General features: G+C 41.9%; 2 protein-coding genes across 5 annotated transcripts; one reads left to right on the top strand and one right to left on the bottom strand.

Annotated features, from left to right (window-relative positions):
• The first annotated feature begins 7,178 nt into the window (after positions 1-7,178).
• MAP3K15 (mitogen-activated protein kinase kinase kinase 15) lies at positions 7,179-145,981 on the top strand. 3 transcript variants are annotated; one of them, XM_061627254.1, is made up of 30 exons: positions 7,179-7,981; positions 31,301-31,440; positions 38,395-38,418; positions 46,487-46,564; positions 51,489-51,682; positions 53,864-54,032; positions 54,680-54,783; positions 66,871-67,041; positions 68,500-68,612; positions 69,211-69,370; positions 73,236-73,386; positions 73,485-73,592; positions 75,632-75,681; positions 76,740-76,835; positions 83,802-83,889; positions 94,327-94,460; positions 101,957-102,084; positions 102,852-102,982; positions 103,188-103,293; positions 106,185-106,342; positions 118,469-118,652; positions 119,800-119,977; positions 120,548-120,722; positions 126,532-126,717; positions 137,542-137,647; positions 138,117-138,327; positions 144,759-144,871; positions 145,004-145,101; positions 145,214-145,290; positions 145,374-145,980. In XM_061627254.1, exons 1-30 carry the CDS (start codon positions 7,606-7,608, stop codon positions 145,453-145,455), a joined length of 4,089 nt encoding a protein of 1,362 aa, XP_061483238.1. In that variant the 5' UTR covers positions 7,179-7,605; the 3' UTR covers positions 145,456-145,980. The 3 variants fall into 3 exon arrangements, with proteins under 3 accessions (XP_061483238.1, XP_061483239.1, XP_061483240.1); XM_061627255.1 differs by lacking the exon at positions 46,487-46,564; XM_061627256.1 differs by lacking the exons at positions 118,469-118,652; positions 119,800-119,977; positions 120,548-120,722 and having other exon boundaries at positions 145,374-145,981.
• A 66-nt stretch (positions 145,982-146,047) lies between these two features.
• PDHA1 (pyruvate dehydrogenase E1 subunit alpha 1) lies at positions 146,048-171,917 on the bottom strand. 2 transcript variants are annotated; one of them, XM_061627257.1, is made up of 12 exons: positions 171,599-171,916; positions 164,955-164,969; positions 161,305-161,373; positions 160,051-160,224; positions 158,305-158,431; positions 157,730-157,821; positions 157,095-157,187; positions 155,486-155,641; positions 155,318-155,389; positions 149,038-149,105; positions 147,371-147,479; positions 146,048-146,487 (listed from the first exon to the last, which is right to left on the bottom strand). In XM_061627257.1, exons 1-12 carry the CDS (start codon positions 171,656-171,658, stop codon positions 146,323-146,325), a joined length of 1,200 nt encoding a protein of 399 aa, XP_061483241.1. In that variant the 5' UTR covers positions 171,659-171,916; the 3' UTR covers positions 146,048-146,322. The 2 variants fall into 2 exon arrangements, with proteins under 2 accessions (XP_061483241.1, XP_061483242.1); XM_061627258.1 differs by lacking the exon at positions 164,955-164,969 and having other exon boundaries at positions 171,599-171,917.
• Between the last annotated feature and the right edge of the window lie 71,876 nt (positions 171,918-243,793).

Below are 243,793 nucleotides of genomic sequence, written 5' to 3'. Positions count from 1 at the left end.
GAGGGAAAACATCTCTTCACCTGCACTTTAAAGAGGATTTTAACACTGTGATAATGCACTCTGACTGCTCTTTAGATTGGGAAATAAAACTGTGGAGGCTGGTGGGCTGCTTTATGTGGCCCACCAGATCCAGCCCATGGGCTGCAGATTATCCACCCCAATGTATAGTATTGCTGCCTTAGATTGCAATTAAATACATGTCTACTTAGAAGGAATGCCTATTGGGTTTAATTTATTTATTAAATTGAAATGCAGGGCCATAGGCCGACGCAAGTAAAACAGTAAAAAATACAGTACAAACACAATATAAATACAATTAAAAAAAATATTGCCTAGGTGATATTTGATGAAATAATGTAATTTGTCTGAAGTTTTCTGGCCGCTATTATGAAAAGGGAAACATTATAAGTTACTTCTCGGTTATGATCTGCCATTAAGAATATAGTTTTTTCATCAGATGAGATAAGCCAGGGAATGTCTAGCCATTTCTTAAGGAATCTAGATCTAGGTTGGGTATATATTGGACAATAGAGCAATACATGAGGGAGGTCCTCCAGTATGGGAGAACCACAGACACAAATCCTTTGATCCTTGGGAACACCAGCTAATCGGCCTTCCCTGTCAGCATTTGGAAGGGAAAAAAAACGTAAGGCTGTAAATGCCTGTCTAAGGGCAAAGGGTATAGGTTGTGTGAGGTAAGTAGAGCATTGAGGAACAAGTTTAAAACGCCAGAACCAAGGAGAAACCTTTGAATTGGTAATAGTTAGCATATCTAATTTCAGGGAGTGATGGAATATTCGTTCACGTAGAGATTTGTTGTTTAAATCTAAATTAAACTCCAATGGTGAGAGATGGTATGTAGATAGCAAGTTATTTAGCTTAGAGCCCCATAGGGCAAAGGCAAAAGAGTGATTAAGGCATAACTGGAGTAGTACCCTAGACTGAGACTCTTTAGGAGATCTTAGAAACTTCAAAAGAGTGTAATGTATATGTGCTATAAGGGGAGGGAAGCCAGTCTCAGCACGCATCATTGCTGCTGAGGTTCCCATCAGGTAAGTGTACACTCGATTGCTGCCTTAGTGTATTTATTATATTTCAATTTTCTAGCACATTTATCATGCTGCTGCTTTTAGATGACATTTCCTCTGGTGTCTCTTGGTCAAAAGGCAGCTTGTAAAAATTATAAGCAAGAATGTTCCCCTTTTAAAGGTTTCTGAACCAAATCTATGTTTAACATGGAAGCATTTAAAAGGGGGGTATTATTTGTACGTTTGTCAGTGTCTTACATAAAGAAAACTCTGGTAAAAAAATATGATTGTATGCAGCCTTCTGGATTGTGGTTGTAATAGCATAATGGCCAAGGAGGATGGGTGGTATTGGGTACACTCAAGTTCTTTAACAGTATTATCTTATATATGTCTAGTTAAAAGTAAGCACCACTGGATTTCCAAGTAAGTGTGTATAGTGTCTTTTATGTCTCCTGTTGGCTTCTCCACTAGCAAACACACATAGGCTATTTGTTAGTATTTGTACATGTGCAACAGCTAGTAGGCTCTCAGTGTGGATTGGATGTGCATCTATTGAAACACACATCTGGACAGTTCAATGGGATCCACTATGCAAGCACTGCAATGTGGATGAATATCCACATTGGCTTCCTGTTCAAAACGTTGACCCCTGTGTAGGGCTTGTACATTCCTTGCAGGATTAGCACTTGTTTTATTTTTAAGAAGGCTTTTTATTGTTATCTAGTAATTACAAAATATAAATTTATAGTTCACTTTTTCAAGAATGTCACCTCCACCAATATATAATGTGAAGATGACAAACTTCTTTCAAGGATATATTTTATTTTTGAGTCTGCTGTATCCTTCAAACTGTAGGCTCCTTTGCTGGCATTTTGTTCAAATCACTGTTGAATTATCTGTTAATGTGGTGATTGAGTTGCACACATGTCATTATATAGATAAACAATGATCATATGAGAGAATAGCAGTAATAATAATAATCCTTGACCAAGGGCCAAAGAGTCATGTAACTGTTTCCATAAATACAAAGTAGATTTGGGCTTATAGTTCTGAAATTGCAGAATACTGCTCCTCTTATTCCAACTATAAACATCAAAACATTATTTAACTATAAATAAGACTTATATCCCACTTTATAGCCCCAAAAATTCTGAGAATAGCTACTCTGTCGCGCTTATGCACACACACACATGCACAATGAAAGTAACATTAAAAACAATTATCAGGTAAAGAAACATTGCATTGTATTCAGTGTAATATTAAGGCTAACATTCTGTTAACATGAGGATTTCTTTTTGTGCAATCGAACATTCTCCCCCTCTCCTCCCTCTGTGTGTCCCATAAATCTGTTCTGGGGGTTCCCCGATCCTCCAAAGCAGATTTGCGAATGGTGCAGGCAGAAATCCTATTGCACTAGCTACTCTTTAATTGAATACCACCCAAAACACTTAAAACTGGTAAGAACCACTTCACACACACAAAAAGTAGCTACTTTTGAATATAGGTGAGCCTTTTAAAACTACAGCTGACATTCTTATTATTTTGCATGAGGACGAATCCTATAGCCCGGGATTAGGGCTGTGAGCACACTAGTCACCAACAGAAAAGCTTTTCCATTGGCTATTCATGGAGGGGCAACAGGTTGATCTGTTGACCTCCACCAGTAGCCCCTCCTCCTTAGCAAGAACATCAATAACTCTTAGTTTTGAGAAAGGTACAAATAACCTGTAGTGAGGGACTAGATAAAATACACTTTGCTGGTCTCACTTTTGTGTGGAAGCGCCCCTGAGCTTGTTTAAGAGTGTTATTTGTTGCCAGGGAGCATGGGATTTGTAATTTACTTTGTCTCCCAACTGAATTGGGAGACAGAGGAAACAGTCTTATAGTCTCTGGCAGAAATGATCTTCAGGATACATAGGATTGTCTCCTGATTAAACTTAGGAGGCAAAGGAAACTATAAATATCATGCTCCCTAGCAGCAAATGATATAATTTCCAATTAAGAGGCAGCCAACAATGTTACTCCTCTTTTCAAGTGCCCTCTCTTGTTGATTACCCCTCTTTCTTCTTAAAGATAAGGGTTTGTTTATGCTTAGGAACAGGATGGGAGAAACTGGCGGGTGTTTGATTCATTTGGAGGTTTTAAAGCTTATTTTCAGTGTTCTTAAGGAAATTAAAAAAAAACAAAGGTGTAATAAGGGAATGTTACCCTTTATTGGAGCAAGAATGTGGTTATATCCCCAAATTACAGAGTATGGAGATCGGATAGTTTGTTCCATATTCCATCAGCATTGAATTGACCCTGGGTTGCAAACTACATACATTATGTGGCTGGCAGAGTATTAAGAACCATCACAGCCTTACTTGCTATATTCAGGTATTCAGCCAGGAGGTATCCCCATGTACAGCATCCTGTTGAATGTATAAATTATGTTGTATGCAAAGTGATCCATGCACAGAAATCTGCAAATCAGGGAGAGATTTAAATTTCTGAAATGGGCACAGTAGCATAGTGGCAAATTCAGAAGTGCAGGGTCCCTTCATGTCATAGCCATGCCTTTTTGCTGCAGGGTTGAGCATTAGATCCTTGTTAATGCCTTCCCCCACAATAGGAGCCAATAAACATGAAGGGGGAGAGTATTAGCTACTGAGAAGACTCTTTTCAGTGGCTGACTCGCCTCCTTTCACTCTCATTAGCTCCAATCAGCAAGAAAGGTCAAGGAAGCATGTTTGAAGACTCTTCTTAGTGGTTAACACACTCCCCTTGCATGCTGATTGTCTCAGAGGATGCTGGAGACACAGGGACCCTGCTGGGACCCTCCTCCCCAAAAAGTAAAGAGTCTAAGATCCCTCAAGACCCTGGATGACTACACCTCTGAATGGGAAGACAGATTTAACCACCTTTACTGCTTAATGTTTGTGGATGTATTTTGTTAGAAGAAATGATAGATTTGACCAAAATTGGGAATATTATATTGTGGGATGGGGAAATAATTTGGGTACAAGTATTTTTTCTGTATAATGACGTATGTACTTATGAGATGTGAAATGAAAACATCTGCATAGCTATGAAGGTAGTAGCTATTTTAACGGCAAATAATTTTCCTTTTCATAAGGACATCATTACACCAGCATTTCTGTTCCATCATTAAACAAAATATGCTATTTACAGATAACTAGAAATAGGAGACAGAAAACATAAGCACATAAAATTGCCCTGGATTTTCAGAGAAACAAGAGGATGGTATCTTTTTAAGAAATGTATTAGTCAAGCAGAAAATTATACTTGACAACTAAACCATATATGGACACAGCTAGAATTTCGCAAAGACACTTCTATAGCTCTTTAACCATTACATTTTACAGCTTACAAAAAGTGGGTCAGTTGTTAAAATAGTGCTTTAAGAAAATGTCAAGCTGGAATCAGTTGTTTTTCTACAATTTTACTAGGTAATTTCTGAACTGCCAATCCGCACCCAACCCCCAAAATCCCATGATGTTCAGTTAAAGTTTGCAAAGGAACCACAGGTTGGAAAGAACATGTAAACACAGTTCCACTTTAAAATCTATGGAGGATATTAGAATTATGCAGTATTGCAAAAGATTGACGTATAATTTTAAATGAATTTTGTTTTAAACAAACATCAAAGTATTGTAAAGTCATTGTTGCTTTTATAGTCTAGGAAGATCACCGAAGGAAAAAGAATATTCCTGTGTTGATTTGAGTGCAGATTACACTAATCTACTGAGTCTCTCTCTCTCATATACTGGTTAAGTTAAAAAAGTATTATTTGCTTATATACATTTGCAAATCAGAAATGACTGTCCAAGGTTTATTCTTGGCTACAGTTCATGGTTAGTAGGAAATATCTTAACCACAAGCCTGAGTTAGGAAAACATGCTAAGACAAACCCAGTGTAGTGTGACAGTAAAAAAGGGTAGGGAAGAGCAGAGTGGCTCCTCCCCAGGAACCTACATGCAGTCTTGGTAAGTCATAGTTTGGCTTACTAGGACATGTGAAACAAGCTAGTGTTAGTGCCCAGAACAGTTTTGGAATGGGGGGGGAGAGTATGAGACAGACACAGGAAACAAAAGAGGCATTCTCAAATTTGGAAGAGAGCACCTGTTTTCTTAATTTATTTCCCTGCTCACATACAAGACTAGAGGCTGGTGAAATTGACTAGTCCAGAGCTCTTCAAAAAGGCAATGTTTCTGAATAATGGGGCATTATAGTGGTTAAAAAGTAGCCTTGAGTAATTTTTTAAAATGTAATATGCATTTTGAAGGTGTACATTTTGTTATTTATTTATTACATTTACATCCCTGCCTTTCTCTCAGAATGAACCCAGGCGATAAAACATATATAAAATATATTAAAAATAAAACATGGGGAACGGCTGTAGCTCAGTGACAGAGCATCTCCCTTGCATGCAGAAGGTCCCAAACTCAATCCTCAACATCTCCAGGTAGGGCAGGGAGTGACTCCTGCTTGAAACCCTGGAGAGCCGCTGCCAGGCAATGTAGCCAATACTGAGCTAGATGGACCAGGTGGCTTTCTATGTATCCTATGTTGATCTTTAAATTTAAAAAAAAAATTAAAAAACATCTTTAAAACAATTCCACCACAGCTGCAGGCTGGGATAAGGTCTCTATTTAAAAGGCTTCTTGAAATAAGGTTTCAGTAAGCATTGAAAAGACCATACAGTGGTGCCTGGCTAATATTTAAGGGAAGGGAGTTCCAAAGCATAGGTGCCACAACACTAAAGGCCCGATTCCTATATTGTATAGAATGAACCTTCTGATAGGATGGTATCTGTAGAAGGTCCTCAGCTGCAGAGCACAGTGATTGACTGGGTATACAAGGGATAAGACTATCTTTCAGGTATCCTGGTCCCAAGCTATATAGATACATGTCGATTTTTAAAAGGATGCTCATGTGGAAAAGCTATGCCTTTACATAATGAACAACAAAAAGTACATTTCCATAACTAAGTTCTTTCAGTGGGGAGAGGAAAGATGGGAAGAGGTCTCAAACTTGCGTTAAAACATTTTTAGCCTGCAATCCACGCACATGTAAGCTCCATTGAATATCATGGGACTGACTTCTGAGCAGACATATATATAGGATTGCACTCTCACTTATCTCAGCCCTGGTTGTGCTTCTCTGGTATAGTTCTGGAAATGTTACCGCAGATCCAAGCTAGGCTGCTGAGAGGCTCTACTACACTTGTACTCAGGGGTATAGTTGTCTGGGGTCGCAGAACCCTTACTTTCTGGGAGCAGGATCCCAGCCAGGTCCCCACGTATGAGCCAATCACCATCAAAGGGAAGTGTGTTATCTAGTGAGAAGAGTTCTTGTCCTTTCATGCTGACTGGGGCCAATCAGAGTGAAAGGTGGTCAGTCAGGCACTCAGTAGCACACACACAGGCTCCCCTTTCATGCTGATTGACTCCTAGGACGTCTGTGGTACTGAAGTGTGGACTCAGAGAGGGCATGGAGAGCAAGGGATAGGAGGGAAAGGGGGCAGGGCTGTGAAGCAGCATGTTGTGACTATCATGAAGGGACCCTGCACTTCCGAATTTGCCACTACATTACTACTTGTACTCATCACGAGGTGCAACTCCTTTCTGTAACAGAAGCTAATTGCAATTTTCCTCTATGATGAAACCAGTGAGAGCCAGTGTAGTGTAGTGGTTAAGGTGTTGGACTATGACCTGGGAGACCAGAGCTCGAATCGCCACACAGCCATGAAGCTCACTGGGTGCCCATGGGCCAGTCACTGCCTCTCAGCCTCAGAGGAAAGCAGTGGTAAATCATCTCTGAATACCGCTTACCATGAAAACCCTACTCATAGGGTCGCCATAAATCGGGATCGACAGTCCATGAAACCAGGGTATTAGGTAATCCACCAATATGCGAAACAAGCCATTATCCCCCTTACACATAAAATATGTGTCAACTGTTTAGAAAAAAACGTTCTGCATGACACAGGAAAAATTACTTTACGATCCTTAGGAGCAAGCGCTGAGCGCCAGAAACCCTAGCCAAAGGGAGGGGTAGGATCTCGAAAGCTTGGCCCAGCGGCGCGGCTTCTTTCCAGCCCCTCCCACTTTAAGCACCTCTAATATTGGCCGGGCTTCTATAAACGCCACCCACATCAACCGCCGACAGAAGATGGGTTTCTCCCCGGGGGCGGGGGGTAGTGGACGACAGGTCTGCTCTTAGCGGCGGTAGCGGTCTGGCGCTACAGCAGGCAAAGAGCGCTTTGTAGAAACACAGTGTTTGGCAGGTATCCGCCTGCGGACCGCTTAGCCAAGCGATACAAGCTCTGTGGGAACCTTTCCGGACTTCAGCCTTGAACCGGAGGCGAGCCGAGGTGACCGGAGATAGGCGCCACCTGGGCGTTGTTTCGCCTCCCTCCCCGAAGGCAATTGTGATTAGGCGGTGCGGCGGCGAAGTTTGCTTTGGCTCGACTCTCTCCATGAGCCTTTCTTACTAGGGTCCTGAGGAGAGCTCCCTACAGCAACGCCCTATAGAGTAATCCCCTCCGTTTTTGCTGTGGGTCGCACCCTGTCCCATGTACGCGCAACTAAGCCCCATGGAGATCCCCACGGGCAGCAGCGGCAATACCGCTATAGCCGCCGCCGCGAAGCAACAGGGAGTTAGCGTGGACTCTGAGCAGATCAGCCCGCCCAACGACACCGAGGCGGCGATGGGCGCTGCTGCCGGTTCTGGGGAAAACAATGGCCCGGTCTTGCGCCAGCGTTCGCTCCGAGCAGTATATGTGCTCAACGATAACCCAAAAGGTGGGTCGGGGGCGTGGAGTCCTGAAGCTGGAGCGCTACTGTGCCTGGTGCGAGCTTGTGAGGCCGAAGTAGCCCAGCTCACCACGGTGAACTTTGGCGAGTTGGACTTCGGCGAGACAGCCGTGCTGGACGCCTTCTACGATGCGGGTGAGTATATGGGGGGGGTGATAGCCTTCCCCCCCCCCGGTGCACAAACAAAAAACGAGCCTCGAGCCTCCCTCAGCAACAGGCTTGTCTAAAGCCGCCGGAAGTTTTGTTACATGAGTGTGGCGTTTAAAACTGCCACCCCACCCGGCTGCTTCCTGTGTGTTTACGTTAAGCTGATGAGAAGCTGGTTCCATGGAAAGACCTTTGGCAGGATGAGGCGGCGCAGGAATAGGGACGTGCTGTAGCAAACGCCTGGCCAGCGCCTACCGGCCCAAGGGCAACCGAGGCAAGACACCCAACGGTGTTTTTTTTTCAGAGTGAAAGCATTAGTTAATCTTTTTTTTTCTTTTTAAACTTTACTCGTGGTGTAGAGGCCTTCATAGTATGCGCTGTGATCTGATAGCCCTGGCCCTTTATCCTAGTAAGCTTGCCTCACCGCTGAATGACCATTGTTTTTCCTACCTCCCCCCATACATGGGGGGGAGGGTTATAATGACCCCGTGCAAGAGGGTAGGGATCCTGTATTTTTGAAAGTTGCGTAGAAAAGGGGAATTCTTGCAGTACCCGTTTTTCTCAGCAGTGCACCACTGGAACGAGGCAGGGAACTGCATCTGCAATCCCATCTTCTGTATAACTAACTCTGAAAGTACAGGAGCCCAGTCTTCCTTGCATGCTGTTACTGGAAATCCCATGTGCCTGGATCAAGTTGTGGGCCATTGGGGTACAGCCATACACTGCATACAATTATAAAACTTGTATTTAAATATATTTTCAGCCTGAGAAGCCTGCTGCTTCTGAGAGGGCTCTTTGCAAGTGAGAAGGGATGTGTATGTGGACTCAACCTGTTGGTTTCTCCTCCTGAACCACTTCTTCCCCTAAGTGCAATATAAAGTGTATCTAGGTCCTAAATTCTGGGGGTTAAAAAGTGGGTGGGGGGTGCACCTTCTTTGCTCCAAATATCCCCTCTGAAGTGCAGTTTGGCAGCAATGAAGGCAGCTGGGGTTTTCTTTCATATGTTCATGTGTACCAGGTAGTTGTTGCTCCACTGGGAGAAATGTATTCTGTACATATGTGGAGGCATTTCTCTGTTGTTCATTCACATCTTCCAGGTCTGAACATATTGTAAACAAGTTCATGGCCTTGTCCTGTTTCATATTAAACTGGGAGGGAAGTACAGAATAGGAAGGAAGTAATGGGGAGACTACTCATTGGCTGTCCTTGAGCAATGCAATATATTTTTCAGTCTCAGTCCACAGTTTGTATAAACGGAATGGAATTGACCAGCAGGGGTGTGAGGATAAATAAAAGAAGCATTGTAAAGAGTTTTGTACAGATGAAATACAATAGCAAGGTTTAATGTAATCTAGGATCATCATCTTCTCACTTCCAAGTGTGTACTAAAAGCAAAACAATAACTGGGACATTTGTTGGGGCCTGTATTCCCCAGCAGAGTCCACCAGGACTGAGGCCTTGCCTGCTCCCTCCTCCCTCCTCCCAGCACCTACAACCACTGGACCCGCCTGATGGTGATCCAGCTGCCATACTCCCTTTCATATCCTCGCTCGCAAGGGAAAGGCTGGTGGCTGCCCCACCTCTCTACCTCATGCTCACAGCACAGAAGAGTGAGCATATGGGGGAGGGACATGCTTGCGGTTGCAGTATGACTACTACTGAGGCACCTAAGTGGTGATAAGCATGGGGTGTCCACAGAGGGCAGCCTTTCCAAAGCCCCCCCCCCAAATCTGAGGCTAGTAAGTACCATTGAGTTCAATGAGGCTTACACCCAGGTAAATATGTGTAAGATTTCAGTCAGTCTTGGTTTTTCTGTACTGCAGGGATGGAAACTTGTGGCCCTCCAGATGTTGCTGGACTACAACTTCGGTTATCCCTGACAGTTGCCCATGCTGACTGGGACTGATGGGAATTGAGGTCCAACAACATCTCTGCAGCCACAGGTTGATCACCCCTGCTTTACTGTATCATACATTTTAATTGAATTGGAACTGGCTTTTTGCAAAACTTAGATTGGTCTAACTGCATCTGCAATCCCATCTTCTGTACAACTAACACTAGGAGCCTTCCTAGATCACACCAGTGATGAACTAGTGTCCATTTAATCCAGCATTCTTTCTCCAGTAATGCTCAGCCAAATAGTGCTGAAAGTTCACAAGCAGGCTATGAAAGCAATAGTTATCTCTGTTGCTTGTCCCCAGTATCTTGGGTTCAAAGACGTATTGTCTCTTAGGCATGGAGGTTTCATTTGGCTGCTGTAGATAATTGCCATTGATAGACCTGTTTTCCATGCATATATTTAAAGAAGGATGCTAGTGGAGAGGAGAGAAGGATGCTGGAGGGAAGAGAGTTTATTCTCTAGAATTTATGCATTAGTAAGACAGCGTGAGGATTATACCTAAATGTTCTGCAGAGTCCTTTTGTTAGTACTACTCAGATCCTGCCACCTTTTGATGAGCCTATTCCCCTGCTTCTTCTGCCAGTATCCTCTGCTCCTTAAACCATTTTCCAGTTACTTATTTATCTTTTCATTCCGGGCTAAGGGGAGAGGTTCTGCTGTGCCTGACATCACATTGAACTGGCAAGCTACATACTTCATAACCAGGCAGAGAGTAAGGTGGAAGAGAACATTTTCCCAGTTACTGGTTGGATGAAGGGCTGGGGGAAGATCAGGAGGGAAAATAAACTTTTTCTGTCTCTGATGCCAGTCCTACAGACCACTGTAATAGCAATGATAGTGTGGGCATCTTCAGTTGAAGACTGAGAAGGAGAAATCTTCCCCCATCGTCTCTTCCTTATAGACCGTTACCTATGCCACTGTCACAGGACTGAGTCTACTATTGGCCTACTACCTCACTCATTAATTCGTTCTTTGCATTTGCTCAGCTTAGTGTTATTATTTAGCAACAAATGTGAAATTTACTGTGTTCCATAATCACACAGACTTTCTTTTGCGTTTTAATTGGAATCCAAACTAGCATCAGGTTTTCTTTCTGAGTACAAATGTGTTTTATAGACCAACTTTCTGCTCTGTTTAATAATTTGGAACACCTCCTGCATGACTGGGTGATATCAGATCATTTCTTTAAGGCATATTTTAGTCCAGATTACAAGTTTAAAACTATCTTGTGGAAAATAAATTGGTTTGGAATATAATCAGATCCTTTCTTCATATTTAAAGCTAGAATGAGAGAAGAATCTGATTATTAATCTCCAAGTTATTATATGTAAATTGGGGCTCACATAACTAACTGCATTTCATTCACAGTAAAACTAATGCTGCAGCCCTGCACCCATTTACCTGAAAGTAAATCCCATTGAATATAATAGGATTTACTGCTGAGTAAATATGTGTAGGCTTGTGCTGCAAATTTGTTTAGAAAACTGAAAGGAGAAGGGAAATTAAAGTTGACAGTGTACAATGCAAAACTAATTACTACGGTTGTTCCAGGACATTCATCAAATCTACAGTTGGATAGAAAGTCAATACTTTGCCCAATTTAATCTGTGGAGAAATGGATCTCTTTATTATTTTAAATGCCTGCAAAAAAAACCCTTGACCCTGACGGTTCAGTTATGAAAGAAATTGATCCAAAAATGCAATCACTGCAGAGAGCTGAATTGCTCTCCACTGCCAGGTCATGATAACTTCATAGAGCTGTCCCATTAGGGAAAAAAATCTATAAAATGACAACAGCCAGTGAAAACTAAGTAGTATTTTTTTAACTAGGTGGCATTGATTCAAAGAGATGGAATGAGCATGCTTCTCTTGTGGTAGAGTATCATTCTATTTAGAGACCAAGTACAGGGGCATAGGCATTTTTTTTGCACACCTTAACGTGGTGAGGGGGTTTGAGAGTGTTGAAGAAGCTGAGAACAATGCCGTCAGGAGTCTAGACTCCTAGCAGGGGCACCCAAGGTGGAGTGGTCAGACTAAGATGCATCCAAACTCAGAGGAAAGCAATGGTAAACCACCTCTGAATACCTCTTACCACGAAAACCCTATGAACAGAGCATCCAAAATGCAACACGAGATAGTGCTGGAAGATGAGACCCCCAGGTCAGAAGGCACACATGAAGCTTCTGGGGAAGAACAAATGACAAGTACGAGTAGCGCTGTGACTAATGATGCAGCTGGGTCAAAGCCGAAAGGAAGCCCAGAGGCTGATGTGCACAGATATGAGAGTCTGGAGTTGTACGACGCACACAATAGGAACATGGAATGTGAGAAGCACGAACCAGGGAAAGTTAGAAATTGTCAAGCAAGTAATGGAACATAGCAACATTACAATACTTGGCATGAGTGAATTAAAATGGACAGGAATGGGACATTTTCAATCGGGCAACTACAAAATATTTTATGCAGGAAATGATAAATTAAGAAGAAACGGGGTTGCTTTAGTGAGAAGTGATGTAGCAAAAGCAATTAGGAGCTACAACGCAAGGTCTGAGCGAGTGATATCAATGAGATTAAACGGGAAACCTATTAACATAACTATCATCTAAGTCTACACTCCAACGGCAAACACAGAAGACGAATTGGAGATATTTTATGCAGAAGTACAGGAGGAAATTGATCACACACCAAAGCAAGATATGATGATAATCATGGGGGATTGGAATGCAAAAGTAGGGAACAGAGAAGAACTAGGAATTGTGAGGAAATGGGGCTTAAGAGACAGAAATGAAGCAGGAGAAAGAGTTATTGAATTCTGTGAAGCCAATAATTTGTTTCTTGCAAACACATTTTTTGAGCAACCGAAAAAGATGACTGTACACATGGACATCACCAAATGGTCAATATAGGAATCAAATTGATTATATAATTGGTAGCAGAAGATGGAGAAGTTCCATACTTTCTGCGAAAACAAACCAGGAGCAGGCTGCGGTACAGATCATGAACTGGTCATATCAAAAACCAGAGTAAAGCTGAAGAAGACCAACAAAGCAATCATAACGCCAAAATACAATTTAAATAACATCCCAAAAGCATATAAGGATCAAATAAGGAACAGACTTGAGGCTTTAAACTTAGTTGACGGAGAACCAGAAGAACTATAGAAAGAAGTCAGAGTCATGATCGGGAAGAATGCAAAAAGACAATACTTCTAGTTAAAAAGAGAGAAAGACCTCAATGGATGACTGAATAAACTCTTAAAATGGTTAGGGAGAGAAGGAAAGCAAAAGCAAAGGGAGACAGAAACACAGTCAGAACCCTAAATGCAACAATACAGCGAATAGTACATAAGGACAAAGAGAAAGATTACAATAGTTACTGTATAGAAATTGTATAGAAATAGAAGAGGACAACAAAAAGGGAAGAACAAGAGCCCTGTTCCAAAAGACTAGAGAAATTAAAGGGAAATTTAAACCACGAGTAGGGATGTTGAATAATCAACAGGGGAACACACTGACTGACTGAGATGAAATAAAAGGAAGATGGAAGCAATACACTGAAGAACTCTATAAAAAAGATGCAAGGATGACAGATTCATTCACGGAGGAACATTATGATGAAGAACCAGAAATTTTAGAATGCGAGGTGAAAGCTGCTCTTAAAATACTTGGAAGAAACAAATCACCAGTAACAGATGGCATACCAATAGAGTTTCTCCAAGCTACTGAGCCGAATCTGTCCAAATTTTGACAAATATTTGTCAAGAAATATGGAAAACTAAACAATGGCCCACAGACTGGAAGCATTCAATATATATCCCAATTCCAGATAAAGGGTATGCCAGGAAATACAGTAATTATCAAACTATTGCGTTCATATCACATGCAAGTAAAGTAATGCTCAAGATTCTACAACAAAGGCTCTTATCATATATGGAGCGAGAAATGCATCCAAGCTGGATTTAGAAAGGGAAGAGGCACCAGAGATCATATCGCAAACATACGTTGGATAATGGAACGGACTAAGGAATTTCAAAAGAAAATCACCCTGTGCTTTATAGATTACAGCAAAACCTTTGACTGTGTAGATCAAGAAAAACTATGGAATGCTTTAAGAGAAATGGCGGTGCCACAGCATCTGATTGTCCTGATGCACAACCTATACTCTGCACAAGAGGCTACTGTAAGGACAGAATATGGAGAAACCAATTGGTTCCCCATCAGAAAGGGTGTGAGACAGGGGTGTATTTTATCACCCTATTTGTTTAATCTTTACGCGGAACATATCATATGGAAAGCGGGATTGGAACAAGATGAAGGAGGTGTGAAAACTGGAGGAAGAAATATCAATAATTTAAGATATGCAGACGATACCATACTACTAGCAGAAACCAGTAATGATTTGAAACGAATGCTGATGAAAGTGAAAGAGGAAAGCACAAAAGCAAGACTACAGCTCAACATCAAAAAGACTAAAGTAATAACAACAGAAGATTTATGTAAGTTTAAAATTGACCATGAGGACATTGAGCTTTTCAAGGATTATCAATACCTTGGCAGTCATTAACCAAAATGGAGACAATAGTCAAAAAATCAGAAAGCGGCTAGGACTGGGGAGGGCAGCTATGAGAGAACTGGAAAAGGTCCTCAAATGCAAAGATGTATCACTGAACACCAAAGTCAGGATCATTCAGACCATGGTATTACCGATTTCTATGTATGGATGTGAAAGCTGGTTCAGTGAAAAAAGCCGATAAGAGAAAAATCAACTCATTTGAAATGTGGTGTTGGAGGAGAGCTTTGCACATACCATGGACTGCGAAAAAGACAAATAATTAGGTGTTAGAACAAATTTTATTTATTTATTTATTTATTTATTTCATTTTTAAACCGCCCATAGCGAATAGCACTCTGGGCGGTGAACAAAACAAGATTAAAATACAATATTACAATAAAATTACAATAAAATCAGCAACAAGTTAAACGGAAAAAAAAAATTAAATGAAACAAATTAAACCAGAACTATCACTAGAAGCTAAAATGATGAAACTGAGGTTATCATACTTTGGACACATCATGAGAAGACATGATTTTGTAGTTGCCTGATTGAAAATGTCCCATTCCCATGATGCACTAGAAAAGACAATAATGGTGGGAAAAAGAGGAAGGCCAAACAAGAGATGGATTGATTCCATAAAGGAAGCCACAGACCTGAACTTACAAGATCTGAACAGGGTGGTTCATGACAGATGCTCTTGGAGGTCACTGATTCATAGGGTCTCCATAAGTCGTAATCTACTTGAAGCCACATAACAACAACAACTATTGTCCTGCCTGCAATACTTATAGTTCCATTGATCCAAATCCCGCTTTTATTTGCACGCTTGTTTTGCAGAGCACTTAAAGCAGGAATGAATCACCAGTGGCCCTTGAGGGCCACAGCTTCCCTACCCCTGCCTTAAAGTAATTTAAATCACAATCACTGAGAACTGGTATAAAAATTCCAATCTTTATGGACTTATTATTTGCTTCCTCATAGCCTTTAATTTTGTTCATACATGGAAATATTTAAACATACTATATTACTAGCATTTCACATGAAATAATTGGGTTTTTATTAAAGAAATTTTCCATTGCCTCTGTTTATGGGATTTTATGGTGACTGATTCCAACTTGTGGAGAATTACTCTCATTATGGAGCCACACCCATTATGAAGCTGTCAGAATTACATATGGTAAAGCTGAGATAAAGAAGACCTGAATTGCGAGGGCAACAGTGGAAACTGATGAAGAGGGTGGAATATTGAAAGTCAGCCCATTGGCTCATCTAGCTCAGAATTGTCTATGCTGACTAGCAGCAGTTCTTTTCCAGCCCTACCTGGAGATACCAAGGATTGAATCTGGAATGTTTGGTTGCAGATCATATGCGCAACCACTGAGATATGGCTTTCCCCACCTGCTTTAAGACGTCTAATGGTATTTTCATACATTACAAGTATGTTTGAGCATTTCCTGCACTTCTGTAATGTACAAATGCAAAAGTCCAGGCAGCAGATCCATGTGCTTGGCATCGTATCACACAAAGATGCCAATCAACAAGCGTATTGGATTACAGAAGCATGTTTCCATGTGAGAATATGCAGCAGAATGAGGTGGTAGGGTCTTGAACTGGTAGAATGTAGAGATGGGATATCACTTTTTTTAATGCTGAAGTAAAAACATTAAAAAAGAGAAACCTGAAAGTGGAAAATGAGCCCATAGAGAGTGGACTGATCAGAACCTTGAATATATTCACAATTCAAAAATGCCATCGCTCAGTGATCCAGTTAAGTAATTTTAGAACAGGAGTGAGGAACCTGTGGGCCACCAGATGTTGCCAAACTACAACTCCCATCAGCCCCAGCCAGCATTTCATCTCCAAAGTCCTGCCCTGACATGGCACTAGGGATAGGTAAGAAATTCAACTTAGTTTGCATTTCAGGCTGAATCTATCCAGTTTGCACTTTCGTAAACAGTATGAGAACCAAAACAAAGCCATTCTTCAGAATGTGCAGTTATTTAAATTTTGCAGTGCAGTTCACCAGCCAAACAATGTTTACAAAAATGCATATGTTAGGAGGAAAGCGTGCATAAAAATGAACGAGTGAAAATAATATAACAAAAATGCACTATGTGACGAGAAATTGCTTGCAAAATGTGTACATTAGTCAAAACTGCCTACAATGTGTTTATTGTGAGAAATTCACTCTAAAAAGCTGAATAATTTTCATGAATCTTTTTTTTTTTTAACTGCAAATCATTTCATTTATTACGGTCAATGACCAGCAGTGTAAAATGTAAGAACAGTAAAACAGTAAAACATACCAATATTATACAGAGGAGAAAAGCAAGGGCTACAGCCTAAGGTGATATGGTACTACTAGTATTAAAATTAAGAAATCAATGGTCCATCCACGATTAACTATTATTATTATTATAGTCGTAGTCCAGCATAAAGATGTGCAAGATAAAAACAAAGATAGTTCAATACAACTCATCCCACTTAGCTTACAATCACATTTAAAATCAGTTCCTCAACTTTAGATTAACTGTTAGTTTAACAGAGTTCTTCTGCAGCGCATCGCAGCCACACAGAAACTCTCAACCTTTGCTGATATCTGTGGGCTTTGATCAGATAAAAGATAATTGACATAAAAAAATGCATTTCTACTGGGGATGTTTTTTAAGATTGGAATAATTAACACTGTTCAAAGATCACGGTCGAGTGAGCAAAATACTAACACATGTGCCACCGATTCAATTGACCGATCACCACATGGACATAGCCTCTCACCATATGGAGTTTTTTTATATCTACCCTCCAGTAGAGCCTAGGGGAGAGTATTAAACCTGGCGAGCGTGAAAGGTATTCTAAATTTGGGAATAGTCAAAGATGTTAAATAATGGGCAAGTAAATATGGCCTTGCATTACATCTGGCTTTCATTGTCATCGACATATGGTTCTGGAAATGAATATCCAGGATTCGTTGAAGGATGTATTCTTTAGCTTTTGCATAGCCCATGTTAAAGATCATAGGGAAGGAGAACCCTAAGCTTAGTAATTTGCTGTTTATCGACACTTTCCATTTAGACTGGAAAGCGTTGGATAGGGTATAAGGTGCCAAACCCATGGACGCAAATATCATTTTTAACCATAGTTTGATTCTAGCCATCCAAATACGAGATTCTATTAGGGGAAGCCCCACTTCTAAACATAAGATGCAGTTAGGGACACAGCTTGGGACAGCAAGTATAGATCGTACAAATTTAGTTTGAATTATTTCCAGAGGGGAAAAATTTTCATAGGCACAAACCTGTGCACCATACAATAGCTGAGAGAGAACTTTTGTGACAAAAATGCGGATAGCTGCTGGAACGTATTGTCCCCCTTTATCGAAATAAAAGGAAAGGAGCGCCTTCGCACTTCTCTGCGCATTGGCAGTGACAGTCCTTACTTGAGATTGCCATTTTCCGGATGAATGGAATGTCATCCCTAAGTATCTAAAAGAGGCTACTTGTTCAATTTGGTGCTCATTTATCCGCCAATGGTACTTTGTCCTTTTACTAGAAAAGACTAAAAATTTTGATTTATCATAGTTAATTGTCAGGCCTTCTGTGCTGCAATAATCAACAAGTGCCCTCAGCAGGCTCCTTAGCCCTATACATGACAAAGATAGCAGCACTATGTCATCTGCGTATAGAAGAATTGACAGAGGTCTCTTAGATAATCTAGGCGGATGTGAGCAAATCGGTGTCAGACTACTAACTAACGAGTTAATGTAGAAATTGAACAATAAGGGGGCTAGAATACATCCCTGCTTTACCCCCTTAAAGGTGGGAATAGGGTTAGATAAGTGACCAGCACTATTACATCTTACGCACAAATAGGTGTTATCATACAAACAGTGTATTAGTAATAAGAGGCGCTTATCGATGCTAGTCGCTTCCAGTTTCTCCCATAGTCTGTCTCTAGATATCGAATCAAAGGCTAGTTTAAAATCAATAAAAGCTGAATAAAGAGCTCCACCGGGATTGGCTGTATACTTATCCACTAGATGTTGCAGGACAAGTCCATGGTGGCAAATCACTGCAGAAATGTGGAGAACTGAATTTAAGATTGGAAAAATCAGAAACTGAGAGAACTGAAAATGACAGATCTTTCCATCTCTGCTATGGCATCACTGATATCCCTCACAGTCTGAAGTGGTACAGTCTTCTTTGCCACCTCATTCTGCTGCATGCTGGATCAGGGTGATTATCTTTATTTATTTATTTAATTTGTATCCCACCCTTCCTCCCAGCAGGAGCCCAGGGCGGCAAACAAAGCATTAAAAAACTTAAAAACATCATAAAAACAAATCTTAAAATACATTAAAACAAAACAGCATTAAAAACATTAAAAAAAAACCACCTTAAAAAAGGGTTAAAAACATTATTAAAAACATTAAACAATTCTAACACAGATGCAGACTGGGATAGGTCTCAACTTAAAAGACTTGTTGAAAGAGGAAAGTCTTCAAAAGGCGCCGAAAAGATAGCAGAGATGGTGCCTGCCTAATATTCAAAGGGAGGGAATTCCACAGGGTAGGTGCTGCCACACTAAAGGTCCGTTTCCTATATTGCGCAGAACGAACCTCCTGATAAGATGGTATCTGCAGGAGGCCCTCACCTGCAGAGCACAGTGATCGACTGGGCATATAAGGTGTAAGACGGTCTTTCAGGTATCCTGGTCCCAAGCTGCATAGGGCTTTGTACACCAAAACTAAAACCTTGAACTTGGCCCGGTAGCAAATGTGCAACCAGTACAATTCTTTCAGCAGTGGGGTGACATGTTGGTGATACCCTGCTCCAGTGAGCAGTCTCGCCGCCGCATTTTGCACCAGCTGCAGCTTACAGACCAACCTCAGGAGCAGCCCCACATAGAGTGCATTACAGTAATCCAGCCTAGAGGTTACCAGTGCATGGACAACAGTAGTCAGGCTATCCCAGTCCAGAAACGGCCGCAGCTGTCTCACCAGCCGAAGCTGGTAAAAGGCACTCCTAGCCACTGAGGTCACCTGGGCCTCTAGCAACACAGATGGATCCAGGAGCACCCTCAGGCTATGGACCTGCTCTTTCAGAGGGAGTACGACCCCATCCAAAGCAGGCAACTGACCAATTATTCGAACTCGGGAACCACCAACCCACAGCACCTCCGTCTTGCTAGGATTCAGACTCAGTTTATTGGCCCTCATCCATAACTTGTCACAAAGTTATAAGTAAAAAAAAGAATCCACAGTTTTATGACTTGTTATCTGTAGCTCACTTATCAGTTTGTTTTACTGGAGGAAAAGCCAAATATATAAATAATACAAATTTACCTGACTGGTTTCATCATCTGTTTATTTGATTGCCACTTGTCCACAAAATTGTGTCCATATTTGCTCACAACATATAAAATGCATAATAACAATTCAAAATGTATTAGAAAGAATTATAGAGACTTGTGATTTAAAAAACAAATCTATACAATAGGTATGGACAGCCTTCAGCCCTATAGACAGAGGTGTAGTTGTATAGGGTCTCAGGGGTGTGTGTCTTAGACTCTTTACTCTTTTGTGAGCCGGGTACCAGCAGGGTCCCTGTGTCTCCAGCATCTTATGAGCCAATCAGATTGAAAGGTGAGTGTATTAGCTACTGAGAAGAGTCTTCTAAAGCAGTATTCAAACCTGGCCAGATTATTCAGCAATCTTCAAAGGGGACATGAGTGCATGCTGTGCATGCATACCAACCATCAACCAAAATGGTGACGGAGGCTTCTCTATGGGGCTAACACCCCCGCCACCATCTTGGTTTATGAAAGGCATGCTGCCTGGCAGGTTCATTAGCCCCACACAGCCTGTATGGTTGTGCCCCAGTGCTGCGGGCCTGGAGCAGACTGCTGCCCAAGGGACTAGGCATGCCTGGTGCCGACCCTGTATGTCATCATATGTGAAAATGGAAAGTTTATATAACAGCCACAATCTGTTGTGTGCATATATATCTAGACATATCAACTTACCAAGTTTTTGTATTAAGAAATTATTGTTAAAAGGTCAACTTTAGGAAAAGACCATACAAGTTTTGACCTATATCCAGTATTCTTCAATGGTTACTGTTGAAAAATTTGTGCTGTATAATAATGGGCTCGTTTTAGGTCCTAATTGTAGTTATTTTAACGTATAGATAGAATGTGAGTATATAGCATTTTACACTTCCATATATCTATTTAAAGGGAGTGGGGTTCTCTATATCTACACCAGTGAAACTCACCTATATGATATATTGTCTAAGTATCTGTCTTAGTCTTGAAAACTAAGGCTAGTCATTAGATGTGTTTAGAGTAAGTTAAAAAGTTAATAATAATACTAATAATAATAATTTTAAAATTACGATGACATCATAACATAGGGGAACCATAAAGTAAAAAACTGTGTTGCTGCCACATTTGGAGAAACACAGAAAGCTATGGATATTTACATTGTAACCCATGGAGCGGTTTGGGAGGTGCAGATCAGGTCAGTTCATATTAGAATTTACCAAGATCAAATTCCCTTGTGTATACTTTACTTTTTAGGTGTACACTTAACAATTTTTTAAAAAATGGTCTCAGGAGGCTAGTTTCTAAATGAGAAAAATATTCTGTATGTAGTAACCATTACTTTGTCTTTGTGTGGTTCCATTTTGTGTCTAAATTGATATGTACTCAGCCACCTGAATGCACTATTAGAAGAGACAGTTAATTCTAAATACGTTTCTAACTATTCTAATCATATGATTACTTCTGTCTCCCTTTTGTGCATTTCTTGCCACTCCACCTTTATTCCATCCCAGTGGGAGCCATATAAGTAGTAATAGTACTTATGTAGCACTTTTGAGGGTTTTTTAAGTATTTCAGGTTGTAATCTTTACAGCAATCCCATAAATTAGATCAATGTTATTTGCCAGTATTGCAGATGGGGAGTGGCTGAGGCTAAGAGGTGCTTACCTAAGATTACCCTAGCTAGTTCATGGCAATACGTGTTTGGTTTGGGTAATTTTAACCTGCATTATCTTTATGCAGGGCTTGAGACACAGAAAGAAAAGTTACAAACTACTAGGAAAACCAGTTATAATCTGGACATAGGTCAGACTACAATTATCCATTAACCAGAGCCTTTTAAAGGGGAAAATATGTCCAGGCACAGTGAAATATCAACCATAAATTATAACAGAGCAAGATTAGGTTTAGTATGATTAATAGGAGTTTTTGATTGAACCATAGTAACAGCAGCTGGTATAGCACAGTGGCGAGGAGAGCCTGGCTGGGAGTCCAGAGTCTGTGAGTTCAAATCCCCGTTCGTGTCTCCTGTGTGTAAAGGGCCAGCTAAAGATCACCCCCACAGTGAGTGGTTCAGGGGTTACGTGCCCTGCCACCTGTGCAGTCGTGGGCAAGTTGCATAGTCCCAAGGAGCCCATAAATATTTTTTATAAATAAATTAATTTAAAAAGGTTCTCAATTTGGAAAAAGGCTTATTGGCCCAAGACATCTGAACCAGGCTCAAGATAAAAAGTGTGGGATATTCTGCCAAAACCAAAGACCAATTTAAGTGTTAAGGGCTGGTAGAAGCTGTATCAGGGTAGCTGTCTGACCTTATATTTTGTAGGGATATTTTCCTTAGTAGGAAGATGTTATGGGACTTTTTATGTATCAATAGCTTCCAAAAACGAAAAGGGAAGACATTTGACTTGAATTGACACTGTTTACAACTCTGTTACCAGACAAATATTTCTGTGTCACATTTGACCTGAGTAAGTGGCAATTCTAAAATAATTGCATCTGACCTGGTCTCTCCAGGTACAATCTTCATCCCACTGAAATTCCATTGTTTGGAGCAAATAGTAAGATTGATTTTAAAATTTGCTGTAATTATGTAGTAATTGGAACAAATTGTTTCAGAAGTAGATGCAATTCATTGGATACCAAAATGTAAGAAATAACCAGCATTACTATTTTTAGCCGGTGATGAGTGTTCCAGGAGAATGATGATAGATGTAATGTTTGGGTACAATTGTAACTCAACACTGTAGTCTTGGGATATAATTAGGAGAAGCAATATTTGACTATGACTGTTAATTCATGCTGGCTCAGTTCACTGTATGCCGCCATTGCAGAACCATATTATACAGCCAGTGTGGATTTTTCACATTCCGCAATGTTAAATAGAAAATACCCCCATGCCATTCTGAAGCTTCCCATAAGCTCATTTCAAAACAAAACCTTACAAAACTTATAGTCCTGAACTCAGAAACGCTTGCTTAACAAAACTCTCAATTTTCATGACGATACACAAGACAGTCAGAGAATAGAGAGTTCAAAGTCTAAAAAGAGAGGGGGGAAACCAGAGCCCTTTTGGACTTTTTTGTCAGAGTTCTCATAATCTATTGAAATTCATTAAAAATCAGCCATGTTCATAGAGTACCTGTAATCCTATGACTGACCTTGCCCCATACTCTGACCATCTTCTGCATTTTAAAAGCTAAAAAAAATGCCTGGCTGATTTTTAATTAATTTAAGAAATTTTGCATTGAACTGAATGTTTGGCATGCTCAGTAAGAACCAATTGTCAGTGCTCTAAAAGCCAGACTCACAGCTGCTTGGCTTGGCTAATCAGGGGGCCACACCAATACCAGACTTCACTTGAGACAGTCATAGCTTCCCCCAAAGAATCCTGGGAAGTGTAGTTTGTGAAGGGTGCTGAGAGGAGACTCCTATTCCTCTGACAAATCTCCAGTAGCCAGACTGGTTTAACAGTCAGCTACTCCAATTAAAGGTCTGTGAGGGAAACAGGACATCTCCTAGCAACTCTGAGCACCCTTCACTAACTACACTTCCCAGGATTCTTAGAGAGAAGCCATGACTGTCCAAAGTGAAATAAAGGCCTGGTGTGGATGTGGCCAGGGACAGCTTTGGTTTAAATTGGGGGGGTGGGCTATATGTGTCTCCTGTAGAATAAAAAGGCGGGGGAAATGCTGAAAAGCAATGATACTGTTGACAATGTTTTCCTTTTGTAAAGGAAAGGGGCTTCCCCTCTGACAAGTGCCCATCCACCCAATCACCTTTCCTCCCCTCCACCTCCCCTGCCCCTGGTAAGTGTTGGACTACAACCTGGTAGACCAGGGTTCGAATCCCCACACAGCCATGAAGCTCACTGGGTGACCTTGGGCCAGTCACTGCCCCTCAGCTTCAGAGGAAGGCAATGGTAAAACAACCTCTGAATACCATTTACCATGAAAACCCTATTCATAGGCTCACCATAATTTGGGATCGACTTGAAGGCAATCCATTTCCATTTTCAAATATGATAAATAAATCATATAAATAAATATGAGAAATAAATCCCATTGAACTCAAAAAGTATGCAAATGATCAAACCCACCCTCCCTTCTCCCTCCTATCCCCTCCCTCTTGACCCTCCCCTCCCCCTTCCTTTGCCCCACCCTATCCCCTTCCAATCTCCTCCTTTCCCTTCCCCCTCCCCTTTCTCCTCCCCATGGTCAGTTTTACCTAACTTAAGCATGATTGCATGGGAGTACCGTATATTCCGGCGTATAAGACTACTTTTTAACCCAGGAAAATCTTTTCAAAAGTCGGGGGTCGTCTTATACGCCGGGTGCTGAAAAAGAGCGGGAAAATTAAGTAAAAAAAAAAGCTGCAGCGGGAGTGGAAGCAGTCGCAGCCGCCGTCCAGAGAGACCGTCACTGCGAGGAAGGCAACGCAGCGAGGCTCAAGAAGTTATGGCAGAGCCTGAGATGAAATTGACTCGAAACGGAGTTACTGCTGTGAGGAGGGAAGCCTGGGCAGAGCCTGAGATGAAATTGACTCGAAACTGTGTTACTGCCGTGAGGAGGGAAGCCTCGGCAGAGCCTGAGACGAATTGACTCGAAACGGCCAGATACAGGAGGGAGAAGCCACAAAAGGCTCCTGGGGAGAACTTGGGCAAACTCTATATTTTAACTGGAAAAGTTGGGGGTCGTCTTATACGCCCAGTCGTCTTATACGCCGGAATATACGGTAAATACCATTGAACTCTTTAAGCATGCGAATTATCAAACCAGCCCTCCCCTTCCTTTGCCCTCCTCCAGTCTGCTCCTTCTGCCTCCTCCTTCCCAATGGTCAGTTTCACCTATCCTAAGCATGATTGCAGGGGAGTAAATCCCACTGAATTTAATAAGTATGCAAATGATCAATCAGTTTCTCATCAAACTTGCACAGGATCCCATTTCTTATCTCCCAGATTAAAAAGCAGAGAAATTCACTAATAGGCAAAAAACCTTGCAGTTTAAGAACGTACCTATAGCCCACAGATATCTCTATCAAACTTTTAAAAGCAGGGGAATTGGGCAGCTATAGTGAATGCACTGGGAAGCAGGAGACCTGACCTCCTCTCTGAGATATTGTACTGCCCTACAGATTTATAAAAATGCAAACACAATTTGAGTTAGTCTTTCACAGTCCAATCTACTTCCTGTGTAGCTTGGAAGAATTTGGTAACATGTGCCTCTGTAGAAATGCTCTCATCAGGAAGGTAATTTGATTTCATGGTACCGGGCTTCTGGAGTTTGCACAGGCACAAACTCTACCTAGACTTAATTTTTGCAGCTGATTTCCCCAAAAATTTAATAAAATAAAACGTGCCACAGTGACAATTATTTCAGTTTCCTTTAACTATTTTTATTTTTTGCTGTGGGTGTGATCTGGTATAAGTATAAATGTTTGCCAATTAGAATGATTGGCTATGTGGCATCTTAATGTGATAGTGCTAAATGACCACTGACTGAATAGAGCAGGAATAGCCAATGTGGTGCCCTCCGGGTCTTGTGGACTACAACTCTCATAATCCTTGACCATTGGTCATGCTGGCTGAGGCTTAGGGGAATTGTAGTCCTCAACATCTGGAGGGCAACATGTTAGCTATTTTTGGACTAGGGACATATTTTGCAAGAAGATTGAAGAAGATTGAAATCAGTGGACTAGGCTTCAGTGCATTTAGTCTGTCTAACTTTGGATATCATCCAAAAAATTTTAGAACGATCTTGAAAATAGGCAGGGAAAAAGGGAGTGAGGTTGGAGGAAATATTTAAGGGAGGGAGGTTTCATCTTGAAAATGGTTATGAACATTTTGGAACAGTCCTACTTAGCTATCTACATTTTTGTAGAACTTATCTGAGGTTATTTTAAAAAATATTGAAAAAATACAGTTTTCGGTTCTCTCCTGAATGCTGTGTATTTTTTCATCAATAATGCCCAAGATTGCTCTCCTCTGATTCAAAATTCACTAGGAGTATTTTAATGGGGTTATTCCATTCAAATAATGGAATTGTATATTTGTAGTATGCTTCGGATCCTCCCCCCCACACACACTGCAAAAGTTAAAGTATAACCACCAATATAGAAAGTTCTCTTGGATCATTAAGGTGTGGAATCCTTTGATGCTGTGAGGCAATTTGCTGAAACTTTGCACTGTTGATTAAGAGTTTGAAATCTGATGGGGCTTGAACTGCTGATTTGTCTTAAATATTGCATTGCCATACTCTAAAATGCAATGACCTCTGTTTACAGCAGTTGTGTGGTGTTGTAAAATTCACACAAATAGATGCTGGTGATGTAATGCTGAAAATGCCTCTTTGAGGCATATGATGTGGGCATGACTTGCAGTGTCTTCTTTATGGTTAGCAATTATTGTTAATGTTAACTTTTCTTTGGAGAAATCCTTGATATTTGCAGATGTTTGCACACTGTTAAATTATGTCCATGTGGTGTGGAAGCTAACAGGTAGACTACAACAGTGGATTTTGTAAGCCATTATGGGGGCTAAGAGCCTTTGTCTTTCCAGCCTACTGCAAGGACAAGCACCCACCATTAATTACTGAGTGGTCGGAAGATCTCATTTGCCCTTTCAAAATTTGAACACATGGCTTACAATCATCAGTCTAATACAGATACCTATTTGGACATATAGACTGCCAATACTAACCTTTATGTTTAAATTAGGGTTGAAGAAATATTTTTATTGTTAATGTCAGCTGGCAATGTTTTATTTTTATTTGCAAACAACTACTACAAAAATAAAAAACAGAATATATGTAATAGAAGAGTTCACTGCTTATTCATGGTTTGTCTCATGGTGAACACTATAATGTTCAATCTAAAATGGTGTCCATGTCTGTGTTTATAGCAGGGGATATGTGGATAAATTACTTAGCAATGTCATAGAAAACCTCCTTAGTTCTGACTGTGCAAGTGTATTATTTATTTTGAGTAGCCAGGGTTGAACATCTCTTATGTCTTCACTCTTTAATCAACAATCCTTTCTGGGTGACATCATCCAATGAGCACACAAAATTTATCTGTGCCTGACTACCATTTTTTTTAGTGCCGTGTCTATAGGGTTGCCAGGTCAGAAGAATCCCAAACCTTAAGATTTCAGGAGCGGTCCCTAATGATGTAATGGGGGTGTGCTCTAGTGATGTCATTAAGCACGATACATTAAGCATCAACCACAGTTGCTTGGAGCATACCACTCCAAAAAAATTATCTGACTGGAAATCAAGATCGAAATCTTAGTTAAATGGGGTGTTTCCAGGTCAAGCTGAAGTGACAGGATAATTCCTTCTCACCTGCTTAGAGAGCTTGGTAAGGAACATTTAATCTATCCTACTTGCTTCTAGCGAGAAGGGTTTCGGTGCCCTCAGGCCAGATCAATCACCAGAAGGCCATTGTAGGAAGAAAGCCTAGTGTTGTGGAAATGTTAGATGGGAGCACTCAGGAGTAAAGATGGATGCCCCTGAAGGCTGCAATTCTAAACACTTCCTAAGGGACCATAGAACTCAACAGGGCTTACTTCTGAGTAGATATTGTTAGTATTGTGCTGTTGGTAAGGCTTGACTAGGAATCCTCTGCAATGATATCCATATTGAAGTGTTGACAACGCCCTGCCTGGTATGCCCTGCCTGCCTTTTAATGTGGCTGCTCCAAACTTCTTTACAGACTTGACCCTTCACTTCAGAGAGAGGTTTGAGAAATGAGTAAGAGTTAAGAAGATTCTCTGCTCTTTCCTGCCTACTCTGTGTGCTGCTGTAAACTGACTTTGACAGCCAACCCAATTCCAGTGAGTAATAATTGACAGAGAGAAAACACACATGGTTTGGTCTACCTTCACAGGCAGCAGCTTGGGGACAACAACAATTGCGGCCACACTTACCAGTATGTGAATTCTCTTTTACCACTATTGGGCAAGAAACAAACCATCACACCAATAACAAGGTGCATCATCAGTGAGTTTGAGGGGATTGAGCTGACCACATGGAACCACTGTTGTTGCTTCTATGGATGTAAGGGAGTAAGGTCAGAGGTAAATGAAATGCAAATAGAAAAAGAAAAACAAGACAGTGATGATTTCCTAAATGCAATACCATACCAACCACAACAAGATTCCTGTGAGTAAGGCAGAAAGCTCCGCAACCCACAATCAGTCAGTGTTCCTAACCAAAACTAAAAAAATCCTGTCAGCCAAGGTCACAGAAATCCCCATGTAGCACAACCTGACCTGCCTGCTACAGTTAGTGCAGAATGTTGCAGCATGATTGCTGACATGAGTGAGATCCTGTCAGAACATAATACCTCTGCTCTGGAATCTGCACCGGTTGCTGATTTGCTACCAGGCCAAGTTCAAGGTGTGCTTTCCATGTTATGGATCCCACATAGTTCTTGTTCTGCTCTTGCAAGAAATCAATCCTTTAATGTGGCAGTACCTACGCTTTGGAACTCCCTATTTACATTAGGCAGGCGTCTTCACTGTACTCATTTTGGAACCTGCTAAACACATTATTTATTTATTTATTTGTTTATTATTTGATTTATACTCAGCTCTTCCTCTCAGTAGGAGCCCAGGGCAAGCCTACCCAGGCATGTAGAAGCTATTATGCTTTTTATTTGTTTTTAACTCATTGTTGGTTTTATTATTTTGAATGTTTTTAAATACCTGTCTTTTAACTGTTTTTGCCAATAATGTTATTGTTTTAATTCTTTCTATAAACCGCTTTTTTACAATAAAGCAGTATATAAATGTTGTAAATAAAATACATAAATAAATTTTGGAGTCACTATGGCGCTTGAGTCTCTTTCCACTTTTAGGCACAAAGGAATCTACCTTATACCAAGTCAGGCCATTTGGTACCATCTAGCTCAGTACTGATGACATGAACCTTTTTGTTCTCCCAGGCTTTTAAAAAACATTTTAACAACATTTTTAACATCTATTCTAACACCTACATTTGCACTTACGCTCTTAATATTTTAGTAATTTTAATTACTTAACATCTTAATACTTTTAACTGATTTAATACGTTTTAATATTTTTAGGCTTGTGTTGTAGTTGTTTATATGTTTAATTATGTTCTACTACTTTTGGTGTATTGTTTTTAAGTTGTTGATATATGTTCTTACTTGTATATTGGATGTTTTTATGTTGTGCATCGCCCAGAGAGCTATGGCTATTGGGCGGTATAGAAATATAATAAATAAATAAATAAATGTGGACTAACATTGGCTCTCCAGGATTCCAGGCAATAAGTCTCTTCCAGAGATTGAATTTTGGACCTTTGCATGAAAAGCATGTGCCCTATTACTGAGCTACAGCCCTTCCCCTGTTTAAAAAAGTATCTTGTAAAATTGTTGTTTTCAATTCACTAATGAATGCACAGCATACTAGGGCAGATCCACACCATGCATTTAAAGCATGTGAATCCCACCACAGAATCATGGGAACTGTAGTTTGTTAAAGATGGTGGGAACTATAACTCTGAGGGGGAAACTACACTTCCCAGGATTCTTTGGGGGAAGTCATGTGCTTTATGTGTGAGTTGGATGTGCTTTAAATGTGTCGTGTGGATCTGTATTACTTCATAAACTTTGCCTGCATATAAATCATTTTAACTAAATTTTACTGGGTGACCAAGGGCTACTCACCATCTCTCAGCCTAATCTGCCCCTCAGGATGAAAACAGAGGGGGACCGTGACCACCCCAAGGAAGAAGGGCACACTTAAAATGTGGAGGAAATAATAATTTACAACCATAGTGTGAAATCAGATACATATAAAGACATAGTATGAAGAAATATTTACATAAGCATGAATATCAAACATGTTTATTATTTACACAACCTGTAAAGATATTTATGGTGCAAATCTATGCATGTTTACTCAGAAGCAAGTCCCAATGTATTCAATGGGGCTTACTCAGACAAGGAAGCATGCACAGGACTGCAATTAGACATAAGGAACTTCTCTCAATCAATCCAAAATTCAGAATCATGTCACTTTAAGCTGTTTTGCAACTCTTTTATACTTTTTTATGGTTATTGGATTTTAAATGGCTTTATTTCTTGTTGTGAGTTGCCTTGGTTTCCAACCCTTCCTCACAGGGTTGTTGGAAATATTCCATATACACACACGCTGGAGATGTAAAAATACATACACCCCATATAGTAGTTTATTGTCAAAACCATTTGGCCATTGTAGAACATTTTTTTTAAAAAAATAAGTATTAGTTTACTGGCAGATAAAAGCAGTGACATCTAAGTAAGCCCTGCCTAACTGCTTTTTTAAAAAGAGGACTGAAGGGAGACAGAAAGATTTACAACACAGTCCTTTTCTATGTTCACTCAAAAGTCCCACTGATTTTCAGCACAATCCTAACCACGTCTACTCAAAAGTTCATCCTACTGAATTCAATGGGTTTAACTCCCAGGTATGTGGAATTAATATTGTTGCTCTACTCCCAGAAAATCTTCATATTTGGAAGGTTTTCAGAACAGGTTATGAATAAGACAAATAAACTGCCCTGTTCAACAGTCCAGTACAATTTAAACTTGTTTGATTCCTTAATTAGAAAAGTATAACACTACAAAAATTATTTGAAAGATAAAATGTATGTCATTTTTGCAAGTAATTAAAAAACATTGCATGTACACTTTTATTATAATTATAAACAAAATTGTTTACTGTGTAAGCCTACCAAGATCCTACTGTGATCTTCTGTTGTAGTGCATGTTTACTCAGAAGCACGTCTCAGTCCTGTACAGAGAAATTACTCTTTATGCTGCTGAAAGATAAATATTTACTGAAATCCTGATCAGGAAAAGGAAACTGTTTTCAGAACTTGAAGTTGAGTTTAGGTATTGCCTGGTGGTCAACAAGTCTTGTCAGTCACAACCCTGACTTCACTTATTGGCTAAAAACCTGAAAAGGCAGGGATTAGAGTAGCTGGTACTAAGAGAAGTTATGGGGGGCGGTGGCTAGCATTTTTGTTTGTATTTTGAACCAGACCACCTAGAAACTTAATATTTTTTTTAATGAAAGCTAAGGGTCTGGAGATTGAGGTGACTCACCTGGAGATCCGGAGAGGACCTCCAAAAACCAGAGTCTCCAGGCAAAAGCTGGAGACTTGGCAAACCTAAGTGTCTATGAATCTGCCACTTCCATTGCAATGAATAGAAAGAGCCCATAGAGTTTTTTGTGATGTGCCACAGCTTATGTTGGGTGAGAGACTTAAGATAAAGCATTTGCAACACACCCCACCATCCATGGCTGCTTATATGTTTTATAGTTGATTTTCCTACTGCAAAGCAGTTTTGTAGATATGTTTTGTTCATAAGTTATGAGGTGGATCAGTTATGAAAAGAATGCAGTTTTGAAAGGGAAGATCTAGCATTTTAAGCATTATTTATAATGAAAGATTAACCGGTTTAGAAATAAGCATGTTTGTTTACTCCCCCTCCCTTTCTAACCTTAACAAATTTTCTTATTACAGATGTTGCTGTAGTGGATATGAGTGATATTTCCAGACAACCATCCCTATTCTACCATCTTGGTGTACGTGAAAGCTTTGACATGGCCAATAATGTTATACTTTACCATGACACTGATGCTGATACTGCTCAGTCACTGAAGGTACAGTTCCACTTATTCTGAATCCTTAAATATGTTAAAGATAAGGGTTTCTTCATGTATTAATGTGAATAACTACTTGGCTGCATTTCCTTATTGAATTAAACTGGACCAGTGACAGCTGGTGGCTCTATGTCACTGGGCTAGTGGAATCCCCACTGGGTTTTAGTCCAAGATTCAGCACCTTGGCAGCTCCTTGAAAGTCCACTTCCCCACTGACATGGAGCCACCAGCCACCACTGAACTGGGCTGTTATCATACATTGCAATAAAGATATAAATGCCTGCAACTATAAACTAAAGTATAAGATTAAAAATGTTCTGGCTAAGAGAAGATCTATGTTTTCTCCCCAGTAGCATGCCATCAGGTGGGGAGTAGTGCTGCCTGGTATCCAAAGGCAGGAAGCACAGGAGTCAAGACTTCAGCTGCTCCTTCCGGTCTTCACCTCAGTCCATTCCTGTCTTTTGTTCTTGGCCGATCCTTTTAGCCTTAGCTCTGTCAACTTAGTGTGAAACTGTTCTTTGGTAGTCTGTTCATTGTTAAATCTCCCTTTTTATGGTGTTTATTTGTTCTGACTTGGTTCTGTTTTTTTAAAAAAAACTTTTTGTGTGTCTGTCCGTCTGTTTGGCCAGCATCCCTCTCTTGAGGCTTGCTCCTGCAGCCTTCTCCTCTTCTTCTTCAGTCCTCCCCTCAGGAAGGTGCTTACCCTCATTTGCCACCACTGGGACTCAGAGCTCTCAGCTCCGGTTCCACTCCTCCCATCCCCAGGAGTGGCCCCTGAGCTTTCTCCTCTTTACTGCCTGTCCCTCAGAGCTCACTGCTATGGCTCCATCCTTAGCTGCTGCTGCACGTCTCTCATGATGCGGTTCTGCTCCCTGCTCCTTGTCCCGGCTACCCTCCTTGGAGTTTGTTGCTGCAGTTTGCTTCTTGCTGCCAGGGCGTGGCTCCACTCCTTGCTCCTTTACCGCCTGTGCAAGGGTGCAGTTTGCAGTCACCATCGCCACTCGGTTCAGTGCAGCTCCTTTCCCTGCTTCTCCTCCTATCTACCCTTCTCAACCTCCACTGCTGCACATCCCTTGGTGCTTGCAGCTATGGCACCATCTTCTTCTTCAGCAGCTGGGTGTATGTGGGAGCATCTCCCTACCTGCTCTGTTCGTCTTTTGGAAAGCTGCCTGGTGTCCAAAGGCAAGAGCCGCCCTGGGCTCCTGCTGGGAGGAAGGGCGGGATATAAATCAAATAATAAATAAATAAATAAAAGCTATTTTTCCCTACCTCGCTTTATTTCACAAGTCTCTAGCCACCTTGGGTCTGGAGAGGCCTGAACCTGAGCCCTCTCTGGCCCAGTAAAGGATGCCAGGGTGTTGAAGGCACCTAAGTCTTCGGTAATTTCCTTTCCAGTTCCTGACCTCCTTGACAGGATGGCAGAGGAGAAATGGGGCCATCCACTGCATGCATGCCATGTGACGGCCTTTGCTAACAAGTTTTATTCATTGGATTCAGACTTCATGAATTTCCTGAAGGCCGTGGCAGTGGACGGGTCCATTTTGAGTCTGGTCTCTAAATCTCTCCTCTCCAAAGAAGGGGACTTCCAGTTTAAAGATCCATCTGAACAGATATTGGACTTTCTTCTTAGGAAGACCCATGATGCCTCCGCATGATGCAACCTGGGCCTCTTGCACTGACTTCTTGATCACCAGAGCCTCAGTGATGTGGCTGGATGAGTTACTGGATGACCCTCAGCCTGACTCAGCTCGGCTCTGCAAGACCTTGGTAAAACTACACAAGGCTGCAGCCTTTGTGGCAGATGCAACATTCTACACTACACAGTTTGCCACCAGGGCTTTGTCCCTGGGTGTAGTGGCTCACTGGACTCTCTGGCTACGCCTTTGGGATGCTGATGACATCAGCCTTTCCACAGCCCCCTACACAGGCAACATGCTTTTGGGGGATGAGGCTCTCATGGTAGTGCTTGTTGATCCCAAAGATAAGAGAAAACGTGGCCATGACCAAAAGAGACGACCATGAAGCTGCCCACAGATCAGCATCGTACCCCTACCAACAGTCCTTTTGGGCACCATGGCCCAGTGCTAGGGGCTGCAACTTTGTCTTCTAGAGGTTACTGAAACAAGCACCACTTCTTTGGACATAATCAAAACAGTTCTCTGGACACTTGACTTGTACTCCAAGCACTGGTTGTGGAGGACATCAACAGTGCCTGTACAGATGCCATTCCAGTGCGGGACAGGCTTCTTCACTTTGCCAGCACCTGCAGACATATAACCATGGACTCTTGGGTGAGAACTTCCTCCTTGTTGATTCCTTCACTAACCCCTGTCCAACTCCCCAGAGAGGCAGGCAGTGATGATGGAGGCCATAGCTCATGTGGCCTCCATAGAAGCAATAGAGCCAGTGAATCCCTACGACTTTTACTCAGGTGTTTACTCCATTTTTTTCACAGTGCCATAAAAAGACCATTAATGTAGGGCAATTTTAGACCTCAAAGTTCTCAACACCTTTTTCAGGCATCGGTGTTTCATGATGGAGTCTCTCTCATAAATTGGGCAGGCTCTTCAGGAAGGGGACTTTCTGGCTTCTGTTGATCTGAAGGAAGCCTACTTTCATATGCCAATATGGCCCACCCATTGACAATTCCTGAGGTTTGCGTATGGTCAGGCCCACTTCCAGTACCAGGCCCTACCATTTAGTCTCTCTTCAGCTCTGAGGACATTCATTGAAGTTTATAGTAATCCTCGTGGTGCATCTCCAGTTCCAGGGGATTCACATCTATCTCTTCTTGGATGATCTCCTGGTAAGGGCCAAGTCGCAGGCGTCCTCTCATATACACCTCACTCTCACAGCCTTGAGGGACCACAGCTTTCTCGTCAATCTGGAAAACAGCCATTTGAGTCCAACCCAACATCTGCAGCACCTTGGAGCCATATTGGACATGGCTTGTGCAATGGCCTTTCTGTCCTCGGAGAGGGTAATGGCTGTCATCCACACAGCTCACCACCTAATGTTCCAGGAAGTGGCGGATCTGATGTTCCTTGCCAGAGCTCTAGGACTCTTCATTTTCTCCATTCACATCATACCTGGCCAGTCCAGTGGGCTCTTCTGTCCTTTCAGCTGGACATTACCAATTCCAGGCACAAAGGGGTGTGGCTCCCCCCTTTCCTGTGGGCCTCATTCACTGGTGGATGGTGCTTAAGAATCTGCAGAGGGGCACCACCTTCCAAAAACCCAAGAGGACCCTGATCATGACTGATGCCAGTTTGCTGGGGTGGGGCCCCCATTACAATTCCCTCCTTCTTAAAGGGATTTGAACATCAACCAAACAAGTTCTGAGCATAAATTTATTGGAACTGCAAGCAGTGCATCTGGGCCTCCTTCACTTTCATCAGAAGTTCCATGTGTCCAATGTTCTTGTCCGGACTGACAATGACACATGTCAAATGTGAAGGCACATTTGAACCGTCAAGGGTGCACACGTTCAAGGTCTCCAAGCGGAATTGACCCTCATTTTCAACTGGGCTGAACGTCACTTACACTTCCTGAGGGTGGAGCACCTCAATGGCGAATTGAACATCGAAGTGGACTGGCTTAGCAGGCAACAAGTTCTACGCTGGGAGTGGAAAATACATCCCAAGGTGTTTTGAATGCATCACCTGTTCATGGTAGACTTCTTCGCCTGCACTCAGGATGCACAGCTACCACAGTTCTTTGCAAGGTGTCATCAAGCAGGTGCCAAGGCAGTCAACACACACTTTAACACTGTGGCCAAAGGGGCTCCTCTATGCTTTTCCTCCAGTCCCTCTACTAGGGCGGATAATCCAGAAGCTCTGTCAGGAACGCACCCAGGTGATCCTTCTGGCACCCTGTTGGCCTTGCAGACCATGTTTTTTGGATCTACTGGCTCTTCCAATTCAGAAACCATTGCATCTACCATCGCAGCTGTCTCAAGGTCCAATCTGCCATCTGGATCCCGAGTGGCTGTGTCTGCAGCCTGGATGTTGAGCGGTGCCACTTGAGACATTCAGGGCTCTCTCAGGATGTTATCACTACCATTTTGGCTTCCAGACAGCCTTCCACTGTTTGCATCTATCAAGACACGTAGTCAGCCTTTGCTAAATGGTGCTCCAAGAAGGTGGTTCATCCATCTAATGCCACAGTTAATCACTTACTGGATTTCCTCCATGTGGGATTTTTGATGGGGCTAAGACCTAACACTCTGCACAGGCAGGACTCAGCCATTTCTCCCATCTTGTTGGCGCGGCCACACCAGCCTCCCCTTGGAACACACCCTTTGGTCAAGTGGTTCCTGAAAGGGGCGTCTCTTCTCTCGCCATCTGTGGTTTATGGATATCCCACTCGGAATCTTCAGAAGGTTCAGCAGGCCATGCAAAGCCTCCACTTTTAGCCTCTTCAATCTATTCCATTATGTCTGCTCTGGTTCAATGCCCTCTTTCTCGTGGCAATTTCTTCAGCCCTCAGACTGTTGGATCTGGGGGCTTCGTCCATCACCGGTCATCTCTGTGTGTTCCATAAGGACTCTGTGGTGTTCCGTACCAATCCCACCTTTTGACCCAAGGTGTCTTTTCATTGCAGTCAGGATGTCATATTACCCTTCTTTTGCCCCCAGCCAACACACCCCCTCGAGAGAGCCTGGCATATGTCATGTTGGCTGTGTGCCTGCATAACTCTGGCTTATGAGTCTCTTCAGACCCCGGTGCTTCAAAACATCACAGCCCATTCTACCATGTCGGCAGCCACTATGGCTGCCTTTGCAACTAATGCTCCTATTGTGGATATCTGTAGGACTGCTGTATGGTTCACACCAAATTCATTCATTAGACACTATAAATTAGATTGCTATGTGTCTGCAGACGCTTTCTTTGGTAGGCATGGCCTACAACAGATACTGTTCTCCTTCTAGGCAACCTGGGTGCTCCCTACAGGGGCTGCTTTGGTACATCCCACCTGGTGGCATGCTACCTGGGGAAAATGGACCATTGGTCTCACCTGAAAGGTTGATTTCCTGGGTATCATGTCATCAGACCCTTCCTGTTGAGGGGGGCTGCCTGTCTTGTTCTGGAGATAACTTAAAATAGTTTATACATGATCTGTTTCAATTTAAATTGACTTCCTTCATCAAGTTACTGCTAAGGATGTTCTTTCCTATTGAGGTTGTTCGTGTTTGGTTTTGGAAGTCAAGATGTATGTTTTGTCGGCTGCTGCTCCTTGTATTCCTTTTTATCCTGAGAGGGCATGGATTCGATGAACAGTTGGTCTGAAATGGACTGGGGTTAAGATTGGAAGGAGCAGCTAAAGTCTGGACTCCTGTGTATTCCTGCCTTCGGACACTAGGCAGCACTACTACCCACCTGATGGCATGATATCCGGAAAAACCACAATTCAGGTAAGACCAACAGTCTGTTCTTACAAATTAATTATCACACAGAACTTATGAAAATAAGTTGCTTCCTGTGGCCTGAAGCAGTACTGTCCACTAATCGAAATAAAAACATATAGGAGAATTGGGAGGGGGAATAGTGTCCTCCTCTGGCATCTTCAGCTTCCAAGTTGCACCCAAGCAGCTAAGGATTATTGCTAAAAGTCCAAGGGAAAGAATGGGTGTTTGCAACTTTATGTTCCAAGAACTTAGTCATTTGGAACATACATCCTTGCATTTTGTTTTGCAAGTGAATTTGAAAGAGCCTAATTTTTGACCCTAAAATGTCTATGTTTTGGAAGAGAAAATGACTGAATCACACTTTCTGTAGAATTACCAATGTTTGCTTAATTATGCAAGTCTATATCAAGTGATTGGAGAAGGTGAACCTATTGAATTCTGTCTGGTCATTTATTATCACATTCCAGCTACTTATTTCTGCAGTGAAGTACAGCAAGCCATTCAAACAATTCTGTATTGGCCAAAAATGTATTAGGATTGTTTATAGTAAGTGACTGGGGAAGCTGCACCAGGCAAGCAGATGTTCATAAATATAACACAAATATAAATTTCTGTCTGGCTATTTTACTAAATCTATATTCCTAATAAAGTAAGGATGATTTGTTCTCTTGGTAAGAAATGAATTAGGTAGTGAACAGAAGCATTCTAAATACTAGAGAAATCAGATGAAAGATGCCCAGGTTAAAGTAATTTAAATATTAGAGGTGTTTTTAAAAAATCTTCTAATGCAGTAGAGTCAAAAAGAGTTCTATTGCCAAATTCTGTTTTCGTTTGGTGCACCATATGTGGGGTTCCCAAACCCATGCTCCTTCCCTGTGTATAATATGTTGCAGTGGCAGTTCTGATTTTGTAACTCTATGGTAAAGGTAAAAGTGTCCCCACACTTATAGTGCAAGTCATTTCCTACTCTTAGGGTGGCGTCTTGCGACGTTTACTAGGCAGACCGTATATATGGGGTGGGTTTGCCAGTTCCTTCCCCGGCCTTTCTTTACCCCCCAGCGTATGCTGGGTACTCATTTTACCGACCATGGATGGATGGAAGGCTGAGTGGACCTCGACCCCTTTTACCGGAGATTCGACTTCCTCCTTCCATTGGAATTGAACTCCGGCCGTGAGCAGAGCTTCGGCTGCGTTACCGCTGCTTACCACTCTGCGCCACAGAGGGTACATGAAGGAAAAAATTCCTGATCTTTAAACTGCTTTAATAATTATTCATCTGATTTTTACAGACCTACACTGTATAATCATTTATTAAAATAGAACATTTTTAATATAGCCTCCTCACTTTAAAGCCACACAAAGGATATTCCTCCAAACCAGTGAACCCACAGCCCAGTAGAATGCTTTTATTTTCCAAAGCATTTCAGCCTTCAAGATGACAATTTTAAGATATGATTTTTGGTGGCAATAAACATGCATATTTTTGCTGGCATAAACATGCATATTTTTCACCTTATATAAGTTTACATTTTTTATTTCTTTTCCAGGACATGGTGTCTCAGAAAAACACAGTAAGTGTTTAAGATCCTGTGTTTTAAAATGTAAGTTGGGAATACCACAGAAGTGTTCATTTTGAAGGAAATCTGTGCAGAGCAGCTGCATAACTTCAAGCGTGTTTGCCAAAGTGTGCCATGGCTGCTACAAACCATGGCTACTATTCTTCATACAGTTTACACAAACCTGTTGTTTTTGAGGTCAGTGGATTTAAACAAGCTTACATTGCCACTGGATTGGAGTTTATTTAATGAAAAGAAGTTGAATTTAGCTTTGAAACCACCTTTTCCTGATATAGGCTCTTGAGTTTAAACATACAGCAAATACAGTCCTGTACAAAAGCATTGGTTTGGTTTACACATAAAGATAAGTCTGGTTTTAGTTAACAAACGATGAGTTAATAATGTGTTGGCCCACAGATGACCAAACAAGCCATGGCTTATTTCATGAAAGCTTGTTTTATTTTCTAGATGCTCTTGACCACACAAACCATGGTTCAGGAAGGGTGCTGGGTTCACATGTAACACCAAGCCACAGTTAAAACAAGCTAAGACTTGTAAGTCAACAAGAAACCATGGTGTCAGATCATAGTTTGTTGATAGTAAACAAACCATAGTTAAGCTGCTGTACAGGGATCAGATGATCAAACAACAAACAAACCATAGTTAAGTGGACCATGGCTTAGCTTTATGTGTGAACTGGGCCACTGTGACTTTATCAGCAATTATGTATGAAGATATTGCAGTAACCCTAATATCTTTTAGATGTTCAGCCCTAAACCACAGGTTAATGCCCTTTGCCATGACTGCTGTGCTTTTAACCTGTAAGAATTATATGGCCAGAGATCAATCACAAGTGCCAGGATTAAGCCAGTGAGTTATGTCACCTTCAATCCCTTTGTGTCTCCAGTTCTGTAGTATAGGAACTATTGTCAGGAAGGGGCCATCTTCTCAGTGCTGCCGGTTAATGATGGATACGGTTCCTATGGCTTGTATCACATTGGATTTTCCCACAAAATAAACAAATAGCTAATTTTATTTAGTTCATACATAAACCTGTTGATCGTTGGAAATATCAACTTCTCCACTGATTTCAACAGGGAGACTAATAGCACAGTACTAACCATGTTTACTAAGAAGTCCTATTGAAGAATTAAGTGGGGCTTACTCCCAGATAAATTGAGTTAGGATTATAACAGAAGAGGTTGCAGCCTTGAAAATGGCTGGTCAGGAGCAAATAGGAAAATCCACTTTTCCCATGAGGGGTCGGCAGTGGGTGGATGTTTCCCCCTTCACTAGCGTCTTGTATTATCAACTGCCTCTGGGGCTTTAGATCTGGATTAAATATAGTGTGGAACAGGCATTCCTTCAGGCTTCATTACCAGACCACTGAAAAACAGAAATCTGATTCTTTTCCATAGTGCCTCAAAACAAATGGAAATGTCTGCTAGTGGCTATTTATGTGTTATAAATTTAGATCATTTTAAAAGCAGTGCATAGTGTTTGGCTAACGTAACACTGCAACAGCATAATGTTGAAAATTTGATGGGGATGGTGACTCATCACTCAACTTTTCAACTAATGGTAAATGAATTGCACTTTACTTTTGCCCTTTAAACAATTGTTACCTGCTTTGACTGTTGAAAATGGGCTGAGTTATAAAAGTAAATATAGTGTGTGTACAATTCTAGTAAATGTAAAAAAGTAGAATAAAGGTAGTAAGTCATGTGATAGCACAACAGTTCAGTATTTTAGAATAATCTGTTAATGGATGTATGCCTTTGTTAATACTGAAATGTTGGTTTCTTATAATTTTGTAAATACTTTAGCTATTAATAACTCATTAAACAGAATCTCTACATTTTGTGGAGTGTGGCTACTATTGTATTTGTTAAATACTTCACAGTGGTTAACACAATAGAGGCAGTTAGAGGAGACTGATGGTACACAAACTAACATTTATAAATTGTTATTGTTACATGTTGAGCTTGGAGAGCTTTATGTGGATGCACTGAGCCATGAGCCACTTAATCCACAAGATATTGTGAGGTGGGGGGAGTCCTCTTGGTTCCAAAAAATGAAGCATACCTAGTTATAAGATTTCAAATACATTTATTCAAAACACAGCTCGGTTTTTATTAAAGCTTTCTGCTTCCACAGTGAGAATGCTAATCAGTAGGAGTATTACATTTGGAAATAGTCCTTGAAAAACTGTGGGACAGATAACTTCATTGATTTCAAAACAGAACTCAGGCTGCTTTCACACGAGGCTGATTGTGTTAGTGTAACGGATTAAAAAAGGAGTGCTTCTGTCCCGATTCTAAAATCACTTTCATACTGCAGTACCTGTTCCGTTAAGGATCAGCAGGTTTTTTTAGCCGATACACCAGCATTTCGCGCAGCTGCCTTTCACATGGCTTGTTTTAATCCTTCACCCATTATACACATGCACACTGTTCCCCACTGTGTAGGATGTCTAAGATCTCATCCAGTCGCCATGCAGGCCCTCTCTCTTTAGGATCTGATTTTTAAAATTATTTTAGTTGTGTTGACACAGGAGCGTGTGTAGGAAATGCTGCTGCTATGTGCACTGATGCCAGAATACTGGTACAATTTTTGTCAAGCAAAAAAACCCTGTGCAACTAAAGGGCGGGAATGCACTGCATGCTGGGATGCCTGTCACATGAGCAACTGCAGCTAGTGAAAAACCAGCGATTTTCTGGGTTCCTAGCCTTGATAACAGATTATTTCTGGTATCATTTATCACGGAAGTTTGCACTAAACCTGCAGTACACTTCACCAGAATTCCGGAGTTAACTTGCATGTCATGCAATAGATTAAACATAGTGTGCATATTACCATGTAAGAAATAGTCAGAATAGTGAAATAACGTGCAGTGTAAAAGCAGCTTCAGTAAACGTATGTAAAATCTTGTAAGTTAGAATGCTTACAAATTTTTGGGACCAGGAAGGCAAGCATGCACATGCGTGTGCACACACACATGCACACACACACACACACACACATTGCAGCTGAGGTAGCTCATGGCTTGACTCATTCCTATTTTATAGTTGATAAAATCAGATGTCAGTCATGTTCAGAAACTACAACAAAACTCTCACAAGTAGAGATAAAATTGTGAGCAGGATCAAAGTTATGCTCCAGTTGAAACTTCTCATGAGAGTGCCAATGGATGAGTTTTGTTTCATGACTAAGGTCTAACCTATTGCCCTATTTCAGATGAGGGAAGGTCACATAGGCTAATAAATGTAGGTAAAATATTTTTGCCTTTAATTGAGTTTGTGTCTTTTATAGCTATATGGGAATTGAACATTCTGTATGTAACTTTCTTTCTTTTTTGGTCACTCCTGACAAAAGTTTGTGGCAAACTTTTAGTCAAGATTATGTGGGTTAATAGATGGTTGGTTCAGGGTCCACTTACGTTGTCTGGGCACACATTATTTCAAGTGGCAAATAAGGCTCAGATTTTTCACTTCTGCTCCACCAGGGCTGGCAACAGGGCTTGGCATCAATTGACATTTGCTAAGGACCCATACCTAACTAGGGGCCCTGGAACCTCCTTGTCCAGTTGGTACTCTTCATTGTTTCTTCTGCTTCACTTGTCCACTCAAAATGAGACGGCTGTAAGAGGAGCAAGGAAGAGAACATTGCTTTGTCCTTTTTGTCTGGGAAGTAGTGTGGATTGGGACTAGAGGGAGGAGCAAGCAAATGGTAGACTTGGAAGGGACCTATAAGGCCATCAAGCCCAGCCCCCTGCATAATGCAGGAATCCAAATTAAGCATACCTGACAGGTGGCTGTCCAGCTGACTCTTGAATGCCTCACCACCTCCATAGGTAACTGGTTCCATTGTCAGACTGCTCTAATAGGACGTTTTTCCCTGATCAGTCGAAATCTGGCTTCCTGTAACTTGAGCTCATTATACTGAGCTCATCACTCCGGGATGATCAAGAAGAGATCCTGGCCCTCTGTGTGACAACCTTTCAAGTACTTAAAGAATGCTATCATATCTCCCATGTCTTCTCTTCTCAAGACTAAACATGCACAGTTATTTCAGTCTTTCCTCATAGGGCTTTGTTTCCAGTCCCCTGATCATCCTTGTTGCCCTCCTCTGAACCTATTCCGGATTGTCTGCATCCTTCTTAAAGTGCAGTGTCCAGAACGATGCAGTAATCAAGATGAGGCCTAACCAGTGCCAAATAGAGGGAAAGTAGTACTTCACATGATTTGGAAACTATACTTCTGTTAATGCAACCTAAAATAGCATTTACCTTTTTTGCAGCCACAAAAAAGGATAAGAAGGGTAGGATAAAATGTAAGAAAATTCTGAATAAGATTGATCTCTAGAAAGGGATGGATTGGCAAAAGGTTCAATGGAGCACTCTTCCCTTCTTCTCATTTGTATGTGACCATATCACACTGGCAATACTGGGAAGTCTGCATATTTCTTTACTCTGTTCTAGATGCCATTTTTCAGTTTGTGTCCCCAGCTTGAGGGTTAGTCCAGGCATGAGCAGTTTGTGGGGTGGAGCACAGGGAAGGAAAGTGATGGCTATATGAGTGTAAAGAAGCACATAAAACTTTCAGTTCATGTAATAATGACCACTCTGCTGTGCTGCACATGTGCTGAGGACTGTCCAGGCAGGCAAATGGAAAGCAAAGGGTTTAGTTGAAGTCATTCCCCCTCTTTCATGTGAAACAAAGATCAGGTGACTTTGCCTGAGCACAGCCAAAGTCCTGCAACCAACTCTGGTAATTGATATGCTCAAAATACTTTCTTGGTGATTTTTATCTGGGCCAAGTCACACAGCCATCTTTAGCTAGTTAAATTCTGTGCAGAACAGATATCATGCACCGAAGCGGTTGTGTGATTGTCAGTTATGTAGGCAGAACTCCATTTTTTCCATGCTACTGTGAGGGTTCAGAAACCTCTGCTTTCAGTGTATGTGAAAAACCAGTCCATGCCACTTTCTGTGCACACAAACTCATTCAGCTGCCTAAGCACATGAAACTGGTGAGCTCATGCAACTGTTGCCGTGCAGTAAGTGGGCCTGTGATTTAGCTGGGTCTCAGAAAGTGAACAGAGAACTGTGTCTTGTTGCAATGCCCTAGATAGAGCTTTGGCTTAGGGCCATGCTAAATGTAACATGAGGGCCTCTGACTGATACAGTGTATGATACTGGATATGCTCCAGGTGTTGGGTGGGGTGCTTGCTCTTATTTTTCCTTTAAAACAGAAAGATGGGAAATATTTTTTTCTTATCTACTCTCTCATAACAATTTGATCTACCTCCCCCCCCCCCAATAATGTTTATTCAGGGAAGAAGGACGTGGAATTTGAAGCTGAGAACCACAGTCATGTAAGCAGTAGAATGTATCTGCTGGGACATGGCCTTTGAGCTTAGCTGGGCTAAATCTGAAAATTCTTCAGTAGTTTTGTAGGTGCTCTGAGTGATAAGGCTCTGGCTCACATTTAAGCCCTTACATGTGCCAGAAGACCTGTGTTTAGAACAACCCTGGGGTTTGTCAATTTATGTTTTTTTAGTAATGAAATATTCTGAGATACATATGAGAAGAGATGTTATCCTCCTTGATTTCTGCAAAGCAAACAATTAAGATTTTGTATTACTAATTTACTGCCCCACTGAGAGTCCTAAATCATAAATTATGATGTGCTTCCAACATCTTGGAGTTCAGTTCTCTAAACAGAACTGGCCTTGCATGTAATTAAAGGTCACAATTTTTATGCCCCTTTATGTGGTTGAAGCTCCTTGGAGGGTTGAACTCTGACTGCCAATTTTAATCAGCAATGGTGTATGCACAACTCTGCCGAGCCTGTCAAAGCACTTATCTATTAAATAAATTACAAACGTTCAGCCTGGTGGAACAATTTCTTCTTTCTCAGAGTGTTACCATAGTGCAGTCATGGTTTGGAAACAGATTATGCTCTTTGATTTCTGAGGGGTCAGCATAATATGTAAAATGTATGTCTAATATAGTCTTTATGGCAGGTTATATTATACTTTCTAACTTCTCATTACTTCCTTTTGCGTAGATTGCTGGACTGCAGTATGAAAAGAGAAGCTTGTATTAGTGCTTATTGGGAGTAGTAGACATGGATAAGTTGCCCAAAACTTTAAAATCTTTAAAAAAATTAATTCTGCCATGTTTTGTAAGAAAAAATGTTACATGAAACACAAGCCACAACCAAGAGAGACAACAGAGGCTATTGCAATTTTCCCAGACCAAAATGGAATGGAAGTAATTAATCACTGACCATGCGTCATTCTGTTGTTTTATTTGAAGTCGGAACAATGAACATGTAATGGGATATTCTGGTTATCTGTTTGTTTGTCCTCTGCTTATATTAAAATAATAGAAAACTCTTTTCTCTAAAGTCTGATTGATGGAATATTTTGAGTGACTCTTTAGCTAATAGGACAACTGGAATGAAATTAATGCCCGGTGGAGAATATGTAACATATAATTTAGAGTGCAGATACTTGTCAGTTTCTTGACAAGGGTTATACTAATATGAGGTAGTGGGGTTTCAATATGACACAAGGGATTCAGTCTGATGCTCTTTTTTGAGTTAAGTTACCCTAGAAACCTGCGCAGTCATACATTTCAGATAGTTTTTCATACTTTCTGGACAGATTATATACAGTATTTAATATTTTTATTTATAAGGCAAGGTTGTTAATATGCCTCTAGTTTCCAGATCACACCCAAAGGCTAATGGCAATGATTACATGTGGATAAAGAGAACCACAGTTCTTTCTAGGCAAAAGTAGGTTTGCAAGCAAGAGCTGGCATGTTTTCCCCAACTAAAAAACACTTAGAAATTTTGAAACTCTTTATTTTTAGGCCTGATTCTGTTACCTATGCTACACTATACATAAACTACTTTTTGTATCATTCTGTTTCATTTGTGGTTATAACTAAAACGTGTATGATACATAATAAATTGTACAGTACTGCCCATATTATTCCAGATAATAAGCCATTTCATTTGGAGTCCAGCATCATCAGGAGAGCCACAGGTTCCCCACCCCTGCATTAGAGATAGGAGTCCCCATTAAAAAGTTTTGGAAAAAATGAAATGTGTTCAGAAAAGTGTATGGTCTGCAGCATATAAGAGTTGTGCAACATGTAATAATCTTTGGAACAAGGATGTGGTGGTGGTGGTAGTAGTAGCAACAGCTGGATTTATTGTGTGACCATAAGTGATAACGTGAAATTTTAACTTCTGATAAATAAAGTACATAAATTTGTTTAAGGTGTAATATCTCTGAAATATGGAAGACTCCAAATATGGGAATTCATATAAATAGAATGATTTTAAACCCCCATATAGAGACATTTCCATATTCTACACATTGGTATACTTCACCACTACAGATTCTCTCATGGGTTTTGTAAGCTACTACATTTGAATAAAGATAATAAATCCAGGAAGGGTCTGAATTATTTTGTAAATTTATGAGAAGCAGCATCTGCTGCATATTTATTGCAATGTGTGCAGATTATTGGATTGCTATATTTAAATACCTGCCTTGATTGCACAATGGTTTAGTGCCATGTGAACATGCTTCAATGACCCTGAGCAAAGCCTTGGGCTCTCGCACTTCTCCCTTTTCCTCCTCCCACACCGAAAAAGGACTTCTCTAGCATTTAGGTTCCTTTTACAGAAACTTGAGTTGTCATTTTGTACATAACAGAGATGGTAGTTGACAAAATTTAACTAAGGCTTAAGTTTAACTTAGTTAAAGAAGGACGTTTCATAACTCATAGTTTGAAGGTGGCTGGTTTTGAAACTGAATGACGCAAACATACAGATGGAACCATACTAATGTATCAAGTTGATCCGTGTCTCTGTAGTTTCACCAGAAGTTCCATAATTTTTTTTTAAAATGGTGGTGTTATACTTGCTGCATGTGTGTACTCATATTTCACTGTTTCCCTCTTTTTAATATATTTTTTTCTGTTCTGTGTGTCTTCTCTTTAAAATATGCATACTTCTATGATCTCCATTTTTGCATAATGTCCCATTACAATTTGGAGTAGGCTGCAGTTGCCAACCACAAAGCTTTTCTTCGAGTGCAACTACCTCCAGAATACCATAGTGGTGGTATGATGGGCAAAGTATGTATCACTCTTTTCTTTCATCTTATGTTTTATAAGTGTTTCTATGCTATATACTTTCCCTTTTCCATGCTTTTGACAGCATTCTTGCCAATATTTCAAAATGATACTGAGGGCCCTTCTATATGTCCTTTTTATTGACATTCATTATTATTTGTGTTCATGATGCTATTGGGATGGTCACATAATCCCTCTTTCAATACTGTTTGCTCCTACAAAGGTTTTGGGACGATGATTCTGCTTCTTTTCCAATCGGTACATATTCCAGTAACTTTCTACTAAAATCCTGTAGCTGTTTATAACACAAATGTTCTGGTTTATGTTTATCCTGCTTTTGGTGCGCTGTAGCCCCTCTGGGCAGCAATAATGTGGTAACATTGGGAAACAATCATAGAACAAACTTAGGCAGAATAAATGCACCACTAATGTGATATTATTGTGTCAAGAGCATGTTGTAGAATACACCCACAATAACAACCATCTGAAGGGGCCCTTGGCTGTCTCTCTGATTTTTAAAATAGTTTAAAATATTATTTAGTTTATATCTCTGTCCTCCCCCTCCTTCTTACATTAAGCTCTTAGTGTGGGGTGCTCTGCAATATAGCTCCTTCCCACACTGCCTGAGAAGCTCTGGACCAAGTTTGAAGAAGTCCTCAATTTTGCTTCCATGCCAATATTGTCCCAGCTTTCCCAAATGGTGTGGAGAAGAGCCTCTTCCCATGTTACCTAGTGGTGTAAAGAGAAGCTGCACTATAATGCCTCCCATGCTATCAGTTGGGACCTAAATGGTCATATTCTTGTTTAAATGGTAAATATGGATAGGTTCAGAGTTTCAAAATGTAGCTTTGTTGTGGATAAGATATTTAGGTAATATTTTTACCTAGTATCAAAAACATTTCTTAGCTTTAATGCTACTGATTAAATTGAAGTCTTGAGCATACTCCCACAGGTAATGCATTTAATAACTCTATAAGTCATTTTAATGAATTGTGCTTATCCATGCTTTGCAGTTACTTCTAATGAATGGTTCCTGCTATGCCTTTGCTGTCCAGTTATTTTTTTTATTTATGGCTTTATGTTAATATGATAGGAAGAATCTTTGAATTACAGTGTACCCTATGATAGCTGAACTAGCTACCTTTTATTTTCTTTGGCTGGAAAAGGAATACACATTTCTTGCATCCACCTACTTCTTCCAATTTTGAACATACTTAATTTTAATGGAAAAGTCTTCCGTTATGCTTGTAGATATGTCTTATACATTTATTACATTGAAAAAAAGTCCTGAAAGCTTTAAGGTCTGTATAATTGATTTGCTTTGCTGAAGACAAGGGCTAGGCATAAAACCAGGGTATTTAAATGATTGCTGTCTCCTGTATGAATCTGTACGGCAATTAAGATGGACCTCAAAGGCTCTCCTTCCTACTCCCCCACTAACTGAAGTAAGATGAGTGATGACTAGAGAAGGAACCTTTTCCATCGTAGTTCCCCATTTATAGAGCCCTCTTCCCAGTGAGGTTCACCTGTGTGTTTTTTGGCAACAGGTGAAACTATTTGCCCTGGCTTTTTACCAGTTGCCCTTTCATCTGCTACTGGATTTTAGATTTTGGCTTAATGCTGCTTTTTATTGTACTGTATTTCTGTTGCTATAGCAATGGAGATGCTTCCTGTCCTACCAGGAAGCCCATACCTATATGTTCACTGGCCAAGGAGGATCAACTCCAGACTTCTCTGGTGATCCAGAGAGTGAGCTAAGGGCAGGAGAGAGCTCAGGGACAGGAAAGGACAACAGTAGGTGCTGTCTAAAAAAGTTTCTTTTATCGGAAAAAACCTATACCGCAGTATTAACATAATTAACAAAAGAGGTATACAACCAAGTAGACCAACTGCAATGCTTTGATATAGCCCTGTGCCAGTTTTAGATAATTTATTTTTATAACAGAAGCAAGAGAAGCAGAGCAAAAAATAAACCAATCAATGCCCTATGAACATTGAAGCATGGACGGGTAAAGATTTTCCTTCTCTTCCTCCTTTTTTTTGCAAAATGCAATGTGACCTAGTTTCCTCTGAGCAGAGCCATCAAATTGCCTACTATGTAGGGTTTGTTCTTTGTGATATACTTAAAAATACGTGATTTCTCCAGTCTGCTTAGAATTTTTTTTTTAAATTCTACAATCTTTGCTATGTGGAGTTGGAACATGGAAAGAAACAAATACAGTGTTTGAATTATGGAGAAAGGGTAAGGGAACCCTTAATGAAATCCATGACTCGCCCCAATGTACCAAAATGATATTCCCCCCTTTAGGCTTCGGCAAGCAGTAACTAAGGGACCCAGGCCTCTGCTGCCTACAGAGCCCACTGTAATTTGAACCCTGGAGGAACAGTATGTTTATTGAGCTCACCTGATCCCTAAAAACCACACTGTGCCCTTATTCAGTCCATCTTAATCACAACTCATTGTTTTCTGGAAAATGTTGGAAATGATTAGTTGGCAAAATCTTTGTCACATAGGAATTGTTTTTGTAAAAGCACCCCTTCATGTACTTCCTGTTTTAGCACAGAATTGTGATGGTAATATGGTATGTTTGTGTGCAGACATGTCCTACTTTACACTATTTTTGGTCTATTCACAGGTTTTAGGCATGCTCATCATAACTGGCTTTCATTTCCAGTTTCTTCATTCAGATATTGTATAATCATACACCATTTGGTATGAGGCGGCTAATAAATGAAATAAATAAGAAGAATGAAAAAGACTTTCCCTACCATCTCCTCTCAATATCTGCCAGTATATATGGTTCTGATGCTATCATAATGCCCCTGAAGTGTCAGATTAACATAACTCTGCTGGTTGTAGTTGGTATATGTGTTAGAACTTAACAGTCATGATTTTGTTCAGCATTCTATGCATTCTGAGATTTTTAAAAAGCATGTGAAATGCCTCTCATGGGGCTATACTGCTTTGGACTACAGGCTAGGGATTAAATGTTTAAAAGCCACCCTATGTTGAATACAAACCTCCCTGTACTTGGAATACTAGTACATCAGGGAGAAGGGAAAAGCCCTTCTTACTGTGCCATGCTAGCTGTCTTTGGGGATGAAACTTTTGAATGCTCCCATACATCAATCATGTGATGTCCATTACAAAATTCACATGGGATCAGAATATATCGATTGACCTTCAGTTAGCAATGGGACGTGTCCATCTTATTATAAATATGCAAGTTCTTCTCACAAACAGTAGAAAGCACAATTACACAAAAAGGTGGCTGGGACAAGGAATCTTGCCGTGCAATTCTCTGCCTTAACCAGGGTGGACATGTGCCATTGGAGTCCAAGCCATTCACAAATTGTATTTTTATTTTTGCTTCTTTTATGGGTCTGTAGCACTCTTAAAGTTAAGGTATTTTTGTTCTGAGGGAGCAATGAAGAGAATCCTTGTCCTTGAAGTTGTGATTTTGAGGGGGTCAGTTTAAAAGGTGTGGGGTGTATGTTGGGATGCTCCTCCCTTTCAACATGGAAGTGGCAAGAACAGGCTACAGAATTTGTCTCACCAGGCATCCAGGAACCTACGGTCTGGATGGGGTCTTTTTATTTGGGCAGAAGATGCAACCTACTTTTGGGTAGGACTAGCTCTCTGTGTGTGTGAGAGAGAGAGAGAAGAGAGAGAGAGAGATCTTTAGCATGGTTTAAAGGCTAGCTACAAAGATTTTGTTCGGTATTCCTGTAGTTTTCTTTTCATATACAATGATTCTACAATCCCATAAAGTCTCATTTTTATGTTTGTGTGTTTGTACATATATACGTACACTCATTTTAGTTTATAGATTTGGAAAACATTGCTTAGCACTATACAGAGTTGCTTTTTCCCTTAAATTATAGTATCTTTGTTAACATTGTTTCTGTTTGTTCTGTAAATAAAAATGAAAAAACAATATATAAAACATAGATGTAGCCCAAAGATATATAACTTTTCTTGTATATTCTATTTCTGAGCCTAAACCGCTAAGTAGTTGAGAATACTGAAGCTATTGTTTGTAAAATCTTGGTTTTTTGGACATTCTTTTTGATTATGGGTCTGTGCAGATGTAAACTAACATTGTCCTATCACAATCTTGTGCATGTTTATTTAGAAGTGAGCTCTACTGCATTGTGTTCAATGGGGCTTATTCCCAGGTACATATAGGTAGGCTAACAGCCTACTGTGATTAAGAGATCAGGAGTAGGCTATGGAATTGTGTGTTCTTTCCTGCTTTTTCCAGAGTAAATTTTTCTACCCTTCATTGCTGAGCACACTGATGGGAGCCTTGGTGCCCCTTCCTTCCATCTCATGTGCCATTAATGACATATAGTGTTTGAGTCCCTCTCCCATTTGGTTGCCACTTAGCAATAGTGGCAAAAACAACATTCTACTCCTGTGCCCAAGCTATCATAGGTTACTGTGTTTCCAGTTATGGTCTTCTTCAGAAACAGTAGACGTTTCCAAACCTCATAATGATTTTAAAACTGTATTTTAAATTGTGGAGTTTTGCAGAACAAGCATTGATATTCTGAATGGTGTGTTTTTCGTTCATGATAAATGCTAAGCTTTTTACTTATACCAAGGGCAGGGAACCTGTAGTCCTCCAAACTCCCATCAGCTTCACCCAGCATGACCAATGGTCAGGAAATATGAGAGTTATAGTCCAACAATATCTTGAGGCCTACAGGTTTCTTGTTCTTAATTTATATGATATTTGCTATGGATGGATGGACAAATTGTGCTTTGATTTCAACTTAAGCATTTGAATTTTGCAAGAATTCAGGCATTATTGTGTATGCTATTGCCTGTTGTATGCTGCTTCTTTCCTAAAATGATTAAAATAAATTATCACCAAGTATATAATTGTAACTTGGTTCTAATATTTTGATACCTTGTTTTCAGGCTTCAAGTGGCAATTACTACTTCATTCCATACATTGTAACACCTTGTGCTGATTATTTTTGCTGTGAGAGTGATGCCCAGCGGAGAGCCTCTGAGTACATGCAACCTAATTGGGACACCATCCTGGGGCCTCTCTGTGTTCCATTGATGGACAGGTTTATCAGCCTTCTCAAGGACATCCATGTCACATCATGGTAATTTTTGCCCACTTTCCACTTTTTACTATAGCTGTTTTAATTTGTTTATTTTTAAAAAAGAAGTTTTAGGACCTCTAGCAACCATAGATTTCCCCTGCCTAATACATTGGTCATGGTCTTAATTTGATCCAAACCGTAACTCTCTCATGCAGCTGTTCTGGTAAGGTAGACTTAGTAACTTGTGGTTATTTTCCAAGATACTATCAGTAAGTAGAATCAGAGCTGTCAGGCCAGCCCTTGGGAGAAGAAGTAGGTAAAAATCTAGTGTGGATTTCAAAGCCCGTGGCTGAAATAAGATGCTTTCAAACTAGTATCCCAATCCCATAGGGCTGTAACTTTACCCTGCCACAGCAAACTATACCTTGGCATATCTCATCAGTAAGACAGGCTTTTACACATTTTGTTTTTGAATAGTAAACGTTATTTACAGAACTTGTTGCTAGTTACAATGCTGATTTACTGGTGGATAAAAGCTTACAGACTAATTCAAGATCTTAATTGCAGAGCTTGGAAAAGTTACTTTTTTGAACTACAACTCCCATCAGCCTAATCCAGTGGCCATGCTGGCTGGGGCTGATGGGAGTTGTAGTTCAAAAAAGTAACTTTTCCAAGCTCTGCTTAATTGTGAAGATCAGATATGAGAAAGGGACAATTTATATTTGTCTGTAGATTAATTAAGTTGTGATGATGTTTGCAGTGACTGAATTCAGGGGTGGGAAACTAGATCTAGCTGATGGGCCTGATCCAGAACTCTACCACTTTTGCAGGTCACTTTGACAGGTGGGCAGGACTGCACACCTTTCACTCACCTGACATCATCATTACATCAGGTGATTCAACTTCAATAGAAAGAATCAGGAGCATACTCCTGATTTTTCATTTTCAGGTACAATTGCAGAGAAAGGTTAACATATTTTGTTAATCACATTTCCCTCATTTTTGATACTATTACCATATGGCTTAACCCTTTGGATAAGTGGCATGCATGGAAAAATCTAAATTTCCTATTCATATCATACTATAGTGATAGAAGAATGACTGCTTTTATATTTGCAAATGGTTTCAGATGCCGGTATTCTTGAAATTTTAGCCAATTGCTTCAAAACAGCTCATAAATATATTTCAGAGACACAAAATGGTTTTTTGTGTTCTCTTATTAATATTATAATTCCATTTTTAATATTACAATCCCATTCTTACTTTTAGAAAGCTCAGAGTTGTCCCATCTAGGAAGTCATTGGGTTTACACTTGTTTAGGTTCTACCCTATCAAATGCTCCCAGTCCATTCACTGGGACTGTTCTAGCTAGTTAGGCATGACTGACAGCACAATCCTATATATAGATTCTCAGAAATAAGTTTCTTATTGAGTTCAGTGGAGCTTACTCCCAAGCAAGTGGATGTAGGATTGTGGCATAAGCCCCTTGAAATGAATTGGACAAGTTAGTTGCACTCAGAAGTAAAGTTCCATTCAATGGTGCTTACTTCCAAGTGATTGTAGCCTAATGCTTACCTAAAAGTAAGCCCCATTGAACTTAGTAGAGCTTTACTTCTGAGTAGACATGCATAGAATTGCACTGTAAATGTGATGGCTTTCAATGCAACTTGGTCATTACTAACTTTAGTTGGATTTGAGTTATGGATGATTTCAGTTCCTACTCTATTATGAAGATGGTCATAACACATGCATTTATTTAAAAGAAACAAAATAGCAAAAGTCTTCTACTGTTCTTTTATTCTGTCCTGCTATTTATTTATAGGTATAGGTTATATCTGGATGAGTCAGAAATGATACTGTATTCAATAAAAACCCTAATGAATCATAAACCAATATGTGCAATCTGGTTGTTCACATATATAGTCTGTAGAAGATATTATTTTAGATTTACTAATGTTGATTTTTAAAGAAGTTATGTCAGTAGAGACACTTGGCATCTCTCCACATATCCCCCAAAAAGGATCCCCCTGAAAAATCAAGGTTTAATGCAGGTGTGGGAAAGTCCCATTATCCCTGGCCATTGGCCATGCTTGTGGGACTGTTGGGAGTTGTAGTTTAGCAACATCTGGAGGCCAAAGATCCTCTAACCCAGGTTTAATGTTTTGCTGGTAGCAGTTTACCAGCCCCAGATGGCAGCTCAGATAGCAATGATGCTTTCCCCTCTGTTCTTAATTCCTCTAGTACATATTATAAGGAAACTTTGTTAAATGACATTAGAAAAGCTAGAGAGAAGTATCAAGGAGAAGAGCTGGCAAAGGAGCTGACCAGGATTAAACTTCGTATGGATAATACTGAAGTCCTGACCCCTGACATTGTAATCAACTTACTTCTGTCATATCGAGATATCCAGGTATGTTATTTTCTGTAAAATATGTAAAACTATGTCACCATAGTATTGTTGTTTTAGAATGATTTTACCCATTGTTGATTTGGATGTCTTTAAATTAATTTTAAGTTCAGAACCAGTGTTTTGTTTACAGTAACTTGCTGCAAATATTTGTGCTTTTCCTCATGATATTCATCAACTAGAACTGGAAGTTGAGAAAATGAGGAAGCTGAGTTTAATTTAATGTGTTCCCTTTACTTAGTGCCCTTCAGTTGATAATTTCCCACTAAGAGATTACTTGTAGGGCTGCTTTTTATTTTTTAAAATTTCACTGCATGCTTGTCTTCAGCTAGAAATAGAATAATGTTTAAAGAAATGTCAACCATGTAGTTGAGTGATATGAGAAGCTTGTTAACATAGGTAAGAACACGTTCCATTCAGGATTGTGTTAGTTCATAAATCCTAGTCCCTATAAATTTGTGTGTGTTCCTTGTAGGCAGAGAATATATTTCTAGCAGATTTTGTCCTACGATGAAGAGGCCATCAAGGAGAAAGGCTACAAATCTTTTTAAATAGTTGTTGATCATGGTAAAAATAAATAAAATTAAAAACTATTTGATGAATTTTGTTTAGTAATGTTATATTTTATTACCCTTTTAAACTGCTATTAGGATTATGATGCAATGGTGAAGCTGGTAGAAACATTGGAAATGCTCCCATGTGATCTGGCTGATCAGCACAATATCAAATTTCACTATGCATTTGCACTGAATCGGTAAGATTAAATCCTATGTACGTACATTTATGGTAAACAGAGATAGATAGCTGTTCCATCAGTGCAGTGGAATCTAACTTAAAACTATAATTGCAACCACAGACTTACATTTGTTAAATAAGAGGTGGCTGAAACATTATTTGTCTATGTCCAAATTCAATCCATATTACTTAGATCACTTTTCAGCTAATCCGCATTTATCTCTATCCTTTTTTGTTCCAGAAAATATTTTAAAACCACCCATCGACTCTATTAGACTAGATTCTGCTTAGAGGGCTGATAATTTTAGCATGTGTAGCTTGTTATTTAAAAGTGTAACTTTAATCCAGGGTGCTCTCATTAGCTGCCCAAGTGACCTCAGTGGATAAGATTGGCTTTTACCAGCTTTGGCTAGCAAGACAATGGCAGCCATTTCTAGTTTGGGATAGCCTGACTACTGTCATCCATGCACAGGTAACCTCTGCAGTGCTCTCCATGTGGGGCTGCCCCTGAGTTTGGTATAGAAACTATAGCTAAATGCAGCATCTCAAGTGCTCGCTGGGACAGAATATTGCCATCATGTTATTTATAATAGGCAAGTGACCTAAGATTGCTTACACCACAATATGAAAATACAGTGTGTGCTTATTTTAAACATCAATTACTTTGTGAATGGTTTCATCATACTTATTATAGGCTCAACTGTCCTGAATTGTCATTACTGTGCAATATAACACTGAGGTCATGATTATAAATGATAACTTGGATAGCAAGCTGTTGGTGACAGCTGTTTCAAGGCTGAAGTCATAGCCTAAATATTGTCAGTAAATGAACATGATGAAAAGATAACCAGACTCACTGCTAGGACAAACAACATGCACCCTTTAACCCAACACCTCAGAGACTCTTTTAGCTGGTAGCCTCTTCCATTCACAAAAGGTGTTGAGTAATAAGAGAGAAGGAATAACTTCTGATGGACATAACATTCTGGTGGATGTTTTAAAATCCCACAATCTCTAGTAAAAGGAAACTGAAAAAGCTCCATGTGATCATGTTGTTTTGGATGTATATTTCAAAGCTTCTGAACAATTAGTGTGGCCGCACCTACCCTGTGGAATTCCCTCCCTTTGAATATTAGGCAGGCGCCATCTCTGCTATCTTTTCGGCGCCTTTTGAAGACTTTCCTCTTTCAACAAGTCTTTTAAGTTGAGACCTATCCCAGTCTGCATTTGTGTTAGAGTTGCTTTTCAATATGTTTTTTTAATTGTTTTAACCCCTTTTTAAAAGATGTTTTTAAAGCTTTTTAAAAAAAATGTTCTTATTTTGTTTTAATGTATTTTAAGGTCTGTTTTTATTATGTTTTAAAATGTTTTTAGCTTTCCTGTTTGCTGCCCTGGGTTCCTGCTGGGAGGAAGGGCGGGATATAAATCAAATAATAAATAAAATAAATAAAACAATGTACACATCCTTATATTTAAATAATATATGATATATGCTGAGATCTAAAGGCTAGTTTGGGCATGCTCAATGACTTGCATGCAATCAGTATTATTTTTCAACAACAGATTCCCATCACAAATAGCTTTTGAAGCTCTTCTGAGTACATAGATTAAGAAGAAACTGGTTTATTAACTTTTGAGAGTAGATACACAGCAATCTTCTTTCTTAATTTATTTCTTATTCCATGCTATCGCAGAACTAATCTTTGTGTAGCCCTGATACTCATATTTTTCCTTCTCGAAATGTAGACTTGGAATTTTATATATATATCATTTTAAACAATGAGTAGGTGCAGTTACTGCTTTTATTAATCCATTTCATATCCATTTAAATAAATTCCAGGTAGTCTTCTGAAAAATGGGTGGTGCATAACTTCAAATAGGATGGAGTTATATTTCGTGCATGTGAAATGTTCAGGCTTTTAGCTTTACATTAAAAAAAATGGAATCTCTTTAAATCAGCACAAGATTTTGTATGAGAGAACCAGGAAGAGAAACACCAAAGTAATGGATCACAGAGTAACAAGGAAGTTGCTGCAGTTCAACAGGCCAACCTTGGATAGGCGATCTTGAAGGAAAGTTGTCTTTCTCTTCAGGGTCACCATGAAGACAAGGGCACCACCCACTTTAATTTTGTATTGTTCAATTTATTGTCTGGCAGGAGAAAGTGAGATATCTGTTATTGGGTGGTAACTAGAATTGTGTTTTTGATGCCCAAAGTGAGCGTCTGGAATGTAAGCTTTTTGCGTGTTTTCAAAGTTGCTTAATACCACTAACTGTGAGAGACTGAAATGTTTAAGAGTAAGGCCCTGCCTTGGTGGAAGATAGAGAGGGAATGCTTATATTGCTCTTTGTATGAACCTGCATTTCCCTAGAAAGAGATGGATGATTGAGCTGGTGGTAAATTATGCTTAATGCTGCTAGGGATTTTTTGATCAGGTGTTCACTTTGCAATAAATGGTTGGTTGGGGATTAGCTGTGTTATCTGTATGGTTAGTGGGTATGCTTGGAGTGAGGCTTGTGGAAGGTTGCTAAGGATGTATTTGAGAGAGGTTACTGGGACGGGGGAGTGTGGGTGCAGCTTCTATTTCAGCGATTCTCTTTAGTTGCTAATGTTGCTGTTTTGTTTTTTTGAATTTGGTTTTGAATTTGATTTTGGGGTAGTTTTTATGTTTAAGAGAATATTTGTTTTCCTGTTAATCATGCTTTAAATGTGTATTTTGTATTTGACCTTCATTTGTAATATCTTATTTTGATATTTTGTAAGGTTCTCTTTGATGCTTTAAGTTAGGTTGTGAACGGCAGTGATTTGATTTTTTTTGGAAATGTAAAACCATTTAGAAATTATTTAAATAAATAATAACTACTGTGAAAACAAAGTATGAATTACTATGCATATCATATTTGATCCTCTCCTCTCCACAGCTATTACTTCAGTTACCTGTCAAAAATCTCTCCCCACCCCATTTTTATTTTGGAGCATTTATTTCTCTATCTGCATTATAAAATTGTTTCACTAGCACCTTGTACTTCCTTTCAGCTTGATTCTACCAACATTAGGCATGTCTGTACCAAGTGACTACAATGGATCAGTACCAGCGTGATATACCTGAAATGTGTATTTTGCCTGCCTCTTTGACATTGACTGCATATGACGACAGTGTGCTATGCCAGTGGTTCCCAACCTTTATGAGCATGGGACCCCCTTTGTACACTCAAAAAATTTTGTGGCCCCACCATGCTAATTGTAATTTTAGTCTCTGTTAATTGAAAAAAATGATGTGTAGCAAAATCGTATCGTCAAATATCCCTTTCCATTAAAAGTTTCCTGCAGACAGGGAGGTGTTGCTTTCTTAATGTAAAGATCCAAGCAAATTGGTATCTCCCTCCCCCCCACACACACACAGGGACTGAAGATGTACAGTCCTGTCTCCCAACACCAGTGGGTTACAGTGCTGGACTAAGATCCGGGTTCAAATCCCCACCCAGCCATGAAGCCCACTGGGTGACCTTGGGCCAGACACTGTCTCTCAGCCTGTGTAAGGATAAAATGGAAAGGGGGGGGGACCATGTGCACCACCTTGAGCAACTTGGAGGAATGTAGGATATAAATTCAATAATAAATAAATAAATACATTTCAGCTGCAATACCAGGATCCCAGCCTCAGGCAACCTGCTGAGCTTTTTTTTCTTTTTCTTTTTTTACTACTACTACTACTAATAATAATCAAAAAGCAGCAATGTGTTGGTGAAGGGGATGCTAGATTGTGCACTGCAGACAACAAGGTGCACAGACTGAGGAGGGGATTAGTGCTTTTAGGCCTTGGGATGATTGTCAGAATGGATGACTTGGCTAGTGTGCACCTAGGGAATGAAAGTGGAGCAGAAGACAGATCAGTGCGCACACGCACCCACCCACAAACACACATGCCCCTCCTGCAAGCATCTGCAGGAATGCATGTTTTCGGGCATGTGGGAAGGGGGAAGCCCTCAACTGCTGCTGCATCTTGGCCTCAGAAATGGAGGGTGAGCAAGTCCTGCACTTCTTCACTGCTTCTTGGCTCTGTCTGGACTGAAGGCAAGATCTGGGCAGCCTCACAAATAAGAATAATCTTTAAAGGAAGTGGCAGTGAAGCAGGAGCCAAGAAAGGCAGGTTGCAGGAAGGAAGGGGGAAACAGCTTTTCCTTGCAGCCTTGCTTTTTTTTGCTTCATGAAAATCCCTTTTCTCTTGTTCAGAGCAAGGGCGTCATCAGCAGTGGTAGTGCGAGGAGATGGGAGTCAGCTATAGTAATCCCCTCTTCTTCCTGGTAGCTCTGCCCTCAGCCTCCTTCGTCATCTGCCACGTTTTATAGGCAGACACCTGCCCTTGGTGCACCTGAAAGACATTCTGCCGCTTCAGCAAAAGTCCTCCTCTCTTGTTTGGAGCAAGAGGGAGGTGTCATCTGCAGTGGCAGTGGGAAGCAGACAGCATCCAGAGAGGAAAGACTTTGAATAGATAAATACATAAATCATTTATTTACTGTTTGCAGTTCCCCCAGATTACTTTGAGCCCCCCCCCGGGGGTCACGGCCCACAGGTTGGAAACCACTGTGCTACACTATAGGAAATATTTTTTAGTATTCTGTTTAGTATTTTGTTTTGCAATTCTGTATCCAGCATCAAAGCTATCATAACAAAAAATATCTTGCTAATTGAAAAGATGAGATTTCAGGATTCTTATCCCACCCCACTCCCCACCTGTTTTAATTATAGTTAAAGTTCATCTCCAATACATGAGAGATACATTAAAATACATTGTGACGAAACTTGGTGAAAACTTGTGAATATCTTTGTGGGGGTATTCTATGGTTGGTAGTGACTAGAAGTTGGATTTTTTGTGAGAGTCTCAGTGTAACATATCACTGTTTGCCTTTATATCTCCATGGAAGCAAGTGAGCATACTTCAAGAGTGCATTCAGTGCTTTTGAGATGTTAAATACAAGCAAAAATTTCTCTAATTATGAATGCCAAGTTATAAAGTAGCATACCATGTTGAAGAATGAAGGAGGACAGCAACTTTTTAATGGGTAGATTTACAAGTTTAAAAAGGCATAGGGTCTTTAAGTAATCACAGAGGGTATAAGAGAAAAGTAATATTCCTTGTGTTCTGTTAAAGGTGATATTCAAAAACACAATATGTATAGGAGAGATTAATTGTAGGAGTTATATAATAATGGGTGGATTTACATGTGTATTTCGTCTGGTAAAGAATGGTGCTTCTTCACCATACTGGCACACATCAAAAAAGGTAATTTCTGATAATATACTTAGCAATTATGGGACTTCTGTGGTGGTTAGGGATGGGCGAGAAATTTGATGGTTTGCATTTAAAGCCAAATTGATCAAATTTGCACTTTCTGAAACAACATGAGAACTGAAACACAGCCATCCTTCGAAATTCACACGTATCCAAATTTTGTGATGCAGTTCTCCAACTAAGCAATGTTTGCAAAAATACATACATTAGGGAAAAAATGAATATATTAGTGAAAATACAGAAATGCTTTGTTAGGAGAAATTGCTTGCAAAATGGGGTACATTAGTCAATATTGCATACAAATGTGTTTATCAGGAGAAATTCTCACTAAAATGCTGGAGAATCTTCATGTATATATTTTTTTAAAAAATAAATTGCTACAGAAATGGGGAGAACCGAATTCAGGATTGGAAAAATAAGAATTCTCACTAAAATGCTGGAGAATTTTCATGTATATTTTTTTTAAAAAAAAAAATTGCTACAGAAATGGGGAGAACCGAATTTAGGATTGGAAAAATAAGAAAATGAGAGCACTGAAATTGTCAGATCCTTCCATCCCTAGTGGTGGTTCACCTGAAATTGCCTCTGTAAATTGGGGGATGACATGCATACAAAAACTATGGGATAGAGTATGAACATATTTATTCTATTTCTGCAACAACTGCATGGTTTAAAATAACTAGCCTGCATTTTTGTTCCATTTGTTTTCTTTAAAGGGGGAGGGTTTAAACAAATTCATGAAGGAAAAAGTTGTCAATGGCTACAAGTAATTATGCGTATATACTATCTCTGATATTGGAGCTGGTATGCCTCTGAATGCCAGCTGCTGGAAACAGAAGTGGAAAGAGTGCTGTTGCGAACAATGTCCTGCTCATGGGCTTATTTATTTATTAGATTTATATCCTTTCTCCCAGTAGGAGCCCAGGGCTTCCTATAGGCATCTGGCCACTGTGAGAACAGGATCCAGGACTAAATGGGCCTTTTGTCTGACCAAGTAGGGTCCTTTTTATGTTCTTATACTAATGTTTTATTGAATCTGGCCAAACACCTAGTGAAGGTAAATTGAGACTTTTTTTGTCATCTAGTGCGTGTTACATCATGACTGAATTTACCATTGGAAGGAATTGATCTGCTTATTTAAGCACAGCAAGCTGTGTGCTACAGTTTTGTTTCTAAATGTTTTCAAATAAAATAGAATAGGTAACTTAAAAATAGTGTGGTTGCATTTTGTGAATTGGCATTCCATGAAAAATGTTTACAGCTGATATTTTCCAGAACTGAATGTTGTTTCATTGTGAGTAGATAATGGGAAGTGCAGTTGCTGTTACCAGTTGAATGCTTAGTAAAACCTAGTGTGCTGTACCTTGCCCAACACATGTGGCAGCTGTTTACTTTCTCTCCAGAAAATCGTTGTTATATGCCTTCAAGTCGATTACGACTTATGGCGACCCTATGAATCAGTGACCTCCAATAGCATCTGTCGTGAACCACCCTGCTCAGATCTTGTAAGTTCAGGTCTGTGGCTTCCTTTATGGAATCAATCCATCTCTTCTTTGGCCTTTCTCTTTTTCTACTCCCTTCTGTTTTTCCCACTATTATGGTCTTTTCTAGTGCATCATGGGAATGGGACATTTTCAATCAGGCAACTACAAAATATTTTATGCAGGAAATGAGAAATTAAGAAGAAATGGGGTTTCTTTAATAGTGAGAAGTGATGTAGCAAAAGCAATTAGAGCTACAACGCAAGGACTGAGCGAGTGATATCAATGAGATTAAATGGGAAACCTATCAACATAACCATCATCCAAGTCAATGCTCCAACGGCAAACACAGAAGAAGAGGAATTGGAGAGATTTTACGCAGAAGTGCAGGAGGAAATTGATCACACACCAAAACAAGATGTGCTGATAATCATGGGGGATTGGAATGCAAAAGTAGGGAACAGAGAAGAATTAGGAATTGTGGGGAAATGGGGCCTAGGAGACAGAAATGAAGCAGGAGAAAGACTTATTGAATTCTGTGAAGCCAATAATTTCTTTCTTGCAAACACATTTTTTGAGCAACCGAAAATACAACTGTACACATGGACATCACCAAATGGTCAATATAGGAATCAAATTGATTATATAATTGGTAGCAGAAGATGGAGAAGTTCCATACTTTCTGCGAAAACAAACCAGGAGCAGGCTGCTGTACAGATCATGAACTGGTCGTATCAAAAACCAGAGTAAAGCTGAAGAAGACCAACAAAGCAATCGTAACGCCAAAATACAATGTAAATAACATCCCAGAAGCATATAAGGATCAAATAAGGAACAAATTTGAGGCTTTAAACTTAGTTGACAGAGAACTAGAAGAACTATAGAATGAAGTCAGAGATGTTATCAGGGAAGAATGCAAAAGGGCAATACCTCTAGTTAAAAAGAGAAAAAGACCTCAACGGATGACTGAAGAAACTCTTAAAATGGTTAAAGAGAGAAGGAAAGCAAAAGCAAAAGGAGATAGAAACACAGTCAGAACACTAAATACAACAATACAGCAACTAGTACATAGGGACAAAGAGAACTATTACAATAGCTACTGTATAGAAATAGAAGAGGACAAAAAAAAGGGTAGAACAAGAGCTCTGTTCCAAAAGATTAGAGAAATGAAAGGGAAATTAAAACCAAGAGTAAGGATGTTGAATAATCAACAGGGGAACACACTGATTGACCGAGATGAAATAAAAGGAAGATGGAAGCAATACACTGAAGAAATTTATAAAAGAGATACCCGGATGACAGATTCATTCACGGAGGTACCATATGATAAAGAACCAGAAATTTTAGAATGCGAGGTGAAAGCTGCTCTTAAAATACTTGGAAGAAACAAATCACCAGGAATAGATGGCATACCAATAGAGTTGCTGCAAGCTACTGAGACTGAATCTGTCCAAATTTTGACTAAAATCTGTCAAGAAATATGGGAAACTAAACAATGGCCCACAGACTGGAAGCGTTCCATATACATCCCAATTCCAAAGAAAGGGGATCCCAAGAATGCAGTAATTATGGAACTATTGCCTTAACATCCCATGCAAGTAAAGTAATGCTCAAGATTCTACAACAAAGGCTCTTACCATGTATGGAGTGAGAAATGCCAGACGTCCAAGCTGGATTTAGAAAGGGAAGCGGCACCAAAGATCACATGGCAAACATACGTTGGATAATGGAACGGAGCAAGGAATTTCAAAAGAAAAGCCTTGGACTGTGTAGATCATGAAAAACTATGGAATGCTTTAAAAGAAATGGGGGTGCCACAGCATCTGATTGTCCTGATGCACAACCTATACTCTGGACAAGAGGCTACTGTAAGGACTGAATATGGAGAAACCGACGGGTTCCCCAGCAGAAAGGGTGTGAGACAGGGGTGTATTTTATCACCCTATTTATTTAATCTATACACAGAATATATCATACGAAAAGCAGGATTGGACCAAGATGTAGGAGGTGTGAAAATGGAGGGAGAAATATCAATAATTTAAGATATGCAGATGATACCATACTACTAGAAGAAACCAGTAATGATTTGAAATGAATGCTGATGAAAGTTAAAGAGGAAAGCACAAAAGCAGGACTACAGCTAAACGTCAAAGAGACTAAAGTAATGACAACAGAAGATTTATGTACCTTTAAAGTTGACAATGAGGACATTGAACTTGTCAAGGATTATCAGTACCTTGGCACAGTCATTAATCAAAAGGGAGTCAATAGTCAAGAAATCAGAAGAAGGCTAGGACTGGGGAGAACTAGAAAAGGTCCTCAAATGCAAAGATGCATCACTGAACACTAAAGTCAGGATCATTCAGACCATGGTATTTCCAATCTCTATGTATGGATGTGAAAGTTGGACAGTGAAAAAAGCAGATAGAAAAATCAACTCATTTGAAATGTGGTGTTGGTGGAGATCTTTGTGCATACCATGGACTGCGAAAAAGACAAATAATTGGGTAAATAATTAACAAATTAAACCAGAACTATCACTAGAAGCTAAAATGATGAAACTGAGGTTATCATAGTTTGGACACATAATGAGAAGACATGATTCATTAGAAAAGATAATAATGCTGGGAAAAACAGAAGGGAGTAGAAAAAGAGGAAGGCCAAACAGGGATGGATTGATTCCATAAAGGAAGCCACAGACCTGAACTTACAAGATCTGAACAGGGTGGTTCATGACAGATGCTCTTGGAGGTCGCTGATTCATAGGATTGCCATAAGTCGCTGTCGAGTTGGGAGGCACATAACAACAACAACATCAACAAACTGCTTTGGCAATTGAAGCTATCTAGTTATAAAAAAAATTCTTTTTCATGGATAAAAATGGGAAAGTATCAGAAATGTTTGTCTGCCACTGACTTGTCTGAGGTCAAATGAAAGCATTTGCCAAGATACATTGGAATCAGCATTTCATCAGCAGATCAAAAAACTGGGTTTTTGAACCTCATTTGATATTAGCAGGATATTTTGAAATGGCTTTTAGGCTACAAGCAGTGTTTGCTTTTTACTTGAAAATATTTTTTCCTATTCACATGGATGTGTCCTTTTGATGTAAACAGCAGGAATACATTTCATTTAGCATATGGGTATATACGTCTACCATTATTCATATAGGGATCTCAATGTACTATTGGTATTGAAAATACTTCTGTCACCTTCAGTGTAGTTCCATTCCACTGTTCATGGTTAAAACAGGCAAGCTGATATATTGAACAAAAATTGCATAGTTCCAATGTCACACTGTCTCTTTAAACAAGACAGTAAAATTCCCTTTATTCAATATGAGTTTCCATGTTTTAACTGATATAGCAAGCCTCCGTGGCGCAGAGTGGTAAGCGGCGGTAACGCAGCCGAAGCTCTGCTCATGGCCGGAGTTCGATTCCAACAGAAGGAGGAAGTCGAATCTCTGGTAAAAGGGGTCGAGGTCCACTCAGCCTTCCATCCATCTGTGGTCGATAAAATGAGTACCCGGCATATGCTGGGGGGTAAAGGAAGGCCGGGGAAGGAACTGGCAATCCCACCCCATATATACGGTCACAAGATGTCACCCTAAGAGTTGGAAACAACTCGCACTACAAGTGCGGTGACACCTTTACCTTTTACCCTTGCTGTTAGTTGGCTGTACATCAGTTTTTTATATATAAAAATATTTTGGGGGCCATGAGGAATTTAGTATCTGTTGTAGAGCAATGCTATTAAGTGATTACAACATTTTCAATTGAACATATACATTTAAATTAGATATACTGTTGCTCTTTAGGTTGCTTGTTTGAATCTGGCAAATTCAAAGCTATATTAGGCTGCTCTAAAACTACTTCATTAGCCATCCATCTTTCAAGTCTGTTTAATGTAAGACAAACCTATATGCCTACAAATGTGTGAATAATTCTGCTGTAAGGTGACTTTCCAGTATGTGTCCTAAATTAAGTAGTGTAGTGGCATATTCAGAAGTGCAGTATCTGTTCATGAGAGTCATGCCACACACTCATCACAGCCTTGCCCCCTTTTCCACTTTCCCTCATCTCCCTTACTCTCCTTGTCATCTTGTGGCAATCAGCATGAAAGGAAAAGCTGTGCATTAGCTATTGAGAAGTCTTCTGAGTGGCTGGCTCACCTCCTTTCATTCTGATTTGTTCCAATCAGCATGAAAGGACGGGGAGTCTTCACAGTGGCTAACATGCTCCCTTTTCATGCTGATTGGCTTTGCCTCATACATAGGGACCTGGCTGGGACCCTGCTCCCAAAAAATTAACAGGTCTATGACCCTCTGTATCCCAAGACAACTACACCCCAGCCTAAATTGTCTGTTTTTCAAAAGGAAGAAGTATTTTCATGGAGATAGTCTCCACTTAGAAAAAATGTTATGAGTAATGTAGGCCTCACATTGGGCAAAAAAACTGTACATTAGTGTATCCAGTTTTAGAGGAGAGTGTGTGTGTGTGTGTAATTGCCTAAACATCCTACGTCAAGCTCATCTAATCACAAGAGTGGATATAGCTGCTACTCGTCTAATCACTGGTATTCCAGGATGGCAGAGGACATAACTATATTTTAAAAGACTTATCAGAATAAAGAAGAAAAGAGCTGAGAGAGAATGTACACTGCAGTTGCACGTATTTTGCATAAAATCTATGCAGAATGTCACATTTATTTCTTTATTTATCATTTGATTTATATCTCGCCCTTCCTCCCGGCAGGAGCCCAGTAGAGCTCTGGAAAATTCCAATAGAAAGAAAAAAACTGTATACATTGATGAAATTATTGTGTATGTATGTTTAATGCAGGGGTCACCAAACTTTTTAGGCCCATGGGCACATTTGGATTTTTGGGTGCCATCCCCTGTGTTGCTTCCCTTCACCCTCCCCTAAATCAGCCCCTGCTCTCCCCCCCCCCCCCGAGAGACAGAAAGAGAGTGCACACACACTTTGCAGTTACAGGGGATCTTGGTAAAAGACAGATCCAGGACAATTAATCTGAGGCTTGAAAAGCACATAGAGCTGAAAGAGCATAACTCTTCCAACCTCCTCCTTCAGTTCTACATACTTTTCAAGAGAGAAAAATATAAACTACTTTTGCCACCTCATAATAAAGGAGGCAGTGAGTGGTCAAAGGAGGAGGGAGAGCTCAGAGGCTTTCTGGGCACCAGAAGTACTCACGGGCACCACATTGGCAACTCCCAGTTTAGTGCATATTGATAGTATGATAAAGTGTTAGATTACAAATATACGGCTCTTTGTACAAGCTTTTTCACATAATCTTCTGTCTGAATTTCAGAAGGAACAACACAGGCGACCGGGGGAAAGCACTGCAAGTGATGCTGCAAATCTTGCAGACATGTGATCACCCAGCACCAGACATGTTCTGCTTGTGTGGAAGAATCTACAAAGACATTTTTCTTGATTCAGACTGTAAAGACACCAGTAGTCGAGACAGAGCCATTGAATGGTAATACAAGTGGTTAGTTCCCCTACAGTAACAGGCATTCAGAGACAAATAGCTGTGTCCTAATATTCCATTTAGTTATCATAGCTAATATCTATTCAGGGCCAGTACCAGGCATGAGTGGACTCTTGGGCACCAGGGTACAGGGGCCCCTTGGCATAGAGCCATGATGCTCCCCCTCTCTGATACAGCCACACTGGCTTAAATAGGACTGGCTGCCTCAACTCCCATGTCAGTGCACTAATGCGCTACATGCGCACACCTGGTTCACCCAAAATGGTGTGTGGGGCATCAACCCCTTACCCCACGCCACAAATAACACCCCATGACCTAACACTGGTGTAGTTTGCAGAGCAGGAGTTCCATCCTTCCAGCCCCTGCCTGCAGATTTAGGAGGGGGTCTTCTGATTCACAGGGGCCCTCAACCCATGCCTGACCTTGCTGCCTGCTGGTGCCAGGCCTGTAGCTATTGACAGGACTATCCTCTGATCTATGGTATCTTTTAAATCAGGTATGGGGAACTTGTGGCCCTCCAGATGTTGTTTGACTCCAACTGCTTTCAGCCCCAGCCAGTACAAATAATGGTCAAGGATTATGGGAGTTGTAGTCCAACAGCACCTGGACAACCAGAGGGTTTCCACCAATTTCAATGTTATCTAGGCAGTAGTCATCACTTTTACATATGAGAAGCTTGATGGCTCAGGCCTATAGTCGGTTTTCCACTGAGTAGGACATGAAGGCAACTGTCCCTGCCCACCACAACTCATGTAGTTTCCATTTAGTGATTATAACCAATAGGCACTCCATTAATTTATGTAATTCCTTTTTGAAGTCGACAATAGACCAGTGTTTTGTTTTGCAATGTGCTCTATGTGGGGCGTCCCTTGGACAGTTAGTGCAACGTGTAGCATTGAGGCTGTTGGCTGGGACATCATAACAGATACCATTTCATCCCCAGACATCTCCAGGTAGGGCTGGGAAAGACTCTTTGTCTGAAATTCTGGAGAGCTGCAGCCAATCAGTGTAGACAATACTGAGCTAGATAGTCTGATTCAGTATAATGCAGCTTCCTATGATGATATTTTTTAGCAAATAAATTTGACTGACTGACTTTAAAGCCGTTTAACCTAGTGGTTATGATCACTTCTAGTGGCAGTGAATTCAATAAATTAATTATACATTACATGAAAAAGGATTTTTTTATCTGTCCTGAATCCACTGACAGTCAGGTTCACTGGGTAATATTGAGTTCTTATCTTATGGGAGAGGGACAAAATGAAATCCTGATTTAATCCTGTACCCATCTTTCCAGGATAAGGTTAATCAGAACAAAAAGAGAAATTAATTCAGTTTTCTGTAGTATGCAACCGTGGTTGGCATGTTTTGTTTAGTGTGAGCTGAGAACTTCAAATATTTTTTCTTTGCAAGTATGTTCTTGTTTGTTAATTCTCATCTCTGCAGGTACCGTAAAGGGTTTGAGCTCCAGTCAACTCTGTATTCTGGAATTAATCTTGCACTCTTGCTGATTGTTGCTGGACAGCAGTTTGAAACCTCCATGGAACTAAGGAAAATAGGTAATCTCTCTCTCTTTCTCTCTCTCTCTCTCTCTCTCTGTGTGTGTGTGTGTGTGTATATATATATATATATATGTATAGTAACAGAGAATTTCTGTTAGAAACATAAAGGATTCAAAGATTCCATTCCATGGAAGAAGCTTCTATTCATGGAAAGACCCTTTCCACTAATGGAATTGAACCTTCGGATCCAATCCTGTGAATGAACATGCAGTGAATTCAGTATTTAACAGCAGTAGTTATAGCCACCGTGGAGCCTGTTAGAGTGTTATGCCACCAGTTGTAAGCATCATTATAACTCCTACTATTTTGCAAAGGAGGTTGTCTATGATTAGTGCCTTCAGCTGTATGAAAATCTTACTGATTTTCTCTTAAAATGAATACATGCCTAATGAAGAAAGAATGCATACCTTTGCCACCAGTGACATTTAGTTATAGATAAGAGGCTAATGTCTCTCTGCATGTAGTTTTTCTCTACCCAATACCCTTAAATATTATACTTCACATAATTAGGAACTTGTATTGTCCTCTTCTCAATCTATGATTGATATTTATTGTGTCCACTTGTAACGTGCTATTTTAATGCTAATTTGTCAAGGTGTACGATTGAACAGTTTGTTGGGCAGAAAAGGAAGCTTAGAAAAAATGAACAATTACTGGGACGTTGGGCAGTTCTTCAGTGTAAGCATGTTGGCCAGTGACATTGGTAAAGCAGTGCAAGCAGCAGAGAGACTGTTTAAACTGAAACCACCTATTTGGTATGTATCATCACATTATATAACTTGTGCAGTTGCGCCTCCTGGTTTTTTCCTTTTTCTTTTCCCATTGGGTTTCATTAAGCTCTCCAAAGCTCAAGGCATCATAACCAGTCTTCATCACATGATGATAAAGTAACTATACAATATACAGGCATACCCCGCTTTAACATACGCAATGGGACCAGAGCATGTATGTAAAGTGAAAATGTACTTAAAGTGAAGCACTACTTTTTTTCACTTATTGATGCATGTACTGCACTGCAATCGTCATATATGGGCATAACTGTTGTAAATAACACATTTATAACTAAAATAAACATAAAATAAAGTAAACTTACCTTTAATGTCAGCTGGCAGATGCGAAATGGATGAACGAAAATTTACATGTATTGCAGAAAGGATGAAGGAGAGGTCATATATTCTACTTTGTAAGTCGAGTCATCAAGGTCTAGACGTTTTCTTGCTGGTGACTTGGATGGACTACCTGAAGTAGGAGTAGGGCTTGGGGCTGATGTCAGTGCTAGAGATGGATCAGTGGATGTTGATTGACTGGGTGCTGTTGCTGGCCTTTTGAGAAAGTAGGTGTCTATGGAGGTTTGAACTGTAGCTCTTTTCTTTTCCCTGTAGATTTCTTTGTAACAGGCATAGGACCCCGAAATGTTTGCATTGACTTTGGAACTTCTTTCAAAGTCCCTGTCATGCTTTTCAAAAAGAGCCATGGCACTATCAAGATGACGGAAAGCTTCCAAGAGAACTTTTGAAGTTAGGCCTTCAGGCCGTTCCATGGTCTCATCCTCATCCGGCACATTTTCTTCCTCTCTCTCCTCTTCAAGTTCAAGAAGATCTTCATTGCTGAGGGGTTCAGTATGGGACGCCATAAGTTCAGCAACATCTTCTGCCTCCACTTCCAGCTCTAACTGCCTTGCCATCTCTACAATATTTTCAGTAACATCAGCTACAGGATCTTCAAAGGCTTCGACATCATCAAATAACTGTGGGCATAATTTTTTCCAGGCCCCTTTCATTGTTGTTTCCTTGATGTCATTCCAAGCATCTCTTATAGTTTTGATGTAATCCAAGATGTTGTAGTTTTTCCAGAATTTCTTTAGGACTTCTTGCCCTGTCCTCTCTTCATTTTCTATTGCTGCAATACACTTGCTGAAGGTTCTTTTCAAGTAGTTCAACTTGAAGGTGGCTATGACGCATTGATCCATGGGCTGCAGGAGTGAGGTGGTATTCGGTGGTAGGAATTCCACTCGAATGTTAGGGTTCAGTTCATCTAACGTTCAAGGGTGGCCAGGAGCATTGTCTACAAGGAGCAAAATGTTAAAAGGGATATTGTTGTCCCTGCAATAGGCTTTCACCTCTGGTACAAAGCAGGTGTCAAACAAATCTTCGAAAACGGATGCAGTCACCCATGCTTTTCTATTAGACCTCCAGTGCACTGGAAGTCTAGTTTTAACGTAGTTCTTTAAAGCTCTATGGTTTTCCCAACGATAAATTAGCATAGGCTTTAGTTTCAAGGTACCAGAGGCATTGCCACCTAACAGAAGGGTTATTCTTTCTTTAGCTGGCTTGTAGCCTGGCATTGTTTTCTCCTCTCTGGCGATGAAAGTTCTTGCAGGCATCTTTTTCCAGAACAGCCCAGTCTCATCCACATTAAAAATTTGTTCCTTGGAGTAGCCTCCCTCTTCAATAATTTTGGCAAGGTCGCGTGGATAGCTTTCTGCAGCCTCAGTATCTGCAGCAGCTGCCTCTCCTTGCACTCTGATGTTATGTAGGTTAGACCTCTTCTTGAACCTGTCAAACCATTCACGGCTTGCAACAAATTCGGCATCCTTCACTGCCTCACCTTTCTTAGCCTTCAAGTCATTGAATAGGCTTAAGGCCTTACTTTGAATCATTGCCTGGCTTACAGGAACCTGGCGTGCAGTCTGATTTTCTATCCAAAGTATTAAGAGTCTCTCCATATCTGCAACAACACTATCCCTTTTTCTAATTTTTGTTGTGTTCACTGGTGTAGCACTCTTAACTTCCGCAATAATTTTTTCTTTGCTCCTCATGACTGTGCTAACTGTCATTTGAGTGAAGCCTAGCCTTCGGCCTATCTCAGCTTGAGAAACACCTTCCTCAGACAGTTTAATCATTTTAAGCTTCATATCTAAGGTGATAGATTTACGACTTTTCTTTGTATCTGCCATTATGTACAGTACTGAAGGCAAGGGAAAACAATACCAATACACACACACACACACACACTATTGAGAGTCACAAGCAAAAACCAGAACTAGTTATGGGCAGAGACAGAGAGAAAAAGCAGGAAAGGAAGATGGGACAATGGAGAGGTATAAAATGGGACAATGGATAGGTATAAAATGAAATCAGGGTGATCTAAAGAATTTATTTACTTATTTTTTATCACAAACAATTACAGTAAAGCAGATGGGACAGTGGAGAGGGAGAGGTATAAAATGGGACAGTAAAATGAAATCGGGGATCTGAAATGAAATCGGGGATCTAAAGAGCACGAGGTCCCCCACACACACACACACACACACACACTGCCGCCACCAACCTAGGCCGGGGCAGGCAGAGCTCCGATCGCTCTTTACAGTACTGTAAAGTAAAGTACTGTACTTAAATGTAAAATAAAATACAATACTGTAAAAGGTTCTGTCTCCAAGGCAGCAGCTGCTCAGATCACTAGATCGCTCTATCGCTCCACTCAGATCGCTCAGAAGACAACTCTTCGCAACGCACGTGGAACGTGGAACGCAAGTTCTGTCAGTGTCTGTTATTGCGAAGCGCGTACGTTAAAGTGGGGTATGATGGAGCATGTACGCTATAGCGAGGCGACGTTAAGTGAAGCGACTTTAAGCGGGTTATGCCTGTATGCATTTTGAGGAAAATTATAAAATGAAAAATCATGGCCTTTACACAATAGGGAGGTTTCAGTGCTTCTGTGTGAGTTGTATTGGGCATTAGAACACAGTTCAAAATGGTACCTTCCAGTCCTTTATTCCTTCAAAACACTGGAAACTTTAATGGGTAGTAGTCAGTGATGCATTGAAAGTACAAGGAAATCCATAGAGATTCTTAACTGAGTTAGCCTTTTATCTCCTTTTTCATATTATCAATATAATAACAAAGGACTGCTGTGAGTATAGACCCTGAAAGACTTCCTATACCTTTTAAGAACTACATAAATGGGAAATTCTTCACACATTTTGTCATTTCAACCCTCTGATGGGAATGGCCATCCTCAGTGAAACTCACAGTTCTGTACAACTGTTAAAAGGCTAGATATCTGTTAGACTCTGCTACTGGCAAGCCTACATTGGCATTATTTTTCTGAATGTGAAGTTTTTAAGTGCCTTGGCAAATAATCCTTTATGGAACAATTCTGCAAAAGGGAACAGTTTTAAGTTTTATATTGCATAAAGTAGCAATTTGTTTTTGGAATGTGGGTTAAGAATGCATAGTCTACTGAGAATTAATCCCAAGAATCAGTAGCAAATTTTTACAACATTAGTGTGAAAACTCAGTGTGGATCTATGTACCTATTATGCTGTTTTGCAGTAATTTTTCACATGTCTACCAAACTGAGCCCTAGTTTTAAATTGTAAGTTTAAATAACAAGGGGACTTGTGCTTCAAATAAGTCAGTTAGCTGGGGTAAGAATTTTCTAGAGTACATTGGAAGGTGATTTAAAAAAGAAAATAGCTTTTGGAAGCTTTATTTTTTAAAATCTGTCTATTTTTAGTGGTAGATTTCTGATATTCTAGCAAATACTTGTTTCACCATTAACTTAGAAGAAATAATTGAAGTTCTTGGTTATTTAGGTGATTATGTGTATGTATTACAGGTATTTGAAGTCCTTAGTACAGAATCTAATGTTAATTCAGCGCTTCAAGAAACTCACCATAGAACATTCTCCTAGACAAGAGAGATTGAACTTCTGGTTAGATATCATTTTTGAGGCAACCAAAGAAACAACAAATGGCTTGAGATTCCCGGTAAGTCTGTGTAATGCCGTATAACTAGCATTCTGATGCTGAAAGCATGTGTCATAGTAGTAGTTAGATTTCACTGAACAAGTATGTGCTTTGTTTAGGTATTAGTGATAGAACCTACTAAGGTCTATCAGCCTGCATATGTTTCAATCAACAATGAAGCAGATGAAAGAACTGTTTCCCTTTGGCATGTGTCCCCTACAGAAATGGTAAGACTAATAGTAAATTGCTCTAGAAATTTGTGATACTTACATACCAACTTCTTTGTATAAAACTTTTACAGGATGCTTCACAAAAAATGTCATGAGGCACTTAAATATCTTTCTTGTCCCATAGATGGAAAAACTGAAGTGGTAACAATAAGGAATCAGCATTAAGTTGCAAGGAAGTACATTAGCATATAAACTCTCTTCTGAAGGGTTTTTTTAAGCATATTCAGTTGAATGTGCTTAGAAACCTCCTCATGACTGGGAAGGTTAGGGGTATATCACGGCTTTTCTCAGTCTCTTGCAGTCACAGTTGATGAGCCACAAAATCCAGCAATCAAATAATCTTTACTTTTACTGTAGCTATACATATTTGTTTATCAGCAAACAAAGGATTGTGGACAAGATCCTCAAAGTTTACTCTTAGCTGCTTAGATATTTGGCCAGAAAATGGAAACCAATAACTAGGACTGTAGACAGCTTTGTGAAATAGTCCTGTAGGCTTACCAGAGCTTATTTCATGTCCTTGTGACTATGCTATCTGACATGGCTTCTAGGAGCTGCAGACATGCACATAAAACCCTTTCAGGAGATATCTGCATTCATTGGGCCTAGCCATGTCCACAAATTCTGTGTGAACACCTAGTTTCATTAGGATGTCATCAGACAATAGCCAGCAGTGATGTGTTGCTGTCACTGCCTGGCATTGTGTCCATTTTGCAGGTACATAATGTTTCCACTGCTCAGTATTGGCATATATCCTTTCTTGATCAGGTCACTTAATTTATGCTCTGATTTTACATGGAAAGGATGTTTCTCTAGGACGTATGCTAGCTTTTAACTATCACACCCTGCTTCATTTGTTCCTGTGAATTCTCAGGAACCTGACTATGAACTACTCAGTATGTTGTGGTCAGTGTTCAGTAAGTGGCAGTATCATTATAATGAGATGTAAATCAGTACTTTCAGAAAGACACCTTGAAATCAGAAAAGGTGCATGAGAATATGGTCAACATTTTTAGGACTTACTAGTTTGGATCCTAATTTTCCTTCCATGGACAGAACAGAATTCATGTTCATGGAACAAGATTTTTTCACTTCTCCCTTTTCTCTGTGCTCCCTCAAAATCTGCTCTTGAGCACTGGGGGATATTTGCCGTGGTGTAGAATATGGTTTGGGGAAGTGCAAATGGAGGGGAGAGTTGATGGAAATAACTTTAATCACATGAATGGAGGAGCAACTGATATCCAAGCCAGGGGCCTAGTTGGGATGTAATAATAAACAATGGTTATTATTACATTCATGAGCCTTAGAAACATATGTTTCCCTCCCCCCTTCTCATAAAGCATAGCTGTGAGGACATGATTAAAAACGTTTTATTCCACGAGGTTTGGAATCGTTGCGAGTCTTAACTACAGTTAGTTGAATGAAGCCAGCTTCATAACTTGACTTGTTCTCACTAAAAAAGTTAACTTGTTTCAGCTAACTGTAGTTAAGGCTAACCACAGTTTGCCTGGGTCCAGACATAACTCTTAAGCATGGTTAGTTTAAAACATAACTGAAAGCTTCTAAACTCCTCCGGCAGGAAGAAGAGGAAGCTCCAGGCTGTGATAGATTCTTTATTGAAATGGAAAATCATGGTTTATTGTTATGGCCGAATGCGGCCAATTTCCCAGGTTTATTTGCTCATCTATATCGCCATCCTTTACATCTTGTTACTTTAGATGAACTGCAGCAACAATATTGCTGCATGCTGCCTCAGAGCAAAATTTTGGTGCTCAAAGACTGTACTGATACAATGTTTGGGTTGTATTCATTGTAGCACTAAGCAGATGCAGGTATTTCTCCTTGCACAACAGAGCATTTCCCCCCAACCCTCTAGAGCAGATTTGCAGATGATACGGGGTGCGTGCAGGGTGAGGAGGGGGAAAATCCCCTTGCACTAGTGCAAAAATGGTTGAATACTGCCCTTTTTGTCTTATTATGTGATGAGAAATTGTAATCTTGCTTTGGAACAATCTGAATTTTTTACCTATTTGCAGAAACAGATTCATGAGTGGAATTTTACAGCTTCTTCTATTAGAGGAATAAGGTTGGTGTCCTTGAAATGATTTCATTTCTGTTTCACTTACACTCCTCATTGCGCCTTAGGGATATGTGGAGTTGGCATTCCCCAAATGTAGAAGATATTTCCTCAGACTATAGCATAAATATCCCTTTGTTCTTTATCCCTAGAAATTCCACTGACCACAAAGTATCTGGACAATGCTGTGAGTGCCCTTTTAAACAATCTCAGTCACGGTTCCCTGACCAATGACTTTCAGTCACCCCTATATCAGCTAGCCCATTGATCTACCAATAAGAGGTTTTATTTTTCTTGTTTTCCTCCCAATTACACTTATATCTTCACTGTCTTTTAATGCCACCACTTTACAGATAATGTGTTTCTTACATTGCTGAAGCTTTTACCACCATTGTTGAAAGATGTATTACTTTGAGAAAGTGAATTTAATCTTTATTTCCACATACAAATATACAAAATGTTATATTTAGATTGGTAAGTTGGAAGATAGATAGGTATTAATTAGTATTTCTTAGTCTTTGAAAATTGTCATTGCTTCTCTTGTTCATCTAGTCTAGTATGGATTTTTTCTGCCTCATGAATATAGTACTAGGCAATCATTGCCTGAAAATTCATCAGTTTGAATTGCAGGGATTTTATTCATGTTCATATGGAAAAAACAGATGTTGGTGAGTGGGAGAAAGTAATGCTTTTTTTATCCAACAATACTTTTCCCTGACAAGAGCTGCTAAATATACTTTTATTTTTTTATTTTATTTCATTATGTAATTATTTATTTTATATCCCACCCTTCCTCCCAGAATGATACTGTGGATCTGAAAGTATCCTTACTTTTCATTGGAATCTTAATCTGACTTTAAAAGAGTATTAGTATTAACAGCAATAATGCTGAGAGAGTAGAATTACTGTTTTCACTATTTGATTATCTAATTCTATAGTTGTAGTAAGCCTGAAATGCTCTCTGTGTGTGTTGATTTCCTGCATTTGTCTCCTCATCTTCATACTGTTGCCCTATACAAACCACTTACACCTAGCCTAACTTTGATTTAATTTGACTTTTTTTGCAGCATATCTAAATTTGATGAACGATGTTGTTTTCTGTATGTCCATGACAACTCAGATGACTTTCAAATCTACTTTTCTACAGAGAGTCAGTGTAGTAGGTGAGAGGTTTGCTCTGTCTTGCTTTCCCCCATCAAAGTAATAGAAGAGTTTGGGATATGTTGTAAACTCTGAAGTGTTTTCACACACATTTCATTTGCAAGTTTATTTTCTTTATTCCTTCTTGTTTTAATACCATACTTGGGCATTAGGTTTTTCAGAATGTAGGCCCAAAGCAATGAGCATTGAACTTGAATGAACAATGCTGTAGTTCAACAATGTTTATATATTTACTAATATACAGCCCTTATGCAGAACAGCATCAGGTGATGCCAGATTATTCGCTGGGTCCTGAATATTGTTGTGGTTGGCTAAAATAGGACATCAACCTCAGTTATTATTAATTAAAGCATTGTTTGGAAGGGACTGTGAGCCAAACTAGCTTACATTCATATTTCATTTATATTTGGTCTTGATCAGTTTCAGTGACTTTATTTAGCATCCAAAATGTCTATTGTTAACTGACCATCTTTCCTTTAATTAAAATTACATTGGAAGCGGCATTGTGCCATGCCATAAGACAAAATCTTGTCTGATATTATTCTGTTACTTCTCAGTTTCAGTCCTCTGTTAACTGTCTTGGCTTTGCTGCTTAATTTCTTATAATAGCATAATTCTATATGTGACTGCTCAGAAATAAATTCATTTAGTTCAGTGGAATTTGCTCCCAGGTGATCAAATATACTGCAGCTATAGGTTGGTGATTTTGTAAAAAATTGTATTGTGTTTCTGTTTTATCCAAATGTGTAAGACCTAGGGTTACCAGGTGTCTGGAGTTTGGCCAGATACTCCGGCTTTTAAGGGTCCTCTCCGGGTCACTGGATGAGTCACCTTACTCTCCAGACTCTCTGCTTTAATTTAAAAAAAAGTTTCTAGGTGGTCTGATTCACGAGATATACACCAAAATGTCAGCTGCCCCCTTGCAACTGTTAAATATGTTTAACAGATTTGTTATAGCAGCTTGTAGCTCTAACTCTGCCCTTTCAGGATTGTAGACAATAAGTGAAGCCAGGGTTGTGATTTGTTGACCTCCAGACAGTGCCTAGACCTCGTTGTACTGCCAGAAAATGGTGTTTTTCCCCTGTTTATGTGAAAATCTCATAAATTGAGTAAGTATATAGCTTTCAGAGTTCTTTTATCTTGTGTGCAAGAGTCAAACCCTGGGCTGTTGAAGAGGGCAGCGTTTTGAAAACCTTCCCAATATGAAAGCTTTAATCTAATACTTGCTTTTCTGAAAGCTTTAATCTAATACTTGATTTTCTGGGAGTAAAGCTGCAATGCTAATCCCATGTACCTGGAGTATGTCCTATTGAATTCAATGGGACTTACTTTTGAGTAGACATGGTTAGGATTGTGCTGTAAATTAAAGGGACTTTTGTTACCATGAAAACCCTATTCTCAGGGTCACCATAAGTCGGAATCAACTTGAAGGCAGTCCATTTCCATTTTGAATGAACATAGCAAAGAATTGTGTTTGTGTTGTAAATCTTTCTCTCCCCCTAGAATCCTATTTTTAAACCAGTTAAGGCAGGGATTACTAGGAATCACAGGGTTTTTTTATGTAGGAAACTAATACTGGTTTTTTTAAAATGTTCTGCAATGACCAACTGGTTTGACAATAAACTATTGTTATGCGATGTATGTATTTTTACATCTGCAGCGTGCGTGCGTGCATGCATGCATGTGTGTGGAGTCTTTCCAACAACCCTGTGAGGTAGGGTTGGTGATTGGAAACCAAGGCAGAAATAAATCCCTTTAAAATCCAATAACCATAAAACAAGTATAAACAGTTGCAAAAGAGCTTAAAGTGGTGTGATTCTGAATTTTGGGTTGGGTGAATGAAGTTTATTTATTATTTATTTATTTGATTTATATTCCGCCCTTCCTTCCAGTAGGAGCCCAGGATGGCAAACAAAAGCACTAAAAACACTTTAAAAAATCATAAAAACAGACTTTAAAATATATTAAAACAAAACGTCTTTAAAATTAAAACAAAAAGCTTTTAAAAACTTTTTAAAAAGAACAAAAAGAAAAGGTTTAAAAACATATTAAAAAGCAATTCCAACACAGATGCAGACTGGGATAAGGTCTCAACTTAAAAGGCTTGTTGGAAGAACAAGTTCCTTATCACTTGAGGTTGCAGTTCTGTGCAGGCTTCCTTGTTTGAGTAAGTCCCATTGGATACATTGGGACTTGCTTCTGAGTAAACAATCATAGGATTGCACTACAAATATCTTTACAGGTTGTGTAAATAATAAACATCTTTGACAGTCATACTTATATAAATATTTCTTTATACTGTGGCCTGATAAGTATTTGATTTCATACTATGGTTGTAAATTATTACTTCCTCTACATTTTAAGTGTGTCCTTCTTCCTTGGGGTGGTCATGGTTCTACGTTGTTTTCATCCTGAGGGGCAAATAGGCTGAGAGATGGTGAGTAGCTCTTGGTCACCCAGTACACGTTATAGCACATTTCCATTTTAAAAAATTAATTAAAATGATTTACATTCAGGCAATGTTTATTAAGTAGATCAACACAATACATTTAAAGCACATCCAAATCGCATTTAAAGTGTATGACTTCCCCTAAAGAATCCTGGGATGTTTAATTTCCCCCTTACAGTTATAGTTCTCACTACCCTTAACAAACTAAAGTTCCCATGATTCTGTGGTGGGGGATTCATGTGCTTCAAATGGGTGTTGAATGTGCTTTAAATTAATGGTGTGGATCTGCCCTAGGTATGATGTGCATTTTATTTATTTATGTCATTTCTATACCGCTTTATATTATTTGGAAAACAAATCTCAAAGTGGTTTACAACCTAGATTAAAACATTGAACAAAACATCACAAAATATTAAAAGAAAACATTACAAGTTCAAGCCAAATATAAAAAACACATTCAAAACAGCAGAATTATCAGAAAAATAAAAGTATTCTCTTAAACATAAACATTATGAGTTAAGAATCAAATACAAAATACAAACTCCCAAAACAGCATCATTAGTTAATTAATTAAAACAACTATACTAGGAGCTACACCCCCCCAGTAATCCCTCCCAAATATGCCCTTAACAGTCCTCCATGTCTAAATCCCACTCTGATTCATTCCCACAAACCATACAGATAACTTCTCTCCAGCCAAACCTCCATAAGGAACAAACACTAAATACATAGCATCCAACGCAACCACTCCCTCCCCGTCTCTCACCCAGATAAGGCTATACTCAATACCAGTTCAGTTTCTCATACTAAGTGGTATTGGGCATCTTTGAAGCATACAAAAACATGACAACCCAGACTCTCACTCTGGGCCGCACATGCACAATTCAACTATAAACCAATAATACAACATCTCTCTCTCTCTCTCTCTCTCTCTCCTGGATAATACATTCAACGGTACAATATTAAAGGGGGTGATGCCTTCATGGAGACCCCAAAAGTTCTGCATTGCAGCAACCTTCATAGCTCATCTGTGGGCTGGGTGCAGTCAATTAGCAGCAGGTGTTTCCACTCTCCTCCTCTGGAATTAGCAATAGCATCCTGACTCCCAAAGTCTTCCTGAACAATATTTTTTCCCCGCTGCTCACTGGAAGGCAAACCGTTGATTGGGTCGGAAGGGCCATCCTTGGACGCATGTTCCACAGTCATGGTACCATCACTGAAAAAGTCCTGTCTCTTTTGTTCATCCACTTAGCGGATTAGTGGGCTAAACCATTGCTTGTTTCCACACACATAGACTCCACAGGAATGCCAGTACTAGGATCAACAGGAAGTATATGTGAGACTGGCTTGGAGTAAGACCTATTGAAAACAATCACTTCTGGACTGCACTGTTAAGGAACTGGGGGATAAATGAATCTAGAAAGAAAATAAATTGTAGACATTGGATGTATTAATTGGGGGGGAAGTGAATTGAAAAGAACAATTTTAAAAGATACTTTTTTAAACAGGGAAAGGGTTGTAGCTCATTGGTAGGGCATATGCTTTGCATGCAAAGGTCCAAAATTCAATTTCTGGAAAAGACTATTGCCTGGAATTCTGGAGAGCCAATAATAGTCCATGTCATCAGTACTGAGCTAGATGGTACCAAATGGCCTGACTCAGTATAAGGCAGATTCCTTTGTTCCTAAAGGTGGGAAGAGACTCAAGGGCCACAAGTGACTCCATAATGTATTTATGTGTTTTATTTACAACATTTATATACCGCTTTATTCTAAAAAGTCTCATAGCGGTTTACAGAAAGAATTAAAACAATAAAATTATTGGCAGAAACAGTTAAAGACAGATACTTAAAAACATTCAAAATAATAAAACCAACAATGACTTAAAAACAGATTTAAAAACACAATAGCTTCTACATGCCTGGGTAAGCTTGCCTAAACAAAAATGATTTTAGCAGGTGCTGAAAAGAGGCGTCTGCCTAATGCCAATAGGCAAGGAGTTCCAAAGCATAGGTGCTGCCACAGTACAGGACTGCAGAACAAGTACTATGTGGCACCCATAACATGGAAAGCACACTTTGAACTTGGCCTGGTAGCAAATCAGCAACCAATGCAGTTTTCACAGCAAAGGTATTATGTGCTGATAGGATCTCACTCATGTCAGCAATCGTGCCGCAGCATTCTGCATTAACTGTAGCCCCTGGGTCAGGTTGTGCTGCATGAGGATTTCTGTGACCTTGGCTGACTGGCTGCCAGGATTTCTTTTAGTTTTGAGTTTTGGTTATGAATCCTGACTGGTTGTGGGATGCTGAGTTGTCTGCCTTACTCATAGGAATCTTGTTGAGGTTGGTATGGTATTGTATTTAGGAAAGCATCACTGTCTTCTGTTTTTCTTTTTCTGTTTGCATTTCATTTACCTCACTCCCTTACATCCATAGAAACAACAACAGTGGTTCCATGTGCTCAGCTCAACCCCCCAAAAACCCATTGATAATGCACCTTGTTGGTTGCATGACAGTTTGTTTCTTGCCCAACAGTGGTCAAAGAGAATTCACATATTTGGAAGTGTGGTTGCAATTGTTGTTCCCAAGCTGCTGCCTGTGAAGGTAGACCAAACCATGTGTGTTTTCAGTTATTACTCACTGGAATTGGGGTGGCTGTCAAAGTGAGTTTATAGCAGCCGACAAGGGAGATAGAAAGGGTAGAGAATCCTCTTACTCATTTTTGAGACCTCTTTCTGAAGTGGCCTCCTGCTGGTAGGAAGGGTGGGATATAAATTAAATAATAAATAAATAAAATAAGTGAAGGTCAAATCTGTAAAGAAGTTTGGAGCAGCCATGTTAAAAGGGGCAGGGCATTCCAGGCAGGGGGTTGCCAACCCTGCTTGGATATGGATGTCTTTGCAGAGGATCCCTAGTCAAGCTTTATTATTTATTTATTTATTATTTATTTATTTAATTTGTATCCTGCCCTTCCTCCCAGCAGGAGCCCAGGGGGGCAAACAAAGCACCAAAACACTTTAAAACATCATAAAAACAGATCCTAAAATACATTAAAACACAACAGCATTAAAAACATTTTTAAATAAAAAAGCAACCTTAAAAGGGTTAAAAACATTATTAAAAACATATTAAAAAATTCTGACACAGATGCAGACTGGGATAGGTCTCAACTTAAAAGCTTTACCAACAGCACAATCCAAACTATATCTACTCAGAAGTAAACCCTGTTGAGTTCTATGGCTTAGTCCCTTAGTAAGTGTGCTTACTATTGCAGCCTTCAGGGGGATCCATCTTTTCTCCCGAGTGCTGCCATCTAACATCTCCACAACACTAGGCTTTCTTCCTATAATGGCCTTCTGGAGACTGCCCTGGCCTGAGGGCACTTAAATCCTTCTTGCCGAAAGCAAATAGGCTAGATTAAATGTTCCCTACCCAGGCTCCATCTTTTAGCTAAGATTTCTATCTTAATTTCCAATCAGAGGGGGGGGAAATAATTGTATGCTCCAAGCAACTGTGATTGATGCTTAATGTATCTTGCTTAATGACATTGCTAGGGCCCACCCCGTGACTTCACTCGGGCCCCTCCCCTGTGACATAACTCAGGCCCACCCCCTGACATCACTTAGGCCGGCCCCTGAAATCTCAGGTTTTGGGATGCTTCTGACCTGGCAACCCTAGACATGCTGGAAAAATGCATATATGGCAGGTGGACTATAGACCACTAAAATATAATGGGCAACATCCAGTGATGTATGCCCACTTCTGCAAAGGGAATTCTGTTTTGGTTTGTTTTCTCTGGGTGCCCCCCTGCCAGATCTGCACTTAAGGGTGCTGAGCGTTTTTAGAAGACCACTATTCCCCTCACTAAGCTGCAGTTCCCAAAGTTCTTTTGGAAGAGTGATTGATTTTCGAACCACTCCAGGAATTGTAGTTCTGTGAGTTCAATAGGGGTCTTCTAACTCGTAACCCTTAACAAACTACAATTCCCAGGACTCTTTGTGGGAAGCCATGACTGTTAAAGTGATATCATATTACTTTAAATGTATAGTGCAGACGTGGCCTTGTGTGTGTGTTCTCTTTTTTTTCTCCCCTTTCTGTCCGGTGCTTATAAAGGTACATTTATGAAGGCCCTACCATGTGGCCCAAAGGGGTCGGGATAGGTGAAGGCAAGAACTAATTTCTGAGTGGTATGGCAAGATTTTTAAAATGTTGGCCTAGGCCCAGGCATCTTTTGGGGTTCATCTCTGACAGCAAAATGTCTTAAGCCAACACTAATTTAAAGTAGTTTTTAAAAAGTTAGCTTTTGGTTACTCAGTACTCTGAAATGGGAGTTATTTACAAGCTATTTCAGTGTCTATTATAAAAGAAATAGCGTAACATAGCATTGAGTCAATAATGATTTTGAAGAGGAAATGTAGAAAGCATGTTAGAAATGTATTGATTTGTATATGGATCATAAAGAGCAGATAATCTAAGATATTGTTTTGTCTTTGATTCTGGGATGTATATTGCTTACAGATTCTGTAGTTTGGTGAAAGAGATTTTAACAGATGCTGTAGGCAGTACACTGGAACTGGAAGGAGAAACTGACGGAGATACTTTGGAAGTAAGTAATTTTGACTGAGAAACAAATGGAATTTTTTGGGAGCTTGCTTTTTATATAACCATTCTTAAACAAATAATATATTCATATATTAATATCTAAGGAATAATATCTAGCCTTTTAAATATGTAGGAATTGCACAACTAAAATATGTGGTTCAATAGATTTGTACCATGCTAAACTAAGTATTAAAATAATAGGAACCTAATTTTTACAAATGCATGAGACCTTCTGCCTCCAAAAATCTCTGCCAGCAATAAAGGAAGTGGTGATAGCTGACAGTCCCATCTCGGGACCTATCTACATGACCCTTTTTGAGCATGGCAGCCACTTTAGCTGATGGCGATCTGCCACTACAGTCGGAAGGAGTCATACAGTCAGGTTTTATCATTATTTGATATTTTTTAATGCTCTAATGTGAATTGTATGTTTTTATGTTGTACGTCACCCAGAGTGGCTGGATAACCAGCCAGATGGGCGACTAATAAATTTAATAAATAAATAAATAAATAAATAAATAAATAAATAAATGTGATTGGTAACAGTTTATACAGAATTCTGTGCTCATTGAGTTTTAACATGGCCCTGCAAATGTTTTTAAAAGATACAGATGTAGCACAGAAGTGTGCACTACAATTATAGAAATTATGGAAACGTAGAAAACTTTAGTAGAGACCATCATGTGAAAATTGGATATTTTTATTTTTGAATAAGTAAAACCCAACTATTAAACTAGTTTTTTTTAAAAAAAGAATGTTTTGTTGTTTACATGCACCAAGCCTGTTCATCCAACTCTTATATCTCTTATCTCTTATACAAAAGGACCTTGACAGTTGGGCCTTTTTCAGAGCAACTAAGCCTATCCTCTGAATAACAATTTCTTTACCCTAGTACTTCATATCTAGTGTTTGCCTATCAAATGCAGGAAGGATCTTTCCTCTATAATATTTATTTGCTTATTTTAAAATGTATATTCTGCTTTTTATCATCTAGATCTGAAAGTGGCATACAGTGATAAACATAAACAGTATACAAAATTTAAAACATAAATTAAACCTCAAAAATATAAAACTGTATGCTATCCACACAGAATTTTATGAAGCTATGACAGGATAGGCCTGAACAGAGGTCTAAATAATATCCATGTAGAATGTTATGAAGCCATGATAGGATAAGGTCTGAAGACTGATTAGTCCAAGAGGACTACGAATGAGCACTGGGGTGTAGAGGTGTACAAATGACCTTAGTCTGGGAAATGCAGCAGAGAGACCTAAGTAAACCAGTTAGGTAGTTCATGTTATGGGTTTTAACAGTGCTCTGCTACCTGACCTACATCAAAAGAGGTTTAAAGATGTTCTCAAAGCTAATCTTAAAAAATGTAACATAAGCATCAAGAACTAGGAAGCCTTGGCCCATGAGCGTCCCAATTGGAGGTCGGCCATTTTCCTTAGGTGGTCCGACATCACGTGGGATATAGCGCCATCTAGCGTTCGAAGGCAAGAATGGATTGAAGTCAAGACCTGGGGCATCGAGCCCCTCCCACTCCAGTTCATTCTTGCCTTCCTTCGTTCGAGGTGTTTGGATCTTCTATAGCGTTGTCAAGTTTGTAATTGAGTGTGTGGGACTGTGACTTTTCCTCTCGTTCTGTCTCCCTCCCTCACCCACTTTTTGTATTGTCTGGGACGTTTTTTGGGGGGGGGGTTATTTTATTTTTGACTCTTTTTTGCTTCCCTCTTTCAGTCCCTTAGTTGGGGAATCCGGCGGCTGCCGTTTTCCCTTTAGGCTCCCGTCTCTGCAAGACGAGCCTTAGCTGAGAGCTGCGATTGCGGCTCTCTCTTCAGCCACTTCATTGCCTTGCCGCCGTCTCTCTCCCAGGCGGCGGCCATTTTTTTTAATTGTTTGTCTTGCCAGGAGCTGCGGCTGCGGCTCCTTTGCCTACTGCTTTCGGCGGCGGCTGCTGTTTGGAGGCTCCTGCCTCCTTGCCAAGCGGCGGTTGGAGCTCGCTTCTGCGGCTTTCTTAGATCGTTTTTACCGCCAGCGCCTTGATCTCCAGGCTTGGGGGGCACTTACAGGCGTTGCTGCCTCCCCCCCCTAACTGTTGCCTGCCGCTTACCGCAGCCGTGTTAGGCCTTTTTGGAGTGCATGGAACCCTCTGCCTGTCCACCATTACTCCTCCTTCTTCCCGGCTGCCATTTTTATTTCAATTTCCTGCCCTTTTTTGCCGGCGCCATTTTAATTTGCCCCGTTTTTCCCGCCTTTTTTGTCCTCCTTGTTTGACTGTATAGTTACTAAAAAAAAAAAAAAAGAGTCTGAAACAAAAAGCCTGCAAGGCTAATTGCTACAACAGTGTCTCCACACTTGGTGGCATTTGGTGCTGTTCACCCCCCCACACACCTGTGGGCGTGTTCTAAGCTTTTACCCACACAACGTATTTACATTGGGACTTACCTGCGCAGCAGCAACACATTGGAACTGTATATTGGGACTTATCTGCGCAGTGGCTGCTTATTGGATCTGTACATACCTCGCCACACCTCACCCCTCACCTCTGTGCGTGTGTTGGTGATAGTCCCTTGCCACACCGCACCTACCACCTCTGTGCGTGTGTTGGTGTCATATTTACTGTGTGTTGCTGAAAGTCCCTTGCCACACCGCACCCCCCACCTCTGTGCGCGTGTTGGTGTTAAAATATATATATATATATATACAGCATTGCTGGGCGCTCAGAATGGCGGATCAACACTCAGAGACACATTCGGCAGTGGCAAAGAGACCCTGCAAGTCCTCCCACCACAAGTCTACCAATCAAAAATTACCCAGGCTTCACCCCAAGGCCGTGGCTAAAACTAAACACCACAGTGCCACTAAGCGCACACGTTACGTTTCGGTGCCACATTCTGAGGCTGCTAACCAAGAACACTTGACAGCACTCTTTCACTCTCCAGCTGGGTCGTCTGAGGATGACTTCGAGGGGTTTCCTAACCAGCCTGTGGACTGCCCCCCTCAATCCACTTTACCACCTGCGACTCATACATCTCACCAGTCCAGTGAACCCCCTGCAGCTGTGCCTCAACAAGGACTACAGCCTTCTTTTTACAAGGCCCTTCAGTATAGTTGCTGTGTGCATGCTGCAGGGTAAAGAGAATCCTACACAAGGCCCTTCAGTATAGTAGCCTGGATGTGTACTGAGGCTGGTTACTGAGCCTCTTTGGAACTGTACATTCTCCCCCATCCGTGGCCATGTACTAAGGCTATTTGGAACTGTACATTCTCCCCCCCTGGGGGCGTGTACTGACCTTTCTTATAAGACTTATCTGCACAGCAGCTGCACTGCACCCCTGCTACGCATTTACCAAAGTGCATTTGGGACTGTACATTCTCGCCCACCTGTGGCCGTGTACTGAAGCGTGTGTTAGTGATATATATATACTGTACATTCTCCCCCACCGGTGGGCGGGTACAGCAGCATGTGTTGGCAATATATATATACTGTACATTCTGCCCCATCTGTGGGCGTGTACAACAGCATATGTTGGTGATATCTACCGTACATTTTCCCCCATCTGTATGGAGTGTACGAAGAGTGTGTTGGTGTTATATATATATATATATATACTGTACATTCTCCCCCACCTGTGGGCGGGTACGAAGAGTGTGTTGGTGTTATATAATGCACCCCCCACCTTGTGCGACAGGGGCACAGCAACCGTGTGAGGCCCCAGGACATCTCTGTGTAATAAGCACAAGCAACCCAGACTTCATTCCAAGGCTGTCGCCAAAACCACACACTTATCTGGCCACACCGCTGCCAGGAAAGCACAATACGTGTCTGTCCCGACTTCAGAGGCTGCTGGCTATGACTGGTTAACAGCCCTCTTTCATACACCCGCCGGCTCGTCTGAGGATGTCTTTGAAGGGGCCCCTAGCCAACCTACTGGGAACTGTCCTTCTCAACCCAAGTCATCAACTGGGGCTCATACATCTCGCTGGTCTGATGAGTCCACTGCTAATTGGCCTCAACAAAGGCACCAGCCTCTGCTCCGCCAAGTGCAGTCAGTGCCCTCGTATCCACAGAGGGCCGCTCTTGCCCCTCATCTGGGTTTACAGTTGTTCCCTGAGTTTCTCCCACAGTTGCAGGACTTACTGGGCTTCTCACAAGTGCAGTCAGGGTCACAGGCCAATCCATTCCTTTAGCTAAATGCACAAGGACATTCTGGCGCTATGAGACATTGTGGCTTCTGTGAACCAAATCCACCACCCTCACCAAATCCTTCTGATGTCACTGGCGGCAGGACTGGCGATGGGACTATTGGTTCAGAGGATCCCTCGTATTCTCTTCTAGCCGAGGGAGGTGAGTGGAGCATTGCTTTAGAACAGGAGGAGGATGCATAGAACAGAAGGAGGATGTTTCATATGGCAGACTACCCCTCGCTCGTATTGTTTTGGACACCTTACGTCTCCAAACTTTCAAGAATGATTCTGCTACTCCTCTGTGTAAGGGGCCAAGGTTTTGAGACTTCCAAGATCGACAGATCACTACCTCCTGTGCCAGATCCATTGACAAATTGGCTAAAGGACAATGGGCTTGCCCGCAGCAGGCACATCATTTTCTGCCCTCACCATAATCATGAGGCTTTATCCTTGCGGGCCTCTGCTGCAATTTTAATATTCTCTACAGGTTCTATGATGTGGCTGGATAATTTCTTAGACGACCCTAATCCGGGTCCGGTGAGTCTAAGAAAGGGCCTGCTAATAATTGTCTGCCTATGTAGTGCACTGTGGCAATACTGCATCTTCTCCATTGTATGCGTGTATCTAGCTGTCCTGGTGCCATATTCAATCGAGCCTATTTCTCTTGGAACTTAGCCTCCATGGTACATCCACCTTCCTCAATCCATACTGCCCTACGTGGATGACTGTTTTCCTCATTGTGCGTGTATCCTGATCCGGACAGGACAGACCAGCCTCAGGGACAAGCCAACAGTACAATGCCTGGGCACAACACAAAGTACAAGTATTCCATCCTTCACTCCACGGCTGTCGACAAAACCAAGCATTTAAAGACAGGAGCAGTACTACATCTTCCCTTGTTTGCATGTACTGACCTCTCTCCAAACCACTCCTATCTTTGTGTGTTTGTTGATGGCATATACCACAACTCCTGCTTTGTGCGTGTATATGACGTAAGATCAGCGGCCAGACGCCTACTCACATGCATATTTTCTAATACAGCCAGACGACAGGTGAGTGTGGACCAGCCCAGGCAACAGGTGAGTCCATATCATGTAACTAACCTCTCGCCCTTTTTGGCTGGTAGCCAGCCAGACCGGGCAGAACTTTCTTCTCCTATCCACTGGGGCAGATTGACTGGTGACCATTTTATTACCTTTGCCTCCGGTGGGCCCCTGTCAGAGGTCTCTACTCAGGCATGAGAGCCATATCCAGATGAGCAGCCTGCTGCTACTGCAGAGTAATAAGGAGCTCTTTGCTGTTCCTATCAGACCACAGACAACTCTGTGCGGAGGGATACTCTCACTGCTCCTCCCCACTGTGTCCCAAATTCAAGACCGCTGTGAAAGGATGCCCTCTCTGTCTCTTACCACTGTGTTCAGTTGTTTTGATTATTACAGGTACTTCTCGGCTACAAGTTCCTGGCTTCGTCTGTATTTGATGGTGTTTGCATTTTCTTGCCCGGGGATACTTCTCTGGGCTATGTTCAAAGGTTATCCGATCCCATCTACCACATGGAGCCTCTTGGCAAAGTTTACAATTGGCCGACATATCCAGACAAGCGGGCTGCTGCTGCTGCAGAACCAGGTTATGTTATCTACGATCCTGTTACACAAGATCAAAGATGCCAGGCCATAGACATATCAGGGCGGAAGGACACTCTCATGGCTTCTCTCCACTGCGTACGGTTATCCTAGCACTCAGGACTCGCTCCTCTCCCTTCTTGAATCATGTTAGGTTTTACAGTCCCTGTCAGGCCAGGAACTACACCAGTGCAGAGGGACACATTCTATGCCCCTCCCCACTGAGTGTGACTTTGGTTCTCAGAGGTTGCCACATCCCCTTCTTAGATGTGTGGTTACGCTGATTTTATGAGTCAGTGCTCCCTCTCCTGAGGTGCTTGTGTCCTTGCCTCACTGGGTTTTGGAGCTAATTAGCGGCAGATTGCTCCTCTGCCTCTGTTAAACAGCTTGAGCTTGCTATTAACACTCCCCTCTCCCTGGCGCAGCTCTCTTTGGCTAGACTACATTTAGAGTCACTTGGTTGGGCCCTTTCTGACCTCTCCTCTTGCAGGTCCTGCAAGCCCTGCAGCGGCCTCCTTTTGAGCCCCTTCGATCTGTGCCATTACATCTTTTGGCCTTCAAAGTCTTGTTCCTCGTGGCGATCACCTTGGTGAGAAGAATCTCAGAGTTGGGGACACTGTCCTCAGCCCGCCACCTCTGTATTTTCCATAAGGACTCAGTGGTACTACGTCTCGATCCTTCCTTCCGTCCCAAGGTCATTTCGGCGTTCCACTGTAACCAAGACATTGTTTTGCCTTCGTTCTGTCCGGATCCTGCTCATCCGCTCGAGAAGGCCTCGAGAAGGACATCGCTAGATGTCCGGAGGGCCCTCAAGACCTACCTGTCTCGTACCCAGGACATACGGTCAATGGATTCCTTATTTGTATCCTTTCACCCACGTACTCTGGGGAAAAAGGTGTCTAGCTCTACATTATCTTGTTGGTTGCGTGCCTGTATTGCATTTGCCTATGAGTCCCTTCAGCTGCCAGTGCCTCGTAACATAATGGCACATTCCACTAGGTCAGCTGCCACTACGGCTGCCTTCGCAACCAATGCTCCTCTAGCAGAGATTTGCAGAGCGGCTGTATGGTCTACTCCAAATTCTTTCATACGACATTATAAGATAGACTGCTACGCTTCTGCTGATGCCTCTTTCGGGAGGCGTGTGTTACAACAGGTTATTTCTGCTGAGTAGCCAGGAAGCGATCCCTCCCTATTAGGGGCTGCTTTGGTACATCCCACGTGATGTCGGACCACCTAAGGAAAATGTACCATTGGTATCACCTGAAGGGTGATTTTCTTAGGTGGTCCGACATCACGGCCCTCCCTTTTTAGAGGATATTGGGTTTTTTTGTTACCTTACCAATTATCACTCTTCAGAGTTATAATATTTAAACTTTTTTGCCAAGTCAACACCAATTTGGACCTGTTTAATATGCTTGCGATATTTGGGTCATGTTTTGGGACACAGTTTCCTAGCTGCTAGGCCCGTTGGCCTTTTCTGTCTTTTCAGATATGTCTCTCACTTCGGTCTTGTCACGAATGAACTGGAGTGGGAGGGGCTCGATGCCCCAGGTCTTGACTTCGATCCATTCTTGCCTTTGAACGCTAGATGGTGCTATATCCCACGTGATGTCAGACCACCTAAGAAAATCACCCTTCAGGTGATACCAATGGTACATTATCAAAGGTGCTATGGACTTTGAAGAAGCACAAGTACAGGGCGAAAGGGACAAATGAGCTAAGCGGAAGGCAAATCCTCATCGTCACCATCTTCCATCTGGAAACCTATGTCCTCACTGTGGGAGGCTGTGTGGATCCAGAATTGGCCTCCACAGTCACTTACGCACTCACCGTTAAAGACCTTATCTTGGAAGACAATCTTACTCAGCCACAAGTGATCGCCAATGAATGAATGAATGACATCTGGCAATATTTGTTTTCACTTTCAGTGTTTCTTTCAGGAAAAGTGGGAATAGTTTCAAAAATGAATGAAGGGTCTTTTTCTTGTCAAATTGTTTTGTTTATGTTTGCCACCCTGGGAGGAAGGGCAGGATACACATTCAATTGTTGTTATTGTTGTTATTATTATTAATAATACCTCAAAAATTCAAATTTAAAACATGAGAGAAGCATTCATGATGCAAAGGCCTCCCAAAATAAAATGGTTTTAACCAGCTGTCTGAAATTCAGCAGGATGGTGCCTGTCTAACTTCAAGCGGGGGTGGGGGAGTTCCGTAGAGTTGAGCCCACAACACTGAAGGCACAGCTCCTTATTAACATGAGTGGTGCTTTTGGCCCATGAGGGACTACTAATAGTGTTCCCAGAGACGATCGCAGATAATCTCATGCAAAGCCTGTGATCCTATACCTACTTACTTGAGAGTAAGCTCCACTGAATACATTGGGATGTATTCTGAGTAAACATGCATAGAATTACTTTGTTAGAAATGTTATAAATGATATTCGGTCTCACATCTTGTAAATCTGGTTGTTGTTCTCAAGTTGCTTCTATCTGCTGAATATTGTTTTGTAGCTGTGAAATATGAGTATACTAAAAAAAAAGCTACAGGTTCCAATTGTATCATTTTGAGAAATAGCACATATCACATAACAGCATGGGACAATGAACTGTGAGGTGCTGAAGCACAAAAAATGAAACTGTTGGAAAAGTGAACTAATTTAGTGGGCATGTCATGTTAGGTTGTAAAAAGACTTCCTTGGCATACTCTTTATGGAAATAGGAAGCTTGGCAATCACTTTCAAAATGAACTGTGAAAAAATTTCAAGGACATACTGGCAGAAGATTTGCACAGAACTGAGAGATATTTGTAGGAGTCTGGTTTTTAGTACTCTTGAAGAGAGGCTGACGATCTCGGCTGGTAAAACAAGAAATATGGCTAAGAGAACGGACGTCTAACATCCTTTGAAATGATACAACTAATCATTTTTGAAATTATGTTTGTTTATGTGTTTACAAAATGGCAAACACCTTTTCTTCTTTACCCTATGCATAAAGAGAGATCCCTTTAACCAAATTTTGTAATAAGGTAGATACCCAATTTAACTCTTTTGCTGTGTGTAAACTGTGTGTAAATGAGTTGTATGAGTGCCGATAAGATGTTTCATTTTTTGCAATTGTTTGGCAACTATAATAGCCCAAAACCTTTATCTGGCCTTTGAGAAAATTGCTGTGAATTATTCTGTGAAGAATGTGAGCCATTGTATGTAACCTGGGTTACATTGCGAGTCTTAAGTTTTTTTTTTTTTTCATTTTGTCTTTGCATTTTATTCTTAGGAAAATTACAATACCAAAACCTCTCAAAAGTGAGCTACTTTGCACAGGTTATATCAGCAGATTTTAAAAACACAGATTATCTGTTTAGAAATAAGACATGCATCTTTTTGGACTGTACCATTTTTTTTAAAGTGAAGTCTAGAATTCTTCTACATTTAATCTTCGTACAAGTAACATGTTGTTCCCACTTTCCACAGCTATTTTACCATACTTGTTCCCATTTGGTATTTTTCACTCAGACAGAAAAAAATCCCTTTAAAAAAAAGGATCCCATGTCATTCATACTTATTATGGACATGTTATTATATGCTTTTTATAATGTTAATACTTATTACAGTAGGGCCCCACTTTACAGTGCTTCGCTTCTTGGCGCTTCGCTAATGCAGCGGTTTTGAATTATGTCCATGTCCCATATGTTTGGGGCTTGTTCTGTTTTTGCGGCGATTTTGCAATTTTGCGGCATGATGCAAATTGATGGCACCCGATGCCCTGAGCACGTCATGATCGCATCCAACGCCCTGAGCACATCATCAGAGCTTGCAAACGTTCCTTTTTTAAACTACAGTTGGGCTGATGGGAGTTGTAGTTGAAACGAACGTTTCCAAGCTCTGACAGCACGCTCAGCAGCTGAGTCTGAGAAGGGCGTCCGATGCCATTTAATTGTCGAGGGAGGCAGTGGAGGGCGCACGAGCATGCGAGCAAACAGGCAGGGGGAGAGAGAGCTTGCAAGGGGGGACGAGCGAGGGAGGTAGCAGAGAGCAAGTGAGCGTGCGAACAGGCTGGGGGAAGGGCAAGCGGGCAAGGGGGGACGAGCCAGGGAGGCGGCGGAGGGCAAACGAGCGAGCAGGTGTGGGCGGGCAGCTCTCTCCCTGCGATCCACAGCAGGAAGCCTGCCATGGAAGGGGAGCACTACTCCCCCACCATAACGAGGGCGAGTGAGTGGGGGGGGAGAGCAATGCACGGAAAAGTGGAACATCAATCAGCTGTTGCGGGGGGAACTTCAGGGGCCAAGTGCTGTCCGCTGGAGCTTCCTGCACTACAGCTGATCGATGTTCCGCTTTTCTGCAATTTTCACTTTACAGTGGGGGTCTGGTCCCTAACCTGCCATATAAGTGGGGCTCTACTGTATAACGTTAACACTTTTGAAAATTTTTGTCAGTTGATTAGAATACCCCAGCTCCTATATCAAACAAAAGTAGTTTTTGCAGGTTAGTTAAAACTTTACAAAATGCTTGCTCTTTAATTTCTAGGCCTGTTGATTTTCAGGGCAATATATTACTAATGGCATGTGTTCAGATCTTCTTTGTATCTGGAAGATGAATTCTGTGTTTTCCTCCCTTCTGCTTTCAGTACGAGTATGACTACGATGAGAATGGAGACAGAGTAGTGTTAGGCAAAGGAACCTATGGGATAGTTTATGCTGGAAGAGATCTTAGCAATCAGGTCCGAATAGCCATCAAAGAAATACCAGAGAGAGACAGCAGGTGAGTCTTGATCTTGTATTCTTGTACAATACATTTGTGGATACAAGGGTAATGTGTATGTGCTCATTCTCACTTGATCACATACACACAGTGTAGTTCACTGATAAGGTAATTGATATCAAAATCTTGAATAATTTTCCTCTCTAATTGCTCTGTGGGACAATGAGGCAATAAATTCGGAACTCAGTTTAAAGAAGCAGGTCTTAAATAAATCTTGTGCAAAGTATGTCAGCCCTGAACTCTTCTGACAATGGAAGTGGAGAAGCACTTCTAAGAGGACATTTGGCATGCACATTTGAAAGCAAACTTCAGTAGCATCTTGAATGTTTTAATGAGGAAGGCTAATTGAGAGAAGAACAGCAAGCGCTGCTGAGACATCAAACAAGAAAGCACGTGGGGCTATATAAATTGATGGGGGTAGGGGAGAAAGGGGAGGAGGGAATAGGATTCTTATAGAGGACTATAGGAGTAGGATTTTTTTCTCATTTTTAATTAAATTTGATTTTTAATTTTTCAGTATGAACATGTGTTGCAGTGGGAGTAGTCGGGGGCCTGACTTTGAGGTAATATTGGGTAAGGGATTTAAGAGCGGTGGGAGGCAGATCAGCCATTACAGGGGAAGAGATGCAAGACACCTTTATGCTTCCATCCCTTCTAACCCCTGTGATGCTGGTAGCTTTGCTGAAAATCTCCTGGATCTTACTGTCTTGCTGATGAATGCAAAGTCGGTGACTAATAAAACTACTATCATTCAGGATCTAATCCTGGATGAACACACTGACCTTGGCTGTATCACCAAGACCTGACTAAACGACCAAAGCAGAGAAGGTCTTTCCCAGCTCTGTCTACCAGGTTTCATGGCACTCAAGCAGCCTAGATCCAAGAGATCTTAATTATTAAATATTTAAATGTTAGACAGGCACCATCTCTGTTATCTTTTCAGCGGCTACTAAAGACCTTCCTCTTTCAACAAGCCTTTTAAGTTGAGACCTTATCCCAGTTCATCTGTGTTGGAATTGCTTTTTAATATGTTTTTAAACCTTTTCTTTAAAAAAATTGACGTTTTTAAAGCTTTTTTTAAAAAAGTTTTTAAAGATGTTTTGTTTTACTATATTTTAAAGTCTGTTTTTATGATATTTTAAAGTGTTTTTAGTACTTTTGTTGCCGCCCTGGGCTCCTACTGGGAGGAAGGGCGAGATATAAATCAAATAATAAATAAATCTTGATCTGGTGTATTGTTCTGGACAGGAAGAGGGTGATCTGAGGGAAAAGAGGTCCTTAGTGACTCCATTGTCATGGACAGATCATTACCTAACAAGTTTTAGGCTTTGTGCCCCCAGTAATCTTTGCAGGAATGGAGGATCGAGTAAGATGGTCTGCCCTCAGAAACTCATGGATCCAGGTGGTTTCTTCAGTGCTCTGGGGGATGTTCCCAGCATGGCTGGCGATACTGCCAAAGCCCTGGTTAATCTCTGGAATACAGAGGTGACCTGCGCAGTGGACACTATCGCTCCAAAGCATCCTCTCCCAACAGGGAGAGCTCATAACATACCTTGGTTTACTCAAACCTTGGGCCTGATGAAATAGCAGGGACAGTGGCTAGAGCGACAGTGGGGAAAAATTTAATCTGTTTCTAGCCAAACACAGGCTACAACTCATTTTCAAGCCTATCATGTGGCAGTGATGGCAGCAAAGAAAGCTCACTTTTCTGCCACCATTGCATCTGCTCAGTGGTGTCCGGCAATGCTTTTCTGGGAACTTTTGGGCTCTGGCCCTACACTGGATCCTGAGCCCTCAGTCACCCACTGCGACATGTTTGTGAGGCACTTTGCAAATAAAACTGCCCACATTCAGACTGACTTGCATTCCTCATTAACTACAGTTGTGCCAGATGTCCCCAAGGCTTCCTCAGGTCATTTTTCTATGGATACTTTTCAGCCTGTTAAGCCTGAGGATGTGGACAGGACTCTGGGAGAAATGAGGGCCACCACTTGCACTCTTGACCATCCTGGTTAATCAAATCTGCCAAAGTGGGAGTGGCTGGTTGGCTGACATATTTAATTAATACCTCCCTAAAGGAAGGTTCTATGGCAACGTTACTGAAGGAAGCTGTAATAAGATCTTTGTTAAAGAAGACTTTGTTAGGCCCTGTGGATCTTAACAGCATCTACCCAGTCTCTAATCTCTCCTTTTGGGGCAAGGTAGCCACTACCTTCTCTAAGTTTTCCTGGATGAATTGGATTATCTACACCCTTGCCAATCAGGCTTCAGGCCTGGTCATGAGATAGAGATTGCCTTGGTTGCCCCACTTGATGACCTACACCGGGTATCAGACAAGGGGAGTGCATCCCTGTTGGTGCTGCAGGATCTCTCGGCGGCTTTCAATACCATTGACCATGGTATATTTCTGGGCTGCCTAGCTGGGATGGGATTGGGAGGCAGCATTTTATGGTGGCTTCAGTCCTACCTGGCAGAGAGGGCCCAGAAAGTGGTGCTGGGAGACTACTGCTTGACCTACTGGCTGCTGGCCTAGGGGTCCCGCAGGGTTCTTTCCCTGCTGTTTAACATCAATATGAAACCGCTGGGAGAGATCACCTGGAGATATGGAGTACAATGTCATCAATATGCTGATGATGCACAACTTTCTCCCTACACCTGATTGCAGGGAGGGAGTGCTCATCCTAAACCAGTACCTGGAGGCTGTGAAGGGCTGGATGTGGGCTAACAATCTGAAACTTAATCCAGACAAAGACAGAAGTGCTGCTGGTCAAAGAGAAAGCTGCACCAGGGATAGGGCTGCTACCTGTTCTGGATGGGGTCACACTTCCTTTGAAGGAGCAAGTCCACAGTTCGGGAGTACTCCTGAATCCTGCCCTGCTGCTGTGGTAGCCAGGAGTGCTTTTGGCCAACTCAAACTGGTATACCAGCAGTGCCCATTCCTGGAAGCAGTTGACTTTGCCACAGTGACACATGCATTGGTGACATTGAGGCTTGATTACTGTAACACGCTCTATGTGAGGCTGCCTTTGAAATTGGTTTGGAAATTGCAGTTGGTTCAAAACGCAGCAGCTAGAATGTTAACTGGATCATGGCGTGGGGATCATATCACCCCTGTGCTTTATTAAGTCCACTGGCTCTCAATTTGTTTCCATGCCCAATTCAAAGTGCTGGTTTTCACCTTTAAAGCCCTAAATGGCCTTGGACCAATGTATTTGACAGATTGCTTACACCCGTATGTACCTGCCCGTGATTTAAGATCAGCTGCCTCTGGTCTCCTTCGCTGCCTGGAGTGAAAGATCTTAGACTGGCAGGCACGTAGGTGACAGCCTTTTCAGCTGTGGCTCCCAAACTCTGGAATACCCTACCACAAGAAGCCTGCTCTGTTCCCTCCCTGATGGTGTTCCAAAGACTCCTGAAAACGGTCTTGTTTCAGAGAGCCTTTGGGAGGGACTGAAGGTAGAGTCTGAAACTGATTTTATCCCTGTAATTTTATCTCTTTAGTCCCTTTTAATATCACGTTCCTTAACTATATTTTATGTATTTTTATCTTTTAAAATGTTTTTTGTGTTTTTATTGTATATTATTTCATTGTGCATGATTTTATTGTGAGCTGCCCTGAGTGCCCTATTGTAGGGTAGAAGTGCGGGATAGAAATATGTTAAATAAATAAGTAGTGGGATCAGGCAGCTTTTACCTCTGGTAACAAAAACGGCCAGCCCTAAATGCCCACTTATTCTAGGATCTTGGGAAGGGGGAAACAGGCCTGTCTACAACACTTAAAACCCCTGGATTTTCTTTGTATTATACACGTGCTGTGGAGAAACTACACCTCCCACCCAAATAATGGTGGATTGGGTATCTTGTGGCAGCCTTGCTGCCAAACCCTTAAAAAGAGTGAAGGACAGTGTCAGGGCCACATCAGACTGGGTGCATGAGGCTTGCACAGGTGACCACTGGAATTTAAGTGTGGTTGTGCCCATTTATTGTAGTCCCAACTTCTACCAGTACGTTTTCTGGGCAGCTGCAGTGATTGTTGGTGAAAAGGAGACATTTTTGCCTACTTTGCGCTGTAAGAGATGGATAGTTTAATTTGATATTAAGTCATTCATTAATCAATACTTAAGGAACAATTGGCAGATACAATGTGAGTGGGAGGGGAGGAAATGCATACAGCACATTGGCTAGCAGTTGGATTGGATTGATGAAAACATGCTTACCTTAACCAACCTCTCACAGCTTGCTAGCTTGAAAAGACTTGCAACTCTCTTTCAGGCTTTGATGACTTAATGGACCCGAAGGTTCACTGGCTGGGCAGGCTGGTGACTCTGCTGAGGTTCTTTCATCACATCCCTTTGGACAAGGGTCACCAATCTTTTTTGGACCATGGACGCACTTCAAAATTTGAGGAATTATTTGAGCACTATCATGGCAGCCTGGCTAGTCCGAAAGCTCAAGTAACTTGCCCAAGAAAACAATACTGGGGCTAAACTCCAAAGCCAAACCATGTATTTGACCCATCCAGGAAATATCACTCTCTCCAAAAAAGCCAGTCCGCCATACACAAAACCATCAAGGCAACATTCCCTTCCAAAACAAACCATACACAAGCATATACAGACAATACAATACAACACACACACAAAACTGCACACAAAACTGCACACAAAACTGGCAATGCTTCCCCACTCCCAACTTTACTAGGAACAGCCAGTCTTTTTTTCTTCCCTCCTGCTTCCTTTTCTTAAAAAATAAGTGAACACACAATTTGGCTGGGCAGGCTGGAAAGCAAAATACCAGCCCCAGCTGCTCTGCCCCTTCCTTTCTGTATTTTAAGAATGCCTCTAGGCCGGACTTCTGGGAAGGGTGACTTTGCTTGTGCCTGCTTTTGAGACGGGCTCCTGCCTCAAAAGAAGCTTATTCAGATATAAATCAGTCAGAACATTTTTTTTTTTGACTGATGAAATTTCTCCCGGGCAGGGAGAAACGTAGAGATCAACCTCAAAAGCCTGTTTTTGTTGGGAGGACTGGATTTCATTAATTTATGAGAAAAGGTCCAGCCAGCAATGCCGGACGGACTTCCGAACAAGCTCTATCTGATTAATGCGATACGTTTATCTTTTCTTCAAAGAGAAAACGGACTAACAGGCAAGCACCCTTCTTTCTATTATTTTTTTTACTTGGTTTAAATTGTTGCAGCAAAAAGAGATTTGTCAAATGAATCAGCTTTAAAGAACTTCTGGGTGAGCTATAACTCTTCTCTGTTATTCACGAAATTAACAGCTTATCTCTGTTTCTATTGCAAAAAGCTGTCCTGGAAGTGCATTCTAAAGATATAAACAGAAGAGGGATTTCTATTCCGAGGAACATTATATTGTCTGGGACTATTCTCTTTTTGGTCTATTTTATTTTGACGAATCTGCTTCTTCACGACGCCACTAACTGTTTTGATGCTGGGAACTAAATTTGTTTTGTATTCTTGAACATAGAGAGATAAGGCAGGCTCCTCTGTTTATACTGTGATGTCATCAAGCCTGGAATATTAACCCAATTGTTGCTGAAATAAGAAGTGGTTCTTCTTTATTTTTGTTTTGTTTTGTTTTCGTGGTTTTAAAAATGGCAATCAAGAAAGTGGCTGAGAATCTGGAAGTAATTATGTTTCAGAAAATAATGGATGAGATTGAGATAGCGAAACAAACCCTGCGACAGGGCAGTAAGGAGCTGAAAATTGAACTGAGCAAAATGACGCAGGAGCTTAAAGAAATAGGGGATCCTGTGAGAGGAGAATGAGATCAGAGATGAGAAAAGAAAAAATAAAGGGAAGATACAAGCCCTGGAGATTGGAACAAATGTGGAATTGGAAAAAGATCTGGAGTTTATGGATATTAGAAATAAAATCTACTGTTTGGAATTTAACGTTATCTCTGAAGAAATTAATGAAGATATTAGAGATAAAGTTATCAATGGCTTGGATAATCTTCTGGACTAGAATGACGTGATGGAGCTTGATATAGAGAAAATCTATGGAATTAACTGCAGCCATGTGACAATGGAAAAACTCTCAAGAGATGAGCCAGTGCATTTTGTAAAAAAGAAGAACAGAGATATGACTTTACAACAATATTTCAGCAACTTATTCAGAATTGATGGCAAGAAAATATTTGGGATAGAGGAAATTCCCATCAGACTCTTATTATATGACTATGGTTATGACAGCAAGATTATTATGGAATACTGATAATGGAAGATTGGACACTGAAATTACTGGACTTAACAGGACTATTGAAGATGGAAGATGGAATTAATAGGGATAATGGAATAATGGCTATTGAAATTATTGGACCTAACAGATTTTGATGAGATGGATTAATCAATATGTTTATTTGGACTATGGTTATGACAATAAGATTATTATTATTATTAACGAGATGGATTAATCGACATGTTTATTTGGAGAAAAATTGATAGATATATTTCTTAAAGAATTGAAACCTCTCTTTGACTTTTTGTGGAAAGAATAAAGTAATGTTTATGAGATTTGATGATTAATTAAGATAACTACTGGAGGAAAGTGATTTTATAATATAATTTAAGAGACAGGATTGTTATATATTGTAGACCTATAACTGATTTGATCTGCGACAAATGGGAAGTCAACATTTTATTTTTTTGTTTAATCATTTTTGTTTTGTTTCGTTTTTTGTCTTTGAATGTTTTATGATTTTGTTTTGTATGTTTTATGAAAATTTGAATAAAAATTATTGTAAAAAAAAAAAAGAATGCCTCTAGGCCACATAGGGCCCAGGAGCATTCCAGGTAGAATGAGTGGCTTGCTTCCCAAACATTAAAAAAAATCAACTCAATTCAAAAAGACCCTTAAAAAAACAGGAGGTACAAGAAAAGTGTCTGAGTATGCTGCAGGTACCACATTGGTGATCCCAGGTGTGTGTTCACTGAAGGGTAAATAGAAGGGTCACTATTGCTCCAGCACTTGAACAGTGATGGGGTTGCGAGACCAAGGTGGGTAGAGGAAATGTTGTTACCTTGGTAGCTGGTGCATCCATACTGATTAAGGACAGAAAACTGGCTTACTACTTAAATTACATTAAGTGTTTTGCAACGCCTATAATGAAGATGTGGCTTTTGGCTCAATCCATCTAATGTGTGTAGTGTTCTCATTCCTGGGCATGGAAGCTAATATGCAACAGTAGCTATCCCAACTCACTGTTGTTACTACTGCCTTATGCTACTACAGCTTTCTATATCCCACCTCTTGCTATGTATTTTCACTGCATGGATCCTGTTGCTTGCTGAGGTGGAGTGGATCACGCAAGGGCTTTGCCTGATTATCCTCTTATGTTATTATTCCATCATTTCCATGGAATTACCCATTCACGAGTGCAGTCTTTATGTGGGTGACTTGGAATTTTTACACTAGTGGGCTTTCTTCTGATTTTTATAAGTTTCAGATATTTTTCATTTTATATCTTCATTGACAGGTATTCTCAGCCACTACATGAAGAAATAGTCCTCCACAAATATCTAAAGCACCGAAACATTGTCCAGTATCTTGGTTCTGTTTCTGAAGATGGATATATTAAAATCTTCATGGAACAGGTGCCGGGAGGTTTGTATCATACTAATTTCATTCTGTATTACATTCTGGTTTTCACATCATGCTAAGCCAAAGCTGTTCCTCCCTGGTCCTTTTTGCTGCTGTGCCACACTGAGCTAACCAAGGTTTGGCTTAATGTGTCACCAGAACCTGTGCTTATGGTTAAGCTGTCTCCAGAATAATCACGAGATGTAACCAAGAACAGCCCTTGGCTGGCCTGGAGAGAGCTTAACCATAAGCCTGGGTTCTGACAGCACACTAAACCAAACTTTGCCTTAACTTGGTGCAACAGAAAAAAAGACCAAACACACTTCACATATGATGGTAAATCATAATTAATGATTTACTATGAATACAGATATCACTCCTGATTCACTCTTACCCCAGCACAAGTGGGAGCAACAAATCATAATCATTGGCTTAGCATTACGCCTGAACCAAGGGTTTTGGTTTGTTTTTTGCTTAAATAAACCATAATTGAGAAGCCAAGAACAAACTTTGGATTCATGTTGTGGTTTGCTTGGAGTGAAACATATGATCCTTAGTTCCACTAAGCCAGGGATTGTGGTTTGTTGCACCATGGGATTTACTTCAGAGTTAGTGAAGTGTGTAACTCAATTCTGAAGCAAGTCCCACACTGTTCAATACAGTAAGTGTGCTTTTTCAATCCCAGGTAAGTGCAAGGGATTTTATATACATTACTGAGGATTCAATTATTACAGGCCTAGATGCCCTGAACAGAATAATTTTTCATTCTTTTTTTTTCTGCCTGAACCCAGGAAGTCTTTCTGCACTCCTAAGATCAAAATGGGGACCAATGAAAGAACCCACAATTAAGTTTTACACCAAGCAGATCTTAGAAGGCCTGAAGTATCTCCATGAGAACCAGATTGTTCACCGAGACATAAAAGTGAGCATGTGTATACTTCCTTATAGTTTTAAAATGTATATTTGTTTTAAAAGTGTTTGTTTTAATGCTCCACCAATGCAAGTTGCTCCTTTAGGGAGGGTTAATAAAATCCCTGCTAAGAATTTCTAACAAATATAAAGACATGCAATTCAGAGGAATCTTGGTAATTTGTATACCTGCTTCTTACTCTGTATTTTTATTTAAGGGAGACAATGTTTTAGTGAACACATATAGTGGAGTAGTAAAAATTTCTGATTTTGGGACTTCCAAGCGCCTTGCAGGAGTTAATCCATGTACAGAGACATTTACAGGTAAGAATAGAAATAGACTTTTTAAAAATCTGCTGCGGTTTCACTGTGAATAAGATTTTCTTGTATAGTAACAGAAAATACAGTAGTTAACTATTATAAAATCTTAAGTGGCTTATAAAAAAAAGTACAAAGTGCATAGGCCACAGTAACTATTGATTGATTTACTGCATGTAATACTTGCTTAGATGTTCATATTATTCATGCAGTCTGCCAGTGCTGCAAACGAAATTGCAGAGACAGATTGATTTTTGGGTCTCCAAATGGGTGTGAAGGTCAGCTTGCTTTGGTCTTTCTGCAGGTTTGAAGCCTTTTTGGTTTTTATAAAGTCGCATCACATTTGCTGGTCTTGTTGCATCTCTTGCTTTAAATAATCAGGGCTTCTCCAGACATCCTTTTTATAGAGCATTCATAATTATTTTGGCTCATCATGTTATTGGGGTGGTTATATACAATTATGCTTTCAATACTGTTTGCACCTGAAAGTGTTTTGGAGTGGTTATCTGCTTCATTTGCAATAGTTGCATGTTCCGTAGTTTGCTGCTAAAATCCTATAACTTTTCATATAACAAATGTTCTGTAATGTCCTGCTTTTGTTGCATTATCCACAAGAGTGCCACTCCAGACAGCGATACATGGTATAAATGACAAAGCTTCGCAAAATAACTAATAAAATGGAAAGATGTGTGGACAGTCTAGTATAATCCACCAGTAACGTGCTATTATTGTGTCAACGACATCTTGCAGAATACATCTGCAAAAAAACTCCAGTCTGGAGGGCCTCTCAGTTTCATCCTAGCCATATTTACTCAGAAGTGTGTTGTACTGGTTTTATTGGGTCTTATTTTCTAGTAAATAAATTTAGGATTGCAACATTTATTCACTACAAAACAAGAACACTTTTCTTACTTCGTTTTGCAATAGAACTGTTTTCATCTTTCAGTAAAGAAAAAATATATACACAATACTAAAATGTATTGTCAATTTGTTCTTCCCCTTTACTTCTTTAGTAAGGCAGTTTATCTTATATACCAGGGGTGGGGAACTTTAGGTCCGGGGCCAAAAGTGACCCTCCAGGTCTCCCTATCAGGCCATCAGGACTCTCTTAGGCCACACCCCTCCTCAGCCACACCCCTTTCCCCAGGTCACACACATCACCAACCCTACTTCATACTCTCCTTGAATGTTTTTACCTGGCTGGAATGTGTCCTTGAACTCTGATTATGCCTCTAGGTTGCCTCAATGGACTCTTTGTAGAAACTAGTCTACTGTAAAAAGTTAAAATGTACTTTCTTTGCTCCACCCACCACTGGCATGTGGTCCCAGAAGGTTCCTCAGATGGGAGTGTGACCCTCTGAAGAAGGGTCCCCACCCCTGATATCTTCTCATCGTTTCTGTCATTATTACCAGTAATCAGTGCTTTTTTGGTAAAAAAAAAATGAGGTTCTGGTATTCGTATCTTGATAAAAGTGTCATGGGTGCCAGCATAAAATGACAGCCATGGGCAGCAAAAAAGGTGCTGGTACACTGTAGCAGTGAGTATTGTCACAAGAAAAAGCCCTGCTAGTCATCTTCATTCATCTTTACCACTCATTAGAAAAGTGAGTAAACATTCACCCATCCCCAAATATGCAATTGTTTCAAAGCTGCACAGTTTATTTGAGCTAGATAAGATGGTAATGCCAGGTGCTTTTGCTTTATTTGAATTATGTAATTATACATAACTTTTATTTATTTATTTATTTATTTGATTCATATCCCATCCTTCCTGCCAGTACGAGCTCAGGGTGGCTAAATCACTTGTTAAATTAATTTGGATTACTCTATATTCAAGTCTTTCAGGAAGTGGATGCTGTTTGTATAGTGAGTACAGATATGGATGGAATCTTCATAAAGGCAGCTTGTTTTGTGCTTGGAAAGTTCACTAATATGTGTTCATCTATCTGGTTATAGATTTCAGATTAATGTTTTCTTGGTCTGTTTCTTATGCTAAAATAATTAGTAATGTTAGGATTAACACTGTGAAGAAAGCCCTTGAAGAGAGCAACTTTGTCCACAAATCAATATGTATATTACCTGTACTTTAATGTTCACATGGGGAAATTGAATCAAACATGTTTTTCCAGAGGCAGGGAGTATTCCTACTGATCCCAAAAAATCTGCTACTTCGTAGCCTAACAAAGAAGAGAGCTGTAAATGATGTTATTAATTTCTTCTGTAATAATCAGTAATTTTCCAAAATGTAATTTCTTTGTCTACAATTGTCCATCCCAGTAACGTTTCTCATGCTTTCCATTATAAACCCACTTTCCCCCTTGTATTTAAGAGACCTCCTTTCTTTTTTTCTGAGAATAAAAAATGCTGTGGCGTTACTAAAGCTAAGCAGGAGTGCACCTGGTCAGGAACCTGTTTGGAAGATCTTTGGGAGCACCATATTATATCAGGGTATACATATAATAAATATTCTAAGGCTGCTATCTATACCCGCTTCCCTGTGAGTAAGCCCAATCGAACACAAAGAGACTTCTGAGTAGATGTATATGATTGTGTTGTTAAAAGCTTACCTATAATTAAGTCCAACAATTAGACAAATTATTTATTAGTCATACTGGTAAATTCAGTACCACATAATCCTGTGAACCACTCAACAAATTATTGTTGTATCCAGTCTACTATGGACTAAATGAATTTTCTTCCATTTGTAATGCAGTACATAAACCAAGGCAGCCATGTCAAAAAATTGTGAGGAAATGCAGTGTACTGGGGAGAGTTGCTGGCACTGGCACCTAATCCATCAGTTAGGTCCGTCTGTATTGGACATGCCACCTAATGAAGAGCGTGATCTGTTCAGTGATTAAAAAACAAACTTCTACTTATCCTTTTCTTAACTCTAGGCACTTTGCAGTACATGGCTCCAGAGATTATTGATAAGGGACCTCGAGGATATGGTGCACCAGCTGATATCTGGTCATTGGGTTGCACCATCATTGAAATGGCAACAGGGAAACCTCCCTTTCATGAACTCGGTGAACCACAAGCAGCTATGTTCAAAGTAAGTATTGTGTGTACTCCAAAAACAACACTTTATTGCCATGATGCTAGCATACTTCCAATAGTCAATTCATTTATATACAGCATTTTTCACAAATAGTCTGCGCTCAAAGTGATTTACATAAACAAACAGTTCAAATACTGTAGCATAATACATAATAAAAAGAACAATCACTACAACACTAAAAATATATATAATATACATCAAAATGTAAATGAGCATGTTGTTATGTGCCTTCAAGTCGACTACGACTTATGGCGACCCTATGAATCAGTGACCTCCAATAGCAAATGTAACACCAATCTTCAAAAAGGGATCCAGAGGGGATCCCGGAAATTACAGGCCAGTTAGCTTAACTTCTGTTCCTGGAAAACTGGTAGAAAGTATTATTAAAGCTAGATTAACTAAGCACATAGAAGAACAAGCCTTGCTGAGGCAGAGCCAGCATGGCTTCTGCAAGGGAAAGTCCTGTCTCAGTAACCTCTTAGAATTCTTTGAGAGTGTCAACAAGCATATAGATAGAGGTGATCCAGTGGACATAGTGTACTTAGACTTTCAAAAAGCGTTTGACAAGGTACCTCACCAAAGGCTTCTGAGGAAGCTTAGCAGTCATGGAATAAGAGGAGAGGTCCTCTTGTGGATAAGAAATTGGTTAAGAAGCAGAAAGCAGAGAGTAGGAATAAACGGACAGTTCTCCCAATGGAGGGCTGTAGAAAGTGGAGTCCCTCAAGGATCGGTATTGGGACCTGTACTTTTCAACTTGTTCATTAATGACCTAGAATTAGGAGTGAGCAGTGAAGTGGCCAAGTTTGCTGATGACACTAAATTGTTCAGGGTTGTTAAAACAAAAAGGGATTGCGAAGAGCTCCAAAAAGACCTCTCCAAACTGAGTGAATGGGCGGAAAAATGGCAAATGCCATTCAATATAAACAAGTGTAAAATTATGCATATTGGAGCAAAAAATCTTAATTTCACATATACGCTCATGGGGTCTGAACTGGCGGTGACCGACCAGGAGAGAGACCTCGGGGTTGTAGTGGACAGCACGATGAAAATGTCGACCCAGTGTGCGGCAGCTGTGAAAAAGGCAAATTCCATGCTAGCGATAATTAGGAAAGGTATTGAAAATAAAACAGCCGATATCATAATGCCATTGTATAAATCTATGGTGCGGCCGCATTTGGAATACTGTGTACAGTTCTGGTCACCTCATCTCAAAAAGGATATTATAGAGTTGGAAAAGGTTCAGAAGAGGGCAACCAGAATGATCAAGGGGATGGAGCAACTCCCTTACGAGGAAAGGTTGCAGCATTTGGGGCTTTTTAGTTTAGAGAAAAGGCGGGTCAGAGGAGACATGATAGAAGTGTATAAAATTATGCATGGCCTTGAGAAAGTGGATAGAGAAAAGTTCTTCTCCCTCTCTCATAATACTAGAACTCGTGGACATTCAAAGAAGCTGAATGTTGGAAGATTCAGGACAGACAAAAGGAAGTACTTCTTGACTCAGCGCATAGTTAAACTATGGAATTTGCTCCCACAAGATGCAGTAATGGCCACCAGCTTGGACGGCTTTAAAAGAAGATTAGACAAATTCATGGAGGACAGGGCTATCAATGGCTACTAGCCATGATGGCTGTGCTCTGCCACCCTAGTCAGAGGCAGCATGCTTCTGAAAACCAGTTGCCGGAAGCCTCAGGAGGGGAGAGTGTTCTTGCACTCGGGTCCTGCTTGCGGGCTTCCCCCAGGCACCTGGTTGGCCACTGTGAGAACAGGATGCTGGACTAGATGGGCCACTGGCCTGATCCAGCAGGCTCTTCTTATGTTCTTATGAACCACCCTGTTCAGATCTTGTAAGTTCAGGTCTGTGGCTTCCTTTATGGAATCAATCCATCTCTTGTTTGGCCTTCCTCTTTTTCTACTCCCTGCTGTTTTTCCCAGCATGATTGTCTTTTCTAGGGAATCATGTCTTTTCATGATGTGTCCAAAGTATGATAACCTCAGCTTCATCATTCTAGCTTCCAGTGATAGTTCTGATTTGTTCTAACACCCAATTATTTGTCTTTTTCACAGTCCATGGTATGTGCAAAGCTCTCCTCCAACACCACATTTCAAATGAGCTGATTTTTTTTTCTTATCTGCTGTTTTCACTGTCCAACTTTCACATCCATACATAGAGATCGGGAATATCATGGTCTGAATGATCCCGACTTTAGTGTTCAGTGATACATCTTTGCATTTGAGAACCTTTTCCAGTTCTCTCATAGCTGCCCTCCCCAGTCCTAGCCTTCTTCTGATTTCTTGACTATAGTCTCCATTTTGGTTAATGACTGTGCCAAGGTATTGATATTCTTTGACAAGTTCAATGTCCTCATTGTCAACTTTAAACTTACATAAATCTTCTGTTGTCATTACTTTAGTCTTTTTGACGTTCAGCTGTAGTCCTGCTTTTGTGCTTTCTTCTTTAACTTTCATCAGCATTTGTTTCAAATTGTTACTGGTTTCTGCTAGTAGTATGGTATCGTCTGCATATCTTAAATTATTGATATTTCTCCCTCCAATTTTCACACCTCCTTCCTCTTGGTCCAGTCCCGCTTTCTGTATGATATGTTCTGCGTACAGATTAAATAAATACGGTGATAAAATACACCCTATAAAATAAATAAAATGAGCATAAAACTCAACAATAAAGCTCAAGCCAAAATATCCAAAAGCAACTCCCAAAGCTGATATAACAATCTCTTCTATCCCCCCACGCCTTCTGCCTCAACCCAAAAGGCAAGAAAGGCTTCTGGAAGCAGCTCTGTTATGAAGGCTCCTAGGACTGGAGGGTGGGGCAAGGCAGGTACAAACAGCCATCTCCTGATGGCAAACACAGTATTTCTCCCCTCACAGTTGTTCTGGAAGCAGCTCCATTATGAAGGCTCCTAGGGCAAGGCAGATGGAAACAATCATTCCCTGATGGCAAACATAGTCTCCTTCCCCTCACGAGATGTAGACTATTTAGCAGCACAGAATCACTGCTGTCCTGCTTTGAGCCAGAAGTGGAATAACAAACCTGAGACCTCTTACATGCAAAGGATGCCCTGAGTTACAACTCTCCATAACCAGCCAAGCCATAAGCTAGAGGGGAAATGTGTGTTTTGTAGCTCTTCTAAAAGCTCCCCAAGAAAAGATAGCTGTACATCATTCCACAGAGTTGGGCCAACTGATCGAAAGGCCCTGCTACTATCTGCCACAGGTGGCACATAAAGCAGGGCTGGTTTAGATGACGGAGGCTGGTACAGGGGACAGTACAAAGAGAGGTAGTCTCCTTTTTTAACAAAGGACTGTTTACGCATAGGAGAAGTCATTTGGTGACAGCATATTTTCTGTGGCAGATAGTAGCAGGACCTTTAGATCAATTGGCCCAACTCTGTGGAATGGTCTCTGCCTGGGCTACCCATCTCTCTTCCTGCGTTCCCTTCCACTCCATATATATCTCCATCCCCGCCCCCCGTTTTCACCTAAGCTTCCCTTCCTAGGTGGTGATTCAGCCAGTGATGTTTAGAAGTTTCCCAGTTAAGCTCTTCAATCTCCTCTTCACCAAGAAAGCCAATTCTCCTGTCCCTGACCAGATCTGTGATCCCTACTCTCCACAGGTCACTTTGTTTTAGGCAAAACCAGCATCCAGCAGCACCGTTACCTGCATGGTAGCAGGTAAACTAGCCAATGAGAAGGCACACATGGCCCAGGCATCCTTAGTCTGTTGTCAACATTTACAACAAAAAGTGCAACTCTATCCAACATGAAAATTTTCTCTGTGCTTTCTGTTTCCACCACTTAGCGGAGCATGTTCTTTTCTCTGCAGCTTTACAGTAAAGGCAGTGGTGAACCATGGATCTGCATTTCCCCCAGCTAGGGTAAAATATAACTCAGTCTTCCCACTCACCCTTATAAAAATACACCTCCTGGACGGACGGACGGACGGACACACACACACACACACACACACACCATTTGCTTAACAGACAACCTTTTTCCTATTGCTGTTTTCATGTTGGTTTTCTAAAAATTCTGTAATTTAATTATTTGTTACAAGAAAAATTAGAGGGCAGAAAAATAGGAGGAGGCCCCAAGCTACAGGTTCGACACATGTTGCAGAAGAGGAAGCAATTCGCAGAAGGGTGGACAAGAGAGCAGGAGTGGGCCCACAGCATTTGGAGGGCTGCATAATGTTAGGCTTGAGGACCTTATGCAGCCCCACTACTGCTCTAAGACATGTGGGGCATAAGTCATGAAGTGTTTTAAAGGTAGGGACCTGCCACTTGAATTGAGTCCGAAAGCTTACTGGCAGTCTGTGCAGTTGGAACAAAATTGGCTGTTGCTCTGTTCAAGGAACAGAGTCTATGGAACTGATAGAAAGCACTCCTGATACAGCAGCAACCTGCATTAAGACTGGTACTCCAATTCTACATTTGTTCTGACGGGGAAATAATCCCATCACCCACCTTCTGAAAGATATGAGGAGATCCCACAACCGTGACTTGTCTGACTGGTCTGGATTCATCAACCCGACCACCATTTCCAGACATTGCTTCACGAAAAACCTCAACACCCAGATGTTTAGCAACTGAAATGTAGTGCTGGGTGAGTGTAACCAGATATTAATGACACCTTTTTCCAAAATGATGGATAATCTCTTCCAGCTGCTTCATATAGATGTTTAAACAAGATTGGTAATAACAGCAGCTGTAACTAAGCTACTATTTATTACTGAGAAAGTAAGTCAATTACAATCTCTCTCAAAAGCCACAGTGTGGCCCTTTCTTTTTCCATGGAGGTGAGAGTGTGAAGCTGTTAACTTGGTGGGGCTTTATGGCATTTTTTATGCTACAGAAAGTATACCCCTGGTAGTTGGAGGTCTAAAAACAAGTGAAAGTTGTGGTTTGGAAACAGTTAATGCATTAGTAGATGGTGCTGTGATTCAGGTGTTCCTGCCAGCATGAAGAGCAGACTTTTGTCATATATTTATAGCTAAATTGCCATTGTAAATGTGTAATAGAGCTGCCACTGCTAGTCTAAATGCTTGACAGTTGACACATATTGAACCATTTAGCTGCTGTTGGGAAGGGGCTGGCCATTTTGCACTCTGGGCCTGTTCTGGCTTTGCAAAGCCTATTTTGCGTAGTTGTTTTAACTTGGTAAACATAATTTTTTTAGTAGAATACACAAAAGAAGTTAAGTTTCAAAATACTGTGTAGAATTTGCTTGAGAGGTTGTGGAGTGGTAACTAAGGCTGATGCAGCCAGAGAAGGGAAGGCTAAAGTCTTAATAAGTCACTGTGAAGTATTTAGTTAATAAAAATTATAATCGGCTTATGCAAGTGCACTTTAAAATACACTTAACATACCAGTCACAGTAAACTAGAGGGTTCCAAACAGAAAAGTAAAAACTAAAGTCAAAGCATTACATAGGTCTAAAGAAGAGTAGAAACTCACCACACCTTTTAATGAGAACTTTTGTAATATAATGGCAACACTTTCTGAACTTAGCTGTCTAGTTCCAGTAATACTGAGTCATCTTTTACTATTGCAGCCCATAGCCAGAAAATGAAGAGGCAAGACAAGATGAAGTGTGGGTAAATCAAGGGCCACGTTTATTTAAATAAAGCCAATTAAGTGCTTAATTGTATAATAAATGATCTGTAGAGAAAAGTGCGAGACCAAACTCTTACCCAATCGGGTGAGGACACCCTGCTGTGGAAAAGGGGGTGGTCCAAACCCAATCCCTTTCCCTGGGCCCCATCCCCACAGAGTGGTTAGGGAGGCCTTCCTGCTCCACCCCCCCTCAGGCCACACAACTCTAAGTGGGTGTTACAGGTTAGCCCCGAAGGTGAGGCTTATCCTGCCAACAGGCCTCAACACAGAAGGCAAGCCTCAGATCCCACCTATCACCTTAGAGCAGACTTTCCCAACCAGTGTGCCTCCAGATGTTGTTGGACCACAACTCCCATCAGCCTCAGCCAGCATTGCCAATGGTCAGGAAAGATGGGAGTTGTGGTCCAACAACATCTGGAGGCACACTGGTTGGGAAAGGCTGCCTTAGAGGGTGCCTAAAGGTGCTCACCAAACCCTACCCTGTGAAATTCCTGCACATATCTACTACAGAAGAGGACAAGCTTCAGCTTAGTCCCTCTTCCCCCACCTGTGGCAAATAATTTCACGCAGGGCACTCTGCAGATCAGTCAGAAACAGATCGTTACCCAAGTCAGACATATGAACACTATCTGGCCAGTAAAGATCAGCCCTTCCATACTTCCCCTCCGGGTTATGTAGTACCTCACCCTGCCAATTGGCAAGAGTGAGCCGGACCTCCCTATTTACCTTCTTACGAGCCGTGTTCAGGCTCCTGGGGTCAATTCCCGCACTCCAAATCCTCCTGGGGAGGATATCGGGCCAAACAATCACGGTTCCAGGCCACCTTCTACGTATGGCAAAGTCCAGGCAAGCCTGAATGATAAGGGCTTTCCCCTTCAATGTTCTCAGGTCGTTGCCTCCCAAATGAATAACCAAAACCTGTGGAGGGTGCTGCACCATCGCAGTAAGACAAAGGCTATTGATTTTCACAGATACATGTGTGCAATGTGCATGTATAGATGCTTGAGGCCCTTGAACAGGATCCTAGCATTATATGATTATGGAGCCTTTTCTAAGACATGGTCTATGTTACTATTTCTGCTCCATAATGTATTTAGGGTCCCAAAAATAAATTTGTGGGTCAGCTACATGTAGGATTGGAGGTATGTGGGAGATTTATTTATTTATTTATATTTATTTCATTAAACTTATAGACCGCTCCATGGCCGAAGCTCTCTGGGCGGGTTCACAAAACAAGAAACATCAAAAATACGATAAACGTGTAACAATATAAACACATTAAAAGTTTAAAACGTTAAAAGATTAAAAACAATATCAGCGCATACAAACATGTTAAAAAGCCTGGGTGAAGAGAAAAGTTTTAACCTGGCGCCGGAAAGATTAGGGGGAGGGAGCCTTGTGATCTGTTTTTGTGGGCATTTGTGGCATTTGAACACAACAGGAAAATTAATGTGTATTATTATTATTATTATTTATTACATTTGTATACCGCCCCATAGCCAAAGCTCTCTGAGCAGTTTACAGCAATTAAAAACATTAAAAATAAATATACAAATTTAAAAACACACTTTTAAAACAAATTTAAAAACCAATGCTAAAATGCCTGAGAGAAGAGGAAAGTCTTGACCTGGCGCCAAAAAGATAACAATGTTGGCACCAGGCGCACCTCGTCAAACACATCATTCTGTAATTTAGGGGCCACCACTGAGAAGGCCCTCTCGCTTGTTGCCAGACTCCCAGCTTCCCTCCGAGTAGGCACCTGGAGGAGGGCCTTAGATGTTGAGCATAGTGTACAGGTGGGTTCGTATCAGGAGAGGCGTTCCATCAGGTATTGTGGTCCCAAGCCGTGTAAGGCTTTATAGGTTAAAACCAGCACTTTGAATCGAGCTCAGAAACATACAGGCAGCCAATGCAAGAGGGCCAGAGTCGGTTTTATATGTTCGAACCGTCTGGTCCCTGTTACCAATCTGGCCGCTGCATTTTGCACAAGCTGCAGTTTCCGAACCGTCTTCAAAGGCAGCCCCACGTAGAGTGCGTCATGCCAGCTTGCCAGCCTTACCCTGGCCTGCTGTTAAAATGGCTAACTCCCAAAGCCTTATGGGGAATTCTTCCCCTTGACATCTTCCTTGTTAGCTTGCTAGCAAGCAGTTAAATCTTTGATGTTCTTTCATCACTGTGACTTGGTAATTTTTATAACACAGCTGTACCCGCTTACAGTAATTTTGCACCTTCTGATCAGTGGAAGGGGCCTGGTTCCGTCAAGGCTGTAAAACTCCTTGCTTTGTTATGGGAAACCAAGAGGAGGCGCCAGGTGCTGTGGGGACATCGTTTTTTCATCCCTTTGATGAAAATGTTAATTGGTTAATTGTCTCCGGCTGGGAGGGAATTTTCCTCCGTAAGAGGAGGCTCAGAACTCTGGGTTTGTGTCCCACTTCGGAGCACCACCTTGCCTATGGTGATGTTCTGTTGTGGCTCCATTTACATCTTGACTTGCAACTCCCTGAGGGGAAGAAGGCTATCCATTGAGAGATCCTATGCTCTTGTAAGTATAGCTAGGCAAACAGCTTTGTTATTTTGATTTGTGCCAAGAAACTTTCCTTTATCTTTTCTATTAAATACTTTACCCATTTGGGTGTATGGTTTTAGGATTCAATTTGCTGCTACAAATTATTTGTGTGTACCTTTTTGCTTTTTGTAACCTTTTTGTGCTTTTCTTATTTTCTTTTTAATAAACTTTAGTTACTTTAAACCAACGTGTGTTTATTCCAGAGGAAGGGGTCAGTTCCTAAATTAAGTCCTTGCCATTTGACTACAACTACCGTGTAACAGAGAAACGTTTTTACCTAAGACTTCAGAAGGGGCCAGGAGTGTATCTAGACTCTGGTCCTGAGAGGCTCAGGTGTTTAAGTGGGCTCTGGGGTTCCCTTCGCCCCAGAGTAGCTAACCAGTTGAAGGGTGGTGGCAGTACTACCTTGCAGGGTTGGTGTTGACGTGCACAACCTTGGCAAACCAGGATTTGCTGGGATCAATTGCCCAAGGCTGGGGATTGACTCCTAGCACAGTGAGAGCAGACGGGGAAGAGCTCCCCACTTTCACTACAGAGTGCATTGCAGTAATCTAACTTGGAGGTTACCAGAGCATGGACAACTGAAGCCAGGTTATCCCTGTCCAGATAAGGGCGCAGCTGGGCCAACAACCGAAGTTGGTACAAGGCACTCAGTGCCACCGAGGCTACCTGAGCCTCAAGTGACAGAGATGGTTCTAGGAGAACCCCTAAGCTACTAACTTGCTCCTTCAGCGGGAGTGCAACCCCATCCAGGACAGGTTGAACATCCACCATCCGGTCAGAAGAACCACCCACTAGCAGCATCTCAGTCTTGTCTGGATTGAGCCTCAGTTTATTAGCCCTCATCCAGTCCATTGTCGCAGTCAGACACCAGTTCAGCACATTGACAGCCTCACCTGAAGAAGATGAAAAGGAGAAATAGAGCTGCATGTCATCAGCATACTGATGGCAGCGCACTCCAAAGCTCCAGATGACCACACCCAACGGTTTCATGTAGATGTTGAACAGCATGGGGGACAGAACTGACCCCTCCGTAACCCCATACTGGAGAGTCCAGGGTGCCGAGCAATGTTCCCCAAGCACCACCTTCTGGAGCTGACCTGCCATGTAGGAGCAGAACTACTGCCATGCAGTCCCTCCCACTCCCAACTCAGCCAGTTGTCCCAGAAGGATACCATGGTCGATGGTATTGAAAGCCACTGAGAGATCAAGGAGAATTGACAATGTCACACTCCCCCTGTCTCTCTCCCAACAGAGGTCATCATACAGACCAAGGCTGTTTCCATGCCAAAACCAGGCCTGAAACCCGACTGAAATGGATCCAGATAATCGGTCTTATCCAAGAGTGTCTGGAGCTGGCCTGCCACCACTCGTTCAAGGACCTTGCCCAGGAATGGAACATTTGCCACCTGCCTATATTACGATTTTCTGGGTCCAGGGGAGGGTCTGTTCAGGAGTGGTCTCACTACCGCCTCTTTCAGGCAGCCAGGGACCACCGCCTCTAACAGAGAGGCATTAATCACTTCCCTGGCCCAGCCAGCTGTTCCATCCCTGCTAGCTTTTAATAGCCAAGAAGGGCAAAGATCCAGCACAGAAGTGGTTGCACGAACCTGTCCAAGCACCTTGTCAACGTCCTCAAGCTGTACCAACTGAAACTCATCCAAGAAATCGGGACAAGGCTGTGCTCTGGATCTCACTTGATTCACCTACTATAACACTGGAGTCTAGGTCTTGGCAGATGCTAAAGATTTTATCCTGGAAGTGCCTAGCAAATTCATTACAGCAGGCCTCAGATGGATCTACCATGTCCTTGGGGCCAGCGTGTAATAGTCCCTAGACAATTCTGAAGAGCTCCGCTGGGCGGCAGAGTGATGATTTGACAGTGGCAGCAAAATATTGGTTTTTTCCTGCCCTCACTGCCCCTAAATACAGCTTACCATAGGCACTTGCCAGTGTGTAATTGCATCCACCAGGAGTTCATCTCCATCTGCACTCAAGCCGTTTTCTATATTGTTTCATCACTCTCAGCTCTGGGGTATACCATGGAGCCGTATGAGCTCTACACAGGAGAGGGCGCTCAGGAGCAATTGTGTCAACCGCCCGGGTCATTTCTGTATTCCACAGTTCAACCAGGGTTTTTACAGGAGTGCCAGCTCTATCAGCCGGAAAACTCCCAGAGCCCTTTGGAAACCATCCAGATCCATTAGTCTCTGGGGGTAGACCAACTTAATAGGTCCCCCACACTTGCCCAAGGGAAAAGCTGCTGTAAGTCTAAACTTCAGCAAGCAGTGATCTGTCCATGACAGAGGGACTGATGTAAGGCCCCCACAGTCAGATCACCATCTCCATATCCAGTTGCAAAAACCAAGTCTAGAGTATGCCCTGCTACATGTGTTGGGCCAATGGCATATTGGGACAGTCCCATGGTTGTCATGGAGACCATGACATCCTGAGCCGCTCCAGATAAGGTGGACTTGGCATGGATGTTGACATCCTCCAGAACCAACAGTCTGGAGGATCTCAACAGTACACTCGAGACCACCTCTGTTAGCTCAGCTAGGGAGTCTGTTGGGCAGCAGGGTGGGTGGTACACCAACAGAATCCCTAGTCTGTCCTGCTGACCCAACACAAGGTGCAAATACTCCAGACCAGTAGTCACATGGACAGGGTGCTTGCAGAGGGAGATGGAGCTCCTATAGACCACAGCAACCCCCCCTCCCCGACCCTCAGGTCTATCCTGATGCTGAACCAGGTACCCTGGTGGACATAGCTGGGAGAGACTAACTCCTCCCTGTTCACCCACCCAGGTCTCGGTTTTACATGCCAGATCGGCTGCCTCATCCACAATTAAATCGTGAATGAGGGATACCTTATTGTGCACTGATCTGGCGTTTAGGAGCAGTATCCAGAGGCCTGAGAGCTGGCTGATAGGGCAACCAACAAACCTGCGGGTGTGGGGAGGACCGGAACAAGGCACAGTCATTAACTGCCTGGGCCGCGTTCCCCTTACCTGGCAAGTCCTCCTCACAACACCATATCTCCCTCTACCCGTCACTACACTGATTGGGGCCCCCTCAAGTCTCCCCACTTGGCTCTGAGTCCTCTCTCCCAGGCACATGACTGGACACCCACAAAAAGCCAGGCAATTTGCAAAGCAGGAGCCACCTGTAGAAAGTGATGTGTTGATGTTTGGATGTAGTTTGGATCGGACATAAAAGTTGCTATGTATCTTGTTTCCCAATAACGTTGCAAGCATAAACAACATAAAAATTGTTAAGTATTTTTACACTGGAAAGTGTTTTTAATAATAATAAGATGACGAATAAGAAGTGAAGTCAGCAAGAGGCATGTGGAGGGGGAATAAAGTTGGTGCTTAGCCTGAAAAAGCAGGTGCTCAACTTTTAAAGCCCTAATCCTACTGTGTGAGAATAAGTTTTACGTCAGTTGTGTTTGATGTGACATAAATGCAAGTAAGAACCTGCAAGGCCAGGGTTCTTTTGAGACAAGGAGTTGAAACCAGAATGTATTATTTCTACCAATCTCCAACTCATGGCTGTGTCAGAGGAGGAAAAGGAGGAGGGAGCTGACAAGCCCAAGGCTCATTCACGTAATGCTATTCCATATTTTATCATTAAATTTATCATTTATCAGCTAAATCAGTCCACTGTCTCTTAGATTCTCATGTACTGAACAATAAATAAAATACCTAGAAAAGTGCTTTTGCTAATATTTGTTTGTATAGAATTGTTATACCATACTTTTATTTTTTCACTCTCTTTATCTGTGTGTGAACAAACACCTTTTCTAGTACTGAGAGGGTTAATCAGCACAACACTGTTTTCTGCTTTAGAGGTGAATAGCATGAGTCAACCTTAGATTAATTTCCCTTGCTTCAGTGATGTAGACCATCCTTACTACTTGCAGGTTGGAATGTTCAAAATTCACCCTGAAATTCCTGAATCATTATCTGCTGAAGCAAGAGCCTTTATTTTGCTGTGCTTTGAACCTGATCCAAACAAGCGTGTCACAGCATCTGAATTGCTTAAAGACCCATTCTTGAAACAGATGAACAAAGGCAAGAAAAACAGAATTGCATTCAAGCCATTTGGTAAGGAATTCTCAGCCAAAATATCTATAGCATAACTAAGAGTTGTGTAAAGGGATTTCAATAATTATCCTTCTGTAATTTTGGATTCTGAACATACCAAGAAATCAACTGGAAGTGACAAGTCAAACTCTAGACATGTCAAGAAATCAAGAAACTATGAAAAGTATATTTATGGTGCAGCAGTAGTGTAGTGGTAAATTGAGAAGTGCTGGGTCCCTTCATGATAGTCACAGCCACGTCCCCTCCCAGTCTTTTTTTCTCCTACTGGGTTGAGAATGAGATCCTTGTTAATGCCTTCTCCCAAACAACAGACATCCCTAGGACAAGGAAGCATGTTAGAAGACTCTTCTCTGGCTTATATGCTCCCCTTTCTTGCTGATTAGCTCATAGGATGCTGGAGTCAGGGACCCTGCTCCCAAAAAAGTAAAGGGTCTAAGACATACACACCCCAAGTCTGGACGACTACACCCCTGTGGTACAGTTTAACCGAATGTTGATGTAACAACTTCAAGAAATAATGAAATTGATGAAACAAGAGTCCTATTTTTTACTGAAAAAAATCAGGGCCAGACTTTTTCTAAAATAACTAAAAATTTTACTGGAAAAAACCTTTTTGGAGAATCCTTAAAGAAACCTATTTTCAGCAGCCATGTACCCAGCAAACTCAGCTCCATAAGGCATCTCAGGCTATGCACCAACAAGAAGAGCAAGGAGATCTGCAGTTAGGAACTCTGAGCAAGCACTGATTTGGCTTCACAAAGAGAGCAATCTTACATAAATGCAGTGTTGGAACAGCTGTAAAAGCAAAGTTACAACAGCACAGTGGCTTGCAGTAATCTTATCAACTAGCAGCTTCTTGAATCGCTAGTAATTCAGTGGATGAGGATCACACACAAAGGTCTCTTATATTACACTTTCTAGGTGAGGTGCACTAGCAAGGTAATAGGCTAGTGTTGGTTTGAGATGGGTTTTCCATGAGTCATCACATTCTATTTCTGTTGCTTGAAAACATAAAACTTTCTCACATCAGTAGTTTCATTTCACATGTCAATTTTTTGTTGAATTTTGAATTATAGTGCATTTGTTTCATTTGCTTGAAAGATAGGTGGGCTTGTTTATTAATTCCTTTTTTCTTTATGTGCTCCAGATTATAACCGTAGCACATCAGTTCCTCTGCCAGTCCAAGGGGAACAGGCTGGCAGCAGCAGCAGTGAACATGGCTCTGTCTCACCAGACTCTGATATGCCACATGACATGTTCTTTGAAAAGGCAAAGCGCTCAGTATCAGAGGTCCAAGCAAAAAGTCCTATTTCCCATTTACTGAGGTAAAACCTGGCCTATGCAAAAATGCATATTAGGTTCACAGAAGACAATTATTAACAGATGCTTATAGTTAACAGATGAGAGGATTTTTTTAAAAAAATCAAAATCCTATTCTTTTATTTTGTTATTTCATCATTACAATTGAGAGGATGTTCTCAAAGTTAAATCCATTGCACCATCCATTAAAAAGCATTGGTTGATGTTAAATGTAACTGTCAAATAGGGTTTGTTCAGGTTCCTGCAAGCAAGACTCCTTATAAGAATCTAACTGGAAAAAGAAGAGGCCCTGTCAAGAAAGAACAGGAAGTGTAACATCGTCAAAGGAATGTGTTCCACATTATAATAGAGCCTGTCTTCTTACTACAGATACTGCTTTTAGGACTAGCTTGCTGTCTGTTTCATAGACAACTGTGTCCAGCTAGTGTAAAACTTGGGGTTGGGTTGTGATCAGTGTAGCACACATGACATTGTCCATACATTAGAAGTAACTGAAAATTGGGTTATTCATTTTCTTGTTGACGCCAACTTGATAATTTGTAGTTTCTTGTGCATGATGTCACTTTCTGCTCTAGTATTCCTGATGACAGCTCAGTTTCAGATGAGCGAAGTGCTTCCCCTTCACTTGAGGAAAGGGATTCTGGTCTTTTCTTGCTACGAAAGGACAGTGAACGCCGTGCAATTCTCTATAAAATCCTCAAGGAGGAGCAAAACCAAGTAGCTTCCAATTTACAAGAATGTGTTGCACAGGTAATACGGGTTCAGAACTATTTGCTTGTTTGGAAAAGGTAAAATTAAAAGATTTTAAAATATGCAGTATATAACATTTAGAAATTAAGTGAGAGCAGGGCTGGCACCAGGCATGACTAGGCCCTTGTGCACCAGCCTGCCCCAGGCCTGTCATGCCCACGCCTACCTTTCCATCAGTCCTTACAAATAATCTTGCATGCTGTGTGCACATGGTTGCCATCCACCAAGATGGCGGCGGGGGCTTCCCTAAGGGGCTGATACCCCCACTGCCATCTTGGTTGATGGCACACGTGTGCTATGCTACTTAGAGAAGCCCCTTAGAGAACCTTCTGCCACAATCTTGGTTGATGGCAGGTATCCACATGCAGCACACAGCATTCACAGCAAGGGAGAGGCAGGGGGCGAGGCTGGCACCTTCCTCTCTGCGACCTGCAGCAGGGTTGAGAGTCAGCACTGCCACGGATCATGGAAGGGGAGCGCTACCCTCCCACCCTAAGGAGGGGCCCCTCTGGGCCACAGGGGCACTCAGCAAGGGCCCGACCTGGCCACCCTCTGGCACCAGCTCTGAGTGAGAGTTATGGTTATAACATCATGAGGATTAATGTGAGCCTAAGCTTTTCCCCTGATTTAGGGGTATTGATCACTCAGATTTTTAGGCATGTTTTCCCAATTTTTTCTGTCTAAATCAGATGGCTCAACTATCACAGAGCAAAATGGGAAGATTATTTTAAACCACAAGTTTCATTCTGGAGGTTCCCCTTGACTTTTGGATAGGCCTCTTTGTCTACCTTCCCCTTCTTTCTTTCATATGCACAAAATGGCTTTGTGGACTCTGAAGCGTGGGAAGGGGACTAAATGTGGAAATCCTACATGCATTGGGAAGTGCAGGCTTGATGACGGGCATTCTAAATAAGCATGGAAAGGAGAGTGAAGCTTATCTCCTCCCCATGCGAACACATACTGATATTGTCGGCAGCTTCTAGAACTCCAGACATGAGCACAAACAAACTCACATTAAGGTGGAGGGTGAGGAGTGTATGTGGCCATTCAGAGAGAAGCAAGAGTATGCGAAGTGTGATACATAATGAAAATAATAATAATAATATGAACCATGGGGGGCTAAGCAAGTAGTTCTCACATTAGTCAAACAGGAATTCAATATCTGATGCAATTAATTAAAAAGGATTAAGGCAGAATACAGAATATGAGAGAGTAGACTTTCTTAAATACAACTGCAACAGCAGTGAATTCTTTTGCGAATTGCTAGTGCATAATAAGCAGTTACCCCTTTTCCTGCGTCAATATGTTATCCTGTTTGTGTTTCTTTTCAAGGTTGTCTTTGGAAATGTATTGTGATATAGAAGAAAAAGAGAAACATTTAAGGGCTTATGCTGTGACACAGAGCAACAGTTATACTTGCCGTAGTGAACCTTGTTGATAGTTAGATCTTTCTGTAGTATTATACAGCCATGAGAGTGGCTGTATACTATAGCCAGCGTGGATTTTTCACATTCTGCAGTGTTAAATTGAAAATACCCCCATGCCATTCTGATGCTTCCTATAAGCTCATTTCAAAACAAAACCTTAGAAAACTTATAGTCCTGAACTCAGAAACGCTTGCTTAACAACCCTGTAAATTTTCATGACGATACACAAGACAGTCAGAGAGAATTGAGAGTTCAAAGTCTAAAAAGAGAAGGGAAAAACCCAGAGCCCTTTTGGAATTTTTCCGTAAGAGTTCTCATAATCTGTTGAAATTCCTTAAAAATCAGCCATGTTCACAGAGTACCTGTAATCCTATTACTGACCTTGCCTCATACTCTGACCTTCGTCTTCTGCAAGTTAAAAGTTAAAAAAATGCCTAGCTGATTTTTAATTAATTTAAGAAATTTTGGGTTGAACTCAATGATAGTGTCGGGCATGCTCAGTAAGAACCAACTGTCAGTGTTCTAAAAGCCAGACTCACAGCTGCTTGGCTTGGCTAATCAGGGGGCCATACCCACACCAGACTTGATTTCACTTGAGACAGTCATGGCTTCTCCCAGAGAATCCTGGGAAGTAGAGTTTGTGAAGGGTGCTGAGAGGAGAGTCCTATTCCCCTGACATAGCTTCAGCGGCCACACTGGTTTAATAGTCAGCCACTCTGATTGAAGGTCTGTGAGGGGAACAGGGCATCTCCTAGCAACTCTCAGCACCCTTCACTAACTATACTTCCCAGGATTCTTTGGGAGAAGCCATGACTGACTAAAGTGAAATAAAGGCCTGGTGTGGATGTGGCCAGGGACTGGTTCAGATGGTCACTTTAAATATGTCTGATTTACTTTGCAATTTTAGTGAAGTTTCCTATAGGAAATCATTTTCTTTTATTTCTATTTCTGTGACTATGTGAAGTACAGCAGCAAAATTTAAACTAAAAAGCTCCAAAAATAATTGTGGAATAATGGCACTGAATATTCTGCAGAATAGTCTCCAGTGGAAATCAGGAAAACAGGAGTGTCTCAATTTGCACAAGATAAAACAGTGGGAGGTGAAATATATTCTAGGTGTACTCTATGGTTTTAATTGACTGTGCCCACCTTACCTCTAATAAAGTGGTTGAAACATAGCAGGCTGAAAACATGCATCTTATTTTTTCCAACAGCTAGTCGTTGCTGAAGTAGCAACATATTGGAATCAGTCTGATTTTACATCAAACTGCAGTTTCAGATTCAACTGTTAATGCACCCAAAATAGAAATAGAACATAACCTCCAATTTGAAGCACAAAAGGCTATCTTCACCATCATATGACATTGACCAATAAAATGCTTTGAAATTAATAAAAATTAAATTTGATACAGACTACACAGGAAGTGGACTGTGAAAGACCAACACAAATTGTGTTTGCATTTTGACAAATTTGTAGGGCAGTACAATATCTCAGAGAGCAGGTCAAGTCTCCTGCTCCCCTGGTGCATTCACTATAGCTGCCCAATTTCCCTGCTTTTTAAAGTTTGATAGAAATATCTGTGGTCTACAGGTATGTTCTTAAACCGCAAAGTTTTTTGCCTATTTGTGAATTGAGATACCAATTGCTACAGCCAACATGCCAAACTACAGTTTTTTCTTTATTGTTAAATGTTCTCATAGTATACAAAACATAAGCACAGATTCCATGTGCCCCTAATTCCTGTAATACTGGTCACTGGTCAAAGGATCAGAGTGGATCAGGGTATAAGAAAACACTGACAGCCTTCTACTTTGCTTTACAGCACCACCAAGAGAGAGTAATTTGGAACAGAGAAGGACACTTATCCCTCCACCTGCAACTCTCTCCCCCCCTCCCCCCGGCCCCAGGTGCATGCTTTATCTCACAAACCTGCATGTGGAACCCTATAGGGGAAAGTCCTTCTTAAGGAGTATGAGGGCAAAAGTCGTGAACATGAGATAGGTTCAGCACATTGACACCTGCTACTCTTCACCTCCAAATCACCCCTTCCTAAGTTCTCTTCAGGTGTTTGTTTCTCCACATGGTTATCAGGGTGTGACCGTCCCCTTGTCACCCTTCCAATTATCCTCTATGATTTGGACCATGCCTGTCTTGCAGAGAGGAGCCTGCTATACTCAAGTAGGGTTCTAAATCTTATGGGGAAACTACATGTGGAAGATGATTAAGTACAGTGCTTGAGAAGACAGGGCAAGTGTGTTCATCCCAGCTTCCTCCTCCACAGAATTGGGTGGAGATACAAACATGGGAAGCAAAGGAGGGCCCACTGCAACCCTGAAGTGGAAAAAGGGGACTTATTTACATTTAACAGGTAGCCGAACCATCAGGCTACTTGAAGGTGGTTGTTTATCCATACATTTCCCATGGTATTAGAGATATTACAATAAGAATGCATTAGAATGGCAAATTCAATCTTGGAGTTTGAATATTACAGTCAAAATGAATTCAGCTCATACTCTGCCATCTCTCTTGCTTGCTAATTTTAATCCATTATCCAAAGTACTTATGACATGCCTGATAGAAAGCTGCCCTCTGCTGCTCTTCCAGAATGGTGACAGCAGGGTGGGGGGAAATACATATATTGTAGATATATGTGGTACCACAAACCTTAAAATGCCACAGTAATGTAAGTAAGCCAAACAGGCATGAGAACTGAGAGTGATGTTTCTGGTTATCTGTGGTTGGGGGGGGGAGGCAGTCACAGAAAGTCATTCCTGTCCGGAGCAAATTTCCCATTCTGCCTTTAACTAGGTTTCTATTTAACCAGGATTTTAAACCATAGTTGTATATTAAATGATAACCCTGATTAGTGTTAACCATGGTTAAGGCTAGTGGCAATTATTCCTTTTAAGGGTACAATCATTCCCATGGCTGTCTCCCAAATGTAATTACACTTAATAGGGAGCCAGCATTACATTGAGAAATCTCAGTTACTCAGATTTTTACTAGAAAATTAACAAAGCAAAGACCTGGTTAGTATGAGTCAGTGTTTCCCACAGTTTTGACTCAAGGAACATTCTTCCTGCATTAAAATTGGGTATACCCCTTGCTCAAAAAGAGAACTAATAGTCAACTTCCAGAACAGTGGCAGCCACATTTTTCGCATCTATGACAGCATGGTTAGTACTGTCTCCAGGAATTCCATCTCTTGCTCAGTTTTGGCCTCCAGGTGGGACTGTGCTTTCTGGGTAATGTGGTTGCTACTGTGAACCTGTCAGCCACAGCACAGGCTGCATCAGGAAAACGTTTATTATTTATTTATTTTGTTTATTAAATCTATATTCCGCCCTTCCTCCCAGAAGGAGACCAGGGCAGCAAACAAAAAACACTAAAAGCACTTTAAAACATCTTAAAAACAAAATAATGTAAAACATTAAAACAAAACATCTTAACCAATATATTAAAACAAAACAAAAACAACTTTAAAAACATCTTTAAAAGCTATTCCATCATAATGGAATAATGATACTACTTACTTACTGATGGAGTGTTGAATCAGTGTTGCAGGTGATGATCCAGCAGAATTGCTTAATACTTCAAAACATGCGTTAGCCCCTTTCACAAAAGTGTGCCTCAGCACAATAGACATTTTGAGAAGTGCTGATCTTAGAGAGATCTTGTTGCAGCTGCTGCTAGCGAGTGTGTAGCGAGTGAGTGTTCAGACAGTAAGACAAAAACTGAGGGTGGAGAACCTTTTTCTATCAAAAACTACGCACAGAAAATATCAGTGAGGGGCCAAACACAGGTAAAATAATCAGTGGCTGGAGTAGCAGTTTCCCAGCTGGTAGTAATCATTAGTGCCATGTTGAAGGGAATAGGATGGTTCAGCAGCAGTGGGTAGTCTTGCTGAATCTGTAGAATTTGGGCTTCCCAGCCTGGCCTCCACTCTGTCACCCCCCCAAGAGATGTGTCTTCTCAACCTTCTCGTATCCGTGTTTGCACTCTCCCTGTTTCACTTCCCTGTTGGTGGATGGGGCCTTGTTCAGAGTTGCCTCCCTCAGCCAGGCAGTGTTGCCAGGTCAGTGCTCTTTCCTTTTACACCAGCCTTACCCACCACTAGAGCAGTGAAGAATCCCTGCAAATGCCCAGGGGCTTGATGAAAATTAAGCAGGGAGTTGCATCCTCTTCACTCTTACTACATAGACAGAAGCAAATAAAAAGGATACCTTTCAGACACCATTTTTTAAAATTAATTTTGTTGACTTAGTAATGTGAAGCAAGTTTTACTTAGAATACCTAGTTACCTGCTGAGCAAATACCCCTTACCCCATGGAATTTGCTGATGCGAGATTTTAAAGATTTGTGTATTCATCCTTTTTTTCAGAGTTCTGAAGAACTGCATCTTTCAGTTGCTCACATCAAGCAGATAATTGGGATTTTAAGAGATTTCATACGCTCTCCTGAACACAGAGTTATGGCATCAACTATATCCAAGTTGAAAATGGACCTGGACTTTGACAGTACTTCCATCAATCAGATTCATCTAGTATTGTTTGGATTTCAAGATGCAGTATGTTCATCAAAGTATAATATTTGGGATGTGGGAAGGGACAAGTTACCACTTCCACAAATACCCAGGTTTCCTGAGCCAAACAATATTTGCCCACTACAACCTTGAGTACCTGTTCATGATTTCTGCTGCTAGATAATCCAAGGATTATCCTATTGGGGTGGGGAGGATATAGGAGTTGTAGCATATCATATGACAGCAGCTGACCTGCTTAGCAGTGAATGCAAGAGATGCAAGGGAGAATGCATTTACTCAGTTCCACAAAACTGCAGAAATGAGCCCCACTTCCTGCATAAACCTTTGGAAGATAGTGTACAATGCACACTACTGTGCAAAGAACCTGGAGTAAGCAAAGGGTGATATTCAACTAAGTCATATTCCAAGTAGACCCATTAAAAACAATGGACTAAAGTGGTGTGCTTTCATTTCAGTGATTCCACTCGTGAGTATGACATAGTTGAATCATCCAGAGAATCCAGTTATTATGCATTGCTAGTATAAATACAGTATTTCAGCTGTAGCATCTTGCAACTGCATCACAGTGGAAGCAAATAATCAGAGTAATTATTAAGAAGTTAAGATATTTCAGTGACATTGTCAATAACATATTTAAATACCATTCACAAGGTTGAAATCCAAGCACGTCAATTAGAATTTAAATTATAAGCTTCCTCTATTTTAATTTGTTACCACGGGCATTGTTCTATAAATATTTTAGTTCAAATAGGACAGCATTTTCACAAAAGAAACCATTCTTTTACTTAAAGTATATATTTAAAAATTTGGTCTTTGAACTATATTTTTCTGGGGTTCAGTCCTGTTCGTGGAGGCTAAGGCTACTAGTCATTGTGGCTGTATTTCATGGGCATATGGTTGGCCATTGTGGAAACAGGATGCTGGACTAGTTGGGCATTTAGTCTGATCCAGCAGGGCTGCTTTTATGTTCCAAAATGTGTTATAGCTGTTAATCCAGAAAGACTCATTGTTTGTTGTAACCCTGCATTTACCCAAACTTGTTTTCCCCAGGTAGCATGCCATCACGTGGTTATAGCGCCACCTAGCATCCAAAGTCAAGAATGTACTGAAGTCAAGACCTTGGGGCAGGCAAGCCTGTCCCACTCCAGTTCATTCTTGCCTTTGTCTGAGGCAGTTATCTCCAGCGCATGGGGTGAAGGTTTTAGTGTTGGACTTGTGAAAGTTGTGTGTGAGAGTGTGTTGACTGGGGGGTTCGTTTGATTTTGTTTCCAGTCATTTGCCCTCCTTTTTTCACTTTGAATTTTCTTTGAGATAGTTTTGAGCTGGTTGGGGCGGTTGTTAAATTCCCCCCCCTTGTTCCTGCCCTTCTGTCCCGCTTTGTTTCTGGGGACTGCGGGGGCTGTTTGTGCCACCTATGCTCCTTATTGCTCCCCCCTCTTCATCTTGCCCTGAGGGGACAGCAGAGGCTACTGGTGCCACACCTGCTTCAGCAGTGGCAGCAACTCCCTCCATTCTGAGCTGTTACTCTGCCTGCCACAGAGGCTTTGTTCTTCGCGGCGGTGACTGTCTCTCCCCGCGGCTCGCTACTGAGGCCGTCAGGAGCTTGCTGCAGCAAGCTGTTACTTCGCCGCAAAAGGGAGCCTGCTGTGGCAACGGCTTTGATCTTCCCGGCGGCAGCTCTCTCCCCATGGCTCACTACTGCGGCTGCCAGGAGCTTGCAGCGGCAGCGCACTTGGCACTCTTTGCTGTGGAGGTTCCCTTTTCTCCCCTCAGCTCACTACTGAGGCCGTTAGGAGTTCGCGGCTGCGGCTCGTGTTTGTTACTGCAACGTGTTTGGCGCTCACAGAGGAGACTCCGGTGACTGCTACTACAGGGTGGTTGCCCTTTGCTGCCTCCTCAGGAGGTTGTCTCTGCCTTGCAGAGAGTAGTGCTTTCAGCCTGGGCGGCTGCCATCTTTATTCAATTTTCCCACCCTTTCGGCCTCCACCTTTTTTGTCTGACTCCTTTTTCCTGCCCTTTTCATTGGGGATGTTTTTTGGCCTATAAGCTCTTCAGCTACCCCCCCCATTTCTCTCATATCTTGTGTGTTTTATATTTCAGTGAAGTATATTAGATAGATTTGTATTAACACCACCAACAAATCAACTACAAAAGGAGCCACAGAGGCAACCAGATATATAAGTGCACAGGAGCAGTACCGCGCTCCCTCCCACTATGTCCGTGTACCTGCAATTTGTCTTCATCGTACTTTGTCGCCAGTAGTACACTTGGGGTTGTACTGCTCCCCTCGCTCATGGGCGTGTACTGGATCCCTCTCCACACCGCACCCCCCTACCTTGATGGTGACAAATACCGCACCTCCTACCTGTGGGCGTGTATCTGATGGTGGATCAGCAGCCAGATGTTGGTTGACAACGGATACCGCATCCCCCACTCTTGTGCGTGTATATTGTGACGGATCAGTGGCCAAATGTGGCTTGACGACAAATACCACATCTCCCCATTATTGTCCATGTATATTATGGCGGATGAGTTTCCAGACGTGGCTTGGTGACAGATACCGCACCTCCCCATTCTTGTGCGTGTATATTATGGTGGCTCAGCACCCACTCGATGTACCGCTGGGCTGAAGTATACTTGGGGCTGTACCGCTTCCCTTGTCCATGGGCGTGTACCAGTGCTACCTGTTTCACTAGGCCAGGCAACAGGTGAGTGTATACCATGTCGATCACTTCTCGTCCCTTTTGGCTGGTGGCCAGCCAGGCTGGGCAGGGGTCTCCTCCACTATTTCTGTGGAGCAGATTGACTGGTGGTCCTCTGATTTGCCTACACTCCCAGTGAGTTCTTTTCAGAGGTTTCTTCTCAGGCATTGAAGACATATCCAGACAAGCAGACTGCTGCTGCTGCGGAACCATGATGAGTTATCCACAGTTCCTGTGAGACCACATGCAAGACCAGTGCGGAGGGACACTCTCACTGCCCTTCCCCACTGTGTGCCAGATACTAGACCAGTGCGGAAGGACACTCACTGCCTCTCCTCATTGTGTGTGTTTGTTCTTAAAGGCGCTCCTTGGCAGCGAGTACCTTGCATGGACCATAGTTGATGGTGTTTGGATATTCTGGCCCTTGCATATATCTCTGGGCTACATTCAGCAGTGAACCGATCCCATCTACTGTGCGTGCTTGGTTTATCCCCTGGCTTTGTTTCCTGGCTGCATTTACAGCTCTAAATGGGGCACCTTGGCGGAGATTGGAAACTGACAACATATCCAGACAAGCAGGCTGCTGCAGAACCATGATAGTTATCTACGGTTCTTGTCAGACCAGATACAGACCAGTGTGGAAGGACACTCTCATTGCTCCTCCCCACTGTGTGCAATTATTTTGGCTCTTCATGGTGGTTCCACTCTTTTCTCAAACCATGATAAGTATCCACGCTTCCTGCCAGGCCACAGACAAGACCAGTGTGGAGGGACACTCTCAATGCCCTTCCCCACTGCATGCGATTGTTTTCTCTCTCAGGAGTCACTCCTCCTCACGAACCATGATAAGTTTCCACGGTTCCTGTCAGACCAGAGACAATACCAGTGCGGAAGAACACTCTCAATGTCCCTCCCCACTGAGTGCATTTATTTTGCCTCTCACAGGTCGCTCCCCTCCCCTCGGCGGGTGCGCTTAGGCTGGCCTCATGAGTCATTGTTCCCTCTACTGATGCAGTTGTTTGCCTTTGATGGTTTTGGAACCAATTAGAGGCAGATTTCTTCCTCTGCCTCTGTTGGCTCCCCTCTACCTTGGGTAGCTATTTTTTGCTTGGCCGCATCCACAGTTCCTTGGGCTCGGACCTCTCCCCTCTCCTGGGTTGGGTCCTTTTTGGCCTCACCAATCCAGCCTTTGGCTGCATGTACAGCTCGTTAAAGATCAGACCACACTCTTGGGGTGAGGTCATTTTGGGCCTCCTATTCCACTACACTCCTCTTCCCCTGCGGATGTTGGTATATGGTCTGGGTCGGCGTCCTTTTACTGTGTGGGCATATTTGTGGCCTGCTCACCCTGTGTTGGTTTTCTAAATGTCGTTATTTAGGCACGGCACAGTGATAGGCAGCAGTACCCACTTCAGCAGCAGTCAGTGATATGCAGCCGTAGCCTTTTCAGCGCCATCAGTTCCATGTTTCGCACAGCCTGCGTCAGAAGCAATTCTGCTGGGAGGAATGTTGCATGCAATTTGGGCTGCACAAGGTGTACATTGACCCTAAGGTAGGTGAGGTGGTCCTACAGTGGGTATAGCAGCCACGTTTGGGCCTTCTAAGTATTCCTCCTCAGGAATTGCACCTGAGCAGCAAGGTTGGTATTGACGCTGAGGGTGTTGATGCTGCTTGTGGAACATTATGGGCGTTTTTTCTCAGTCTATACAGTGGCTGTGGAAGGGCTTAGCCTAGGAAAAGGGCCTAGTTGGTATCCAGTCTCCTTGGGCAGAAAACGGTGTAGTCCTCTGCTGTGGAATTCCTATCATTCTGTCTAGTGACTGGGTAAAGGGATCCACCTATTTCTCCAGGTTTGTCCACAGAAATGGCATACCCCTTGGCTGGAATTATGTCCGATCTTTTGCACTGAAAGCAATATTTGCTTTTCCCACTTTTTCCTTAGGCCTGAACTAATAGCAGGCCGCTTCCAGGGGCAACAGTGGTACAACGTGGTGCCTCTTCTAGGGGCCTCAGTTATTGGACTTGCATCAGCCTCAGTGTGATGTTTCTGTATTAATGTAAATATGGTAAGTGCTGTTTGTATAGAAGATACATGGTAAGTGGAATGAAAGAGGAGGGGGGAGTAGATGAGCAGTAGAATGCTGGATGATTGGCTGAGCGTTTGAATGGCTGAGAGTATAAATGGAAGAATGACAGTTGAATCTGGGTGGATGTTAATAGGGGTGGATGTTAGTAGGTGGAAGAGTTGGTGAATGTGAGGGAAGGAAGGTGTTTGGTAGTGGATGTTAGGAGAGTGTGGAGAAAGAGGGAATTGGAGTTCTAGTTAATAATAAGTCAAGTATCATAGGAATAGATGAAACCATATGCTTATGTACCATTATAAAAGTAATCTTGTTATTTCTGATATTTAATAAATACTATTTTGGTTTACCGGAGGCCTGATCCTTGGCTGGGGTTTTCACAGACCAGAAGGGAGGGCAAGGTAATTACCAAGGCTGAAGGGCAACAGTAACGAATGGTGGCAGCGGTGAAGAATAATAACATTACAAGTATCCAGAGCAACCCCGAGTTATATGAGTTATCTAGATTGATACAAAGGGGTTGGGAACAGCATAAGCACGCAGTCACAAAAGTCACCAGATAGAGAGAGACTCAGGCAAAGTGTCTGGGAACATTGGTTATAGAACGTGACTGGTGGTGCTGCCTAGCAGGGGGATCTAGTGAGATCTGTGCTAGAGCGGAGAGAGAAACCATTAAAAAGGACAGTCCGGACTGGTGGAGTCCCTGGTGGTGCCTAGTGAAAGGCAGTAGCCACAAGCAGGTAGGAACCTGACAGGGAGAGCCAGGGAAGGACGTCACACTCAGCTCTGGGTTTCAGCCCTCATCTCTGTGTGTACCCTTGCAGGTCCTCATAACTGATTGTGTGACATTTATCCTTAATTAATGATGTTTAGCAGAATAACAACATGAACCTGGTGGCTAGGGGTCGTCACCAGCACATCCCTGGGTGATACCGTCTCTTACAAATCCCAAGCTGCCTTATTAAGGCTCATTTCGCTGTTCAGCAAACTGGATCCTGTTTGCTAGCTGTCTGCGCAACTTCCCGCTAGATTGATCACATAGTTTAAGCTTACGGCTACTTACATAGTCATGTCTGTCCTGAGGTGCAGTTCTCCTGGTAAGTGGGGATTGTCCACTCGAGTCCCAACAGTCGTCTGTACTTCCCTGGCTGACCATAACAGTTAACGTTTTTTCTTACAGTTGTCAAGCATTGAGTTTTAGTAATGCTTACTTCAGTGTTTATCTTGTGCCTCTGGAGCTGAGAGCAGTCCATCCGACCCTTGCATCCTTCAGTCACAACAACTTCTGTGTGAAACTACATAAAAGCTAGAAAGGGCATTGGAGCTCTGTCATGCTATCATTATATTGGGCCGAGAGTTTCCTGCTGCCCTCGAAGAGAGATTACTTCAGTGGGGCTCGGAAGGTCACTGCAGATTGGCTGAGCAGGCAACTGGTGATCCCAGGGGACTGGAAACTACACTAGGAAGCGTTTCATCTCCTTCTCCTAGTTTCAACAGCTTGACAGTGGACCAGCTTGTTTGAGTCACAACTCTCGGCTTCCGTACTTCCCCAGGTACCTAGACACAAGGGCAAAGTCCATAGAGGCTCTTGGGAATTCCTGACTGAACGGTCTCCTATTTGGTTTCCTCCTGGCAGAGCACTGTGGAGTTTCGTTGCTATAGGACCTTATGTACTGGCCGCATCGAATGTGATCCTCTAATCAGCTTGTTCTATTAATAGTGGGTTCTTGGTGGCTGCCATCGGGATCAGATCCAGTGACATCAGATCTTCCTTCACATGGTCCAATCTGGCACCCAGATCCCGACTGATTGAGCCTGACGGCTTGACATTGGTGCGGAAACAGTTGATCTGCACAGGCCTATCTCAGAAGTATGCTGATACCATGCTGGCGTCTAGACAGCCGTCAACAAATCACATCGACCAGACTGCATGGTCCGCCTTCTCTGACTGTTTGCTTCCAGGGTTCGTCCACCTTCACGAACCACATTACAAGTCTATCAGTGTCTTCGTAGGGATCTAAACATGGAACTGACCACTAATACCTTGTGTTGCCAGGCTTGACTACCCTTCGAGTGCTTAAATGGGCTCACATCCGATGATTGTAGGTCCTGTATAGCCAGCTGCCTTCCTTTCTTCGGCAGCGTGTCAACATTTTTCTTCCTGGAGTCTACCTAAAGTCCTGCAAGCCCTGCAGTGACCTCCTTTGAGCCTCTTAGGTCAGTACCATTGTGACTGTTGTCCTTTAAGGTCCTTTTTCTGGTGGCGGTCACCTCGGTGAGAAGAGTTCCAGAGTTGGCAGCATGGTCAGCGACACTCCATCTCTGCACCTTCCATAAGGACTCAGTTGTGCCGCATCCAGATCCGGCCATTTGTCCCAGAGCCAATTCAGTTTCCACTGCAACCAGGACTTGGTTCTTCCTTCATTCTGTCCTAAGCTCGCCCATCCACTGGAGAAGGCCTGGCACTCCTTCCATGTTCGGAGGGCCCTCAACCCAGACATAAGATGACCAGATTCTCTGTTTGTATCCTTTCACCCATGGACACCGGGGGAAAAGGTTTTTTAAATCCACTTCGTCTGGTTGGTTGTGCGCTTGCATTGCACTGGCTTACAAGTTGCTTGACCTCCCAGTGCCTACCAAGATAACGGCGCACTCGACTAGGTCAGCAGCCACTATAGCTGCATTCACAACCAATGCACCTTTTGCAGAGATTTGCAGAGCATCTGTATAGTCTGCTCCAGGTTCTTTTCTCAGGCATTATAAGATAGACCGCTACGCTTCTGCCGATGCCTCCTTTGAGAGGCGTGTTCTGCAACAGGTACTTTCCCATATGAAAGCAGTGAGTGGTCCCTCCCTGTTGGGGCTGCTTTGGTACGTCCCATGTGATGGCATGCTACCTGGGGAAAACGGACCATTGGTCTCACCTGAAGGGTGGTTTTCCCAGGTATCATGCCATCACGGTCCTCCCTGTTGGAGGATGCCCGGGTGCTTTGTACCACCTTTCAAATTATTCCAGGTAAACTTATACTGCGTACAGTGTGTGATTGAGTCAAGCCTTCTGGTTCTATTAGAAATGAATGTGGTTCAACATTAGTCAAGACCTTCTGGTTCTATCAGAAATGAATGGTTCAGTGTTATTTGGGGCAGTGTCTCTGTTTACCTTGCTGGTAAGACTGTTGGCCCTTGGTACCTTTTCAGATATCTCTCTTCGGCCTCGTCACGAATGAACTGGAGTGGGGGGGGGCTTGCCTGCCCCAAAGTCGACTTCAGTACATTCTTGCCTTCGGACGCTAGATGGTGCTATAACCCATGTGATGGCATGATACCTGGGAAAACCACCCTTCAGGTGAGACCAATGGTCCGTTCTACATGGCAAGTTTCATAGAATCATAGAACAGTAGAGTTGGAAGGGGATTATAAGGCCATCGAGTCCAACCCCCTGCTCAATGCAGGAATCAAATTTAAAGCATACTCCAGTGTTAGAGAGCCCACCACCTACCTAGGTAATTGGTTCCATTGTTGTACCACTCAAACGGTTAGGAGATTTTTCCTGATGTTCAGCTGAAATCTGGATTCCTGTAACTTGGGCCTATTATTCCATGCCCTGCGCTCTGGGATGATTAATAAGAGATCCTGGCCCTCCTCTGTGTGACCACCTTTCAAGTACTTGAAGAGTGCTATCATATCTTCCCTCAGTGTTCTCTTCTCAAGGCTAAACATGCCCAGTTCTTTCAGTCTCCTTGTTATCCTCCTCTGAACCTATTCCAGTTTGTCTGCATCCTTCTTAAAGTGTGGTGTCCACAGTTGGATGCAGTACTCAAGATGAGGCCTAACCACTGCTAAATAGAGGGGAATTAGTACTTCACACAATTTGGAAACTATATTTCTGTTAAAGCAGCCTAAAATAGCATTTGCCTTTTTTGCAGCCACATCTCACTGTTGGCTCATATTCAGCTTGTGATCAACAACAATTCCAGGATCCTTCTCACATGTAGTATTGCTGAGCAAAGTATCCCCCATCTTATAACTGCATTTGGTTTCTTTTTCCTAGGAGTATAACGTATCCCTGTTAAATTTCATTTTGTTTTCAGCCCAATGCTCCAGCTTATCAAGATCACTTAAATTTTGTTTCAGTCTTCCAGGCTGTTAGCTGTCCCTCCACATTTTGTATCATCTGCAGATTTGACAAGCATTCCCTGCTCATTACCTCCCCCCGTTCAAGAAGGAACCATTGATAAGCATTCTTTAAGCACGATTCTGTAGCCAACTGTGGATCCACCTGATAGTTCCATTTAGCCCACATTTAGTGAGCTTGCTAATCATGGAGCACTTCGATATATTATGTCTACAGTATTCCCACAGTCTATCAGGGAGGTTACCCAATAAAAAAATGAGATAAGATTAGTCTGGCAGGATTTGTTCTTGACAAATCCATGTCGGCTTCTAGTAATCACTACATTGTTTTCAAAGTACTTACAGACTGACTGCTTTATAATCTGCTCCAGAATTTTCCCAGGGATTGATGTTGGACTGACTGGTACATAGGTCCCAGTTTCCTTCTTTTTGCCCTTTTTGAAGATAGGGACAACATTAGCCCCCCTCCAGTCATCTGGTACTTTGCCCATTCCATGATTTCACAAAGATAATAGACAGTGGTTCCGAGAGTTCTTTGGCTAGTTCCTTCATTACTCTTGGTTGCAGTTCATCAGGCCCTGGATATTTGAATTTGTTCAAAGTAATTTGGTATTCCTTGATGATTTGTCTATCAATCTCAAGCTGCAATCCTGCCCCTTCAACTCAAAGTTCCTGTTACTGTGCATAAGCTGTTGTCAATCTTTACTTTCAAGTTTACATTGCCCTCCCCCTTAGGATTCAGTTTAAAGCCCTTCTGATGAAGTTATCCATGCTGTGGCCAACACATTCTTCCAGTCCTTGTGAGGTGAAACCCATCACTTGCCAGCAGTCCATTTTCCAGGAAGTGTTGCCCGTAGTCCCATAATCAAAATCTCACATTGACACAATTTTTGTAGCTTGTCATTCACTCAGAGTATTTTTCTTTCCCTCTCTTCTCCTCTTCTAAGTACTGGAAGGATGGATGAGAAAACTATCTGGGCCCCAAAGTCCTTGAGTTTCCTTCCCAGAGCTTCAGAGTCTGATGTGATGTCTTTGTAGCTCCACTTGGCATCCTCCAGGGAGACAGCATACCTGGTGGGTCCATGGGTCTTCCCGGCATACTTGGGTTTCAATCCCACACAGTAGGGAGGTCTCTCACTGCTACTACTCTTCTTTCCTTCTTGTTGTAGAGCATGGTTTCATTGCCTCTGTTTGACTGAGCTTCAGCCTCTCGCTTGCTGTCCCACAGGGTCTCCTATAATTCTTCCTTTGCAAGGCTGTCCTCCTCAAGTACTTGAAAGCAGTTCCATAGTTTCACCAGTGCAGTGTTTGCTTGCTCTTCTGCTCCTGTTACCCTTTTCCACAGAGTTACTTCACTTTTCCTCCCCTCAACACTCTCATCTTCTGTTTCAACTTGCTGTTGTCTTCTGCCTCCTGTATTTCTCTTTGCTGCTGTTGTTCCAGCATTCTGTCTAAGAACTCTTTGTCTTCTCTTACACCCTTCGCCACTCCAGGCCTCTCACTTTTTCTTCCAACAGCTCAACCAGCTTTCACTTATATATGCCATGTTGTTCTCAGTTAAGAAAGCAAACACTGCACATACCTTGCAGGTCACCACTACTAGAGGGTCCTTTCCATCCATAGTTTCTATTTTGTTTCTATCTTTCTACTTGTATTGGAATGGTATGTGCTTTGTCCCGTCCTCCTTGAAGAGTCCTACCGGTATATAACATGTGCTATAAGACACATCTTTGTTAGGAACCTCCCCCACCTAACTCTGCTGCCAAACTCCCGTTAGCTCTCCGTGTTTGCTCACTCTTTGAGAGCTGGCTCGCTTGTATAGCCTCTAGATCAGTTGAGGCAGCTTCCTCTGCTCTCCAGTTAAGAGTCAGGAAACAGAATATTTGTAGTTTTAACTATATACACTATTTTATTTGGCCCTTTCCTTACAGGTGAACAAAGTACTAAGGAATCATTTAATCAGGCCTCATTGGATGTTTGCTATGGATAATATAATAAGACGTGCTGTTCAAGCTGCTGTCACTATTCTTATTCCAGGTAAGTAAAAGCACAGAGGTAAACAATTGAACGATATGGTTAAATAAGATGTGAGCAGTTGCTCTGAGAGAACTGCTAGTGTGCTGTGACCGTAGTAGTACTTCTGCCTCTCCTATAGTAATTACATCTAAAAGTTTTGCAATACTTTCATAAAATAAGTTATTTTTTGAATGCTATATTTTTGCATAAAAATGTGCTTTGCAGACCAGCTTAATTGTGAATATAAGTTTGGAGAGAAACCTATTCGCTACAATTCTCACTGTATTCTTTTGAAAGATTATCACACAGTAACATAATTCTCAAATTTATTCGTTTGTCCTTTCTTAAAACTAAAGAATTCCCATGGCACCCGTTCATCAGGGTACAGCTACAACATATACTCAAAAAAAGCTTGCTGACTAGATGAATTTATGTATATGGTAAAAGAAAGAAATGTTTAACCTTTGCAGTTCTCTGTTGCTTTGTGCAGAACTTCGAGCTCACTTTGAACCAGCATCAGAGACTGAAGGAGTAGACAAAGATGCAGATGAAGTAGAGGAGGATTACCATCATGCAGGGCGAAAAAGGCACGAGGAACCAGTTACCTCTTCTGGAGTGTGCATGGTCACATCTTCTGTGACCCCTGATATCCAGCAGCAGCTCAGCTTGCAGTTGGGCAAGCTCAAGCAAGAAACAAACAGGTTAACAGCATTTTAAAAATGCACATATATAAAGTGTGTTGAGGCTTCTTATCTAGCAGTTTTACTGACCATTGGTGGTGTTTATAAACTGCCCTCACTGCCCGTCGGCTAGAGTTCCACATGTATAGCTACTCTTGGTTTATACAAGGTTAATTTGCACTCACATTCCTTTCCTTTAGGAAAGCCAAGACCCTCTGCACATAACTCTATAGTGTAGCAGTAAGGGCTGCATTATGCCTTTTCCCTTTCTCCATTCTATATAGTGTCACTGCATGTGCAACTTCCCTATTTCAGGCCAGAGGCTAGTTTGGATGTTACAAGGCTGATCCATAAAATGTATCCCAAATGTTTCAGGGTATGCCTTTACATGGATAAATGTACCATGTAAGCTGTGAGAGCTGTAGCACTTATTTTAGCCAATCCTGTTTTGAAAAGGACAGTGTGTGTATGAATTCCTTTTATACCCTAACAGTCTGGAATGTGCTGAAATCTTCATCCTCAAAATTCTGATCTGAAAATTCCAGGTAGCATCTTAACAATGAATGGAATTGTTTATATTAAGAACTCTGGGTTTAGTAGAAATTCTGTGAACTAGTTTAGCAGAGAAATCTAAATTGGATAGGAGGACTGTGCATGGTCCATGCAATTTGGGGCCCAATCTGGCACTTCAGATTAGCCCTGAATCTATTTGTGGGATAGCCCTAATATTTAATTAGGGTTTTAAATCCTAATTAAACATGCTGAGGGGAGGGAGTGGGGGAAGATGTTGCATTCAATCCTACTAGGTGCTGCTGTGGGGTGATCTGCTGTTGTCTCAGCCTGATCCAGCCAACACTAGTTCAGTATCTGGGCTTCAGTCAGATCAGTTGCACAGCTCTGCTGCATAGCACTTGAAAATCAAGCCTACCACATAGCCTATAACTCGAAAATGTAAGGTTGGTTTTAAGGTAAGCCATATGGACACTTACATGCCTAAAGCCCCTGTAGAACATGGGTTGTATAAAATATAAACTATCAGAACCACTAAAACACTCATATTACAGCACTAGGTTTTGTTGTAAATCAAAGTGTACTACCATTAAATATTTTAAGTGAGAAGGAACTGTTTTACTCACCGGAAAGGTGTTTCTCTGGGGGCACCAGGACACTTCGCTTGCTAGTGCTTGAGGCAGGAAAGAGTTAACACTCCAATGGACTGTCACTGTGGCCCCTCCCACGGAGTGCTAGTTCGCTGTCTGGCCAAGCTTAAAAACATAATCTCATAACACAAACTTAAATACTGACAACATTCAATGAACCATAACTACATGAAACTAAAAACTTGCACCCCGTTAGGTGTCTTTATTGACCCTTTAGTTTCCACCCATTTTCTTTATAAACTTTATTGTCCTCCATCCCAGGGTGGACCTTGACGGTGTTCTGGTGCCCCCAGAGAAAAACCTTTCTTGTGAGTAAAATGGTTCCTTCTCCAGTGGACACCAGGACACCCCCAAGTGGGATGTTCCAGAGCTGACTTATTGTATGGGTGGGCCATAAGTGGTTAATGATCTCTCAGCACCTGCTGGATAACTCTCCTACCAAAAGCTGCCTCTGCAGATGCATAAATGTCTATCTTATAATGTTTAGTGAAAGTATTTGGGTTCTCCCAAGTGGCTGCCCAACAAATCTCTTGTAGAGGTGCATTTATTGAATATGCTGCAGTAGCAGCTGCTGCTTTTGTTGAATGTGCCACAATACCTGGTGGCACTGGCCTGTGCAGTGAACTATACGCTAAAGCAACACACCCCTTAATCCATCTTACCAGAGCAGAAGATGACACCTTTTTACCTAGAGTAGTTGGGTGATAAGACACAAACAACTAGTCTGCCTTATTGATCTTGTCCTATTAATGTAAACCTTCAGTGCTCTTCACACATCTAAGGAATGCCAAGTACACTGTAGAGCATGCTGTGGTGATGGGCAAAATGTTGGCAATACTAACTCCTGCTGATGGTGAAATACTGTATTTACTTTTGGAATGAAAGCAGAATCTGTTGGGAGTATGACTGTCGCTGTGGAAAATACAAAGATGTTTTCAGTGATTCAGAAGGTGGCATTGGAGAGCTGGCAACACTTTGTGAAGATCCCACATAGGAAACCTATGGAGGACGGGCACCAAAGTCAGAGAAGCCCCTCTTAAGAACCGTTTCAGATACGGATGAGCAGCCAGTGACTCGGATGAAGAATTAGAAAGCACTATTTCCAGTGCTTTGTATCTGCAAGGTATTGGACAGGTACCGGGTGTAGTATCTTCTCAGCTGATGATTGACATCTGAAGCAAAAAGCTCCGCATCCATGCTCCCAAACCTTTTGTGTATCTGAATACTTCCTGGTGAAGTTGTTGCTCTCCCGGGAATACATCCTGTCTGCTTAACCAATCCGCTTGTATGTTGTCAACTCCCCTTATGTATTCTGCTGTCAGTGAGTGTAGAGTCTTCTCTACCCAGGATAGCAGTCTTGCTGCCTCCAGATGAAGCATCCATGATTTTGTTCCTCCATGACAATTTATGAATGCCTTTGCAGAATTGTTGTCTGTCCTCAACATCACCTGTTTGAGGTGGAGAAACCGCACAGAATGCTACAGCACTAGTCGTGCATCCCCAAGTTCCAATAAGTTGATGCTTTGTTTTGTTTCCTGAGATTATGATCCCTCTGCAGTGAGCGCCCCAACTACTTAGACTTAAATCTGTTGTAGCAATCTCCTGTGGTGGGTCCTTTAGAGGAACATCTCTGCATAAGTTGCAATCCTTTGTCCACCACCATAGAATTCAATTGTGCAGATAGTGGAATGTGGACATGCCTGGAATATGCTATCTGCCATTGATAAGGTAACAATGTCCATTGTAGAGGCCGAACATGAAATCTGGCCCATGGTGTAACTTGGATAGCTGAGACCAGCTCCCTCCAAACCTTTAAGACCATTAGATCCTCTGTGGTTCTCTCCAGCAATGGTTGAGCAGCCAGCTTTATCTTCTCAACTCTCTTCAGAAAGAGATATTTTCTTCCATTCTGTGTCTGTCATTGCTCCCAGATGCTGTAGACATTGCTGCAGAATCAAGTGACTCTTCACCACATTCACCAGAAACCTGTGATCCTTGAGAGCTGCTAGGGTGACTTGAATGTCTTGATGTGCTGACTGCCTTGATTGCAACCAAATGAAAATGTTGTCTAAGTATGGATACAGATGCACTCCGTCTTGATGAAGATGAGCCACAAGGGTCACCATTATTTTTGTGAAGATCCTTGGAGCTAACGCCAAACCAAAAGGCATTGCCCTATACTGATAGTGTTGATTGCCATAAACGAAGCGGCGGTACTTGCAATGCTGTGGATGTATTGGCACATGGAGATAAGTCTCGGTTAGGTCTATGGAGGCTAAGAAGTGTTGTGGCTGAAGCACTTCCCTTATGGAAACCAAAGTTTCCATATGAAATTTTTGGTATCTTACGAATCTGTTCGGGAATTTTAGGTCTAGCACAGCTCTCCAAGTGCCCCCTTTCTTCAGCACGATAAAGAGCAGAGAATAAACACAGAATTTCTGGTCATGTTGAACTAGTTCTATGGCCACTATCTGCATCAGATGGTCTACTGCCTTCTCCACTAGTCTGTTCTTCTGTGGATCCAGTGAAATTGGTGAAAGGATAAATCTGCTTGGAGGTGTAGCCTGAAACTATTTGATACCGGTGATGCACCACATTCCTGACCCAGCAGTCTGATGTTGTTGCCTCCACTGTTGTGCAAAGCTCAGTAGGCAGCCTCCCACTGGAATAGGAAATAAGTCAGAATTGTCTTTGCTGTCTTCCACCTCTATTGGAAGTGGAACCTGTACTTCATGTTCCTGGTTGCTGTTGGTTGCATGACTGGAATCTAGGACGAGTCCAAGGTTGTCTAATGGAATGGTAATCTTGTCCTCTTTCTCCAAATCTAGGTGTGCAAAATGACTGGTATGGTTGGTAATGACGAAAGGAAAGTCGGTCATCCCTTCTTTGAGTTGTTACTGGTATTGCCTTTTTCTTTTGTTTTATTTCTACTAATATGTCCTTCAAAACGTCGTCCCCAAACAGTTTCTTGCCTGCATATGATTCTGTAGCCAGCACCAGATGGAAAGTAGCATGCGCCTCCCAATGGTGAAGCCACAAGATGCACCTAGCCACCACTGCTGCTGTCATAGCCTTAGCTGCGAATTGTGTGGCATCCATTGTCACATCTGCAACAAAGGCCTCCGCTCTTGAAAGCTTCAAAATGGTTTTCCTGAGTCTCTCTGGTTCCTGATTTGGATTGTCTAAAATATCATCTAACCACAGTAACTCAGCCCTTGAAAACAGAGTTGCTGCACATGAAGCATGTATAATCAATGCTGTAGCCTCATGTACTTTTTTAAGTGTCGTGTCTAACTTTTGCTCTGTGAGATCCTTCAGCTGAGCATCCCCATTCCTTGAAAGGAAATTTCTGGAAACTAAAGCAGAAATTGGGGCAGCAATGGCTGGAGCTCTCAGCTGCTCCATGAACACTGAGTCTAACAAGTACAAATTATTAGCATATGCCACTGATCTTCTAGACGGAATTGGTGAATCCCATTCAGATTTCACAATTTTCTTGAGGAGTGCTGGCACTCCTACCACCCTGTCACTAGGCTTTGTTTCTGGAAGTACAGTGGCTCCCCTTGAAGTAGAAGGTGCCTGTTCCACTGCTGAATCATTTAAATCTGAAGCTGACATATAGCCTTCCATAGCAGAGGCATGTAATGGGCACTATGGGAACAATCTGTTGGACTGGTGTTCATCCACCTGTGAACCACCACTCCATTCATCTGTATCCTCCTCCAGAGTAACAAGTGAATCATCATGCAGAAATTGTTCAGTGTCAGCAGGTGGCTTGTCAGGTCTGTGTGCTGTGAACCCCCACGCTCTACCTCTGACATCATGTAGATCTGGTGAGTCATTTGTAGCCATTGCTGCTCCTCATCAGACCTACTTGCTTGCCCCCCACCCAAGAACTGCACTGCAGCATATTGGGTGGCAATTGAGTGATCCCTATTGTCTGACCTGATTGTGCAAACTGTTGTACTTGCATAGGAGCTACTTGAAAAGACTGGCAAAAAGCAGCTAGTTCTGCTGAAATGTCATCCATCAGAGCACTTCAAATATGATTTAAGTAAGCAGGACTTAAATTAAAAGATTCCATCTTCTGTAGTTCCTGAGTGGAACAGGAGATGGCAGCAGAGACCACATTAACTGACTGTGCTGAATCTGTATGGTATTGCTGCTGCGTGTGTATTAACTAAGGCTCTGTGCTGCTGTTGCTGAGTTTTACCAGAAGTGGCAGTATTACACAAAGGCATGGTGCCTAAAGTGCTCTGTGCACATTCAGGCAGCTGTGTATCAAACCCTGTGAATTCCTCTTCTTCCTTATCTGAAGATGAGCAAAAATGGACTGAGGGATCTAGAGCCCTTTCCTCCTCCAAGAGCATTTCATTATTATTTGCCATCCACTGCTGGCTTTGCTCTCCCACATAAGCTGCTGTTCTGCACTGTAATGACGACGTTGGTAAGACTGCGTTATTACTGTCCTTATCTTTGGTAATATGCTTCTTCCCCGATTGCTCTGCTACTACATTGCTTACAGGATTAACAGCGCTTTGCCTCTCCCTGTGGTACTGCAAGAGTGAATGGGCCACACACTGACTGTGAGACAGTTTGTTGTTGAGTAAAATGGCGGCTGCCTCTGTGCATGCAGCTTATCTTTTTAACCGTTATGTGAGTGGGCTGTAGGCGCTATTGCACCAACTGTTCCTGCAGCTTTGTACCCCGATTTTAATTTTTTAGAGTGCTCTATGGAGAGCTTGTTACATCTTGTCAGCAGCAGGTGAGGGTTCTTTTGTTGTTGTTGTTGTTTTAAACCCAGAAATACTATTTAAAATGGAGAAATTAGCCCAGAAAAATTCCTTAACTGTAAGGGGAATAACTTAGACTCTTCAGCTAATCAGTAGGGTAATTAATTCAGGGGATCAAATGTTTGAAGTAATTAATTCTACAATACATTAATTAATCAACAGACACAACGGATACTCCAGTCACTCAAGACACTCAGACCAGTTCATTAATAAATTGTCTGAAACCTTCCATACACAATCACACCAATTAACAACAGTGAAGAATAATTCAAACTTAAATAAGGATATAAGCTAGCCAGACTGAAGAGCAAGGCAAAATCAGTACTGCTCAAGCAAGGCAGGAAAAATGAGCTAGCACTCCATGGCGACGGTCCATTGTAGTGGTAACTCTTTCCTGCCTCAAGCACTAGCAAAGGAAGACAGTACCCACTTGGCAGTGTCCTGGTGCCCACTGGAGAAATGCTGTGCCAGACCCAACTCTGACTCTTATTGTTAATAGGTTACTGGAGAACCTGGTACAGAAGGAGAAAGAATACCAAACACTCCTACGGCAAACGCTGGAGCAAAGAATTCAAGACTTGCATCTCCTTCAGCTGCAGTTGAAAACTGCTGGTAGGTGTGAGAACAGAATTGAAACGTGTGATCAGTTGGTGAATGGCTTGAGTTTTTGGACAAACAACACATTTGAGTATTTTTTTTAACACAACAGAATGAGTTTGATTAACTCACTCTTGATTGTTGCAGAAATTCAACCACCTCCATCTGCTCTTGAGCACAGTGTAGACCAAGAACTTGTCAAGTGGTTAAAACAACAAAAAGCTGATTCAGATGCAATTGATAAGGTAAGTTTAAAAAGGGAATAAGGACCTCAAATTTGATCATCTGGTCTTCTCTGAATAATAGTTTTGTTTCGCTGAACAACATTTAGGCACACTGAAATTATTTATCTTTCAGTTTGTTCAAGAGGATTATACACTCAGTGATATTCTAAACAACATCACTAAAGATGACTTGCGATTCCTTAGACTCCGGTAAGAAAATAATTGCATGATTCTAGCAATACCTGATTTGCAATAGACTTCTAACAATCTTACTATTTTTGTCTCTCGTACAGTGGGGGTCTTCTCTGCCGAATTTGGAATGAAATACTAAAACACAGAAAACTGAATAATAAAATCTTGGAAATGGAAGCATAACACATATGCCAAGCGCTAAGTTGAAAGGGGGGAACACATATTCCAACTAAGTTATTAGTTTTTGTACTGCTGCATTATACATAGACTGGTCCTGCAAGTTTTGCACAGAGACACATTAAACAGGCTTTATCTTTGGAAGTGTTATATTATTAAATAATAGAAAGATGACAATTCTTATATGTAGCATGTTTTGTTATTGTTGTTTGTAAGTCTTTTTCTACTAGAATACACATTGAATCATGTATATTTTTCAGATCTGTAAATAGTATAGTAGCTGGGAAATTGCTTGCTTTAGATACAGAGGCAGATCTAACATTTAGTTTATGCACTTTAATAAGTCATATTAAAATACATACGGTACTGTTCTAGGGATGCCAGCTGCTTTTAAAAAATGTTTGTTACTTTCTGCTTAACAAATATTACTGTGTCTAATTTTATAAGACATTAGCATCTTTGTACAATTGGGTTTTTATCTAAACAAAGAGAATGACATATTCAATCTAAGTGCATACTGAAAATAAACATGCTGAAAAAGGCTTCTTTTCATTGGGAAGTCATTGGAGAGGTGGCAAGAGCAGGACGTACACAAAGCTCATGGGAAAGATCTGTTCAGAAAGTTTTAATATGCCATTCTTTTATTATACATAATGTGATTTTAGCCAAATAACTTCCATAAATACAGCAATCCAGAACACACCATTGCATTTCCTTTCCTAAACCATACAATGGCTATTTTGCTGCCAAATGAACCTTTCCCACCTAACTGAGCAATTATCTGGCTCTTTTTCCTTAGAGCGGATAAACGAATTAAGCCCAGTACCAGTATAAAATCCATCAGTGTAACTGGTTGCTGGAGTAAGAATTCACTTAGCCCACAGATTTGTATCTAATCCACTGATTTGGGCCACGCACCTCAAAGGGTGGTTCCTTATAGTAGATATAATTGCCTAGTTCTTCCAGAGGTGGTTCAGGATCAGTTGTGGCAAACTGTGCTGCATCTTCAATCTCTTTCCTTACTTCCACATCAATTTCCTATGAGAAGGGAAAAATTTGTCAATGGAAACAGAAGAAACTCCTTCCCCTCTAAATCCATATACATCAGTCAGAATAAAAACATCTACCACTAGTTACCTCTGTAGTACATGGGTTAGACAGACACCTGAGGGTCTAATTGAGATATGGAAACTTCAAGCCACAGCAAGTTAGTTGCTGTAATATTTCAAGAGTTTCTGCCTTTCCTAAGATTAAATCCTATCTAGTGATCTCAAATGAGCAGTTCACATCACTGTAGCACATGGAAACACTTTGGCTTCTTTTTTATGCTTGAATGACTATCTAGCAAACTACTTGAAAAGCTTGTACGTTACCTAACTGACAATATAGACGCAGTTTCTGACAGGACATGGCATATTTTCAGAGGCTATAAATTGGAGGATGGAGTAGAGCACAACCCAATTTACTCCAGTGCAGAACACCCATACCAGGCTGAGACACACACAAAACTAATCATATTCACCAAGTGATCAAGGCTCTCTATTTCCACTTTGGCAACAAACCATGGCACAATATGAGAATTTCCAAGGAAAGCCTCTCTTCCCTGCTCTTCCATGAAATGTTTGAGCTGTAGTGACTAGAGTATTAGAATCCTAGTTCAAAATTTTCAACCTAATCTGACAAACTGACATAATCACTCAGAAAAAGGGTAAGATATAAATATGACAAACAAGGCAATGGCTGCAAAAATGGAGGTCCCTGAAGGACGCTATCTGGGCAATATTGGTCTTTTTATCCTACACCAAAACAGCTTGAAAGGAATTCTGGCTTGTAACGTAGTATATTTTAGGTTAATACTTCCTATCAATTTAGTTTACTTGCGTAAAATGATTTTCATTACATTGAAATGAAGGTTTATTACCTTCAGCTCTTCCACACTAGCCAAATTGTTGTTCACCATTCTATCCTTCAGAAGTGTAATGGGATCACTTTTGCTTCTCACTTCTTGAATTTCTTCCCTTGTTCGGTAACTGCAAAAAAGACAAGCCAGTGATACACAGTGTAACTTTGCTGAACTATTTGAAATAACTGTTTCTGCCAAGCACCGATACTCTTATTACAACAATAGTCTGATGCAGTATTCTCTGGCAACCATGGCTAGTTACAGAGAGAGCTTTCAGGAGCAGTTTACATCTGCTAATCTCCAACACATAGACTTCAACCAGGGCAAAATGGTAGCAAGTCGTGGCCAAAGCATTTTCCAAACTTTTGATTGTTTTGGTACACTTTTTTCCCAGAATTAAAAATGGAATGCAAATTTCACCCGTAATAACCAAAGATTTACTTTTAGTTAGAGTAAGAACTGTCTACTTTCAAAGAACACACTCCTTGTGTTTCTGCGTGAATCACAGTTCTGGGCCTGCCTCCAAAAAACTCTGCTTAGCACTGTGTGTATTTAATTCTATCACATTTGATACCAAGATGGGTAGGATCACTAGCTCTCCCTACTAATGTGGTTAGGGAGAGAGACCGATGAGATGCCACAGCAGGAAGTAGCTCTTTAAGTGAGTACTTTGTACTCATGAGAGCCTTTAGCTAGGTTTCCTCTCATAGCAAACTATTTTGGAACCACAATTTTGCAATAAAGAATCCATGCACATATATTGCTGTTCTTAGACAAGTTTTCAACATGTTGTTTTAGAATATGCTCTTACATTTAAAATGCTGAGTTTTAATGTTTCACTTTAGTTTAAATGTTTTGCTTTTAACTATAGAGTTTCACAATATAAAATGGGAAAATAGACAAAACAGCAAATGTGATGAGGTATAAAACAGAATTAAGCATATCAATAAAAAGAGCTTAATTAAAACCTGCCAATTGACTCTACAAACGGCACAGTCAGCAAGTACAGCTCAGCCAGTTATTTACCTAGATTAAAATATATATCATACTAGTTTCCATTTTAACTTTGTAAGTTCCCTTTTGTGGAAGGGCCATAGCACAATGGTAGAGCTTTGGTCTCAGGTTCAACCCCAGCATTGCTAGGTAGGGCCAAGAATGTCCCCTGATTGAACACATGGGGAGCCCCTGCCCAGTCAGTGTAGACACCAGATGGACAAATGCTCTGTCTCAGTATAAGGCAGCTTCCTACATTCCTGTAGATAGCTGTTAACCACAGTAAAACATACAACAATCAAAAGCAAGATAATTGAAAATTTGGGTACTGTCGTTAATTTTTGATATTCATTGTATTCAGATGTAATAGCAACTCATAGTTTTCCATTATTAATATGAGCAGGCACATGCTTGTTTATGTGCTCCCTCCTCGTTTTCCTTTATGTGAAAATGGAAGAGCTTAGAAGCTTCCTATCCTGGATAGCTATAAACCAGTTTGCTTCTAGTTGAAAATCCTAGTTTGTGTGCAAAGTTTGCCACTGTCAGACACACCAGAAAAGCCTACAGAAGGGAGATAGTAGAAGCAGATCAGTAGATGGTATAGACAGAAAACTAGGGACATTTGAAAATTCAGCTCCCCCTCCATACCTCATTGGACCAAGAGGAACTGTTTGCAATGTGAAGAGAAGTACCTGATTCCTGGATCACTCATACTATGTCCATGATAACGATATGTCTGTAGCTCCATCACAATAGGACCCTGAAAAATTAAAAATTAGTGGTATTAATAACTTTGAAAATAGTGGCAATATTTTTCTGATAAGAAGTAATGACAACTAATCCCAGGCAAATGTGTGTATGCATTTTAGGACTGCTGTTCTATCACTTTGTTTCAGAGGGTCACAAACTTTGGCTGGCCTTGGAAGCTGGCCAAAATTTGTATTGGTTACTGAGTGCAAGATCTTTATTGCAGCTTTGAGTGTTTTTAAGCTCAGTGCAAAGTCAGCAAGAGCCCCTAACCTTCTTCTGAGCCTAAAGATGGAAAGCTGTTTCCAACATCAGTCACACTGAATTTCTCTTCCAAGGTTTAAAGATATACCTGCCAGGAGTGAGCACATTTGTGAACTATTACCCTGTTTAAGTATTTAGTCTACCACATGGTAGCTATTTGTATACAGAGTTCACAGGAACTGGGCCATTTTCAACATACTAATGCAAACATCTAAAACCACAGTTGTCAGTGGAATGAATGAAAGAAAAGTCATCCCTCAATAACAACATGTAAATCAGTTCTATTGTGCCTTTAGAAATAAATCATGACCCTCCTAGTTTATATTTTGTGTGGAAAATAGGAGCATATTTTAACACAAAGAGCTAATGGCATGAAATGACAGACAAAAGAGGCTTAGGGAAGAAATAAAGCAACACAGAGCTTGTGATCCAAATAAAGAAGTATTTGTCAACTAATTGATGAATTGATTAAATCTGCATGAACATTTAGATAAGTAATATCAATGTTGAAGATGACTGCATACTTTATTTTAGATACTCCTGAGTCACAGCAGGAGACATTTTTAAGAGGGGTAATATCTACCTTCTTGTTTTGTTTCTGTGTACTTACATTAAACTTTATCTGCTGCTTTATTAGTTGGAGGCAGTTTTTAATCCAATAATCTGAATGACTAAATGTTGCATCCCTGTCCTGCTGTACAACACAATGAAACATCTTGCGAATCGAAAGTGTTTGCTGTATAGGGTTAGACTTAATGATCCTGGCTTGTCAAGTATGGTTTAGCAGAATGGGAAGAAGTAGCGTCATGTCTGTGTGTTCCTTCCACCCCTTCTGTACCAACTTCAGTGCTTCAAACTTGATCTGTTCCCCATTTTGGATGCAGCATGGAGCTCTAATTTAAACAGATCAGCTGGAATCTTTACATCTAGAAGGGCCCAGTTTGGATGATTATGATGATTTATTAGACTATCAGTTGCTTGTTACCCCAATATCTCCAAGTATCTTACAAAACATTGAAAACATGAATACATAACATAGAACAAAACAACCCCCATAACAGCATACTAATAACAAAAACAACATAATCTGTCTATGAAATGCCTGGGGGGGAAAGTCTTTACCTGGCACCAAAAAAAATCAATGAAGGCACCAGGTAGACCTCACTGGGGATAAATAATCATGGTTTTATAAGCCATGACTGAAATTAGAAAAAGAACAATTACTGTGCTCGCACTTCCTTTCCCCCTTCCTTCACATGGCTTAATGCAACACTTCTGAGGTTTGTTAAACTAAGCTATAGTTTCCCGTTACATCTGAACCTGTAGTTTAAGATCCGACTTCAAACCTAGCATGCAAGCCAGGATCAAACTGTGGTTCAAAGCTTAACCTACATGTTCCCAGTTCAGGTGCAACAGGAAATGATAGTTTCACAAAGCAGCAGGGCGAGGAGGCCAGGGCCCGCCCCACTCTGCCCGTCTGTTCCCTGACCTCAACTAAACTGCAGTTTCCAACCCATTGATGTAATAAACCTTAAACAAAACTATGCAGGTAAGAAGCCAGCAGGCATGTGGGGGCTTTCCAGTGTTTTGCACTGCCTGCAGCATGTACGACTATCTGCCTGATGGACAGAAGTTGTGGGTGTGCTCTTGGTGCAATGAGCTCCTGGCTCTCCGGGAACGACTTCATTTCCTTGAGGCCAAAGTGGCTGACCTGGAAAAGCTGAGAGAGGCAGAGAGGTGTGGGGAGGAGGCCTTCAGGGACGTTATAGCTGTGTCCCACTCCAAGCATGATAGCTCTTCTGCTATCATGGAGAACAATGGTCTCGGAAGGAGAGCATCCAGCTGAGGAAGAGGGAAACAATCCCTTAGAAGGGACCCATTCCTTGGGAGATGAGCAGCTATCCTCTCATGCCGAGGATATATCTCCGGGGTGTGGAGGGATCCTTGTAGTGGGTGATTCGATCATTAGGAACATAGACAGTGGGGTGTGTGATGGGCGTGCAGACCGCAAGGTGTTTTGCCTGCCTGGTGCGAAGGTTGCGGATATCGCCCGTCGTTTAGTTTGGTACACAGTGCTGGGGAGGAGTCAGTGGTCGTGGTGCACATTGGCACCAATGACATGGGAAATGCAGCTGTGAGGTCCTGGAAGCAAAATTTAGGTTGCTAGGTAGGATGCTGAAAGCCAGGACCTCCAAGATGGCTTTCTCTGAAATGCTACCAGTTCCACGCACAGGACCAGCCAGACAGGCACAGCTTTGCAGTCTCAATGCATGGATGAGACGATAGTGTCGGGTGGAAGGGTTTGGATTTGTTAGGCACTGGGGAACATTTTGGGACAAGCCGGGCCTGTACAAAAGGGACGGGCTCCACTTGAACCAGAATGGAACCAGACTGCTGGCACTTAAAATTAAAAAGGTGGCAGGGCAGCTTTTAAACTGACTGAGGGGGGAAACCCGACAGGAGCTGAGGAAGGTCCGGTTCAGAATAAACCTCCCCCCTGGGATAAAGACCAAAGAAATGATGAAATTTTTAAAGGGGGAGGCCTAAAAGTAGGCATTGTGAGAGCAGGGGCACAGGATATAAATTCAGAAGGGCAAAATTACCACAGGCCAAACCACAAATGCCAAAGACAGTTGAAGAGAGACACTGCTTACAAGTGCCTGTACGCTAACGCTAGGAGCCTTCGAACCAAGAGTGCTTGGTCTTAGAGAAGAGCATTGATATAGTGAGCATAACGGAGACCTGGTGGAATGGAGAAAACCAGTGGGATATGGTTATCCCTGGATATAAACTATATTGGAAGGACAGGGAAGGACGTATTGGTGGCAGAGTCGCTTTATACGTGAAAGGCATTGAATCCAGCAAGCTTGAAACCCCAAAAGAGGCGGCCTCCTCCACAGAATCGTTGTGGGTGGTGATACCATGGCCCAGGAGGGATTTAATACTGGGAACGATCTATCGTCCCCCTGATCAAAATGCTCAGGGAGACCTTGAGATGAGATATGAAACTGAGGAAGCATCCAAACTAGGAAATGTGGTAGTAACGGGTGACTTCAACGACCCGCACACAGACTGGCCGCATATGTGTTCCAGTCATGACAAAGAAGCAAAATTTCTAGATATTCTAAATGACTATGCCCTAGACCAGTTGGTCATGGAACCGACCAGAGGGACAGCAACCCTGGACTTAATCCTCAGTGGGGACCGGGACCTGGTGCGAGATGTAAGTGTTGTCGAACCGATTGGGAGCAGTGACCATAGTGCTATTAAATTAAACATACATGTAAATGGCCAATTGCCAAGAAAATCCAACATGGTCACATTTGACTTCAAAAGAGGAAACTTCACAAAAATGAGGGGATTGGTAAAAAGAAAGCTGAAAAACAAAGTCCAGAGGGTCACATCACTCGAAAATGCTTGGAAGTTGTTTAAAAACACTATTTAGAAGCTTAACTGGAGTGCATACCGCAGATCAGAAAAGGTACCACCAGGGCCAAGAAGATGCCAGCATGGTTAACGAGCAAAGTCACAGAAGATCTTAGAGGCAAAAAGACTTCCTTCAGAAAATGGAAGTCTTGTCTGAATGATGAAAATAAAAAAGAACACAAACTCTGGCAAAAGAAATGCAAGAAGACAATAAGGGATGCTAAAAAAGAATTTGAGGAGCACATTGCTAAGAACATAAAAGACCATCTAGGGAGGCGATTGGACCCTTGGATGATAAGGGAGTCAAAGGTGTACTAAAGAACGATAAGGAGATTGCAGAGAAGCTAAATGAATTCTTTGCATCTGTCTTCACAGTGGAAGATACAGGGCAGATCCCTGAACCTGAACTAACATTTGCAGGAAGGGATTCTGAGGAACTGAGACAAATAGTGGTAACGAGAGAGGAAGTTCTAGGCTTAATGGACAATATAAAAACTGACAAATCACCAGGCCCGGATGGCATCCACCCGAGAGTTCTCAAAGAACTCAGACGTGAAATTGCTGATCTGCTAACTAAAATATGTAACTTGTCCCTCGGGTCCTCCTCTGTGCCTGAGGACTGGAAATTGGCAAATGTAACGCCAATCTTCAAAAAGGGATCCAGGGGGGATCCCGGAAATTACAGGCCAGTCAGCTTAACTTCTGTCCCTGGAAAACTGGTAGAAAGTATTATTAAAGCTAGATTAACTAAGCACATAGAAGAACAAGCCTTGCTGAAGCAGAGCCAGCATGGCTTCTGCAAGGGAAAGTCCTGTCTCAGTAACCTCTTAGAATTCTTTGAGAGTGTCAACAAGCATATAGATAGAGGTGATCCAGTGGACATAGTGTACTTAGACTTTCAAAAAGCTTTTGATAAGGTACCTCACCAAAGACTTCTGAGGAAGCTTAGCAGTCATGGAATAAGAGGACAGGTCCTCTTGTGGATAAGAAATTGGTTAAGAAGCAGAAAGCAGAGAGCAGGAATAAACGGACAGTTCTCCCAATGGAGGCCTGTAGAAAGTGGAGTCCCAGAAGGATCGGTATTGGGACCTGTACTTTTCAACTTGTTCATTAATGACCTAGAATTAGGAGTGAGCAGTGAAGTGGCCAAGTTTGCTGACGACACTAAATTGTTCAGGGTTGTTAAAACGAAAAGGGATTGCGAAGAGCTCCAAAAAGACCTCTCCAAACTGAGTGAACGGGCGGAAAAATGGCAAATGCCATTCAATATAAACAAGTGTAAAATTATGCATATTGGAGCAAAAAATCTGAATTTCACATATACGCTCATGGGGTCTGAACTGGCGGTGACCGACCAGGAGAGAGACCTCGGGGTTGTAGTGGACAGCACGATGAAAATGTCGACCCAGTGTGTGGCAGCTGTGAAAAAGGCAAATTCCATGCTAGTCATAATTAGGAAAGGTACTGAAAATAAAACAGCTGATATCATAATACCATTGTATAAATCTATGGCGCGGCCACATTTGGAATACTGTATACAGTTCTGGTCGCCTCATCTCAAAAAGGATATTATAGAGTTGGAAAAGGTTCAGAAGAGGGCAACCAGAATGATCAAGGGGATGGAGCGACTCCCTTACGAGGAAAGGTTGCAGCATTTGGGGCTTTTTAGTTTAGAGAAAAGGCGGGTCAGAGGAGACATGATAGAAGTGTATAAAATTATGCATGGCATTGAGAAAGTGGATAGAGAAAAGTTCTTCTCCCTCATAATACTAGAACTCGTGGACATTCAAAGAAGCTGAATGTTGGAAGATTCAGGACAGACAAAAGGAAGTACTTCTTGACTCACCGCATAGTTAAACTATGGAATTTGCTCCCACAAGATGCAGTAATGGCCACCAGCTTGGATGGCTTTAAAAGAAGATTAGACAAATTCATGGAGGACAGGGCTATCAATGGCTACTAGCCGTGATGGCTGTGCTCTGCCACCCTAGTCAGAGGCAGTATGCTTCTGAAAACCAGTTGCCGGAAGCCTCAGGAGGGGAGAGTGTTCTTGCACTCGGGTCCTGCTTGCGGGCTTCCCCCAGGCACCTGGTTGGCCACTGTGAGAACAGGATGCTGGACTAGATGGGCCACTGGCCTGATCCAGCAGGCTCTTCTTATGTTCTTAACCCTAAAGTATGCTGCAAGAGAGAAGGAAGGAGTAGGCAGGTACAACAATACTGGGAAAAGATTATGTCTTAACTGAGCCTCAAGTGGTTTTCACAGAATGGATTATCCCTTGCATTGAATTCAGGTACATTATGAAACTGCATCTCTTCCTGTTACTAACCCTACATATCCTGCTTATTGGAAGCTTGCTTTGAGATGCACAAGGTAGTTGTAAAGCACCCCCCCCAAAAAAAAAACCTTTGTGCTTTTGGTAGAGATGCACCTTTTGAAACCACAGAATAATCTCTCCAACTTCAAAACCCTTGCTATAATTACATAATTTGTTAAACAGGAGAAGCCCACCACACACGCAGATCTATAACTTACTTTTCCTGATCTGCAGTAGTCAGCAGCAAATTTAGTTGCTTCCCTCACAGCAAGAACATCCATGCCATCAACCTATTGACCAAAAAAAGCAATTACTTTTATGAAAGAGTTGGGCACAATGTTATCTTCACATTCTTAAAAGACAGAAAATAATTAAATTGTTCTTACCCTAAGCCCTGGAATAAAGTCTCCTCTCTTATAGTAGTCTGTACTGGCTGCAGCTCTCTCTACAGAAGTACCCATTCCATATCTATTGTTCTCGCAAATAAAAATGCATGGCAACTTCCACAAGGCTGCCATGTTAAATGTTTCAAATATCTGACCCTGGAAGAATAAAAGAGTTGGTATATCTTCAAGTCTTTCATGTAGTCATCTAACATGCATTTTTTACGCACACATGCACACGCACGCACACACACCGAAGCTGTGTTTGCTTAAACCATGGTTTAATGTTATGTTCACAAGCAGCAAAGAGAATGTTGGGCTTCTGCACTACCCTTGCCCATCTCAGACGAGTACAATTTTGGCTTGTCATTATGTATGAACCATAATTATGGTTTCTAAATATGCCAAATTCAAACTATGGATTATGAAGCTGGCTTGTTTAACTAATCACCACCATATGTAACAAGCCCAGTTTTGTGAAGCTGAAACTAAACTCTCCAAAGTCTTCCTCCTAGCCACATGGGAGGAAGAAGTGCAGAAGCTTGAGCCTCACAGCAGCCCTTCCCTACTCACCCAAATAGCACGAAAGAATGGTTCAGAATTATGTGCAAACTCAACCAGTCTTGCAGTTGGCAAATTTAGCCACTTCAGTGTAAACATATATATTTCAAAAGGACGTATCTTTAACCCAGATACAATTAGGCTTGCTAACTTGCCGTAAGATTTTGCCTCAGTTCATCATAGTCTAGCTCACATGCTTACTAGTTGTTTTCAGCCCTTTTCTTTTGAAACATCTTCATGGATTACTGTATTAGCATGATCAAACTACTACCCATTAAAAAGTTGTGACGTAAACTAGGAGCCCAGTCCAAACAATATGGGATCAACTCCATGTTTCCACTGACACAGGGTGTGTGGAGCAGAACAGCTTCTCTAGATTTCAGGACACAAGGGGATCTGCACAGCTGTGCAAGTTGGCCAGATCCTCCCATCTGCAGCTCCCAGAACACAGGGAAGGAAGCAAAGAGGTACACACACTTTCTCAGATGGAAGGAAAGTGATGTGCTCCCTGTCTCTTCATGGATAAGTATGTATTTGTCCCTCAGGGCAGTGTTCACTGACAGGAAAGAGGGAGACACAATGGGCAGGTAGAATTCGACCTATCTTCCCTATTGCTCATAATCCTGTCACTTGGTCACGGGAGTGAAACAAAGTTGCTTTGATCCATGTGTGTGTTTTAAAGAACTCGTGACTTCTAGCCTTACAATCCATATGCCAACTTTTCTCAAGGCTGAGAGTCACAGGGGCATTTAGGTAACAAGAAACCACAAAACTGACTCTACTCACAAAATTCTTGTATCCAAACACTACCAGAATAACAATGGGGAAAAACACTGGGATAGTTCCAACATAAACCAGCTACCATACTGGCACATACACAAGCTTCTATATAGAAAGGAGATATATTGTCAGGTCAAACTTAGCAATGCACCATCACTAGGTTCAGAAACATTCAGCATACATCAAAGAAAATTCTGACCACTATTTCCACTTCTTTTGAGGTTACGTGGCTCTAGTTAAGTAAAATTTCTAATTAAAGGTTGATGCTTACCTGATTGGCAGCACCATCACCATACAATGTCAGGCAGATCTCATCTTTGCCAAAGTACTTGCAAGCCAAAGCAATACCAGCTCCCAAAGGGACCTACAATGAATTGCAACATGCAAAGGGAGTCAAACAAGACTGCTTTCTCAAAATATGACAGGCAGACAACAAACTATCTTAAGGTAGCACTTAGATATGAACAGAACCACTGAAATACCATGATTCCAGTTACCATCCCTAACACTTAATGCAGAAGGATACCATGGTGATTAGTATATTTTAAAAATTGCTGAGACACCTAGCAGAATTAACAGGGTCATTCACCTTTCTCCCAGTGAAGATCATCCATCAGTGCTACCAATACTTTCAGTCCCTAACTGAGGTCACATGCCAGACTGAAACGGTTCTGGATAATTAGTTTCATCCCAGAATGGGCAAAGTTGATTGGCTATGACCATTTTAGGTTATTTTAGAGTTACACACTAGGACTAGAACTGGGCATCCAGCACAAACTGGACATATTTAAGTCAAATGAAGTCACTGGGCAAGCATACCTTGAATTAATTAGATTATGGCCCAGTTTAAAAGCTACATGTGGCCCTCTTCCCTAAGAAAATATTATTTTTATTGGCGAGTCTTACCTGGGCACCAACAATGCCATTACCACCATAGAAGTTTTTGGCGTACATATGCATTGAGCCTCCTTTGCCTTTAGCACACCCACCTATCCGACCTGAAATGATTAAAATTTTATCTTTTACATCTGATCTGACATCAATATGCATAGGATGAAGCCCTCTGCCATTCCTCCTTGTGAAGTGATTGGATGAATTTTAAGAAGTTTTAAGAATATACAAAAGTCACCATTTTCTCAAAACTCATTTTCTGAAAAGGAGATGGTGTTAGGAAGGCACATGCTTACAACTCATACTACAGCTACACACGCAGACATCTCAGTACAAGAACTTAATGTACTGGTGCTATTGAAATTAAGTGTAAAGAAACTAAAGCTGTACATGCATGTATGAACCAGCTCTTGGCTCCTTGGAAGAAAAGCAGAATATGTATGTAATAAATTCAGTGAAGTCGTACTAGGTAAATTAGGCAATGATTTCATAGCTGAGATTTGAACCTGAACCTCCTCCATGTATCCACTACACAAGCTATATATTCCTGTTCATTCCCACATTTACATATGATTTTACTGAATGCAAACCTGTGAGCTCGGCAAGGATTTCTCGAACTGGAATACCACGAGTATATGTAAAGCCATGAGCCCGGTAGGCAGTGATCAAATGATCTGTTCGATTTATGGCAGCCTCAAGTCCAACACAGCAAGCTTCCTATGGTAAAGAAAACATGCCTGAAAGTAGTGTACAAAATGTTGTTGTCTACAGGTGAGAAATAAAATGAAAAGTATTATACAAACTCCGTACACCCAGCTACACAACAGTCCAAGAACTGAAGAAACAGAAATGTAGACTACACAAGGAAGACGACAGCCACTGTACACATCTACAATGTGTCATACGATACCATAGTTTAATGCGGCAATAAAATATCTACATGAGATCCACTATGTTATTGGTTGGTATTGTAGATAGTAAACATTTTATGGAAAAGAACCAGAACTCTGATTCCTTCAAATACTTTTAAACTTGCAAATCTTGTAGGATCCAGATTTGTGTGGAAATATCCACTAAAGTAAACTAATATGGAGAAGCACAGCCTGAGGGAGATCTGGTTAACTTGACTTAACCTTCCTACTGGTAGAAACTCTAACACAAAGAGGAAACTGTAATTAAAATAAAGCTAAATATTAACAATAGGCTTTTGGATCAAGACTAGCCCCTTCCCTTCAAATGGAATTTCAGGTGTCTCTTCCTTTCCACATTTTATCAGCAGATTACTGTGCTGAGACATATCTACATTAAGCATTTTAAAAAAAGTATACAAGTACAAATTACATTCACAAGATTACACTGAGTAAGATCAAAGGTATCTTACTACTACTACTAAGGGGCAGGTGTGATTCTGCATTCACAGGGACCACAGAAAGGATTAGGGAAGGAAGCTACACATATTGGAAGTAAGACACAATTTCAAGAGGAAAATACGAGTGTGGGAAGTAATGTTCCAGACTTTAAAGGGCAAAAAAATGGGGCATGGGAAAAAAAGAAAAGTAGATACCAGTAACTATATCAAGTGTGCAGATATCCAGACCAGATCTTGGTGACTTTGCTGTCCGCTGGAATCTCCTATACTTCCCTGCCTGAAAAATGTTTTTCTCCAAAGCCTGAACATCCTTAATTTAAAGCAGGTGCATGCATGATTGGCATGCAATATGGAAAAGTTTTAAAAATTGAACAGTCTTTTGGAAAACGTATCTTGATTTACAAGAGAAGATAACAATTAGCATGGGAGGCTCCACTGAAGGAAGACCTGTCTCACTTAAATGCTGCCGTAGAGGACAGCTAGATTATGAAATAAAATGGAGCAACTGACTTTCCTTGGCACACAAGCAACAAACAGCTACAGCAGAGGTGAGGAATCTTTTTCTTTCCCTATCATAAGACATTCATCACAAGCCATGAAAACAATCACACCAAATTATTAATTCATTAAGCATACATTCTTAATTGTATCATACTATAAATAAATAAATAACATTGTAATGCCTAGGTAGACATCACTCCTTGGTGGCCCTTATCTCAGTAACGTCTGGGGATGCTGGAAGGTACTCTGTGCTCATTCAAGTGGCAGGGCTCATCCCTTCATCCCCTCCTTTTGCAAGTAGTTATTTGTCTGCATGGATTAAGTGGATACATGCAATTCCCAGCTCCTGCTGGGAGGAATATAAATCAAATAATAAATATCCTGTCATATATAAGCCTTCATTAAAATAGCAGAAGACAATAACCTAGAAGTCTTAAGCACAAAGCCTTTCAACTCAGGCACACACCTGACCATCATATAAATGACAGAAGCCTCGAATAATCTTCTGTTTATACAACTGGTCTGCTTTCAATTCCATGCGTCGAATGGTCTGCATAGTTTTGTAATATTGCAGACCCTGCTCTCGAGTCATAACAGCTGTGGCAGGTGGACCTTCCTCCAAACGATGGAGATCATGTTTCTGGGGAAAACAAAGTCAAAAAGTTACGTCCAATTTTTTCATACTAAGATGATTATTGAAACTTACTAGCTGCAGACTAGTCCTGAAGCAACTCAGAGTATAGCAAATATTGCTCTATCTGCTCCTTGCTTTTTGCATACTGTGTCCATGGAGCCAAGGCTACAGTATAAAAGTAGCACAGAGCATACAGGTGCCCTGGAACTGCCATGGTAAAAGCTACTAATTTCATTGACTAGGATCTCCAATTTTGGAGGGGTGAGCAGGGCAAGTCTCTTGAAATTACAGCATTCCCTATAAGGAAAGGATAAAATATTTGGGCTTCTCTTGCTCAGGAAAAGGAGGTAATGGGGGACATGACAAAGGTTTATAAGGGTGCGGAACAAGTGAATAAAAGGGAGAAAAAATCACGCTAATACTAGACAGAACTCGGGGTCATCCAACAAACTGATCAACAGTGCATTCAAGACAGACCAAGGAAACCTTCGGGGATTGCCTATGTTGACACCATGGCACCTTTGTGGTCTCCCAGCACTCACAAAACCAGAGACCACTCAATGCCCACTTGGTCAAGAGGTGGTGAGAGTGGCGTCTTTTTTACCTCTTGAAAAGTGCATAAAGCTGAAGAAAGAAGGTGCAAGAGTGACACTCTTTTCCACTTCCTCTTTCAGTTCTCTGTTCTTTTCACAGCTCAGATTAACTCTATTGGAAGTGACTTTTCCACAGATCCCTTGAAAAGGCAAAGCATAAGAACGTGCTCTTTCTTTCTCTCAGACAGGTGTGGGGGCTGATCTGAGGGAGACAAGCGACAAGGGGGTGGCGTCCACAGCAGTCATTCAAAAATCCAAACGTGCCAGCAGACCTAAAAAGGTTGGCAACCTCTGACACAAGAATATTTAACTGTATTTTGTCTTGATATTGAGGTTGTAAAGTGGAATTGTAATTTTATTTGCTGTAAAACACCTTGAGTGTTATAAGCTACCTTGCATAAGCATTAGGAGGGATAAACATTCTTTTAAAAAATAAATAAGATACACTATAATTCAACATTAGCTTTCCAGATAAGGTAATGAAGCTGTTTACCTTAAGTTCAAATGTAGCCTCACTTGCAAAATCTGCATAATTACGAGATGCAACAACCACACGGGCAACCTTTTAATAAAAGGGGGGGGGAGATAAATATAGATGCCTGTTAATTTGTTTTTTAAAAAGGTAATTCTACCTTCCCAAGATAAAAGATTCCAACTTCAACATCCAGTACATTTGACACAATTGAAGATTAGAATGTGTGTTCCACAAACAACTTTTTTATATACAAAGTAGTTACATACCAAGTATCATATGTTGTTATCTTGTCACACTATCAACACCATAGAAAAGCTTAAACATGTATACCTACAACCATCAAACTACTAAAGCAGGCAGTTGGAGAGGGGCAATAAGCCAGCAAATATGTTGGGCCTATTATTAGTAATAAAGATATATATGCTTTCTATTTTCACCAATTAAGATTCAATCAGATTGCACTGTGACCTCACATTATACTTGGGCAGATGTGCACAAACTCCACACGACCTGCTGGCCACAATGCATAAGTCACAGTACAGAGCAAACAAGATGATAACCTGTCCGTTCCGCTCAACATAAGAAACGGACCTTTAGTAAAGTGGCACCTATCCTTTGTAATTCCGTCCCCTTAAATATTAGACAGGCACCCATCTCTATTATCTTTTTGGCACCGACTGAAGACCTTCTTCTTTCAATAAGCCTTTTAAGTAGAGATCTTATCCCAGTCTGCATCTGTGTTGGAATTGCTTTTTAATATATTTTTAAACCTTTTTTTTTACGTTTTAAAGCTTTTTAAAAAAATGTTTTTAAAGATGTTTTGTTTTAATATTTTTAATGGTTGTTATGTTTTAATATATTTTGAAGTCTGTTTTTATGATGTTTTAAAGTGTTTTTAGTGCTTTTGTTTGCCGCCCTGGGCTCCTACTGGAAGAAAGGGCGGGATATAAATCACATATATAAATAAATAATAAATAAACCCAGCCAGCTGACTGCCAAGCTTTCCTTTTTTCCAAGTTCCATTCCCAACCAAGCATGCATTCTCCTCCTGATCTGTGCCCCATTCCAAAAGTTCACATCTAGTTGTGCCTGTAGAACCCATTCATGATTCCATTTCAATTTAACTGCATAAAAACCAACGTGGTTCACTTCAAACATTGTTTCAATACCCAGATAAAAATTTTAATCTGGCAACCATAAGTGTAGAAGAGAAACTACCAACACAATCAACAGATCACCAGAGGACAAAGAAGGCAGGAAGAGAGAGGGCCTACGGTGAAGGGGTGTTAGGGGAGAAATGCTGTATGGCAGGGGCAGCTAACCCTTTTCAGACTGAGGACCACATGTCAAAATAAGGATGGAGAAATTGTGATGCGTCCTTTTAAAACCACAGTGAAGTACGTGTGGGCACAGTCAGTTAATTACAAAAAATATACACACACACATATATGTAACTGAATTCATTTTTGAAAAATTAACACATGGGAGACCTTGGAGAAACACAAAAATCTTCCGGCATCACAGTATCACAGCAGTGAGTTATGGAAGCAGACTGTGTTTAATTAAAAAAAAAAGACAAATTGGGTGTCCACAAAAATCCTGGGGATTAGCCACCCCTGCAGGGGTACAGGATAGAAAGAATGAAATGCTAAACCAACTTAATTAGTCTTTTGGGAACACAGTACATACTCAACACAGGTAATTTCTTAATATGCTTCAGCTACTTTTTGGTACTCACAATCAGGGTAGTTGAAAAATGTGCCAGTGTGGTGTCATGTGAGAGTACTGGTGTATTGGACTATAACTGAGGAAACCTGGATTCAAATTCCTACTCAGCCATAAAGCTCCCTGCATAATCTTGGGCCAGTTTTATCAGTAAGCCTAACCCTGTTGTGAAGTCAATTCTGGTTGCAGGAAGTATTTTTTATTTATTAAGGTATGATCTGAAGTCATAGTTAGTTTATTTATGTACCATATTTTCCAAAGATGTGTGCTCAAAGCAGTTAATACAACTAACAGTCTAAATAAAATAATCCAACAACAACAAAATTAAAATTATAATATGCAGTAGTGGTAGAAAGTAGGCACAAGGGATAGAAGATAAATAGAAAAGCATAAGGAAAAAAGACACAAAGGACGAATTTGGACTAGGAAAATCCAGGGGTAGGGAGTTTGAAGTACAACAGACACACAACAGTAGCCAATGAACACTATTTCCTAGGTTTATTACAGCATACTAGTAAAGAGTGTTATTGTTCAATTTGCATAATTGGTATAGAAACAATGAAGAATTAAGAAACAAAGGTGAACATGCTAGAATAGGCAATGGTCTTCCTCTCTTTAAATATTGTACAGAGTTTAGGGAACTTATGCAATGTATCACCAGAACTCCCACAAATTACAATTGTGTTACAACATATAAATGCAATGATTAGCAGTGATCCTCATGCCATGCACTGTGCACGTACGATAGAGAGGGAGAATACTATTTTACACTTAGTTATAGAGCAAGAGTTGCTATCTCTTGCCTCCCCGCCCCCCCCTCCCGATGCTGTTGCATTACAATTCCCATCCTCTCTAACTATTGGTCATGCTGGCTGATAGGAATCTCAAAGCTACCTCTGTTACAGAGACACAACTGAGTGTCAACAGAATATATGACTCGAGGAAATATGAGAAAAGGACAAACTGATCCTATACTTCCCACAAATTACAAAAAAGAGGGAGAAACTTTCATTAGCTCATGCATTTCATGCAGCCTAAGACCTGCTTTTATAAGCTAAGCAGAAGCCAAAAAATATTTTCCAGCCACAGGATCTCTTATTTGGGTCTATACTTTAACAAAACCTAATTATGGCTTTCATAATTCAAGGTGGGGAAGAACTTTGTTTAATATAAAATTATATTCTTGTAATTTTTGCCAGTGCCAGCTTGCTTAGCATTATGTCCGAATTAGTATTCATGGTTTGCCTCTCCCAAACCAAGAACAAACCTTGGTTTCAGATTGTGGTTTGGAGAGAAACATGAGCACTGCTTTGAACCGTACATTAAACCAGATGCTCCATGATTTGTTCTTGGCCCAACTACGGGAGGAGTGAAGCAGAAGTGCTCAAGCTGCATGCACCAGCATATAACCAGCATTATTATTATGCTTCTTAACCACCCTTCATCTCATGGGATCCCAGAGTGGTATATGGATAAAACACAGTTCCCAACAGTATGAGACTAAAAATAAAACAGGTCAAGAATAATTTAGCAGTGGACAATACAAATGCCATTTCAAACTTCACCTCCTATACTGAATGCAGGAGGTTTCTTTATGGCTTATTTATCCTATTTCTCATCCCCTCCAGAGACCTAGACAGAGAGAGAAAAAGGCTTTATCACGGGTAAGAGAACCTGTGGTCTTCCAAAGGTTGTTTGACTACCGCTCCCACAATTCCCGTTAATTATGCTGGCTGGGGCTGATTAGTATTGAAGTATATTTGTAAGTGTATAAGCAGTTTATATAAACAATATAAACTGTTTAAGTGCTTCATGGTTCAGCGTTACATCCGAACATGAACAAGAAAACAGATCAGAATGGCACATAAAACATTTTTCTATATAAAATTATACATTTGCAGTCAAAATGAGCATACAATTAAAACAATTGATGAGCACCTTACCTCACTAACGGCTCCCTAGAGCAGCAGAATGGGGAGGGGGAGAGAACAAAAACAGAACAAGGATGTCAGCTACCATTACACATCTAAACAATTCATGACTAATTTTAATTACCAGTTTTAATTATAGACCTATTTACTATTATTCAGCAGAACTGTCTCTATGTAAAACAGATTGTAAAATAAACACGAAAATGTTAATCTTATTTTGTAACATTTCAGTTTAAGAGACTAATGCCCAATACTTTCAAAGAAGTAGGAAGTGTCTTCTCTAATAATTCCCTCAGCAAGTCTCTCAGTCCTTGTGATAATCTACATCCAGGTTGCATGTAAATTACTACACAGAAAAGCCTTCTGTGCAAGAAAGTCATGTCGTTTACAGGCTGAAAATCCCACATGCTGGGCTGCCAGAAGAGGAAAGAATTTAATGCAAAATTCTTTCATAACCTTTAGATTGTTAAATTTATCTCTTAATATAAAACTGACATCTAGAGCATGCACCGTTCAAAGTCAATCCTCATGAGAACTTCTGATGGGAATGAAGTAAAACACAAAACCAACCCATATTGCACATATATGTAAATGTTGAATACTATTTCGATACCTATTTTCAAAACTGTGCTACATGTCCAAATTACACAAGACTAAGTAACCAAAGACCATGGCCTGGTTCCCACATTATGGTAAGCCAAACTCAGAGATATAATTAGATTATCCTGTCTTCTATCTTATGGATGGAAAGATGAATTAGAAAGATTACATGTCTACACAGAAGCCTCAATGGGGTTTACTCCTAGGTAAATATAGGATTGCAGCCTAAGTGAACTGTATAAGAATTGAGAAGAGAAAGCAAAGAGAGAAAGGAAAAATTAAGCAGGTTCCTAAGTTGGTGTCTCCACCAAGGGGACATGTGCCTACCAAGGCCTCACCTGGGGCCAGTGAGAAGGTCTGAACCCAATGAAACAAACACTGGACACCTGGAGGCTTTCACCACTCTCCATGCTCAGAGCAGTTCATTCTCTCTCTGACCTCTGTGTCTGTGTCACAGTGACATAAACAGGAATACTATAGGTTGTAGGAATTATCCAGGAGGCCTTGCTTTGTTTCTATAATGTTAACCTGTTTAGGATCAAAAGTAATTGTTACTGGATCCTATATACGTTTATTATTACTCAGAATTAAATTCCACTTTGTTACAGTTGCTTTCATGTAAGGATGCCTAGGAGTCTGCTCTTAGTATACATGTGTTATTTGCTCACTTCATCTTCACTCAAGTTATGTGGGACTACCCCAGAGTTTTTGCTTCTGTGGCCTTCCAACAAAATACTTAATTTACATTATAGTCGGGAAACTTATAGAAGATTCCGGCATCATGTAATCCAGTTTTAATTATCATCATTAAACACAATCAACCTAGCAAGGAAGAAATGTGGGCCATTCATCTGTAACCAGCATGTCTTGTAGTGCGTCCATAATGATTTTAAGCATGATGGTACCACTAACTTTAAAGAAATAAACTTACTGCCTCATCCATAAACTATTTATTTATTTATTGCATTTATATTCCACATAAGAACATAAGAAGAGCCTGCTGGATCAGGCCACTGGCCCATCTAGTCCAGCATCCTGTTCTCACAGTGGCCAACCAGGTGCCTGGGGGAAGCCCGCAAGCAGGACCCGAGTGCAAGAACACTCTCCCCTCCTGAGGCTTCCGGCAACTGGTTTTCAGAAGCATACTGCCTCTGACTAGGGTGGCAGAGCACAGCCATCACGGCTAGTAGCCATTGATAGCCCTGTCCTCCATGAATTTGTCTAATCTTCTTTTAAAGCCATCCAAGCTGGTGGCCATTACTGCATCTTGTGGGAGCAAATTCCACAGTTTAACTATGCGCTGAGTAAAGAAGTACTTCCTTTTGTCTGTCCTGAATCTTCCAACATTCAGCTTCTTTGAATGTCCACGAGTTCTAGTATTATGGGAGAGGGAGAAAAACTTTTCTCTAAGAAGCTCAAGGTGGCACACAAGGTTATCTCCCCTCCTCATTTAATCCCCACAACAACCCTGTGAGGTAGGTTATGCTAAGAGCCAGTGACTGGCCCAAGATCACCCAATGAGCTTCATGGCTGACTTAGTGCAAACACATTTCACTAATGCCCTATATCAAAAAGTTCTCACAGTGGCTTAAATTGACTAAAGAGTACATCCCACTGGCCTCTGTAGGGCTTACTGCTATTTGGCCTTTCTGGAAGAATGGTGGGCTTGCAAGTCATGGTAAGGCAAATTATAGCTTACTGAGACTGTGCAAATGTGCTGACTCCCAGAGAGGGACCCACACTTGCTTTGCTCCTCCCTTGCCCTTTTAGCTCGGCTTGTACTATGATCTGTACCCAAGATCAAACCTTGGCTACAAATTGTGGTTAAGACGGAGAGGACTTAACCGTGATCCCCAGTTCAGACAACATGTTAAGCCAAATCTTGCAGATGGCTAATAGCTAGAAATGAAGTATTGTGGATTTATTTGGCAACAAATTCTGGCACTAACAGTACATTATACATGACAACCCAGAGATACATCCCACTGAGTTCAAGGGGGCTTACTCCCAGGTAATTGGGCATAGGATTACAGCCTAAGAGTCTGCACTGCCATAAAGGAACCAGAAGCAACAAATAAAAGATACCACTGAAAGGGATGCAAGGCACACACTCCCTACCAGGCTACAGGAGGAACAAGGGCCACCTCCCCTAGCAGCCCCTTGATCTGATTTACTATCATAATTCCCACCAGGGATAACCTGGCTTCAGTTGTCCATGCTCTGGTTACCTCCAAGTTAGATTACTGCAATGCGCTCTACATGGGGCTGCCTTTGAAGACGGTTCGGAAACTGCAGCTTGTGCAAAATGCAGCGACCAGATTGGTAACAGGGACCAGATGGTCCGAACATATAAAATCAATTCTGGCCCGTTTGCATTGGCTGCCTTTATGTTTCTGAGCTCGATTCAAGGTGCTGGTTTTAACTTATAATGCCTTATACAGCTTAGGACCACAATACCTGATGGAACGCCTCTCCTGACATGAACCCAACTGTACACTATGCTCAACATCCAAGGCCCTCCTCCAGGTGCCTACTCGGAGGGAAGCTGAGAGTCTGGCAACAAGGGAGAGTGCCTTCTCAGTGGTGGCCCCCAAATTATGGAATGAACTGTCTGACGAGGTGCACCTGGCGCCAACACTGTTATCTTTTCGGCACCGGGTCCAGACTTTCCTCTTCTCCCTGGCATTTTAGCATGTGTTTTTAAATTGCTTTTTAAAAATGTGTTTTTAAAGTTGTACGTTTGTTTTTAATGTTTTTAATTGTTGTAAACTGCCCAGAGAGCTTCGGGTATGGGGTCGTATACAAATGCAATAAATAAATAAATATTTGGGAAGTTCAGAGATAAGTGTGCTGCTGATCTTTATGCAGCCTACACAGCACCATCCACACACGTCAGCAGGTTTGCAGACATACTCCAAGGTCTACAGAAGCACAAAACCCCTTTTAGATTTAGAAAAGAACCCTAAAAGAAGGAACCTAAAAAACCCCAGCGAGGACTGAGCATGTTCAAAGGGAATGGAGTGAAGCAGTGAGGAAGAGGACATGGCTAAAGCAGCCTAGGAGGCTTCAAATATTGCTGATCAGTTGAGAGGTGAGCAGGAGAGGCTAGCTGAGCGAAAAGGCAAGGAGTGCAAAGGGGATAAGGAGGAGAGTGGAAGGTAGGCAGGCAGTTGCATCCTACTTCTTCCTTTGCTGTGTTTCTCTCCTTCTGTTTCTTCTTCTGAGACAAAGAAGTAAAAGAGGGCAGAAGAAACACATGCTTATAAAGCAGAGAGATAACTATATCTTTGTCCAGAAAGGTTGTTTCCTGGTTTACCTATTTTTAAATATTTCCAGAGATGTGAGAGTTGCCCACAGAAATCAATGAATAAATCCAATATTTTAAAGTTGATGGGACTGCACGCCAGAACATCCATTTATCCAAAATATAGCAACATACATACAGGCCTGCAATTGCAAATTCCAAAACCAAAGCTGTTCATTGCCCCATCATTAACCCTAGCGAGGTGTCTGGAGCACAGTCTTGTCATGTTTTGTTGGATGAGTTTCAGTCGGTTCAGTTCGAGGACGTGGACAAGGTGCTTGGACAGGTACGTGCAATCACTTCGGTACTAGATCCTTGCCCCTCTTGGCTAATAAAAACTAGCAAGGAGGGAACAGTTGGCTGGGCCAAGGAAGTGATAAATGCCTCCTTGCGAGAGGGAGTGGTCCCCGGCTGTCTGAAAGAGGCAGCTGTGAGACCACTCCTGAAAAAACCTTCCTTGGACCCAGAAGATTTCAGCAGCTACAGACCAGTAGCGAATGTTCCATTCCTGGGCAAGATCTTGGAACGAGTGGTTGCCGACCAGCTCCAGACGCTTTTGGATGAAACCGATTATCTAGATCCATTTCAATCGGGCTTCAGGCCTGGTTTTGGCACTGAGACAGCCTTGGTCGCCCTGTTTGATGACCTATGTCGGGAGAGAGACAGAGGGAGTGTAACTCTGTTGATTCTCCTTGATCTCTCAGCGGCTTTTGATACCATCGACCATGGTATCTTTCTGGAGAGGCTTGCGGAGTTGGGAGTTGGAGGCACTGCTTTGCAGTGGTTCTGCTCCTACTTGGCGGGCCGTCTCCAAAAGACAGTGCTTGGGGAACATTGCTCGACACCGTGGGTTCTCCAATGTGGGGTCCCACAGGGTTCGGTTTTGTCTCCCATGCTCTTTAACATCTATATGAAGCCGTTGGGTGCGGTCATCAGGAGTTTTGGAGTGCGTTGTCATCAGTACGCTGATGACACGCAGCTCTACTTCTCCTTTTCATCTTCTTCAGGTGAGGCGGTCGATGTGCTGAACCGTTGCCTGGCCACGACAATGGACTGGATGAGAACTAACAAGCTGAGATTCAATCCTGATAAGACTGAGATGCTGTTGGTGGATGGTTTCTCCGATCAGATGGTGGATATATACCCTGTCCTGGACGGGGTTACACTCCCCGTAAAGGAACAGGTTCGTAGTCTGGGAGTCGTTTTAGACTCTTCCCTCTCACTTGAGGCTCATGTAGCCTCGGTGGCACGGAATGCGTTCTACCAACTTCGGTTGGTAGCCCAGTTACGTCCCTACCTGAGTAAGGAGGACCTTACATCAGTAGTACATGCTCTGGTAACCTCGCGTTTGGACTACTGCAACGCGCTTTACGTAGGGCTACCTTTGAAGACGGTTCGGAAGCTACAGCTAGTGCAAAATGTGGCAGCCAGACTGCTAACAAGAACTAAGCAGTCTGAGCATATAACACCTGTGCTGGCTCGCCTGCACTGGCTTCCAATATGCTTCCGGGCCAGATTCAAAGTGTTGGTGTTAACCTATAAAGCCTTATACGGCGCGGGACCACGATATCTGTCGGAACGCCTCTCCCAATACGAACCGGCTCATACACTACGGTCTACTACGAAGGCCCTCCTCCGGGTCCCGATGCATAGGGAGGCCCGGAGGGTGGTGACAAGATCTAGGGCCTTCTCAGTGGCGGCCCCCGAATTGTGGAACAGTCTCCCCAAGGAGGTACGCTTGGCGCCGACACTATCATCTTTTCGGCGCCAAGTTAAAACCTTTCTCTTCTCTGAGGCATTTTAATCTTAGTTAAATGTTTGTAACTTGGTTTTAGATTGTGTAGTTTTTATATGCTTGTTGTATCAGATTCTGTAATTTTATTGTATTTTATGTTAACCACCCAGAGAGCTATTGCTAGTCGGGCGGTATATAAGTTTAAGAAATAAATAAATAAATAATACTGCAATTTGTAAAGAGCTGTAGCTGGAAGAGAGTGGCTTATGATAGTGCTGCTCACAGTGATATGACTTTAAGTGCCTTACAACACCCGTGCAGTGTTGTTCAAAGGTACACCTCTATTGCAGGTTGGGGGTTGAACTGAAACTGAGGCAGTAGGTTACAACAACCCTGCAATACACTATAGTTCAGTATTACATCTCTACTGCAGGCCGAGAGGAGGTCTATCCTGAGACAAATTCGTTTATGGTAGCCGTGCACAATAATCCGGAGGGAACCTGAATTTAAGAGGCAAGTTAAGAGCGTGGATTCCTGTCTTCAGTGCTTAGGTAATACGTGAAAAGAGGGGAATGTGCTGCAACATTTTGTTGCGGGACCCACGATCTTCCGACTGATAACACAACGCACACGTCCCGCAACGGGATACAATTAATTCCTAACAGGAAGGGAGGTTAAAGAGCTTTTGGAACTTCACTTGTTGACCTGAAATAACTGCGAATGTTATTATGGTAATCTATGTCCGTGGCCTGGGAATTCCTCGAGAGGCCTGTGTGAAAAGGCGGCCGGGAGCCTCGCGTTCTCTCCCCTTCCACAAGGGAGGGGGCAATAACTGTCATTTCACAGCTGGCGCGCGAGGGACCCCTCCCCGTTCACTCTCCTCTCGAAGCCGCGGGCAAGGCGCGGAAACGGGGGGGGGAGAACAGGCGGCATTCCAAATACAAGGAAAGAAACGGCAGCTGCTGGTGTCGCCGCCGCCCTTCCCTCGCGACCTTTCGGCCCCTGCGCCTCACTCACCGGTCTGTGGGCAGCCGGGCCCTGCAGCAGGCGGGAGAGCGCGGCCAGCATCTTGCGCATGGAGTGCCGGATAGTCTCCGCTCACCCCCGGCCCCTCGTCCCGGGATCAAGCCTCCTAGTGCGTTGCGCCCGCAGAACCGAAGGCCGGCAAGTCTCCTTCAGGCTTCAGCGTCCCGCCTTCTTCCGCTGCAGCCTGGCTGACAAGCAACTTGCCCGGAGTGATAGCGGAGGAGGCCGCTCTTGCTTGCCCTCTAGCGGCTCCCACTGCGATACGGCCATCAGGCGCCGTTCCCACAGGTTTCCTCTGTATCCGATTTTATAATAGTTTCGTTTTCTTGGCTTTAAATGTGATCCAAACGGCCACAAGCATCATTTAAGGGGGGACTGCAAAGCCTTGCCTCCCCCACCTTGCTGTTTCAGACTCAGACCACATGTTCCGACAAAACGCACACATTTTCAGGTTCCACCCACGACGAGTGGCTTTCCGTCTGTTTATGAGAAACTGGGAACACATGGCAAACACAAGGAGAGCGTCACGTCAGTATTGGCCAGCAACGGGGCAACAGTTATTCAGGCTACAAGCCGAAGCACTTACTTTGGGGTCAGCCTCACTGAACTGTTCCTTTAAAAAAAATAACGAGAAAGAATCTTCTTTTGTAGCCTCTTCAAGTGACTGACAGGTGGGCGGGTCCACGGAGGGTGGCCCACTTTGGAATCTGGCCTTCTGGTCAGATACAATTCTCTGTATTCTTGAGTTAACAATGAAAAGGAAATTGCTATGATTGGTTAAACAGCAGAGGAGGGAAAGAGTCTTCTGCCAATGTGTAACAAAGTGTGTGTGCATCTCAAGCAGTTATGCTTGCTTTGAGAACAGTAGTGTTAATGTGAGTTGGGCTGTGCCAAATGTTCAAACACAGACAAAAGGACTGGTGTGTGGGTGTGTAGGTGAAATGTTCCCTCCAAAGGTTCCCCTTTCTTCCCTTCCCCACCTTTTGTAGATATTTGCTGCCTGTTCATTCCATCATTGGTCTCCCTAACTATTGCAGAGTTATTAATTTAAACAGCATCTTGCAGTCAGGAGCAGCTATGATCTCAACCAATCAGGAATCGCAGTACTGTATGAATATGATGACATTTATGTTTTGTGAAAATTTCTAATCTGCGTTTTCCTCTAAATATAGACACCAAGGCACTATACATAAAACATTCCAGATCAACACAATAGTAAAAACAAAACAATATAAAATTGGCTACATGATGTTGTCATGTCATGAGCCAATTAAGACTGAGGGCAATGCTTCCTGCATTCACTCTCAATACCTATTTCACCTTTGCACCTCCCTCCCAATCATGGATAGAGGAGTGCTTGTCACGAGGTCAAACTTTTGTGTGAAAGATATGGGTCCTTGTGACGCCCTTCCCTGGTTCTCCCTGTCAGGTTCCCACCTGCTTGTGGCTACTGCCTTTCACTAGGCACCACCAGGGATACCACCAGTCCGGACCGTCCTTTATATGGTTTCTCACTCCGCTCTAGCACACATCTCACTAGATCCCCCTGCTAGGCAGCACCACCAGTCACGTCCTATAACCAATACTTCCAGAGACTTTGCCTGAGTCTCTCTCTAGCTGGTTACTTTTGTGACTGTGTGCTTATGCTGTTCCCAACCCCCTTGTATCTTTGTAGATAACGCATACAACTCTGGGTTGCTCTGGATACTTGAATTGTTATTAATCCTCCCTTCACCACTGCCACCATTAGATACTGTTTCTGTTCAGCCTTGGTAATTACCCTGCCCTCCCTTCTGGTATGTATATCCCCCAGCCAAGGATCAGGCCTTTGGAAAACCAAATAAGTATTGATTAAATATCAGAAATAACAAGATTAGTTTTAGAATGTTTCACAAGCGTATGGTTTCATCTATTCCTGTTTTGTACTTGACTTATTATTAATCAGAACTCCAACTCCCTCTTTCTCCACACTCCTGACCTCCACCCTCAAACACCTCTTTCTCCACACTCCCAACATCCACCACCAAACACCTTCTTCTCCGCCCTACTAACATCCACCACCAAACACCTTCTTCTCCACCCTACTAACATCCACCTCGATTCAACTGTCATTCTTCCATTTATACTCCCAGCCATTCAAATGCTCAGCCAATCATCCAGCATTCTACTGCTCATGTACTCCCCGCTCCTCTTTCACTCCACTTACCATATGTCTTCTATATAAACAGCACTTACCATATTTACCCTACAAGCAAGAACATCACAGTCCTCTGTTCAGCTCAGCCCTAGCTATAAGTATACAAGTGTGTCCCTACTTCCATATGTGAAGTGTTGGAGGGTATGGTAACCATATTTTTTTTAAATAATGTTGTTAATATTTAAAGAAACTGGCAAAAATACAGAATACCATACAAATTCTCTAACAGCTGTACAATACAAAGCATTTTATTTATCTATGCAAAAGCTGGCATGATTATAACATGCCAATATTACTCATTCTTTACAGAACACCAAGGTCAGTTCATCTGTGGATAGGAAACAGATTACTATCAAGGGAGTCCTGAAGTACAGCAGGGCCCCGCTTACCGGTGTTTTGCTTCCCAGCATTCCGCTAATGCGGCAGCTTTCATTCCCCGTTTTAAAGCCGATTTTGCGGCATTTTCGCGTGACGCACCCCATTATACTCAAAAGGTTCCGCTTTATGGCAATTTCTGCTTTACGGCGGGGGTCCGGAATGGAACCTGCAGTATAAGCGGGGCCCGCCTGTAAACGTTCCTGAAAGTCTGTTAATCTGAAAATCAGCTTTGTTTTTGCAACAGTGAATAAGCATAACCATGTTCAATGTGAATAAACTATATTCACTAATAGGCAAAAAACCTTGCAGTCTAAGAATGTACCTATAGCCAACAGATATTTCTATCAAACTTTAAAAAGCAGGGAAATTGGACAACTATAGTGAATGCACGAGGGGAGCAGGAGACCTGACCTCCTCTCTGAGATATTGGACTGCTCTGCAAATTTGTCAAAATGCAAACACATTTTGGGTTGGTCTTTCACAGTCCAATCCACTTCCTGTGTAGCTTGGAAGAATTTGGTAACATGTGCCTCTAAGCATATGGTGAGTGGTGGCCACACCTGCCTTCTCCAAAGATGGAGAATTACATTTTTGTATGTTTGTTGGTGTTCTTCTTACTTTGCTTCTTTCCTGTGTTACTACTGTTTCTACAGATAATCTAAACTAGAAAATTATATTTCTCTCATCCTAGAAATTGGTGTCAAATTTATTTTTATTAATTTCAAACCCTTTTTATTGGTCAATGTCATATGATGGTGAAGACAGCCTTTTGTGTTTCAAACTGGAGGTTATGCTGTGTTTCTATTTTGGGCACATTAACAGTTGAATCTGAAACTGCAGTTTGATATAAAATCAGACTGATTACAATATGTTGCTACTTAAGCAATGACTCTAGCTGTTGGAAAAAAGCAAAATTGGCCTGCCCAAGATGCAGGTTTTCAGCCTATGTTTAAACCACTCCACTTAAGGAAAGGTGGGCACGATCAATTAAAAACATAGAGCACCAACAGAATTTTGCTGGAATATATTTCACCTCCCACTGTTTTATCTTGTGCAAGCTGAGACACTCCTCGTGTCCACTGGACGCTATTCTGCAGAACAGTCAGTGCCATTCTTCCACAATTGCTTTTGGAGCTTTTTTGTGTGTGTTGCAAAGTGTTGCTGTGCTTCATATATTCACAGAAACAGAAGCAAAAGAAAATGATTTACTATAGGGAACTTCACTAAAATTGCAAAGGAAATCAAACATATTTAAAGTGACTATCTGAACTCTGTCAACTGTTTTAATATAGTTGCTTCCAGAGCTTGGAAAAGTTACTTTTTTAAACTACAACTCCCATCAACCCAATCCAGTGGCCATGCTTGCCGGGGCTGATGGGAGTTGTAGTTCAAAAAAGTAACTTTTCCAAGCTCTGGTGCTTCCTCCCTGCTAAAACAAGATCAGCACAGCACATGTCTTGTTTCCGTTATTTGGGCTGATTGCAGGTGTTGCCACCACTCACCATATGCTCAAAGGCACATGTTGCCCAATTTCTCTGCTTTTTAAAGTTTGATAGAAATATCTGTTGGCTATAGGTATATTCTTAAACTGCAAGGTTTTTTTTTTGCCTATTAGTGAATTTTTCTGCTTTTTAATCCGGGAGGTAAGAAATGGGATCCTGTGCAAGTTTGCTGAGAAATTGATTGATCATTTGCATGCTTATTAAATTCAGTGGGATTTACTCTGCTGCAATCATGCTTAGGATAGGTGAAACTGACCGGGGGGGGGAGGGAGGGATGGCTAGAGTGGGCAGGGAAGGAGGGGATTGGAAGGGGATGGGGAAGGGAAGGGAGGAGTGAAGGAAGGGACAAGAAGGAGGAGGGGAGGGCAGGTTTTATCATTTGCATGTTTTTTGAGTTCAGTGGGATTTACTCCTGTGCAAGCATGCTTAGGATAGGTAAAACTGACCTGGGGGAGGGGGACAGGGGAGGGGGAGGGGAGGAGATTGGATAGGTGGCCAGTGGCCAGAGGAGAAGCCCCTTTCCTTTCCAAAAGGAAAACATTGTGAACAGTATCATTCTTTTTCAGGCTTTCCCCCACCTTTTTATTCTGCAGCAGGCACATGTAGCCTCCTACCCAAATTTAATCGAAAGCTGTCCCTGGCCACATCTACATCAAACCTATACAGTAGGGCCCTGCTTTACAGCGCTTCGCTAATGCAGCTATCTCAATTAGACGCAATTAGACTAAAGCCCCACTCATATGGCGCTTGTTCCACTTTTACGGCGGTTTTCAGGCGTCGCATGCCATTCTATTCAATGAGTTCTGCTTTTCAGCGGTTTTTGCTTTTCAGCGGAGGTCCAGAACATAACCCGCCGTATGAGTGGGGCCCTACTGTATTTTACTTTAGACAGTCATGGCTTCTCCCAAAGAATCCTGAGAAGTGTAGTTAGTGAAGGGTGCTGAGACTTTGAAACTGCAGAAGATGAAGGTCAGAGTATGGGGCAAGGTCAGTAGAAGGCTTACAGGTAGTCTGTGAACATGGCTGATTTTTAATTAATTTCAACAAATTAGGAGAACTCTGACAGAAAAAAGTCCAAAAGGGGTCTGGTTCTTCTCTCTCTCTTTTTACACTTTGAACTCTCAATTCTCTCTGACTGTTTTGTGTATTGCCATAAAAATTTAGCGGGTTGTTAAGCAAGTGTTTCTGAGTTCAGGACCACAGTAGGGCCCCGCTTTTTGGTGCTCCGCTTCTTGGCACTTCGCTATTTATATCCATGTTTGCTATCTTCAGAGCTTGTTCCGCTTTTTCGGCATTTTTGCAGCATGATGCCCGAAGCCAGGGCCAGCTCTAAAGGGAGGCCAGGTGGGACAGTAGCGCTCCCCTTCTGTGGCAGGCTCCCTGCCGCGGATCACAGGGAGGGAGCTGCTCGCTCTCCCCCCCATCCGCTGGCTCACTAGCTCACTCACCATCCTGAGGGCCTCTCGTTATAGTGGTGCAGTAGCACTCTCCTTCCATGGCAGGCTGCTGCACATCACAGGGAGGGAGCTGCCCACCTGCTCGCCGGCCCACCCGTGCCTGCTTGCTCACCCGCCTGCTGGCTTGCCCACCTGCTCGCTCGCCTGCCTGCCCACTTCCTCGCTCAGGCTCCACCCTGCCAGCTCCCTCCCTCACCCTTCCCTTTCCCCTCCCCCTGCCCACTTGCTCACTCGCTTGCCCGCTGTCCCGAGGGCCCCTCGTTATGGTGGGGGAGTAGTGCTCCCCTTCCACTGCAGATCGCAGGGAGGGAGCTGCTCACCCACTCGCTGGCCCACCTGCCAGCTCACTCGCTCATTCCCTCGCTTGCCCTCTGCCCCCGCCAGCTCCCTCGCTTGCCCTTCTGCCCGACCTCCTGCTCCTCTGTCTGCCTGGTAGGTAGGTAGGTGCCTGGGGCTGTCCCTGCCCGATGCCCTTCTTGGACTGAGCTGCTGAACATGATGTCAGAGCTTCGAAAAGTTACTTTTTTAAACTACAGTTGGGCTGATGGGAGTTGTAGTTCTGAAAAGTAACATTTCCAAGCTCTGACGATGCACTCAGAGAGCAGGCGTGGATGGGCCAGAGAGCAGACGGGCAGCTCCCTGCCTGCGATTTGCAGCAGGGAGCCTGCCACCATAACGAAGGCGAGTAGGCAGAGGGTGAGCGAGTGGGTGCGGGCAGGCCGAAAAGCGGACAGCCAGCTCCCTGCCTGCGATCCATGGCAGGGAGCCTGCCACCATAACAAGGGCAAGCGAGCGAGCATGCAGGCGAGTGAGCCAGTGGAGGGTGAGCGAGCGGGCATGAGTGGGCCGGCAAGCGGGCGGGCAGGTCCCTGCCTGTGATCCACGGCAGGGAGCCTGCCACCGTATCAAGGGCAAGCGAGCAAGCCGGCAGAGGGTGAGTGAGCGGGCGCGGGTGGGCCAGCGAGCAGGCAGGCAGCTCCCTGCCTGCTGTCCACGGCAGGGAGCCTGCCACCATAACAAGAGCGAGCAAGCAAGCAAGCGGTGGGGTGGTGGGAGAGGGCGATGCTATGTCCCACTTTTTGGCGTTTTTCGCTTTTCAGCAGGGGTCTGGTTCCTAACCTGCCATATGAGTGGGGCCCTACTGTACAAGTTTTGTAAGGTTTTGTTTTGAAATGAGCTTATGGGAAGCATCAGAATGGCATGGGGGTATTTTCAATTTCACAATGCGGAATGCAAAAACTCCATGCTGACTGTAGTATACAGCCACTCTTGTGGCTGTATAATCATATAGGATATGGGAGTACCCACGTTCATGGCTATTCACAGTTGTGCGAAGATCACAAAGTCTATTTTTAAAATATATATATATATATACTGTCATACAAAATATCTCAAGTAGGTTCATAATAAAAATATAAAAAATACAATAAATACAGTAAGCAACAAAGTCACAATAAACTCAGCACACTAATGTTAATAATCAACAAAGGGCTGTGAGAAAAATTAAGGTTTTAGCAAGCACTGAAAACGAAGAAGAGTAGGCACTCCACAGGCTTGATGTCATAACAGAAAAGACCTTTCTCCTGGTTGTTGCAAGATGAACTTCCGCAGACTGTGAAACAACCAGAAGGGCTTTATTTTAATATAATTGTAACTCGACAGATCTATATCAGCAAAGGCTAACCTGGTCTTAAGTTGTTTAGGACTTTAAGTACCACAACTTTAAACCTGGTCTGATACATATTGGAAGCCAGTGAAGTTCTTTGAAAAACAATTGCAATAAGCTGCCCAACTCATCAGTCTAGCCATTGAATTCTGGCAGATTACAGGATAGCCTTGACAGCATCCCCACAAATAACACATTACAGTAGTCTAGTCCAGTGCATGAGTTACTGTAGCCAGATTATCTCAGTCCAGGAAGTGGCACACCAGCTGAAGCCAGTAAAAGGTATTCCTAACCACTGTGAACACATGGGCTTCTAATAACAATGATGGATCAAGAAGCACCCCCCAGACTACACACCCGATCCATCAATGGGAATGCAACCCTTTCAAGAATAGGCAAATCACCTAATTTCCAGACTCTGGAACCACCTCCCACAGCCCATCTGACTGTGATTCAGTTTCAGCGAATTGGCCTTCATCCAGCCTACAACTGCATACACCACACCTGATTCATATGTGGCAGAGAAATAGAGTTGGGAGACATCAATGTACTGATGACATTGTACTCCAAATCTTCTAATGGCCATTCCTAACAGTTTCATATAGATACTAAACAGCTTTGGAGACTGGAATGTGCTTTGCAGCACCCACCAGCATAGCTGCCAGGGGGCCAAAGTAAAGTCTCCCAAGGCTACTCTCTGGAACAAACCCTGCATGTAGGAGTAGAATCACTGCAGAACACTGCCTCCAATTTCCACCCCACTAAATTGGATCTGTAATATAGATATTACTATGGATGGTATCAAAAGCCACTGAAAGACTGAGCAAGAGAAACAGGATTGCACCCCCTGGGCTCTTTATTTATTAAAATAATCCAGCAAGGCAATCAAGGTCAGTTCTTAAAACCAGGCCTGAACTCAGACTGAAACAGGTCTAGACAATAAGTTTCCTCCAAGGGTGCCTGGAGCTGAGCCACTACCACCCTCTTGAGTAGTGCACCTTACCTAAAAAGGGGATATTTGCAACCAGGTGGTAGTTATCATAAACCTTAGTCCAGGGTTGTTGTTTTCTGAGAAGCAGCTGCAGTACCACCTCTTTGAGGGTAGCTGACACCGTCCCCTTGCATAGGAACACATTTACCACACTCTGGAACCACCTGGTCAGTATTTCTCAACTAGCTTGAATCAGCCAAGGTGGTCAAGGTTCAAGAGGGCATTTGGTTGGCTAAATGCCTTGAACACACATACCTTGTCCATGTCCTCAGGATTCAAAACTGAAACTTAACCCACAAAACCAAACCAGATAGTGCACTGGAATATGATATCTGCTGGCCAGCTTTTGGGCCTACTACAATAGCATCTAAGTCCTCATAGAAGCAAGTGGTTTTATCCTCAAAGCAAGTGGTTTTATCCTCAAAGTGCCTAGGGAACTTGTCTCATCAGATGTATTCTGCACCCCATTTACCAGGATAAATATTAATAAGCTCATATAATTTGGAATAGCTCTGCTGAATACCTACTTGAGGATGCAACGGAGGCAGCAAAATATGCCTTCTTTGCTGACCTCACTGCCATGCAATAGGCATGCTTTTATGCTCTAACATGTGTCCGATCATGTTCTCAGTCAGTTCTGCACCACTTGCATTCAGCCATTATCCACCTTGTTTCATTAGCCATAACTGTCCAAGATACAAAGGAGCAATGTGGACTTTGAAGCCCCAGAGAGAGCACCAAGAAACGATCATGTCAATGGCCCATGACATCTTGACATTCCATAATAAGACTAAGGCCTCAACAGAATCATCCATTCTATAAACCAGAAAGTCTCCCAGAGCATTCAGGAATGCATTTTGGTGGGTATGCACACATTGGAAACCTGCTACTACTAATAGCTTCTCAAAAATGTTCACACAACAAAATAGTGGTGGTTATGTACCCTTGATAACCAGTAGCAGAACGCACAAACTAACTCCATTTAAAAATATTAACACTGTGATGCTGAGTGATATGAAAGTTCTATCTGCAGTAAGAGATCGATCATGGCCCATTCACATATGTTAGCAATCTACTTGATACTGCAGTGATGTATTGAGTCATCAAGTGATATATAGTCATATAAAGCATAATTTCCAGAGCTTGGAAAAGTTACTTTTTTGAACTACAACTCCCATCAGCCCAATCCAGTGGCCATGCTGGCTGGGGCTGATGGGAGTTGTAGTTCAAAAAAGTAACTTTTCCAAGCTCTGATAATTTCACAAACAATGGACACTGATACTCTGATGTTGTTTTCCTTCTGTGGTAATGTATATCTAGAAGGACATGGCCAGCCCAAGACATATTGCTACCTGAGTTAGGGCAGCTTCCCCCAAGTCAAGATACATAATACCCAAGGCTGGCTGAGTTATTTTGGCCCCTGAGAGAGAAAATCCCCTAAACACCTCTCTCCCACAGCAGTAAGAATGCAATAATAATAAATTAAATCACTTACAGTTTGTTGCCCTTTCATGACACTCAAAATCAGCTGCCTCACTCTGCATAATGGTAGGGCCAGCTTACAAAACATGCAACCAGTCCAAGAGAAAGCCAGCTGCTAGCACAGGCAGGTGTGCCAACTGCAGAGTATCAGCAAACAGCTAGTGTTCTCTTGAAGTGTGGGATCCACTCGCCACCCAGCAAGTGCTGTGTTCCCATGCAAAAGAAAGTTAATTACTGGCCAGTAGGCACTTAACTTTTGAGGGGTTGGGTGGCCAGGTGGTCAACGGCAACAATCAGCATATGCTGCTCTCTGAATCTGCCACCTGAACCAAGAGGCTCTCCTCATTTCAGGGCTGGCCCTACTGTAGGAAAAATGTCACATGGAACATCCGCCATGGCAACTTCATAAGTTCCATAGTTAGCATTTCCCATGGGTCATTTGATGTTTAAAATCAAGTTTGATATGGCTACACACTGCAAAGAGTTTCTGATTGGCTGTGGCATCAACATATACTCGTATCAGACACCTTGCAGGTGAAGCAGCCCCAAGAAGAAGCAGGATGCTTCATTCACTTCATAAAAACTTATAAACACAGTTATGGCCATCTCCCTTACCTTAGCATCTGGGTTTTGGTGGCAGTGAGGGAGCAGTGTGACGGGCGGCCAGAACATCAGCCAGTTGGTGGTGGGAGAGCGCCCAGCCTGCTCCCCCTGCCTGTGGTGTGGAGGGCTGTAGAGAGTAACGGCCTGGCGGTGGTGAGAGCGCCGCAGAAAACGGCCGGGCCCTGGACTTGGTGTGAGGCGCCAGGAGAACGGTCGGGGTGGCAGCGTAGAAGAGCCGTGGAGGACATCGGCCCGGCTGCGGTGGGAGCGCCGCGGAGGGCAGCCAGTCTCTGGGTGCGGCCCAGCAACCGAAGGAAGATTGCCGTGGAGAGCAGCCGGGCGTGGAGCTCTGGCTCGGTGGTAGTGAGAGCGCCGCCGTTGCCTTGGGGTTCCATTTCGTGGCCTTGTGCCGCCGTTCATCGCCTTCTGCCTGTTTACGTGTGGGTGCCACCTCGCTGCAGCTGCCGTTGCTGACTGGAGGACCGTTCTTTGGCCTTGCATCACCGACGCTGTCGCTTCCCTGCTTGCATGTGGGTGTGGCCATTGCTGTGGCCGCCGCTGCAGACTGTGCAGCTGCCTGGGTGCTGTCGTTTGTGGCCTTGTCATCGCCACGGTGCTGCTGCTTGCCTGCTTGTATGCTGGTCCTGCCATTGTTGGGGTGCCCAGGTGCGGTGCTGCTTGTGTGGTCGTGGTGCCGTTTGCTGCTGCTATTGAAGTGTTTTGCTATGCTGCTTGTTGGTTGAAGAGGATTAATTTTAATGTTGGCTGTTGTTCTGTGTGTATTGTGTGTGTGGATTAGTGTGGTGTGAATGTTTTGTTTGATTGTTTTGTGTATGTGTATTCGTGTATTTTTACTATGTGCCTGGGAGCAAGGATTACATCCTTCGTGGGGGGACTTTCAGGGGCCCCAATTAACGTAGTGACGGGTAATGGGAGGTATGGTGTTAGGAGGAGAACTGGCCAGGTAAGGGGAACTCGTCCCAGACAAGTTGTGTCTGTGCCTTGTTCCGGTTCTCCTCTTACCCACAGGATTGCCGGTTGTCCTATCAGCCAGCTCTCGGATCTCCAAGTGCTGCTCTTGAATGCCAGGTCGGTATATAATAAAACCTCCCTCGTCCATGATTTAATTCTGGACGAGGGTGCCAACCTGGCGTGTATAACCGAGACCTGGGTGGCTGATCAGGGAGGAGTTGCTCTTTCCCAGCTTTGCCCACCTGGGTATGCGGTTCAGCACTGTGGTAGATTTGAGGGCTGGGGAGGGGGAGTTGCTGTGGTCTATAGGAGTACTTTTCCTCTCACTAAGCATCCTGTCCAGGTGGCGACTGGTCTAGAGTGTCTCCACCTTGTATTGGGCCAGGGAGACAGACTAGGAATACTGTTGGTGTACCGTCCACCTTGCTGCCCAACAGCTTCCTTAGCTGAGCTGACGGAGATAGTCTCAGAGGTACTATTGAGATCCCCTAGACTTTTGGTACTGGGGGATTTCAATGTCCATGCCGAGGCTGTCTTATCTGGTGCAGCTCAGGACTTCATTGCCTCCATGACAACAATGGGGCTGTCTCAATTTTCTACTGGCCCAACGCATGTGTCGGGACATACTCTTGATTTGATCTTCACCACTGGTCACGGAGATGGTGATCTGGAGGTGGGATGTTTTTCATCTACCCCATTGTCATGGACAGATCACCGCTTGTTGAGATTTAGGCTTACAGTAGCTCTTCCCCTCTGCAAAGGTGGAGGACCTATTAGGTTGGTCCGCTCCCGCAGTCTGATGGATCCTCTTGGTTTTCAGAGGGCTCTGGGAGATTTTCCGGCTGATAAGACTGGTACTCCTGTCAAGGCCCTGGTCGCACTGTGGAATACGGAGATGACTCGGGCTGTTGACACGATCGCTCCTGCGCACCCCCTCTGATGTAGAGCTCATACAGCTCCGTGGTATACCCCGGAGCTGAGAGTGATGAAGCAAGAGAGGAGGAGGCTGGAGTGCAGATGGAGGCGAACTCCCAACGATTGTAACCATGCTTTGGTAAGTGCCACCAATAAGTTGTACATAAAAGCGGTAAGGACAGCGAAAAAACTTTATTTCGCTGCCTCTATTAGGTCATCTTTATGCCGCCCAGCGGAGCTTTTTAAAGTTGTGCGGGGGCTTTTACATTCTGGCCCGCCCGATACTATAGAAACATCTGAAGCCCGCTGCAACGAAATTGCTGGGCACTTTCAAAGCAAGATTGCTTGCATTCGTAGGGACTTAGACTCTGATGTTGTGACAGATGAATCTAGTGAATTGTCCGGAACACGGCCTTGTCCTTCTTTATTGGATGCGTTTCAGTTGGTGCAGCTCGAGGAAGTGGACAAGGTGCTTGGAATGGTCCGGGCAACCACGTCTGTTCTGGACCCTTGCCCATCTTGGCTAGTGAAAGCTAGCAGGGCTGGAACCACCGGCTGGGCCAGGGAAGTGGTTAATGCCTCCTTGAGAGAGGGAGTACTCCCAAGTAGCCTCAAGGAGACAATAGTGAGACCTCTATTAAAGAAACCTTCCCTGGACCCGGATAATTTGAACAACTACAGACCGGTGGCGAATGTCCCCTTTTTGGGCAAGGTTTTGGAGCGGGTGGTTGCTAGCCAACTCCAGGCGCTCTTGGATGAAACCGATTATCTGGATCCGTTTCAATCCGGTTTTAGGCCCAGTTTTGGCACTGAAACAGCCTTGGTCACCCTGTATGATGACCTTTGTCGGGAGAGGGACAGGGGGAGTGTGACTTTGTTGATTCTCCTTGATCTCTCAACGGCGTTTGATACCATTGACCATGGTATTCTTCTGGGGAGACTCGCGGAGTTGGGAGTTGGGGGTACTGCTTGGCAGTGGTTCCGCTCCTACTTCGCGGATCGTCGCCAGAAGGTAGTGCTTGGGGAACATTACTCGACACCCTGGACTCTCCATTGTGGAGTCCCTCAGGGGTCAGTTTTGTCCCCCATGCTTTTTAACATTTACATGCAGCCTCTGGGTGCGGTCATCAGGAGTTTTGGAGTGCGTTGTCATCAGTATGCTGATGACATGCAACTCTATTTCTCCTTTTCATCTTCTTCAGGTGAGTCTGTTGATGTGCTGAACCGTTGCCTGACCGCGATAATGGACTGGATGAGAGCTAATAAACTGAGACTCAATCCAGACAAGACTGAGACACTGTTGGTGAACGCCTTCCCCGCTCAGATGGTGGATGTGCATCCTGTTCTGGATGGGGTTACACTCCCCCTGAAAGAACAGGTCCGTAGTCTGGGGGTTCTTTTTGACCCTTCCTTGTCTCTCGAGGCTCAAGTGGCCTCGGTGGCACAGAATGCGTTTTACCATTTCCGTTTGGTAGCCCAACTACGCCCCTATCTGGACGGTGACGACCTCGCCTCATTTGTCCATGCTCTGGTAACTTCGAGATTGGATTACTGTAATGCACTCTACATTGGGCTGCCCTTGAAGACAGTTCAGAAGCTTCAGCTAGTGCAGAATGCGGGAGCTAGATTATTGACGAGGACCAGTCGGTCTTCGCATATAACTCCTGTTCTGGCTTGCCTGCACTGGCTACCTATTTGCTTCCAGGCGAGATTCAAGGTGTTGGTTATGACCTATAAAGCCTTACATGGCGTGGGACCGCAATACCTGGTGGAACGCCTCTCCCACTATGAACCTACCCGTTCGCTTCGTTCGTCATCGAAGGCCCTCCTCCGGGTACCAACTCATTGTGAAGCCCGGAGGGTGGTTACTAGATCTAGGGCCTTTTCTGTGGTGGCCCCCGAGTTGTGGAATAGCCTCCCCGAAGAGGTACGCCTGGCGCCTACACTATTATCTTTTCGGCGCCAGGTAAAGACCTTTTTATGCTCCCAGGCATTTTAATCACTCTAATCTTTTTAGCTTTTTAATCTTGTATACTAAGTCTTTATTTTTATTTTCTGTTTAACTGTATTTGTTTTTATGTCATATATGTTTTTGTGATTTTATTATTGCCATATATGTATTTTACCCTATGCTGTTTACCGCCCTGAGAGCTATTTGCTAAGGGCGGTATATAAATGCAACCAAATAAATAAATAAATAAATAAATAAATAAATAAATAAATAAATAAAATAAAAATATATCAATGAGCCACAGCTCAGTGGTAGAGCATCTGCCTTACACCAGAAGATCCCAAGTTGAAGCCCCAGCATTGGCAAGTAAGGCTGTGAGAGAACCCTGCCTGAATCCCTGGAGAGCTATGTGACGTCCTTCCCCAGCACCACCTGTGAAGCTCTCACTTGTGGCTACCAGCAAACAGGAATGTCAGGTTTTCTTCTTACCCTTTACAGCTCTAGCACAGATTTCAACAAATCCCCCTGCTAGGCCTCACTACCCCACACTCTGTATCTCTTACAGCCTTTAGACTGTGCCTCAGTCTCTGCCAGGCTATCTCAATACCTTGTGTCTATGGGTATAGGTAATTCACAACACACACACCCTGCAGCCTCTTGTCTCTGAAGCATACAGCCCTGGGTTTCTCTGTGGGACTGGATACACTTTCCTCCGATCCGCCGCTGCCACCATTCGATACAACTGTTCAGCCTTGGTTACTTTGCTATTCCCCCTGGTATGTGTTCCCAGCTGAAGGAATCAGGCTTATGTTTAACCAAGAAAGTATTTATTTAATATTAGAAATAACAAGATTACTGAAGGAATGTTTCACAAGTGTATGGTTTCATCTATATTCTGTTAGGTACTTGACTTCTTACTAATTGCCTCAGAACTCCGACTCACTCTCAACAACAACACCGACCACCATCCACCTCCTCAATTCACCACTTCCAAACACCTTCTAAACACCACCCAGACTCAACTGTCATTCTTCCATTTATACTCCCAGCCATTCAAACGCTCAGCCAATCATCCAGCATTCTACTGCTCATGTACTCCCCCCTCCTCTTTCACTCCACTTACCATATGTCTTCTATATAAACAGCACTTACCATATTTACAATATAAGCAGGAACATCACAAGCTACTGCTAGTCAGTGTAGATAGTACTGAGCTAGATGGACCAATGGGCTGGATCAGTATAGGGCAGCTGCTTTTGTTATGTTTGTATATTTCAGCCATGAAAATTAGAAACCACATTTTTAAAGAAAGGTGATAACATTTCAACCCCAAAAGTGAAAATAATTGATTTGTTCATTTGTACTTATCCCCAAATTAAATGCTATTGAAAAGCTTTCTCAAATCACAAATACAATTTCAGGATCAGTAGCATAAAGACTATAATCCATAAGGCTCTTAAAGAAGTGTACCATTTAGACATAGTAAGTCCCTTGTTGGATGCAAGATGGGTTTTAAATACTGGTATAGATGGTATTTTCTGCATAGGAAAATATGGGAAACTAAGCAATGGCCCACAGACTGGAAGCGTTCAATATACATCCCAATATGAAAGAAAGGGGATCCCAGCGAATGCAGTAATTATCAAACTATTGCCTTAATATCCCATGCAAGTAAAGTAATGCTCAAGATTCTACAACAAAGGCTTTTACCATATATGGAGCGAGAAATGCCAGACGTCCAAACTGGATTTAGAAAGGGAAGATGCACCAGAGATCATATTGCAAACATACGCTGGATAATGGAACAGACCAACGAATTTCAGAAGGAAATCACCCTTTGCTTTATAGATTACAGCAAAGCCTTTGATTGTGTAGATCATGAAAAATGATGGAATGCTTTAAAAGAAATGGGGGTGCCACAGCATCTGATTGTCCTGATGCGCAACCTATACTTTGGACAAGAGGCTACTGTAAGGACAGAATATGGAGAAGCCAATTGGTTCCCAATTGGAAAGGGTGTGAGACAGGGATGTATTTTATCACCCTATTTGTTTAATCTATACACAGATATCATACAGAAAGCAGGATTGGACCAAGATGAAGGAGGTGTGAAAATTGGAGGGAGAAATATCAATAATTTAAGATACGCAGACTATATCATACTACTAGCAGAAACCAGTAATGATTTGAAACGACTGCTGATGAAAGTGAAGGAGGAAAGTACAAAAGCAGGACTACAGCTGAATGTCAAAAAGACTAAAGTACTGACAACAGAAGATTTATGTAACTTTAAAGTTGACAATGAGGACATTGAACTTGTCAAGGATTATCAATACCTTGGCACAGTCATTAACCAAAATGGAGACAATAGTCAAGAAATCAGAAGAAGGCTAGGACTGGGGAGGGCAGCTATTAGAGAACTAGAAAAGGTCCTTAAATGCAAAGATGTATCACTGAACACCAAAGTCAGGATCATTCAGACCATGGTATTCCCGATCTCTATGTATGGATGTGAAAGTTGGACAGTCAAAAAAGCAGATAAGAGAAAAATAAACTCATTTGAAATGTAGTGTTGGAGGAGAGCTTTGCGCATAACCATGGACTGCGAAAAAGACAAATAATTGGGTGTTAGAACAAATTAAACCAGAACTATCACTAGCAGCTAAAATGATGAAACTAAGGTTATCATAGTTTGGACACATAATGAGAAGACATGATTCACTGGAAAAGACAATAATGCTGGGAAAAACAGAAGGGAGTAGAAAAAGAGGAAGGCCAAACAAGAGATAGATTGATTCCATAAAGGGAGCCACAGACTTGAACTTACAAGATCTGAACAGGATGGTTCATGACAGATGCTCTTGGAGGTAACTGATTCATAGGGTCGCCATAAGTCATAATCGACTTGAAGGCACATAACAACAACAAAGAGTTGGCAATATACACAAAATGTATTTTCTGCATAGGAAACTGCCTATATTATGAAAATTCAAATAAACTAGTTAACTGACATGCCCTTTGTAAATAAAATAATTTACATTTCAACTGAAAACTACAAGGACTGCAACTTTTAAAAATCTGTGTTTGCTGAAATCATGGAAAGCTTGCTTTTAAACAATGGTTTAACTATGCAGTTGAAAACAACTGTTTGACATGACATTAAGATTAGCAAGCAAGTGTAATGTTAGGATTACAATAAACACATGAGATTAATGTTCTAATGGCTGTTACTCCATAACTTGGCACTTGAGATTACTGATACTGCCAGAAAAATATAACTATGTACTGTACATGTTGGAACTCAGTCATTACTAAGGTTTTTTTAAGTGCTGCACAATATATGCTAGTGCTAATAGGACAGGGATGTCAATATGATAAATGGCTGAAAGAGGATATTTAGAAAGGCAGCAGAATATTTTCAAATATTCATGATGATCCTCCCAACTGGAAGTCTCTGTTTTATGTAACATTTAATTATTGAGCAACAATGCACTGTTATGTGTTAGTTTAGTATTAACACACCCAAAGGACTCATGAGGTAAAAAACTCATTGTTTTCAATAATTCTGGGTGGGAACCCCATCATGTTTGGATGACCTTATGACTTCTAATTCTGGCTGAAATATCATAATAGAAAATTTATTCTCTTTTGAAAAAATTACATTTCCCATTTTTAAAAATTGTACTGCTTACTACTTTTTGAAACAGTACTATTTACTACTTAAAACTTTGGGCTGCATCCACTAAATAGTTATGTCACATTTAAAAAAACAACACCCTTAATATGCTTTAGATTTTGTTTTGTTCTGATGGAAAGCCAAATAGTATGACAGCCCTGTGTGGCCAGTTGCTTGTTTTACACATCCAAATGGTAGTAAACATGTATGGTAAACAGATTCTTGTGAACATATCATCACTGATTGCAAGAATGGATCAGTCTTTTGCACACCAAGGATTGTAGAAAGGTTTGCGGATATAGTGACATACAAAATGGTAGTGTGCATGTATTACAAATTCATTTTACTTATTTTTTTAAGTGAGAAAACATTTCTTGCTCACACTAAAAACACAATGTATCAAACACACCATATGGTGGCAGTATGACTTAAGGAATATAGTTTTCCTGCCCACTTTTTCAGATGTTCTCTTCAAGTGGCTATTAAAGTAAAGCTAACAACAGCAGAGATTCAGGTGCTATAGGTTGCTTGGTTACTTGAAAAGAGTAGTATTACAACATTATTAATGAGACCACATGAAAATAAACTTCTTTCAGTTGAAAGTGTGTGGCTGTTTAGTTGTAGCGACCATTTAATGTTTGCATTCTTTTCCCCACTTTTTTTGAGGGTACATTTAAATACCAAAACCAGCTGTATTTGTCTTTCTCATTCACTCGGTGCCTCCAAGTAGGTGTGCATTTTATCTTTATCAAGAAATGACAACTGTGATGTCCAAATTTTCAGGATTAATTTTTAAAACCATTTTTATTGTGCAGTAAGCTTTAGTGAGAATGACTGGTGTTTCCTCAAACAGATCCAACTTGCAGCATATTTTGTAAAAGAATTTATATGGACCTGTTTAATATAAATAAGGGCCATTTTATTTATTTATTTATTTGATTTATATCCCACCCTTCCTCCCAGCAGGAGCCCAAGGAGGCAAACAGAAATGCTAAAAACAGTTTAAAACATCATAAAAAGACCTTTTACTGCTTGAGGTAAAGGACAAGATGGTGGCCTGCCTTTCCATATACAGAAGCTACCTACATGGAACAGGGTGGGGTGGGCATGGCTTATCTGGTTTCAGGGGAGGGGATGTGGGGAGGTCAGTGCATCATGGGTACAGTGGCAGGAGAATCAAATTGGCTCTCCCACTGCACCTACACTGTGCAACCTCCTCTCCTCCTTTTCCCACTTGGTTGTAGGCAACAATGGGCTCATCTACACAGGGTTTTACTATGTGTCTGGTGCTTCTTGCATTCCCTTTTAATTTGCATGGTTCACATGACATTACTGGCAAACAGAAGCTATCACAGTTTTTGTAGAGTGCAGCACCAATTTACCAGTATAACCAGTAGAGTCCAGTAGCGTTTTAGCTTGCTTATCAGTGCCAGTCACCGACTGAAATAATAGACCATCAGCCAAGTCTTTAAGAAAACAAAACTTTACTGTTTTCACACCGTGCTCCGTCTCTTGCTCACCAACCAACTCTATAATGCTTTCCTATTACCCCCCACACCTCTGTGTGCTCATTGAAGCCTTTTTACTGCTGCTTCACTTATCAGTTACAGCTGCAGCCTGACCTTGGGCATTTCTGCCAAGTGCTGTCAATTACCGGCTTCACTGTGTCTTTAACTCCTAACAGTCTTGTCTGGAACTGGCTGTGTTGCCCACCTAAGCCTGACAGTTTTCCCCCTGTAAATCCATACTAACCCAATCCTCTGATAATTCGAAAAGGGAAGGAAAAAAGTCTTCATCCCGTATCTCTAGGGCTTGCAGATGTTTTGCTCTGATGCTTTTAGGTGGGTGTGTCAATCATTCCCCTCTTCACACCCACTCCCTCCTCCTCCTTTCATTTCATTTCCTGTGGGCTGAAGAGAAACTTCCGCTACTTTCTCCCATTCTGCAAGGCTTTTTTATGTTACTGCAAATGGTGCCTTTCTTTTCTCCCCCCCCCCAACTTGTGCACAAAAGCATAACTGCTCAAACAAAGATCTATATTTCAGCTGTGTTGTACCAGTGAAAATACAAATAATCGCACTTCCGGGTGGTTGGTTTTTTAAATGAAACTTGCCAGATAACGAGAGGGAGTGGAAATGTTAAAATAGAGGGCATGGTCTTTTGGAAACTGCACAATTGATGCTTCCCCTCAAGAGTGAGCAGAAAACACCATGGTTGCAGCTGGCATTGTTTTTACTGTGGACAGTGCAAACTGAAAACAGACGTAAAAGTAATGTCTTTAGCATGAAGTTATGCTCCATGTGGATAAACCCAACCTCTGTGTTGGGAAGCCAGATAAGCAACACTTGATGCTACTGGCCTAGAGTGGCAGTTGAGTCTTATTTCAATATGTACTTCAACACATACTTCAATACTTATTGAATCACCTCACTGCCTAAAGGTAGGACCAGTCTTGAACAACACACACACAAAAGCAGCATTAAAAACACAACAAATATGAAAAGAACTGGGAAAATAAAAAAGGTTTCTGCCTGTAGAGGATTCTACAAGCATCATGCCAACACCTAGAAGGGCTTTTCCCCAGTTGCTTCTCATTGAACTGTTAGACAGTGGGGATGCTCAAAGAAGGGCTTCCAAAGATGACCTCAGAGTACAGGCAGGGTAAGGTAGAATAGTCAGTCCTTCAGGAACCCCGGCCTCCAATTGTGAAGAGTTTGAAAATGCAAGCAACAGCACTTTGAATTGTGCCTAGAAACTGACCAGGAGCCAGCGCATCTGTCTAAAACATCACAGGAGGGAGCCTAGTGACTGTATTTTGAACAACCCGACATAGCAACATATTGCAGTAGTAATCTGGAGGTTACCAGGCATGGACAACAGTGGCCAAACTGTCCTTTACTGCTGCATCTGCACAGATTCAGATTCTTCAGTGTCTGCATTCCAGACAGTGAATGTCCGAACACCATGTGCCACAAACTAGAACTGGTATGTAGATACAAAAAAACTGTGCTAGACAAGGCTTGAGATAAAGCTGTTTTTGAAATCAGGAAGTCACAACTTAGTTTACAAGAAAGGGGCTTGCTGGCAGAAAGAATTCGTTCCCTTCAATCAGTCAAGCAAACAGAACTAAACAACTTTTCTCTGTCATTTGTAGGCTTCACTCACCCTAGCTGTGTGAAGGGGGGATCAGGTGATTAAAATGAGTAATAATACAGCTAGATATAGGATGAAAGAAGACACTGATGCAACAGTGAAAGTGCTCAGACATTACACAGATAACTGGGTTTACTTGGCATGGTCTTTTTCTGGATACTGAGCATGCATGTTGCACATGGATGTCATGTAGTCTGGCAGTGCTAACCCCTTTTCCAAGGTCCATATTGTGTAAGGATTGAAGCTGGTGCAGGGTGAAGACAGGGTGGGTCAAGGGAGAACGGAAGTGTAGGAGCAGGGTATAATCAATCAGTAATGTGCCGAACTGTCCACCTGCTTGGAGGACTGAGAAGCCCAGAGGCTTGGGGAGTGGCATCTCCAACTGTCATAAACACCTACTGTCTCTTCATTAGGCATCTTTACTTTTTATTTCTTTTTTACACTGTCAGAAATGGACAAAAGGATCTGGGACTTTGGTCCTCTTCAATTACATTGCAAGACAGAATTCCTAAGGCAGCCATAACTACTTGTCCGGTAGTTGAAACCTTAGTTTCTTTGCTTTTTAATGGTATGTGTGCATGTTTCGTACAAATAAATTTTAGAATTGGACAAGAAGAATTTATTGTTCAAAAATAACAGAAAAAAGCCCGTGCAATGGTATAAAAATTTGGGGGAGCAAGAAAAAATTGAAAAAGGGAAGAGTATCAATTGCTATGCAACTTCCAAGTTAGATTTAAGGGTCTGTATTTCAAAATTATTCATTAAACAGTTTGCAAAAGCTGAAGAAAAGGATGTGTAAAATCAAGTTTACATAACAGAACAAGAAAACATCAATCTTACGACTATCTAACAAACTTGTTTTATTTGTAAATAGGAGGAGCTGACCATAATAAATTACTCCAGATGTAGCCTCTCCTGGGTAATGAGTCATCAGTGGTAATAAATTCAATTATATGATTGCTTGCCTCTCACATACTTATTTCACCATTGTGGTCCCTGATACACAATAGTAAGCTGATAAATATATACTATACAAATGTCACAATGTTTTTATGCATATGAAACATGAGGTAGCATTCATTTAACGCACTGTTCAGAATTTTGTAAAAAAATACATGATAGATACAGAGTAATGACCAACTAAATAACACTGAGAATAGATCCATAGCAATGGACGTTAAGTTACAAGTTTAATATTCCAACAAGCAGGGGAAGAGGGGACTTGTAACAATTTCTAACAATAAACTTAACACGTTACAATAAATTAACTAAGGGAGGACCAAAACAGCCACAAGTTTGTATCTAGGAGCCTGCACATTCATGCAGCCCTAGTAAGCCACAGTTTGGCTTACTGTGGCATGTGATCCAGGACAGTAACTGGCCCAAGGTATACCAGTGAGCTTCGGGCTGAATAGATTTGAACCTAGATCTTCCCTGTCCTAGTTGCACTCTATCCACTGCACCACATTGGCTCTCAATGGGTTATGGGCTTAAACATACCTACAGGGCCAGAGCCAGGCATGACTGGACCTCTGGCTCTGGAGCCCAACATCCCCCCCAACAGGTGGCACGGGGCTAATAAGCCCACCCGTGCACCCCACTTACCTCTTGTCATGTGAATGACATGCATGCATAGTGCATGTCTGCCATCAACCAAGATGGCAGCAGGGCCATCAGCCCCTTAGGGAAGTCACCACCATCATATTTTGTGATGGCAGGCATGTGTGTACAGTGCACATGGCATTCACACTGATGGGAGAGGTAGGTGGGGTGTACAGGCAGACTTATTTATGCCCACTCTGTCTGTATTGGGGGGTGCCTGGGAGCTCCCTCTCAGCGATCTGTGGCAGGGTCAGGTTACAGAACCCAACTCTGCCATGGATCGTGGAACAGGAGTGCCACCCCCCCACCCTAAAGACGGATGTGACGCCCTTCCCTGGCTCTCCCTGTCAGGTTCCTACCTGCTCGTGGTTACTGCCTGTCTCTAGGCACCACCAGGGACTCCACCAGTCCGGACTGTCCTTTCTTATGGTTTCTCTCCCCGCTCTAGCACAGATCTCAACAGATCCCCCTGCTAGGCAGCACCACCAGTCACGTCCTATAACCAGTAGTCCCAGAGACTCTGCCTGAGTCTCTCTATCTGGTTACCTCTGTGACTGAGTGCTAAAGCTGTCCCAATCCCTTTGATTTACTCAGACTGCTTATAATTCTGGTTTGCTCTGAATACTTGTGGTGTTATTCTTCCCTTCCCCGCTGCCACCATTTGTCACTCTTCAGCCTTGGTATTTACCTCACCCTCCCTTCTGGTCTGTGAAACCCCAGCCAAGGATCAGGCCTTTGGTAAACCAAATTAAGTATTTATTAAATAACACAGATAACAAGATTTCTTTAAAAAGCACTTAAGCATATGGTTTTATCTAATACTAATCCGAACTCCACCCTCTCCTCACATCCACCAACTCTCCACACAATCTCCTCTCAAACCCCACCAAAACAACCCTCTCAAGTCCACCAACGTCCACACCACATCCACCCAGATTTACCTGACATCCTTTCATTTATACTGTCAGCCATTTTAAACACTCAGCCAATCATCTCGCATTCTACTGCCCATTCACTCCCCCTCCTCTTTCACTCCACTTACCATGTATCTTCTAAACAAACAGCACTTACCCTATTTACACTAATACAGGATCATCACAAGGGGCCCTTCAGGGCCCCCTCTGGGCTGCAGGGGCCCTTGGTCAGCACCCAACCTGGCTGTCCTCTGGTGCTGGCCCTGCATGCCTAACTGTGAATTATAATGTCAGGTTATTACTTACCCGAATAAATTGGTTAAACTGCCATTTTTGTTGCTCAATGTTAAGGGCAATTCACATGACCATTAGATGTATGGCAATTGGCAGCTGCTTGATAATTCACCCTGAGTCAGTGTCCTGTCTGTGTTGCCAGACAATTGTGTTTAACTGCCACCATGTGAATGATTAAGGGGTGTGGTTGTTTGCATTCAGTTCCAAAGATCTTTTGGTAATGTTGATGGTGGAAGGCAAAAGTGGAGTACAACCCTGCACATTTCAGTGGGCCCATATAAACTGAGACACTCTGGAGGTTTTTTTTAGCATCTTCTATATAGCCTTGAGTTATTCCTTTCCTTTCACTCTGTGGTTTTTTTTAAAAAAGCCAGTATGATACTGCTGCTTGACTTCATGTTTTCCTTGTTAAGCTGGTTCCTTTTTTGCTCTGTTCTCTTCTGCTTTTTCCCAGCCAAGTCTCAGGCTCAGCAGCTGAATATATCATTTTATGTCCAAATATTATGAGCAAGTGTAATGACACAGCTTACATGCAGAAGCATGACAGTCTCAGCTCTGTGTGTGTGTGTTTGCATGTTGTGTGTGTGAGAGACAGACTCTTTGTGCCATTAAAATGTAGCCTACTGTACAAAGAATCGCATCCACTGATCTGCCCAGTTTTGTCTCTGGCTATGGTTGCCAGGTCAGAAGTATCCCAAACCTGAGATTTCAGGGGCGGGCCCCTGTGATGTCATGGGGTGGGCCTTAGTAATGTTGCAGGGGCAGTCCCTAGTGATGTCATTAAGCATGATATGTTAAGCATCAACCAGAGTTGCTTAGAGTATCACTCGAACAAAAACAAACAAACTCTGATCGGAAATTAAGATAGAAATCATAGCTAAATGAGGGTGTTCCCAGGTCCAGCTGAAGTGATGGGATCATTCCTTTTCACCTGCTTAGGGAGCCTGGGTAGGGAACATTTAATCTAATCTACTTGCTTCTGCCAAGAAGGGTTTCAGTGCCCTCAGGCCAGCCCAGGCGCCAGAAGGCCATTGTAGGAAGAAGAGAGCCTAGTGTTAAATGGGAGCGCTCAGGAGTAAAGATGAATGCCCCTGAAGCAGGGCCGGATTATCCATTAGGCTTAGTAGGCTGAAGCCTAGGAGCCGAGCTCTTGGAGGCCCGTGCATAAGCTAAAAAAAATTATCGTGGGACAAGAGCTTCCGAATTGCCCGCCATCCCCCTGCTTCACTTAAATTTTTCTCTGCTGTTTTTTGTGGTTTGCCATCAATCAAGATGGTGGCCGAGGTTTCCCTAAGGGGCTGAAGCCTCTGCCGCCATCTTAGTTGATGGCACGCATGCGTGCTACACGCGCGCATTGCTGCCATCAACCAAGATGGTGGCAGAGGCTTCAGCCCCTTAGGGAAACCTCGGCCGCCATCTTGATTGATGGCAAACCTGCGTGAAAAAAAGTGGAAAGGTAGGGAGAAGGGCCCCCCAAACACCAATCAGCCTAGGGGCCCTCCTCAGCTTAATCCAGCCCTGCCCTGAAGGCTGCAATTCTAAACACGCTTACTAAGGGACTAAGCCCCATAGAACTCAACAGGACTTACTTCTGAGTAGATATGGTTAGGATTGTGCTGTTGGTAAGGCTTGACTAGGGATCCTCTGCAATGATATCCATATCAAAGCAGGATTGGCAACTCCCTGCCTGGAATGCCCTGCCTTAACATGGCTGCTCCAAACTTCTTTACAGACTGGACTGCAGACAGAAGTTGAGAAATGAGTAAGAGTTAAGAAGATTCTCTACTCTTTCCTGATACCATGTTGCTATGAACTCACTTTGGCAGCCAACACAATTCCAACGAATAATAATGGACAGAGAGAAAACACACAGAGAGAAAAGGTTTGGTCTACCTTTACAGGCAGTAGCTTGGGAACACCAGCAATTGAAACCACTCTTTCCAGTATGTGAATCCTCTTTTACCACTATTGGACAAGAAACAAACCATCATGCAACCAAGAAGGTTGCATCAGTGCATCATCAGAACCACTGTTACTGCTTCTATGGATGTAAGGGAGTTAGGCCAGAGGTAAATGAAATGCAAATAGAAAAAAAAGACATTGATGATTTCCTTAATGCAATACCATACCAACCACAACAACATTCCTATGAGTAAGGCAGAAACCTGAACCAATCAGGATTCCTATCCAAAAACCAAAACTAAAAAATCCTGGCACCCAGTCAGCCAAGGTCACAGAAATCCCCACGTAGCACAACTTGACCTGCAGTTAGGGCATAATGCTGCAGCTCGATTGCTGACATGAGTGAGACCCTATCAGCACATAATACCTCTACTCTGAAATCTGTACTGGTTGTTGGTTTGCTACCAGGCCATGTTCAAGGTGTGTTTTCCATATTAGGGGTGCCACATAGTACTTGTTCTGCTCTTGTAAGAAATCGATCCTTTATTGTGTCAGCACCTACACTTTGGAACTCCCTGCCTACTCACATTAGGCAGGCGCCTTCATTGTCCTTTTTTTGCCACCTGCTAAAAAGATGTTTTGTTTAGGCAAGCCTATGCAATAATGTAGAAGCTATTATGCTTTTAAGCTTTTTTTAACTCTGTTGGTTTTATTTTGAACATTTTAAAATACCTGTTTTTAACTGTTTTTGCCAATAATTTTGTTGTTTTTTAAATTCCTTCTGTAAGCTCTTTATTGAGTTTTTTTACAATAAAGTGGTATTTAAATGTTGTAAGTAAAATACATAAATAACTTTCAGAGTCACTATGGCCCTTGGGAACAAAGGAATGTGCCTTATACTGACTCAGGCCATTTGGTACCATCTAGCTCAGTACTGATAACATGGACAGGCATTAGATCTCCAGGATTCCAGGCAACAGTCTTTTCCAGAGATTGAATTTTGGACCTTTGCAAGCAAAGCATGTGCCCTACTACCAAGCTATAGCCCTTCCTCTGTTTAAAAAAGTACCTTTTAAAATTGTTCTTTTCAATTCACTAATTAATGCACAGCATACTAGGGCAGATCTACACCATGCATTCAAAGCACATTCAACATACATTTGAAGTACATGAATCCCACCACAGCATCATGGGAACTGTAGTTTGTTAAGGGTTGTGACGCCCTTCCCTGGTTCTCCCTGTCAGGTTCCTACCTGCGCGTGGCTACTGCCTGTCACTAGGCACCACCAGGGACTCCACCAGTCCGGACTGTCCTTTATTTTATTGTTTCTCTCCCCGCTCTAGCACAGATCTCAACAGATCCCCCTGCTAGGCAACCACCAGTCACGTCCTAATACTAGTATTCCCAGAGACTCTGAATACTGGTATTGTTATTCTCTTCACCGCTGCCACCATTTGTTACAGTTTCCCTTCAGCCGTGGTCATTACCTTACCCTCCCTTCTGGTCTGTGAAACTCCAGCCAAGGATCAGGCCTTTGGTAAACCAAATTAAGTATTTACTAAAGATAACAAAGCTAACAAGATTAACAAGATTTCTTCTTAAGGCACATAAGCATATGGTTTTACTCAATACTAATCCGAACTCCACCCCCCTCCTTCTCCACTCTCTCCTGGCAAACAACTCTCTAAACCCCACCAAGCAACCCACTCAGTTCTCTTCTCCCCCCCTGATTCCACTCTCACTCTTCCTTTTATACATTCAGCCATTTTAAACACTCAGCCAATCATCTCGCATTCTACTGCCCATTCACTCCCCCTCTTTCACTCCACTTACCATATATCTTCTAAACAACCAGCACTTACCATATATACATTAATATAGGAACATCACAAGGGTGGTGGCAACTACAACTGTCAGGAGGAAACTACACTTCCCAGGATTCTTTGGGGGAAGTCATACACTTTAAATGCGAGCTGGATATGCTTTAAATGTTCTGTGTGGATCTGCATTGCTTCATAAACTTTGCCTGCACATAAATAATTTTAATTAATTTTTAAAATGGAAATTAGCTACATCGTGTACTTGGTGACCATAGGCTATGCACCATCTCTCAGCCTAATCTGCCCCTCAGAGTGAAAGCAACAGAGAGGGACTATGACCACCCCAAGGAAGAGGGGCACACTTAAAATGTCGAGGAAATAATAACATACAACCATAGTGTGAAATCAGATACATATCAAGACATAGTATGAAGAAATATTTATATAAGCAAGAATGTCAAAGATACTTATTATTTACACTACATGTAAAGATATTTATAGTGCAATCCAATGCATTTTTACTCAGAAGCAAGTCCCAATATATTCAGTGGGGCTTACTCAAATAGGGAAGCGTGCACAGGACTGCAATTCAGTGATAAGGAACTTCACTTACCCAACCCAAAATTCAGAACCACTATAAGCTGTTTTGCAATCCTATGCATGTTTACTCAGAAGCAAGTCCCAATGTATTCAGATCTCCTGCACAGAAAAAGTACTCTTGATGCTGCTGAAAGCTATACATTTACTGAATTCCTGATGTGCAGACAAGCAGGAAAATGAAACTGTTTTCTGAACTTGCAATGGGTTTTAGCTATTGCCTAGAGGTCAACAAATCCCTTGTCAATCACACCCTGACTTCACTTAGTGGCTAAAAACCTGAAACGGTGAGGGTTAGAGCAGGTGGTACTAACAGAAGTTGGGGGGGCTGATGTTTTGGTGTATATCTGTTGATCCTGACCATCTAGAAACTTATTTTCTTAGACTTCTTGTTGAAAGATCAAAATAAAATGATGATATTGGGATTTGACGATTAACTAAGATAGCCTATGGAGAAAAGTGATCCTGTATGTATATATTAAGGGACAGGTTTGATATATATTATATACTTATAGCTGATCTGCGACAAATCGGGAGTCAACTATTTTATTTTATTTTATTTTGTTGTATTGTTATGTTTTTGTTGTTTGACTTTGTTTTGTTTGTCTTTTGAAAAATTTGACTAAAAATTATTTAAAAAAAAGAAACTTATTTTTTTTAAATGAAAGCTAAAAGTCTGGAGATTGGGATGACTCACCAAAGACCTGGAGAGAGCCCCCCAAAACTGGAGTCTCTGGGCAAAAACCAGAGACTTGGTCACCCTAGGCCTTGCCCACCATTTGCATATGGCCTCTGGATGGTTCCCACAAGGGAATATGGCCCCTCAAGCTGAAAAAGGTTCCCCACCCCTGTTTAAAACTGTACTTTATAGTGAACTTTATAGTGTTAAAAGTAACCTTAATGTAACTTTATAGTGAAGACATTCTGAACCTACTGGAGAGATATGGCAGGAAGGAAGTTCATAGTACTTATTTTTCTACTGATATATATCCTATGTATAGGATAAGCAAACAGATTGTACATTTGGTTGAGTGTGTTTTCATGTTATTTCTACATAACTAGAAGAAAGGAGCTTATTTCTTCTTGTTCCTTCAATCAGAGTGGCTAAATTAGCCGGTACTAGGTCTAAAGCCTTCTCTATTGCAGCTCCCTTACTATGGAATACCTTGCCAGTTTCTATTTGTCTAGCTCCATCACTTTTGTGTTTTCGGAAGCAGCTGAAGACCTGGCTTTTTGATTAGGCGGGAGGAGAAATGTATCAGAGCTGTGTAGTTAAAGGTGTGGATTGGTCTTTTGTTTTCTGTGATTTTAATTTGATTTAATTGACTGGTTTGTATTTTGCGTTTTGACATGTACTTGTATTATATTTTTATTGTACGTCGCCTAGAGTGACAGGATTTTACCTACCAGATAGGCGTCTAATAAATTTTAGATAATAATAATAATATTAAATGTTGAGGGTATCTAAAGAGTGAACTGGGCCAGACATTAAGCCACAAATAAATTATATCTTGCAAATATGAATTTTGCATTATTAGTTGCAGCATACAGTCCTTTTTTAGATTTCCCTAAGTCACTCCACTGAAATAATCTAGATATGTATGGGGGTGGGGTGGCGGAAACTATTTCACAGGAAAATAGTTTCAGTTCTATATGCCATCTACAAAGTATTCTGGTGTGCAAGCCTCACCAACTGCTAATGTTAGTATGTGGCAAATGGATAGTAGCATTGCAAACTATTTTGATGTTCGTTTCCTGTCAGAAAATCAAAAGGAAATAGATAGCTGAGTGAGAAGGTTTCAATTTGTGGTTACAGTAAACTTCCTTGATGGGGACAAAATGGAGAATTAATATGGAAAGAGAGAGAAATCTTAGATACATTTCTGAAACATGACCAGAGCCACAATCCACTGAAAACGTCTTCTTAAGCATGATGAGGATTGCACATAAACAATCACTGGTGTTTTGTTGCCTGAGTCATCTGTTTAATAATGTGTTACTCACTATACATACCAGGGAAAATCCCTGATAACTCCATAAGCTTGGTCAATTAAGTTACTGCTAGAAATTCAAATCAAGGTATGTTCGATCGGGTGTTTATTTCAAATATCTAAAGATTGTGTAAAGTAAGCTATATTTGTTTATAGTCACTATGTAAAGAAAAATAAACTTCAACTATAAATTCAGCTTTAGGACCAATATAAGGACAAGGACTAAATATCCCTTAAAGGAAGATTCCAAAATCTATAGTAGGACTATTTTTATTTTCTTAAATATGTACCAACCACACTGTCATATAAAATGTAACAAGGTGGTATACATAATAAAAAAATACAATACTGCAGTAACAACAGTAAAAATATCAATACCATTATACAGCCACAAGAGTGGCTGTATAGTATAGTCAGTAGCGATTTTTCGCGTTCTACCATGTTAAATGAAAATACCCCCCCACACCCCTTTCTGGTGCTTTCTATAGTCCCAATTCAAAACAAAAACTTACAAGTCTTATACTGTTGGATTCAGAATTGCTTGCTCTACAACTCTGAAAGTTTTCTTGCTGATACACAAGCCCCCCACGGAGAATTCACAGGTTAAAGTGAAAAACGGGAGAGAGAAAAACAAGAAGCCATTTGGACTTTTTTCTTGAGAAATTCTCATAATCTGTTGAAATTCATTAAAAATCAGAGATGACTGTAAGGTATCTCTAATCAAATCCCTGAGCTTGCCCCAAACACAGACCTTCATCTTTAGTAGGTTTAAAGTAAAACAATGGCGTGGTTTGTTTTTAATTAATAGATTAAAAAATGCATTACTGTGGGTTATAACGTCACGCAGGCACAATAGAAAGCAGGAGTTCTTTCGTTTCAGTCCCCTTCCCCCCTCCCCCTCCCCTTCCAGTTACTTGGAGGAAGCAGGGGAAGTCTTCTGCTCCTGTGATTGGTGGGCAACAGACATGTGACTTACACTGGCCTGCTGAGCTTGCTCTTCCCTTGTGCTCTGTGTGAGGAAGCATGAGAGAGAGAGAGAGAAATGGCCGGTGGAGGGAGAAAGCCAGAGGGCAAGGATGACGGAGAAGGCAGCAGCAGAATGGAGGTGAGTGACGGTGATGTGTGTGTGTGTGTGTTCCCACCCCCGCTGTCTCCCGCAGCCTGCTCTTTCCGCTGGCTCAGTCGCCCTACCACCCATCACTCCCTATCCTTAAATGGATTTATAAATTACAAAAGCTCAAATACGTTTTGTTTGCAGTGTGTGTGGCTGTTTGGCCTGTGCTCATAACATTGTTGTAGTTATTTTGAGATTGTATGAGACTGTTTGTAACACTTTAATCCTGAATTTAGCTCTTGATTCTTAAATCTCTCTCTCACACACACAGACACACACACACAGACACACACACACACACTCATTAGTATATGCATAGTGCAGCAGTGGGGAGGGGTGGATATAGTGCTGGATAGGTTACAGCAGCCCTGCAAAGTAGCCTAGTGTGGCTGTACAGATATGGGGGGGGCTAAGAGGGAGTTGTGTATGACGACCCTGAAGGGTAGTCCAGTGTTGTTCAGTCTCTTGGTTTTGTGTTTTTTCTTTTTATTTTTTGAAAAGAACTTTTAAATTGACTGTAGCAGCAGCATTTATTTCTTTAATTTATTAAATTTATATCCCACCATTCCTCCAAGAAGGAGCCCAGGGCAGCAATGGGTAGAGGGATCATTGCTTTCCCACTCATGGGAGCAAAATAGAGGCTTCTTCTGTTTGGGTTGATGCTGGTGGTATAAATCCTTAAATGGGTTTATAAATGACAAACGCTCAAATACTTTTTGTTTGAAGTGTGTGTGGCTGTTTGACCTGCGCTCATAACATTGCTGTAGTTATTTTGAGATTTGATGCAACTCTTTGTTTTTAACTCTTTAATCTTGAATTTAGCTCTTGGTTGTTTAATCTTAAATCTCTTTCACTCACTCACTCACTATCTGAAATTAGTCCTGTGTTGAAGCCCCCATCTGAAATTAGTGCTGTGTTGGCCACTGCCTCCCACTTTTGTGAAAGCCTTTGCTGTATAGGGAAGAGGCATTTTCCTCTTCATCTTTTGCAGAGAACAGAAGGTCTTCATCAAACATTTGCAGTTAGTGTAATACCATATTACACTAATGAGGTGGCCAAGTGGTTTTTCTGTTTGTGACCAGTAGTGCAGTAGCAAATTAAAAAGTGCAGGGTCTCTTCATGATAGTCACAGCCATCCCCTCCTTTTTTTGCTGCTGGGTTGAGAATAAGATCCTTTTTAATGCCTTCTCCCATAACAATAGACGTCCATAGGATAAGCACAAAAGACGAGAGTGTTAGCTACTGAAAAGTCTTCTCAGTGACTGACTCACCTCCTTTCACTCTGATTGGCTCCAATCAGCAGGAAAGGACAAGAAAGCATGTTAGAAGACTCTTCTCAGCAGCTAACACACTCCCATTTCATGTTGATTGTTCATAAGATGCTGGACACATAGGGACTCTGCTGGGCCTCTTCTCCCAAAAAAGTAAAGGGTCTAAGACCCCCTGAGACCCTGGATGAGGACCCTACTGTTTGTGACTTAAACAAAAAATCCTCCTGCATCTGTACACTGCAATGTAGAGTTCACCCCACCCCCACTCTCTCCCCCGTCTGCATCTCCGCACACTCAATCGCCCTGCCCCCAGCCCCCTGCTCTCTCCTCCCACCTGTCCTTGCTCACTCGCCAATCGCCCTGCCCCCCCAACCCCGCTCTCTCCCTCTTCCTGCGTCTCTGCTCGCTCACTTGCTCAATTTAAATAATAAATAAGTCAGAGGTTAGCTTGGAAAGTGACTTGGCTGTAATATAGCCTTCCTTTGCAACACTGCTGTTGTCTGCTATGATTTAATTTTAATCAGTATTTTCCATACTGTGGATAATGTGACTCTTTTCAGGTTTAAGAATCTCAGAACACACAGTTGCTTCTTAAGTGTATAATCTGTCACAGTGAGCCCTATGACTGGCATTCAGAGATTAAAGCAGAAGAGGTAGTAACTGTTGATACTTTGCAAAGTAATACTTTGCAAAGTAATATAGATTGCAAGATGCACAATGTTTAAAGAAAGGGTCGCAAGCGTATTTCTTTGTGTATCCCCTGTAGAGTATAGGAAACATAGGAAGCTGCTTTATACCAAGTCGGGCCATTGGTCCATCTAGCTCAGTACTGACTGACAAGGTTTCAGATAAGGATCTCTCACAGTCCTAATTGGAGATGCTGGGTATTGAATGTGGGGACTTTTGCATGCAAAGCATGTTCTCTGCCACTAAGCCATGACCCTCTTGTAAAAGTAAAGGCATTCTTGACGGTAATATAACATTTAAAATACACTGCTGAGCTATTTCTGTCACTGCTGGTGCTAACTTGCACAGGATCCCATCTCTTACCTCCCGGATTAAAAAGCAGGGAAATTCACTAATAGGCAAAAAAACCTTGCAGTTTAAGAATGTACCTATAGCCCACAGCTATTTCTATCAAACTTTAAAAAGCAGGGAAATTGGGCAGCTATAGTGAATGCACCAGGGGAGCAGGAGACCTGACCTCCTCTCTGAGATATTGTACTGCTCTACAAATCGGTCAAAATGCAAACACCATTTGGGTTGGTCTTTCACAGTCCAATCCACTTCCTGTGTAGCTTGCAAGAATTTGGTAACATATGCCGCTGAGCATATGGTGAGTGGTGGCAACACCTGCAATCAGCCCAAAGAATAGAAAGAAGACATGTGCTGTGCTGATCTTGTTTTAGCAGGGAGGAAGCAACATTATTAAGACAGTTGATATAGTTCAGGTGGTCACTTTGAATATGTCTGATTTCCTTTGCAATTTTAGTGACGTTTCCTATAGGAAATCATTTTCTTTTGTTTCTATTTCTGCAAATATGTGAAGTACAGCAACACTTTGCAAAATTTACACTAAAAAAAACTCCAAACATAATAATGGCACTGACATCTGCAGAATAGTCTCCAGTGGACCTCAATTGGACCAAATTGAGTGTCTCAATTTGCACAAAACAGTGGGAGGTGAAATATATTCTAGCAAAATGCTAGGTGTGCTCTATGTTTTTAATTGACTGTGCCCACCTTTCCTTAAATTAAGTGGTTTAAACATAGCAGGCTGAAAACATGCATCCTCTTTTTCCCAACAGCTAGAGTCATAGCTGAAGGAGCAACATATTAGAATCAGTCTGATTTTACATCAAACTACAGTTTCAGATTCCACTGTTAATGTACCCAAAATAGAAATAGAACATAACCTCTAATTTGAAACACAAAAGGCTGTCTTCACCATCATATGACACTGACCAATAAAAAGGCTTTGAAATTAATAAAAATAAATTTGACACAGATTTCTGGGAAGAATAATGAGGAAAATAAAATTTTCTAGTTTAGATTCTCTGTAGAAACATTAGTAAGACAAGAAAGAAGCAAAGTAAGAAGAACACCAACAAACATACAAAAATATAATTCTCTATCTTTGGAGATGGCAGGTGTGGCCACCACTCACCATATGCTCAGAGGCATCTGTTACTAAATTCTTCCAAGCTACACAAGAAGTGGATTGGACTGTAAAAGACCAACCCAAATGGTGTTTTCATTTTGACAAATTTGTAGGGCAGTACAATATCTCAGAGAGGAGTTCAGGTCTGCTGCTCCCATGGTGCATTCACTATAACTGCCCAATTTCCCTGCTTTTTAAAGTTTGATAGAAATATCTGTTGGCTATAGGTACGTTCTTAAACTGCAAGGTTTTTTGCTTATTAGTGAATTTATATTACAACTCCTACTAATTTGTTTCCAGGTGCCAAGCCTTTAAAGGATAATCTGGATAATACCCCTAATTTTACTATTTGGCCTCCACCACAGTTGAAAAAATATTTATAAATATGCACATAGCCAGACAGCTTCCACTTGGACAAACAACTGAGGAAAATTCAAGAGCATAAATTATTTCTGCAAAAGTCTGGAATATATTAATCAGCAAATTTTCTTCTGATCCACCATTTTTTCTCAGACATTAGATTAGGACTAAATTACTCATTTGGTTATTAAAAAAAAGACTAATTTCTAAACTAGTCCTGCCCCTTTTGGAATTTGGCCATCTGGACTAGCCCCAAAGACATGCAGATGGGAAAACCCTTCTCTAGCCGACGGAAGTGATTATTCATTGCAAAGAGGATGGCTGTTATTTCAGCAGATTTTCATACCACGGTTGCTAATAAACATTATGCTATACAGGGTTGCCTGGTCTAGACTTTGAAGGCTTTCTCTGGCTTTGAGGGGTGTATAAAAGGGAGGATTTTGTCAGATGTGACTGTTCCCATCATGTGCCACATTTTCAGAAAGGGAAGCAGCTCTGGGGGGGGGGAATCATCTTTGATTCAACTCCATGGACATATCTGCTGCTTTAATGATCATCCCCTGTTCTCATAAGAACATAAGAACATAAGAACATAAGAAGAGCCTGCTGGATCAGGCCAGTGGCCCATCTAGTCCAGCATCCTCACAGTGGCCAACCAGGTGCCTGGGGGAAGCCCGCAAGCAGGACCCGAGTGCAAGAACACTCTCCCCTCCTGAGGCTTCCGGCAACTGGTTTTCAGAAGCATGCTGCCTCTGACTAGGGTGGCAGAGCACAGCCATCATGGCTAGTAGCCATTGATAGCCCTGTCCTCCATGAATTTGTCTAATCTTCTTTTAAAGCCATCCAAGCTGGTGGCCATTACTGCATCTTGTGGGAGCAAATTCCATAGTTTAACTATGCGCTGAGTCAAGAAGTACTTCCTTTTGTCTGTCCTGAATCTTCCAACATTCAGCTTCTTTGAATGTCCACGAGTTATTATGAGAGAGGGAGAAGAACTTTTCTCTATCCACTTTCTCAAGGCCATGCATAATTTTATACACTTCTATCATGTCTCCTCTGACCCGCCTTTTCTCTAAACTAAAAAGCCCCAAATGCTGCAACCTTTCCTCGTAAGGGAGTCGCTCCATCCCCTTGATCATTCTGGTTGCCCTCTTCTGAACCTTTTCCAACTCTATCATATCCTTTTTGAGAAGAGGCGACCAGAACTGTACACAGTATTCCAAATGCGGCCGCACCATAGATTTATACAACGCCATGATGATATTGGCTGTTTTATTTTCAATACCTTTCCTAATTATCGCTAGCATGGAATTTGCCTTTTTCACAGCTGCCGCACACTGGGTCAACATTTTCATCGTGCTGTCCACTACAACCCCGAGGTCTCTCTCCTGGTCGGTCACCGCCAGTTCAGACCCCATGAGCGTATATGTGAAATTAAGATTTTTTGCTCCAATATGCATAATTTTACACTTGTTTATATTGAATTGCATTTGCCATTTTTCTGCCCATTCACTCAGTTTGGAGAGGTCTTTTTGGAGCTCTTCGCAATCCCTTTTTGTTTTAACAACCCTGAACAATTTAGTGTCATCAGCAAACTTGGCCACTTCACTGCTCACTCCTAATTCTAGGTCATTAATGAACAAGTTGAAAAGTACAGGTCCCAATACCGATCCTTGAGGGACTCCACTTTCTACAGCCCTCCATTGGGAGAACTGTCCGTTTATTCCTACTCTCTGCTTTCTGCTTCTTAACCAATTTCTTATCCACAAGAGGACCTGTCCTCTTATTCCATGACTGCTAAGCTTCCTCAGAAGCCTTTGGTGAGGTACCTTGTCAAACGCTTTTTGAAAGTCTAAGTACACTATGTCCACTGGATCACCTCTATCTATATGCTTGTTGACACTCTCAAAGAATTCTAATAGGTTACTGAGACAGGACTTTCCCTTGCAGAAGCCATGCTGGCTCTGCTTCAGCAAGGCTTGTTCTTCTATGTGCTTAGTTAATCTAGCTTTAATAATACTTTCTACCAGTTTTCCAGGGACAGAAGTTAAGCTAACTGGCCTGTAATTTCCGGGATCCCCTCTGGATCCCTTTTTGAAGATTGGCGTTACATTTGCCACTTTCCAGTCCTCAGGCACGGAGGAGGACCCGAGGGACAAGTTACATATTTTAGTTAGCAGATCAGCAATTTCACCTTTGAGTTCTTTGAGAACTCTCGGGTGGATGCCATCCGGGCCCGATGATTTGTCAGTTTTTATATTGTCCATTAAGCTTAGAACTTCCTCTCTCGTTACCACTATTTGTCTCAGTTCCTCAGAATCCCTTCCTGCAAATGTTAGTTCAGGTTCAGGGATCTGCCCTATATCTTCCACTGTGAAGACAGATGCAAAGAATTCATTTAGCTTCTCTGCAATCTCCTTATCGTTCTTTAGTACACCTTTGACTCCCTTATCATCCAAGGGTCCAATCGCCTCCCTAGATGGTCTCCTGCTTTGAATGTATTTATAGAATTTTTTGTTGTTGGTTTTTATGTTCTTAGCAATGTGCTCCTCAAATTCTTTTTTAGCATCCCTTATTGTCTTCTTGCATTTCTTTTGCCAGAGTCTGTGTTCTTTTTTATTTTCTTCATTCGGACAAGACTTCCATTTTCTGAAGGAAGACTTTTTGCCTCTAAGAGCTTCCTTGACTTTGCTCGTTAACCATGCTGGCATCTTCTTGGCCCTGGCGGTACCTTTTCTGATCTGCGGTATGCACTCCAGTTGAGCTTCTAATATAGTGTTTTTAAACAACTTCCAAGCATTTTTGAGTGATGTGACCCTCTGGACTTTGTTTTTCAGCTTTCTTTTTACCAATCCCCTCATTTTTGTGAAGTTTCCTCTTTTGAAGTCAAATGTGACCGTGTTGGATTTTCTTGGCAATTGGCCAGTTACATGTATGTTTAATTTAATAGCACTGTGGTCACTGCTCCCAATCGGTTCAACAACACTTACATCTTGCACCAGGTCCCGGTCCCCACTGAGGATTAAGTCCTCAGGGATCCCTAGGAAGTGTAGCTTTGTGTTGTGAACAAAAGTTATCTGAGAAAGAATTCCCAACATTTCCAACAAATTACAATTCTCAGGATTCTTTCAGGGAAGTAAATGGGAAGTAGGCTGCCTTTTTAAATGGAGTTATAGGCAATGTGGTCCCCTGCAGTGGTTGGACTTCAACTAACATCATCCTATACCACTGATCAGGCTGGCTGGTTCTGATGGGAACTGTAGTCCTGCAACCTCTAGAGGGGTTAGCCACTCCTGGTCTAGGTTAACAATATAGAATTGGTTCCAACTGGGAGAAGGGACCTTAAGTCACTGTTGTTCATTCTCAAATCCAAGTATCTGACACATCTCCACTATCCTTAAATAGGCTGGTCTTTCATCAAGTAGTCTAACCAGTAATTCCTTGAACACTTTTTGGTCCAAGTGTGGATCTGTGTGCATAAAACATGATGAGCCAGATGCTGAAACAGGATTGCTAAAGGTCACTTATTTGTTGATACATGTCATGCTGCTTTCAGCACTGTGTATCACACTTTTATCACACATGTATTCTCTCATGTATACCAGCCAAACCATTATATTGTAGCATCCTGCCACTAATTGAAAACCACAATAGTTGTTTAACAACAGTCCGATACACTTCCTGGCAACTAGCTCTCCTCCTCCACCCTCCTGGCCTTGCTCTGAGCCAAGAGAAGGTCCTTCCTTAGAGTGAGGCATTCTGGACATGGGAGCTGGAAGACCATCTGTGTCACTGCCACTTTGCCTTGGCTGCTAGAAGTTTTGTTTAAAGTTAAAATAACTTTTAAATGCTACCCATGTGAAACCAAACTTCTAGCAGCCAATGAAATGTGGTGGTAGTCTCCCAGCCACCTTGCCCAGAATGCCTCTTTCTTAGGAAGGATGCCCCCTTGATCCTTTATCAGAGTGAGGCAGGGTAGAGGAGAAGAGGGAGGGGGAGAGCCCTGCAGAAGCCTCATGTAGGTGACAGTGCTGCTGCTGGCCATATAAGGCTTTTTATTGGCCCAGGCCAGCAGCAAGACAAGAGTGAATAACTGCTGTCCAGTGCCTTCACTCCACCTTCTTTCTCATACGTCAATATTGTGCCTTGTCTGAATGGTGTTACTCTGACACTCTTCTCTCTCCAACAGCAAGAAGCAACATTACGCTGGAACCTCACATGGCAGCGGGCATATTAAAAACATATTTTTAAAAAAAACAAACATTATGCAGTGTGGGAAGAAATAGTTTCAGGCACTTTTATGCTGGTTTTGATGTTATCTTTCTTTATTTCCCTCTTTAAGGATGAAGTTCTCTCATGGATGTTCATTACTTAATCACTTGCATGTGCGAAACAGCCACCACAGACAAGAAAGTTTCGTAAAAGTTATGCAATGTTGAGGTTTTCAAGCAAAAAGACACTGAGTGGTAAAATGTACAGGTAGCTCAGCTAAAGGCACAAATTAGGGAAGTTGCTGAAGACAAGTTTTTTTTAATAATGTCAGAATAACTAAATGATGAAAAACACATAAGGTAGTGTATTAATTGTATTTCACTGTTTGGACTTCATGAAAGCTTGCCTCATGTATCTTTTTCTGCTGCTTCTCTTTTAGATTGTTGTAGATAGTAGTAAACTCACATTGGAACTAGCCCTCCCCCCAAGTAGATTCTATTTCCAAAGAACAGATGAACATGAGAAAGTGAAGTTGGAAAAAGATCCATGTGCATGCTGGCTAGCCTGCAGTGGGGGCCTGACAATATTTAACAATTTAAAAATGAGCCAGGAACATCCTGATTAGTCACTGCTGCTGGTCATGGGGAAGACGTTAAAGAATGGGATACAGAGCAGCCTGTGGAGAACAAAGGGAGTCACAGAGAGAATAACAACTAATAGTCAGCAACTGGAGCACATAGTCCCTGGACCAGAAAGCACAACTGGTGTTTCTAATTAGGAGAATGAATGAGATGAACCACTTGGATGCTCAACTAGGTGCTCATATCTCAACCCATGTGGCAGTGACTACAACTACAATGACACACTGTGGGTAGTGGCTGTTTGCAGGAGTGTAATGAAACAATTTTCAGTGGGTGGGCGGAGACCAAAATTGGAGGGCAAAAGGGTTGGAGCATCAGTCACTATAGAAGATATCTCTGGGGGAAATGACAAAAATAAACCCCAATTTATGCCTTTTAATTAGGAACTGTGATTTGTGAAGTCACAGCAAATAAATACAAAAACGCAAATAAATTTAAAATACAATATTTTCTACATGGCTGCCTGGAGCAGCGCAAAATGCTGTTGGAGGCTGGTGGCTCCAGTGTCAATGTGGCAGTGAATTCAGTCTGGATTTTAGTCCGAACTTTCAAGGAGCCATCCAGTCAGGCTGTGATCTTGCAAGGCAACCTTGCTCATGAATGTTTGGCCAGCAATGGCCATGGTTGGAGTTGAGTGCCTAGCCTTTGCCAACAGAGTGTTTACCTGCTTGTAGGGATGAGTGCCTCACTTGTGTGAAGAATGCTGTACTATGTGTTTCTTCCTGTGCATACCTGCGTGGAGTACTCTGTCCTAGTGCCACCAGATGTTGGAGTGAAGGCTGTTGCTGAGTGTTTGTATCTAAAGTCCCAAGGTGAAGTACCTCTTAGAGTCCAAGGCAGAGAAGTGTTATCAATGACCTCAAGTTCCAACCTGCAGTCTGGAGATAGGCTGTTTTGTGCAAATGTCCTTTCTCCGTGTTTCCCATCACCAGAATTCCCCCAGTAAGCTCTAAGTAACCACAGCAGGAGGCAACTCAAATATAGCTCCATGCCATGCACCCTTTTATTTCAATTATGATCTCCTTGAGTGGGATTTATATACTGGTGATGGTCTACTGTGATTAAGTGTTGGGTTGCACCCCATTCTGTGGGAGCATGGGGGGTAGGCAGTAGTTGACCTAGGAGCAGCTCAGCGGCATCACTAGGGGGGTGCAGGGGGTGCGGACCACGCCGGGTGACACCATCAGAGGGGGTGACACCCAGGGCCTGGCGCCATGTTCCCTGCTTAGCTGGCTGTACAGCTGCAAAGTAGAGCACCGCCACCACGAAAGAATGTGCAATAGGATGCAAAGCGGGCAGGAGAAAGAGCGAGAGCAGCCGCAATGGCAGCAGCAGCAAATGGATCCCGGCCAGCTGCATGCAGCTCTGCTCTGGCACGCGCGGCGAGCCTGGGGCTGCACACGCTGCTCCCAAGGCCACCTTTTGCACAGTGCCTGGCAGAGCTTCGTCGCTTTGCTCACTTCCCTTTGCAAGGGCAGCAGCTGCTTGCACCAAGCCGGCTCCGGTGCGGGTGCAAGTCACGTGTGCTCCCAATGCCGAACACACGTGCCACACACTTTTCGCTTTAATTGGCTGTGCTTCCTGTCTTTGACCTCTCAGAAGCAGGGCAGACCCTTAAAAGCGAAAGTGCTTTTGCTAATTTAAAAAAATGATTATGAGGATGATGAAATCACCTCTCTTTTTCTCATTGAAATGTTATCTGTGCATTAAAAAAAAAAGCTAAAAAGGTACCTCTGGGTTTCCTGCGGGCCCATGTGTGTTTCAGTGGCACACATGGGCTTTATAAAATAGCCAGTGGTGAAATTGGGACAGGCACAACTGGTCTCAGGATGCTTGTTACAGTCGCTTTTCTGAAGTTAAGCAGGAGCATAAATGAGTTCAAGGGAAAAAGCTGGGTGGAGGGCCTTTCATAAAATTCTGAATATTAAAGGCAGGTTGGAGCTAGGAAGTGTAGCTGTCTTTTTCTAGTGTTGCACAGTGAGAAGGCACTATTGAGAAAGGCTCATAGGCAATAGCGTAGTGGCAAATTCAGAAGTGTAGGGTCCTTTCATGATAGTCACAGCCACTCCCCTCCCCTGCTTTTCGCTGCTGGGTTCAGAATGAGATCCTTGTTAATGCCTTCTCCCACAACAACAGACATCCCTAGGGGCCAATCTGCATGAAAGAGGAGTGTGTTAGATATTGAGAAGAGTCTTCTCAGTGGCTGACTCACCTTCTTTCACTCTTGATTGGCTCCAATCCGCAGAAAAGGACAAGGAAACATGTCAGAAGCCTCTTCTTAATGGCTAACACACTCCCCTTTTATGCAGATTGCCTCACAGGATCCTAGAAACAAAGAGACCCTTCTGGGGCCCTGCTCAGTAAGGGGGTCTAAGACCCACCAGGACCCTGGACGACTACACCCCTGCACATAGGGGTGGCTGTCAGATTACAGCTACCATCATACCTAGCCATGCAAGTTGGGGCTGATGGGATTTGGAGTCCATCCACATCTAGAGAACCACAGCTTAGCCACCCTGGCATAAAATAATCTATAGCTATCAAGGGTTTTGTATTCTCATTTCCGTTAGAGGGGATTCTCACATACCATCTCACCACTTGATACCTCTCACCCATCTTTCCTGCACTGTCCGTTATGTTGCAGTAACAGGTTCTCCCAGACCATGCAATGGGTCCCTGGATTGTCAAGATTCTATTGCTGACTCCTTTTCCCTGACCATTTAGAATTCTTTGAGAACATTCCATGATGTCACAACTGGTCAACCAATGGGGCAGGTGCCCTGTATGCAAGAGGCAGACAACAGTTGACTGTTAGCGTACTTTGTCGTCACCAAGACACTCTTTCAAAGATGACATTTCTCTAACTTTATTCCAATGCAGGGATCACCAAGTTTTTTAGACCAGTGGGCACATATGGATGTTTGAGCAAGTGCCGTGGGCATTCTTTCCCTGCCTCCCCTCTCATTTCTTCTCTCCCCCTCCCCTGAATGACACACACACACACAAGTGACAGAAAGAGAAAAAGTGCATGCACACAAACACTCATACGTCGCTTTTCCAAGGGTCAAATAATCAACCTGAGCCTTGAAAAGCACATAGAGGTAAGAGAGGAAGTAGGAAACTTCCTCCTTCAATTCTCTCTCCTGGCTATGCTTAATAGATTTCTACCAACTTCTCCATCCTATGGAGCTTTGGAGGGCCCCACGCTTGGTGATATAGAGAAGCTGGGCTGCGGTGGGGTTTTTCCTCTATCTTCATAATTTTGATGTAGTTCTTAAAAGTTTTTACTTCGAATTCTATTGTTTTCTTACCGAATTTTCACTTTAACCACATGAAACTATGTATAAATGTAAATACATTTAGGCTGTGCGTATGATATTGTAATTTAAAGGAGTAATTTTAATTTTGCTAGTTGTTTATGTCACTACTATTGCCATTACATTCAGTGATATAGGGGAATTACGATTTACGAGTAACATTAGTACAAAAAACATTACGAAGGATTCTGTATGGTCTGGTACGGGAGGAGGTCCATGGGGGGTGACACCATGAGTTACGGCACTGGGTGACACCAACCCTAGTGAAGCCACTGGAGCAGCTATCTGTTGTTGTTGTTGTTGCCTTTCCATTTATATCAGTGGGATTTCCAGTGACAGATTTGGGGCTGATATTAAGTGATGCAGCTGACAAAGGTGTGGCTGTGGACTGAGGAGGTATAAGGGCATGGTGTATGTGTTCTTCCCCTGTCACATTCACAGCTCTGTCCCATTTCAGCTATTCTGCTGGGCTTCTGCCAAATCCTACAGTCCCTGGGCTATTGCATCTTCAGCATAAGCTTAAGTGCCCTTAGTGTGTCCCATTGTAGGCATGGCCATGCTGCCATGTAATGCTCCAGCATAATGTTCCACTGCTCAGTCTTGTTGTTACAGAAATGATTGAGTGACATTGTTAAATAAATTAGTTTGCTAATGGATTATTTCACCCTCCAATGTCAACAAAGGCACAGGGTCCCTGAGAAATTCTCTTCAGAGCACTTGTAAAAATAAATTAAATGTGAATTTAATGTGAATAAATAAATGTGAACTAGTAATGGTGAATTAGTGTGGCGTAGTGGTTAAGGTGCTGGACTATGACCTGGGAGACCAGGGTTCGAATCCCCACACAGCCATGAAGCGCACTGGGTGACCTTGGGCCAGTCACTGCCTCTCAGCCTCATGAAAACGCTATTCGTAGGGTCACCATAAGTCGGAATCAACTTGAAGGCAGTACATTTACATTTTTAATGGAAATAAAATAAGTTCCAGACCTGCCAATGTTCAGTGAGTTATATTTGGAAATGCAAGTGTTTTTAACAATGAGACAAATCTGCCAGGGCCTTAAAAGCTCCAACAGAAATAATACAGTTGCTGTCTAATTTATGTCTTACTATTGAGAGCCAGGTTAGAGTGTTGGACTACAACCTGGGAGACCAGGGTTCGAATCCCCACACAGCCATGAAGCTCACTAGGTGACCTTGGGCCAGTCACTGCCTCTCAGCCTCAGAGGAAGGCAATGGTGAAACCCCCTCTGAATACTGCTTACCATGAAAACCCTGCTCATAGGGTCGCCATAAGTCAATTGACTTGAAGACAGTTCATCATAATCATCAAGAGCTTGGAAAAGTTACTTTTTTTAAACTACAATTCCCATCAGCCCCAGCCAGCATGGCCACTGGATTGGGCTGATGGGAGTTGTAGTTCAAAAAAGTAACTTTTCCAAGCTCTGAGCCCTCATTTAACACTAATTAAGTCTGCCTCACCTTTGACAAGCATGGGGGCAAGTGCACTTTGCCATCTGGTTTTATTTTTGAAGACTTACAGCTTGGTGTTATAAAGGAAAAAGTAAGGAAAAGTAACATTTAATATTTCACATAGCAACAATTCAGCATAAAAACACAGTTTAAATCACTTATAGTAATACAATGAACAAAAAGGAGAACTGATTTGATGACAGATTTGTAGAATGTATTGCATAAATTCCAGCTATAAATATCAGGAAATCACATTTTGCTTGTAAATTATTCTTGTTCATAATATTGACAGAGGAACCAATCCTGGGATTAGTGGCTAAATCTTGAGGGATAAAATAGTCAAATCTTTGCTTGGCATGCTTTGTCCACAGTTTGCCTTGATCAGACTGGAGTTTGAAACATCAGATGCCTGATATATATATAAACATAGTAAAACAAAGGAATAAAAATTGGATATGCTTAATGCCATGCTTTATAGCAGAACAACAGATTTTACAGAATAACTTTGACTTTGTTCTGCTCGGTGGTAAATTCTGGGTTTGGTATTTCCTGCATTACCTCAATATCTTAAAATGTGATCCTTTTAGCAGCTTGGATTTAGCCAACCTTGCCTTAAGTTTTTCAAAACAGCTGCAGTAAATACATCTCTAGGCTTAGTCCAAAATATGTGTTTAGGTCCAATAGCTGAGCTTACCAGATAAAATACTAGCTCTGTGGAGCTGAGCTGATGCAAACTGAAAGCCAATTCACTTGAAAAGGAGCAAAGTTGTTTTACAAAGTGCTTTGCTTTGTTCTAGCTAGGGATGGAGAGGAATTTAGTCTGGTATACATTGTTAAGAAAACTGACCTAATTCGTACCTCCTGGACCAATACATGGATTGGAACGTAATGATCCTTCATGCTTCTTTGAAATTGGTGGTATAGTTTTTGGCTGAAAAAAACTACTGTAATTTTAGGATTAAAAAAATCTAAATGTACGTTTAGGAACTGATGCAAAATATTTAAATATGTATTTAAATACACATATTCCTATGGATTTTTTAAACAATCAAATGAGGAAACAGGACAGAATGGACAATGAATGAACACGTAAGAAACGGGCATGGCCGGTCAATAGACTGATCATACCTAGTTCTAGCACACTCAGTAGTGGAATGGTTTAATGGATAATAACATTGTTTCTGAAACATCTATGAAGGTTTTTCCAGAACAAAAAAAGGAAAAAAATTCAGACTAGCAGCTCATTGCAGCTCATTGAACTCAATATGAAACCACTGAGAACCAATCCATACCTTTACCAGGGCCAGCTCCAAAGGGCGGCCAGGTGGGGCCCTGGCCGAGGGCCCCATGGCCTACAAGGGCCCCTGAAGGGCCCCTCGTTGTAGTGGGAGAGCAGCTCTCCTCTTCTGCAGCAGGCTTCCTGCCGTGGATCACAAGGAGGGAGCTGACCGCTCACTCACTGGCCTGCCCATGCCTGCTTTCCCCCAGGCCGGCCCTCCACCCCCTGCTCCGCTCGCTCACCTGCTCGCCCTCTGCCCCCACTCACCTGCTCCCCCTCGCTCCCTTGCTCACCCTCTACCCCTGCCAGCTCCTTCACTCGCCCGCCGAGCCCGTCCCCCTGCTCGCTCGCCCTCTGCCCCTGCCAGCTCCCTCGCTCGCTCGCCCGCTGTCCCAAGGGCCCCTCATTGTTGTGGGGGAGTAGCGCTCCCCTTCCATAGCAGGCTCCCTGCCACGGATCACAGGGAGGGAGCTGACCACCTACTTGCCAGCCCACTTGCACCCACTCTCCCCCTGCCCCCACCAGCTTGCATGCCTGACCTCCCACTCCTCCACCTGCTTGGTAGGTAGGTAGGTAGGTGGGCCGTGTGTGCATGTGCCAGGGCCCAGGGCAGGCTGGTGCCCAAGGGCCCTGGTATGCCTGGTGCCGGCCCTGACCTTTACCCCCTTTATCTGCAGAGTCCCACTCTGGCTTCTATTTTGTGGTTATGTTAGAATCTGTGACAGAGTCAGAACTCAACAACTGGTCTTTATATATGAAATAAATTGTCATATTCAAGCATATTGGAAAAATGGAACAATGAAGCAGAGCTTGGAAAAGTTACTTTTTTGAACTACAACTCCCATCAGCTGGGGCTGATGGGAGTTGTAGTTCAAAAAAGTAACTTTTCCAAGCTCTGCCATGAAGGCATCCTAACTTTCATAATTTTCAGATGTGATGGTAGCTAGAGGAATAATCATATTTTGAGCCATTTTTAATTGTTCAACCCAAAGCAGCACTACCTTAGAATTTGTTTCTACAAGAGTGTGGCTCAGTTTCTGTGAAAGCATTGTCTCATCATAAGGAATGTATTCCATTACAGCTCTTCTGGCTTGCACCATAGCTTTATGTAAAACCAGTTAGTTGCCATGGTGAATGTGACCAACACATACACACATTCAAATCAGGAACCTTTTCAAGACAAGTCTGAGCACTTTAAATGACCATACTCATCTTAAGAGTCTCTCTAATTTGTTTTTATTCCCCACCCCTCCGTATGGAATGAAGCTCTCTAGTAAACATAAACATACCTACTTTCTTTCCTTCTCTCCCCACCCACTGAGGCTATCTCTGCATTTTATTTTATTTTATTTTATTTTAGATATAGAGATCAGTGTACTGCAGTAAGTATATGTGAAATCACAAAATAAGCCAGACTCACCGCTGATGTAACTTACACCAAAGCTACTCTTAATATGCATAGGTTGAAACAAGAAGAGCACTCTTTCAGCAGAGATGTACTCCCCCAAGTGTTTCAGACCATTTTATTTATTTGTTCAGAGCATTTGCACCCTGCTGTTCAGCCAGAAAGAGTCTGACAGTCCCTGCCTGCAGGCTTACAATCTAACATGATTTTTGTTCCTAAGAATCAGCTACATCTTTGGACAACTCACTATTATTATAAACAGCCAAAGCTGCAATCCTGTTTACACTTACCTGGGAGTACATCACATAGTACATAATAGGACTTAGTTCCCAGTAAACATCCAAAAGATTGCAGTGCACATGGGCTATGAACAACATATGCATGATTCAAAAACAAAGCAAAATGAAGACTGTTTGACCTGTACTTATAAGTTACCTATAGTAATGATTGGAGATAAACACAGCACATGTTAAACCCCCATTTTTGTATAATTTAATAATATATCTAGGTACCCCCTTTAGGATGCACACCTTAACGTGGTGAGAGGGTTTGAGAGTGTTGAAAAAGCTGAGAGCAATGCCGTCAGGAGTCTAGATCAAGAGGCTAGACTCCTAGCAGGGGCACCCAAGGTGGAATGGTCAAAGCTGAGACATCAGACTAAGATGCATCCAAACTCAGAGGAAGGCAATGGTAAATCACCTCTGAATACCTCGAACCATGAAAACCCTATGAACAGAGTATCCAAAATGCAACACAAGATAGTGCTGAAAGATGAGACCCCCAGGTCAGAAGGCACTCATGAAGCTACTGGGGAAGAACAAAGGACAAGTACGAGTAGCACTGTAACTAATGACGCAGCTGGGTCAAAGCCGAAAGGAAGCCTAGAGGCTGATGTGCACAGATGCGAAAGGAGAATCCGGAGTTGTACGATGTACACAATAGGAACATGTAATGTGAGAAGTATGAAACAGGGAAAGTTAGACATTGTCAAGCAAGAAATGGAACATATCAACATTACAATACTTGGTGTGAGTGACTTAAAATGGATGGGAATGGAACATTTTTAATCAGGAAACTACAAAATATTTTTTGCAGGAAATGAGTAATTAAGAAGAAATGGGCTTGCTTTAATAGTGAGAAGGGATGTAGCAAAAGCAATTAGGAGCTACAACACAAGGTCTGAGAAAGTGATGTCAATGAGATTAAATGGGAAACCTATTAACATAACCATCATCCAAGTCTATGCTCCAATGGCAAACACAGAAGAAGAGGAATTGGAGAGATTTCCCACAGAAGTACAGGAGGAAATTGATCACACCAAAACAAGATGTGATGATAATCATGGGGAACTGGAATGCAAAAGTATGGAACAGAGAAAAACTAGGAATTGTGGGGAAATGGGGCTTAGGAGACAGAAATGAAGCAGGAGAATGACTTGTTTAACTCTGTGAAGCCAGTAATTTGTTTCTTGTGAACCAACTGTACACGTGAACATCACCAAATGGTCAATATAGGAATCAAACTGACTATATAATTGGTAGCAGAAGATGGAAAAGTTCCATACTTTCTGCGAAAACAAGACCAGGAGCAGACTGTGATACAGATCATGAACTGGTCATATTGAAAATCAGAGTAAAGCTAAAGAAGAACAACAAAGCAATCATAATGAAAAAATACAATTTAAATAACATTGCAGAAGAATATAAAGATGAAATAAGGAACAGATTTGAGGCTTTAAACTTAGTTGACAGAGAACCAGAAGAACTATGGAGTGAAATCAGAGACATTATCAGGGAAGAATGCAAAAAGACAATACCTCTAGTTAAAAAGAGAGAAAGACCTCAATGGATGACTGAAGAAACTCATTAAATTGTTAAACAGAGAAGGAAAGCAAATGCAAGATGAGATAGAAACACTGTCAGAACCCTAAATGCAACAATACAGTGACTAGTACATAAGGACAAAGAGAACTATTACAATAGTTACTGTATAGAAATAGAAGAGGACAACAAAAAGGGAAGAACAAGAGCCCTATTCCAAATGATCAGAGAAATAAAGGGAAATTTAAACCAATAATAGGGATGTTGAATAATCAACAGGGAAACACACTGACTGACTGAGATGAAATAAAAGGAAGATGGAAGCAATACACTGAAGTACTCTATAAAAGAGATACCAGGATGACAGATTCATTCATGGAAGAACTGTATGATGAAGAACCAGATATTTTAGAATGTGAGGTGAAAGCTGCTCTTAAAATACTTGGAAGAAACAAATCACCAGGAACAGATGGCATGCCAACAGAGTTGCTACAAGCTACTGAGACTGAATCTGTCCAAATTTTGACAAAAATTTGTCAAGAAATATGGAAAACTAAACAATGGCCCACAGACTGGAAGTGTTCAATATATATCCCAATTCCAAAGAAAGGGCATCCCAGGGAATGCAGTAATTATTGAAGTATTGCCTTAATAGTCCATGCAAGTAAAGTAATGCTCGAGATTCTACAACAAAGGCTCTTACTGTATATGGAGCGAGATACGCAAGACGTCCAAGAAAATCATCCTGTGCTTTCTAGAATACAGTAAAGCCTTTGACTGTGTAGATCATGAAAAACTACGGAATGCTTTAAAAGAAATGAGGGTGCCACAGCATCTGATTGTCCTGACCTATACTCTGGACAAGAGGCTACTGTAAGGACAGAATATGGAGAAAACAATTGGTTCCCCATCAGAATGGATGTGAGACAGGGGTGTATTTTATCACCCTATTTGTTTAATCTATAGTTAAACAATGGTAACTTCGGAATCTTTCATAGACAGGAACCCCTTCAGACAACTTAGTTCAACTAGGAAAAAGGGGCTAGCATAATATTCAAAATAATGAGTTTTCTTACCTGATTTCTGAAATGAAAGCTATCAGGATATGTTCTGAGTGTGGGATGAAGGGCTATAGCAACAGGCTATATAGAACATATCATATGGAAAGTGGGACTGGACCAAGATGAAGGAAGGGTGAAAATTGGAGGGAGAAATATCAATAATTTAAGATATGCAGACTATATCATACTACTAGCAGAAACCAGTAATGATTTGAAACGAATGCTGATGAAAGTGAAGGAGGACAGTACAAAAGCAGGACTACAGCTGAATGTAAAAAAGACTAAAGTAATGACAACAGAAGATTTATGTAACTTTAAAGTTGACAACAAGGACATTGAACTTGTCAAGGATTATCAATACCTTGGCACAGTCATTAACCAAAATGGAGACAATAGTCAAGACATCAGAAGAAGGCTAGGACTGGGGAGGGCAGCTATGAGAGAACTAGAAAAGGTTCTCAAATGCAAAGATGTATCACTGAACACCAAAGTCAGGATCATTCAGACCATGGTATTCCCGATCTCTATGTATGGATGTGAAAGTTGGACAGTCAAAAAAGCAGATAAGAGAAAAATAAACTCCTTTGAAATGTGGAGCTGAAGGAGAGCTTTGTGCATACCATGGACTGTGAAAAAGACAAATAATTGGATGTTAGAACAAATTAAACCAGAACTGTCAGTAGAAGCTAAAATGATGAAACTGAGGTTATCAGACTTTGGACACATCATGAGAAGACATGATTCACTAGAAAAGACAATCATGCTGGGAAAAACAGAAGGGAGTAGAAAAAGAGGAAGGCCAAACAAGAGATGGATTGATTCCATAAAGGGAGCCACAGACCTGAACTTACAAGATCTGAACAGGGTGATTCATGACAGATGCTCTTGGAGGTCACTGATTCATAGGGTCGCCATAAGTCATAATCGACTTGAAGGCACATAACAACAACAACATCTAGGTAAGAGCCTTTGAAGATTTTGCTTTCCTACTGAAAAAATTCTCCTTCCACCAGAATTTATATCTGGGGTTTTGAGCAATGCAATAAATTACAACTATTTTTAAAAGATGTCAGTCCATTAGCAGTAAGCTGGGACACCTTCAAATGGTTTAAGATCGTCCCACACAGGATGCCTGTTACTATAGCGCTTAATCCCACACTCAGAACATATTCTGTTAGCTTTCATTTCAAAACTCAGGTGAGAAAGATCATTATGTTGGACTGCAATCTGAGAGACCAGGGTTCAAATCCCTGCTCGGTCATGATGACCTTCAGCCAGTTACTGTCTCTCAGCTTAACCTATGTCACAAGGTTGTTGTGAGGATAAAATTGGAAGGGGGTGAGCCATGTTTGTATGCCACCTTGAGCTCCTTGGGGGGAAAATGGGTTATAAATGTAAAAATAAATAAATAAATAACAATCAAGATAATAGAGTGGGTCCTAAAATATTTTTCTTAGATATCAAAGGCTAGGATAAAGAGGTGCATCTTCAACATATGACAAAATTACATAATTTAAGGGCCAGATGTACCTGTGTGGGAAGGCAATTCCACAACTTAGGGTTGCCACATAGAATGCCCTCTCTCAGGCCACCATTGCCCTTACTTCTGAGGGCAGTGTAATTACCCCCTCTATTAATCTTAACATCAGAGAGAGTCTGTAGGGAAGGAGGTAGCCTTTCCTATATTTGGGGTCTAAGACATTTACTGCTTTAAACACTAATGTTAACACCTTGAATTAGCCGGAGAAACAAACAGGTAACCGATGCAGTTGTGTTAAAACCAGTGTTAGTTTATTTATTTATTACATTTATACCCCACCTTTTTTCATCATAGAAACCCAAGGCGGCTTACATATGGTTCCCAGGCAGTCTCCCATCTAGGCACTGACCAGACCTGACGCTGCTTAGCTTCAGCAGGGTGCTGGCCTTATGTACCTTCAGACCACAGCCTGGGACCAAATGAAAATCTAGCTGCTGCATTTTGGGCCAGTTGACATTTCCTAGCTGTCTTCAAGGGCAGCTCCATATAGAGTGCATTACAATAATCCAGTCTGAAAGTTACCAGAGCATGGAGTACAGTGGTGAAGTCATCTCTGTCACAAAGGAGCTGTAACTGGCAAATCAGCCAGAGCTGGAAATAGGCTGTCCTAGCCACCAAGGCTGCCTGAGTTGTCTTAAAGTGAGCTTTACTCTATTATAGATTTTCACTGAAACATTCAGTCAAGTCAGTACAATGACTCTAACGACCGAGGAAAGAAAGAGATGCAAATCTGATAGCTGTTCTTAATAGTAATTTTTAGCATTTGCATAACATTTTTAAGAGTTCAAAAGGTTTCACATACATTATCTCAGTAATCCACACAATAAACCTGTAATAGAGGACAGATTGCCTATGGAGGACTGGAGCAACGTCTGAAACCCTGAAAAAGAATGATACTGTTCACAATGTTTTCCTTTTGGAAAGGAAAAGGGCTTCCTCTGTGCCCAGTGACCACCCACCAAATCTCCTCCCCTCCCCCTTCTTCCATCCCCCTCCCCTTTCTGCCATCGTCCTTCCCCCACCCCTCCCCCAGGTCAGTTTTACCTATCCTAAGCATGATTGCATGGGAGTAAATCCCACTGAACTAAAAAGGCATGCAAATGATCAAACCTGCCCTCCCCTCCTACTCTCTCCTATCCCTTCCCTCTTGCCCCTTCCCTCTCCCTTCCTTCACCCCTCCCCTCCCTTCCCCTTCCAATCCTCTCCTTCCCTCTCTTTGCTTTTTTTAATTAATTTGTATATGGGCATTTAAGTCAGAAATGGCTGGACAGCTGCCAGTTTGTATTTTCACCTCTTGATAATGCCAGATCGCTCATTGCTAATTCATTGATTTAAACCTCTAGTCTGCAGGTTACTTTTCAAAGGCTCAGGACAACTTAAATTTTATCGGTCAATTAAGATATCCATTCATGATCACATTTATCACCCATTCTATGTATGGTTCACATAGCCATTGAGCACAATGTCACCTGTGGACAAACTACACATTACACACCAGTGAATGTAATAGTATCCCAAGAATGCCTCTGAATTCAAGTTGCTGGGGAAACACAAGTGGGAGAGTGCTATTGTGCTTGTGTCCTGCTGGTGGGCTTTCAATAGACATGGTTGGAGCAGAAAGCTAAACTTTGCTTTGATCCAGCAGGGTTTTTCTTATTTTCTTATGTTCTTAAGTTTTAGAAAACAAAGATTAGCTTTAGGAGGGAGCATTTTCGCATAAAGAAGCGGTGTGTAATCCAACTGCCTTTTCACCACAATAACATTCCCTTCTCCCCTTCTCTAAGCTGCCATTCCCCCCATCATGGGTTCCAGTCACATGCTTAGCCTTTATGAAATTTCTTAAAGATTCAGCATGTAAAATGAAAATTTGAACTGAGCAAAACAGTTTGTTTGTTCCTGCTCTTCATGCTAAGATTTATAACAATGAATTAGGCTGTAGAACTGTTTCTCCTGGGAAAAGCTGTAGAAGTCCAGTTGGCTGAGTAATTTAGAATTACTCTGGACAACGTACTTAAGGATATTGTACCTTGGGGGAAAAATGTGGCATTGGCAAGAAATTGAGTAGTTGACCTAATCGGGTTTTCCATTTCTAGTTTGTAGGTTTATGATTTATGACTGTACAAGAATGGAATTTGAGAGACAATACCTCTATGTTCTTTTACTCAGTGTTATCTTTTCTTCAGTTTCTCACATGCCCTTTGTACTCTTATTTCAGAGATCATCAATACAGAAACAACGAAGAATTCTGTATGGTCTTCTCAATCCAAAACAGAAAAATCAGCTTCTACAAATTTGATTACCACTCAAACACTTGACACCAGATTTCTCATCCCTACAAACTAGTGGACTATTCTGATTGCTCACTGCACTGGTGCTTAGAGGGGAGCACAATTGTTGGAGTATTATGAAATATTACAACCCATGGTGCTGGTGTGCTGGCATAATGCACAAACCTAGAATATTAGGCTGGTGCAGCAATACTCTTGATCTCTTTGTCATTGACAAACAATTCCTGGTAGGATTTAGGCTTACAGGGACTCTGGGACTGCACAGAGGTGAGGGACCTGTTAAAATGGCAGACCCCAGAGATGATAACTTTGAAGCCATTTCTCTTTGAAATTACTGATGGCCTTGAGGAACATCTGGAGTGGAAAAATTATCCAGGACAGTTGATACAATCATTTAGAGAGACTTTGAGTGATGAAAACCAAGTATGAAAAGATAGACGTCAGTGGAGGAAGAATTTCTCTGATTATAGGCTAGAGTTCATGTTAGAGCCTACTCTGTAGTGCTGAGGGTGGTAAAGAAAAGCTAAAGAAATTAATAATTTATTTCAGTTTTTATAGGATTTGAGGTATGGGAGATAACACTCAGATAGTATCTGGATCATATACAAAAGCAGAAAACATGCAGCATGTTCTTATTTGTCAAGTTGTTTTGTAATTTTGTTGCTCACAGTTGAGAATTATGTATGTTCAACTATCATTTTTACACAATGAAGGTATTTTTCAGTGAATGCTGCCAATTACTATAAGCTAAAATGGCTAATAAACTTCAATTTTTTTGAAGAAATGAGCCAGTCATTTTTAATCATTCTGTATTATTTTTATGTTAGTTTATACTTTTTGCCCTTTTAATTTTATTGTACACCACCCTGATATACAGTAAGTCTCTTTCTTTCTTTCTTTCTTTCTTTCTTTCTTTCTTTCTTTCTTTCTTTCTTTCTTTCTTTCTTTCTGTCTGTCTGTCTGTCTGTCTGTCTGTCTGTCTGTCTGTCTGTCTGTCTGTCTGTCTGTCTCAGCGAAGAATGCAAAAAGACAATACCTCTAGTTAAAAAGAGAGAAAGACCTCAATGGATGACTGAAGAAACTCATTAAATAGTTAAAGAGAGAAGGAAAGCAAAAGCAAGAGGAGATAGAAACATGGTCAGAACCCTAAATGCAATGATACGACGACTAGTATGCAAGGACAAAGAGAACTATTACAATAGTTATTGTATAGAAATAGAAGAGGACATCAAAAAGAGAAGAACAAGAGCCCTATTTCAAAAGATTAGAGAAATGAAAGGGAAATTTAAACCAAGAGTAGGGATGTTGAATAATCAACAGGGGAACATACTGACTGACTGAGATGAAATAAAAGGAAGATGGAAACAATACACTGAAGAACTCTATAAAAGAGATGCAAGGATGACAGATTCATTCACGGAGGAACCTTATGATGAAGAACCAGAAATTTTAGAATGTGAGGTGAAAGCTGCTCTTAAAATATTTGGAAGAAACAAATCACCAGGAACAGATGGCACACCAATAGAGTTGCTACAAGCTACTGAGACTGAATCTGTCCAAATTTTGACAAATATTTGTCAAGAAATATGGAAAACTAAACAATGGCCCACAGACTGGAAGTGTTCAATATATATCCCAATTCCAAAGAAAGGGCATCCCAGGGAATGCAGTAATTATTGAAGTATTGCCTTAATAGCCCATGCAAGTAAAGTAATGCTCAAGATTCTACAACAAAGGCTCTTGCCATATATTAAATGAGAAATCCCAGACGTCCAAGCTGCATTTAGAAAGGGAAGAGGCACCATAGATCATATCGCAAACATACGTTGGATAATGGAACCAACCAAGGAATTTCAGAAGAAAATCACCCTGGGCTTTATAGATTACAGCAAAGCCTTGGACTGTGTAGATCATGAAAAACTATGGAATGCTTTAAAAGAAATGGGGGTGCCACAGCATCTGACTGTCCTGATGTACAACCTATACTCTGGACAAGAAGCTACTGTAAGGACAAAATATGGAGAAACCAATTGGTTCCCAATTGGAAAGGGTGCGAGACGGGTGTATTTTATCACCCTATTTGTTTAATCTATACACAGAACATATCATACGGAAAGTGGGATTGGACCAAGATGAAGGAGGTGTGAAAATTGGAGGGAGAAATATAATTTAAGATATGCAGACGATACTACTAGCAGAAACCAGTAATGATTTGAAACGAATGCTGATGAAAGTTATAGAGGAAAGCACAAAAGCAGGAACGTCAAAAAGACCAAAGTAATGACAAAAGAAAACTTATGTAACTTTAAAGTTGACAATGAGGACATTGAACTTGTCATGGATTATGAGTACCTCGGCACAGTCATTAACCAAAATGGAGACAATAGTCAAGAAATCAGAAGAAGGCTAGGACTGGGGAGGGCAGCGAGAACTAGAAAAGGTCCTCAAATGCAAAGATGTATCACTGAACACTAAAGTCAGGATCATTCAGACCATCCCGATCTCTATGTGTGGATGTGAAAGCTGGACAGTGAAAAAAGCGGATAAGAGAAAAATCAACTCATTTGAAATGTGGTGTTGGAGGAGAGCTTTGCACATACCATGGACCATGAAAAAGACAAATAATTGGGTGTCAGAACATATTAAATCAGAACTCTCACTAGAAGCTAAAATGATGAAACTGAAGTTATCATAGTTTGGACACATAATGAGAAGACATGATTCACAAGAAAAGACAATAATACTGGGAAAAACAAATGGGAGTAGATGTCCAACCTGTCCTGGATGGGGTTGCACTCCCCCTGAAGGAGCAGGTTCATAGCTTGGGGTTTCTCCTAGAATCATCTCTGTCACTTGAGGCTCAGGTAGCCTCAGTGGCACGGAGTACCTTCTACCAACTTCGGTTGGTGGCCCAACTACGTCCCTATCTGGACAGGGATAACCTGGCTTCAGTTGTCCATGCTCTGGTAACCTCTAAATTAGATTACTGCAATGCACTCTACGTGGGGCTGCCTTTGAAGACGGTTTGGAAACTGCAGCTTGTGCAAAATGCAGCGACCAGATTGGTAACAGGGACCAGACAATCCGAACATATAAAACCGATTCTGGGCCACTTGCACTGGCTGCCTTTATGTTTCCGAGCTCGATTCAAGGTGCTGGTATTGACCTATAAAGCCTTACACGGCTTGGGACCACAATACCTGATGGAACACCTCTCCCAATACGAACCCAGCCGTACACTACATTCAAGATCAAAGGCCCTCCTCCGGGTGCCTACTCCAAGGGAAGCTTGGAGAATGGCAACAAGGGAAAGGGCCTTCTCAGTGGTGGCCCCCAAATTATGGAATGATCTTCCTGATGAGGTGCACCTGGCACCAACACTGTTATCTTTTTGTCGCCAGGTCAAGACTTTCCTCTTCTCTCAGGCATTTTAGCATGTGTTCTATATTGTTTTAAATTTTTAAATTTTTTAATTGTTTTTTAAAAGATGTATTTTAAATTGTATTTGTTTTTAGTTATTGTAAACTGCCCAGAGAGCTTCGGCTATGGGGCAGTATACAAGTTTAATAAATAAATAAATAAATAAAAGAGGAAGGCCAAACAAGAGATGGATGGATTCCATAAAGGAACCCACAGACCTGAACTTACAAGATCTGAACAGGGTGGTTCATGACAGATGCTCTTGGAGGTCACTGATTCATAGGGTTGCCGTAAGTCATAATCGACCTGAAGGCACATAACAACATCTATCTATCTATCTATCTATCTATCTATCTATCTATCTATCTATCTATCTATCTATCTATCTATCTATCTATCTATCTATCTATCTATCTATCTATCTATCTATCTATCTTACACACAAAAAAAATAAATTCATTATTAGGCAAATAAACCTTGCAGTTTAAGAATGTACCTATAGCCAACAGATGTCATGGATCTTCAGATTGTTATCTGGCCATATATTAATCAAATGAATGAACCTGCCTCCTTGCTAATGTATTAAAAGCCATATTGCTTAGCACAAATATGCCAAAACCAGTAAGACAATACAAGAATTCTACCAAAAATTAAAAAGAAAGAAAAGTGTGCGTACGTGTGTGGGGAAAGTAACAAAGTTGTATTAAATGATACTAATAAAAACCCAGCTAATAATTTTTAAAGGTGCACAGACTCTAGCAAAAGCATGAAGTTCGGGGAATGAGGTCATATGTATCTTCCATCACCACATTCAGCCTTCCCCTTTCTGCTTAATCAAGTTACACAAGCTCACTACGGGTGAGTGGGGGAAACAAGGCTCTGCAGGGTCACACACCCCATTATATTTTGAATATTCATATTTTATTTCATAAAATAAGAAAAATGTGGCTTGTTTAGATTAGTGCACATCATTTTATTTATTTATTTATTTATTATTTGATTTATATCCTGCCCTTCCTCCCAGCAGGAGCCAGGGCAGCAAACAGAAACACTAAAAACACTTTAAAACATCATAAAAACAGACCTTAAAATACCTTAAAACAAAACAACATTAAAAACTTTTTTTAAAAAAAAAGCTTTAAAACATATTTTTAATGGGTTAAAAACATATTATTAAAAACAACACATATTAACAAGCAATTCTAACACAGACGCAGACTGGGATAGGTCTCAATTTAAAAGGCTTGTTGAAAGAGGAAAGTCTTCAAAAGGCACCGAAAAGATAGCAGAGATGGTGCCTGTCTAATATTCATATAATGAACCTTCAAACAGGAAAATGTAGACTTATGATTTGTTATAATCTGAAAAGGAACTATGGCAAATGTTTTTTCTGAATTATTTTTACTAAGTAGTAATCCAAGTCAGATTGAATCTGAGTGATTTTATCAGCAAAGAATTTAACAAGGTCATTACAGTAAGCAACCAATAGTTCACTATGGAATTATGGTTGGATTTAACAAGCTCTCAGTCACCTGAAATACTCAGCTGGAAGTAATGACACTAAGTTTACTGAGGAAAAAGATCTCTTTGCTATCTTCACTGTCACAAATAGGCCTGCAACTGGTGTCCATGGCATGTTCAGTCCGATTTGACACAAGTCTTTTGTTATATGTATTTATTTGATTTCTTATTTGATTTGTGCGCATGTCATCTTCTGGGCCTCTTTGAATACAGCAATACCTAGATAACCCATGGAGTTGAGCTCTGACAAGCTGGGGGAGAAGATCCTGGGCTGCAACTCTGTCAATAGCCCCTGAAAATCTCATTCTGTTCATCCACAAACACTGTATTTGTTTACATTCTGAGCCTATAGTAATAGTTTTGTGAACTCTACCTTTGCTGATCTTATGATTTTCCTCATATTTGCCATGGAGCATTGGACACAGAGAAAAACTGGGAAGGTGCTAAATGCTGGGAAGGAGTTGCACATTTTTTTCCTCCTGACTGACTATTCTCTCAATTCCATTTTCTTTCCCCTTTCCTTTTGTCTGTGAGGCCAGAATTTTCCAAGCTAGAGCTATTACTCATCTAAGACACTTTTTCAGCCAAACACGCTTCTATACTCTGTCCCATTACCAGTCGTCTGAGCCAGAACTTGTCTCATGAGAGCATAATGAGCACTTTCCTTCTTTCATGTTGCAACGTACTTTCACTTAGAGTAAAGAATTTCTTAAAACTAACCATTCAGATTCTATGTTGGAATTGAACAACCATGTTTCTTAAATAATAGGACACAAAATTTTGAAAATAAGATTTGACGAGTCCATTCATAATTAACAAAACAAAGTCACAGGGGTCACTGAACTTTTCGGGACAGTGGGCACATTTGGAATTTTGAGAAAGTGACATGAATGCCAATCACAAAATGGCTTCCATAAGGGGTATCATAACAAGGGTTGCCATATTCCAGTTCCACAAATCTGGGCAGGCTAATTTGCATATTTTGCAAATTATTTGCTAATTATACAAATGAACCATATTAATAGTTGCATTATCCAGGTGTTTTGTTTTCTTGCCAACAAAAACTGAAGGAATATGTGAGAAATCTTTTTTTTTTTAATGTGCATTTTCAGCCTTAAATGCCTAGGCTCTAGTTTCCAATACTATGGAATGTTTATTTATGTATTAAGAAGATTTATATCCTGCCCTTCCACTGGGCTCAGGGCAGCTTACAAATGTAATAAAAACAATAAAAGTGTCTTTTCAATAAAAGTTTGGGAACCTTGGTGTAAGGCATCTGCCTATGTTCCTATGCTGCTCTCACTCCTCACTTAGGTGCCTGGGATGCACGCATGTGGCATGGACATTTATTTATTTCTTAAGATGGCGGCTTAGGCAGAGGAGCTTGTGTTTGAAGCTCCTGCCGTTTGTCTTTTTAACATCTTTTAACATCTTTAACTAGGACTAGAAAGGTTGTTCCTAGTTACCGCCTATTACCGCCTACTACCTACCATCTACCTTTGCTGTTGTTCGTTGTTGTGGTTTGCTTCCTCTTCTGTGGCTTTGTTTTTCGCGGCTCGGCGTCGTTTCAACCTTCGCCGCTGCTGCTGTGTGTGTGTGTCCATTGTTGCGGCCTGTTTGGGCCCTGCTGCCGGCGGTGTTGCGTTGCCGCCGTTGCTGCTGCCTGCTCGCCTGCCCGCCCGCCCGCCCGCCCGCCATCGTTGTGTCACTGTCGTTGTCGTCGCCGACCCGCTTGCGTGCGGGCGTTGTCGTCGCTGCTGGGGGCGCGCCGCCGCTGAGGACTCCGTTGCCGCGGCCCATGCCGTCATTGCTGTCGTCTGCTCGCTTGTACGCTGCTGCTGTCGCTGCTGCTAGGGGGCGTGTCGCTGCTGGGGACTCTGTCGGCCAGCTTGCATGCGGATGTTGTCGCTGTTGCTGAGGGGCGTGTTGCTGCTGGGGACTCCGCTGTGACTCATCCTGCTGCCATTGCTGCCGCCGCCCGCTTGCGTGCGGGGCGTTGTCATCGCCGGGGGGGCCATGCTGCTGCCGGTGGACTTCGTCGCTGCGACCTGTTGTTGCTGCCATCACTGTCGCGGGTTGCAGGTGTTTTTATTATCGCTGAGGGCCGTGCCGCTGCCCAGGACGCTACCACTGCGGCTTAGATCTTCGCTACTTTTTGCCGCTTTTTGTTCGCGTGTGGGTGCTGCTGTTACTGCTTGGTGCTGTGCTGCTGCTCTGGTGCCGTTACTGCGGCTTGCTTTTGGATGGGGGGCTCGAGACTGCCATCGCTGCTTGAAGAGGATTAACTAATTTTTAATATTGTTGTTGGGGTGTGTGTGTGGGTTAAATGTGGGGTGAATGTTTTGTATGTTTGTTTGTCTGTGTAGATTTGTGTATTTTTAACATGTGCCTGGGAGAAAAGATCCCATCCTTCGTGGGGGGGCTTTCGGGGGCCCCAATTAACATAGTGACGGGTAATGGGAGGTATGGTGTTAGGAGGAGAACAGGCCAGGTAAAGGGAACTCGTCCCAGACAAATTGTGTCTGTGCCTTGTTCCGGTTCTACTCATACCCACAGGATTGCTGGTTGTCCTATCAGCCAGCTCTCGGATCTCCAAGTGCTGCTTTTGAATGCCAGGTCGGTACATAATAAATCCTCACCTGTCCATGATTTAATCCTGGAGGAGGGTGCCGACCTGGCATGCATAACCGAGACCTGGGTGGCTGATCAGGGAGGAGTTGCTCTTTCCCAGCTTTGTCCACCCGGGTATTTGGTTCAGCACTGTGGTAGATCTGAGGGCCGGGGAAGGGGGGTCGCCGTGGTCTATAGGAGTTCTTTTCCTCTCACCAAGCACCCTGTCCAGACGGCAACTGGTCTGGAATGTCTCCACCTTGTATTGGGCCAGGGAGACAGGCTAGGAATACTGTTGGTGTACCGTCCACCTTGCTGCCCAACAGCTTCCTTAGCTGAGCTGACAGAGATAGTCTCGGAGGTGCTGTTGAGATCCCCTAGACTTTTGGTACTGGGGGATTTCAATGTCCATGCCGAGGCTGTCTTATCTGGTGCAGCTCAGGACTTCATTGCCTCCATGACAACAATGGGGCTGTCTCAATTTTCTACTGGCCCAACGCATGTGTCGGGACATACTCTTGATCTGATCTTCGCCACTGGACATGGAGATGGTGATCTGGTGGTGGGGTGTTTTTCATCTACCCCATTGTCATGGACAGATCACCGCTTGTTGAGATTTAGACTCACAGCGGCTCTTTCCCTCTGCAAAGGTGGAGGATCTATTAAGCTGATCCGCTCCCGGAGCCGGATGGATCCTGTAGGTTTTCAGAGGGCTCTGGGAGATTTTCCGGCTGATAGGACTGGTGCTCCTGTTGAAGCCTTGGTCGCACTGTGGAATACGGAACTGACCCGGGCTATTGACACGATCGCTCCCGCGCGCCCCCTCCGGTGTAGAGCTCATACAGCTCCATGGTATACTCCGGAGCTGAGAGCGATGAAACAAGAGAGGAGGAGGCTGGAGTGCAGATGGAGGAAAACTCCCAGTGGATACAACTATGCTTTGGTAAGTGCCACCAATAAGTTGTATACAAAAGTGGTAAGGACAGCAAAGAAGCTCTATTTTGCTGCCTCTATTAGATCATCTTTATGCCGCCCAGCGGAGCTTTTTAAAGTCGTGCGAGGGCTCTTACACTCTGGCCCCCACGATACTATGGAAACATCTGAGACCCGCTGCAACGAAATTGCTGGACACTTTCAAGATAAGATCGCATGTATCCGCAGGGACCTTGACTCTGATGTTGTGACAGATGAATCCATTAAAGTGTCCGGAGCACGGCCTTGTCCTTCTTTATTGGATGAGTTTCAGTTGATGCAGCTCGAGGAAGTGGACAAGGTGCTTGGAATGGTTCGGGCTACCACATCTGTTCTGGATCCTTGCCCATCTTGGCTAGTGAAAGCTAGCAGGGCTGGGACCACCGGTTGGGCCAAGGAAGTGGTTAATGCCTCCTTGAGGGAGGGAGTAGTCCCTGGTAGCCTCAAGGAGGCAGTAGTGAGACCTCTTTTAAAGAAACCCTCCTTGGACCCAGATAATTTGAATAACTATAGACTGGTGGCGAACGTCCCTTTTTTGGGCAAGGTTTTGGAGCGGGTGGTTGCCAGCCAACTCCAGGCGCTCTTGGATGAAACCGATTATCTAGATCCGTTTCAATCCGGTTTCAGGCCCGGTTTTGGCACCGAAACAGCCTTGGTCACCCTGTATGATGACCTTTGTCGGGAGAGGGACAGGGGGAGTGTGACTCTGTTGATTCTCCTTGATCTCTCAGCGGCGTTTGATACCATCGACCATGGTATCCTTCTGGGGAGACTCGCGGAGTTGGGTGTTGGGGGCACTGCTTTGCAGTGGTTCCGCTCCTACTTCACGGATCGTCACCAGAAGGTAGTGCTTGGGGAACATCACTCGACACCATGGACTCTCCATTGTGGAGTCCCCCAGGGATCGGTCTTGTCCCCCATGCTTTTCAACATCTACATGCAGCCGCTGGGTGCGGTCATCAGGAGTTTTGGAGTGCATTGCCATCAGTACGCTGATGACACGCAGCTCTATTTCTCCTTTTCATCTTCCTCAGGTGAGTCTGTTGATGTGCTGAACCGTTGCCTGACCGCGATAATGGACTGGATGAGAGCTAATAAACTGAGACTCAATCCAGACAAGACCGAGACATTGTTGGTGAACACCTTCCCTGCTCAGATGGTGGATGTCTACCCTATTCTGGATGGGGTTACACTCCCCCTGAAAGAACAGGTACGTCGTTTGGGGGTTCTTTTCGACTCTTCCTTGTCTCTCGAGGCCCAAGTGGCCTCGGTGGCACGGAATGCGTTTTACCATCTTCGTCTGGTAGCCCAACTACGCCCCTATCTGGACGGGGACGACCTCGCCTCCGTTGTCCACGCTCTGGTAACTTCAAGATTGGACTACTGTAATGCGCTCTACGTAGGGCTGCCCTTGAAGACAGTTCGGAAGCTTCAGCTGGTGCAGAACGCAGCTGCCAGATTATTGACGAGGACCAGTCGGTCTTCGCATATAACACCTGTCCTGGCGCGTCTGCACTGGCTTCCTATTTGCTTCCGGGCGAGATTCAAGGTGCTGGTTTTGACCTATAAAGCCTTACACGGCGTGGGACCTCAATACCTTGTGGAACGCCTCTCTCGCTATGAACCTACCCGTTCACTTCATTCAGAATCTAAGGCCCTCCTCCAGGTACCAACCTATCGGGAATTCCGGAGGGTGGTTACGAGATCCAGGGCCTTTTCTGTGGTGGCCCCTGAGTTGTGGAACAGCCTCCCCGAAGAGGTACGCCTGGCGCCTACACTTCCATCTTTATGCCAGGTAAAGACCTTTTTATGCTCCCAGGCATTTTAATCTTCTTAACTTTTTAATCTTTTAATCTGTATTTTTAATTTTTGTAGTATTTATTTTGTTTTTGTTGCGTTTTTTGTTGTTTGTTCGTATATGTTTTTGTATTTTTATTACGATATATTGTATTTTATCTCGTTTGTTCACCGCCCTGAGAGCTATTTTGCTAAGGGCGGTATATAAATTGAAATAATAAATAAATAAATAAATAAATACCTCTTTATAGTTATGGAAAGTGATTCTTAATAATGTGTTACCTGCTCTAGGTCTCCAGACATAAGGTTGAATAGGTGTTTATGGGCATGACTGTAAAGTATTTTGTGAAGTTCAAGTTCTATATGACATCATTTAGTAAATGTGCTTAGGATCGCACCAATGACATTTCCAAATATGTACTTTCACACAGACTTTGGTTTTCTATAACACAGTTGGGGGGGCACTACTTGCACACCCCTTCCATAAGCATATCAAGGTAGGATACACACCTTAACCAAGATACAGACAACAGGGCACTCAAAACAAAAACAAAAAAAGTGTGTTTTTGTTTTCTGAGAAGTAAGCTCTTCCTTGGGAAAGTCTTGTTATATTATTATTATTATTGTTATTATTGTTGTTGTTATTATTATTAGCATTAGCATTAAAATACCACCTGTTCGCCAAGGAGCTCAAGGTTCTAGCCCTTGTCATTTAATCGCCACAACAACCCTGTGACAGGTTAGGCAGAAGGGCAGTGACTGGCCCAGGATCAACCAGCAAGCTTCGTGGCTGAGTAGGGATTCAAACCCTAGTCTCCCAGGTCTTTGTCCAACACTCTAACCACTATTCCACACTGGCTCTCAACTTTGAAAACTCTCACACACACACAATTTCAAAGAAAGCAAGACCTGCAGACAACAGGTGATCCGTTCACAGGTCTGAGCTGGCCAATTTCTCCCCTCCGCGCTTTCAAAGGCTGCCTTCACCCAAGACACAAAGAGAGATTTATTACCACCAGCAACCTCCTGGGAAGAGCGAGGAGCTTGAATCAGGAGGAATGGGCAGGCCAGAGGAGGAGGAAAGTGGGTGGAAGCTGACTACACTTTAAAGCAAAGGTTGCTGCTACCGCTGCTGCTTTGCTCTAGAGATGACTCCCCCATCCCTGGTTGCTTGGTTGGGGGCTGCGGTTTGCCACAGCATGGAGCTCAGTGCGTACGTACACACACACACACAGGGAAGAATGTTTACTCCCTCCGGAGTATTGCTACAGCTAAGGGAGAAGGGGATGGGTTTTTTTGGTTCAGTTTCATTGTTTCTTGTCAACTGCAAGCTTCTCCCACCTTCAGCCACGGGTGTAATTGACACAAAACTGATTAGAGGCAAACAGAACTCTGATGCGTTTTTTGCATTATCAGCGAATTGGGTTGATACAGATTTAAAGGCACAGTAGTTCCTATATGGTTTAAATGAAATAGATACAGTTTAGTAGTTCTATTTCTTAGCAGAGTATATGTTTCACAAAAGGGGAATGAGAATTAACCAGCCCACCTTCCCCTCATACAAACTAGCTGAATAAAAGAACAACAGAGAAAGTCCTCTTTGGTAAAAAGTATTAAGAATGTTTACTCACAACCTTTCATACGTTCAGGAAAACATAGGCTCTAGCTTGGAGAGAAAATATAGGAGTAGGTAGTAGATTTAGTCCATGATTGGGATCATCTGGGAGAGAAGCCTGTGGATGCTTCTCTCTCCTGTGGCTTAATGGAGAATGATGCTAACAAGAGAACAACATCTCTTAACAAAGAAGAGGAAGAGAACAAGGGAATTAACACCTATAAGTAGGAAGTTACATCACAGTAGACAAGCATAGAGGTGTCCGCAAATTCTGGCTAGAAGGGACATCTCCCTATTAAAGGCCACCTAATGGGTTAAGCAGGCACCTGGTAGCAGAGCTATAATCCGGGTAAAACCTGGCTAACTGGGCAATATGGCAGCCCTAATCATAACACAACATTTTATTTTATTTATTTTACTTAAAAAATTTCTATCCCGCCCTTCTACCCTACAGTAGGGCACTCATGGCGGCTCACAATAAAATCATACACAATAAAATCACAAAAACATTAAAACAGATAAAAATATATAACATATCATTACGAAATGTAGGGGAGTGATATTAAAATGAACTAAAGAGGTAAAAACTAAAAAGGGGAGGAATAAAATCGGTTACAGGCTCTATATTCAGTCCCTCTCAAGGGTCTCTGGAATAAAATGGTTTTCAGAAGTCTCTGGAAAACCATCGGGGAGGGAGCAGAGTGGGTTTCTTGGGGTAGGGTATTCCAGAGCTTGAAGGCCATGGCTGAAAAGGCTGTCTCCCACATGCCTGCCAGTCTGACATCTTTCAAGAGGCAGCTAATCTTAAATCATGGGCAGGTACATACGGGCATTGGTGGTTCCTCCAGTACATTGGTCCAAGGCCAAAATGGCTGCCTCTTCTAAAAGTGGGCTTCTTTGGCAGGAAGGGTGGGATATAATAATAATAATAATAATAATAAGGCAAAAAAAACCTTGCGGTTTAAGAATATACCTATAGCCAACATATATTTCTATCAAACTTTAAAAAGCAGGGAAATTAGGCAGCTGCAGTGAATGTACCAGGGAAGCAGGAGACCCTACCTCCTCTCTGAGATATTTTACTGACCTACAAATTTGTCAAAATGCAAACATAATTTGGGTTGGTCTTTCACAGTCCAATCCACTTCCTGTGTAGCTTGGAAGAATTTGGTAACATGGAAGGGGGAGAGCAGGTTTGATCATTTGCATGCTTATAGAGTTCAGTGGGATTTACTCCTGTGCAATCATGCTTGGGATAGGTGAAATTGACCATGGGGGAGGAGGAAGAGGAAGGGATGAAGTGGGCAGGGGAGGAGGAAGTGAGGAAGAAGGGAGAGGAGTGGGGAAGACAGGGAGGGGAAGGAGAGGGGAGAGGGGGAGGGAAAAGGCATGTTTGATCATTTGGATGCTTATTGAGTTCAATGGAATTTAATCCCATGAAATCATGCTTAGGATAGGTAAAACTGACCATAGAGCAGGAGGAGAGGGATGGAGGCAGGTAGGCAGAGGAGAATGGGATGGGGATGGGAAGGGAGGGGTGAAGGAAGGGGAGGGAAGGGGCAAAAGGGGGGATAGGAGGGAGGAAGGGGAGGGCAGGTTTGATCATTTGCAGGCTTTTGAGTTCAATGGGATTTCCTCCTGTACACTCATGCTTAGGTTAGGTGAAATAGCTTGGGGGAGGAGGGAGAGGGGAGGGGGAGAAGATTGGGTGGGTGGGGACTGGACAGAGGGAAAGCCTCTTTCCTTTCCACACCCACCTTTTTATTCTACAGCAGGCTCATGTAGCCTCCCACCCAAATTTAAACCAAAGCTGTCACTAGCCACATCCACACCAGACTTTTACTTCACTTTAGACAATCATGGCTTCCCCCAAAGAATCCTGGGAAGTGTAGTTTGAAGAATGCTGAAAGTTGCTAGGAGATGCCCTATTCCCCTCACAGAGATACAATCCCCAGAAGAGGGGCTGACTGTTAAACCACTCTGGCCACTGGAGCTCTGTCAGAGGAATAGGAGTCTCCTAACAACTCTCAGCAACCTTCACAAACTACACTTCCCAGGATTCTTTAGGGGAAGCTATGACTGTCTAAAGTGAATAAATGTCTGGCATGGGTGTGGCCACCTGATTAGCCAATCCAAACAGCTGTGTGTCTGGCTTTTAGAACACTGACAGTTTGTTCTTACTGAGCATGCCTGACATTATAATAGACTTCAATGTTAAATTTCTTCAATTAATTAAAAATCAGCTATGCATTTTTTAAACTTTTAAACTGCAGAAGATGAAGGTCAGAGTATGGGGCAAGGTCAATAACAGGATTACAGGTACTCTGTGAACATGGCTGATTTTTAATGAATTTCAACAAATTACGAGCCCACTGACAGAAAAAAGTCCAACAGGGGTCTGGATTTTTTTCCTGTTTTACATTTTGAAGTCTCAGTTCTCTCTAACTGTTGTGTGTATCACCATGAAAATGTAGAGGGTTGTTAAGCAAGCATTTCTGAGTTCAGGACTATACGTTTTGTAAGGGTTTGTTTTGAAATGTGCTTATGGGAAGCATGGTGGTATTTTCAATTTAACATTGTGGGATGTGAAAAATCCACACTGGCTATCTCATGGCTGTATAATTATTATTGCAGAAAAAGATACAGGACCATACAATGGTGCAGGCATGCCCCCCCGAATCAAAGGCACCTACATTAGATACCATCACACTTGCTCACTGTGAGCTCTTTGCACCCCTCCTCTATTCTGAATAGAATGAAGGGTGGGTGTCCAATCCTGGTAAATATGTTTAAGGGGGCATGTTTAATGTAGGAGAGGCAATGCCAGTGGAAAAAAATTAGCAGGGAGACCAAAGTCTCCCATGTATTGTGGATTTTTGAGGGGATATTTACTGAGACCTTTTGCAGTGGCAAGTACATTGACATCCATGGGAACCATGTTGGTAACCCTTAATAGAGCTATTCTTAGTGCCTGACATTCACTACACAACAGAGGATAAGGAAATCATTAAAAGTGACCACCCTCTTCCCCATAAGCCACCCTCTTCTCCATATCACCTTAATCATAGCCAGAAAACGGGAGCCAAAATAACCAGGAACTGCAAAAGTTTTCAGGTTTTAGCACATCCCTAGAATAAGAACAAATCTACAATTGTGGGGCAGCTACCTGTGCAAGCCAGTTTGGACTAGTGGTAATTGACCATGATATGGCTATAACTGCTTTTAAATATGATTTCCACCTTTTAGCCTAATAGATGATAAGACCATTTGTTCCATCACTGTATCAGTAAAACATCTGTATCAGTAAAACAAAGACATGACCACAGTATGGGTATAAAGTCAATCTGTTTTACTTATTAAATATGAAAACTGAAAAGTGATCACTAATCTCCAGCAGACTAGTGCCTTATTATCCTAAAGAGGAATTTCAGTTTATACAGTGAATATGACACCAAAATGGCAGTTTGCTTGCAGTATAGTCCTCTGTTGTGTTGGGGTTCAGGGAGAAGATAATAAATAGTCAGGCTTTCAAACACAACTTTACTTTATCGCAAAATAACTAGACTGACGGAAAAGTTCCACCCAGCAGCTGGAACTAGAAGAGAACTATAGGAGCGCAATAAGGTCAAAAAACACTAACTTAACCTATTAGCATACACAACATCTTCCCAAGCAATTTATCTTTATAATATTACGGGCATTGGAAAGTGTAGCTCCTATGGTTCTTTGCTGCCTTCAAAAACCCCTTTTGGTCAAATACAGATTTTTTGAAAGTGAATGCAACACTAATAGAATTTGCCTTGGAAATACTATTTGCTTTTTCAATATATATATATATGGACAAACTATGTTCATATCAATTTATATGTGGACAGATATGTCTATAAAAGTCTATAAACATTGTGAACAGGTGGCAACCCTGTTTAAAACTTATGACATATGTTTGTGCAAAATACCTTTTCTGTGACTCAATGAAATGCAAACAATTGTGATTTCCCCCCCAGCAAAAATAGGAATTACTGGTATACTTTAGAACAGAAGCAGCCATATAAGTATGTTTACACTGCGTGTTAAAAAGTGATCACCTAATTTGCAAGACAGACTAGCTGGTTTTGGAACAGGGGACATATTTGCTATGTCTTTCTAGCAGCGGAATGCTAGGAGGAATTTAGCAGATGTTTGCATGATGTCACCTGTCCCAGAGCTCAAAATGCAATGTTTGTGCAGCGTCAGCTCTACCATTAGGCAGAGTGAGGTGACTGCTTCAGGCAGCAGATGCTGAGGGATGGGGAATGGTAGCAAGGTGTGGTGGATGTGACTATGTGTGCCACATGGCCTGCTCTGCATCTTCAGAATTGGCCTGCTACTTGCTAGTGTCCTCCCTGTAATGCGTGTATGGATTATTGATTTTGGGGTTATGGGTGGGGTTATTTTTCACTGTTTTAATTGTGCTTTTATGTACTGTAACCTGCCCTGGGGCCTATTGATGAACGGCAGATAACAAAGAAAATAAATACCTAAATAATAAATATCAGGTACAGAGGAAGATGCTGTCCAGTAATCCGTGTTGAAATGAAATTCAGCGGCTGGTCTAGTCGGCTTTTGAAACAGGAGGGGATACCATCTTGTCTTTTGCCTCAGATGCAAAATGTCTTGGGCTGACCCTGTATGTGCGCTATCCAGGGTTATATTTTGCCACACTTTTTGAATCCTGTCATGTGTTAATGAGTAAGCCTAGTTTCAGTTTTTATTTAATTTTTATTACAATATGCCAAGGACATGTCTGGACTGGAGGAGAGTTTCATGCACTCAGAGGTTTACTGCTAGAAGCTAGAGAATGAAAAGCTATCACTCAGAGAAGGAATTGTGATATGTGGGCCCCATCTCTGTGATTGCCCTGCCTGGAATTCTGATGAGCATGATACTAAGGAGGAGAACAGGTGCAACATGTACTGCAGCTGTCAAGCATGTGTTCACTGAAAATCTTACGCTAGTCAGCATCTAGTACATTTAACACAAATGTATAGAGAAGAGAGCAATATAACTCAAGTTTTGTATAGCACTGAATTTTTAGGAGAGCAAATGCCATTCTGGAAACAGCAACCATGATATCTAAAGGAAGTTTTTGTCTGGACCCCTAGACATTACCCCTTTTCTCATTTGGTCACAATGAGTTGCCCTTGAAATACAGAGGAAATGTCCTCACAAGTATTAAAAAAATGAAGATACCCCTAAACAGTTAAATGTTAAAATAAAAGACCAAATAAAATGGGGGGGGGGGAAGTCCTTGTGTTAGTATTCCTGAAAACAAGAAAGACTAAAATAAGTTTTTTTGGAGGGAAAGCACTTCACCATTGACTTGTTGCATTAAGTGAGGTGAACACATGGATTGTTTTCCTAAATTACCTCAGACAAAATCAGCATGAGAAGATATAAGATGAGTTGAAGGCATCTTCATGCCACACCATCTCATAAAATAACATCAAACCCCTACTTTCTTTCTTGCCTGCGGTAATGGTATCACAAGGTTTCTCTGATCATATGCCATTAGCTGTTAACATGTGACAAGAATGGGACTATGTAGAGCCCCATAATCCAGGTTTTATATACCTTATCCGGGGAACCATAAAACTGCCTTTTGGCAAAACAATGCACTCCATGCAACTGAAAACATTAAACTTGAAGAAGGTTGTCAAATCATTGGAAAGATTTTTCTGTGCTTGTTCATCTGAGTGAAACATGAGCTTAGCTGAAAAGCCAGGGAAGGAAGGGGAGAGTAAAAAATGTCAAGGTCATACCCAATTGCTTTGATAAGCAATAAAAAGGGGGCATGAGAATGAGCTAATGGCAGGAGGACATTAAAAATTAAAAAGGACGTATTGATTTAAGGGGTGCTATCTCAAAGGCTAAGTAGCACCAACTATTGACAAAACGAAGGATTGTACATTTCTGACAATGCCTGCAGTGGGCCATTGGTGTTTATCAGGCTTTCCCAGTTGTCTTGTAAATGTTACCAATTCTGTATTTTAGCAGGACAGTTTGCATCTAGTTTTTAAAAACATCATAAATCATGTTAATGGACACGTCAGCCTTTTCAGAAGTCATTGCAAACCTTAATTAGTGCATCTGCCTTTAAAAACCAAAAGGGGAAGGGTGAAAAAAAGAAAGTAAGAAAGAAAATTATTTTAGACACATGCTTCTTTAAATAACCAGTATCCAAAAGAGAAAGTTTTAAAAAATCAAATA

Source organism: Rhineura floridana, chromosome 5, assembly GCF_030035675.1.
Source record: "Rhineura floridana isolate rRhiFlo1 chromosome 5, rRhiFlo1.hap2, whole genome shotgun sequence".
NCBI classification, from domain to species: domain Eukaryota; kingdom Metazoa; phylum Chordata; class Lepidosauria; order Squamata; family Rhineuridae; genus Rhineura; species Rhineura floridana.
The sequence above is the reverse complement of the archived record's forward strand: the minus strand, read 5'-3'. Positions and strand labels throughout refer to the sequence as shown.

Coding starts and splice junctions, on each gene's coding strand:
- MAP3K15 (XM_061627254.1), top strand. CDS start 7,606: ATGTACGCGCAACTAAGCCCCATGGAGATCCCCACGGGCAGCAGCGGC. Junction 31,441..38,394: donor ATACTGCTCAGTCACTGAAG/GTACAGTTCCAC, acceptor TTTCTTTTCCAG/GACATGGTGTCTCAGAAAAA. Junction 67,042..68,499: donor CGAGACAGAGCCATTGAATG/GTAATACAAGTG, acceptor TCATCTCTGCAG/GTACCGTAAAGGGTTTGAGC.
- PDHA1 (XM_061627257.1), bottom strand. CDS start 171,658: ATGCGCAAGATGCTGGCCGCGCTCTCCCGCCTGCTGCAGGGCCCGGCT. Junction 157,822..158,304: donor AATCCTTGCCGAGCTCACAG/GTTTGCATTCAG, acceptor TAATCATTTCAG/GTCGGATAGGTGGGTGTGCT. Junction 155,390..155,485: donor ACTTTATTCCAGGGCTTAGG/GTAAGAACAATT, acceptor TTTGGTCAATAG/GTTGATGGCATGGATGTTCT.